At 46.0% G+C, this 260160-nt stretch overlaps 3 protein-coding genes across 15 annotated transcripts; 2 read left to right on the top strand and 1 right to left on the bottom strand.

Annotated features, from left to right (window-relative positions):
- Positions 1-67870: 67870 nt before the first annotated feature.
- USP1 (ubiquitin specific peptidase 1) lies at positions 67871-85506 on the top strand. Its single transcript, XM_066597722.1, has 9 exons — positions 67871-68003; positions 72227-72470; positions 74035-74161; positions 74286-74390; positions 74922-75082; positions 77243-77895; positions 80337-80501; positions 81222-81423; positions 83990-85506. The coding sequence occupies exons 2-9, from the start codon at positions 72298-72300 to the stop codon at positions 84687-84689; spliced, it is 2286 nt and encodes a 761-aa protein (XP_066453819.1). The 5' UTR covers positions 67871-68003; positions 72227-72297; the 3' UTR covers positions 84690-85506.
- Positions 85507-92489: 6983 nt separating this feature from the next.
- DOCK7 (dedicator of cytokinesis 7) lies at positions 92490-255150 on the bottom strand. Of its 13 annotated transcripts, none has more exons than XM_066597707.1 (51): positions 255041-255150; positions 239461-239560; positions 238107-238282; positions 235421-235489; positions 234049-234178; positions 228465-228677; positions 225631-225716; positions 221269-221335; positions 220354-220503; positions 217983-218063; positions 214362-214527; positions 211309-211451; positions 209244-209337; positions 206187-206349; positions 173100-173217; positions 172251-172321; positions 170948-171086; positions 170764-170865; positions 168528-168614; positions 166629-166860; positions 166274-166438; positions 164569-164738; positions 161000-161092; positions 156191-156277; positions 154326-154421; positions 152258-152398; positions 151950-152063; positions 148598-148768; positions 146725-146864; positions 145836-146005; positions 143339-143493; positions 143078-143260; positions 140071-140206; positions 137698-137794; positions 134756-134773; positions 131050-131146; positions 130834-130968; positions 129441-129593; positions 123955-124113; positions 121721-121821; positions 118872-119064; positions 118153-118296; positions 116347-116478; positions 115107-115121; positions 107483-107608; positions 100399-100488; positions 99834-100070; positions 99217-99360; positions 96750-96856; positions 96431-96598; positions 92490-95442 (listed from the first exon to the last, which is right to left on the bottom strand). In XM_066597707.1, the coding sequence occupies exons 1-51, from the start codon at positions 255076-255078 to the stop codon at positions 95400-95402; spliced, it is 6405 nt and encodes a 2134-aa protein (XP_066453804.1). In that variant the 5' UTR covers positions 255079-255150; the 3' UTR covers positions 92490-95399. The 13 variants fall into 13 exon arrangements, with proteins under 13 accessions (XP_066453804.1, XP_066453807.1, XP_066453806.1 ...); XM_066597710.1 differs by having other exon boundaries at positions 140080-140206; XM_066597709.1 differs by lacking the exon at positions 115107-115121 and having other exon boundaries at positions 107483-107617.
- Positions 182537-198325, top strand: ANGPTL3 (angiopoietin like 3). Its single transcript, XM_066597706.1, has 8 exons — positions 182537-182664; positions 185108-185804; positions 188767-188877; positions 189280-189391; positions 190815-190928; positions 191519-191614; positions 195930-196196; positions 197309-198325. The coding sequence occupies exons 2-8, from the start codon at positions 185316-185318 to the stop codon at positions 197494-197496; spliced, it is 1377 nt and encodes a 458-aa protein (XP_066453803.1). The 5' UTR covers positions 182537-182664; positions 185108-185315; the 3' UTR covers positions 197497-198325.
- Positions 255151-260160: the final 5010 nt, after the last annotated feature.

The following is a 260160-nucleotide window of genomic DNA, read 5'->3' as shown; positions in this document are numbered from 1 at the left end:
AAAAAAACATATGTCCATCCAGTTCAGCCTATTACCCCCCAATGTTGATCCAGAAGAAGGCACAAAAATGAGGTAGAAGCCAACTTTCCTCATTTTATGGGGAAAAAAAATCTTTCCTGACTCCAATCTGACAATCACAATAATCCCCGGATCGCCGATCCTTCTAATATAACATTTAATATTGTATTGCTGAAGAAAGACGTCCCAGTCCCCTCTTGTACTCTTTTATCAAGTTTGCCGTCACCACGTCCTCAGGCAGAGAGCTCCATATTTTCACTGCTCTTACAGTAAAGAACCCTTTCTATGTCAGTGTAGAAACCCTCTTTCATCTAGGCTAGAATACAGAAAATGTCTATAGTGGTCTGTGATTGGGCAATGTAGTTTATTTTATGAGCCTTCCAGCAGAATATGGAAATGTTTAAGGTGGTCTATGAAGGATGTAGTTCTATTTGTAGCCTGTCAGTAGAACGCAGAATATGTTTAAGGAACTCTGTAGTCAGACAATCTAATTCTGTTTAGAGCCTGTCAACAGAATACAAAATATGTTTAATGTAATCTGTGGGAGACTAGATATATTTGGAGCCTGTCAGCAGAATGCAGAAGATGCTTAAGGTGGTCTGGGGATCAATGTAATTATTAGAGATGAGCGAGCATACTCGATAAGGCAAACTATTCGAGCGAGTAGTGCCCTTAGCAAGTACCTGCCCACTCGTCTCTAAAGATTCGGGTGCCGGCAGGGGGCAGGGAGCGGCGGGGGAGCGCGGGGAGGAACGGTGGGGAGATCTTTCTCTCCCTCACTCCCCCCGCTCCCCTCTGCTCACCGCCGCAACTCACCTGTCACCCACGCCGGCAGCCGAATCTTTAGAGACGAGCGGGCAGGTACTCGCATAAGGCACTACTCACTCGAGTAGTTTGCCTTATCGAGTATGCTCACTCATCTCTAGTAATTATATTTGGAGGTGGTCAACAGTACACAGAAAACTTTTAAGGTGGTTTGAGGTCAGACAATGTAGTTGTGCTTGGTGCCTGTCGGCAGAATACAGAAGGTGTTTATGATGGTCTGTGGTGGGGAAACATAGTTCTGTTTGGAGGCTGTCAGCACTACATAGAACGCTGTTAAGACGGCTTGAGGTCAAACAATGAAGTTGTGTTTGGTGCCTGTCGGCAGAATACGGAAGCTGTTTAAGATGGTTTTAGGGTGGCAATCTAGTTCTGCTTGAGATGGCCTGTGGTAGGACAATATACTGTAGTTCAGCGTGGAGCCTGACAGCTGAATACAGAAGATATCTCACATGGCCTGTAGTCAGAAAAAGAAGTTCTGTTTGGAACCTATCAGCAGTATACGGAACACATTAAGATGGTATATGGTTAGAGGTTTGGCGCCTGTCAGCAGAAGATGATTGGACAGATTTATGGTGGAACAATGTAGTTCTCTTTGAAAACTGTCAGTAGAATGCAGAAAATCTTTAAGGTGGCCTGTAGTCAAACAATATACTATAGTTCTTTTTGGAGCCTGTCAGCAGAACACACAAGATGTTTAAAGTAGTATGTGGGTGGACAATGTTGTTATTTGGAGCCTATTAGCAGAATACAGGGGATTTTTAAGGTGGTTGATGGTGGGACAATGTACAGTAGTTCTGTGTGAAGTCTAGCAGAAGACTACAGAATGTATTTAAGGTGGTCTGTGATCAGACAATGCAGTTCTATTTGAAGTCTGTCAGCAGAAGATGTTTTAAGGGGTTGGACAATGTAGCTGCTTGTAGCCTGTCAGCAGAATACAGATGTTTAAGGTGGTCTGTTGTTGAACAGTAAAGCTCTGTTGGGAGCCTGCCAGCAGAATAGAAGATATTGATGGAACCCCAGGCTGCGGCATCTTGATAAAGAAAGATGACAATTAGACACTGTACATGGATAAGACGAAGTTCACTGTAGGATAGAGGTTCTAAGGAAAGAAAGACATATGCAATGACCATTATAAGCAGAATGGGCTCAGTAATAGAGCATTATAGCATCAGGCAGGCAGCAGGTTTTCACCATGGCCTAGTACTGCATATCTGCCCATATTTTGCCTATGGTGCGGACATCACACATTATAGTTTACTATTAACTAACTAACAATATTATTAAGGAATTGGATCTCCTTGCTGACAATCCTATAAGGAAGGATTCCAATAACATATATATTGGAGGACTGCTGCATATACAATCCGTAGTATTTGAGCGTACAGTCGCAAACATTTAAAGTGAACCTACTGCTGCAATTCATTTTACTGAGAAACCAGCAGTAAATAACTTAAAGCATTTTGTACATGAACTTGATAAAGGTCCAGTTTTCATCTATAGAACAGAGTTCTAATTCTTTATTCATCTACACCAATTTATTAAATCTTGACTTCCTTTTGCTACCACTAGGAGGTGATGTAAACACAGAGCTGCATACAGATTGCCCTCTACTGGCAGTTGAGATTTTTACAAGTACTTGTGTGTGTAAAAATGACTGTGTTAAATGGGGCTTTAGACTGGCTTCACACGAAAGGGTCGGAATCTGCATGAGGGAAACTGCAGCGGAATCCGACCCTGTGCCCAACCCGGCGTCCACATATACCTGTACTTATCTGTATTGTGGCTCACCGTTGGACATGCGCAGTACAAATTTCAATGAATGGCTGAGCGCTGCCGCTGATTGGTCACAGAGCTCAGCCAATCAGAGGCAGCGCTTTCAGGAGGCGAGGATTTTTCAATCAGAGGCTAGAAGAGATGATGAAGAAGAGTGCCGGGGACCTGCAAGAAGACGCGCCGGAGATGACAGTGCTTCTAAAGTGATGTATTTATTTATTTTTTTCAGCAGCTAGAGATTATTTTCGGGGGAAAAGCTTATATTTCAAGCCCCCCTGAATATTCTTGCCGCGAGGAGTACCCTCATCAATGAACACTGTGACAGTGCTGTCACCGTATTCAGTGATGAGGGGACTCCCGGCAGGGATGAAGGAATCCCCTGCCACTTCTGTCACAGCAGAGGATTGAGATCTTCTTCCATTGATTTCAATGGGAACTGAGCCACCAGTCCCATTGAAATCAATAAGAGGAGATCGTTATCTCCTGCCACGGCTGTGACAGCCAGGGCCGGGGATTCCTTCAGTCCTGCAGGGATGCAAGGCTGTTTCACTGCAAAAACGCCTCCCATCCAGGGCTTTTCAGAAGGATTGCGAGAGCCATATCGGGGCATCAATCACATCCCAATATCACTCCGCCGGTGTGCAGGATGCCTTAGGAAGAACTTCAGGAGAATGACAACCGAGAAATCATTACTCCAGCACTAGAGTTAGGGGGCCTACACAGATGCGATAAAATCGTGCAATTTAACGCGATGCGGCAATGAGTGAAAAGGTAGAATTATGAAATCAATCATTTTCAATGGTTTCATCCTCATTTGCGATGTTTTCACTCATGCGGTGTGGAGTGGGGGAAAAAATTGCGGCATGCCCCATCTTTCTGTGTTTTGCTTTTTTTTTTTAATCTCCCATGTTTCTATTGAACTGTCCCTTTAAATACCTGACAGCAAGGAATGAGCACAGGATATCTGAAATGACTGATTCCAGAGAGAAGCAGCTTGTAGCCCACCGCTCAGTCATGTTTGTCTAGACTAACTCTTCCCCTGATAAATATTCTAGTTAACAGTGTTTTACTATCGGGCGATGGAGGTTTTGGGGTTTAATGGTCCTTTAAGCGATTACAGTGCCGTCTCTGACCTTTGCAGCCGTCTGTACTGTGAGATGCCTCTAACAAGTCTCTTTCCGAGTAGCTGCACTTGATGTAGAAGCTGCTGAAGGGGATGTGAGAGGAACACGTGTGGTCGAGCCGAAGACACATGACCATGGATCATACAGGAGACCGCGGATCAAACAACGAAAGGGGGAAAGGTCCTAAAAATACATCCTGAATCACATCTGTGACTCAGATAGAACTTCTGCATGTAATGTAGCCGAGACATTCACAAGTATGTAAAAGTCTGAAATCCACCCTGCAAACACCTCCTATATGGGTTTACGCTAATCCCCGGTTATCCTGATCTTCCTGGTGCATGGCCAGATTACCAGAACTGAAAACGGATACTTAGGCCTCATTCAGAGTGTAAGCTCTCGCCTATGACCTGAAGGTTGCAAGTTCGATCCCCGCATGATTCAGGTAGCCGGCTCAAGGTTGACTCAGCCTTCCATCCTTCCGAGGTCGATAAAATGAGTACCCAGCTTAGTGGGGGGTAATAATTACCTGAAAGCGCCGCGGAATAAGTTGGCGCTATACAAATACTAAGATTTATTTATTCACAAGGGCAAATGCAATTTCGGTCTGTGAAAAATGCCCCATTTTCACTGCGTGTGTATGTACGTTTTTTTTTGTCTGTGATGCATTTGTATAAGGAATCTTTCACATGAGCGTTTTATCGCGACTATTTTGCCGCGATAAAACGCTGTTCAACAATCACAACCATCTGAAGCATTGGATTCCAATGCATTTACTTAGATGGGCAGTTTTCTGGTGCGTAAAATTGGTCGGCCGGAAAAGATAGCGCACGCAGTGCGCTCCCATGGGAGCCTATGAGAACTCTCAGAAAAGGGAAGGGGGAGGAAGTGTAGCAGCGGCTCGCATTGCTAAAGTCCCTCCCCCTCTCCTTGCTGGCAGCTCCCATAGGATGGAGAGAGAGGGAGTTTAGCGCACTAGTTCTCCTAAGCTCCACCACCTCCCTTTGCTGGCAGCAGGCAAGGGGCGGAGAGGGGGCGCGAAGGGGGAGGGAGTTTAGCAGAGCTGAAATCTTTTCCCCTGGTCGTCTGCATGGGAGATGTAGTCGCGACTATCTCTCATTCGATTTTCAACCGCAATGCAGGCGGCCGAAAATCGCAGCGCCCCTGTGTGAAAGAGGCCTAAGGGCGGCTTCACATGGGCATATGCATTTTGAGCTATGTACAAGGCTTTTTTGCAGGTGTATCGGCGTAGTTTTTTGTGCACGCAGGGCATGTTAATTTGCGCAATGGAGAGGACCACATCCCGATCTAAATGGCTATGTAGCCTAATGAGTTCCAAATGTGTTCTTTTTCCTGTTTGGGCACTGCGTGCATATTTGCGCACCTCCCCCACGCAGACATCTATGGGGACCTTTGGTGAGCAGATACGCAGGAAGATAGAGCGTTTTTTATTTTTTTATGTACACGCAAAATGGGGAAATGTGTACAAACCTAATGGGACTTTGATTGCGCCAAATGTAGGAAAATAGTGCAGGTCCTAATTGCGCTTATGAGTACCAACCTATTGTAATCAATGGGTTCTACTATCTGTGTTTTAGCGCACGCAGATGTTCCATGAGCAAATACCTACACAAACACAGTCATGTGTGGTCTTAATCTTAGGTCTTTTTCAGACCGGTGCATCCGCGGTAGGAAGATCAGAAAGTCTCCCCCATTGCTTTCAATGGGGCCGGTGTTGCTGCTGCCAGCCTTTGAAAAAAATGGGTGCTGCGACGCGAGATCACGTAGCAAGATAGAATATGGTGTGAATTGTTTCTTGCACAGCATCGCAGTGCCATGCAGAAAAGCATACGTATGATCCCATTCAAAAGAATGGGGTTCATATTTGTGTATCTCAAAACGCACAAATCTTGCGCAATTTTCGCATCCGTGTGAAGCAACCTCAAGGTCAGGAGGCTTTAAGGGGAATGTCATCAACTATAAGCACTATAAACTAGTTCTGGTGCATATAGTTTAGGTGATGTGGAGTGAGGGAAGCTGTGTCCCAGCAACCCTTCTGCAGTGCTCACTGCGGGAGTGCCGTGGGACGGACGGCTTCCATTGACTTCAATGGAAGCTGTCTGTGCGAGGCTCGAACTACAATTGAGCATGCTGCGATTTTCCCACATAGAGTGGAAAATCGCAATTGATTTCCACTCGTGATCAGGAAAAAGCAATTTAGCATAGCAAGCTATGGCAGATATCTGTTGCTGAATCTGGGAGCGGATGCCGCTCTGCAAATATGGCTGTGTTCATTGGGCCTAATCGGCTCTCTAATTTGATCCTCACATGCCCTTCTCCAGGACCTCTCTAGAGCAGCACCGGTCCTCTGGATCGCTCTACCTCAGAACATCTGGACAATTTCTGATGCACTGAATGTCAGACGCACCTTAAAAATGCACCTCTTCAGGGAGGCATACCAAAACTTCTGATCCAATCCCCCAGCTCCCACTACTACACATCATACCCCCCTGCCCAGGGGCGTAGCTAAAGGCTCATGGGCCCGGGTGCAAAGGTTTATCTTGAGGCGCCCCCACTTAACTCAGAGGCGTAACTTGAAGCTCCTGGAACCCCAATGCAAAACCTGTAACAGGGCCCCCCAATATAATGCTTTATTCATAGTACTGGGCTTCCTATATAATAATAATCTTTATTTATATAGTACCAACATTCCGCAGTGCTTACAAAAACAGGAGGATACAGAAAGACAAAAATACAAAAACACAATGGATGTCCTGCGTCAAATTGAGGGAATAGTGGTGGGTCCGGAGACAATGATAGCGAGCCTCGACGTTGAAGCCCTGTACAGCTCGATCCCGCATAACATAGGACTAAAAGCCACCTCATATTTCCTAACTCAAAGAGGCCGACATTTACAACAGCATAGTGAGTTCATATTGGAACTATTGAGCTTCATCTTAACACACAACTACTTCCTCTTCAACCGGAAATTTTTCCACCAGCTCAGGGGCACCGCGATGGGGACCTCTTGTGCCCCCACCTACGCAAATTTGCTCCTGGGCTGGTGGGAAGAGAAAATCGTCTTTTCCAGCGACATGCCATGGTCCACACATATCCTCACATGGATTAGATATATTGATGACATCTTAATACTGTGGACCGGCACTAAACGGCTTTTCGAAGAGTTTGTAATGTGGCTCAATGATAACAATCTAAACTTACGATTTACAGCTGCAATAGACGAGAATACGATGACATTTCTGGATATCATTATCAAAATCGAAGCAGATGGCAAACTCACGAGCGATTTATATCGTAAAGAAACCTCTACCAATAGCCTCTTAGCCTGGGACAGTTACCACCCTTTCCCCCTACGACGAGGCATCCCTAAAGGCCAGTTCCTAAGGGCAAGACGCAACTGTTCCAACGACAACTGCTTCAACAAGGAATGTGACAAACTCCACAATAGGTTTCGACAACGTAAATACCCTATTGAAATTCTAAACACAGCTGAACAACATGCCCGCATTTGCAACAGGAGTTCTCTCCTTATCCCAAAACAGCGACCAGATAACAAAAACGTAATTAGAATTATTGGCACCTACAACACTGGACACCAGGAAATCTTCAACATCCTTAAGTCCTATTGGGAAATTCTTCAGAAAGATATCAAACAGCATATCTCCGATCTCCCTAAAATCACCTATAGACGTGGCCGGAATATTCGCGACCACATGGTGAAAAGTCATCTGAAACCAACCACCTCTTGTAAGAACTGGCTCACACGCTCAATCCCAAATGGGACCTTTAAATGTTCCAAATGTCTGGCATGCAAATATATTCTGAAAGGCAACTCCTTTACCGCGAATGCTACAGGCAAACAGTATGAAATACGTGATTTCATCAATTGCCTGTCAACCAATGTAGTATATTTGATCACATGCAGCTGTAAAAAACAGTATATCGGAAAAACGCGTCAACAACTGCGACGAAGAATACTGGGTCATGTTGGCAATATAGGGAGGAAAGAGATCACCTCCGTAGCAACCCATGTGTGGGAACACCATAATGGAAATGCTGAATGCTTGGCTTTCCAAGGGATTGAAGCAATTAGATCGGATGGTAGAGGCGGCAACCCTGACAGCCTGCTACTTCGTAAAGAGGCCAATTGGATTTTCCGGTGCGGAAGCACACAACCAGTTGGCCTAAATGAAATTCTGTCATTTAATTGCTTCATCTAACAGATAACCTTCTAGCACCTTTTCTGTTTTTGGGCCTAAAAACTATAATTCTGAATCAACCTCCATCCATGGTCGTCATGTGACACTATAAATAAGACCACAAGTGATGGTCCATCATTCACCCTTACCAAATCTTACGGTTTTACCATATTATCCGCCGCTATCTTTATGTTTTGGATCAAGATCGTATTATACTTACCTTAAATTTCTGGGTCACAAATATAAAACTAACTAAATGAATCCTGTAATACTTATTACTGTATTATCAAAGAGGACCTATTAAATACAAACCACACCCAACACGGGGTCTTTTCCCATGGAGCATCTGCAATAAAAAGAAAAAACCTTGTTGACAAACATCTTTATTTACACACTTCAAACTCTGGATAATATAGTGAATATTGTGAAGTCCATCACTCGCCCTGAACATACTGATCCTATTATCCCTCACGGACCCATCCGACTATTCTTGGTCTTTTCCGGGTATCCATCACGGATCAGATGCATTCTTTGCATCTCACCGTGAGCGCCCGTAGGTGGCCACACACCCCCCATCGATAACGCTATGACAGCACGCCAATTAGAGTCCTGAGAAACGGCCCCACACTGAGCCGCTTGTCCCGATGATGCGGCACGCGTGGTGACGTCACTACGCGTTACATCGTGACGTCACGTCACCAGGACATGAGGTCTCGCTGCTATGAGACGCAGATGCGTCCCACGAGACGCCGCGCGTCATGACGTCCCCCCACGTCTCTGCAGCGCTGTGCATCGGGGGGCGGTATGTAGGACGCGATCCATGGCCCACCTGAGTGCACGGACCTATACGAGCGCCGCGACTGATAATAACAGACCCAGTCCGGCCCTGTGTCCGTTACACTGCGCAATACACATGCCTGATGTTACGGAGGGAGGTTGGATCCAGCGTCGCTCAGGTTGTCATGGCACCACGACACACGTCACGGGAGTACACACCCCCTGACGTTAAGCCGGACTCGGATTGGCCAGCAAATACCGAGGAGGCGGGGACAAAATAATGAGCCCCCTCTGATCTTTCCTATAGACTACATCAGTAGAGGCATAGCCCGCGCCGATCGTCACACTGGGGGCTCCTTTCCACTGGCGAGATAGTTGTGCGTTTTCAGTGCGATGCGAGAGTGCGGGCTCTCGGGGGAAGGTCCTGCACGTGTGGTTCTGTGACAGCCTTTCCATTGGCAATGCTTGGGGGCAGGCTGCGATGCGAGGATTAAAAATCGCAGCAGGGGGATTGTTTCAGCGTTTTGCGTTTTTCTCTCGCACACACAGCGTAATGGCAGGGCGGATATCGCGTCGCAGCGCAATCGCAAACTTGCGGTTTTGCGGCGATGCGGTGCGATCTTGGCATTGCGATTTTCTCGCAGCGATTATCGCCGTCGCCAGTGGAGAGGAGCCCTGAGGGACGATCGTTTCCACAACATCAGAGGACCCACACTCCAGTAACCATTGAGGACTCCCGATCCAGTGCTGGGTTTACATGGAGTCTAATAATAACAAATGAGCCCTTCCCATCCACATGATGTGTACACAAGGGGGCGTAGTCTATCTTGATAGGTGGACAAATTGATCACACCCTCTTGAAGGAGGGCACTGCACTATATAAGGCAAGCACCTTGCATCCAGAGCTCATTCCCTAGCCTACCATCTGGGCTATGGACACCAACTTTTGTTATTTTTATCTTGTATCCATCCTTTTCTTCTGTCAATTCTGACACTCTGGGAAAAGAAACTCGGGCGGGTTCTGTTAGATAAGCTCCTACACGTAACAGGCTAGTAAATCACTAGTCTGTTTATGTGATAGCTAAAGAAGCAGCAGATTGGTGAACGGGGTGTTCTCTATAGAGAAGCAGGGGGCTAGTGCTTCTCTCCTTTTCCTCACCTGGGGATATGTGTCCTGAATAAGCACAGGCACAAAAACCCTTGCGATACCGGCTTAGCGTCCCAGTATGCATATTGCATAGGACGAACGGGCTATCCAATCTCTGGACAGAGACGGATTGCTCCAATACTACTTTACTCACAGCATAATACTGCATCCCTATGGTATGTTTCTGTGAGTAGTAGCAGCTTGAACATTCCCGTATCAGTCCTGAACATCCCACGCCAGACATTCGCATTCAAGGCTGATTTGGGTCATTAGGATACGCTATCTCTGGCAAATCTCAAATTATTGCTTTTGTCAATAAGAGAAATTTGAGTATCGAACTTTCTACCCAGGCTAGACCCGATCCTTTGAGAAACCTGCTGCATGAACAGGCCCTCCAAAAATTAAGATATTCGTTTCTTTATCAATTGGTCTATTGGTGACCTCATGATATCATCTATACTGTCTCTACTCAATCCCGATTTATAATGCTCCTGATGATCCACGAGAATTGAAGTGGTGAAACGCGTCGAGCAATTAAATACGAGAATCAGCATACTAAAATGGGAAATTCGAATACGCTTGGGTCAAGTATTTACACTACGACCCTTATCTATAGAGGCGAGGCCATCCTATACTAACCGGGAGACTCTCTCTGGAGGTTGGCATCATACATATCTAGCAACCTCGGGAGATGATCCCTACGGCCAAGGCCAATTCCGACTATCCATTTAGGAATTGGTCAGGTACCTCTACCCTCCTTTGAAAAAAAGGGGGGGGGGGCAAAAAAGAATTGTGAAGAAACGAACGTTCAAATCACTAAAAATTGCATCCATCTATGGTGTGTGGGCTTTATAAATAAAAAAGACCAAAACAACTGGGGATAATCTTACAAACCCCAAGTACCAATATACCCCTGCCTCATACATTACCGGCTTTTAAGCAGGACAAAAAAACTTCGTGGTCGCCAGTGACCAGATCACACAAACACCCACACACACAGCACAATTGGATGCCCATCTTTAGTGACGGTGTGGTTGGATGGTATTTACCACGCCCCTTACTTACTTTTTTTGTTTTTGTTGTTTTATGTGTTGTGCCCCTATATGTGCATTTTTAAAAAGTTCAAAATAAAAATTATATTTTTTTATTTATATAGTACCAACATTCCGCAGTGCTTACAAAAACAGGAGGATACAGAAAGACAAAAATACAAAAACCAGTTACATGTAGTAATCAGTTGATGGTGAGGGTCGTGCTCCAACGAGCTTACATTCTACGAATGGTGGGGTGATACAGAAGGTAAAGGGGCCGGAGATGTGCACCGTATGGCGAGGTAGAGAGTGTAGACATAGACAATGGTCAGTCATAAGCTGTATAGCAGCTGAATCGGTATGACTGCAGGAGCGGTTTATGATGGCTAGCAGGGATTGCAGTCAGTAGGTCAGGGAGCATGTTATCAGGCAGAGTACAGAAGGGTTTGGTTTAGGGAATGCGGTATGTTTCCCTGAAGAGGTGCGTTTTTAGAGCACGCCTGAAGTTTTGTGAGTCCTGGATTGCCCGGGTATCCATTGGTAGTGCGTTCCAGAGGACTGGTGCTGCTCTGGAGAAGTCTTGAAGTCGGGAATGATAGCTTCGAATTAAAGGGGCACTTAATCTGATTTCATTATCGGAGCGGAGGGCCCGGGCTGGGTGGTGGATTGAGATGAGGGAGGCAATGTAGGGTGGCGCTGCACTGTGTAGGGCTTTATGGATGAAGGAAGTGAGTTTAAATTGAATTATGTATTTAACAGGCAGCCAGTGCAGTGACCGGCACAGGGCAGAGGCGTCAAATTAGCAGCTATATGGAGAAGAGACGCCTTATGGGCCCCCTAAGGCTCCTGGACCCGGTTGCAACCGAATCCCCTATAGTTACGTCAGTGCCCCTGCCCCTCCCTATAGCTCCCATACCTTCCACTTTGCCTATAGTATACATCTTCTGCCTGGTATCTCCTTATCACTTCCCCCCTACCTGTTCTGTTTCCTAATAATTCAGTACTATAAGCACTGACTTTGCTGGGGGACAGTACAGAAACAGGGCATGTAAACGGCGGCTGAACGCCCAACTATAATTTGTTTTCTTATTGTAAGTCCTTTAGTTTGTGCAGACATAAAGATTAAACGATGATTGGCCTGTGTAAACCGGCCGTCGTTTATGTATGGATGACTACAGGTTTACTGTGAATGGAGGTGGATGGCCAGAAGAGATCTCCGGCCCACTGCGCCTCCATTCACTGAGCGATAATCGCTCTAGTTTGAAGGTACTGGAGCAATGTTGGGGTCTTAAATCATCCTGTGTAAAAGGACCCTAGGTGCCCAACAGTCGTCATGCGTAAAAGGACCCTAGGTGCCCAACAGTCGTCATGTGTAAAAGGACCCTAGGTGCCCAACAGTCGTCATGTGTAAAAGGACCCCTAGGTGCCCAACAGTCGTCATGTGTAAAAGGACCCTAGGTGCCCAACAGTCATCATGTAAAAGGACCCTAGGTGCCCAACAGTCGTCATGTGTAAAAGGACCCCTAGGGCCCCTCTACATGGGCCGATATATCGTTCAGTGGGAATCAGAACGACTATTGTTCAGTGTAAAACCGACTGAACGACGGATGATGAATCTGTTCTTTATTCAGTTTATGCTGTTCAGTTTTTATACATCGAATCGCCTTGATTCATCTGTGAACGACTACCTAACTACTGTGAATGGAGGCATGTGAGCCGGAACGATTCCAACCCGCTCTGTTCTGCCTCCATTCACTAGCGATGATGACTCCTGTGTAAAAGCACCCCTCAAATTACAAAAAATTGAATGATAATTGGCCAGCTTAAACGTGAGCCAATGACTGAAAGACGAATGACAATCGTGTGGTTCTCATTCGTCGTTCAGTTTCAGCTGGCATAAAAATTAGCGCCGGCTCGTTCACTTTTTGGGCAGTTTAAACCCTGATCGTTCAGTGTTTCCAACAGGCTGCCCAAGCGTGAACAAGCTGGTGATTATGTCACCAACTCATTCGCTTCGGCAAACAAGAATCGTGAGATTCTCCTTCTGCTTAAAAGGGCCATTAGTTAATGGTGCTTAGGGCTTAAAGAGACAAAGGTGTTTACGCACATGAAACTCACGCCCACAAAATGTGATAAAGCGAAACCATTGATTTCAATGGGTTCGTTCTCAAGAGCGTGTTTCTCGTGTGCAATGACTGTGTGCAGGAAAAGATTGGACTTGCTCTATCTTACTGCGTGTTATGAAGAAAGCTGCCATAGAAGTCTATGGCTGGTTAAAAAAAGCAAGGAGAAGGATCTGACACTGCGTAAAATGCAGAGAAAAGAAGGCAGCTGGCCCTTAATGGGCTTAAGGCCTCGTTCACACGGGTGGCACAGCATTGCCACGAGAAAATCGCAGCGATATTGCATTGCTGGCCCGTGCAACATCGCTGCGGTTTCTCGCGGTGATACCGCGACTTTGTAGCACCACATGCAAGAATTTTCGAGGGGTGGTTGAAATATAAGCCCTACCTTGAAAATAAGCTGTAGCTGAAGAAAAAAATGTAAAGAACGCATAATCACCTAGAAGCGCTGTCCGGGACTCCGCTGCAGCTTCTCTCTGGGTCCCCGCCACTTCTTCTCTTCTGGGCGGGGATTGAAAAATACCCGCCTCCTGGAAGCGCTGGTTGTGATTGGCTGAGCCAGCCAGCGCTTCCAGGAGGCGGGGATTTTTCAATCACCGTTCAGAAGATGATGAAGAGAAGCAGTGCCGGGACCTGGGGAGAAGAAGTGGACAGGCTGACAACGCTTCTTAGGTGACGTATACTGTTTTTTACATTCTTTCCTACAGCCAGGGCTTAGATTACAGCTTTCATGCGATGCAGCAGAGGATTTTCGAGGGGTGGTTGAAATATAAGCCCTACCTTGAAAATAAGTCGCAGCTGAAGAAAAAAATGTAAAAAACGCATACATCACCTAGAAGCGCTGTCCGGGACTCCGCTGCAGCTTCTCTCTGGGTCCCCGCCACTTCTTCTCTTCTGGGCGGGGATTGAAAAATACCCGCCTCCTGGAAGCGCTGGTTGTGATTGGCTGAGCCAGCCAGCGCTTCCAGGAGGCGGGGATTTTTCAATCACCGTCCAGAAGATGATGAAGAGAAGCAGTGCCTGGACCTGGGGAGAAGACACGGCCGGGCTGACAACGCTTCTTAGGTGACGTATACTGTTTTTTATATTTTTTCCTACAGCCAGGGCTTAGATTACAGCTTTCATGCGATGCAACAGAGAGGAAGGCTCCATAGGGAAACATGGGCTACAAAACCTCGTAAGTCGCATGCGTATCGCAGGACCCGCAGGGTTTGTGTGTCGGGATGTCACATGCTACAAAACATTGCACATGTGTAGTAACCTATAGGAAAGCATGGGCTTCACATACATGCGATTTGTAGCATTATAGCAACGTGACTTTGTCGCCCGTGTCAAGGAGACCTTAAACAGCCATTCTATTCCATAGAAAGGCGGTATCATGTGTATGTGTGATCTGGCATTGCGAACGCAAAATTTACAGTACTATGCACTGACACGCGCGTATTAGTCTGAGTATTGCCATCGCCAAACCTTGTTCATGCACCAATATGCTCTGTGCGGTGAGTGTATTCGCAAATATGTTCGTATGTTGAAGCCCTTATCGTAGGTGATGGAGTCCCCTTAAGCTATACCACCATACAACCACCCCTCTGCAAAGAGGATGATACAGTTACTGGAAAAAGAGGCTCAGCAAGCTCATTTACATAGTAAAGTATGAGCAAACTGAATGTCTTCCAGCTCATTAGAATATCCCATATGGCAGATGAAATCTTTTTGCATTCATATATGAAGCCCAGCACATCAATCTGGAGATCACATATTTGTTGTGGATTTTATTTGTAGCCATCCGTGTCTGTTCAAACTCGAAAAACTGGTGCAACCTGAAGACTCTGCCACGGTGATTTATTATTAGAGATGCCATTCTGTGAGAGTACAAAAATACCCAATGTGGAGTCACAAAGAATAAAAGGGAACGTTTGTAAATAACTGTAACTGGATACAACTAGGAAGAAAACATTAGTGACAATGTAACAAAACCATCAGGAGGCTTCAGGTTCAAATCAGTTGAGCTAGAGGCAGAGGCAGCAGGGAGAGGGTTAATACGAGGTACATTCATCTTGTAGGGTCTCATTTTTTCCCTGGGGACTAGGAGCAGATAGAACATGGGGCACATTTTAGAAGATGCGGGTATTCTTTGGGGATGAGGGAGACGGATGGCAGCATCGTCCGGCGCACGGAAACCACGGCGACATTCACGTTCCAAGAACGGCGTGTAATCATCTGTTTTCTTCACTTACATGGAATGACGCCCATCACCGTTCATCATCAGTTGAGTGAGACGTGTGGTGAAGGTGTCATGGACGTGAAAAATGTGCGTTTGTGGGTGCGACAGTTCAAAGAACCATAGGAGCCGCGGCCACGCACCAGCCGCTCCAACTACATGACTGCGCAAGTGGAGCAAGTGGTTATGGTGGACCGCCGAATGACCGTGGAAGAGATTGCCTGCAACAGCGGCATTTCTGTAGGATCTGCGCTCACCGTCCTGCGTGAAGAGCTGAAGATGTGGAAAGTTTCATCCAGATGGGTTGCGCAAATATTGTTCCAGTGGGCAAAACTGACTCCTAGAGAAGCGTTTGCTGCGGCCATGCAGTCATGCATTGGCATTGTGCAATTTTGCTTCTCGCAACATCGCTTGAGTGAAAACATCGTAAATGTGAAGGAAACCATTGAAAATCATTGGTTTCCTAATTCTGCACTTTTACTCACTCTCGCATCGAGTGAAAATTGTGCAATTTTCTTGCTAGTGTGAAGGCGCCTTGACAGAGGTGCAACCTGCCCAATCTGTACCAGGGACGCCCAAACATCTGATATCCTGTGGCATAAATACCATGAAAGCAGGGCACACAACTGCTATAGGACCCCAGCTGTGTGATACTGAACTAGCTGCTACTTAGCACCACTAGGAGGAGCACGTTGCATACAAATTTACACCACCCCCATTACATTCAGTACTAGCCCTTTAAAAGGGTACTCCCACTTCAGACATTTCTGGTATATTCAAAGAATATGTCAAAAAAGTTTGACAGGTGGGAGTCGCAACTCTGGGACATGCACTAATCTTAATTTAGGACTCCCATCACCCTTGGCCACTCTGGATGGGGTAGTCTGGAGGATGAACATAGCCATGCCCCCTATGTTACATGATGTATCTCCTATTGACTAGACTTGTGAGCTGCAGACAGAGCGTAGCTCACTGTACTACTCTGATTGCATAACTCGCATTAACTTCAGTGAGAGTTACAGAAACATTGTAGCTAAGCTGAGTTTGACTGTTTCTGACAGTCCGGCCACCTCATAATCAGTGGTGTTCCCATCTTGGCCATGTTTGGGCAAGATAGGAACACCCCTTTAAATTCATATGCAGTGAGCTCCCTCTAGTGGTGGCTGTATGAAAATCATCATCAATATGTAAAATCTGAAAAACAGACTTCCCCTATATAGAAATATTAATTTGCACTAAACTTTTAACCACGCCTCCCCAAAAGAAGAAAGGAAATTAGGTCTGGGTTCAAGGATGATTTTTGGTAGTGTTTTAGATACATTTTCAAAGTGGTTTTGAGATCCCAAATATCTTTGCAGGAGTCAGAGATTATCTGCCTATTACTGAGCTCATAATACCCTGTTTAAATGACTATTTGCACTTCCTGCAGCTGCCAACAGGGGGAGCACACACCATCAGCCGCTTCCACCTAATTCAATACTCGCAGATAGCTCCACCTAGTGGAAGCCGAAGGCGAGAAAAATCTCATAAGAAAATTGGAGCTCTGACTTCTGCAAAGATATATGTTACAATTTTGGTGATGCTCTGGTCCCTTGGGCAATGCCTGATCCGTCAGCTCCTTGGTGCACTGATGGTATTTCCTATGCTATGCACACACTTCTATTACAGTCGCCGTCCAAGTAGGATAATAAAACGCCATCCTAGAGGAAGAATCTCTGCGATATCCCCTAGTAACAGAGACGAAAGCAATCTATTGGAGTCAATGTGTCCATGCTTACACAGACAGGTAATGAGAACGTGGCAGACTCAGCTTCCTTCAGCTGCTTGCAATAATCCATATCACTGATTGGGATAAATGATTCTGTCAGTGGCGTCTCCTTTGTGATCCCGCTGCGCTGCGCTCGGAAATGCTGATATGCACATACAGTGATGAACAAACAGAAATGCTCTTTCCATAGGGGAGCGATGCAGGATGTGTGCTCTATGGTCAATCCTGGGCAAAGTGAAGGAGCCGGGGACTACAGTGTATCTGAGCCTCCTATCAGGTACTATGTGGTGTATGATCAAACTGTGTGAGCTGCTAGGTAGATCCACATGGGTTATATATAACCTCAATCACACATAGGGTTAAAGGGGTTGTCCCGCGGCAGCAAGTGGGTCTATACACTTCTGTATGGCCATATTAATGCACTTTGTAATGTACATTGTGCATTAATTATGAGCCATACAGAAGTTATAAAAAGTTTTATACTTACCTGCTCCGTTGCTAGCGTCCTCGTTCCCATGGAGCCGACTAATTTTCGGCCTCCGATGGCCAAATTAGCCGCGCTTGCGCAGTCCGGGTCTTCTGCAGTCTTCTATGGGGCCGCTCGTGTAGAATGCCGGCTCCGTGTAGCTCTGCCCCGTCACGTGCCGATTCCAGCCAATCAGGAGGCTGGAATCGGCAATGGACCGCACAGAAGCCCTGCGGTCCACGGAGACAGAGGATCCCGGCGGCCATCTTCAGCAGGTGAGTATGAAGACGCCGGACCGCCGGGATTCAGGTAAGCGCTGTGCGGGTTGTTTTTTTAACCCCTGCATCGGGGTTGTCTCGCGCCGAACGGGGGGGGGGGGGTTAAAAAAAAACAAAAAACCGTTTCGGCGCGGGACAACCCCTTTAATATGCAGATTTTTAGGTTTTTTTTTTTTTACTGTGGAAAAACTGCAGTGTTCAGAAGTTATGTGTAAGGACTCTTGCTCACTGGCGATAGGTTTTCTATCGATGCGAGAATGACTGAAAACGCATGATGATGAAACCAATGATTTTCAATGGTTTCATTCTCATTTGCAATGTTTTCACTCAAGCCTCGCTGCGATACAAAAAAGTTGCGATATCGCCCATTGTTTTCAATGGAGTCGGGGCCCCATTGAAATCAAAGCGAGAAGATCGCGCAACAGCCTTGGAATCCCCCATAGTGAGGAGCGAGAAGGGGGTGGAGCTACAGGGGATCTCTTACATATCTCCCCATATTTGGAGAGATAGGTAGCGTGGCTAAAGGGCTCTCCCAGGGCTTCCCCGAGCAGGGTGTGAGGGGCTGGGCTAGAGGGATTCTCATAGTGATTAAATCTCTGGTCAAGAGAGGCGGCGGGGTGAGGCTAGCGGGCGAGGGGTGGGGCTAGAGGGATTCAATTCCTGTCCAAGAGAGAGGGCGGGGCTAGCAGGATCTGCCCGCTAGACCTGCCCCATCTCTTTGCTGGGGAAGAATCACTATGAGAATCCCTCTAGCCCCATCTCTCTCTAGCCCCACCCCTTCACCCCCGCTCTTGGGAAACCCTGGGAAAGCCCTTTAGCCACGCCCCCTATCTCTCCAAATATGGAGAGATATGTAAGAGATCCCCTCTAGCTCCCCCCCCCCTTCTCTTTTCCTGCTTTAGGGGATTCTCCAATCTTCTCCCATTGAAAACAATAGGTGATCTTGCAGTTTTTTTTGTATCGCAGTGAAGCTTGAGTGAGCACATCACAAATGAGAATGAAACCATTGAAAATCATTGGTTTCATAATCATGCGTTTTCACTCACTCTTGCATCGCTAGAAAACCTATCGCCAGTGGGTAAGAGCCCTTAGTAAGTAAGAAAACCTCAATTTTTTTTCTCCAAATCCCCTGCACAGACATAGACATTAAATGATATAATTGCGTCTACCTTCAATCACCACTAGGGGGAGCTCAGGAGCTTACTGTATTGTGCATACACTGTTCAATATTAAAGGGGTTGCATAATTACATGTTATTGCTTATCCACATGATGGGAAATAACTTGCTGATAGGTGGGGTCTCACCACTGTTATCCCCGCTAATCTCAAGAACAGGGGTTGCATCTCACCCCACAGTGATATCAGAATGAAGGGAGCACTGGCAAAGTATGCCGACCCATTGGAAGTAAGTTGAGTCAGTGTGTTTACGTGACCAGCGCTCTATTCAGTTTCCCCACTGCGGGGGGTGCAGTAATAATAATCTTTATTTGTATAGCGCCAACATATTCCGCAGCGCTTACAAAGACGGGAAATACAGAAAAACAGAAGTACAAAAACTACAGAACCACGGTTACATAGTAATCAGTTGATGGAAACAGGTGGGGTGCGGGTCCTGCTCCAACGAGCTTACATACTACAAATAATGGGGTGAGACAGAAGGTAAAGGGCTGGAGATGTGCACGGTATGGCGAGGTGGAGAGTGAGGGATGCTATACACATAGACAATGGTCAGACATAAGCCGTGTGATGGCAGAAACAGTATGGCTGCAGGAGCGGTTTATGATGGCTAGCAGGGATTGCAGTCAGTAGGTCAGGGAGCATGTTATCAGGCGGAGTACAGAGGGGTTTGTTTAGGGAATGCGGTATGCCTCCCTGAAGAGGTGCGTTTATAGTCCTGGATTGCCCGGGTAGCCTTTGGTAGTGCGTTCTAGAGGACCGGTTCTGCTCTGAAGAAGTCTTAGAGGCGGGAATGAGAAGGTCGAATTAGAGGGGTGCGCAGTCTAGTTTCATTAGCAGAGTGGAGGGTCTGGGCTGGGTGATGGATTGAGATGAGGGAGGCAATATAGGGGGGCGCTGTGCTGTGGAGGGCTTTGTGGATGAAGGTAGTGAGTTTAAATTGAATTCTGTATTTAACGGGCAGCCAGTGCAGTGACTGGCACAGGGCAGAGGCGTCCGAGTAGCGGCTGGACAGGAAGATGAGCCTGGCTGCCGCATTCAGGATGGATTGGAGAGGGAAGAGTCTGGTGCAGGGGAGGTCGATCAGCAACGAGCTGCAATAATCGAGCCGAGAGTGGATGAGGGCAACAGTAAGCGTTTTTAGCGAGTCCGCGGTGAGAAGAGAGCGGATTCTTGTGATGTTCTTGAGGTGCAGCTGACATGTCTGGGCCAGAGATTGGATGTAGGGGGTGAAGGAGAGATCAGAGTCAAATATAACCCCAAGGCAGCGGGCATGTTGTCTGGGAGTAAGCCTGGCCTGCGGTGAGGAGGATCCCGGACATGGGTCCGCCGTTCTCCAGATCTGTGGGTTCCCCACCAATCAGCAAGTTTTCCCCCTGTGCATAGCGAATAACTTGTAATTCTGGCTGAACTGAGTCTTCATGTGTCTGAGCACTTTTACAGGACCCTGAAGTTTCAACCTTCACCTTTTGGGCTTTTAGAAAGTTTGCTACCTTCCCGAAAGTTTAGGTTTCACACAGTTCCACTTTGGCTGCTTTAAGTTCCATGAGAAATTCTGTAGTGAGTAATGAGCTTGATAAAATATCAAACCGCTTGTGGCTTATTGTGGAAAACTGTAACACATGCCACATATTAGAGAATGAAACCTCTAATTACAGGAGAGCGCAGAACATAATCCAAGGATCCCACTCAGAAATCAGCACATATGGGCTCGTCTAGCCTGTGTATCCCAAAGGGTATAAAACTAAATGTATGTCATATACACAGTGTTCTGTACGGCAGGCTGTGCCTTCCTGTGGAGAGGACAGGAAATAGTTAAACATCAAAACCTAAATTATACTCACCGCTCCCAATCCCCTGCTGGTCCAGGACTGCTGCTCCCGTTCTCATTGCTACTTTTTTTTGTCCTGTCCATATAAACGTGAGCGCCGCAGTCAATTGCTGACCTCAAAGCAGTTTCCAGCCATATACCATTGACGTCAGTCGCAGGCTGCAGTGGTCATGTGTGTACCCAGAACGTCCCCGCTGCAGCCAAGTAAACAAGGACCGGCAATGAGGACGGCAGCAACGGCGTTGGACCGATGAAGCATCAAAGACGTCAGTATAACCTAGGCTGGCTTCCCATGGGGCGGATTTGCCGCAGAATTGCCGTGGAATTTCTGTGCAGGCCTTTCACATGGAAATTCCGCTGCATTTCTAAAGCTGAGCCTAAGCATCAAAGTGGACAAGATTTGCAAAAATTTCTGTCACACACTGCTGACAGTCCGCTGCGGACAAGCCGCGTGGAATTCAAATCTGCGGCATGTCAATTTTGGCTCTGTTTCCACTGCGGGTTCTCTTCTCTCTATGGAGAGAGATCTCCACTGCGGAATAGAGGCTGAAAAGCCATTTTAAAGCCCTCCCCAAATGGCGCGGGTTTTGAAGCAGCCTTTCCACTGCAGACACTCCGCGAGATATCCGTCCGATGGGAACCCTGCCTCAGTTTTTTTTATGTTTAACCATTTCCTGCCTTCTGTCCAATTTTAAATAACTTGATAAACCCATTTAGTAAGACTGGGAATAGAGGTGTAATGTGAAGCTCCTGGCCCCCAATGCACAACCACAGGCTCCTCACTTGCTATGTATAATATATGGTAGAGCGGTCATTGGGCCCACAGTGTACCAGGACCCAGATGCATTTGCAACTTGTGCATCCCCTATAGTTATACCCTGAGACTAAACTCATGGATTCCCATATAGAGGGTTTATGGCCAATTGCACCAATGTTTTGATTTGAGATCAACCAGAGGTGTTCTCCAATCAAGTAGAAAAACATTGCACCAATGCAGTTTAGCTGTTGATTGGGGTTCAGATCTTGGGTCAATTTGATGCCCCGATTTTAAATTCAACTGACAAAATCTAAGATGGCTTTTCCTGGGTGGTGAAGATATACCCACGAGTGCTGCTGGTAGAAGCCATGTTTTTACTATTGCTTTCAATACTGGGAAGGTCACCTGACTACAGTCACCAATCACAGTACGTGATACATTTCTTCTAGGTTGAGTCTTTAATTGCAGATCAAATGACTTTTGTTTCGCCAATCTAAGATGAAAAAACGTTGGCGCAACATTTTTTCCTTAAACCAAGTCAATCATGGATTAATTAAACCAGGATGAACATAATGGCTGGTGCAACCGTCCACTCTGGCGAAAAACACATTTTTCCATCCCTGCCCCCCCCCCCCCCCCTCACCTGATTGCTTGCCACATTCTGACAGTCTCTTGTGTATTGCAGTCACTTCCCTGCCATGCAGCCCCCTGTCTGATGCTTATCACACACCATCTTGAGACTAAGATTTACTACTTTGTTTCAAGTCTATCCCATGATGCATACGCACAGCATTAGCTGAGGTTATGCCATTTCGGCCTTCTGGGGGACAGTTTATCATTACCTTCTATATGAATCTAAATAAGCTACAGCCAATAAGCATATAGGAGGATGAGCTGTGATCTCCTCTATTATAACTGTGTAACAGGAGCCGTGCGATCATGATCAGTAACTGTGATAGCAGTGTCTGTGCCCCCTCTAGGCAGGTGCATGTGACTGCATAACGCAGACTGTGAAACTGACTTAATTTGAGAACACATGACCCCAAGAAGCTCTGAGCTGGTCGGAACTGAGGTCACATGACCATCCGAGGAAAAAGAGGTGGGGAGTTTCAGACAGAAAGAAATAGCTAACCTAGGTAACACTCACTTATATATACTGTAGGGGATAGCTACATAATGAATGAGGGAAAAAAATACCGTAGTGGCCCTTTAATGAAGCTTTATTCTTTATACCCAGTGAGTCAGATGTCTCCATACAATCTGCATAGATGTTTATTCCTGTGCAAATCTTTTGAGGATACATCTCGTGATACAATTTAAAGAATGTGTTCAATCAGTAGCTGTTTTAGGGCGTCCTGATTGTGCCACATCATCCATACGCCCTTCTTGAACTTTTGAATCAGTTTTGCAACAGTCATGCGTAACTTGCATGGGAAGTGTCACATGGAATGTCTGGGTCATGTGACATGTTGACACCGACCAGCCAGCAGTATTGCATCAATCCATTCTTTGTCAGCGGCATCACTTATGTGGACCTGCAAAACACAAAAAACACCTGTATGGAGACTTTTGCCTCGCCCTACAGAACTGCAACCGTGCTGCATACAGAGGATAGATGTCACTGTATTTAGAAGAACGATGTATTGTTTACATGCATTTCATGTTTCGGTCCAGCATTCGGTGATGAATCAAGTGCTACTTACTGCTACAGCGTATAAAGCCGTCAGATATATGCATACTGTATGTGATCGGGCCCATATTACATGTATGACTGCAGTTTCCCTTTAACAACCACACAGAACCGCATTGACTGATTGACGACTCAACTTTTGCCGAATGACTTTAGAGACAATTTCCAAATTGCGTCCTGATGAAATAGACTGAAGAATGTTCCAACTTCTAGCAGTAATGATATACTTCACGGAGCGTATCAGACTGGATGCCTCCACTGTATTTAGCTGGTTCCAGAATGACCTGTGGTTTATAGATGCTCATGACTAAGCAGGGTGTCACTGCTGCCGAGACCACGGTTGTCAGCATTCTAAAGTTCAACCTCAGCTCAATGTATGGTTATAATTAGCAAGTAATTTTTAAAGGGGTTTTCTAGCAATAAAACATTAACAACATAGGTCATCAACAGCTGATCAGCGGGCGTTTGCTGCTCAGGACACCCACTGATCATCTGTTAATCAGGCCACTGTCACAAAGTATGGAGCAGGAAGCAAATACTAGAGCTCTGTACATTGCGCGGTGGCTTGTCATGGTATTGCAGGCAGAGTTCCTATTCACTTAAAGGGGTTTTCCAGTGAAATACTATTGATGACCTATCATCAGGATAAGTAGTTGATCGGCTGGGGTCTGTCGCTCGGGAAATCAATGGGAGCCGTACCTGCAGTTATAAGTGCCGGCCACTACATGGTAGGTTGGCGCAGAGGCTTCTGTTCCAATACATAGAGGTTGGAGCGGAAGCCTCTGGGACAACCTCTTTATAGTTGCCTACGATTGTAACTGCAGACACGGCTCCCATTGAGAGCCATACCTGCAGTTAAAAGCACCGGCCACTACATAGAGGTCGGCGTGGAGGCTTCTGTTCCGATCTTTGTGTATCTACGGCACTGACAGCATGCGCCCGCTCAGCTGATTGGTCGGTATCCCAAGCGACGGACCCCAGCCGATCGACTATTGATGAGCTATCCTGATGATAGGTCATCAATAGTATTTCACTGGAAAACCCCTTTAAATACAAACTGTGCTTGCAGTACTATGCTTGGCAACTGCACAATGGACGGAGCTACTCCATCTGCTTCCTGCTCTGTACATTATGACAGTGGCCTGGTGAAGAGGTGATTGGCAGGGCTCACGAGTGATGGACTCTTGCAGATAAACATTTTGAGCAATAGCGGTAAGGGTCCTGCTCACAAGAGCTGACAATCTATAAGGAAATAGGGGGGCACAAGCTACAAGTGCTCATTCTGTACGATGGTCCGGACATGTTTTATGTAACTGGGTAGTATACATAAAGCTGTATGAGCTGCTCACCATCTGATATCTGTATATTGTGGCAATGTCTGCATGGGGGGGTGAAGTCGGCTACATCACAGCGGCTCACTGAGTCCATGTAAAAGTCCGAATAACTTTATTTTCTGGAATATTTAGCAATAACACGGAAATACAGCGGAAACACAGCAGCCACTGGTGGCACATACACTTCATGCTATAAATATAAGAAACACTTGCCTGTCCAGGCACTAACTAGTTTCCTCACTCCCTACAACACAGTGGCCAATAGGGAAGTATGCCCCCAGACTGACACCCTGTTGGTACGTTAACCCAGCCTGGTCTCTCACAGACGTCAGGCTTTTAATCCTCCTCCTCATGCAAGACATAGCATGATTTTCCAGAATTTTTTAGGATGCAAAATGATTTTTCAGGCTTTTTGAGGATGCTGGAAATATAAGCCCTACTCCAAAATTAAGCCCTGCTAATAGTTAATTAAAAAAGTCAATTTAAATAGTGTCCAAGCAGCTATACATGTAAAAAAGTTAAACCTTTTTGAGCAAAAATTAATATAAGACACTGTCTTATTTTCGTGGAAACACGGTCGTCCTCATCCTCGTCCTCGTCCTCCTCGTCCTCCTCCTCCTCTCCCACAGCAGCTCTGCTCCAGCTGTCAGCAAGGGACTGAATGTGTCTGGAGATTTTAGCTCCTCCTGACACACCCACGCAGCTGTCCCTGCTGATTAGCACATCTTCCACTACCCAGTTTACAGCCCCCTGCAGGCAATTCTGTTTACTGCCTTGCCACAGTATATACAGATATGGGGTGTGGGGGATACACTGGGAGGAAGGGGGTCAGGTTCTGAGGGGGAATGCAGAAGAGGGGTAAAAGAAGAATAGATATATTAGGGAATATGGTCAGCCTCCCTAAAGAAATGTGTTTTTAAGGCAAACTTAAAACTGTGGGTGTTGGGAATTAACCTGATTGTCTGGGGTAGCATTCAAGAGAACTGGTGCAGCTTGAGAAAAGTCTTGGAGATTGAGTGGAAGGTTCAGGTTATAAAGGAAATTAGTTTGAGACATTAGCAAAATGGAGAGCACGGGTAGGGAGGTAGACAAAGATGAGGGAGGATATATAGGGCGGTGCAGCACTGAGGAGAGCTTTATGGATGAGAGTGATGAGTTTATATTTAGAGATGAGCGAACGTACTCGTCCGAGCTTGATGCTCATTCGAGTATTAGGGTGTTCGAGATGCTCGTTACTAGAGACGAGCACCACGCGATGTTCGAGTTACTTTCACTTTCATCTCTGAGACATTAGCGCGCTTTTCTGGCCAATAGAAAGACAGGGAAGGCATTACAACTTCCTCCTGTGATGTTCCAGCCCTATACCACCCCCCTGCAGTGAGTGGCTGGCGAGATCAGGTGTCACCCGAGTATTTAAATCTGCCCCGCCCGCGGCTCGCCACAGATGAATTCTGACATAGATCAGGGACAGTGCTGCTGATGCTGCTGCTGCTATAGGGAGAGCGTTAGGAGTATTTTAGGCTTGAAGAACCTCAACGGTCCTTCTTAGGGCCACATCTAACCGTGTGCAGTACTGTTGAGGCTGCTTTTAGCAGTGTTGCACTTTTTTTTTTTTTTTGTATATCGGGCGTGCAGAGCATTGCGTCCTCAGTCTGCAGTCATTGTACATAGTATAGGGCCAGTACTGGTGAGGCAGGGACAGTGGGAAAGGTGAAAGAGATATACTGTCTATATAGGCAGTGGGCTTTTTCAAACAAATTTGGGAAAAATACTATATTTGGGCTGCCTGTGACAGTCTTCAGTGTACTGCGTGTCTGCTGGGGGTAGTAGTCCTAATTAATACGCACCTAAGTGTTACAGCAGGCTTGCGCAAAATTGTTTCCTGGCTCTGCGTTGCCCGTTACATCACCGCCGTCATCCCGTCCAGAGGGAAACAGTCTGCAGTAATTGTACATAGTATAGGGCCAGTACTGGTGAGGCAGGGACAGTGGGAAAGGTGAAACAGATATACTGTCTATATAGGCAGTGGGCTTTTTCAAACAAATTTGGGAAAAATACTATATTTGGGCTGCCTGTGACCGTCTTCAGTGTACTGTGTGTCTGCTAGGGGTAGTAGTCCTAATTAATACGCACCTAAGTGTTACAGCAGGCTTGCGCTAAATTGTTTCCTGGCTCTGCGTTGCCCGTTACATCACCGCCGTCATCCCATCCAGAGGGAAACAGTATACATATATACGCTGCCTACAGTATCTGTCTGCTGTCTCAGCTCAGCCTTTCAAAAAATAGAAGCAAAATACTTACGGCCTACTAGTGGCGTTTGGACACTTGACTGCTTCTGCGCTGTGAATTCCAATAGCTCAGTCATACGCACCTACGTCTCACTACAGGCTTGCGCAAAATTCTTTCCTGGCTCTGCTGTGCGTTCCGTAAGCGAAGTCAGCCTCCAACCACAGGCCAATAAGCGGCACATTTAATTACAGCGTTCTGTTTCTGCACTACTGGTAATACACCATGCTGAGGGGTAGGGGTAGGCCTAGAGGACGTGGACGCGGGCGAGGACGCGGAGGCCCAAGTCAGGGTGTGGGCACAGGCCGAGCTCCTGATCCAGGTGTATCGCAGCCGACTGCTGCGGGATTAGGAGAGAGGCACGTTTCTGGCGTCCCCAGATTCATCTCACAATTAATGGGTCCACGCGGTAGACCTTTATTAGAAAATGAGCAGTGTGAGCAGGTCCTGTCGTGGATGGCAGAAAGTGCATCCAGCAATCTATCGACCACCCAGAGTTCTACGTCGTCCACTGCTGCAACTCTGAATCCTCTGGCTGCTGCTCCTCCTTCCTCCCAGCCTCCTCACTGCATTACAATGACACATTCTGAGGAGCAGGCAGACTCCCAGGAACTGATCTCAGGCCCCTGCCCAGAATGGGCAGCAATGGTTCCTATCCCACCGGAGGAGTTTGTCGTGACCGATGCCCAACCTTTGGAAAGTTCCCGGGGTCCGGGGGATGAGGCTGGGGACTTCCGGCAACTGTCTCAAGAGCTTTCAGTGGGTGAGGAGGACGACAACGATGAGACACAGTTGTCTATCACTCAGGTAGTAGTAATTGCAGTAAGTCCGAGGGAGGAGTGCACAGAGGATTCGGAGGAAGAGCAGCAGGACGATGAGGTGACTCACCCCACCTGGTTTGCTAAGCCTACTGAGGACAGGTCTTCAGAGGGGGAGGCAAGTGCAGCAGCAGGGCAGGTTGGAAGAGGCAGTGCGGTGGCCAGGGGTAGAGGCAGGGCCAGACCGAATAATCCACCAACTGTTTCCCAAAGCGCCCCCTCGCGCCATGCCACCCTGCAGAGGCCGAGGTGCTCAAAGGTCTGGCAGTTTTTCACTGAGAGTGCAGACGACCGACGAACAGTGGTGTGCAACCTTTGTCGCGCCAAGATCAGCCAGGGAGCCACCACCGCCAGCCTCACCACCACCAGCATGCGCAGACATATGATGGCCAAGCACCCCACAAGGTGGGACGAAGGCCGTTCACCGCCTCCGGTTTGCACCACTGCCTCTCCCCCTATGCCCCAACCTGCCACTGAGATCCAACCCCCCTCTCAGGACACAGGCACGACCGTCTCCCGGCCTGCACCCACACCCTCACCTCCGCTGTCCTCGGCCCCATCCATCAATGTCTCTCAGCGCACCGTCCAGCCGTCGTTAGCGCAAGTGTTTGAGCGCAATCGCAAGTATGCTGCAACGCACCCGCACGCTCAAGCGTTAAACGTGCACATAGCCATATTGATCAGCCTGGAGATGCTGCCGTATTGGCTTGTGGAAACGGAGGCTTTCAAAAACATGATGGCGTCTGCGGCCCCGCGCTATTCGGTTGCCATTCGCCACTACTTTTCCTGATGTGCCGTCCCAGCCCTGCACGACCACGTCTCCCGCAACATTGTACGCGCCCTCACCAACGCGGTTACTGCCAAGGTCCACTTAACAACGGACACGTGGACAAGCACAGGCGGGCAGGGCCACTATATCTCCCTGATGGCACATTGGGTGAATTTAGTGGAGGCTGGGACCGAGTCAGAGCCTGGGAGCGCTCACGTCCTACCCACCCCCAGAATTGCGGGCCCCAGCTCGGTGCTGGTATCTGCGGCGGTGTATGCTTCCTCCACTAAACCAACCACAACGGCCGTAACCTGGTGGTGGCTCTGCAGCTCGGCAGCCTCACGCACGTGCCATGCCTGGCCCACGTCTTTAATTTGGTGGTTCAGCTCTTTCTGAAAAGCTACCCACGCTTGTCAGACCTGCTCGGAAAGGCGGCTCAGCGCACATTTCTGCAAGTCCAAGACGGACGCTGCCACTCTGCTGACCCTGCAACATCGGTTTAATCTGCCAGTGCACCGACTGCTTTGCGACGTGCCCACACGGTGGAACTCTACGCTCCACATGTTGGCCAGGCTCTATGAGCAGCATAGAGCTATAGTGGAATACCAACTCCAACATGGGCGGCGTAGTGGGAGTCAGCCTCCTCAATTCTTTACAGAAGAGTGGGCCTGGATGGCAGACATCTGCCAGGTCCTTGGAAACTTTGAGGAGTCTACCCAGATGGTGAGAGGGGATGCTGCAATCATTAGCATCACCATTCCTCTGCTATGCCTCTTGAGAAGTTCCCTGCAAAGCATAAAGGCAGACGCTTTGCGCTCGGAAACGGAGGCGGGGGAAGACAGTATGGCGCTAGATAGTCAGAGCACCCTCCTGTCTATATCTCAGTGCGTTGAGGAGGAGGAGGGGGAGGAGGGGGAGGAGCATGAGGAGGAGGGGGAAGAGACAGCTTGGCCCACTGCTGAGGGTACCCATGCTGCTTGCCTGTCATCTTTTCAGCGTGTATGGCCTGAGGAGGAGGAGGAGGAGGATCCTGAAAGTGATCTTCCTAGTGAGGACAGCCATGTGTTGCATGTGTAACATGGCTGACTTCATGTTAGGATGCCTTTCTCGTGACCCTCGCGTTACACGCATTCTGGCCACTACGGATTACTGGGTGTACACACTGCTCGACCCATGGTATAAGGAGAACCTTTCCACTCTCATACCCGAAGAGGAAAGGGGTTCGAGAGTGATGCTATACCACAGGACCCTGGCGGACAAACTGATGGTAAAATTCCCATCCGACAGCACTAGTGGCAGAAGGCGCAGTTCCGAGGGCCAGGTAGCAGGGGAGGCGCGGAGATCAGGCAGCATGTACAGCGCAGGCAGGGGAACACTCTCCAAGGCCTTTGACAGCTTTATGGCTCCCCAGCAAGACTGTGTCACTGCTCCCCAGTCAAGGCTGAGTCGGCGGGAGCACTATAAAAGGATGGTGAGGGAGTACATAGCTGATCGCACGACCGTCCTCCGTGACGCCTCTGCCCCCTACAACTACTGGGTGTCGAAGCTGGACACGTGGCTTGAACTTGCGCTGTATGCCCTGGAGGTGCTTGCTTGTCCTGCAGCTAGATTCTTGTCAGAGAGGGTGTTTAGTGCGGCTGGGGGAATCATCACGGATAAGCGTACCCGCCTGTCAACCGACAGTGCCGACAGGCTTACAATCATAAAGATGAACAAAGCCTGGATTTCCCCAGAGTTCTCTTCTCCACCAGCGGACAGCAGCGATACCTAAACAATACGTAGGCTGCACCCGCGGATGGAAGCATCGTTCTCTATAACCATAAAAAACGGGGACCTTTTAGCTTCATCAATCTGTGTATTATATTCATCCTCCTCCTCCTGCTGCTCCTCCTGAAACCTCACGTAATCACGCCGAACGGGCAATTTTTCTTAGGCCCACAAGGCTCAGTCATATAACTTTTGTAAACAATGTTTATACATTTCAATTCTCAATTCAATAAAGCATTGAAACTTGCACCTGAACCAATTTTTATTTTAACTGGGCCGCCTACAGGCCTAGTTACAAATTAAGCCACATTAACCAAAGCGATTAATGGGTTTCACCTGCCCTCTTGGTTGGGCATGGGCAATTTTTCTGAAGTACATTTGTACTGTTGGTACACCAATTTTTTTGGGCCCTCGCCTACATTGTAATCCTAGTAATTTTTAGCCCACCTGCATTAAACCTGACATTACCTCAGCTGTGATGGGCACTGCAATGGGATATATTTATGTACCGCCGGTGGGTTCCAGGGAGCCACCCTTGCTGTCGGTCCACACGGAGTTGTAACTGCATGTGTCCACTTCTAAAGAACCCCAGTCTGACTGGGGCATGCAGTGTGGGCCGAAGCCCACCTGCATTAAACCTGACGTTACCTCAGCTGTGCTGGGCACTGCAATGGGATTTATTTATGTACCGCCGGTGGCTTCCTGGGACCCACCCATGCTGTCGGTCCACACGGAGTTGTAACTGCATGTGTCCACTTCTAAAGAACCCCAGTCTGACTGGGGCATGCACTGTGGGCCAAAGCCCACCTGCATTAAACCTGACGTTACCTCAGCTGTGCTGGGCACTGCAATGGGATATATTTATGTACCGCCGGTGGCTTCCTGGGACCCACCCATGCTGTCGGTCCACACGGAGTTGTAACAGCATGTGTACACTTCTAAAGAACCCCAGTCTGACTGGGGCATGCAGTGTGGGCCGAAGCCCACCAGCATTAAACCTGACATTACCTCAGCTGTGATGGGCACTGCAATGGGATTTATTTATGTACCGCCGGTGGCTTCCTGGGACCCACCCATGCTGTCGGTCCACACGTAGTTGTAACTGCATGTGTCCACTTCTAAAGAACCCCAGTCTGACTGGGGCATGCAGTGTGGGCCGAAGCCCACCTGCATTAAACCTGACGTTACCTCAGCTGTGATGGGCACTGCAATGGGATTTATTTATGTACCGCCGGTGGATTCCAGGGAGCCACCCATGCTGTGGATCCACAGGGACTTCACATTAGGGATTTGTACCTGCCAGTGTCTATGTATTAAAACCCCCGGTCAGACTGGGGCATGCAGTGTGGGCCAAAGACCACCTGCATTAAACCTGACGTTACCTCAGCTGTGATGGGCAATGCAATGAGATATATTTATGTACCGCCGGTGGCTTCCTGGGACCCACCCATGCTGTCGGTCCACACAGAGTTGTAACTGCATGTGTCCACTTCTAAAGAACCCCAGTCTGACTGGGGCATGCAGCGTGGGCCGAAGCCCACCTGCATTAAACCTGACGTTACCTCAGCTGTGCTGGGCACTGCAATGGGATATATTTATGTACCGCCGGTGGCTTCCTGGGACCCACCCATGCTGTCGGTCCACACGGAGTTGTAACTGCATGTGTCCACTTCTAAAGAACCCCAGTCTGACTGGGGCATGCAGTGTGGGCCAAAGCCCACCTGCATTAAACCTGACGTTACCTCAGCTGTGCTGGGCACGGCAATGGGATATATTTATGTACCGCCGGTGGCTTCCTGGGACCCACCCATGCTGTCGGTCCACACGGAGTTGTAACAGCATGTGTACACTTCTAAAGAACCCCAGTCTGACTGGGGCATGCAGTGTGGGCCGAAGCCCACCAGCATTAAACCTGACGTTACCTCAGCTGTGATGGGCACTGCAATGGGATTTATTTATGTACCGCCAGTGGCTTCCTGGGACCCACCCATGCTGTCGGTCCACACGGAGTTGTAACAGCATGTGTACACTTCTAAAGAACCCCAGTCTGACTGGGGCATGCAGTGTGGGCCGAAGCCCACCTGCATTAAACCTGACGTTACCTCAGCTGTGATGGGCACTGCAATGGGATTTATTTATGTACCGCCGGTGGATTCCAGGGAGCCACCCATGCTGTGGATCCACAGGGACTTCACATTAGGGATTTGTACCTGCCAGTGTCTATGTATTAAAAACCCCGGTCAGACTGGGGCATGCAGTGTGGGCCAAAGACCACCTGCATTAAACCTGACGTTACCTCAGCTGTGATGGGCAATGCAATGAGATATATTTATGTACCGCCGGTGGCTTCCTGGGACCCACCCATGCTGTCGGTCCACACAGAGTTGTAACTGCATGTGTCCACTTCTAAAGAACCCCTGTCTGACTGGGGCATGCAGTGTGGGCCGAAGCCCACCTGCATTAAAGCTGACGTTACCTCAGCTGTGATGGGCACTGCAATGGGATACATTTATGTACAGCCGGTGGGTTCCAGGGAGCCACCCATGCTGTGGGTGCACACGGATTTCCCATTGCGGAGTTGTACCTGCCTGTGACTATTTATAAAAAACCCCGGTCTGACTGGGGCATGCAGACACCTTGACAGAATGAATAGTGTGTGGCACATGGGTTCCCCATTGCTATGCCCACGTGTGTAGCTCCTGATGGAGGTGGCACAGGATTGGATTTCTCATTGCTTCTGTACAGCATTATGGGCTATCGCCCCGCCCCTTTTAAAGAGGGTCGCTGCCTGGCCGTGCCAACTCTCTGCAGTGTGTGCCTGCGGTTCCTGCTCATGGCAGATGCACTTATAAATAGACATGAGGGTGGTGTGGCTATGAGGCCAGCGTGTGGCATGACGGCAGCTGAAGGCTTGGCAGGGACACTTTGGTGTGCGCTATGGACACTGGGTCGTGCAGGGGGTTGGGCAGCATGTAACCCAGGAGAAGTAGCAGCGGAGTGTCATGCAGGCAGCGATTGTGCTTTGTTGGAGGTAGTGTGGTGCTTAGCTAAGGTATGCCATGCTAATGAGGGTTTTTCAGAAGTAAAAATTGTTGGGAGGGGGGGGCATTCTTGCCGCTATTGTGGCTTAATAGTGGGACCTGGGAACTTGAGGTGCAGCCCAACATGTAGCCCCTCGCCTGCCCTATCCGTTGCTGTGTTGTTCCCATCACTTTCTTGAATTACCCAGATTTTCACAAATGAAAACCTTAGCGAGCATCGGCGATATACAAAAATGCTCGAGTCGCCCATTGACTTCAATGGGGTTCGTTACTCGAAACGAACCCTCGAGCATCGCGAAAATTTCGTCTCGAGTAACGAGCACCCGAGCATTTTGGTGCTCACTCATCTCTATTTATATTGTATTTTATAGTGAACAGGAAACTAGTGCAGGAACTGACACAGGGTAAATGAACTGGTGCACTGACTGGCACAGGGTGGAGGCATTAGTGCAGTGGCTGACACAGGGTACATGCACTGGTGCACCGACTGGCACAGGGTGAAGACATTAGTGCACTGGCTGACACAGGGTAGATGCACTGATGCACTGACTGGCACAGGGTGGAAGCATTAGTGCAGTGTCTGACACAGGGTAGATGCACTGGTGCACTGACTGGCACAGGATGGAGGCATTAGTGTACTGACTGGCACAGGGTTAAGGCATTAGTGTACTGAGTGGCACAGGGTGGAGGCATTAGTGTAGTGGCTGACATAGGGTAGATGCACTGGTGCACTGAATGTCACAGGGTGGAAGCATTACTGCATTGGCTGACACAGGATGGAGGCATTAGTGTACTGACTGCCACAGGGTGGATGCACTGGTGAACTGACTAGCACAGGATGGAGGCATTAGTGTACTGAGTGGCACAGGGTGGAGGCATTAGTGCAGTGGCTGACACAGGGTAGATGCACTGGTGCACTGACTGGTACAAGATGGAGGCATTAGTGTACTGACTGGCACAGGGTGGAGGCACTGGTAAACTGACTAGCACAGGATGGAGGCATTAGTGTACTGAGTGGAACAGGGTTTAGGCATTAGTGCAGTGGCTGACACAGGGTAGATGCACTGGCGCACTGACTGGCACAGGGTGGAGGCATTAGTGCAGTGGGTAACACAAGGTAGAGGCATTGGTGCAGCTGTGAACAGAAAGATGAGCCTGGCTGCTACATTCAGGAAGGACTGGAGAGAAGAGAATTCAGTGAGTTTAGACTGATCAGCACTGAATTACAGTAGATAAGATTAGAATGGATCAGAGCTAAACAAGAGCAAAAAAACAAAGTGCTGGATCCCAGCATAAGCCGAACACAGAAGGTGCTGAATAGACCCATTGACTATAATGGGGTTTGTTCGGCTTCCAGTATGCGGGAGCAATTTTCCTGCCTGAAACAACTCAGCATGCTACGCTATTTCATCCAGGATTTCATGCTGCATCAGCGCCCTAGTCTCTGAACAGAGCCTCGCAAGGAAAAGCACAGTAATAACACTCCGGGCCAGAGGAAGAGAGTCAGAAACATAAATTGTGTATGTAATAAACACAGCATACTAGATGTCCCACCAGGAGTCTGCATTGAAATACTTTATACTCAGGCTGGAATCATAGCAGGGAAAACTTACATTGTGCATTGCTGATTTTGAAGATGTCAGCTCAGCATCGCCACCTTGTGTCAGCACATTAGATGGGAACGCTTCCCTTTTTAGTGCCCATAAATATTTAGTATGTCTCTATTGAGTCGCTGTGATTTATTCATAAAACAACCAGGGAGCTTGTAAACAAGTTTATATGCATCATGTAACAACCTGACATTGCTGGAGGCGAACAGAAAGAAACGCTGAAAATTATCTACTAGGAAAAGAAACAAAGTAACCAACACATAATCATGAACTGCAATCCCTTCTCATGCAGGGTGAAGAATATTAGTAGAAGCCCAGAGATAGGACAAGACTGATTAGCTGTTTGCATCCTGCTTAAAGGGGTTGTCTACGGAAGGGAAATACCTTGTCCAGCACTGCCAAAACCAGAACAAATTGCTCAGAACCCAAAGGGTTAAATTGTAATAATAAATCCCGAAACCTATGCCAAAGTCTATAATGGGGTCCCCCCAAAATATGACTTTTATTGAAAGCTAATAAAATTTCACACCATCTATATGAGCAATGTAAAGCCCAGAACCCCTCCTGTCCTGTATACAGCACAATAGGGTCAGACAAACAGTGTCCTGTAAGTAAGAATGCGCCCTAGTGTAGGGGAGGCAGCACTCCTTTCCACTACTGCTATACCCTCTGACATAGGGTTAAAGCGTGACCAATCAGATAGGGCAGAAACACAGTATGGGGATCTGATTTAAAAGAAAACACTAAACCCCCTCAACATGTTTGGCCAGAGACATGGCGTCCTCAGGGGACGGCAGCACTGATGTGGTAGGAGGGATTCTCCTTGGTCTCCGCCTCTACTGACGTACGCCCTCTCTGGGCATCTCCACTCAGTTGAACGCTATGACACTGTGAAGATTCTGATTCTGATTGGCTGGATATGCTAAGTCCCGGGGCTTTGCCGATGTCCGATTGGTCAGGGAACCCTGTAGGTTCAGCCTTATATGGTTGCGGTGTGTTGGGCGGCTTGTCTATAGCCCTGTTACCCCTGAGGACGTCATGTTGGGGGCTTATTGTTTTCTTTTAAAACAGATCCTAATACTGTGTTTCTGCCCTATCTGGTTGCAATGCAAGGATCATACCATGTGAGCCAGTGTCGGAACCAGCCCAGAAATAGATGTTCTAAACACTGCTGGACCATGTATTTCCCCAACCTGGACAACCCGCCGAAGGAGTTGTGCAGTTTACAAGTCCCCTATTCACACATCCTATGAGGGAATTCTTTGTTAAGAGAGTTGGTCTTCTGCTCAGGGTCTCTTGGCCAGAACTGAGAGCTGTTACAAAGAGTGTCTTTTGCTGTGGAGGACTTGCAATGTCCTATCCTACATTGTACAGACAACACATTGATGTGAATGGACATGGTGTAATGCTCCATTTCCCCTGTGGTGGTGTTGCAGAGAAATTGAACACTTACTGCCAGGTGTCCCCACAGATTACAGCTGATCGCTGGAGGTCCCAACAGGAGGACACTTTGTAATCCGCTTATTGTTTAGGAACCCAGCTAAAAAGTAGAGATTTCCTAAGAGGATCATCCTTTTTACATGGGTTTTCCAAGACTTTAATATTGATGGCCTGTCCAACTCCCCAAATCTCTGCCCATCAGATGACTGAAGGGGCCATGATGCGCTAGTGAGGGCTGCATCCCCTTTATTGTATATCAAGCACAGTACCGTACATTTGGTTGTGGCTGTGCCTGGTAGTGGAATCCAAAGGGAATTGGATCTGATGTAGATGGCCTACCCTAAGGAAAAGCCATCAATATTATTGTTGGGGGCCAACTCCCAGCCTTCTGTCCATCAGATGAGTGAAGGACTGCGTTCCCTTTATCAAATACCAGTAACTGTGCCATAGATTTGGTTGTAGCTGTGCCTGGTACTGGAACCCTATGGGAATCAGACCTCTATTCATTTAATGTTGATGATCTACCTAAAGGATAGGCCATTAGTATTACTGGTGTGGGGGTCAACCACCGGCACCGCTGCCCATCAGATGACTGCAGGGGTCGTGACGAGGGCTGCATCCACTTCATTCTATACCAAGAACAACTTCATACATTTGGTTGTGGCTTTGTCTTTTACTGGAATCCTACCTCAACTGATCTGATGTTGATGACTTACCCTAAGGATAGGCCGTCAATATTCCCAGAAAACCCCTTTAAAGCGTCACCTTGGCCCAATAGGAATCAATGGGCCATTGGCATCACATGTTGCGCAATAACAATAGGTCCACGTGAGCTCGGTCTAAGAGTGACAGGTCCTCCCCAAAAATCTCCGCATTGCTTGGATTACAAACACACAGCTCAGCACTTGCCTCGGTCTGCGGGTTCTTGACTATTGGATTTCTACAGTAATTTGATTTACATGCTGTACAGATAAGCAGAAATGGTAGAGTGATTGGACTTTTTTTCATCTGCTTCATTAACTATCCATGGACACGGTTAATCTAATTAATCCCAGTTCCAGCGTTTTACGACATAATTCTTCAGTTTTGTGCTGATTTCCATAAATCTCCTATTAACATAGAAGGATGAAGAATGCCGCATTATACTGGGATGTTTGTCAGGATCACAGATGGCCCGCGAACTGCGCACGGCTCCTATAATAGCGCATTGTCAATTATGCTCTACAGCCGCGGTCAGTGATTTTATGCAGATGGCTTCAGCCAAATCCTTCATCAAACTATTGACTAAAACTAAAGATAAACCAGCCTGTAATTTTCGGCTACAGAACTAACTACACAGTCCAGCAGCCGCTTCCCATTGCTGAAACGTCTTGTCCAAAGCCTTTACAAAAGCCGGTCCTGGGAACCTTCATCTGGTCCTTTTGTGCGACCAAAATGCGCAGAAATAATACGCACATTTGAACGAACCCATTGAGATCAATGGGTTCTATTCTCTGAGGATTGCGCAAAAATTTTTTGCAAGTGCAAATACGCCCATGGGAATTTGGCCTGAAAGAGTCCTCTGCCAAGAGCGCAATTCTCTGATCCCAGCAGTTGTGGTAGGAGCGTCGCTGCTGTGTAATACAGTCAATCTCCCATCAGTAATTGCATGGGCACAGTGGCAGTGCCTGCACGATCACCCTGGCATAACAGTACATCAAAGAGCGCTGACTATCTTCATATGCTATTATATTGAGGTTCGGGAAGGGGTTAACCCCTTCCAATATCATCATGATACAAATGTGCATTGTGGGATGTACATGATCATGGTCAGACGGGGCACAAAAGATGTGTCCATGTGGTTACTCCCTGGAGGATGGTTGTGATTGACAGCTGCCCTCCAGCGCTGACTACATGCACTAGGGAAAACTCCAAAGCGGTCGTTAAATTTTCTTTTCCTTCCAATTGTTGGCGCATAAAGTTTTAGGGTATATACATACTTGGGAGAGTTGTTGAAGTTTCTACAACTCTCCAATTCATGGGAATAGGAACTGCACAAATTAGTATGCTTTCTGCCAAAACAACCCTATTTAGAAGAATGGAAAATACACTTTGTCAGACACCAAGCTCCTAGAAGAAGTTGTGGTTTTGCTGCAAAACCCGTCCTGCAGTTCCATCTCAGGCAGATATATAAATGATGAGAGTTGTGGTGATTAGATGGACGGTCTTGTCACCTGAGGCCCTATAAGTGGTTCCTCTCTTGTCCTATAAAAGGCTCTCGGAGGTTCCTTGTGTGTAGGGACCTCTTCTTCCGCTTGTGTAGAGCTTGTTTGCCACTAGAAGCCTCTACGACACAGAGAAGAGATTTCCCCCCGTAACCAAAGTTTAAGAGGGGCGCATTATTGGGATGTGAGAAGCTAGATGGTCGAATCGACGAACTGTCCCCACTGGGCCGTTCTGACCAGACTGTTGGTGGGTGTTGGGACCAGTGGATGGGGGCACACAAGGTAACCAGGCTCATAATGCCCTCTACAGACCACCAGTAGAGAGGAGCGTCTGACCAGACTGTTAGGGGGTATTGGGACCAGTGGATGTGTGAGGGCACACAAGGTGACCGGGCTCAGGACACCCTACAGACCACCAGCAGAGAGGAGTGTCTGACCACACTGTTAGGGGGTGTTGGGACCAGTGGATGGGAGCACACAAGGTGACTGGGCTCAGAACGCTCCCTACAGACCCCCAGCAGAGATGAGCGTCTCACCAGACTGTTAGGTGGTGTTGGGACCAGTGGATGGTGGCACACAAGGTGGCAGGGCACAGAACGCCCCCTACAGACCACCAGTAGAGAGGAGCGTCTGACCAGACTGTTAGGGGGTGTTGGGACCAGTGGATGTGTGAGGGCACACGAGGTGACTGAGCTCAGGACCCCCCTATAGACCACCAGTAGAGAGGAGCATCTGATTGTCCAAAAAGCACCTCCAACTGTTTTGTAGTCCGCTGTGCAGAGGCAGGTGTCACCATCGTGTCTATCAGTGTGATGGTCTGGGGGGCCATCACATACAACAGTCGGTCACCCCTATAGTGGTACGAGGGACAACGACAACTCAGTGATATGTTCAGGACATCCTGCAGCCACATATGTTGTCTCTCATGGCAACCATTCACACACTTACCCCTCACTGTAGGGGCACTTAGATACTAATACCTCACATTTATTTGCAGATGCAATATGACCATTAGATGCTTGGAGATGCTATACGAATCTGTGTGTTTGGCACCCCACACAAGGGTTGTTCATCAGTAATTTGCACCCGTGTAATCTCCACCATATGGCTTTTGCCTTTCTACATGCTGCTGGGAAGTGGTGCTTCGGCGTGCTCTTGGAAAGTTACCATTACAACAAAGATACTAGCGAGGAGTCGTTCAATCTTTGAATCAAGGCATGTTCACCGTACAATGAGATGGGCGGCTGGAAGAGATCTCTTGCGCCCTCCACCTCCATTCACTGAACAACTATCATGAAAATCCAGGAGCAATAGTCGTCAGGAACTGTCAGGCACTTATGTACCCAACCTTTGTCTCTTCCAATGCCAACTTTAAACCCCCTTCACACGAGCATATTCGTATTTGCGTAAGCCTGAGTGCTGTATAATCGCGGAATGAACGATGCTTTTTTGCACACACATCGGCGTATTTTACTGTACTTTTTGAACCCACAAGGCATGTTCATTTGCACATAGCAAAAAAATTAGCACTAATTGAAAAGGCTAATTAGTCTAATGAATTGCAGATGTGTTATTTTTCCTGCGCAATTACTCTTACATTTGGGGATCCCCATTGATGTCTATGGGGACTTTGGGTTTGCAAATGCGCAGGAAAGTAGAGCATGCTGCATTTTTTTTTTTTTTTCGCGACCGAAATGAATATGTGAACAAACCCACTGAAGTCAATGAATTCTATTTCCTGTGTATTGCGTGTGCAAATATGCCCATGTGGAAGGGGTCTGAGGCTGCATTCACACAAGCACGAATCTCAGACGAGTTTTGTGCATTGCGAGACACATAAAACGTGCGCGAATATGAACTCCAGTCTTTTATATGGAGTCATACACATGAGCGATGCTTTCCTTCTTAACAATGCTGCAAGGTAACAAAAATTACTGATTGTCCTTCAGAACACACTGCCCATTGTTTTCAATAGGACAGTCAAACACATTGCATGAAATCAATGGGAAACATTTACTGATCCTCCGACACGCGGGAAACAAGTCTCCATCTCAGGAATCTTTCACACGAGTCTGAAACGCATGCCGACATTAGCCGTGCCAAACAAAAAATGAAATGGCTAATGCAGTGGCCCAGAGTTGGGGGTACCTCTAAGTGGTGTTTGTCTACCTCAGTATTGTGTGTATGGTGGTCTATGTATTGTGTTCATGTTTGTGTCACCATTGTTAATGGTGTTATTGTGTCTGTCTCCCAAAGCTGCTCTGAGTGCTGTGATTGGCCATTAGAGTGGTTGGGGGCGGAGCTAGTAGTGTAGAGTAGAGGGAGAGTAGAGATGTAGTCGGTGGAGGAGGACGTGTGAGCAGGAGGCTCTGCTGCTGCCTGAGCCGAGTCTCGGGCCTTTTCCTAATTGCCATGGGAAGTATCCCCTCTGGGGAATGGAGCTCAGAGACTGTATCCTGTAATAAGGAGTTGACGGATGGTATCACACACTCTCCTGCTTAATTACATTATGCAGAGAAGGAACTGACTCCGTTAGTTCAGTTCGGAGGACGAGTTTCATGTAGGAAACTGCACAGCAAGAGTACAGCTAGAGAAACAAGTTCAGGGACGTAGTGAGTGGTGAATGTCCCCCCCCCCCCCCCCGTGTCCATAGTGTTCTCTCAAGGGTTCTACCATCAGATAAGTGAGACTGATGATGACTGTACTACAATATGCTGTACCTAAGAATGTCTGCCGTATGGTTTCCTCGAGAAATCAGAGTTGGAAACTGTTAGTAAAAGGAAACTGTGGGCCTCTGGTTTAAAACTATATCTTTGACTGTGAACTTATTTATTCGACTCGGGTGATTTAGCTCTGAGAAGAGGCACTGGCATCACATGAAAAGGATAAGTACCAAGAGTTCCATAGCGCGATTGCTAATCTTATTCTCCTGCGTGTAGCAGGGCCGGCCGTGTATTTGGGGGTATCAGGAGGAGACGGTAGTGCCATTGTGACCTCCCACCATCTTTATTTCCCCGCTGATTTCCCCGGCCAAAGGTCTGGCATCGGCCACTGCACTAACTGCGCAGAAATACTGTGACTGGATGATTCTCCATGAGGTTCATTTGCGTAAAATTCGTTCATTCACATGAGGGAATTTGCACGTCCAAAAACGTAGCAGGAAATGAGCGCTGGTGCTCCAAAATGGGGGAAAGAGAGATGGAGGAAAGTTCCAGGGGAACCCCCTTCTCTGTGGGGCTGCCCTTCATCTCAGCTGGGCTGGAGGGATATCCCCGCTGTAGCGATGTTGGGGTCCGTCTGCAGGGGAGAATAAGGAAATCCCCAGCAGCCGGGCATTTCCTTATTCTACCCTGCAGGCAAACCCTGACTCTTTGGGATTCTCCCATAGCAAGGAGATAGCAGGTGCGGGGCTAGAGGGGTTCTCCCAGGGCTTCCCCATTGCAATGAGAGAAGGGGTGGGGCTAAAGGATGGGTCCCTTTACATGCTGCGATTGGACCACATCATCGCACCTTGCGCCAGATGCGGGTGTCCTGCTTTGCCATTGCCTATGATCAGGGGCGTACCTAAGGGCTCAGGGGCCCGGGTGCAAAAGTTCAGCTCGGGGCCCCCCCCCTGGGCCTCCACCCCACGCTCCCCCGTACCCATATCTAGATCATACTGCAAACATGATCTAGCCCCTTAGCGTAATCTTTCCAAACATGACTAATTTGTTTGTAGCCCCGCAGGCCACTCTCACACACACTGCTGTTTACCGCTATTAGCACAGCGCCCCGAGTGCCGTACTAACCACGGTACAACACTCCCATTGATTTTAATGAGCTTACTCAAATCTGCGCTGAAATGCGGTGTCCCTATCGCTGTGATTTTCGAGAGCTGTCTGTTCTATTTTTGCATTTTCGTAGTTTTTAACACACCTCCTCACCCATCACAATGATAGGATGCATTAAAAAGCGCTGTCAAACGCTGTAACCTGTGTTCGAAAACGCTGCTCAAAATTCCGATAAATATGCCATGATTACAAGCTGCGTTTTCTGAACACGTGTGAGAGCGGCCTGAGGGTGGTTCATGTTTTTGTTGTACTTTAGAACCACAATAAAGAAAAACACATTAAAAACCTGCATGCAGTATTTAAAGACCACATAAGTTATTAAGTAGCTGCAGACACCATTAATAACCGCATGTGGTTTAGATGCGTTTTTATTTTTTTATTGTGTGTAAAATGTGAATACAATAAATCCAGGGAGATGTGTAACTTATACTGTGATAGACATGATGATTAGTCAGTGTAAAATGTCTATTGATTTGTATAAACAAAATGTATTATGCTATTGTAATGACTTCAGCCTAATGTGGAATTCTGCTGCATAAGGAAAGAGTTAAATCACAGTGTTATATGTTATTGCTTGTGTTCATCTTGGATGTTTCCCCAGCCCTGCCCGCACACAGAAACTTCTTAAATAACACAGAGACCTCTCAAACAATGACTTGTCACGAACACAGAAATTCCTTCAGCTAGGACAAAGTCCAAGCTACATTGGACTTGAGAGAGGTGTGGGGAGAGGGAGGCGGGGGTTCTATATGATCCGACAAATGAGAATCTTATATGTTACTGATGTAATCTGTTGCACGCCCATTAAAGGGCGGTTATCATGTGTTATAATAAAAGCCTGCGACTCTACACATTTAGGTAGAGACTCTCCCGGTTTAGACCAGCATTTGTGTCTGATCTGGTCAATGATGTGTGCACACTATACAATTTGGAAGCTACAGAAATACCCCGAAGCCTGCTGGAGAAAATATGATCTAGCACAAATTGGCATCTCCTGGGTGAGCCGAGTAGAGATTTTTGATTTCTTTCATTCTGGAAAAATACAAAGATCGGCAGATAGCACGCAGAACTCAGGGGCCCAAAAATCTGCAGAACACGGTAAGATTGCTTTATGTAAATCTACCGATGTGAGCTGATTTCTAACCGCTAATCTGCCTGTTTCTGATCCAGAGTGATAAATCAATGAAAGGCAGGTAATATAGTTCTTTCTACTCGGAAAAGACCACCGTTTTAACCTGCCTAAGGGGTATTCTGTATGCTGGGTATGATATGCCTGAGACGGTTAAAGATTGTGTATACAAGACCAAGAGATAAATTCTGTGAGGGTTAATGTGTCAGAAGGGCGGACTTGGCTGTTTAAGTCTGAGGGAACACGCTAGAGAGAGACACTTACTCCTAGGTAACTAGTGTGAGGTTAGGAAAATTTATGATACGCATATGCACCTGTATGATTGAGCGTGTTATGTTCTCATATGTGGAAAGGTATATACGCGGGAATTATAGCCGTGCTGTGACGGCAGAAGTCTCCGGATATTGTTGAGGTCTTGGTCATTGAAAATAATTGTCAGTCTCTGTGTATAGCTAAATGTCCTGTCCAGATTGTGTGCAGGGAGTGCTGTTGGGGATTACTAGTAGAGGGTGGGTTGTTGCAAAGGTAGGTGAGATATATACCTTGAGCCGTTGTGGGTATTCTCCAGTAATCCTGTCTGTTCGGTAGTATAGAATTAATGTGCAGTGTTTATTATTGGGGGAGGGTTACTGATAAGAGAGTGGACTGAAGTTAAGCCACTGAAAGCATTTCCCAATTAACCCTTCTGTTCCCTTTGTCTTGTGTTTTGTAGTGTTAATGTGCATTGTGATATACGAGGGATATAAGAGGTGGAATTTAGTAAAGGAGTTTTACTGTGTCTAGAAAGTTCAAATAGGATAGAATAAGCAGGCAGAATAGAATGAGGGATCAGTACAGGATGTTTTGGAATATGCAAAACATGTAGAAATGTTTCACAAAGAAAAGGATCAGGAAAAGTTGCAGAAATGAGTATGGTAAGATAGACTGTAGAATGTTTTCAGAAGATGAGCAGGAAGCCCAGCAGAAAGAAAGGTGTTTTAGCTAGTTTTTGCTAGGAGGTGGTATAATGTAGGAAAGAGATTCAAGAGGGGAAAGCGTGTAGTGGGGGATGTGTATTGCTTATGAACAATGTAATGCCTTTGTGTTGACTACAGCCCCTCCCTGTAATGGCGGCCGCACTTGCAATGTTTAAAACCCCACATAGTGTGACTCTGCAGCAAATGTGGTGAGCCCTGCCCCCACCCTGAAGTTACTTCCCCCCATGTGCTCACTTTCAGGGTGTGTGATGTTACTTCCGGCCATTCCAATCCGGGATAGGACTAAGCCCCGCCCCTTCCTCCTCCAGCAGCCATCTTGCCTCACCTGGGAAACTTGTATCCCTGCCCCTTTCTGCTTATGACGGCCATTTTGCTGCACTTGGGAGGCCTACATTCCCTAATGCCACTGTATCCAGTGCTAACCTCATGATTGTCTGAAGTAAGGTTTTGTTTGACCGGACTTTGTTACACTCCAAGATGTGGTCACTTTGGATGTGTGATAAGTTCAGGAAAACAAACCTTTGTGAAGATGCAGCTTGGGACATAGTAGATGACTAAGCTGGTTTATAGTGTATGGAAGATTGGAGTTGATGCATGGGGGACAGAGGCCAGGGATCCATGACAGGGGATGCCTTCTCATGGTGTGTTCCCAGGGGCTCTGTTTTCCACTGCCTGCTTCTCCAATGGATGTTCAGACAGATGATGTTATGGAAGGCTCCTACAGATGGAATAATTTCCCTATAGTCACCCAGCAAACTTTTTCACGCAATTTGATGAAGTAATTTTACTTTTTATGTGAGAAAGAGGGACTGAATTGCCCAGAGTAGGATGTTAATTCATCCGTATTCTTTAGTTTTCCTTAAGTCTTTTGTATATTCTAGTGTCAGTCTACACTGAAGCTATAATTATATTCCGACAGGAGAGTGAAAGTTAAACGCTGGACATTCCCTGAAATACTATTACACTGGGTGACATAAAATTTTACTTGTGTTGCGCCCCCTTGTGTTAAAAAATGCTAACTGCAACCTGAAGAAGAAAAAAAAATCTAAAGGATATTTTCGCTCAGACTTCTCTGCATACAATGTCACCTTGACCTACAAAGTACTTGTTTTTGTGCCTCTTGGTTTCCTTTTTCAACTTGTACTAGTTTGAACGCAATTACTCTTTTTTCCATTGAGTATTCCGGTTCAAAAGGGGGGAGGCATAGGTGATCTGGGTCATAGATGATCTAGGTGTTGTAGATCAGCTATTGGGTTTAAAAAAAAAAAATGAAATAAGATAAAAAGGAAATAAATGATTTTGTGCTACAAGATTCTGAGCCATGTGAAATAGAAGATCAGCATGATTATTTAGTACTAATACAGTAAGAAACTGCAGGTATGCAAACAGTTACCGGAACCTCTGTTGATAATGCATATGTTGAGCTTTTTGCAGATGGTACTAGGGTGAGGATTGATGACTCCACATCGGATATGCAGTGGTCACACAACAAGATGTCCTAGAAGCAGAAGCTCTGCCTCCGCATGTCTCAGCACAAGAAGCGGAATTGAAGGCCCTCACTGAGGCGAGTAGAGTGGCGAGAGGTAAGACGGCAATCCTTTACACTGACTCCTGGTATGCATTTGGCATAGCTCATGATTACGGCCCAATATGGAAGGCCAGACAGTTTTTACCTTAGCAGGACAACCAATTGAGAATGGTGCAGCGGTGCAGAGTCTCATGGAGGCCCTACTTCTACCTGACAAAGCTGAGAGTTCGCACAGATTCCTACACTGGAGAAGCGAGAGACGACACCCTCGCACTTCCTCCTAGGTAACTAGTGTGAGGTTAGGAAAATTTATGATACGCGTATGCACCTGTATGAGTGAGCGTGTTATGTTCTCATATGTGGAAAGCTATATACGCGGGAATTATAGCCGTGCTGTGACGGCAGAAGTCTCCGGATATTGTTGAGGTCTTGGTCATTGAAAATAATCGTTAGTCTCTGTGTATAGCTAAATGTCCTGTCCAGATTGTGTGCAGGGAGTGCTGTTGGGGATTACTAGTAGAGGGTGGGTTGTTGCAAAGGTAGGTGAGATACATAGAAAATATGATCTAGCACAATACCAGAGATAGATAGATAGATATGGGATAAATAGATAGATATGGGATAGATAGATATGAAATAGATGGATGATAGATAGATAGATATGAAATAGATGGATGATAGATAGATAGATATGTGATAGATAGATGATAGATAGATATGAGATAGATATGTGATAGATAGATATGAGATAGATATGTGATAGATAGATAGATAGATAGATAGATATAGATAGATAGATAGATAGATAGATAGATAGATAGATATAGATAGATAGATATGAGATAGATAGATAGATAGATAGAGGAGACAGACAGATACACATGCACATACACATATATACCCTTAACCCGAGCCGGACGACTTCTCCATCTCACAGCAGCAGGAGAGGCACACACTGCAGCTCCACGTTCAGCATGAAGCAGGGGGCAGCACATGATCACTGTGCCGGCCCATGTGATTTCCTCCCTTCTCCTCCTCCCCCTGCTCTGCTGGGCTACACTCAGGCTGGCCATTCTGCATGCAGCCTGATTGGAATCTTGCTGCAGACAGAACGGCCAGCCATTAATGCACTGAATATGCAGATGGGTATGGCGGAGGGCAGCCTCTGGGCTACCTGAGCACAGGGGCCGGGTCGCCATGGGGACCCCAGCAACCCCTGACGCTACGCCTATGCCTATGATTGCTATAACTAGCGATAATGTATTGCAGGACAGAAGTCCTTCAATGCCTTACCATAGCAATCATAGCTATTATGAATCAGGTCCCCTTCAGGAACATAAACAGTGTAAAACAAAAGAAATAGTGTAAAAAAAACATTAAAAAATGAAAAAAACAACCCTTTTTTTTGCTAATTTCCCCCTATTTGTATGAAAAAAATTAAAAAAGCAACACATATGTGGTGTCATCGTGTCCATAACAACCTTTACTATAATTTCAGCGTACTAATTAACCTGCACAGCAAAAACCATTAAAAAATGGAGGCAAAATGCATATTTTATTCATTTTACCTTCAAAAAAGTGCAATAAATGTGATCAAAAAAGTCATATGTATCACAAAATGGTACTAATAAAAACTACGGCTTGTGACACAAAAAACAAGCCCTCACAGAGCTCCGTCCATGGCGAAATAAAAAAGTTATGGAGCCTTGAATGCAATGATGCAAAAATAATAATAATTTTTCAAAAAGGGGTTTATTGTGCTAAAGTGAAAAAACCTAAAAAAATTATGTTTTGGTATCGTTGTAATCGTACCGACCCGCAGAAAAAATGTATTGTGTCATTTATGCTGTTTGAAGCTGTAAAAAAAAAAGTTAACAAACAATGGCAGAATTGATGTGTTTTCTCTCCCTGCTCTCAAAAAAAAGTTTTACAATACATTATATGCACCCAAAAATGGTACCAATAAAAACTACAGTTCGACACACAATAAACAAGCCCTTATACGGCCGCGTCAACACAAAAATAAAAAGGTTATGGCTTTTAAGAAGTGGAAATAAAAATCGCCCCCAAAAAAATCGCTGCGTCTTCAGGCCGAAAATAGGCCGTGTGTTTAAGGGGTTAAGCTAAACAATCGGAATAATTACCTAATAACCCCACCACCACCACCACCACCTTGTTATCCAGGTCCCATAGAAGTCTATGGACACTCCTGCGCAGCGGGCACCAAAGATAGGTCAGGTCCTATCTTTTCACGCAGCTGGGAATTTCCGTTGTGTGATTTCAGTTGCGCAGTGTGATTTTTATTATTTTCTTACAAGCTGAAATTAGGACAGCGCTCCACTATACCAACATAAAACGATTAGTATATGAAAGAAATAGGGACTCATCCGGTACTAGGGGAGCCCCATAAGGATACTCCACTGGTACCTCCACATCCCGGAGTTATTGTAGTAATAGGTTGGGAGCTGCCCAGTGACCGTGTCTTCTTAGCAAAGAGGACCCGAAATACCGACCAACCTAAATGGAAAAAAGACTCCGCGCTCTTAGGGACAGCCTCCAGGAACTCCTCCGTAATCTATAAAATCAATTCTTTTATTCTTATGCAGCGTGTTTCTTCGCTGACAATATGCAACTTTATTAAGCATAAAACTGATTCAATTACATCTATATATATATATGAGATATGAGCGACGAAACGCGCTGCATAAGAATAAAAGAATTGATTTTATAGATTACGGAGGTATTTCTGGAGGCTGTCCCTAAGAGCGCGGAGTCTTTTTTCCATTTATGTTGGTCTTTTTTTCTTACGCACTTAAAATTCTTTCATCTGAACATTTCCATAGGAATCCATTGGTTCTATTAGCCATGATTTTTTTGCTCACTGTCGCCCTCATCCACTCTCGGCTCGATTACTGCAACTCACTGCTGAGCGGCCTCCCCCGCACCAGACTCTACCCTCTCCAATCCATCCTGAATGCGGCAGCCAGGCTCCTCTTCCTGCCCAGCCGCTTCTCGGACGCCTCTGCCCTGTGCCGGTCACTGCACTGGCTGCCCGTTAAATACAGAATTCAATTTAAACTCACTACCTTCATCCACAAAACCCTCCACAGCGCAGCGCCCCCCTATATTGCCTCCCTCATCTCAATCCATCACCTAGTTTGCGCCCTCCGCTCTGCTAACAAAATCAGACTGAGCGCCCCTTTAATTTGAACTTCTCATTCCCGCCTACATGATTTCTCCAGAGCAGCACCAGTCCTCTGGAATGCGCTTCCAAGACTATCCACGCAATCCCTGATTCACAAAACTTCAGTCGTGCTCTAAAAACACACCTCTTCAGGGAGGCATACCGCATCCCTTAAACCAAACTCCTCTGAACTCCGCCTGATAACATGCTCCCTGACCTACTGACTGCAATCCCTGCTAGCCATCATAAACCACCCCCCTGCAGTCACACCAATTTAGCCACCACACGTGCACAATAGGAACAATAGGACTCTATTGCGTATAATACATGGTAAAATAGAGCAAGCTCTTTTTTATTTGCATATTATGCGCAATGAATATATGCAAGTGTGAGCGGAACAGTGGAAATCAATGTATTTGAATTTCTGCAATGTTCCACGTATTAACCCTTTCCAATCCACTGTCTGACGTCTAAAGACATTATGATTTAAGGCTGTACAGCTCCGATGTTGGAAGACGTCCGGCGGGGTTCTCTTACTGTATATTGCCAGCCTCTCTGCTGTCGGAGCCTATCCAACATGTCACCTCATGCAGTACTGGCTTTAGCCAGCATATAGCGCTGTTGTATAATGGTAGAAAAAGAGTAAGCCCCCCTAGGAAAACCAGGATACAAATTGGATTGGAAAGGGTTAAAGGCACGTACATCACGCGCTAAATATGCAATTTATGTGTTCAATAAGTTTTTATTGGAATATGAAAGCATACAATAAATCGTACCGACATTAGGTGTACATCAGACAATGAAACCTTTGTAACATGAGCATATTTAAGTTGCACCCACTGACTGCTCCACTCATATGAATCCGTGGAGACTGCGTCATATCCGCTTTCATTCCAAACAATTTTTAAACTTTTCTTTAACCGACAAAGACTTTCCCCACCTCCAGGTAGGGGTCCAGGAGGCGTGGATAAGAGAGATAGAAAGAGAAAGAAAGGGTGAACGAGAGGTTAACCAATAGAATAGCTCAGACGAGCTGGGGGGGGGTATGGGGGGGAGTGGGGTGGGGGGAGGAGGTGGATACCTCAGGGAGGAGTAATGACCATCCTTTTGTAGGTCCGGTTATTTGTTCAGCGAGCTAAGGCTTGTATCTCGCCAGGGTGGGCGAGCTTAAACACCTGCTGTTCCGCCAACCTCAGCCCCTGCAGAGGACCTGTGTTACCTAGCCTCCATATGCGGCGTTATCGGGTAGCCACGAGGCTGCTTCAAATTTGCCTACCGGGAGATCCAATCCCCCAATCCAGACGACAGTCTGAAGTCCAGCCTAAATATGCAATTTAAATACGCTCGTGTGAGCCTGGCCTTAGAATGGCCTTTTCAGTGATTTTTTTGTATGGATTTGCTCCCTTTTCAGTGAATTGTAAGGCTACATTGACGTGGGCGAGTGTGATGTCGGGCTGACAAACTCGGTTTGATGTTGTGCTTGCCAACGTGCGTTTTACAGTGATGCAATATGTTTTTGATTAAAAGTCAAAAAATCTACTTGCTTCTGTTAAATATCGATCTTCACACGCACGAAAGGATCGCAAGCATTTCCCATAGACTTCAATAGGAAAAAAAAAATAAAAATCGCACTCGCATGCACATCGCATGGCATGCGAGTGCATGTGATTTTTTTTCCAAAGTCCAATAGGAGACAATGCGCGATTCCTCCTGTGGGGAGACAGAAAAATAGAATCGCTCATCTGTATAAAAGAATGTATTTCATATTCGTGCACGTTTTGTGCCAATCTGTGGGGATATGTGATTGGCTATTTGTAGCCCTCCATCTTGTATTCGAACAGCCATGGATGTACAATGTATAAATGATAAGGATTGTATAACTTGGTTTTATAGACTTGCTGGAACCATGTTAATATCTGGACATAGTGTCACCATTGTCTACAGAATTAGTCTTGTGATTCTATTGTCTAATTAGTCATGCAAATCTACCATTGTCAAGACTGCACTGGGGTCTTCTGTATATTTGGAGCTTAGTGTTGACATTGTTGTAAGAATCAGTCTGATCAGGTACCATTTGAGGAATGGTCACTTCAGATTGTGACCCTTTCAGATAAACGACTCTGCAATGCAAATATTCAAGCAATAGATATAAAAGACCGGAGAGGGTTTGGGAGAGTTTGAAACATTTTGGACCTGTGGTGGGGAATGTTGTCTTACAGTGCAGTTCTCGGGACGCTCTCCTGTTCTCTGACTTCTCCGGTTGAGCAGATGAAGGATACGTAAGGCTCTTGGTGATGTAAGTATTGATGCAACCATTGTTTAACCCCTTAATGACACGGCCTATTTTGGGCTTAAGGACGCAACGATTTTTGGCGGATTTTCATCTCCATTTTTTAAAAGTCATAACTTTTTTACTTTTCCTTCGATGCGGTTTTATAAGGGCTTGTTTTTTGCGTGGCGAACAGTAGTTTTTATCGGTGCCACTTTTGGGTACATTGACTATATCGTAAAACTTTTATTATCTTTTTTATGATAACAGGGAGAGAAAACGCATCAATTCTGCCATAGATTTATTCTTTTTTTATACAGCGTTAATCATGCAGCATAAATGATACAATCCATTTTTTCTGTGGGTCAGTACGATTACAGCGATACCAAAATTTTTATATTTTTTTTAGGTTTTTCCACTTTTCTGCAATAAAAACCCTTTTTTGGAAATCTTTTTTTTTTCTCTATAGCTACCTTCAAAGTCCTGTAACTTTTCTATTTTTCTATGTACGGAGCTCTATGAGGGCTTATTTTTTGGGAGACGAGCTGTAGTTTTTATTGATACCATTTTGGGGAATATACGGCTTTTTTGATCACTTTTATTGCATTGTTTGGAAGGCAAAATGCTAAAAATTAGTATTTTGCCTGTTTATTAGGGTTTTTTTAAAAATGCTTTTTGCCGTAAAAAATAAAAAGCATGTCAACTTTTTGTACACGTCGTTACGGACGAGTCAATAGCAAATATATATGGCATTTAATTTTTTTTTTACCTTTTCTTATGCTAATATGGGAAAAAGCAGAAAAAAGGTTTTTTTTTTACATTTTTCTTTTTTTCACATTTTTATTATCCTTTTTTTTACATCATCTACGTCCCTCTGAGAGACTTAAAGCACAGAACTGATGATCGCTGTGATAAGGCATGGCAGGACTTCTGTCCTGCGATGCCTTATCGCTTATACAGCGATCCCAGGCACTGGCAACACAGGACGCCAGTATCTGGCGTCCTTTTGCCATGGCAACAGGCCGGGCTCTCTGCGATTATATTGCGAGAGCCCAGCAACTTCACAGAGGGAGTGTGCTCCCTCTGTGAGCCCCTCCCATGCCGCGATCTATATAGGGGTTAACAGAGGGAGGCGCATCTCTGATGCACCCCCGCTGTTGCAGCAGGAGGCCTGCTATCACTGACAGACGGTTCTCGCTGCGGGATAGCGCAAGATCAGTCTTGATCTCGCGCTATTCCTGTGACGTAAGGGTACGTCATTTTGCGGGAAGTATCCTGCTCCCATGACGTACCCTTATGTCATGTGGAGGGAAGGGGTTAAAGGGTTTCTGTCACTAAAAAAGAAAAATGCTATACTTATCTATTCCTCCCCCATCAGTCTACTTACCAGATCTTCACCTCCCTTATCTTCTCCTGTCTCCTGCAGTTCGGGGGCTCACTTCCCCTCCAGCTGCCTGATTCTGCTCCTTCCTAGGCAGTGAAGCTACAGCACAGGGATGTAACCTTCACTGACCCAGCAGGAAGGAGTTTGTGATAAAGCAGCCTTCATAACAAGCTGGGCCCAGCCTGCAGTGAGCTGACCTGGAGCACTGGAGAAGCTCAACCAGGAGAAGATGTGATAAGGAGACAGACAGGGAAGGAATAGGTAAGTTTAGATAATTTTTTTTTTAATGACAAAACCCCTTTAAGAATCATCACAAAAAGCAGACACAATATCATTTTCTGTAACTATGTTTTATTTTTATCATTTATTCATGTGTATTAATAAATTGTGTCGTATCAACCCACTTGTCCTTCTTTAAAGTCGTATCCGAACTTGTTGCCTTTCAACTTGGCAAAAGGGCATTGCGCTAAACTCACGCGAGTTTCTTATTTGTGTGAATAAGCCCTAATACTGAAGTATTGTAGCGTGTTAAAGAAATTACAGGATTGCATGTTCAAGTCCTTTACTGGGACTGGGCAGGGCGAGTTTTATTTATCTTTTAAAAATGTATTGCATAATAATGAACAAATATTGAGTTTACTAAAAGACGCACTTTTCCCTCGTGAAGTTGTTAAGTTTTGTAAAATATTGTAAAAAAAACCCTATATATAATTAGCATTCCTGCATCCGTACATCCAACACGGAAATTATAGAAAAATAAATAAAATCACATTTTTTTTTCTCATCCCACCCCCCAAAAAATACAATAAAGAAATGATCAAAAAGTCATTCTGCAGAAACAAGTTATCATACAGTTCCAATTAATGGCGCTTTAAAAGAAACAAAATGTGATTGTTCTCAGCAAGAGAAATCAAGTATTCTTGTAGATTGCACCACGTCTAAAGGAGTCTATATATTTGTCCAAAGTGGGTTGTGCCCAGGAGGGGGTGTCCTATCAGACTTCTTGGCCCCTAGTTTCTCCTGTGTTTGGGTGCTTGAAAGTCCTGTCTCCTCTTTGTCATGAAAGAACTCTTTCAGTCTTTGTCTCCTGAAATATTCCTCCCTGTCGCTACAGTACTGTTTTGTCAAGCGTTTTAGTGGGACAGAATGAAAGTCCCCTGGAGAGAACGCTGAGCCCCACATTACTGGGGTGGTGAGATGACAGATTGATAACACAGCTGATTTTACCTTTGTCTGTGGCCTGTTGGGGGTTCTGTCAGACTCGGGGTGTTCCTGATTCGTGTTTGGATACAGGCCTGCTCTGGACTCGTGGTGTTCCTGATTGGTGTTTGGGTACAGGCCTGTTCTGGAATTGGGGTGTTCATGATCAGTGATTGGGTGCAGGCCTGCTCTGGACTCAGGGTGTTCCTGATCAGTGATTGACTCAAAGCAGGCCTGTACCCAAAGTCTTTGGAGTCATTGGCTACAGGCTTGCTTTAGACTTGGGTTGTTCCTGATCAGTATTTGGGTACAGACGTGCTCTGGACTCTGGGTGTTCCAGATAGGTATTTGGGTACAGGCCTGCTCTGGATTCGGGGTGTTCCTGATCGGTATTTGGGTACAGGCCTGCTCTGGATTTGGGGTGTTCATGACCAGTGATTTGGTGGAGATCTGCTCTGGACTCGGGGTGTTCCTGATCAGTGATTGGGTACAGGCCTGATCTGGACTTGGGGTGTTCCTGATTAGTGATTGGGTACAGGCCTGATCTGGACTTGGGGTGTTCCTGATCAGTGTTTGGATACAGGCCTGCTCTGGACTCAGGGTGTTCCTGATCAGTGTTTGGATACAGGCCTGCTCTGGACTCAGGGTGTTCCTGATCAGTGTTTGGATACAGGCCTGCTCTGGACTCAGGGTGTTCCTGATCAGTGTTTGGATACAGGCCTGCTCTGGACTCGGGGTGTTCCTGATCAGTGATTGGGTAGATGCCTGTTTTGAGTCGAAGTCTGGAGTTTATTTTCCTTGTTCTTCATTAGACACAACTGTAGTGTTGTATAATAGCATTGCATTTTCAGTTCCAAGTCCTCTGTGTGTCCGTAAAGTTTGTATCTCCATAAGGGCCTTTTTCTTGGTGCTGTAGAAGATGAGGATAAGGTGGTTCCGCAGTCTCTCAGGAGTCCTGTGGCATAGGCGTTGTGCATAAAGGGTATTATAAGTGTGCAGAATGGGATTTCTCAGGCAAAGTCCTTTGGGAATTAAATATTCCTTCTTGCATCTGGTTATAAAGAGCCTATCATGAACCCAGTTGTGACGAGACATGAAAGATGCTTAGTTAAGGTTCTCCTGTATACTCAGATCTGCTATATATGTATAACCAATTGTAGAGTAGTCAAATTAGTTCATTTACATTGTGGGCATGACATTGATGAAAAATCATCAGTATATCTCAAAGAAAAAAGGATAATAAATATTATTTTAAAATATTTTAAAAGTGAGAACTGTCGGTCCGCTTAAACAGTCTGGCCATACTGTTGAGCATAAACTGATTATATAAGACGCATGCCAGCACTACAAAGCATCGCCACCCTTCCCCTTTCATGATACCTTTTAATGACTAAAAAAAATACATGATGTTATAGCGAGCTTTCAAACTACTCAGGGTTCTTCCTCAGGCATATGGAATAGATCTGAAGAAACATGAATTTATATATACATACATATAACAAGGCACAGACATGGTGTGATTAATTTGCACTTAAAAAAATCACCAGAACAGGATAAGAAGAGGAGTAAATAGTAAATTAGTCCACTGATAAGGATGTGAAAGTTTTATAGTCTCTGAATTAGTGTTGGAGGGGGGGGGGGGGGGTTGCCAGGGTTGGAACATTCTACATACTTCTGAAACTACACAAAGCTGGCAACCCAGGAAGGCCAATTATCTCAGGTGTGGGAACCCTCGCTGAAGGAATCTCAGGATAGGTAGAAGGTGTCCTCAAACCACCGGTGAGAAACACAACTAGCTATCTGCAGGACACCACTGACCTACTGAACAAACTGTCAACCGTAGACCCTTTCCCCGATGGCGCCATCCTGGCCAACATGGATATGGAATCTTTGTATTCCAATATCCCACATGAAAATGGACTGACCGCCTGCCTGGCACACCTTGAGGCCAATTGGGTTGCCTCTGAATCTGTGTTACAACTCACAAGATTCATCCTCACACATAATAACTTCTCCTTTGGCAAAGAGATTTTCCTGCAACTCACCGGAACCGTCATGGGCAGCAAAATGGCACCGCAGAATGCCAAGCTTTTCATGGCAAAACTGGAGAGTGACTTTCTGGCCTCCTGCTCCTGCAAACCACTGTCCTACTTCTGCTACATTGATGACTTCATAATCATCTGGACCAACTCCGAACACGAACTAATAAAATTCCATGAGAGATTCAATGCATTCCACCCCACCATAAACCTGACATTAAGCTACTCATAAACTGAAATCAACTTTTTGGACACCACCATAAAATTTCAAACAACTCAATACAGACATCCCTGTACCGGAAACCGATTGATCGGCCCACATACCTCAGATGGGACAGTTCCCATCCTGAACGTATCAAAACGTCCACCGTCTACAGCCAGGCCATCAGATACAACCGGATCTGCTCCAACCCAACAAACAGAGAGGAACATCTATACCATCTTAAAAGGTCATTTTTAAAATCAGGGCTACATCCCCCCTCAACTGATGACCAAATCACCAGAGCCACCAGGATACCCAGGAATCAACTACTCTAATACAGAGGGAAGGAAGGAAACGGACGTGTACCTCTAGTAGTGATCTACAATCCGCAACTAGATGTACTAAGGAAAACCGCAAAGAAACTCCATCATACCTACACAAGGATGACAGTCTGACCACCATATTCCCGGACCCTCCGCTCCTGTGTTACAGGCAACCTCCAAATTTGAGGAACTTTATAATCAGGAGTGCATTGTTCTCTGACACACAAAAAGGAACTTATCCCAGTAATGTAAGGGGCTGGAAGACCTGCTCACATGTACGGATCGTGGACAGGATACAGATCCCCAACACACAGCAGGACTATAAGATCCTGGGACATTCACATGTTCCACGTCTGATGTTGTGTCCTGTTGGGGGCCTTTATGTTGGAGAAACAGGATAAAAACTGAGAGCCAGGATGAGAGCTCATCGCCGCACAATTAAACAAAGACAGAATTACGTGCGACTGAGCACTTTTCTAGTCACGGACACAACGTAGAACATGTGCAAGTCACCATATTAAAAGGCAATTTCAAATCACAAAGTCAAAGGAGGATTTGGGAGTACACGTTTACCACCTTTGACACTTTCAACCAAGGCCTAAATTTTTCAAGAGGATTCATGCGTGTCTGGGAAGTATGAGAAATCTACAGCAGAGATAACATGCTGGCTTGGTGACCCTCTAACACTAAAGCTCCATTTAGACAGGACAAACGATGCTCAACACTCGTTCGTCCCTGTGTGTCCTGGCTACTGTGCTGTTACACGGGAACTAGTATCGCTGGCTCGCTCACAGAGCAGCCAGCAGGGGGCGGGGAGGCTGCAGGAGATTTCCCTTCTCGCTACTCTTCATTGACTTAACATAGTGGCCGTTCAGTACTGAAGGCTGCTATTTACACTGAGCAATCAGTTCATTGTCCATCCTTTATGCAGCGTGAGCTGATCGCTCAGTGTAAATAGCAACTGTTCAGTACTGAACGGTCGCTATGTGAAGCCAATGGAGAGGGGCGGGGGAGCGAGAGGAGAGAAATCTCCTCCAGCCTCCCCACTGTGAGCCAGCGATACTAGCTCCTGTGCAGCAGCATGGGAGCTACTATGTGCGGGGATGAGTGTCGGGCATTGTTTGCCCGACATTTGTCCCGCCTAAATGGGGCTTTATTCAGGGACCATAAAACTTTCACATCCCTATCAGTGGACTAGTTAAGTGTTCACTTCTCTACTCATCCTGTTCTGGTACATTTTTAACCCTTTGCAATCCAGTTTTGGATTCAGGGTTTCCTAGGGGGGTTTCTCTTTCTGCTATTATACAATGGCGCAATCTGCTGGCTAGAGCCAGTACTGCGGTATGCGACCTGCTGGAGAGGCCCCCGACATCAGAGTGGCCAGTAATCTACAGTAAGAATACCCTGCCGGACATCTTCCAAGATCGGAGCTGTGCAGTCTCCAATCAGAATATCTTTAGACGTCAGACAGTGGATTGGAAAGGGTTAAGTGCAAATTAATAACACCATTAGAGATGAGCGAGCACCAAAATGCTCGGGTGCTCGTTGCTCGAGATGAAATTTTCGCGATGCTCGAGGGTTCGTTTCGAGTAACAAACCCCATTGAAGTCAATGGGCGATTCGAGCATTTTTGTATATCGCCGATGCTCGCTAAGGTTTCCATTTGTGAAAATCTGGGCAATTCAAGAAAGTGATGGGAACGACACAGCAACGGATAGGGCAGGCCAGGGGCTACATGTAGGGCTGCATCTCAAGTTCCCAGGTCCCACTATTAAGCCACAATAGCAGCAAGAGTGCCCCCCCCCCCCCTCCGAACAATATTTACTTCGGAAAAACCCTCATTAGCAAGGCATACCTTAGCTAAGCACCACACTACCTCCAACAAAGCACAATCACTGCCTGCATGACACTTCGCTGCCACTTCTCCTGGGTTACATGCTGCCCAACCCCCCCCCCCCCCCCCCACACGACCCAGTGTCCTCAGCGCACACCAAAGTGTCCCTGCGCAGCCTTCAGCTGCCCTCATGCCACACCACCCTCATGTCTATTTATAAGTGCGTCTGCCATGAGGAGGAACCGCAGGCACACACTGCAGAGGATTGGCACAGCCAGGCAGCGACCCTCTTTAAAAGGGGCGGGGCGATAGCCCACAATGCTGTACAGAAGCAATGAGAAATCCAATCCTGTGCCACCTTTATCAGGAGCTGCACACGTGGGCATAGCAATGGGGAACCCATGTGCCACACACTATTCATTCTGTCAAGGTGTCTGCATGCCCCAGTCAGACCGGGGTTTTTTATAAATAGTCACAGGCAGGTACAACTCCGCAATGGGAATTCCGTGTGCACCCACAGCATGGGTGGCTCCCTGGAACCCACCGGCTGTACATAAATAAATCCCATTGCATTGCCCATCACAGCTGAGGTAACGTCAGGTTTAATGCAGGTGGGCTTCGGCCCACACTGCATGCCCCAGTCAGACTGGGGTTCTTTGGAAGTGGACACATGCAGTTACAACTCCGTGTGGACCGACAGCATGGGTGAGTCCCAGGAAGCCACCGGCGGTACATAAATACATCCCATTGCAGGATGTAATTACTAGGATTACAATGTAGGCGAGGGCCCGAAAAAATTGGTGTACCAACAGTACAAATGTACTTCAGAAAAATTGCCCATGCCCAACCAAGAGGGCAGGTGAAACCCATTAATCGCTTTGGTTAATGTGGCTTAATTTGTAACTAGGCCTGTAGGCGGCCCAGTTAAAATAAAAATTTGTTCAGGTGCAAGTTTCAACGCTTTACTGAATTGAGAATTGAAACGTATAAACATTGTTTACAAAAGTTATATGACTGAGCCTTGTCAGGTTTCAGGAGGAGGAGCAGGAGGAGGAGGAGGAATATTATACACAGATTGATGAAGCTAAAAGGTCCACGGTTTTTATGGTGATAGAGAACGATGCTTCCATCCGCGGGTGCATCCTACGTATTGTTTAGGTATCGCTGCTGTCCGCTGGTGGAGAAGAGAAGTCTGGGGAAATCCAGGCTTTGTTCATCTTTATGATTGTAAGCCTGTCGGCACTGTCAGTTGACAGGCGGGTACGCTTATCCGTGATGATTCCCCCAGCCGCACTAAACACCCTCTCTGACAAGACGCTAGCCGCAGGACAAGCAAGCACCTCCAGGGCATACAGTGCGAGTTCAGGCCACGTGTCCAGCTTCGACACCCAGTAGTTGTAGGGGGCAGAGGCGTCACGGAGGACGGTCGTGCGATCGGCTACGTACTCCCTCACCATCCTTTTACAGTGCTCCCGCCGACTCAGCCTTGACTGGGGAGCGGTGACACAGTCTTGCTGGGGAGCCATAAAGCTGTCAAAGGCCTTGGAGAGTGTTCCCCTGCCTGCGCTGTACATGCTGCCTGATCTCCGCGCCTCCCCTGCTACCTGGCCCTCGGAACTGCGCCTTCTGCCACTAGCGCTGTCGGATGGGAATTTTACCATCAGTTTGTCCGCCAGGGTCCTGTGGTATAGCATCACTCTCGAACCCCTTTCCTCTTCGGGTATGAGAGTGGAAAGGTTCTCCTTATACCGTGGGTCGAGCAGTGTGTACACCCAGTAATCCGTAGTGGCCAGAATGCGTGTAACGCGAGGGTCACGACAAAAGGCATCCTAACATGAAGTCAGCCATGTGTGCCAGGGTACCTGTACGCAACACATGGCTGTCCTCACTAGGAAGATCACTTTCAGGATCCTCCTCCTTCTCAGGCCATACACGCTGAAAGGATGACAGGCAAGCAGCATGGGTACCCTCAGCAGTGGGACAAGCTGTCTCTTCCCCCTCCTCCTCATGCTCCTCCCCCTCCTCCTCAACGCGCTGAGATATAGACAGGAGGGTGCTCTGACTATCCAGCGACATACTGTCTTCCCCCGCCTCCGTTTCCGAGCGCAAAGCGTCTGCCTTTATGCTTTGCAGGGAACTTCTCAAAATGCATAGCAGAGGAATGGTGACGCTAATGATTGCAGCATCGCCGCTCACCATCTGGGTAGACTCCTCAAAGTTTCCAAGGACCTGGCAGATGTCTGCCAATCAGGCCCACTCTTCTGTAAAGAATTGAGGAGGCTGACTCCCACTACGCCGCCCATGTTGGAGTTGGTATTCCACTATAGCTCTACGCTGCTGATAGAGCCTGGCCAACATGTGGAGCGTAGAGTTCCACCATGTGGGCACATCGCACAGCAGTCGGTGCACTGGCAGATTAAACCGATGTTGCAGGGTGGCAGCGTCCGTGTTGGACTTGCGGAAATGTGCGCTGAGTCGGCGCACCTTTCCGAGCAGGTCTGACAAGCGTGGGTAGCTTTTCAGAAAGCGCTGAACCACCAAATTAAAGATGTGGGCCAGGCATGGCACCTGCGTGAGGCTGCCGAGCTGCATAGCCGCCACCAGGTTACGGCCGTTGTCACACACGACCATGTCCGGTTGGAGGCTCAGCGGCGAAAGCCAGCGGTCGGTCTGCTCTGTCAGACCCTGCAGCAGTTCGTGGGCCGTGTGCCTCTTCTCTCCTAAGCTGAGTAGTTTCAGCACGGCCTGCTGACGCTTGCCCACCGCTGTGGTGTCACGCCGCGCGACACCGACTGCTGGCGACGTGCTGCTGCTGACACATCTTGATTGCGAGACATTGGTTGCGTAGGAGTAGGAGGAGGGTGGTTTAGTGGAGGAAGCATACACCGCCGCAGATACCAGCACCGAGCTGGGGCTCGCAATTCTGGGGGTGGGTAGGACGTGAGCGGTCCCAGGCTCTGACTCGGTCCCAGCCTCCACTAAATTCACCCAATGTGCTGTCAGGGAGATATAGTGGCCCTGGCCGCCTGTGCTTGTCCACGTGTCCGTTGTTAAGTGGACCTTGGCAGTAACCGCGTTGGTGAGGGCGCGTACAATGTTGCGGGAGACGTGGTCATGCAGGGCTGGGACGGCACATCGGGAAAAGTAATGGCGACTGGGAACTGAATAGCGCGGGGCCGCCGCCGCCATCATGTTTTTGAAAGCCTCCGTTTCCACAAGCCTATACGGCAGCATCTCCAGGCTGATCAATTTGGCTATGTGCCCGTTTAACGCTTGAGCGTGCGGGTGCGTGGCAGCGTACTTGCGCTTGCGCTCAAACACTTGCGCTAGCGACGGCTGGACGGTGCGCTGAGAGACATTGGTGGATGGGGCCGAGGACAGCGGAGGTGAGGGTGTGGGTGCAGGCCGGGAGATGGTCATGCTGTGTCCTGAGAGGGGGATCTCAGTGGCAGGTTGGGGCACAGGGGGAGAGGCAGTGGTGCAAACCGGAGGCGGTGAATGGCCTTCGTCCCACCATGTGGGGTGCTTGGCCATCAAATGCCTGCACATGCTGGTGGTGGTGAGGCTGGTGGTGGTGGCTCCCCGGCTGATCTTGGCGCGACAAAGGTTGCACACCACTGTTCGTCGGTCGTCTGCACTCTCAGTGAAAAACTGCCAGACCTTTGAGCACCTCGGCCTCTGCAGGGTGGCATGGCGCGAGGGGGCGCTTTGGGAAACAGTTGATGGATTATTCGGTCTGGCCCTGCCTCTACCCCTGGCCACCGCACTGCCTCTTCCAAACTGCCCTGCTGCTGCACTTGCCTCCCCCTCTGAAGACCTGTCCTCAGTAGGCTTAGCAAACCAGGTGGGGTCAGTCACCTCATCGTCCCACTGCTCTTCCTCCGAATCCTCTGTGCGCTCCTCCCTCGGACTTACTGCAATTACTACTACCTGAGTGATAGACAACTGTGTCTCATCGTCGTCGTCCTCCTCACCCACTGAAAGCTCTTGAGACAGTTGCCGGAAGTCCCGAGCCTCATCCCCCAGACCCCGGGAACTTTCCAAAGGTTGGGCATCGGTCACGACAAACTCCTCCGGTGGGATAGGAATCATTGCTGCCCATTCTGGGCAGGGGCCCGAGAACAGTTCCTGGGAGTCTGCCTGCTCCTCAGAATGTGTCATTGTAATGGAGTGAGGAGGCTGGGAGGAAGGAGGAGCAGCAGCCAGAGGATTCAGAGTTGCAGCAGTGGATGGCGCAGAACTCTGAGTGGTCGATAGATTGCTGGATGCACTTTCTGCCATCCACGACAGGACCTGCTCAAACTGCTCATTTTCCAATAAAGGTCTACCGTGTGGACCCATTAATTGTGAGATTAATCTTGGGACGCCAGAAACGTGCCTCTCTCCTAATCCCGCAGCAGTCGGCTGCGATACACCTGGATCAGGAGCTCGGCCTGTGCCCACACCCTGACTTGGGCCTCCGCGTCCTCGCCCGCGTCCACATCCTCTAGGCCTACCCCTACCCCTCAGCATGGTGTATTACCAGTAGTGCAGAAACAGAACGCTGTAATTAAATGTGCCGCTTATTGGCCAGTGGTTGGAGGCTGACTTCGCTTATGGAACGCACAGCAGAGCCAGGAAAGAATTTTGCGCAAGCCTGTAGTGAGACGTAGGTGCGTATGACTGAGCTAGTGGAATTCACAGCGCAGAAGCAGTCAAGTGTCCAAAGGCCACTAGTAGGCCTTAAGTGTTTTGCTTCTATTTTTTTAAAGGCTGAGCTGAGACAGCAGACAGATACTGTAGGCAGCGTATATATGTATACTGTTTCCCTCTGGACGGGATGACGGCGGTGATGTAACGGGCAACGCAGAGCCAGGAAAGAATTTTGCGCAAGCCTGCTGTAACACTTAGCTGCGTATTAATTATGACTACTACTCCCAGCAGAGACGCAGTACACTCAAGACGGTCACAGGCAGCCCAAAGATAGTATTTTTCCCAAATTTGTTTGAAAAAGCCCACTGCCTATATAGACAGTATATCTCTTTCACCTTTCCCACTGTCCCTGCCTCACCAGTACTGCCCCTATACTATGTAAAATTACTGCAGACTGTTTCCCTCTGGACGGGATGACGGCGGTGATGTAACGGGCAACGCAGAGCCAGGAAAGAATTTTGCGCAAGCCCGCTGTAACACTTAGCTGCGTATTAATTAGGACTACTACCCCCAGCAGAGACGCAGTACACTCAAGACGGTCACAGGCAGCCCAAAGATAGTATTTTTCCCAAATTTGTTTGAAAAAGCCCACTGCCTATATAGACAGTATATCTCTTTCACCTTTCCCACTGTCCCTGCCTCACCACTACTGGCCCTGTACTATGTAAAATTACTGCAGACTGAGGACACAATGCTCTGCACGCCCTATATACAAAAAAAAAAAAGTGCAACACTGCTCACAGCAGCCTTAAAGGAGATGTCTCGAGGAAGCAGTGAATTTTTTTTTTTGCCCAGTCCCCCCCATTAAGTATACATTACTAAGCCCCCCTGTAAATGAGATTTCTAGCTGGTTTGTACTTACCGTTCCAGCGTTTCAGCAACTTATAAAAGTTTCCCCAAGATGGCCGCCGGCTCTTTTCCCGTTGCTCGCTGCAGCCCGACGTGCGCGCTCCCGAGACACTGCCAGCTGTTTCTCCATGACAACACGACGCCCCGCAGCTGCCGACCGGACCCACCGCAGCCGACGACCAGTCACCCACCGCCAGGCAGAAGGTAACCGGCGCTAGCCCCCGGCTCCCCAGCGCTACGCTCCCGGCTCCCCAGCGCTACGCTCCCGGCTCCCCAGCGCTAGACCCTCAGCCCAGGTGAAGGCCCCGGAGCCCAGCGCTAGGCCCCGGAGCCCAGCGCTAGGTTCCGGAGCCCAGCGCTAGGTTCCGGAGCCCAGCGCTAGGTTCCGGAGCCCAGGTGAAGGCCCCGGAGCCCAGCGCTAGGCCCCGGAGCCCAGCGCTAGGCTCCGGAGCCCAGCGCTAGGCTCCGGAGCCCAGGTGAAGGCCCGGGAGCCCAGCGCTAGGCCCCGGAGCCCAGCGCTAGGTTCCGGAGACCAGGTGAAGGCCCCGGAGCCCAGCGCTAGGCCCCGGAGCCCAGCGCTAGGCTCCGGAGCCCAGCGCTAGGTTCCGGAGCCCAGGTGAAGGCCCCGGAGCCCAGCGCTAGGCCCCGGAGCCCAGCGCTAGGCTCCGGAGCCCAGGTGAAGGCCCCGGAGCCCAGCGCTAGGTTCCGGAGCCCAGGTGAAGGCCCCGGAGCCCAGCGCTAGGTTCCGGAGCCCAGGTGAAGGCCCCGGAGTCCAGCGCTAGGTTCCGGAGCCCAGGTGAAGGCCCCGGAGCCCAGCGCTAGGTTCCGGAGCCCAGCGCTAGGTTCCGGAGCCCAGGTGAAGGCCCCGGAGCCCAGCGCTGGGCTCCGGGGCCTTCACCTGTCAGTGAACATCACCCCCGACCCATCACTTACCTGGGCGGCTTCTCGGGACAGCTGGACACCTGGGCGGCTTCTCAGGACGGCAGCTCCAGTTTCTGCACCTTCCTCTGTTAGAGGAAGGTACAGAATGGCCGCTCCAGCGCGCTCCCGAGCAGTGACAGCTCGTCTGCGCATGCGCAGAAGAGCTGTAGCGGGGAGCACACTGAAGCGGCTCGTGCTGGAAGGAGAAGACCGGACTGCGCAAGCGCGTCTAAAAAAGCAAGCTGCCAGCGAATTTAGACGGAACCATGGAGACGAGGACGCTAGCAACGGAGCAGGTAAGTGGAATAACTTCTGTATGGCTCATATTTAATGCACGATGTACATTACAAAGTGCATTAATATGGCCATACGGAAGTGTATAACCCCACTTGGTTTCGCGAGACCACCCCTTTAACAGTACTGCACACGGTCAGATGTGGCCCTAAGAAGGACCGTTGGGGTTTTTCAAGCCTGAAATAACTCCTAACGCTCTCCCTATAGCAGCTCTGGCATCAGCAGCACTGTCCCTGATCTCTGTCAGAATGCATCTGTGGCGAGCCGCGGGCGGGGCCGATTTATATACTCGGGTGACACCTGATCTCCCCAGCCACTCACTGCAGGGGGGTGGTATAGGGCTGGAACATCACAGGAGGAAGTTGTAATGCCTTCCCTGTCTTTCTATTGGCCAGAAAAGCGCGCTAACGTCTCAGAGATGAAAGTGAAAGTAACCCGAACATCGCGTGGTGCTCATCTCGAGTAACGAGCATCTCAAACACGCTAATACTCGAACGAGCATCAAGCTCGGACGAGTACGTTCGCTCATCTCTAAACACCATGTCTGTGGCTTGTCATATATATGTATCTATATATAAATACATGTTTTTTCAGATCTATTCCATAAGCCTGAGGAAGTACCCTGAGTAGGTTGGAAAGCTTGCAGTAACATCATGTATTTTTGACCCATCCGCATGCTTTTAATTGGTTTGCGGACGCTATGGGCGACAAATTGGGCCAAGTTTCACAGCCTTTTCAACTGAAGGGGTGAAATGTGCTGCGGATACGGATCATAAACTGTGTCAAAATTTGCACCAATGGCACAAATTTTGATGTGTTTATTGGTGTAGATTATCCGTTGAGGAAAATCTGTATTATTTTCCGCTACGGATGAATGTACCCAAATGTTATATGTCCCGGGTTCACATTTAGCACATCTGTCAGATTTTTCAAGCGCAAGTGCCAAATGTAATTAGGCCTTATTTATCAAAACTCTGTTAAAGGAAAACTGTCTTTGCTGCCCACAGCAGCCAATCAGAGCTCAGCTTTTATTTCTGAAACTACTCTGGAAAAATGAAAGCTGAGCTCCGATTGGTTACTACGGGTGACAATGCTCGCTTTCCATTCAGCCAGTTTTCATAAATAAGGCCCAATGTGGACCAAGACTGAAACGGTTTATTGCAAATTCCTTTTAGTTTTAATTTACTCAGTACTGTAAAAATTCTGTTTCCACCTGTCACAAAACACACGGCCGTCCTAAGAGGCGCACCGGCGCCGCAAGCAGAGAAGGCTAAACATTTCAAGCATTTAGGGCGGTTTCACGTCTGCGCGGGTTCTGTCGAAGATCCGGCACAAAATACTGGAAGAAAAGGCGCAGCGGGTGAACTGAGCAGAACCCATTATAGACACTGCGGCCCGCTCGGCTGCGTCATAAGACAGAGCCATTGGGCCAGGAGATTCCAGAAACCAGAACCCCAGCCGCAGATGTGAAACCACCTGGGGCCTCATTCACACAATAATATGCCGGCCTTATGCAGCATATGCGTCTCATTGCGTATCGCGCGCACATTTGCACAACCCCCTTTTGACTTCTATGGGGACCTTTGGTGTACAATAGAGATGAGTGAGTATACTCGCTAAGGCACATTACTGGAGCGAGTAGTGCCTTAGCCGAGTATCTCCCCGCTCGTCTCTAAAGATTCGGGGGCCGGCGTGGGTGACAGGTGAGTTGCGGTGGGGAGCGCGAGGGAGAGAGGGAGAGAGAGATCTCCCCTCCGTTCCTCCCCCCCCCCCCCCCCCCCCGCCGCTCCCCGAATCTTTAGAGAGGAGCGGGGAGATACTCAGCTAAGGCACTACTCGCTCGAGCAATGTGCCTTAGCGAGTATAGTCGCTCATCTCTAATGTACAAGTGCGCAAGAAAATAGAGCATGCCGCTTTTTTTTTAATTGCGTGACTAAAATACGCACACAAAATACGGAAATGTTAACAAACCCATTAAAATCAATGGGCTCTATCCTCTGCGTATTGCGCACACAAATACGTCCGTGTGAATCCGGCCTTAGATCGCGCTCACATAAGCGTCTGCGAAATCATTGCATTTTCCCCCAAGCGTTTTACTGCATATTTTGGCGCAGTGACAACGCAGGTACGCAAGATGATGATGACACAACTTTTCCCCCCCCTCCTCGTGTATTACACTGTTTTATGCACACTATTACGTATTTGCAGTATTTTTTTTTTAATGCAACCAATTTATTTCAATGGGCGCTTTAGTGCGTGAAATAGGTACTAAAATGACAAAAAAAGGCCATGCTGCGAGTGATTTTGCACGCATACATTAAACGGTGCAAAACCGCTAGTGTTAACAGGCACTTCGAAATAAATGGAGGTTTAGTGCTGTGTATGTCACAGCAAAAAAAACACGCACGTGTGAGAGTTATAAATTAGTCATAAATTGCGATGAAACACAAAAAAAAAAATCCTCAGAAAACCCGGAATGATATTCCTCAGAATTTACCTCAGCGCCCAACCACCTCCCTCTCCCGCCAAAACCCTCCCCAACCGCCACCCCCTTCAAACCGCAGCAACCAATCAAACGACCCCAACACGTCACTCAAACCCTCCCACCGGTAGCAGAAGCGTGCCTGTACCACGTGTCACCATTCCTCCAATCAAACGGCCAGATCTGACTGCCCCTAACGGAAAGCGAAAGCTGTATGCAGAAGTTACTTTACGTAAAGGTTGAATGACGTCATCACGTCAAAAAAGGCGGGCTTCGGCCTTGGGAGCGCTCGGGTCCTGATTTGTGGCGATTTTTCCCGCCAGGCAGAGTACAGATGTGCTGAGGCGGCGGAAACCCCCCCGAGGTCGGCAGGTACTGGCTTCTCCGTTGTATTTCCCGGCCCTTCGGCCGCTGTGTGTATCCGTGTGTTCCCGGCCCACTCATGGCGCGCTTTTGAAGTGCGTGCAACAAACTGAGTAATGGCGGCGCTCGTCGTCCTCCCCGTGCGTCACCTCATACGCCCGTTATCCAGCGAGCTTCTACTTCTCCGACTCCGAAATGCAATGTCGGCGTCATTTAACCCCTATATCATTCATCTGTGGAGCTGGAGAGGCGGTGGGACTACAACTCCCAGCATGCCTTGGCAGTGACTCCTGTCAGATCCTGCTGGGAGTTGTAGTTTCAGCCCAGGTCATAGCCCTCATACAGGTGATGTGACTGATGGAGTGTAGTGCTGGGGCGTCACGGGCGGCTGCCTTGTGTTTTTGGTCGCGCTTGAATGTATTTGCCGCTTTGAAGACAAAAATTGCACATTAACGAAAATGTTATAAAAGCCATGTTAAAGAAAAAGTATACTTTTTGTAACCCTTTTCAGGGCTCCTTTACACGACTGTTGGTGCAGCGTATTCTGGGCTTTGTGCACTGAATACGCTGTAGCCCACTGCCGTAGACGCCCGTGCTGGCGGTCACATGTGCGCAATAGATCGCAGCGTGCTTTGTCTTGGCACGTATTACGCCAGATAGTGTATGGCAGTCGGCGGCCCGCAGCAGGTACATGAGCGGCATGTTGTGAACTACGTGTGCGGGCGTCCTAAGGATGATATCTGTCGGTGCGGGTGTGTAATATAAATAATTTTTTAAACTTTTTTCTTTCGATGTCTGATAATTGCGTTATTTTGATTTGAGGTTTTTGAATACTGCGATACCAATTTATTTATTTATTTTTTTAATTAATGCAGGAAGTTTTAGTTTTTCCCTTTTGGGCCTCTTTCACGCGGCCGACAGGGATATTGCCATCGAGAAACTAGCAAACCATATGGCATTCGTGTCCTCCGTGATGTCGCTGCGTTTTCTCGCAGCGTGACTTTGTGGCGCTCTTGTTCCAGGATTTTCAGGGAGAGATAAATGGGGGGCTTTAAATATAAGCCGTACCCCAAAATAAGCGCTAGCTGCATTAAAAAAAAATAAAAAAATTTACCTGACAGGCGCTGTCCGCTCCGCCGCACTTCTCCTCCGGCAGTTCCGTGGCACATGTTTGTAGTCTTCAGCTGGCGCTTCCTGGTCAGGGGGTTCAAAAATGCCGCCTCAAGGAAGCGCTGGCTCTGATTGGCTGAGCCGTGGCGCTCAAGAACCAATCAGAGCCAGCGCTTTCTAGACTACAAACGTGTCACGGAACTGCCAGAGGAGGAGTGCGGCGGAGCGGACAGCGTCTGTTAGATTATGTATTGTTGTGGGGTTTCGTTTTGTTTTGTTTTTTTTTGTTCTTTATGCGGCTAGGGCTTATTTTAGGGCTTTTACAGTAGGGTTTTCTACTTTAAGAGTTGTTCCATCGCACGAAAACCATGTTCTCGTGCGGTGATGCAATAGAACGGAAGGCTCGATAGAGAAACATGGGCTACAAAACATGGCAAATCGCAGCTGTATAGAGCATGGCGCAAATTTTTTTTCTCTCAATGTAGCAGCCTTCAAAACATCGCTAATGTGAAGGAACCCATTGGAAAGCATGGGCATCACATACATGCCATGTGTAGCGCTGTCACATGGTGAGAAAATCGCACAATTTTGTTGCCCGTGTGAAAGCGGCCTTATTCTGCAGCGCCGTCTCTGATGGGTGGGAGCGGGTTCTTAGCTGCCAGATGACAGCCAGGCACTTGCTCCAACATTGGGGACCAAGGAAACCTTTGATCCTCGCTGTTTAACCCTTTACATGCCATGGTCAGTGCCACAGTGGCAGGTAAAAAGCTAACAGAAAGAAAGAGGCTCCCACTGTCACCCATCAGATTCCCACAATGTGATCACGGGGTCCCGTTGGGTTGCCATGGCACCCGCAGGCTTGAATATAGCCTCTGTATCTGCCAGCTATGGCAGAATAGAAAGCGATTAAAACATCACATGGATAAACCAATGGTACCATTAAAAAGTACAACTTGTTCAGCAAAAAACAAAAGAAAAACCTTTCCCAGCACCACTGACTAAAAAACCTTATGGGGTCTTTGAACAAAAACAAAATATACATCTTTAAGAAAAAAAAGGTGTTCTTTTTTTTTTTTTTCAACTTTTTCACACTTCACGGTGAATGTCGTTAAACGATCTGGAGTTCTGGCGTACTTTTTATTTTTATCTTGCCTCTACAAAAACAAATGGAATAAAAAGCAATCCATGTTATATGTTCCGAAAAATTGGATACATGAAGATCTGAGTTCATCCTGCAAAACACAAACCCTCATAGAGTTCTGCTGATGGAAAAAATAATATCGCTACGGCTCTGGGAGTGCAGAAACACAAAAGCAGATCTTTAAAGGGGGGGGGGGGGGGGGGGGAGCAGTGTTTTTGGGTTTTTTTTTAAACTTGGTGTCCCTGGAATCGTGCTGACCCGGGGAATAATGTTATCACAGGATTTAGTTTACACACTTAGGCCGCCTGCAGACGAGCGGAAATCCCGCGGCAGGATTTCCCGCGGGATTTCCGCCGCTCAAAGCCTGCATAGGATTGCGTTGCAGACGGCCGCGGTTTGGCCGCGCGAAATCTCGCACGGCAAACAAACCGCGGCATGTCCTATTTTTGTGCGGGGCCCGCAGAGCCTCGCACAGAAACGTCACTCACGCAGCCGGCGGCTCCGGTCTGCGCATGCGCCGGCAGCCCGCACATGAAAGAGCCGGGGCCGCCGGGCGAGTACACGCTCATCCCTGCAGGCGCTCAGGTCGGGTCCCGCGGTGAGAATTCTCGCCGCCGGATCCGACCCGCTCGTCTGCAGATCCGCCCGCGGCCGCTAATCGGGATTAGCCAGCCATGTGGATGAGATTTCTCAGAAATCTCGTCCACACGGGACGGCTAATCCGCTGCGGTAAATCCGGTCTCAAAAGATTGAGCATGTCTGTTTACTTTTTTTGTTGTTTATTTACGTCGCAGCCGCGCTCTCCTCTATGGGAGCGCCGGCCGCAACGGAAAAGCATGCGGCCGAGTCGCTTCAAACCCGCCGCGGTTCTCCCGGCGGAAATCTCGCGGTTTTTGCTGCGCCCAAACCGCGATATTTCCGACGGGAATCCGCCCTGTGTGAACCCAGCCTAAATGTTGTAAAAATGAAATCCAAAAGACAAATGGCAGACATTTTTTCCCCCCCATATTCCACAAAAATAAATAAAAAGTTGTACACTACATATGTACCCAAAAATGATGCCATTAGAAAATACAACTTCTCCTGTAAAAAAACAAGCCCTCATACGACTATATTGAATGAAAAATTAAAAAGTTATCGTTCCTGGAATGTGACTATGAAGAAAATGGAAGAATTAGTTGGTCATGAAGGCGCAAACAGTCTTTGTCACTAATCTTTATTTTTCACAATAAGACTACTTTTTTTTTTCTTCTCTCCACTTTGTGTTTTTTTAGTCCTCATAGGGGATTTGAATTTGCAGTCGTTGGATCACTTAAATGTGTGACCTGGGGGTCTGACTGCTGGGAACCTTAGTGATCCTGAGACCCGCACTTCCAAATATCACATGTTAATCGAGCAGTGGTGCGCATGCTTGACCGCTCCTCCATTCACTTTCATGGGTGCTTTATATACATAGATGTTGTGCCCTAATAGCAGGGGGCCAAGGGGACTCTGTAGTAGGTCTCTGTACAGGCTTTGCTATATGTCTGAGTCTTTAGTCTGTAAACCGTGATCAAAACATTACACGTCTGTCTGTTCTTTAGTCAATTAAGGATGCATGAACATGGGCAGCCCTGATTCGACATGCGAAATACTTTTTTTTTTTTGAAACTCCCGCTTTTCCAGATGTAATCCGCAGCCCGTCCGCAATGTCAGTTACGGACAGGCTGTGTGTCGGACAGCTTCCATTGCCTTCAATGGAAGCCGTCCATATGGCTATGTTTCTATGGAATCCGTAGGAAAATGGAGCATGCTGCGATCTTTCATCCGCATACGGAAAAAGGCAATTGATTTCTGCTCGTGTGCAGGAAGAATCACTTTTGCATTGCATGCTACAGGCAGTATTTGTTGCGGAGTCTGGATGCAGTCGCACGCTCCGGATTCCGCAGTTCAAATCCGCCTGTGTGCATTCAACCTAACACTATTCTGTTATTCCTGATAGGAGACCTCTGCCATAGTGCCGCCCCTGGCTCTTCTACAGAAGCTGGATCTGGTGGAGACTGCTACAGGAAAATGCCAGGAGTCACTCAGTGTGAAAGTCAGACATTGCTGGCCAAAGCCAGCCCCACCAAAAGGAACCGCCTGTCCCTGCGCTTCTTCCAGAAAAAGGAGGCAAAAAGAGCTTTGGACTTTGCAGAAACACCGCAGACTGAAGAGCAAAATGTGGAGGAGAAGGAAACTGAAACGTAAGTGCCATAATGGTTCATTCTGTATGGTCTGAATGTTTCCCGTCTATGGGCTCTTTTACACATGATGACCTGTAGGGTGCAGATGCCCAATAGGCCGTCTCAGTGATGATTATTACACAGGAGAACGATCATCGTTCAGTGAATGGAGCAGGAGTGAGATCGTTCCGACAGGCAGGCCAGAACGATCTCGCTCCCCCTCCATACACAGTAAACGGGCATTCCTTTATAGCCAAACGACTGCCTGTTTACACAGGCGGATTATCAAAATGATTATCAGCCCTTGTAAAAGGGGCTCTATCTGGTGGCATGGCTGCTTTAGCTGTCATCACTGCACAGTTTGTTACTTAGATAGACATGCTAACCAGCCAGGAACTGCTGCCTTTATTTGCACAGACTGGATTAAATTTAAAGATTGTCCAGTTGTAAAACTACTGAGGGTCTAGTAAACAGATGGGAACCTCTGTGGGGGATCGGAAGCCCAAGGACCTGATTGTCCCTGTTATAAATGATTCTATACTCACTTATGTCAAGTCCCTGCATATTCAGTACTGCAGCTCTGCTCTGCAGCAATGTTTATAGGCTGCAGTCAGCCTATGTACTAAATGCCACATAAGCCAAAGTAGAAGTATGGGCTCACCTCACCAGCATTATCTTCCAATATAGCAGGGAAATCTGAATTTCAACGGGAGCTCCGTCCTCAACCAGCCGATGGCAGACGGCTAAATTCCATATGAAAAAAATAGAAGTGGAGAGGAGCTGCTAGCGTTAAAAAAAAAAAAAATTACATTCAAAGGCTATTGTAACCAAAACGCGTCAAATTTGGCTCCAAGTTTTTCAGTTTAGGAGCCAATGGCCCCTTGGTTTGTTTTTTTTTGTCTGGAATCCTGAGACCTATGCTTAAGTGGGAGCTGTGCCTACAATTACCAGACCACTGCCGTGGGGACCAAGCTGTCAGTTTCTGATTCCATCCCCACTGACAGCTGGCTCTATCAGCTGATCACTGGGGATCCTGAGCAGAGGATCACCACAAATCAACTTTTGATGCGCTGCAGAATAAGTTGGCACTATGTAAATAAAAATTATTATTTTTATAAGTCATCACTAGTGAAAAGTCCTGGAAACTCCTCTTTAAAGGCTTAATAATCATTGAACCATACTCACACGGGAAAACGCCAATGTGATAATCGCACTGAACGTGTGCGAAAATAAAACACATTGATTTCAATGGTTCAATTCTGCATTTAATTTTACTCAAATGGAGGGGATCAAGAAATTGCAGGAAGAAGGGGAAAAAAAGCATGTCCTGTATATACTGGCCACCTTCTGGTTTACCATGTATGAAAAAGCAAAAACGCATGAAAAGCACACCAAAAAACTGGTCTGGTTTTCACAAATCGCTCTCACATGTGTGAAAAAACCATAGCACTGAAGCAAAAAAATATATAATTCTGTCTAAACCAGAACCAAGGAAAATGTGTCAGTGTGTGTATGTAATATGCAGGTCATGCGTATGGGATATGTCATTTGAATACATTTTTTTAATTAATTTTTTTCTTTGCAGGTGTGATCAGATGGTTTCCACTGCCCAATTATCCCCAACCGTCTGCTGTGTGAAGAAGGAAAGCTTAGTTCCTTTTGTAGGGTTCAACAATCTTGGCAACACCTGCTACCTTAACAGCATACTTCAGGTACCTCCATTACTTTTTTTATTTATTTTTTCCTGTTTTTATAAAACTTTGCCTCTGTTTAGATTTACAAATACTATTATGCAAATTGACAATGATGCGTATCGTTTATGCCCGTACCTAATAGGTTTTATGCTACTGTCCTGGGTTTAAAAGTGGTGTGAAACAACTATGTGATGTTATATCGAAGAAGATGGAGAAAGAAGGCAAAGAACATGCTGCGGAAAATAAAGTAAGTAGTCTTTTGCTTTTCATGTTGGGGCGCAGTTATTTGCATGCATTTTTTTTCTTGTTTCACATTTTGGATTACCACTTAAGAACAAAATGTGACAGATATACAAAATTCTGTCTAATGGTGCGTTCATGTGTAGTGGATTTTATGCAGTGGAAGAAATCTGCACCAAAATCTGTACCATTTGATGTGGACTTTGGTTCGGATCCACAGCAGATTTCACCCCTTTATTTGAATTGGTGGAAATCTGCTACAGATCCGCACCAAAATACGCATCACATAATTTTCTATCACCTGTTAGTTGGCTTAATTTACTACAAAACTGTGTTAAAATTTTATGCAATTTTTTTTTTTTTTTGTGCACGGTCACCTTTAAACCACACCCCTTTTCATGACGCAATGCCCATTTGTCGAATTGTAAAAAGTGTCTTAAAGCGCAAGATGGTTTTCAGGTGCAATCTGTGCTGGAAAACTCACATTTTTCAATAGTAAATATGCACTATTTAAGGTTTTAATGTGGATGTTTTACAGGAGGGTACGAAAGAAGTCTTGCCTGTGAGTTATGAGGTCATCTGCAATTTGAGTTCATTGATTCATTCTACAGAACACCTACAAGTCAGCTATCTTTTAAATCCAGAGAATTATGATACGGAGCTCGCTGCACAACCCAGAAGACTTCTTAACACACTCAGGTATAAGGCTACTGCATGTTTTCTTCAGGGTAGTTTCACACGGGTGATTAGTATATCACCGCAAGAAAATCACAATTTTTTTTCTGTGATTTAATCATTAGCGCTGCTTTTACTCACAAAAACATTGCTCTCTTGCAATCTTTCTTGTGCTTTTTTTTTGCACGATATTGCCACAATTTTTTTTTCAGTGCGAAAGTCAATAGGACTTTCTAAAACTAAAAACGCATCGCACGAAAATCACAATGCAATAAAAAGGAGCTCCATAGGGAAACATGGGAGATTAAAAAAAAAAAAAAAAGAAGTTTCTCTGCGGGTGTCATGGCAGCCGGGGCCGCCTTAGAGGACCCAGGGCTGTCTTGGGATGGCTTGATAGACTGCCTGTCAGATTGCAGTATGATATAATTCTATTGCATTACATCATACTGCAGGTGCAATCAATGCTTCGCTAGTTGTGGTTCCCTAGGGGGACTTTACTTAGTGACCAGCCCATTGCCTTTTTACTTCCTGAACTGCTGGGCTTAATTCCCAGAGGACGTAAAAACATGCTTCCTCTGGGAATGACAGCCCTGCAGGCTCTGGACGTGACAGCTCCATGCTGCTGGTTACCGGAGGTAGCCGACAGCATGGAGCTGTCATCCCAGGCCGCAAGACCCCACTCCCGATCACGCGATCGCCGATTAAAAAAAGTAAAGTTTCAGCTCCCCTTATGGATTCGATGGGGAAGGGAAGCTGAGAATACTCACCCCACCAGCCTCCGCAATGTCCGGCGTCTTCCTCATCCTCCCCATACCTGCCGCCAGCGTCTGCGCGTGTGCGCCAGACACATTACGTCGCGTATCGCAGAGAGCCGGGAGGCCCGGGAAATTTAAAAACTCCCTGCTCCCGGCTAGTATAAGCAGCCAAGAACAGGGAGCTGTCACCGGGAGCCACTATATGCAGTTCCCGGGCACATGATCGCTGCTATCCAATGAATAACAGCGATCATGTAAAAGTTTAAAAAAGTGTAAAAAACAAAAATCCTTGAGGGGGGAGAAAATTAGCTACCTAAGGTCCCCGGATTTATCCGCAGACTTTACCGCAGCTTCTGTGCACACGTCCATCGCCAAAATGGTGGATGCAGGCGCAAAAGCCGCAGATTGCCGGGGTAATTTAAAATCACGCACCTGGCTACTAAATGTAGCCAAGAGCCTGGAGATTTCACGGGGTGCCACGGTACGCAGGTTCCAGTCACGTGATCGGCGTTATCGAATGGATAACGGCGATCACGTAAAAGTAAAAAAAAAAACCTAAAACCAGAGTTTCACCTGCCGTCAGGGATCCGATCCGTGAGGGGAGGTGAAATTGCTTAACCAAGGCCCCCGGCAATGTCCCATGACGAGATCCTTATCTGTGGACCTTTCCCCAACTTTGGTGCATGTGCCCGTCGCCAAAGTGGCGAACGCAAGCGCAGAAGCTGGGGAGGGCAAGAGGAAATTTAAAAATCTCCTGGCTACTAAAGGTAGCCAAGAGCTTGGAGATGTCACGGGGGGCTGCGGTGAGTGTTCCTTGGTCAAAGGTAAAAGACAGTTAAAGTTTGATGCTCCGTTCAGTTTGGGCCCCGTTGTGCATCCAGACAGAAGATTAGGGCCACAGTGGGTATGTTTCTGAACACAGGACAAATGGGGGGGATCCATTTTGGGGTGAAAGTATCTGCTGTACAATAAAAACAATTTTTTTTTAAATGACCGAATTGCTATAAAAAAATAATCGTAATTTTTTACTTCTGCTTTGCTTAGATTCATTCAAAAAGTGTGCGATCAAAATAAAAAGTACACCCCTAGAGGATTCGTTATGAGGTCTAGTTTCCAAAATGAGGGTCTACAAGTGTGCAATGGGGCCTAAAACGCCTTCAAGCAAAAATGTCTGATCTGAAATCCACCGTCTGCTCCTTTCGGTTTGGGTCCCGTTGTGCATACGGACAGAAGATTAGGGCCACAATGGGGGTATCCATTTTTGGGTGCAAATCCTCATTTTTCACGTGCACTATAGAAAAAAATCCTGTGTTTAAAATTACATATTTGCAAAACTATATGAAGGCCCGCATCATTAAGGTGTTAAATATATTCAAATATATAACCAATTCTTATCTCAAATTGATTTTATTTTGAACTTTTTCACCAGAGAACTAAATCCCATGTATGAAGGCTATCTCCAACATGATGCACAAGAAGTGTTGCAATGTATTTTGGGAAACATTCAGGAAGCCTGTCAGGACCTCAAAAAAGAGATGAAAAATTTACATGTGACTGAACCAGCAGCACCACAAGTTGAGAGCAAAGAACCTAATGGTTGTGAGTCTGGATCTGTTGACGGATCTGAGGATGCCTCTTCTAATAATGAAACGGAGGGTTCAAAAAGTGAAAACGGCAAACGAAAGAGCGATAATGAGGTTGGAAATGCAAAGAAGAAAACAAAGCTAACTAAAGAGCCGGCCTCCGATGAGCAGAGAATCACCAGATCAAAAAGGAAATCTGTAGTGGAAAAGCAAGAGGATAAAGCAAATCGCTCTAAAGCTGACAGCGCTGCCACCAATCACACCCAACAGAAAAAATCCAGATTGGGGTTGAACTGGTTAAAATCAAGCAAACAGCCAAGTATTTTATCAAAGTTCAGGAGTTTGAGTAAAACTGAGAGCTCGTCTAAAAGTTCCTCCGCAGAGCTCCAAAACGCCAACATTAAAGCAGAGCTGGACCAATCTAAGAACGAGAAGCCAGTAAAGGAAAATGGCGACTGTAAGCCAAAGGAAGGCAAAGATCCCAAGACATCACAGAATGGTTGGTAATCTATTATCGGCGTTAGCCCATTATATCTACGAGCATCTGTCTGTAAGGACTGCTGGCCAGATTTTTAGATGTTTGCATGTTTTCCCTACAGTTTTTTTTAAAATGGAAATCTTATATACTACTATAACCTATTCAAAATATGCAATTAGATGAGACTTTTGGACTTTGGTAACCTAAAGGAAACCCTTTTCCAGGAAAAATATATATACGTTATTGAGCTGCTTTCACATGACCAGTAAATGCTGCAGAATCACTGCGGAAATTCAACAGCGTTTACAGTGCAAGCCGTGTGGTGGAGATTTCAGAAGTCTCCTTCACATGGGGTGGAAATATTTATTCATGCCGTGGAATAAGTTTGGTGCGGATTTGGCCACTGCAGATTTCCTGCATGATTGTGGCGGGTGTTCCATTGCGGAATGTCGTCTGTGATTCTGTCCTGATATATCTCTATCGATCCTGAGGGGGTGGAGCATGATGCAGGGAATTGGAGCGCCAAAGAAAATCTCATAATAGAAGGGTATAATAAAAGTTCCCTCACTTCTTAGTAATTGGATAGTGTGATATATATATAATTTATTTTCTCAGTAGTGATAGTGGAACTTACTTTGTAGAGGAGTCCTGTGCCAGATAGGAGTCCTCTAAATCAAAGTTGATACTTAATAAACTAGATAAAGTGCCATTAGTCTATGTTTTTGTTCCTATATAGTATCTTGTTACATGCAAATAAAACCTATGATTGAAATCTTCCAGGACATGATTTGGTCTGCTAATGCCTGTTTCACACGTGCGACAAAATCGCGTGATTTTCTCGCGGTGCGACAGTGCTACAAATCACGTGTACGTGAAGCCCATACTTTCCAGTGGGTTTATTCACATTAGAGATGTTTTGTAGTATGCAACATTGCGAGAGAAAAAAAAATTGCGGGTTGCTAAGTATTGCTGCAATTTGGAATGTTTTGCAGACATGTTTCCCTATGGAGCCTTCCGTTCTATTGCATCGCATTGCACGAAAACGGGGCTTTCATGCAGCGCGATGCAACTTTTATAGTAGGAAGTCCTACTATTTGTCCCTAAACTAAGCCCTATCTGCATTAAAAAAAAAAAAACACAATACATCATCTAACAAGCGCTGTCCGCTCCGCCGCACCTCCCACAGGTCCCCCGACACTTATTTGAAGTTTTCTGTCAGTGCTTCCTGGATTGGAGGATCAATCGAGATTGGATCATCGAGCGCTGGCTCTGACTGGCTGAGCCGTGCCACTAAAAAACCAATCAGAACCAGTGCTTCCTGGAGGCGAGGTCTTTAAACCTCCAATCCAGGAAGTGTTGACAGAAGACTTCAAACAAGTGCCAGGGACCTGTGAAGTGCGGTGGAGCAGACAGTGGCTGTTAGGTGACTGTGTTTTCTTTATGCAGCCAGGACTTATTTTCGGGATGAGGCTTATATTTTAAGCCTTCCTGAAAATCCAGGCAAAAGCGCACCACAAAGTCGCTCAACTTTGTAGCACAATGTGCAACTTTTTAGCGAGACAATCCCGATATCGCTGCGATAACGCTGTCTCTCATCTGAAGGAGGTCTAAGGATCAACTTGATTTAGAGGAGTCCTATCTGCCACAAAACTCCTCTTCGGAGTAAGTTCCACTATCACTACTGAGAAAAAAATATATATATTATATTAGATTATAATTCTACTGTCCAATTACTGAGAAGCGTGGCGACTTTTATTATACTCTTCTATGGGGCCTCACTCCAAACGCTCTCCCTATGGATTAGGGATTCGTATAGTGAATAATACCTGAAGGTTTTCCTGGACTGGCGGTGTGGACACCTGTCACCGTATGGGTGTTCCACACCAGATGAGCCCCTTTTTCTGTTGACTGGAGCACGTATCCATTTATTTATATAAAGAGAATTCTATGTCCTGCCCCATCATGATCTGTATTAGACATGCTATTTTACTATCGTCTGGTGTGTTCCTTTGCATCTGTATCTAGACTTTACAATAACTTATTTCTTTATGCATTTGCTATTACATAGGGCTTCTAAAGATGAGAGGAACGCAACTCTGTAGTAACGCCATAACACATTCACTCTAAATCACAAAACGGCCCCTTCCATCCCCACCACAACATGTCTAGGTGGCTGGGAGTGCTGGTGTGTAGGGAGAACATTGGGACGGGGGGCAGCACTAAATCGGTACTACTGCCCCTTTTAGTCTCAGGAGGGTTAGTAAGGAACTCAGTCAGGCATCCTCCAGTCATAAAGTGATGGCATATCCTAGTGATATATCTTCATTTGATAAGAGAACAACCCTTTAATTTCTGTCTATCTCAGCAAACTATAATTGGCATTTTATGTTGCTGTAGATGTTTTGGGTTTTATATATGATTGTTGATTCTTCAGACCTGATGAGATTCATTTATGATTATAGAAACAAGTGAGTTTGAACTGGTGGAGAAATTATTCCAGGGCCAACTCGTATTAAGAACACGATGTCTGGAGTGTGAATGTTTCACTGAGCGGAGGGAAGACTTCCAAGACATCAGCGTTCCCGTACAGGAAAATGATCCCCCAAAACTGGAAGACTCATCTGATGGTAAGCGCTTCTTTCACCTTCGTGGCTGCTTATAAGTATCAGAATTAAAATGTAACGCAGATAAAAACTGAAAATCCTGCAACCAGCACTGATTTGTGTGTTTTTCCAGTTATTTATGATTTAAATGGTGACAGGCAAATGCAGTTGTGAACAGAGGCTAAGATACCCACCATATTTTTTCTCTTCAGGTAGACTGAGCTTGGCTGTCTTCTTACACATTAACTTAAAGGATGCGGATGTAGAGTGAAATGTAGAAGAAAACACAATTCCACATTGTAGGGTTTTTTTTTTTTTCACAGCATACACATTGTCCCACAGAATGTCATTTTTGCCATAATGTGTGGAGCCTTAATGGCTAGCGATCCCACTCCATATAAACCCCGCACACCCAGGACATAACTGTGGCATTAGAGGAGTTTTCCAGGCTGTTTTTAATGATTACTCATTCTCAGGTCATCAGTTGATGAGCTGATCTGGCGCCCTCTGTCACCAGCAAAAAACACAGGATACAGAGTGGAAGCAGATAGCTTCAACCTCCGTGTAGTGGCTGGCTTGTGTATTGCAAGCACAGCTCCCAGCAATATGCATCGTTGGAGGTCCTACTATGGTGCACAGTAAATCCAATACTACTAGCTTTCATATGTTAATGTCTGCCGTTTTTTATACTTTCTCAATATTTCTCCATTATGCAACTTTATTTTATTTTATTTATTTTTACAGTTTCACCAGATCCCAGAATGGAAATTAAAACCTTGAAATGGGCGATCTCCCAATTTGCATCTGTGGAGAGAATAGTTGGAGAAGATAAATACTTCTGTGAGAATTGTCATCATTACACAGAAGCAGAGAGAAGTCTTCTGTTTGATAAGATCCCAGAAATTGTGACCATTCATCTGAAGTGTTTTGCTGCAAATAGCTCAGAGTACGTATTCGTGTTACTAACAGTGAGAGATATATTATAGTGCCAACATCCTTATCTGTTTAAGGCCGAATGCCCACGGATGGATTAGCACTGCGGAATTCGCAGTCAGACACCTGCTGTGAAACTCCGCAGCAATGTCCATCCATAGACATGCTGTGTTAATTGATTCTCCCCTGCTCACGAGCTGAAATCGACTGCGATTTTCAGCTCGCAGGGGAGAATCACAGCATGTTCTATTTTGTGGGGAAAATCGCACAGATGACTTCCATTGCAGTTAATGGAAGCGGTCTGACTCGCAATAGTTCCGCAGTGAACACTGCAGAAGTCACAGCCCAGTGCCAGCGCTTCATGCACTGCACATGCATGCCGGCGAGCCGTTTGCGACTGATGTGGACAGGTGAGTATAGGGTCTCTGGGTCTGATTCCGCTGCGATATTTCACAGTCGGAATCTGACCAAGCCGTGGGCATGAGGCCTTAGGTTGCCTTCACACTGGCGATGAAATCGAACGATTTCCCAGCGCTGCGTGAAATCGTAAAATATGAAGCCAATGGCTCCATTTACACGTGTGATGTTTTAACGCTTACGATGCAGCATGAAAACAAAATCGCAGCATGTCCATTCTTTTTGCGATCTCGCCCATTGTTCCCAATGGGGCTGGCGGCAGTTGAGGTGGCCCCATCGAAATCACAGTGAGATGATCACGATCCTCTGCCACTTTTGTGACAGCAGTGGCAGGGGACTCCCAGGGGCAAGGATTTTTGGAGGGTGGGAGACTGTTTCCCTGCGAAAACGCCTCGCATCCAGGGCTTCAGAAAATTTGTGAGAGCGATGATCGGGCTGTCAATCACATCCCGATATCGCTCTCGCCAGTGTGCAGGAGACCTTAAGCGGAGTTTCCAAGTTATTTTACCTGTTTAAAGAGCAGGCAATGGCCTAAAAAAATAAAGGAAGCCAAATTTACTAACTCTAGACCCCCTGCTGCTCCCATTCTATTTGCTGGGGTCTTTTTATAAGCTACAGTAGTGATGATCTGTATACACAAGATTGCTGCAGCCAATTGCTGTACATGACTGAAGACTGGTTACAAGCTGCAGCGGTGATGTTCCATATACACACAAGTAGTGCCAGTGTGTAAAGTGGGAGCTACAAGGGTATGAAACAGGTGAGTCTGGGTTCATTTATTAATTCAGACCATTGCCTGCTCTTTAAATTTCTCTAGTTTTGTTAAAAAGGGGTTTTCCCAGTAACTTTTTTTTTTTTTTGTATTTGTTAATGAGCAGAGTAAAAAAAAATTCTGTGGTAGGTCTTAATTGTTCAGTTTTGGCAGATTAAGCTTGCGTAAGCCTATTGAATAAATCTACCAGAAAATCCATGTTTTACATGTGCATTTGTCTGGTAGATTTTTCTGTTTACTCAGTGTGTGAAAGTATCCATAGAATATACATAGTATATGAATTTCTCAGTTTCAAGATTTCTTACTCATTGAACGGTAAGCTTTACTGCTTCCAGAGGCTGATCTCCCATGTTATAGTTGGTGCTCTAACTGTATTATCTTGTACACAGCACTTGTATGATCATGACATGGCGCGGACAGATTATCCCCACAGTGTCTTATCGCCCTTTTACACAGGGCGATTATCATTCAGATTTCCAGCCTCCTGCAGTATTCTAAACAATCATCGTCCTGCGTAAATGCATGCAGCGACTAAACGAGAATTGTTCAGTGTAAACAGCAGTCTTTCACTTCTGAACGACTGTCTGCTTACTATGAATGGGGGTGGTTCGGATTTGGCCATTGCAGATTTCCTGCATGATTGTTGCAGGTGTTCCATTGCGGAATGCTATCTGCGATTCTGACCTGTTATATTTGGAATCACTCCTGAGGGGGTGGAGCCTGACGCAGGGAATTGGAGCGCCAAAGAGAATCTCATAATAGAAGGGTATAATAATCCCAACGTTGCTTAGTAATTGGATACTAAGCAGCGCTGTAAACTATTCCAACAATATTAGTTCCTGTGTAAAAGCACAAGAGTGAGCATCAATGGCACGAGCTGTCGGGCATCGTTGACCCCACAGCTCATCCCGTGTAGAAGGACCATAAGAGAATTGAATACCATAAATAAATTTCATGGGAGAGAAGCTTGTATTTTTTCACTGGTTAGGGGCTTTTTCTTTCTGGGGCAGCTGCTTTTTAGAATAAAGTACCCCGGCCATTAACTGACCCCACTCGGGCTTATTGAGGAGGACTTTTTTGATGTCCTTAAAAAGGACAAACTTCTGAAGACTGTAGTTGTCACACTAAGTATTAAGGAGATCTTTGGCTCTAACCAGTAACAGAAGCATGGATATTGATGTGGGTGGAAACTAGAGAACATTGATGAAGCCCACACAAGGAGATGCTGGAAATGCCATGGCTTCTGTAAAACTATTCTATACCACCTACGTAATGGGTCTAACGTGAACGGTTATGTTCTGTCTACAGCACTGTAGAGTAAGTTAGTACATAAAGAGTTGGGGACCTTATTCAACTTTTTATTCTCTCCCCCTTTTTATTTCTTTTTAAGGTTCGATTGCTACGGTGGACTTTCTAAAGTAAACACTCCCTTATTAACTCCATTGCAGCTGTCATTGGAGGAGTGGAGTACTAAGCCATTGAGGGATATTTATGGCCTTTTCGCTGTGGTAATGCACAGTGGAGTTACCATCAGCAGCGGACACTACACAGCATACGTCAAGCTGAGTAACCTCAACCTCCAAGTCAACCAGTTGAAGGCTCCTACTGAGCCTTTGACGGAAGAGGAAGCTCGGACATCTGACGAAAACTATGACGGAGAAGTCACTTTTCGAACTGGTGCAAACTTGCTTACAAATGGCAAAGTAGCCAAAAAGAATACTGACACAGTTGGCCTCCTTGGAGGACAGAAAAGTAAAGTGGACTTTGAGCAGCTGCCTACACCAAAAACTCCAAAAGCTGAGAAGGTCCAGAGCCCCCTCCCTGATGACAAAGGATTAGCAGGTATCGGCCTGAATTGTGATCTCCGTGGGGAAAATGACCAAAAAGCTCAAGCTGCGTCAGAAGGCATCAATAACAAGTCTGCGCTGTATGTACTGCAAAGTCTGAGGGAGTATGAGGGAAAGTGGCTGCTCTTCGATGATTCAGAAGTAAAAGTGACGGAAGAAAGAGACTTTCTGACCACCATTTCTCCGACCACTCAGTCAACGTCCACGCCCTACCTGCTGTTTTACAAGAGGATAGTGGAGTAGAAGTCTTTGTTCCAGTCTGTATCATATGTAAAGTTTTCAGCCTCTGCCAGTGTATGTATATATCTTTTACATGTATATATTCAGATCTGTTTGACAGAAGCCGCCATCATAAACAGATTGTACGTAGAGCCTTCGTATGTATATACTTTATATATAGATTCTTGTGTACAATTCTTTTCCACATAGACACTTATTACTTTTTTAAAATAAAGTTTCCTATTCTATATGCTAAAAAAAAAATCAAGAAAAAACACATTCTATTGGTTGAGTAGGTAGTAAACGCACCACGGCAGCTTTTAAGTTGACCCTCCTGGGACTGGAGAAACAAAGATGGCTGCGCCGCTTCTGTCTCCCTGATGTCCACTGTATATTCGTATGCATCAGTAATCTAAGACCCTACACCTGCTTAGATGGACCAGTCAGAGCAGCATCCAGTGTCAGACCTCCAATGCATACTAATGTACAGCCTGCGTCAGCTAGTCAGAAGAGGTGCAGCCAGCTTTATTTCTCCAGGCATAGAAGGTCGTTTTAAGAGAACCCCCAGGCAATGCAACTTTATGTAAAGTTATTTTGTCAAATCAGCAATAATGTATAGGCTATAAAAACCTATTTATTAACAGAGCGATGAAGCGAACCCTGAGGTACAGACTGAGGCCACCGCTGTTACCGAGTAACACACATTCAGGAAAACGTTTTGCAGAATTTCTAAATGTTTAGTAGAAGTTTTCCTAAGACTTTTTGTATTGAAGTGTTGTCTGATGTTGTGACCATTCTAAGGATTTGTATTTGGATAAAGGTTTTTTAGATTTTTATCTTCTTCCTGCTTCTGTTTTTCTTTGGTGGTTACTTAGGGCTATCCTTCAGACTGAAATCTGTCTGAAAATCAGATGGAATTGCGTGTATGCACATGGGGTAATTTACTCAAACTCATAATCCAAGTGAAATAAATTGCACCTTGTCCTAGTCTTGTCTGATTTTTCAGACAAGAATAGCACACGGCAATATGTGGTATTCAGCACATTGGACAGCACTCGGATGGGGTGTCGGGGGTGCTGGCTGATGGGAGTTGCTTTAAAAACTGTTGCGTACAAGTAGCCTTAGGCCTCATGTTCACGGGCAAAATTGAATTGTGGACAATCTGCAGATCAATATGCCTGTAGACAAATATTAGGCATCCACAGGTAATTAAATACTTGCAGATGTCATTTTTTTCCACACGTGGGGAAAAACATGTAGCATACTCCATTTTCTGCGGATTCCTGCACGGACAGCTTCCATTGAAGTCAATGGAAGCTGTCCGATCCGCGGCACACCTCCAGCTGACGTGCCGCGGATCTGCGGGAAAGCAGGAAATTTAAAATAAAATGCACTCCGCATGCGCACAGCACACCAAGCGCATCTGCAGTGCAAAAGAAAGATCCAGCTGGAACGGAGAAGACCTGCACCCCATCTAGACAGGAGAGTAAAATGTCCATGGCTGCGGGCACGGATGGATTCTTGCACTTAGAATCCGTGCGTGCCCATGAACATGAGGCCTTAGGCTGGTTTCACATTGATGATAAACTCTTGTGAGATTTGTCCGTTGCAAGACCACACATCTCACACATATGGTCATACACGTGTGCAGGCAAAAAAAATCATGTCTTACCTTTGGGTTTCTTGGAACACATCGAACAGCGTCCGATGTGAGGTTTCAAATTGAGAACAATGGGAAACTTGCCGATCCTCCGACGTGGCTAAATGCTGCATCAGAGGATCGCTACTTTACTGAAGTGATGGGAGGCATTTTCCAATGTTTCTGAGCCAGATATCGCGCTCTCCAGTGTTAGTAGCCTTACGCTGGTTTCATGTGTTTTTAAAAAAAAAAAAAAAAACACTGGCCAGATGTTACATTATACTAACTTTTCTGGGCTCTTCTATGGGTATGTAAGGCACCACTGCGGTGAAATTTAAATGTAGCTAGTCCCCCATTGGTTAGTAGTACTTTGGTTATTGCTTTCTCTCTGAAACTACTGGCCTCCATCGCAGGTGGTCATGTGATCTCAGTTCTCACTAGCTCAGAGTTACTCGCTTCATACCCCTAGCACCTGGGATATGAAGTGAAAGCAGGACAACTAAGTTCCAACACGTTTAGCAGCAGCCTGGATTCCTGTACGCTCCACGTGCCTTGTGATTGGCGTCCGTGGTGAGAACCTGCCATTGGAAGATCGTAAAGGAGTCAGAGGGATCTGTGGGGAATCCAGCTACAAACAAAGGGAGCGCTGTTTGCAGGGGTAATTTGGATCTTCCGATTGAGATTCCACAGATTTGTCCCACTTGCAGAGAATGGTCCACTAGAAGGCATAGTGTGAAATTGGCTGAGTGGAATCGCCTCAATGGAGGAGACCATCAGTCGCATCACACTCATACAGTTAAAAATGGTTACGTGAGTCTTGCGTTTGCAGAAAGCAGATATGCTTCTGCAAGCGGAGCAGTTTGGGCATCTGCAGTCCGAATGGAAGCACTGTGACTTGATAGCTATGGGACCAGACTGCAAATTGGAGAAATTGCTGATGCGCTTGACAAATGAGAATTTGAAGTTAGGTATCCTTATGCCAATGGATGGCAGAAACTGCTCTGGTTCCATGGATGCAATGACAGATATCAGCAACTTCATGCAGAAGTGGCAGACCTTCACATACTGATTCAACGTTTTCAGGTCCAGAATGGGTCTGACATTGCCATCCTTCTTGCGTACAATGAATAGCTTGGGCTAGAAACCCATAAAGCGTTAAGGAACCAAAGCAATCACACCATGGGAATATAGCTTGTTTATCGCCCAAACAAGAGCATTGAACTATAAAGGAGACCTGGGAATGCTGGCGCTGAAGTACATAAAACAACCTCACGATCCTAGACGTGATAAGTGGGCAAACCAGGTCTCCCTGAATAGGGAACATCCTAGTCCAATGTTCCCTCCCTTACCCTCCCCCTGTATGATTTGGGTTGGGATCGCCCTTCATGTGGAATAGGGCGCCAATGTGGTCTCTGCTTTAAAGACAACTTTCATTTTTGTTCTTGTGATGCTTTCTTACTACCAGAGCTCCAGGGATTGGTACGGCAAAAGGAACAAAATTGAAGTCTTTCTTCTGTGGCGCTCTTACGTTTAGAACTTTTCCCACCGATGGCATCAGAGATGATCTCATCCAGTTTGGTGCTGAACACAACCAACGAAAGGAAGGCCTAATAAGGACTTTTTAGGGGAGGCATCTGCATCCCATGATTTTAGCCACAGAATCTTGAAAAGACAAAGAGTCCGCCATTGGAAGAGTGGTATGTTTTACCAAACGGACCAACGGTGGATCCACTGCTGAAGATGACCATTTCATCACTAACTATTCTATACAAAGATACATTAGGTCTAGACACTTTGGTTTAGCTAAGTGTCTGTTGGGAATGTTCCATTCCCTAATTAAGACATCCTCATGAGGAGGAAAGGTCTTTGGAGATCGCTTTGGATGTCTAAAGGAAAAAGCCGCCGTAGGAACTGTTTGGTCTTATAGGTTGATCATATTCATTGAGACAATCAAGCTGCCCCTCATCTAGATCAGAATCCAAAAGGACCATCTCAGACAGTTCCCCTTCTGAGCAACTATTGTGCTTGAAGGAAGATTGCGAGCACATCCCCGGAAGTGGTGGGCAGGACAACAATGCAGGAGATCTTGGAAGACTGTAGTCAGCGGGAGAGTCTATTTTTCTTTTGTGGTCTACTACTGGAGGAGTCATCTCTGCCAGATACATTCTGAATAGGTGGAGCAGTAAACACTGTCCAACCTGTAAGGTCTAATAAGGCCTGTGACAGTGAGTGTGCCCATTCCACGGTTTAGGTCGGTGAGGCCTTAGTGGGATGGGTGCAAGTAATAGGTTCTAAAGCCACCTGCCATGATGGAATACAGTTATTTGGTTGCGTTTAAATCAGCCTTATTGCTCAAAATTCATTGAAACTATGGCTTTTGAGCGATAATCGTTGCGAGTAAATCCTACCATCGTTTGCTGGTAGGAGCATGAAACCCATTGTTTGTGATAGTAGGGATGGCAGGGGAGCGCTGATAACATTAAGGTCTATTTACATGGGACGAATTTCGGGCAAACAATTCCCAACACTCGTCCCTGTGTCTCTGTGCTCCTGCATGGGAGGTAGCAGAGCTGTCTCACTCACAGAGCGGCCAGCAGGGGTGCAGGAGACTTCTCTCCTCTCGCTTCCCCGCCCCTCCCTATAGAGATAACACAGCGGCCGTTCACACAACGAGGAGCAATGAGCTTCATTGCTCGTCTTTCAGTTTAAACAGCAGCCGTTCAGTAGTGAACAGTCGCTGTGTTATCTCAATGGAGAGGGGCAGGGAGCGAGAGGAGAGAAATCTCCTGCACTGCCCCACCCCCTGGTGGTCGCTCTATGAGCGAGCTAGCTCCCGTGCAGGAGCGAGGAAACACAGGGACGAGTGTTGGGCATCGTTTGCCTGACATTCGTTCAGTAGATAAGGACCTTTAGTAGTTAATGCAAAATGTTCGCTCAAACTGTCAATCAAACTATCTTTTGAACGAAGCTTGGGCGATCATTCTTGCGCATAAATGGGGCTTCAGGGCAAAACGGCTCAAACTGCTCACATGTAAATTTTGTCCTGCAGCAAGAGCACGCATAGTATATGGCTGACCCCCGTCTAGAGTCGTCCACCCTCGTGTTGAAATTGGTGCAGTTAATTAGTGTAAAAATCTGTCGTACGCTACTACAGCAAATTGAACTGCACGAGGGGTAAAATAGAAGGGGAGCGATCCGGCGGGCAGAGCTCACCTCATCCAGAGTAGGGGAGAATAAAACTTACCTTCTAACTAAATAGAAGGAATACCTACCCACCAATGAGGGAGAGGCACTTCCCCGTTCCAGCAGTGCGCGCCCCCCGACTCGACTGCCTTTAGAGACAAAGGGCGTGCTCTAGTAAAAGAAAAAAAAAAGGTGGGGGGGACACTTACTGCTCTCGTCTAAGGTAGCGCCTGAACCTGCCTCCTTTTCTTTGAGGATAGGGCAAACAGCAGAGCAGTTAAGTCCGTTGTGTTCGCGCTGCTTGGTGGGTTAAGGAGAGCAAATAGCTGTGTCCCCCAATGAGACGGACAAGAAAAAGTTTTTTTTTGCGGGTATGGCCCTTAAAAAAAAACAAAAAAAACTGATTTCACAAAAACTCATGTTAATCCACCTACTGCTCTTCTGCCCAGGGTTGGGGAGCCTTTAATTGGCTGTGGGCTTTATAGCAGTTTCACATCTTAAGAACTGCTGCAGCCACTTCATGGCAGTAAATCTTTATTCTATACACCGATTTCAATCCTGCGGTTACGCTGCCACGGGACTAAACTGCTGCAGCAGCAAAAACTGCACCAAATGGTGCGTTTTGTTATGGATTTTAGTGTGAAACTGCTGTGGCAAATCCACCCCTTGGATAGGAAAGAGTCATGCTGTGGCGCGTCATTCCGTGCAGTTTGTCTTCTGCACCATATGACCTAGAATGAGTCTCGTTGTACTCGATAGCGAGCTGAATTGAGTTGAAGTTTTTAAGGGCATCTCCCTACAATGTGTAAATGCTGTGGATTTTCACTATGGAAAACCTGCAACATATACAGCATCCGTGTTGTGTATGAGGTTTAAGGCCTCATGTCCACGGGGAAAATCAGGCCCGCTATGGATTCTACATGTAGAATCTGCAGCGGGTCCCTCCTGCCCCGCGGACATGAGGGCTGAAAATAAGAATTTAAAAGAATTTACCTATCCGTAGCGGGCGGGGAAGGTCTGCTGTTCCTCACGGCCGGATCTTTTTTTTCGGCCGGCGGATGAATTCGTCACGCCGGCGGCACGTCGCCGGCACGTCATCGACGTGCCACGCGCATGCGCCGGGCACATCCGCCGAGCCGAAGCAAGAAAGATCCGGCCGTGAGGAAGAGAAGACCTTCCTGGCCCGCTCCGGATGGGTAAATACTTTTAAATTCCTATTTTAGGTCTCCCGCGGATCCGGACGGCTTCCATAGGCTTCAATAGAAGCCCGCGGGAGACCCGCACGAAAATGGAGCATGGTCCAGATTTTTTCATGCTCCATTTTTTTTTAAATCCCTTTTATTGACCATCCGCGGGTATTTATCTACCCGCGGGTGGTCAATGCTTCCCTATGGGATGCGGATCCGCATGCGGGAGATCCGCTGCGTATCTTAAATCATATTTTGCCCGTGGACATGAGGCCTAACCCTTTCCAATCCCTTTTAGGATTCAAGGTTTCCTAGGGAACTTGCAATTTCTGCCATTATACAACGGCTCCATCTGCTGGATAAAACTAGTAACTACATGCTGGGATGCCTTGGAAAGCTGCAGGCAGACAGCAGAACACTAAGTATATCCTGTTGGATATCTTCTGACATTGGAACTGTACAAGCTTCAATGGTTATGTTGAAAGACAGCCGACAGTTGACCTGAAAGGGTTAAACAAACCTCGTCTGCGTAGATATCGGCATCACATGATCTGGATACATCATGTACATTGTTGCTGCAGATTTTCCCCACAGATTTCATCCTTTCCTGGGGAAATCCACAACGTTTCTACATCCGCCTCTATAACATTGCGCAGGTTTTAGGCACAAGATCTTAGCCGGAACAAGTTTTGGAATCCCTTTTTATAGCCCTTATGGAGCCTTCACACTGGCGAGAAAATCGTGCAAGATTTGTGTGTTGCGAGATGCACAAATATGAAACCCATTATTTTGAATGGGGTCAATCACACAAGCGACCTTTTCCTGCATGACACTGGGATACGGGAAACACATCGCAACTCGTTCTATCTTTCTGCGAGATCTGGTAGCGCCGTCCCCATTGAAAGCAATGGGAGAACTCCGCAATCCTCTGCCGTGGCTGTGACAGTCGTGGCAGGGGATTCCCTTCATCCTCGCAGTAATGTGAGGCCGTTTTCACATGGTCACGCCTCGCATCCACAGGCTTCACATGGATGGTGAAGGTGATATCGCCCTCACCAGTGTGAAGGAGCCCTTAGGGTGCTTTTACACGTAGCGAGAAATCATTTGCCCAAGCCAACGGGGCCACAGTTTGCTTCTTTGCAGTCAGTTTAAGGGCATAGAGAAAAACAAACAAAAAAAAAGAATAAAGGATTTAACCCGATCATTCAGTGAATGAGAACGAATGAACCATCTGTGCTTAAACCAAACAATTAGCCAACCATTATTTTTATGCCTCCACAGAATGAGCGATAAGCAAACTCAGGATCATTCACATTTTTAAATTTCTTTCCAACTCTAATCGTTCCGTGTAAAAGCGCCCTCAGGCTACATTCACGCGGGCAACTGCGATTTTGGGCTTTGAAAAACTGATCTTTCCTCTGTGCATTCTTTGCAGCTCTACACTTGCGTGTTCTTCCCAGAGTAACCTGCATTAAAAACACATCGCACTTACAAGGAAAACTCCCATAGAAAAGAACAGGCAACTAGAACTATCAGAGAGAAAACTCACTTGTGTGCATTAACCCTTTCAAATGAATGGTTCCTGTTCAAGTTCTGTCCATCTCGGTGTGAATATACCCTTAAAAACCCAACTCTCCACCAAGAATTAGGTAAGGAAGCTTCAGTTCGGTGTATAAATAGCATGCTGTAAGCTCCCCCTAGTGGCGGCTGCAGAGACAGGATATCAGCAGTGTATTTGGTCCATGTGGGGAAGTTGGAGTTCTGTATCGGAAAGAAAATATCCATGAATGGTACAAATGACTCCGATGTCACAAATAAAAGTATTTCATAGTTTAATGAGTCCAAATAATACAAAATATACACTGAATATAATCTGAACACATCGGCTGAAGAGCAATAAATAACCACCATTTATTAACCCGTCAGGAACTGGGAAATGTTTATTGTTACCTTGACAACTGAATACTTTTAATATTCCTAAGTGCGAGTGGCTGGAAAGTAACTTGTGCTGTGTAGAGTATACCTACGAGGGGAGAGAGAACAAGTCCTGAACCTTGAAGTCTACCTAACCCGCTCCATGCTGTGTGGACCCCCGGAAATGTTCTGCACTTTCTCCGTGGTAATGGGTGTAGAGTAGTAGCCTCCAACCGGTGGCAAAACTACAACTCCCAGCATGAGCTAACAGTCTGCAGCGACGTGGACCATGGAGACAAATGGGAATGCTGAAAAAGAAGACTACTTCTGGAGCAGAAAAAAAAATAAAGGAAAGAAACATTTCTTCAAAGGTGCTTCTACTCTAATATCACAAGACGACACTATAAAAGATGTCCAGCGGGAGAACGGCTCAGGACGGGCCGCTCTACTATACCAATTTCCATTACTCCGGGCCTGAAAGTAGCTACATTAGTGACAGTTCATTGTATAGATCGCTGCTCAGCCAATCCTTTGCTTCAGTGGTGCATGCCATTCATGGTAGCAGCACTGCTGAAGCCGGTGATTGGCTGAGCGATCACATGTACAATGAATTGCATGCGACTACTGTAGCTACTTCCAGCGCTGGGACACTTAAGGTGCTTGTCCAGGAATGCCACAACATAGCTGCTGTCTCCATGACCTGTGGAAACCCATCCCAGGGTGAGAGTATGCATCTACAGATAGGATGGGGAGAGCCTAATTGGTACTTTACCACCAAGTGGGCATTCCGCAACAGAGAACCCACATCAGCTACACTGGAAAACCACAGTTGGCAAATCTGCACCTAAAGGGTTTTTGTAGCAAGTCTGCTGTGGGATTTAATTCTTGTACTTAAAGGGTCAAATCTCAGAATAACTGGACATGTGGTTTCATTAAAGGGGTTGTCCCGCACCGAAACGGGTTTTTTTTTTTTTCAACCCCCCCCCCGTTCGGCGCGAGACAACCCCGATGCAGGGAGGTAAAGAAAGCTCACCGGAGCGCTTACCTTAATCCCCGCGCTCCGGTGACTTCTCTACTCACTGCTGAAGATGGCCTCTTCCTCCGTGGACCGCAGCTCTTCTGTGCGGTCCACTGCCGATTCCAGCCTCCTGATTGGCTGGAATCGGCACGTGACGGGGCGGAGCTACACGGAGCTACACGGAGCCCCATAGAAGACTGCAGAAGACCCGGACTGCGCAAGCGCGGCTAATTTGGCCATCGGAGGCCAAAAATTAGTCGGCTCCATGGAGACGAGGACGCTAGCAACGGAGCAGGTAAGTATAAAACTTTTTATAACTTCTGTATGGCTCATAATTAATGCACAATGTACATTACAAAGTGCATTATTATGGCCATACAGAAGTGTATAACCCCACTTGCTGCCTCGGGACATCTCCTTTAACGCTGCAAATTTCTTGAGGAGATTTTAAACATCTCTACCTGCAATGTACTGGAAATGCGGCGGAATTTCTGCAGCAATTCCGCCATGTGTGAAGACAGCCTATCATTGCACTGTTCAGAGGCTCCGCCCTCCTGCTGCACAGACCACGGCTATTTTGCAGCATTCTTAAACAGCCCCTTTAAGAAGATGAACATTTCTTGTTTTCTTTTTTATCCCATTCCCTGCCCATGATAGATAGATACTTATTTTTTCATGTCCGGAATACCCCTTTAAGACTGGGACAGGAGCGGCCATATTGTATCTTAGAGACATTCTTGGTCTTTTCATAAGTGTGAAGGGCAGGCAGATGCGACCTCCCACTGTACCGTCATAAGCAATTTCAATTCTGTCCAATAAATAAAGTAAACCTCCCCCTTCCTCCAATAAGAATTCATCCAGAGTTGAAGGGCCTGAGTGCTTAGTGCGGCTGAAGAGAAATGCCAGTCCAACTGCTGCTGATGCTACCACCCCGGCCACGCAATCCAGAAGTTAGCGGTAGCCAATGAGAGAAATGAAAGAAATAATCGCCATACCAGCAGAAGACTCTCCGGGGGGGTTGGTTATACTTGCCAGCCATATATAGAGAATAAAGAACCCCTTTGAATTTCTTAAGTCTGATTTGACATCTGGGCGGAGCTCAAGCTAAAGATTGTTATACAGGATGCCTAGTGAAACCATGGAAATTAGTGTTAAAAAAAGGACGGGACATTACGGTGGCAACTGAGCGGGAATCGGGAAGCTTAGCACCGGATTCAACGTCTGAGCGGGAATCGGGAAGCTTAGTACCGGACTCAACGTCTGAGCGGGAATCGGAAAGCTTAGTGCCGGACTCAACGTCTGCCTCCCATACCCTACTAAAAAATAATCCACAACATGATGGAGGTGAATCAGTTTCTTACCTAAAAACAGACGGCTGTGCCAAACAAATATTTGGTGATAATGCATGGAGGAGGGGTGGGGGGTGGGGGGGGGGGGGGGGGGGGGGGAGTACCTTTAAACAAAATCATTAAAAATGAAGTGGAATATAAATTAATATAAACTTAATATGCGTTAATGCTGCATAAATAGCGATAAAAAAATTGATTCTTGTACCACAGGAAATAAAGAGAAAAATAATGAAATGATGAATCCAAAGTTGTGCAGAATGTTGCAATTAGTGGACCATCCTGTAACAGTCCGATGTGGTAATCCCCCACACTCTAGTGGTCACTGTGCCACAATGTGCAGGACTTAGTGTCTTCTCTCAGTGGAACCGGCACCTACATCCTGCGCCCCCTGCTTTCCGCCAGTTATCAGTTCCATAATGATGAGCGATCTCCGCTGTCTCCACCTCACAGGTCGATTTTTCTTAGACTCATTCTACTGAAAGAATCCCTACAGAGTACAGAAATGAGTGTTAAACAGTACATATATACATATATTTAGTATACCATGACTACAAGGCTATGGTAACCTTTCTGCATGAAAAATCAATACACTTATCTTACCAAGTCTCTGCATAAAAGTGCTGCACTTTTCTGGATTTTTTACATTGAGTTTTCGTTCTCATGCATTTAAAAAGTCTCATACTTGGTTTGCAGCCTCTCCTACATTCAAGTTTCTGGCTGAAGGGGTGTTCCCAGCATTGATCAGCTGGCCTCTCTCATGAACATGTACAGCTCCCCCCTCACCACTTCTCTTTTAGAGGCTGTGTAGCATAACCACACCTACTCAGTACTACACAGCTATCTCTCATCCTTTGTCCGAGTAGCTGCTGGTCCGTTCCCCTTCACTGCTGATAAGAGCAGGGAATTTACCCAGAGTAAATTACACCGGTGTACATATCCTTTAACAGGTTTCCAGTCTTATATACAGGGGGCGGACAAAAATATGGATACACCATACAAAATTCATGGGATTTTAATCATAAGCTTGCCAAAAAACAAGCCCTCACTTGACCCGATTGACAAAAAAAAAAAAAAAAATTATGGGTCTCAAAATACGGTGATGGAAAGCAGGTTTTGAGAAAAAAAAAATTTTCACTCTTCAAAAGAAAGAAAACAAAAAGAGGGGGAAAAGAAACAATAGAAATTTGACATCGCCGTAATTGTACTGACCAACAGAACAAAGTTCACTTGTTTTTACTGCGCCGTGAATGCCATAAAATTAAATCACCAAAAAATGGTGCAATTGCCATTTGATATGGTACATTAAAAACACAACTTGTCTGGCAAAAAACAAGCCATCAGACAGCTATAATGATAGAAAAACAAAAAGGCTATGGCTCTTTGGCCTTTAAGGGCTTAAAAATTTTACAAACTTCAAATCCTGTTTTGAAGCTCAACCATCCCAGCTCCACCAGACATGAATAAGGCAGACTTACCTGTGACATGTGACTGGAACCACATTCTTGTACAGCTGTGGGATCTTCCTGTTGATGAGCGGCTGCAGCGCCTCCTTCAGGCGGTGGTAGTTACGCTCTAATTCACGCTGATATTCCTTCTGATCTGGACCAATGAGACTCTTATTCTTTCGTAGAGCGTCCTCGCACCTATTACACAAGGCAGAGCTCATGAGATGGCTGCAATATCTCTCCCCATGTCTCCCAAGCACAGGAAGGACCTCCTCCCATCATACATCCACAACCACCACCAGATCCCTATGCACTGAGGTCTCATGATGACATGCGGAGGAGAACATACCTTTTTGTGAAGTCTTTAAAACAGAGTCTAAGTTTGTTATGATGGCGAAATAGTTTTGGATCGTTTGGAATCTCCGACAAAAACACCTGAGCGACCTCCAGTGGACCCTGCAAGAGAAGCGACCATCAGGCCAGTTTCACTGAAGCACATCATGGGTATATTTATACACCAATGAGTGTCTTGGTCCAACTTTAAGTCTGGTCTACAGACTCTTGCTCAGAGCATCAGATTGGGCTGGGACACTCATACTATACTATAAATATCAGGAGGATAGAGCCTTGTGTTAAAGCAATACGTGAGGCTGAAAAATATTTTTAGGAAAAGGACTTACCTGGAGTAGACTGCTAACCGGATTACTGATACAATTACTTGCCCATCAGCCTACTGCCAACCTCCCTGCCCATAGGCGCAGAATGTTGGCGCTGGATGACGTCATCATCCATTATGTTTCACTAAGAATATATTTCTTTAATTAGCCAACTGAAAGCGACATGATCGCCCCCTTATGACATCACCAAACAGTGGTGCTGTTTTTTGCCAACCAGCTGGCCAACTATTTTGCTTTATGAGTGCAGAATGTCGGCACCGAATGAGGTCATTGTCCGTGATGTCTCATCAAAAATGCATTTTGCCAACCAAAGTCTGTACGGTCGCTGCCTTATGAGATCACTGACAGTGATCCTAATGTAGTATGCTTGTTTGTGGACGCCCACCTACTTCATCTACTATCCTGTCGTAACTATGACGACATATCATGCGTGACGCACCGAGGACGCTACATGCGGGATTTCCCACAACGTCCTCTTCATCCTAGAGTCTTCTCCCACATCATTAACTCGCAAGAGGCAAGTTGTAAATCACAGACGACGCATGCAGCGTCTCCACACTTCAAGTGCAAGTATACCAAACTAATATAATGTTTTTCCCCCAACCCCTCAATTAACCCCGCCTATAGCGAATGCTGTGAAACCTAGCTAGGTAAAAATTGGTTGCCCATTTTTAACTCCTCCACCATATTTTGTGTATTGTATTCTCATATATTTTGGAATGATGGTTGTTATAATTATGCTTGATAAAGGTGATTTTCCATCACCGAAACGCGTTGCAACCTACCCTGTGTTTTAAAGGATAAAACCTTCCTGTTACCTAACATTTTATCGTTTGGATCAACTTTGACCTATTCTTTTGAGGGGGGTTCTATGGGCAATAGATCCCCCTCTCCCTAGTAAGTAACTTTTTTGATTACCACATTCTTCTTATAGGCGCAGACGTTTTTCTGAATTGTCTACATACTGTAAATGTGTCCATAACATGCTCATGTGAAACGTCTGAAACATCAACGCATCCTGCCACGTCTGCCACTGTCCGAGTCAAGAAATAACTGCTGCCAATGTGATATAATTGCTGAAAATTGTCCATGTACTTTAAACTCCTCCGACCTCAAAAATGAAATGTGTCCAACCATCATCTGTGTGTGATGTCGTTACCATGTGACTCTTAGGTCTACATATAATAATAAACTTTATTAGTATAGCGCCAACATATTCCGCAGCGCTTACATAGACAGGGGGATCTCTCTTTTACCCCCCTACATCCAATCTCTGGCCCGAACATGTCAACTGCACCTCAAGAACATCGCAAGAATCCGCTCTTTTCTCACTGTGGACACACTAAAAACGCTTACTGTTGCCCTTATCCACTCCCGGCTCGATTATTACAACTCGTTGCTGATCGGCCTCCCCCGCACCAGACTCTACCCTCTCCAATCCATCCTGAATGCGGCAGCCAGGCTCATCTTCCTGTCCAGCCGCTACTCGGACGCCTCTGCCCTGTGCCGGTCACTGCACTGGCTGCCCGTTAAATACAGAATTCAATTTAAACTTACTACCTTCATCCACAAAGCCCTCCACAGCGCAGCGCCCCCCTATATCGCCTCCCTCATCTCAATCCATCACCCAGCCCGGGCTCTCCGCTCTGCTAATGAAACCAGACTGAGTGCCCCTTTAATTCGAACTTCTCATTCCCACCTCCAAGACTTCTCCAGAGCAGCACCGGTCCTCTGGAACGCACTACCAAAGGATACCCGGGCAATCCAGGACTCGCAGAACTTCAGGCGTGCTCTAAAAACGCACCTCTTCAGGGAGGCATACCGCATTCCCTAAACAAACCTCTCTGTACTCCGCCTGATAACATGCTCCCTGACCTACTGACTGCAATCCCTGCTAGCCACCATAAACCGCTCCTGCAGTCACACCGTTTCTGCCGTCACACGGCTAAATGTCTGACCATTGTCTGTATATAGCATCGTTCACTCTCCACCTCGCCATACTGTGCACATCTCCAGCCCCTTTACCTTCTGTATCACCCCACTATTCGTAGTATGTAAGCTCGTTGGAGCAGGACATATGATCATGTGACTCATTGGTCTACATATGATACTCCGCATAAACGAGAAGTCAGAACTGACCTGATTCACTGTTGTCCCCACTGAGCCCTGTAACACCATCTGCAGCATTTTAGGGTCGGCTGGATCCTGGTGGGTGGCAAAGGCCAACTCTTGGGTCTTCTTCTGCATGTCCTCGATGGCAACTTCAATTGGAGTCAGAATGATCTGCAGTAGCAGTACAAGAGCGGTTACTACCAAATTACACAACATTCATTCCAAGATCATTCTGTACACTTCTTCTTACTAGTTACAAAAATGTTTTTGGTACCCGAGAGCCACTATTTGCAACTTTTTAGAGCACAATTATGACATGCAGCCCTCCAAAGTCTATTAGAAAGTTGCAGAAAAAAGAACAGACTCTCCATTTACATTATGCATCCCCTATGGATGCTTCCATTGTGCTGCATGCAGGGGCACCCTCGGAGGGACAGCTGTTGCCAACCAGCTATTTTTTGTTTTTTTTTTACTGGCCATTAATGGAAGGTAAAAATAGATTATGATGGCCGGGCAACAACCCCACTAGCACTTCACTCGGCCAGCCTGTAGCACCAATCCACCCATCTGTGTCCGCTGACCCCTGCCGCCCCCACCCCTTCACCCTCTCCCCCACAGTGTACATCCCACCAGACGGGCCTCACCTCCTCCTTGTGAATGACGTTAATCCGGGTCTTGATGTAAGGGAACGCATGTGAGGTGGTTAGGATAGTCTTCCTCTTGAATTGCTCGTGTAAATCTCCATGTGCCCTACCATCCAGGGTGAAGGGTGTGCAGTACATGAACCGTCGCAGGTTGTAGTTTTTGTCGAAGTAAGTGATCCTGTCCTTCATTTCATAGGTGTCGAAGTACGGCTCCACATAGGTAATCTGGATGAACGCCTGGGGAAGAACGACACTGTGGCGTTAGACAGGAGCAGATGGGCTCTAGGGTTTACAATATAACATCTGCAGTCAGAATGCAGCATACAGGACAGCAGGATGCTGCAACTTAGGCAGATCAGAGGCTGATTTTTTACATATAAAGGGGAAAATTGACCACACAGGGGCTCTAGAACAGAGCTGTCAGCAGCGGCTCTGGTGACCTCACCGTACACGTCACATGTATAGTGTGAAGACTCTACATAGGAGATCTCAGCGCGGAGGACAGAATACTCTCTCAGTAGCCATAGACGAGCCCAAACACAAAACCTGGAATCTTCTCCATTACCTTATTGGAATCCAATTTACACTTGTCGACTGGATTGGAATCCTTGATGACCTCAACGACGTCTTCCCCAAACCTCTCGCCATAAAATCCCTACAGAAAGAAGATTGCAAAGAGATTCACATTTTCTAGGGTAACCAGTCAGTAGATACAAAAATTGTGACATAAAATGCCATAAGCACAGATAGCACTGCCCTACAACGTGGCTACAGATAGCACTGCCCTACAGTGCGGCTACAGATAGCACTGCCCTACAGTGCGGCTACAGATAGCACTGCCCTACAGTGCGGCTACAGATAGCACTGCCCTACAGTGCGGCTACAGATAGCACTGCCCTACAGTGCGGCTACAGATAGCACTGCCCTACAGTGCGGCTACAGATAGCACTGCCCTACAGTGCGGCTACAGATAGCACTGCCCTACAGTGCGGCTACAGATAGCACTGCCCTACAGTGCGGCTACAGATAGCACTGCCCTACAGTACGGCTACAGATAGCACTGCCCTACAGTGCGGCCACAGATAGCACTGCCCTACAGTGCGGCCACAGATAGCACTGCCCTACAGTGCGGCCACAGATAGCACTGCCCTACAGTGCGGCTACAGATAGCACTGCCCTACAGTGCGGCTACAGATAGCACTGCCCTACAGTGCGGCTACAGATAGCACTGCCCTACAGTGCGGCTACAGATAGCACTGCCCTACAGTGCGGCTACAGATAGCACTGCCCTACAGTGCGGCTACAGATAGCACTGCCCTACAGTGCGGCTACAGATAGCACTGCCCTACAGTGCGGCTACAGATAGCACTGCCCTACAGTGCGGCTACAGATAGCACTGCCCTACAGTGCGGCTACAGATAGCACTGCCCTACAGTGCGGCTACAGATAGCACTGCCCTACAGTGCGGCTACAGATAGCACTGCCCTACAGTGCGGCTACAGATAGCACTGCCCTACAGTGCGGCTACAGATAGCACTGCCCTACAGTGCGGCTACAGATAGCACTGCCCTACAGTGCGGCTACAGATAGCACTGCCCTACAGTGCGGCTACAGATAGCACTGCCCTACAGTGCGGCTACAGATAGCACTGCCCTACAGTGCGGCTACAGATAGCACTGCCCTACAGTGCGGCTACAGATAGCACTGCCCTACAGTGCGGCTACAGATAGCACTGCCCTACAGTGCGGCTACAGATAGCACTGCCCTACAGTGCGGCTACAGATAGCACTGCCCTACAGTGCGGCTACAGATAGCACTGCCCTACAGTGCGGCTACAGATAGCACTGCCCTACAGTGCGGCTACAGATAGCACTGCCCTACAGTGCGGCTACAGATAGCACTGCCCTACAGTGCGGCTACAGATAGCACTGCCCTACAGTGTGGCTACAGATAGCACTGCCCTACAGTGTGGCTACAGATAGCACTGCCCTACAGTGTGGCTACAGATAGCACTGCCCTACAGTGTGGCTACAGATAGCACTGCCCTATAGTGTGGCTACAGATAGCACTGCCCTACAGTGTGACTACAGATAGCACTGCCCTACAGTGTGACTACAGATAGCACTGCCCTACAGTGTGACTACAGATAGCACTGCCCTACAGTGTGACTACAGATAGCACTGCCCTACAGTGTGACTACAGATAGCACTGCCCTACAGTGTGACCACACATAGCACTGCCCTACAGTGTGGCTACAGATAGCACTGCCCTACAGTGTGGCTACAGATAGCACTGCCCTACAGTGTGGCTACAGATAGCACTGCCCTACAGTGTGGCTACAGATAGCACTGCCCTACAGTGTGACTACAGATAGCACTGCCCTACAGTGTGGCTACAGATAGCACTGCCCTACAGTGTGGCTACAGATAGCACTGCCCTACAGTGTGGCTACAGATAGCACTGCCTTACAGTGTGGCTACAGATAGCACTGCCTTACAATGTGGCTACAGATAGCACTGCCCTACAATGTGGCTACAGATAGGACTGCCCTACAATGTAGCTACAGATAGCACTGCCCTACAATGTGGCTACAGATAGCACTGCCCTAAAATGTAGCTACAGATAGCACTGCCCTATAATGTAGCTACAGATAGCACTGCCCTATAATGTAGCTACAGATAGCACTGCCCTACAGTGTGGCTACAGATAGCACTGCCCTACAGTGTGGCTACAGATAGCACTGCCCTACAGTGTGGCTACAGATAGCACTGCCCTACAGTGTGGCTACAGATAGCACTGCCCTACAGTGTGGCTACAGATAGCACTGCCTTACAGTGTGGCTACAGATAGCACTGCCTTACAATGTGGCTACAGATAGCACTGCCCTACAATGTGGCTACAGATAGGACTGCCCTACAATGTAGCTACAGATAGCACTGCCCTACAATGTGGCTACAGATAGCACTGCCCTAAAATGTAGCTACAGATAGCACTGCCCTATAATGTAGCTACAGATAGCACTGCCCTATAATGTAGCTACAGATAGCACTGCCCTATAATGTGGCTACAGATAGCACTGCCCTACAATGTGGCTACAGATAGCACTGCCCTACAATGTAGCTACATATACCACTGCCCTACAATGTGGCTACAGATACCACTGCCCTACAATGTGGCTACAGATAGGACTGCCCTACAATGTAGCTACAGATAGGACTGCCCTACAATGTAGCTACAGATAGGACTGCCCTATAATGTAGCTACAGATAGCACTGCCCTATAATGTAGCTAAAGATAGCACTGCCCTACAATGTAGCTACAGATAGTACTGCCCTATAATGTAGCTACAGATAGCACTGCCCTATAATGTAGCTACAGATAGCACTGCCCTATAATGTAGCTACAGATAGCACTGCCCTATAATGTAGCTACAGATAGCACTGCCCTACAATGTGGCTACAGATAGCACTGCCAAATAATGTAGCTACAGATAGTACTGCCAAATAATGTAGCTACAGATAGTACTGCCAAATAATGTAGCTACAGATAGCACTGCCCTATAATGTAGCTACAGATAGCACTGCCCTATAATGCAGCTACAGATAGCACTGCCCTATAATGCAGCTACAGATAGCACTGCCCTATAATGTAGCTACAGATAGCACTGCCCTATAATGTAGCTACAGATAGCACTGCCCTATAATGTAGCTACAGATAGCACTGCCCTATAATGTAGCTACAGATAGCACTGCCCTATAATGTAGCTACAGATCGCACTGCCCTATAATGTAGCTACAGATAGCACTGCCCTATAATGTAGCTACAGATAGCACTGCCAAATAATGTAGCTACAGATAGCACTGCCCTATAATGTAGCTACAGATAGCACTGCCCTATAATGTAGCTACAGATAGCACTGCCAAATAACGTAGCTACAGATAGTACTGCCAAATAATGTAGCTACAGATAGTACTGCCAAATAATGTAGCTACAGATAGCACTGCCAAATAATGTAGCTATAGATAGCACTGCCAAATAATGTAGCTACAGATAGTACTGCCAAATAATGTAGCTACAGATAGTACTACCAAATGACGTAGCTACCAATAGTACTGCCAAATGACGTCGCTACCAATAGTACTGCCCTACAACGTAGCTACAGATAGCACTGCCCTACAATGTAGCTACAGATAGCACTGCCCTATAATGTAGCTACAGATAGTACTGCCAAATAATGTAGCTACAGATAGTACTGCCAAATAATGTAGCTACCAATAGTACTGCGAAATGACGTAGCTACAGATAGTACTGCCCTACAATGTGGCTACAGATAGCACTGCCCTACAGTGCGGCTACAGATAGCACTGCCCTACAGTGTGGCTACAGATAGCACTGCCCTACAGTGTGGCTACAGATAGCACTGCCCTACAGTGTGGCTACAGATAGCACTGCCCTACAGTGTGGCTACAGATAGCACTGCCCTACAGTGTGGCTACAGATAGCACTGCCCTACAGTGTGGCTACAGATAGTACTGCCCTATAATGTAGCTACAGATAGCACTGCCAAATAATGTAGCTACAGATAGTACTGCCCTATAATGTAGCTACAGATAGTACTGCCAAATAATGTAGCTACAGATAGTACTGCCAAATAATGTAGCTACAGATAGTACTGCCAAATGACGTAGCTACCAATAGTACTGCCCTACAACGTAGCTACGGATAGCACTGCCCTACAACGCAGCTACAGATAGCACTGCCCTATAATGTAGCTACAGATAGCACTGCCCTATAATGTAGCTACAGATAGTACTGCCAAATAATGTAGCTACAGATAGTACTGCCAAATAATGTAGCTACCAATAGTACTGCCAAATAATGTAGCTACCAATAGTACTGCCAAATAATGTAGCTACCAATAGTACTGCCAAATAATGTAGCTACCAATAGTACTGCCAAATGACGTAGCTACCAATAGTACTGCCCTACAACGTGGCTACAGATAGCACTGCCCTACAATGTAGCTACAGATAGCACTGCCCTATAATGTAGCTACAGATAGTACTGCCATATAATGTAGCTACAGATAGTACTGCCAAATAATGTAGCTACCAATAGTACTGCGAAATGACGTAGCTACAGATAGTACTGCCCTATAATGTAGCTACAGATAGCACTGCCCTACAATGTAGCTACAGATAGCACTGCCCTACAATGTAGCTACAGATAGCACTGCCCTACAATGTAGCTACAGATAGCACCGCCCTATAATGTAGCTACAGATAGTACTGCCCTATAATGTAGCTACAGATAGCAGTGCCCTATAATGTAGCTACAGATAGCACTGCCCTATAATGTAGCTACAGATAGCACTGCCCTATAATGTAGCTACAGATAGTACTGCCCTATAATGTAGCTACAGATAGTACTGCCATATAATGTAGCTACAGATAGTACTGCCATATAATGTAGCTACAGATAGTACTGCCCTATAATGTAGCTACAGATAGTACTGCCAAATAATGTAGCTACAGATAGTACTGCCAAATAATGTACCTACCAATAGTACTGCCAAATGACGTAGCTACCAATAGTACTGCCGTACAACGTAGCTACAGATAGCACTGCCCTACAACGTAGCTACAGATAGCACTGCCCTACAATGTAGCTACAGATAGCACCGCCCTATAATGTAGCTACAGATAGTACTGCCCTATAATGTAGCTAGATAGTACTGCCCTATAATGTAGCAACAGATAGCAGTGCCCTATAATGTAGCTACAGATAGCACTGCCCTATAATGTAGCTACAGATAGCACTGCCCTATAATGTAGCTACAGATAGTACTGCCCTATAATGTAGCTACAGATAGTACTGCCCTATAATGTAGCTACAGATAGTACTGCCATATAATGTAGCTACAGATAGTACTGCCCTATAATGTAGCTACAGATAGTACTGCCCTATAATGTAGCTACAGATAGTACTGCCCTATAATGTAGCTACAGATAGTACTGCCATATAATGTAGCTACAGATAGTACTGCCATATAATGTAGCTACAGATAGTACTGCCATATAATGTAGCTATAGACAGTGCTGCCTCCTTAACCCTCTCTATGAGCGATGAAGGCACAGATAATACTGCCTTCTTGTCTCTATATAAGTGACGAGGCCACAAATAGTATTACCTCCCGTTTCTCTATATAAATGATGTAATGCAGTTATAGAGACCCTGTCACCATCGTTTTGCATTCCCCACAGAGAGCAGCAGATGATTGGTGCCCGTCACACTAATTACAGCGATAGGTCTGCTGTGTGGATCCCTGCATTTTATCAGTAGCAGGACATGCATAGAGGACTACTTAAAGTAGTCCTGGATATTCAGGAGCTGCAGCCTAGCTACACCCACCTTGCCCTCCAGCCAATGCTGTCTGCTTATTACTATGCATAGAGAGATCTGCCAATCACTGGCTGGAGGGGGTGTGGCAAGCTGGCAGTTCAGGATGAGTTCTGTGTCTGTCTGCTGCTAATTAAATGCAAGTTTCTCCAAAGCTACTGCTCAGATCTACACAGCAGGCATATCAGCGTAATCAGAGTGACGGGCTCTATATTGTGCTGCTCTCACTGATGGCTGCAAAAACATGATGACCGAGTCTCTTTAACTGTTGCCTCCCAGTAGGTCTAGAAAAATAAAGTTAGCACAGATAGTGCCACCTCTCTGCATGATATAAATGATGAAGGCACAGATAGTACAGCCAGTACTCAAGTTTCTTGACGCCACCAGAAGCTAGGGGTTTGACAGGGGGAACGCCCCTCTCGCACCCCCAGCTCCCCATTGGCGGCATTCGTGTAGCAGCTCCGTTAGCCCACAGTAGTAGGTGTCCAGTGGGCACTGTTCTGGGAGTTTTGGCAGTTGCTTTGGGGGACGCAGTTGGGTCCCTGAAGTGCCCTGCCAGGTCTCCTCACGCTGCACGTTACTGTCCCCTGCGGCTGTACGCTCCCTGCTGTCCTGATGCAGTGTGCTGGGGACGCACAGAGTGTATGGCACCGCTGGCCGTGCTGCTGTATGTCCGCACGGCCTGTGTGAGTTACGGGCGGGCCGGCACTGTGTGCTCCCTTGCTGGGTACCGCTGTGTCTCACACATGTGGCGAGGGGCAGTGGAGCGGCTTCTGCACCGCTGGCGGCAAGCAGCCTTCACAGCACTCTGTCTGCAGCGAGTAATGAGCAAGGCGCTCAGCGTAGCTATACAGAGCGGGGTTCCGGCTTCTGCTCCGCCGCCGGGGAATGAGGGTTTCTGCAGGGGAAATCCTGAGCAGCAGCGGTGGCCGTCAACGCACAGAGGTGCAGTCCGCCGTCCTTTACTAAAGCACTTCCAGCTGCAGTATTATTATTGTGGGCTTCCAGGACCTTGAGGAAACAAAGATGCGCAGCCAATCACGTTCAGGGGGGCGTCACCCACCCTGTCAATCTTGACGCCACCAGGACTTCCTGGTGGCGTCAAGATACACTAATACCAGTACAGCCTTTCTGTCTCTCTAGATGAACGGCGTGGACTCATATAGTATGTAGCAATCCATCCACGTTGCTACACGCAGCTCATACTGCAGACATGGGCTCTACAGACACAATACATGAAACACGTTTACCTCCAGCCGGTGAGATATCTCCGCCAGTTTGGTTATTGCCGGTTCTTTGTAAACAAACTCTTGTTCGTCTAGGTCTCCAAATCTGGTTCCGTAAAAACCGACACGAAAATACGTCCCAAACATTCTCTTTCCGTCCTAAGTAGAAGGAGGAGTGGCTAAATTATCACACGGTTAATGACCAGTGGGCGGCATCACATTAAATACCCTGTACATCAATGCAGAACATCAAATTAAGACTTTGCTTCACTCATCTTGCACTGATCTTCAGTTACTTTATTTCTGACACTACGGTTACATCCAGAGCTGAAATCAGAATTCTCCTGGCTGCAAACGTCAATCTATCAGATGCATTGTGACAGCTGTAGTTCTTCTCTACTACAGCCTTCTGATAGGGGACTTCATTACATTTCCCACAATGCAGTACAGCAAGGCATCATCAGTAAAGACAGTGAACCAACAGGATTTTGAATGCAGCTCTGGATGTTGATGGTAATATGAATTAACTGGTGATCAATACAAGGTTAGTGAAGCACAGTATCTGTAAGAGACCACAGCTCGTTATATAGGAACAAACTGAAAGAAAATGGAGATACGATTTAAGTGCACTTAATGATTACACGCGGTGGATGCGGCCTTCATAATCCGCTGAACCAAGACCAATGGCTATTTAATTAGAGGGCGTGTATTCTTTAGCAACAATGCTTTTTTTCCCCTTAATTCACGAGAGAGAAAAAAAAATACACAGTCTGAATTACAAATCTCAAGTCGTTTTGGTATACAGCTCCTACGTCAATCCAAGCGTCTCCATAGTTACAGGTCTATGTGTTACTTCACTCTTTCTGCCTCCTCTTCTTTAGAACCAACAGACAGAACCAAAAGAAAGAGGCAAATGGAAGGGAGTAACACATGACTGCAGGATCAGACTACACTGAGTTAGTTTGTAGTCTGTAACCATGGAGACGCATAGCTCTACATAGACGCTATATACATAAAACAGCAGGAGATTCGTTGATTCACTATTTGCAAAATTGCTTCATTTTGGATGAAATAAGACATTAAACTATTAGTTGCAAAAGTCTACACACCCTTTAATGCATATAAATCACTGATCATCCATAATATACCAGCAGGCTGCATAGTTATCAATATGGGCTGAACTAATGACACCAGCACTCATAATACGAAGTCAGGAATTGGAAGTGATCACAGCGGGCTTCGGGGAAAATTCAACACCTCTAACTACAGTGGTTTCCAACCCGCGACTCACCGAATTTTGCAAAAGTACATCACCTAGTATGCTGTCAGGGCATGCTGGGACGTATAGTTTTGCTACAGCTGGAATGCCACAGGTTGGGGACCACCGCTATAGTCTAAACATGGAATTGCTATGGATATTGAGACCAACTAGAGCTTCTCCAGGGTTGCTAAGAAGCAAATCCCTAGCAACCAGTCTGTGTCAGATCTCAGACTCAGCTGGTGCTTAATGAAAGGGCAAAGACACAGTCAGAAGGGCACTGCGACGCTCAAATCTCCCAATGACTGCAACAAGAAGCAGATTTTTGAAAAAAACAAGTTTAGTTGAAGAATCCCTTTAAAGTGACCCTCTGGTTCCAGAAAAGTATTCCGTCCAGTGACCAGAGGGAGGCGTTGTATTACCTGCTGTTGGTCCTCTGCACTGTTCTCCCTCTAATCCATCAGTTACAGGCCCTACATAAAGTCTTCCAAGATGGCCACCGCAATCCTCTAAGTAATTCACTCTGTGCATTAGGAGTGTGTTAGACTACTAAGGCACTACATCTGCTCTCTGATTGGCAAGAGCTGCTCATATGATCAGCGTTGGCCAATCAAAAAGCAGCATGCACACTGTGCATGATTAGGCCAAAGAACGTCATACTGCTTTTTGATGGTAGTTAGGAGATCGCAGCGGCCAACTTGGAAGATCGAAAATAAGACATTGGACTCACCAGATCTGAGGGACAATGGTGCAAAGAATGGACAGCAGATAATACTACCTCCCCTTCTACTGGAACCGGAGGGGCGCTTTAAGCTAGATTTTGGGCTATGCTTTAAAGCGACTAGAAAGAACATGGAAGCAATATTCCGGAAACTGCAATTTTGCCCTTCAGCTGTATCTGGTATTGTGGCTAAGTGGATAGGAATTGGCTGCAATACCAGAGACAGCCCAAAAACAAGAGTGGCACTGTTTCTAGAGAAAAGAAGCCCCATTAAGGGCGTTTGACTCCCGAAAGAATGAAAACCATGAAACAGGCAGCGTGAAGCCCTCTCTGATGTCAGATGTTACTATATAGACATGAGGATGAAGACTATCCGAAGTGTGAGTGTTGTCAATGTGATGAACACACCGGGACCAGGCGGGGCTTTATACTACAGATGGACGCGCACAGCAGCAGAAAGGATTATAGGAGACTAAAGCGCTGATTAACCTATTATTTTCCAGAGGAAAAAAAAATAATAGGGCAGCTCGAGAGAGGAGATTACACCAAAGAGCCATTAACAGAGCTGAGAGATAGCGCACAGCCACCATATTGTTATTTAACGCACGGTAAACCCCTCTCATCGGTGCTGCGGGGGGTGTGTGGAGGGGGATCATTCACATCGTCAGAAAGGGAGATGCTGCGCCAGCCTGGCCATTCCTTGTTACCACCATAGAAAACTGTAAGTGGGAAAAGTTACAGTTCACTAAAATGGAGCAATTTTTTTTTTTTTTTCAAAAAATTTTGGGTCCAAATCGCAAAAAGTTTCCAGTAATCTGGCGCACTAAGGGTCAATCGTTAATTTTTTTTCCTCTTGGCTGAAGTTAAATCATACAATTGTAATATCCACAAAATGGAACTTACCACAACAGACAAGAGTAAAAAGTGGGGAGAAGGGTCAGGAACCGGGGAGACAGTGGGTGCAGGGGGAAAAAACAGAAATTATTTTAATTCGGGATCATCAAAAAAAAAAAGGATAAAAACTAAATATTCAACTGGAAAACGTACAAATGCAATGACAGGGTTGAGGTGCTGGGAGGCAATGCAGAGGCCAGCGGGATTAGTGGATGGGGTGGAAAGTGTTAAGAAAAGGTGACATGCGTGAAAAGCAAGCGGAAGAGAGAGACAATCAGTGGCTGACCAGATGCTGTGGGGCTACAAGTGCCAGGAGGAACTTGCAGTCCACAGCCGCCAAGCAGCTTAGTTTACCTACAGGTTACAGGGAGGATGGATGTTAGCATGCAGACAGCACAGGACGAACTACAAACTGCAGAACATCAATTTCAGGGGTCGATTTAGCTGAACTGAGATCAGGCCAAAGTAATTTGCCATTAAATAGGGATAATCACCAAAAGCTTAGAAATGGTCATAAAATCTTGGTGGAAATTGTCTTGATAAAAGCTGCGCAAATGTACTATAATTCCTTCTCCGATTGCAATTATGTTATACTGATTCAGAATGATATCCTGTATTATACTCCAGAGCTGCACTCACTATTCTGCTGGTGGAGTCACTGTGTACATACATTACTTATCCTGTACTGATCCTGAGTTACATTCTGTATTATACTCCAGAGCTGCACTCACTATTCTGCTGGTGGTGTCACTGTGTACATACATTACTTATCCTGTACTGATCCTGAGTTACATTCTGTATTATACTCCAGAGCTGCACTCACTATTCTGCTGGTGGAGTCACTGTGTACATACATTACTTATCTTGTACTGATCCTCAGTTACATCCTGTATTATACTCCAGAGCTGCACTCACTATTCTGCTGGTGGAGTCACTGTGTACATACATTACTTATCCTGTACTGACCCTCAGTTACATCCTGTATTATACTCCAGAGCTGCACTCACTATTCTGCTGGTGGAGACACTGTGTGCATACATTACTTATCCTGTACTGACCCAGAGTTACATCCTGTATTATACTCCAGAGCTGCACTCACTATTCTGCTGGTGGAGTCACTGTGTACATACATTACTTATCCTGTACTGATTCTGAGTTACATCCTGTATTATACTCCAGAGCTGTACTCGCTATTCTGCTGGTGCAGTCACTGTGTACATACGTTACCTATCCTATACTGATCCTAAGTTACATCCTGTATTATACTCCAGAGCTGCACTCACTATTCCGCTGGTGGAGTCACTGTGTACATACATTACTTATCCTGTACTGACCCTCAGTTACATCCTGTATTATACTCCAGAGCTGCACTCACTATTCTGCTGGTGGAGACACTGTGTGCATACATTACTTATCCTGTACTGATCCTGAGTTACATCCTGTATTATACTCCAGAGCTGCACTCACTATTCCGCTGGTGGAGTCACTGTGTACATACATTACTTATCCTGTACTGATCCTGAGTTACATCCTGTATTATACTCCAGAGCTGCACTCACTATTCCGCTGGTGGAGTCACTGTGTACATACATTACTTATCCTGTACTGATCCTGAGTTACATCCTGTATTATACTCCAGAGCTGCACTCACACTCTGTTGGTGGAGTCACTGTGTACATACATTACTTATCCTGTACTGATCCTTGTCAGACACATCTCTAGCAGGTAAGCTGGGCATCTAGGAGATAACTGGATCACTTATCAGTCTCTCACTAAAATGACCCTGTTCTAAAACTTTTTCTGGTTTAAACATGAAGGACACATGCAGCAGCAAGAGCGCCACCTTCATGCAGAGGAATTGAGAAAAATAAAGAAAATCAGCTTTCCTATACGGCACATTCAATTCCAAACATTCTGATTATTGCAAAACTGTGAAAAAGGGAAAACAAGTCTACAAACTACTTTTATATGAGTATTTATTCTTGCTATTTGTACTTTGACAGAAATCCTAATGGGGACGTAAAGATTGGACGTCCCTGATTTGATTCAGCAGGTCCCGCTGATGGGCCATCCAACTGTTAAAATTAAGAATTTCAAGGAACCCATTGAAATCAATGAGCCATGTAATGCTCAGGGGGCGCATCCTCTATGTTTTTTAATTTTTTTCTTAAAGGGCTTGTCTAGTTGTAAACTACTGATGGTCTGTCAGCAGGATAAGCCATTCCTGATTGATTGGCGGGGGTTTGCCATCTGGGGCAGCCACCAATAAGCTGTTTGCTGAGTCTATGTCTTCATACAATTAGCTGATTTCTGCAGGAAGCAGACAGCTCCGTTCTCACTATAGTGGCGAGTCATGGTATAGCAGGCCAAGCTTGCATTGATGTGAATTGGAACTTGGCCTGCAATACCAAGTTTGGCCACTGCAGCGGGAACAGAGCTGTCCGCTTCCTACAGAAATCAGCTTATTGTATGAACACACTTTTTTTTCGGTTTTACAATGTTGTAAATATGCAGATCCAACGGGGGACAGAAGAGAGAGTCATATGGTAAATATCTAAATGTTAAACACTTTTTTCCCCCCTACTTCAGGCCCTGATGAAGGGGAATAAATCAGACTCCCTCCGTCTCTGATAGTCTGCACTACAACAACATATCCAGAGAGCATCACTTTTTGCCTCAAGCAGCCAATGGGCTAGAAGCCTCTGCCTCTGAATCTCAGCGTATCTGGAACTGTATGTGCCGTTTCCATACCCGAGGAAGCTATTTTCTCTGACCTCCCACTTCCCAAGCAGAAAAGTAGAATACAAAAATCGCTCTCTTCTCATAGAAAGGATCTTGGCTGCAGCTTTCCGATGCCTGAAGCATCATTTTAGCATTTAATTGTCAATAGTTTTGGTTGCATTTGTCTTTTTTTTCCCCAGAAGAGCATTACCCTTGAAAAAGCAGTAATAAAAGCATAAAAGTAAAGGCTACATCCACCTGCTTAAAGACAGTTTATTGCTCCAATGCATCTGAAATGCAAAAAAATGAAAACACTTTGCAAAAACACTACAAATTTCCTATCTTTGTGCGTCAACAGCACCTATGTGGACCTATGTGTCTCCATGGTTACAGACCACAAACAATACTTGTATTGTCTGACCCGCCCTGAATAACACCGCTTTTCGTCTGTTTCCGACTTTTTTTTTTCTTTCTAAATGTAGGTTTGCAGAATGTAGAGAAAGGGGTTTTCCTCACTGTTTTGTGTATACAGCTCCTATGCAGAGCTGTTTCTCATCACGGTTAGAGCTGAAAACGTTATTTCTGCAAGTTAGAGTAAGGTTACATGGTGCAGACTTCCGCCCGGATTTTGGGGCCCATCCAGTGTCGATTTCACCATTTTCATAGAATAGTGCAGATTTTGATGTAGATTTTCCGCTGAGGAAAATCCACACCGTTACCAGGCCTGCTTTATTTGCCACATTTTTGTACTTTTTAACGCAACTCATTACCGATTACAATGATGGGGTGCGTAAAAAAACGCTGCCGAATGAAGTAACCCACGTTTAAAAACAACTGTAAAATCGCTGCAAAACGCTGCGATCAAAGTAATAGCGTTTTGCCGACGCTGTGTGTGAGTGTGGCCTTAGGGTGGCAGATGTAGCAGCAGGGAATTCTTTTTACTAGCGGGGATGAAGGAAACATCTGCCCCCGCGGGGGTTACAGCAGCGGCGGAGAGGTAAGTGTTTTTTGGTTTTTTTAACACTAAAATTTTTGTTTTTCAGGGAAGGGCTTATATGTAAATCCCTTCCCTGAAAAACAATGCAGGGAGCCGTCAGACCATTGTTTTCAATGGAGCCACCGGCAGCAGCTGCGGCTCCATTGAAAACAATGCACGTACCTGCATTCACACATGTTTTTGCACGTACATGGGTGCGCACTTATGTACGCACAAAAACACGCTCGTGTGAAGCCACCCTTATAGTGGAAGTAGAGGTGTTGGAATACTACATGACTGCAGGATCAGACTACACATAGGGTTGGTTTGTAGTCTGTTACCATGGATACACATGGAACAGCATAGAAACTGTACATAGAAAAAGAGGGCATTTTTAATCAAAACCATTTGCAAAGTTGCTACATTTTTCATTTCAGAGGAGCTAGGGCAATAAAAAAAAAATTGGCTGTGAAGGCAGATACAGCGTTTACATTGTTCAACTTTTATTATTCACTTCAACAGCAGTTTTGGAAACAAGGTAAGGCTGTTTCTGTTACACCCAGCGAGGCGATCTGGAAACAGTTTCACGTTTCTCATCTCAGCCATGAAATGCTAACATGGAACAACCCCTTTAATGTCATGGGACAACCGCTTTAACACCAAATAGAATCTGTACAACTGGATAGATAAGGATGACTCAATAAATGCCGATTTCTGATTTATTGAGTCATGCCATGCGAGTGCAACGTGTTTTAACTATTGGAACTACATGCAATTTTATATAAAATGGCTGAATCGACCCCTTGACTTCGGCGGGGGAGGGGGTGAGGGGGTTGACAGAGGTGTTGATGGAGACAGCACTACATCTGGAGGATGATGAGTGTGTGACATAATAACTTTATTAGTGTAACGGTGTGAACGTCATGCACTAGGTCTAGCTGGACTTTACCATGACCAGAGGGTGGTCCCAATGCAATGTGTCAGGTCACAGCACACAGCCCACCGCTAGCACATGTGGGTCAAGCATTGCAGAAGGTCTCAGACTATTAGTGGTCTTTACTGACTGCACATTACCTACCTCCCAGCCAGTACTCTGTGTAACAAGGAGATAAAAAACAGCGTCAGCTGAACAATGCACATTCACAGGTGGAGGCGACAGACAGAACTACAACTCCCAGCATGTCGTGTCTGTGCCTCTGAAGACCAACTCAGCCTCTGTGGTTACTGTGGAAAAACCTAGACACAGACAAGGCATTCTGGGAGTTTCAGTGCTGCGCCACAAACTGATGAGCGTAGGTCGCCTCCTTTTATCCTACGCCATAAATAAGAAATGACATAACAGTTCAGTAGGACAGGTTTGTAGTGCTTATAGCGCCCACTTAGCTTATTACTCTACTTCTAAGCTTAACTTGTTTCTTTCATTGCAGACAATCTGCCCAAAAGGGACTGTGTACGGTGGACGGAGGGAACATGAGAAAAGGGGGGAATAAAGAGAGAGAAAAGGAGGGAGTAAAGAGAGAGAGTCAGAGAGAAAAAGGCAGCGCGAAAGAGTCGGAGAGAAAGAGAGAGGCAGCGCAAAGGAGAGGCAGCGCGAAAGAGGCAGAGAGGGAGAGAGAAGAGAGAAAGAGACAGAGAAGAAAGAAAGGCAGAGCGAGTCAGTGAGAGAGCCAGAGAGAAATATCTTTCTACCTTTTTCCTCCTTGTGGCTGATCTCTAAGTATTCCGGTGTGTCAGACACTAGATCACACTCCGGTGACGTCCTTATTTATACCTCTATTTATAGGGAAGAACATCCGGATTTCTCTTATAATCTCAGAAAATTCATCTAGCACGGTACAGGAGACACAACTTATGTCACAGAGTGGGGGTTTGATGGGTGACCGACTCTGCTGGGTATATTGTGTCTTCCTCTGGAGAAGGTCACCACTACAGGGGGGTAATAACCATCTTCTGATCTGTAGATTTGGGCATTATACTGTAAATGTCAGCACAGATAAGTGAGGCCGCCATCATTTCTGGCAGATGTGTGTACAGTATTTAAAGAAGAAAACATAGTTCTACAAATGTTACTTGTGAGTTTGAAGTGTCTGCGTCATCCATCATAGAGATGCAATAACCACAGTGGCTACCAGAGGGCGCTGAGCTATGTGATAATTCCTGATATTGTCTAGTGCACATACGTAGTCCCTATTATTCTTCACCACAACAGTTGTTGCACTAGTTTTGAAGTCACCTGACTACAGCGTGACAGCTACACCCAGAAGTCCCTGAATTACAGAACCACCACATAGGAGTGTCTAGAGATGCGTTCTTGTTACCTGATGGACGATCTTGCTGAACGCCTCCTGCAGTTTACCGTGAATTGTACACAGCTTCTTGGCATCTCGGTTGGCTTCATGTATGGGAATGAGAACTTTGTAGACATCGTTCACAGCCTCGTACATACCAGCCTGGAAGATAGCAGTCAGCCAGTAAGAATGAGCGATGGGGATTGAATTTCTAATAACACACTTCTATGCATTAATGCGGAGTATGATGCCACAGCTGCACTCTGTACTCCGTGCCAATCATGTTTCCTCATGCTGCTCCTCCCTCCCTCTCACAGCAGGCAATCTCACAAAGAGAAAATGCAGCTGCAAATCCCCCTCATCCCCTCCTTCCACTCTTCCATTTAGGTCAGGCTCACAGGACTGTATCTTACAGCGTGCAGACTGCGAGATATATGTGTGGCACGCAGCCAGTATGCAATGACATTGCATAGTAGCTGTGTGCCGCTCACAGCCATGTACTATCTGGCATGCATAATATGTAACAAGATAGAACATGCTGCGATTTTTCTTGCGTGCGTATTTCATAGAAGCAGTAACATGGCTGCCTATGGGAGATTGGTGTAGCATGTTCTGCGTGCAAAACGTGTGTGGAATACGCTATACTGGCACACTTGTGTGAACCCAACCTTATTGTTTTACACTAGTAACTCTCCACACTGAAGGTGCATTTAGACTCAAAGATGATCGCTCAAAAGGTGGCTTTTGAGCGATCATCTTGCATAATCTACTAATTGGTACTAATGACTGCTAGTACCAATTAGTAGCTGGTGAGCTGCTGGGAGCTGAATATATTCAGAGGACCACCCGCTGCTCTCTGAATAAATTCTCTTTGTTCTGCTGGCAGGGCTGACAGCTGAGACAATGCAATCAGCTGTTATCAGCTCTAGAATTGTGACTGCTAGAATTTCAGTTTTTTTCCGTTACCCTGGCTCCCAGGACAATTTTAATAAAAAGGGTTAAAAAAGAGTTTTTTGTCCTGCCAAAAAACAAGACCAATCGACAAAAAATAAAGAAAGTTTTAAGGTCTCAGAATATGGCAACAGAATGCAATTTTTGTTTAGGAAAAAAAGGTCCTTCAGTTTTTAATAGCAGTAAGACAAACGATACACTTAGCACTTTCCCGAGAAGAAATGGCATGATTGGTTTTTTTTTTCCATTTCATCTAACTTAAATTTTGTATTTTTTCAGTAAATTATATTGTACATCACATGGTGCTTTGGCAAAAAAAATAACTCCTCCCACAACAAAAAACAAAACAAAACAAGAACACATCAAACTATATCAACTGAAGAAAAGTTACGGCCCTTTGGACCACGGAGACAAAAATAATTTAGGGAAAAAAAAAAAAAGTCAAAAAACCTCTAACCTCGAAAGGATTAAAAAAAAAAAATCTCTAAAAACGATATGAAAACAGCCCATTGTGCCACGCTGAAAAAAATGGAAAAAAAATTATTTTTGTAGCCAACACTGAACAACATCACTAATAAAAGTGACTGGTCAGGACTGAGCTGCTGTGGTCACTGAGGGGTTAAAAAGAACGTGTATAATATAATAAGTTGGGTGATCTCTGAGAACGTCACTTCCTTCCGTGCCGTAAGACTGGAGCTATTTTCCATATTTAGTGTGGATTAACATTAACACTAGACGAGAAGCTTGGGGCAGAGGAGAGATATTAGCTTCCATATAAGATGCAGGGCTTGTATCGTGAAAGGGTTACTTGTGCTGTGGAAGCTGCGTGAAAAACTACAGAGATCGTTGTACATAATTAACGGACAGAGTATTAGACTTTGTTACCATGGAGAATGACGCTGCCGCCTGTTCTAGGAGTCCGACCAGTCCAGCCTCTGTGAAGTATTTCCCTGAGCAGATTCCTTCTTCATCCGGCGACACCACATCGTCCGACACCGCAGACTCTTCCAAAACGTTGGAGGAAATATTCTGCGGAGAAAGTTCCATCTCCGTGACTCACGTGGTCATAATGCAGATAAGACTGGGGTTGTTCTGATTAATCAGCGTATAATGAACCGTTCTGCAGCTTTCTAAACATACTTTGTGTATAAATTCTTCACCATTTCCAATATCTCTGCTTGCTGTCAGTAAACATACACATGTTTATATACAGGAGGACTAAAACCTATCTTGATCTAAGTCTTCTCACAGCTGAGATTTTGCTACAATTGTATCCAGTGTAGACCATGTTCACTGAGCGAAACACATCAGCAGCACAAATCCATATCCTATCTGGTTTGTTACAATGCATCAGGCAAGGATTTGGTGCCCTCATAAATGACCGCCTAGACTTTTCTGACAACTGCAGCAAACCCTCAGCTGTCAGAAAAGCATTAGATATGCACAGGTTTTCAGCCTTAAACAAGATTGTTTTCATTCGCTGACAGGAAGCAGGGAACTTGAAACCGGTGAGAAATTGAAACACAAAAGTAGATTAGAAAGTTGCTGAACTTTTCATTGCACGGGGATTGATTAAGCCTAATTTCCCCAATGTTGGTACTCACCTGGAATGTGACGCAGCCAACAGGCAGATACTTGCGGTCTTCTAGCATGCTGAGATATTCAGCCACCAGCGCAGCGGAGTGCACCAGGCACTGTGCTGATTCGGCATGGTTGCTCCTTTCAGAGTGTTTCCCCGCCATGTTTTGCAGCCATGTTAACCGCAGATCCGGGGAGGTCTGGTAACCTTTGGCAATTCTAAAACAAGACGACAAAAAAATAAAACGAAACATCAAGGCACTGAAAACCAATCCATGTATAGAACTGTGTATAAATGATACATTAAGCACTAACGAAAGTCCAGCAGGAATTAGAGGGGTTGTGCCATGATTGAAGGCTATCCTCTATCCACAGGGTAGGGGATATGTGTCTGATCAGTGGGAATCCAACTGCTGCGACCCCCACAGCAATCCCAAGAAAGAGGTTCTAGTGCATCCTAAAGTGGGGGCAGTGGCGATCCGATCGTACATGCAAACAGCAATTCCATTAATTTTGATAAGACCAGTGGAGAAAGCAAAGTTCAAGTACTCTGCTGGTATGAATGGAGCTCTGGTGCAAACATCACTCCCTCCACTTTAGGACACACTGCTACTGTCGTCAGTTTAGACGATTTCTGCAAAACTGATAAGGCAGAGGCAGGAAAGAGGAGGCTATACGTACCTTTGGACAGGATTTTACATCAGTCAGCTACACCGAGAAAAAGAAGTTTTAATCCCCCGAGTGCGCCATGGGCCCTCTCTCTAAAGTGCTCTAACCACTGAGCTGCCCCACAGTGCTGACTGCCACACTGCGATATCACTGCGGTTTTTTAACGCGGTTGTCAATAGGACTTTCTAATGTTAAAAACGCGTTACACAAAAATTGCAAAGCACAAACTTGCAATGTGTTTTTAACATTAGAAAGTCCCATCGACAATCACGTGAAAAAAACACGAAAGAAAAACGGAAGTGGGTGTTCACCCTTATTCTGAAACACTGCAGTGTTTCAGAATTAACATACTATGAAGTTTGATTTCAAGTGGCGCTCGGAGTCATGTAGGCGGCACTGCGCCACCCTCTTCCCCCCTGTATCATCTAGATCAGGGGTCTCCAACCACCGGGCCGTTAGGTGGTTAGCGCCGGTCCGCGGCACCACCGGAACTTGTCTTCTAAACACAAGGCCCGCGGGCCAAATCCGGCCCGCTGCCTTATGTTATGTGGCCTGCGGCCGACGCCGCTCACCACTGAAGCCATTACCAGCGGGGGCGCCGCAGCACCCCGCTGGTAATCGCGCTCATTCCGGCGCACACTGACATCAGTGTGCAGCCAGGATTCTCCTCCCCGAATGCTATGTGGAGTGAAAAAAAAAGCACAATTCCGCCATCTTTGTGTGAGTCTTGTTTCTATGGAGTACACACTGCAGCAAAATGACACAATAAATTTATTTCATGGGTCAGCACGATTACGGTACCAAATTTATATATATATTTTTTTGCTGCATTACTTTGAAAAAAAAAAAAAAAGACTTTAGTACCTTAATTTGATAGATCGGACTTTTACGGACGCAGCAACACTAAATAGGTTTTTGTTCTTCTAGTTTTATTTTATTATAAATATGGGAACGGGGTGGGGGGGAAACATTTAAATTTCGCAGCGGGATTTTCCGCAGTTTTTTCGCCCATGCCCGCTTGCATAGGATTGCATTAGATAATGCAATCCTATGCACACAGCTGAGATTTGTCCGTGTGAAAACACGTGCGGGAAAACAAATCGCAGCATGTTCTGTTTCTGTGTGGGTCTCGCAGAGGCCTGCACAGAAATGTCACTGGTGACGGACCGGCTCCGCCCTGCAAGCTTGCTGGCTGGGCGGCAGCCGTCACATCACAGAGCAGAGGAGACGCCGGGGGCAGCTGAGCTGCAGGGCTGTGCAGGGGCACGGGTCCGCATCCCGCTGCGAGAATTGTCGCAGCGGGATCTGACCCGGCCGTCTGCAGGCGATCTTATTCTTTTTTAAAAATTGTATTTTTTTAACTAATGTTTAAAATTTTATTAAGTCCCCATAGGGGATTTGAACTTCTGACTGCTTGATTGCTCCTGAAACATAATCTAATTCCATAGTATACCATACCATATTACATTATATCGCAATCTGACAAGCAGTCTATCAAGCAACACCATAGTCATGGCTTCATAGGCAATCTGTCATGGCAGCCCTGGAAGCCTTCAGAAGGACCCGTTCTGCAATGGCAACCAAATAGCACCCAACAATCTCATCGTGGAAAGGGGGGGGGGGGGGAGGCATTCAGGACCCTCAAACTCAAATTTAGGGCATTTAAATGCTGCTGTCATAATTGATGATAGCATTTAAAGGGTTTACAACCACGATCAGTGTGAGCGCTGATCGCACCTGTTGGGCAAGTCCGCTGTCGAAGACAGCCGACACCAGCATTGTATGGAGCAGCATCGCCCCTCCGATCCCACTCCATACAAATCCCGAACCTCCATAACATAACTCTACATCATGGAGCGTTAAGAGGTTTAAAATCTCAATAGAGTTTTCTATATATAGTTTTAAAAAGTCTGTAGTCTGATCCTGCAGTCATGTGTTACTCTTCTACATGTCTCCTTTTCTTCTGTGTTTAGATAGCACAAGTAGGTGACAGAAGGGCAGAGTGACACGACTGTAAGATCAGACTGCACAGAGTTTGCTTGTAGTCTGTAACCACAGCCTACAGGAGCGCAACAGCTGGAGACATAAAACAGGAGGTTTTGAATTGGCAAAGTTACATAATTCTTTTTATTTTATATGCACCGAAGCACTAAAAATAGTTGCAAAAGTGCACATAAACTTTCTGTGGTGGTAAAACCTCCCCCACCTGTACATGAGGTCAATCAGCATCTCGGGGTCTTCCTGGTGTTCCTTCATCTTCACCGTGTCTGAAAGTATCATATGGAGGTTAAATACAAGATCCTGAACCTGAAATACAAAATGGACTTTACATTAATTCCAAAATGTTCCAATTTGAGCAGTAGACCCCAGCTAATTAACTTATGATGACCTTCCTGAGGTTAGGTCACCAATAGTAAAAGTCCCAGAAAACCCCTTTAATAAATCTAAACAGAACCAAGCATTGTACGATCATAACACATCTTTATAGGGGTCAGAGCAATGTTTTCACATTGCAAAAACTCCAAATCCAATGCTTCCTTTCACTCAGCCATAGACTAAAATCACCAATAGGGGGTGCTCACCATAGATGTATGTAGCTCCCATTAAAGGACATCTGTCAGCATCCCTGTAGCTATTAAACCAATAACACTGCAGGGATGCCGACATGTTGGACAGGCTATACAAACCTGCCCGGCCACTCAGCCAGCCTCAGGAGCTTCAAATCAGCTTCCAAAACTGCCCCGTATCATACGCAAATAACATAAGAGTGGTCCGATGGAAGCTCCTTCGCTGCATAGTGGTCCCAGGCTTTTTTGAGTAATGGTTCAAGTATGATGCTAGCAGCTTGTCAAGTGCGAGAGGGGAGGGTGGACTATCCCTTACTGCAGAAAGTCAAGCACTATTATCGGCAGTGAACCGCACACTGGACCACTAACGCACACAGAGGTTTCGGAAGTGGATTTTGGGACTCCTGTAGCAAGCTGAGCAGGAGGGAGGTATGTATAGCCGATCCCCAATGTTTGTGCCACCACTGTGCTACTTATTTAGTAGCTGCAGAAATGCTGACAGATGTCCTTTAAGGCTGGGTTCACACGGGGCGGATTCCCGACGGAAAACCTGCGGTTTAGCCGCAGCGAAAAACCGCGAGATTTCCGCCGGGAGAACCGCTACTTCAAAACCCACGGCGGTTTTGAATCGGCCCGGCCGCTCGCTCTTCCTCTGCGTCCGGCGCTCCCATAGAGGAGAGCGCGGCCGCAGCGGGGGAAAAAAATGAACACACTGCGGTCGGCAAATCAGCGCCGCAGCGGTGGCTTCTGCCGGCTTAGCCGCAGCGGATTTGCCGTCCCGTGTGGACGAGATTTCTGAGAAATCTCGTCCACATGGCTGGCTAATCCCGGGATTAGCGGCCGCATGCATATTTGCCGCGGCGAAATTCCGCGCCAAATTTCCGCTGCAAATCTGCCCCGTGTGAACCCAGCCTAAACATGAGGAAAGTATGCTCATACATAGCGCATTTTGGTGCAGCTTTACACTATAATTCGCACCATTTGATGCGGATTTTGAGGCGTTTTTTGATGCAGATCCACAGCAGATTTCACCCTTTCAATTGAAGGTATGAAGTCTGCTGTGAATCCGCATTAAAATCTGCACCAATGGTGCATTTTTTGACCCAGATTTTCATGCAGATTTTGATGCCGATTTTCCGCTGTGGAAAAACCCACATCAATTGCGCTACAAGAAAAAGTACGCTAAACCTGCCTACATGATACTGCCCCTGGTGGTAGCTACAGGCATTGTTATAATCTATCTCTGTAGCTGTAATAAAGAAGGCTCTGTAACGAGGGAGATCTCAGAATTTCCTGCCTTTGATTTGAGGAAGATATATTATTCAACTGCTATTAAACAAAAAAGTAAATAGCTACAATTTAAATATTGCATAATAATCAGCAACCGACACCTTCAGGCTGGGGTCACACCGGTCATATTCTCGGCGGAAATATTGCGGTTTAGCCACTGCAAAAAACCCTGAGATTTCCACCGTGGAAGCGCAGCTTTAAAACCCACGGCACTCAGCCGCGGGTTTTGGAGGGGCTTCACTGCATGCTTTTCTGTTGCGGCCAGCACTCCCCATAGAGGAGAGCGCGGCCACAGCAGAAAAATAAAAAGAATGGACATGCTGCGTTCCAGGAATCCACGCCGAAGCCAGCTTTGCAGTCCTGTGTAGACGACATTTTTGACAAATCTCGTCCACATGGCTGGCTAATCCCGGGCGCAAAATTCCGCGGCAAATCCACCCTGTGTGAACCCAGGCTCAGGATTGTGGGAAATTGAAAAGCTGCAGAAATAGCCCTACACATTAACCATCTGATGATTGAGGCCATTTGTTGTGGATCACGGGGATGAAAAATTACGCTCCTGCACTGGACACCACATGCTCACCTGATCAGGGAAGGTCGTCTCACGAAGCTCCAGATCTTCCTCTGCATAGGTCAATATGGTCTTCAAGGAGCGCCTTAAAAACTCCTCATTGAAATTCTGAGACGTTCCGACCAGGGAGGACAAGGACATGGTCACCTGCATCTTCACCCGAGCAAAATTCTGCAACGAGGCACAAACTCTGTCAGAACAGCTTGTAGAAAACTAGAACACAATATAGTAATTTCTGGACAAGTTAAAGGCATTGACCGCTCTTATAAGATCTATGCCTTTCTCATGTACGTTTCATTCACGCACCCCTTTCAAGACCTCAGCTTGCTGTGAGTGAATACAAACTTGCTTACATTTGAGACTGAAAGGCCATGCTATCACGGTGTCACTCAACTGAGCAGTTTGTTACAATGTATCAGTCTGGGCAATCAAAACACAGCAACTAGGCTCCAGTTTTAGCTACACTGATACAGCTGTAGTTTGTTACAGTGTATGAGCAGGACTAGATCAAGGTGGGGTTTCAGCCACTTAAAGGGGTTGTCCCGCGCCGAAACGGGTTTTTGTTTTTTTTTAACACCCCCCCCCCCCCCCCCCGTTCGGCGCGAGACAACCCCGATGCAGGGGTTAAGAAAACAACCCGCACAGCGCTTACCTGAATCCCGGCGGTCCGGCGTCTTCATACTCACCTGCTGAAGATGGCCGCCGGGATCCTCTGTCTCCGTGGACCGCAGGGCTTCTGTGCGGTCCATTGCCGATTCCAGCCTCCTGATTGGCTGAAATCGGCACGTGACGGGGCGGAGCTACACTGAGCTACACGGAGCCCCATTGAGAAGATAAGAAGACCCGGACTGCGCAAGCGCGGCTAATTTGGCCATCGGAGGGCGAAAATTAGTCGGCTCCATGGGAACGAGGACGCCAGCAACGGAGCAGGTAAGTATAAAACTTTTTATAACTTCTGTATGGCTCATAATTAATGCACAATGTACATTACAAAGTGCATTATTATGGCCATACAGAAGTGTATAGACCCACTTGCTGCCGCGGGACAACCCCTTTAACATAAACAACAGATCTTGAAAAAGGCGACGAAGTGTGGCTAAAATAATATGTAAAATGTACCAGATTTATAAGATGTGTGTTACATTTGGAACAATTGTTGGTGCACTTGAACGTCAGTCATTATGTTGTAAAGGAATGTGTCTAAGATGCTTAACTTGCAGCACTACGGCCCGTGGCTATAAAAACCATCACTCTCTGGAGGATCCAGCATATCCGGACATTTTATATGTACAGCCCATTGATTTCAGATGGAAATGTGTAATGCCTCATTTACCCTGTAGGGGCACCGCAGGAGAATTTTACACTTGCTGATGGAATTTCCCACAGTTTACAGTTGATTAATTAGAAGACTGTAATAAACTCCTCACACGATGTCCTATCATAAAGAGATAGTTCAAAGTAAACAATTGTTTTTTAAAGAAACTCTCCGCAATTGGTCAGGTGCCAAAGCAAAAATGAAGGTTCACTCCCAATATGCTGACCGATACAAAAAAAAGACTTGAGCATAGACAACTTAAGAGCTAAAGTTGCCCAGTGTAAATCCATAACCCAGAAGAACAGGCACAAAGGTGTCTGTTTAGAAGGAGCAAGGGCCTTCTGCTGGCCGATGCCAATGTTTTCCTTATGAGGGAGCAGGAGCTGACCGTAGTAGAGATGAACCAGTCCTGTCATCTAAAAGGGCAAGATAACAAGCCAACAAACAAGGGTTAAACTAAAGAACTGATGATAAGAGATGACCGCTGTGCAATGTTGCAGCGTTTCAAAGAGAAAAAGCAACTGAGAAAACTAAAGGAGAAAAAGCCAGTAAAGGGGTCTCTAAGGCCTCATGTCCACTCAAAAAATACAATCCGCGCAGAATCCGCGGCGGATTCCACGCGAATTTGCTTTAAATGGCATTTTTATTTGCATGCAGATATCCGCACACATCAATGTGATAGCAATGTTGCTGATCCGCGTGGATTCCGCGGCAAATGGAGCATGCCGCGTTTTTTCTCCCGTGCATGACAAAACGCAATTCTTTTAAAATGCCATCCGCGGGTGCAAAAATCAATTTAATGGACCCGCGGATGGCAAGGATTCCCTATGGGCAAAATCCGCTGCGCAGTCCGCAATTCCATTTACCCAGTGTACATGGGGCCTAAATGTGGAGTCTACAAGCCTAAAACGTCATTTCATCCCATCTTCCCAACTGCTGCAAAACTGACACAAAAGGGCCCTGCACCCACTGTAACAAGAGTTACTAGGTCTACAGCAAAAATGGAGCCTGCTGCTAACAAGACCCGGACTCAAGCAATTCCATGAAATGTGTGAAGTAACAAAGCCCCTGGTGATTGTGAAGTTGCGAAAGGCCGTGGACAGACCGTAGCTATAAAAAAGAAAGATAGCACAAAATGTTTAAAGTTTGGCAGCAGAGGGGCATTTCAAAAGTCCAACATCTTATACACCCAGAAACTCCTAGATATATGAGCTTCAAGGAATTGGGTGAAAAATATAACCTACCTACAACCCATTTTCTTCCATATGCACAAATGAAAAACTTCCTACGGAATAGGCTAACTGACATTTCAAAAGAGGCAATGCTCAACTCTATAGATATCCTAATCCAAAACTGTACCTATAAACAATCAATTTCAGTATTCTATACTAAGTTCAGGGAAGCATGGGTGAAAGAGAATGGCTCGAACTTTTTTAAAAGATGGATAAGTGACCTACAGGATCCAGAAATATCTGAGGGCATAATCAAGAGCTGGAACTCTGTGAGAAGGGCGGTATCAAACGAAAGATGGCGGGAAACATATAAGATAATCCACAGAGCGATTTATGGGTTCAACATACCTCAGAACCCAAATGGTCCAGCAAGACTACAAGCATGCCCAAAATGTGCATTACCCAACACTGCCCTAAAATCAAATCATTTTGGTGGGGACTCAAAAAATAATACAAGACATTGGAGGCCAATTCCTACAGCTATCACCACAGACATTCGTACTCCACCAACTGCCAGAACAGGCTAGAAAAACCACAATGACCCATACCATACTTCTAATTAGTAAAAGGTGCCTTCTAAATAACTGGCTACAAGCCAAACCCCCAGGGATAGAAGAGGTGATACACCAGCTAAAACATCTCTTAAAAATGAAAAAAAGTGAGATAGAACGAAGATTGGAATCCCAAACCTCACAATTCTTCAGAAAATGGAGGGAATTTATAGAAAAATTTCTTAACTCCAGCGAAATCAAAGAATGCATGACGCAATTAGCTAACACAACATGGTACTACAGTCAAAAGGATTTGAACAGTCTGGGATCACTGAAAATATCGTGACTGATCTGAAAGGAACATACTCGCCGGGGTTTAGTCCGCGGATTAGATAGTTGATGGTTAATATTAGCATTGAATTTCAATGTGTGTTTCAATCTGCTAATAACTGTTACCATATTTGGGGGAGAGAGTTTTACCGAAATAAGAACGGATCATACATGGGTTGGAGGCAAAATAATTGGGAAGATTACAGAGAGAAATACGCATATGACAGTACCTAAACAATGTAATATCACTGTAAAAGAAATGTATATCATGCAAAACTCTGTATAGATTTTCTTAAAACATCTGCCATGTATGTACCCAGTGAAAATGCTAACAAAAATAAGTTTATAAAAAAAAAAAAAAGAAAAATAGCAAAGTTTTTGCTAATCCATCTCCGAGAACAACCAGATCAGCCGCACAAGCCATGTCCAAACTCACAAGGGATGTTAGAGCACCAGTGAAAAATACTGCAGCTATCAAACGGCAAAGGAGAACTGTAACGGAGTACGGTCCAGAGATGGGAGTTGGGGTAAAGCATTCGGCTATGAGGGTCAAGCCTGGTGCGACACTAGCAGATTTAAAGGGGTTGTCCCGCGAAAGCAAGTGGGTCTATACACTTCTGTATGGCCATATTAATGCACTTTGTAATGTACATCGTGCATTAATTATGAGCCATACAGAAGTTATCAGAAGTTATTCACTTACCTGCTCCGTTGCTGGCGTCCTCGTCTCCATGGAGCCGTCTAATTTTCAGCGTCTAATCGCCAAATTAGACGCGCTTGCGCAGTCCGGGTCTTCTTCTTTTCTCAATGGGGCTCCATGTAGCTCTGCCCCGTCATGTGCCGATTCCAGCCAATCAGGAGGCTGGAATCGGCAATGGACCGCACAGAAGCCCTGCGGTCCACCGAGGGAGAAGATCCCGGCGGCCATCTTCAGCAGGTAAGTAAGAAGTCACCGGAGCGCCGGGATTCAGGTAAGCGCTGTGCGGTGTTCTTTTTTAACCCCTGCATCGGGGTTGTCTCGACGGGGGGGGGGGGGGGGGGGGTTGAGGAAAAAAAAAGCCCGTTTCGGCGCGGGACAACCCCTTTAATAACATTTTCACCAATGGAGAATTACTACATGTAACCGTGGTTTTTGTATTTTTGTCTTTCTGTATCCCCGTGTTTTTGTAAGCGCGGCGGAATATGTTGGCGCTATACACATGAAGATTATTATTATTATGAGCTCTCTAAAAGCATTAAGGGTATGTTCACATGGGAAGCTACAGCTCCATTGGACCATGCTAACATTTAGGGCATGTTCAAAATGACTGATTCTGCCGTGGGATCCACCTGTCAAGCCAAGGCAGAAATCCATGGCTATTCAGCTGTGTTTTCTGCCAGAGATCCATATGTAGCTAAAGCCTTGTCAATGGGCAAAATCATCGTCTGGCATTACGGACACCTCTCCGTACGGATCTGGGCGAAAAAGCAACATAGAAACCAGCTAGAAAATCTGCATGCAGATTTTGACCAGTGAAAGGGCTGAATACGTGTGCGGATCCGTGGCAGAATAGCCGGTTTTACAGCTGGATTCTGTGTGGAATATTCTGCGGCATGATCCGCCATGTGAACGAGCCCTTAAAGGGGATGTCCCGCGAAACAAAGTTGGGGTATACACTTCTGTATGGCCATATTAATGCAATTTGTAATGTACATTGTGCATTAATTATGAGCCATACAGAAGTTATTCACTTACCTGTTCCGTTGCTAGCGTCCTTGTCGCCATGGTGCCGTCTAATTTTCAGCGTCTAATCGCCCGATTAGACGCGCTTGCGCAGTCCGGTCTTCTCCGTGTTGAATGGGGCTGCTCGTGCTGGAGAGCTGGTCCTCGTAGCTCCGCCCCGTCACGTGTGCCGATTCCAGCCAATCAGGAGGCTGGAATCGGCAATGGACCGCACAGAAGACCTGCGGTCCACCGAGGGTGAAGATCCCGGCGGCCATCTTCGCAAGGTAAGTAAGAAGTCACCGGAGCGCGGGGATTCGAGTAAGTACTATCGGTTTTTTTTTTTCAACACATGCATCGGGTTTGTCTCGTGCCGAACGGGGGGGCTATTGAAAAAAAAAAAAACAGGACTAGATGGAAGAACTTACATTGCCAATTTCAAAGTTCTGCCTCATGAGAAGGTAAAGCGAGGCGCTGGCGTGTGACCGGATGGTACTGATGCTGCTGCTGCAATGTCTGAGCAGCCTGAGGCACAGGTCAGCACACTGCTCCGTCTCCTCTTCAAAGAGCAGCTCCGGGAACTGGAAGAGAAAGGGCAAAAAAGCAGAAATAAGAGAGAATTAGAATGAGAATTCTAAAAACAGTCACTATATAAAGTAGAGCCTCGCCTTACGAGATCAGTATTTGGTTGTAGCTCGAAGGATGACGAGGTCTGTCTGCTGCATGCAAAGCCGGTCACAAATGTAAATTTTTTTTTTTTTTAATATGAATTTAAAACATTTTTACCACTGCAAAAAAATATACATTTTCTCCTATTGAATCAGTCTAGATGAGATTTAGTGAAACATGGCTAATATAGACTACAAATTCTATGGAGCAGATTTACTAACACTGTCTTATACTGCAGTTAGCGTAAACTTAAACGGATCCTGCCATGTGCTTCATGCTGCCCTCGCTAAGGGTAGCATAACGTAGGGACAGATACGGACGTCAGCGCTCTGTGACTTATAGAGTAATATGCAGGGGGTTTAAGAACTTATAGCATGGCTCCTTATGTTTGAGCAGCAACCAGCAAGAGAGGAGTCCAGTTTATTCATGAGGACCTAGTAGCCGGGCCCAGACTCCGTGATTGGCAGTCTTATAGCTATTACAATGCATACTACCTATTCGGGTGGATGGCGGGGCTACTAGGCCCTCGGAAACTAATCTGGAATTCTTTCTTTCTGGGAGCAGAAGAAAGATACAGAAAAAAACAGTAAATTCTTAAAAACCCACTGCAAATTACCCTATAAATGACAGACCGCTGAAATCAGCATGTTTGTCACTAACTTATAGGTCAGCATAAAGGACCATCTAGTAGTTGTTAGTTTCTGCCACATTTAGGCTATGCCCCTTTCCCTAAAGTCAAGCCCCTTTTTTGAACTTGTCAAAAAAGTGTCTAAAACACATTATAAATGTAAATTATAAAAGACGATTTTCTTGTGTAGTGTGAACTAGAAAACTGGTGGATTTTCAATATCAATTCTGGTCCTTTGTTTTCTAAGCAGGGAAGTCCACTTTGACCAGTAATCGAAGTGGGGGGGGGGGGGGGGGGGTGGAAGCGCTGCGGAAACACAGAGAATCCCGCTAACTATACAGATCCCAACTAGAGCTTTGCCATTCATTTGGCAACTATAACGTCTGCCTACTCATTCCACCCCTCGTCCTGTTACTGCTTGGGTCTTATTTATTGCATACTGAACTATATAGGTGTTATCTGCATATACAGCATGCAGGTGGAATGCAGACATCATGAGGGCTATACTATAATTTACACCATACCTTAGAAACCAATGCCCTTTGTGTTGCAAAGCAGTGCTGCAGGTAGAGGGCGCTCTGGTTGCAGGCCATGCTATGTAGGAGGGTCTTCAATACCCCACCCAGGATACTCTCTTTGGACTCTGTTAAAGAAACAGTCTGGAGGAGAAAAACAACAACACATAAGCATTTCCTATATCCAAAACATATGTAAACCGCCCTAAAAACAGGTCATCCCACCTGGACTACAATCTCCAAAGTGTCCAGTATGATCAGATTGGCCTCGGTGGCCAGGTTGCCATCTATGAGGGCTTCATGCTCCAGTTCTGCCCTGGACCTGTTGTGGGAGAGAAGAAATATTCATACAAGCTAAAGACAAAGTAAGAACCCCTGATAACATAAAGCACAAGAGACCGGCAGGACATAGTCATCGGCTCCGTATAGCACGTGTTACGTTGCGCTCTTCAGAGACCCTACAATGTTACCAACACAACATAAAAAGAAGCTACGCATAACATTCACAGACTGACGGGACTATTGGTGGGACACCATGAGATGCTTCTCACAGACTGACGGGACTATTGGTGGGACACCATGAGATGCTTCTCACAGACTGACGGGACTATTGGTGGGACACCATGAGATGCTTCTCACAGACTGACGGGACTATTGGTGGGACACCATGAGATGCTTCTCACAGACTCTAGATTTAATACATACGATGCCTGTAGAAAGCTCAGCCATCATAGACTAAAGTTACATTCCTAGATGAGATCTAATCTATTTTGGTCTATTTTCTAATTCAGTTCTGTATATTCACAACACTTATAGACACACTGATGTGCCAAAAGTCGTGGGATAGCGGTATGTAAGTTGATGATGAAGTGGAGTTACCTTAGTTGACGGCTTGTGTAAAGTTCAATGTCCGCGGGTGGATCGGATTTCGCATGTTGGAGCCTGCAGCAGAATCTGACCATGTCCGGTCCGGGTCTTCTATTTTCTTCACTACATATGTGTAGTGCCGCTGCACATGTGCAGTGGAGGTTTTTTTTAAAAAATAACTGCTTTCCCGCGGGATCCAGCTAGCACTGCTGACAGGCCGCGGATTGGACAGCTTCCACTGACTTCAATGGAAGCCGTCCGTGTGGGTACTGCACTAAATGGAGCATGCTGCGATTTGTTTTCTGGACCAAAAGGTTTGCAAAGCAAATCCACATGCTTTAATTCCAGTGCGGACGCCCATGCTTCCCTATGGGCGGCTTGCATTGTGGATCTTCCGCGTGAGTGCCCCGTGTGGATTCTGCAATTTGCACTCATGGCAAGGCGATGTGAATTATCGAGTTGGAAAGAGGAGTGATAGTGGGTGCCAGACAGATGGGACACTATTTCCGAAGTTGTGTGGGCATTTCAAGGGCCTTTCAGAGGGAACGATTGTCAGGTGCTAAAGTGCCTAACGGTCGTCTCAGGGATGATCACTCCTGTGCTTTCAGACAGGAGCGGTGATTGCTCAGTAAAAGGAGACGGAGAGAGGGGCGGCGACGGCTTCTGGCTTCCATTCATAGTAAATAGTCGTTTGATTTTTATGCCTGCTGAAACTGAACGATGAACGGTAAGCGAACGAATTATCATTCATCTTTCGGTCACTGGCAGCAGATCAATTATAATTCAGATTCCCGCGATCCAACGGGAAGCGAAACAATAATTCTTCCACACATAAGCGCTCTAACCCTCCCTGATCCACAGTGTCATAGAAGGCATCACCGCCCGCAGTGGCCGCACACGTGCTTAATGATCATCACTAGAACTGTTCATGTATGTAAAGAAACAACTTCAACAGAAACTACACCCACATGCGATGCAGGAGACCCCACACGTGTATCCAGGAGGTCAGAGCAGCGCTCTTTAGCTTCCATGAGAGCAAAAGACACCAAAGTGCCTCTGTTAGCCCTTCATGGACTTCATGTATCTCCATACTGATGGGATACTCCAGCAGGATTATAGTGCCATCGGTCCAAGTTGTCCAGAATTGGCCTGAGAAGCATTCTGGAGAGTTCCTATGAATATTCTGGCCTGCACATTTCCCCAATATGAGTCCAGTTTAGCATTTATGAGATGTGAAGAAGAGATCCTGTACCTACAATTACCACGGAGCTGTGGGGGGCTATCCAGACATCTCAACATCCCTGCAGATGTCTTCTGTGGAATCAATGCCACATTGAGTTGCTCCACTTCGCTGAGCTAGAGGGGTCGTCGTACATGATATTAGTTCCTGTCCCATGACTTTTGGCATGTCAGTATATTAAGGAATTGCCTAAAATTGCAATTCCCCAATAGAGTCGATAGTGACAAAAAGGAGAGATCAGATAAGTGACAGTAGGGAAAATGCTTTGTATCCTGATTTTAGGTTTACTACTCCTTGATTGAATCCCACTGTAAATAGTTTATGTAAAACAAGACAAACAACAAGAAGCAAACAGGAAATGTTGTGCTCCATGTAACATCCGGCATGCAAAAGCAGTTAGTATGACAGTCACCGCACATCCGATGCCCAAATGATTCATAATTAAAAAACTAACGCTAAGGACAATGTGAGATTTACAATTACGTTGGTCATAGAGGCAAGAATTGCTACATGGACATTCCCCCAATACACAGTGACTCCACCAGCAGAATAGTGAGTGCAGCTCTGGAGTATAATACAGCATGTAACTCAGGATCAGTAGAGGATAAGTAATGTATGTACACAGTGACTCCACCAGCAGAATAGTGAGTGCAGCTCTGGAGTATAATACAGGATGTAACTCAGGATCAGTACAGGATAAGTAATGTATGTACACAGTGACTCCACCAGCAGAATAGTGAGTGCAGCTCTGGAGTATAATACAGCATGTAACTCAGGATCAGTACAGGATAAGTAATGGATGTACACAGTGACTCCACCAGCAGAATAGTGAGTGCAGCTCTGGGAGTATAATACAGGATGTAACTCAGGATCAGTACAGGATAAGTAATGGATGTACACAGTGACTCCACCAGCAGAATAGTGAGTGCAGCTCTGGAGTATAATACAAGATGTAACTCAGGATCAGTACAGGATAAGTAATGTATGTACACAGTGACTCCACCAGCAGAATAGTGAGTGCAGCTCTGGAGTATAATACAGGATGTAACTCAGGATCAGTACAGGATAAGTAATGTATGTACACAGTGACTCCACCAGCAGAATAGTGAGTGCAGCTCTGGAGTATAATACAAGATGTAACTCAGGATCAGTACAGGATAAGTAATGTATGTACACAGTGACTCCACCAGCAGAATAGTGAGTGCAGCGCTGGAGTATAATACAGGTTTTAACTCAGGAACAGTACAGTATAGGTAATGTATGTACACAGTGATCCCACCAGCAGAATAGTGAGTGCAGCTCTGAAGGATAATACAGGATGTAACTCAGGATCAGTAGAGGATAAGTAATGTATGTATACAGTGACTCCACCAGCGGAATAGTGAGTGCAGCTCTGGAGTATAATATATAATGTAACTCAGGATCAGTACAGGATAAGTAATGTATGTATACAGTGACTCCACCAGCGGAATAGTGAGTGCAGTTCTGCAGTATAATACAGGATGTAACTAAGGAGCAGTAATGTATGTACATAAGTAATGTATGTACACAGTGAATCCATTATTTATGCACTGTAGATCTATACAGAAACTGTAAAAATGTGCTCATCTATAACTAACACGCATTACGGGGAACCTGGAGTTTTATCCATAAAAGACAGACAACATAATTCATCATCATATAGAAAATACAGATCACACATTAAATAAATGATGATTAAACTTATAAACAGCCGACATCAAATCTCAGGCTACATGTTATCACAACACAGGGCAATCCATAAAATGCTTGTTATGGAGACGGGAAACAGTACAAAAACTGTACCTGCAGGGTTTGTGGCTTCTAAATATACAGCGCATGTGGAAAGACAATCAAAAGTAGTCATTAGGATGGGGAAGAGGAGAACGGCAGGTGCAGATCACTTGCTAATGGTGGTAAACCTACATTTTTTAGGAAAGGATCCTATCGTTTAAAAGGAACTTAAAGGGGGCACTAACTTTTCAGACAACTGCCGCTCATCTAATAGCCTGGATGTGTCTCATCAATCTTGTGATATACATTCAATAAAGTTTTTTTATTTTACCACCGTAAATCAAGGCTGAAGTGGCTTCTACTAGAGGTCACTCTTCCAGCTCCTCTGCAATCCACTGCCTATAATTATGTATTGAGCTTCTGTAGTATCTGGAATGCTGGGATGTTTTCTTAGCTGTGGGGACGGGCTATCTTCATAGGCTGACAGACCTGCAGACACTGAGTAAACCAATCTCTACATCCTCTGCTGCTCCTGCTGTCACAGCACGTGTGAACATCACTTTGGGTCTGCTAATCATTTTGGCCAGAATGTCTCTGATTGCCCTACAATTGTCCTGGAACAGCAGAGGGGCAGGTATTCAGATACTGCCTCCCTGCTGATTGGACCAGAGACAGAGCAGTACAGCTGGGAAGTGAGGGAATGGAAGTACAGGACAGTGAACTACTGGCAGAATGGTAGACTTGTGACACACCCCCTGCTTGAACGTGGATTGTAAACAGCAGGGCAGCATGAAAATGGGGGAACCCACCTGAAAATCAAAATATAAAAAACATGAAATGGTGCAAACAGTGGCTAATGAGAGGGTAAGGAGAACCGGTTATAAATTTTGAAAACTTCTTGAAAACTCAGGTACGCTTTAGCTCCCCTACAGTTTAGGATGAGCTCTGTTCATTATACATGAAAAGACCTAACAGTTTTGGCCGAACAGAGCTGGTTCAACTTCAAATGGCTGTAGCTTTTGTTCTATCAGTGGTACTTGGCTTTAATTTGACACCAGATGCTTGTCCCTAGCACCAAAAGAACTGGGAGTTATAGTCGTTTGAAATTACAGCTGTAAATTCAGTATTCCCATCTTCAGTGTGTGTGCAGAGAAGGGAGGGGGTGCGATGTGCTGCAGAGAAAGGGGGCAGCGGACAAGAAAGCAGGCAGCTAGGGACAACTGTGATTTCTCCGGACTTTTCCCCTCGTCCCAAGCGATGGGTAACATGAAAAAAAACACTCCACCCCATTACATATGCTTTAAATATTGAAAAAATAAAAAAAAATAAAAAAAAACTACACAAAATTCCATAACATCCCAGTACTATAATATATTACATTATTTATCCAGCATGGTAAGTTCCGTAAAAAAATAAAGAAAATGTCAAATTCATTTTCTGGTCATCTCTCCCCAAAAACAGGAATAAAAAGTAATCAAAAAGTCATATAAACCTCAAAATAACACCAGTAAAAACAACGAGTCATCCAGCAAAAAACAGCCCCCGTGCAGCTCTGTCAATGGAAAAATAAAACTGCTCTGGTCTTGGAATGTGGTGACACACAAAAAGTTTTTAGAAACATTGTCTCTATTGTACAAAAGCAGTAAAACATGTTAAAAAATCATTTCAATTTGGTGTTGTTATAATTGTAATGAAAATGACAACAACAGAAGCCATTGGAGAGGCAACAGCAACCCCCAAACAGTGACTGGAGACAATCCCTCTCTCCCTCCTGACTGATTCTTCTCTAGTTCTGCGTTTTGCTCCTGTCCTTATCACTACTGGTACATGAGGCGCTATCTGCAGCCCAATCAGGTGTACAGGTAGTCCTGCTCCTCCAGGATGGCACATCCATACATGCCGGAGCAGGAAGGTTGGCTGTGTCACCCACCACAGTATCATGAGGATGGAAGAGATACCAGGACACAGCTGTTAAACAAGGACAGAAAAGCATCATCCCAGCATCAGGGGTCCTACAAAGTGGCCCCAGCAGCTACTGACCAAACTGTCCTACACAGACTCAATGAGGGCCCGGCATCCTGTAATGGGATATGTGCACAAAGCTCAGCGCCGTGCAGCGCAACTGGCAGTCGCCAAAGAACACTTGAATTGGCAGGTCCGCCATTGGTGCTCAGTTCTCTTCCCAGATGAGAGCAGGTTCATACCGAACACATGACTGACACGTGGTGAGCGTTATGCTACCTGCATCATCCAGTATGCCCAATGGGTGATTTAAGTGTTCCGTTAATTTTTTTTTGCGCAGTGTACATTACTTTCCTTAGGGAGTCCTCCGTGATCTTCTCCCCTCGCACCTGTTATCACAGGAGCCAGAAGCTTTATTTACGGTTGATAGCTGTTATGAGGTGAGCAGTGATGTCACCGGCCTTTCCCATATAACTACGCCTTCCCTCTGACATCATCAGCCCACTACAGTAAAACAGAGATGTCACTGATCTCATAGCTACAAGTGATAATGAAGTGACAAATATTTACTGCAGGTTGCAAAACCAGAGGTTGCTGGGATCAGTCTGCAATGTCATCCCTTTGGCCACTAGATGTCAGCACATGTGAACAAGTGTGAAAAGTTTTCTGAGGTTGAGGTTTCCTCCATTAGTGACTTACAAACTTTATTTAAAAGGGAAACTCCTGAAATATTTATCTCTTCCTGGGAAACCCTATGGGGGGGGGGGCTGGAATCATTTCTTATTTAGAGTCCAGTCTGTGGCCTATATGTGTTTAGCGTGTCTGGTTTGGGGGTCTGTATTTTGAATTGTGTCAAAAGGGGTCATATTTACCACCATTTAGAATTCAAATTCTGGAGGATAGTGGGAGTGGCCTCTATATATATGGGTGGGGCATAAGTCGAAATATTTTGTAACTCTTCAAATTTCCCTGATTTTCCTTCTCAAGAAAGTTGGCAAGTAAAAAAGTTAAGACAACATGACAACATGTGACATCAGTGACCAAATTCGTACTTGTCCATCTTGTCTGTGTTTTGCCTCCAGTGAGTCATCTCCTTCCTCCAACGCAGGTTTTCCTGGCTGCCAAAAGCACTTCCAGACGGGCTCCTCTCTGCCAAGAAAAATGGAGCTTGCTCAGCGTTTTCAGGTGGAGAGCGCAACAGGATGTGTAATAAATCTGCAGGGCACGAAAGGCCGTTAATTTACCTCCGTGCTGCGCACTAAATCAGAGCCGCCGAGGAGATAAAAAACTCGCGCAATCTGCTATAAGTTGTTTACAACTCTTAGAAAGTCTTCTAGACCTCCAGCTATTAATACAGCAGCCTTCCTGGAGGCCAACAAGAGCTCAGCAACAACATTAGTTTTTAGAGGGTTGAGAGCGGGCGACACAAGAGGAAGCCCCACCTTTAATGAAATCTACCAATATAGTCAATAAACATAAAATCTAGGGTTGCTGCAAAACTTTTTATGTTTTGTTTGCAGATTTTACCTATTTTTACTTTAATGCTTACTGTGATCAGTGCAGAATTTTTTTTCTGAGTACCTGGATCAACAAGCTGCCGCTGACAGCGCTTACTAAGGCTTTCGCTTTATTCTAATTATCATTGCCTTTATTATCCAAGACAGCTGGGATGATTAACATGGGAACACCTGAATCAGAGTGACAGCCTACTCGCAGCAGGACACTAAAACCTGGTTTAACAATGATTATTGCTCAAAAAAATCTTTTGAGCGACTTTTGAGCGCTACTAGTTGTGTGCCTTTATAAGCTCAAGGTGATCGCTCAAATGTTGAGCGATTACTTTGCGCTCCGAGTGGGGGATGCAGAAGACAAGCGGGACCGCTTGTCTTCTGCATCCAGCTGTTCTCTGCTCGGAGAGCCTGGCTGTTATACAGCTGAGCGCTCCGAGCGGGGTATGAAGAACACAACTGGACAGCTGTGTTCTTCATACCCCACCTGTCTTCAGTGATTGGGATACAGCAGAAACAATAGTATCAGCTGTATGCTGCTGTGAATTCCTGATAAGGTTGATCGTTGCCTATCAGAACGATCAGCGATTCCCTAACGAAAACTGCAGGATGTCAGTGAAGTTAGACACAACGATTATCGCTCAAAAGACGGCTTTGAATGATTTTTGAGCGAAAATCGTTATGTCTAAATCAGCCTTAACAAATGATAAGAACTGTAGATCCGTCAACAGCAGATTTTTGATGCTTTCCATAAGGATTCCTTTTTCCTATACCGCACAGAAGAAAACAGTAAAAATGTGTCAAAAACGGGCAGAATGTGTAACGAAGATATGCAATTACTAAAAACATTCTGATCTAAAATATAACATATATTTGGTCTGCAGTGACCTACACAGGTGAAACACAGACACGTGGTAGACTAGGTGTGTCGGGATAGAAAACGGAAGGGACACAGGAGGACCATATAACACGTCCGTTTATACCCCTTATATGCCCTAATCGGCCACGGGGTATCACCAACACCTCTAGGGTTTTGCTTGTTTGCATCCCATCTGTTTAGATGACTGAGGATCCACTTCTTTCTATATATATTGTTAATAAGGCTTACACTTTAGATCTTCATATTTTCAGTGATATTTTGGCTCTTTACGTGGATCAGGCTGCATCGCCCGATCTCGATTCTATACTCATGGCTGAAATGAGGATGAAGCTGGATTTTCTATGCCTTCCGCTATTTACTTGTAGATGCCGTAACAGAGATGAATGCACTCTTGTAAATGGGCGGTCCTGGCAGATAACTAGGTTGCCTAGAACTACCACTCTGGGTGGCGGAATTTACAAGGACCATAACGGTGACCATTTGTTTTGGTCACAATAGTGGCCATCTTAACCCTTGGAGGACACAGACTGCCATTTTCAGGACATTTAAATGCCGCTGTCAGAATTCATTTCTTAGGAACTGATGATAAAATTGTCACTTCAAGCTGACAAAATGTCAGTTTTTGAGAAGCTAATTCAAAAGTGACAACCAATATGGCTGCACTTCTCGTTGATGCTTATGCAAAAATGGCCGCCACAAAAAAATAAAAAATCTCTGCAAGTTAATGTAACAATGACTAACCTTTGGCAGCCACTCTCACTTCTGTCTTTCTGGTTATATGGACAACTTTAGTTTTTGTTGGAAACCCTGTTCCCCCTAATTACAGACCAACCCTGATAACATCTATACCCAAGGTCTTCTGTATCCCCCAGTGATACGGATGAGAAATTAATATTATAGGGAATGTCTATTTATGCAGCTGTCCCAGTAGATTCTGAGAAGTAGCTGCATGAAGTGTTTTTTCTCCCCAGTGAAAAATCCCATTTTACAGCTTTAACCCCTAAGAAGCTTGGCAGAGTTGGTCTGGACAGACCTACCAAGCTGACCTCGGCTTCTTCTGACCATCTCTTGTCTGGCCCCGATGCTGCCCAGAATGGCCTCCTCCAGTTTGGCTCTCATGTCTTTCGATTTCTTGAATGTTAAGCTGTTCATTCGTTCAAAAGCTTTCTTGCCCTGAAATATAAGAAATAAGAGCTAAGGCTCAAATCCTGCCAACAATTCCTGGAACTCGCATGTCTGTGCATGTGTGGCCCCCACCCTATTGATTCGGGATTACTCTGGAGCAGTTTTCAGGAGCGGTGGGGGTCCCAGCTGTTGGATCAGCAAGTTGGCCTCTATACTGTGGTAATTTTTTTTTGGTAATATCCCTTTAACACCCAGGAGACAGAGCAATTTTTTAACACTTTTTTGTTGACATGGCTATATGAAAGCTTGTTATTTGTGAGTTATAGCTTTCAATGATGCCATTTGATGGACCATATAATGTAAAATCTACGTGAGGTGAAGCAGAAAAACACGACTGCACAATTTTTTGGGGGGGGAGGGGGGGTGGAAATCGGTTGAAGGGTTGTTGTGTTTACAGTGTACACGGTGCAGCAAAAATGACATGGCAGCTATTCTGTACTCAGAATAATCCCTTCGTTCGCAGATTTATAGAATTACTGGCTTGTTACCCGCTACTTTGTCCGCGTGGAATTTGTATATATTTTTTTAAATCTAATTTTTGTCTTCCTGTAAACTGAAACGTAGAAAGTTGACAAAAGTAAAAGAAACTGCAACATGTATATTTTTGGTCTTGTCATCTTTTGCTACTGCTGTCATTGGTTGCTACGGGCAACACAGATTTTCTTTAAAATCTCAATCCATGTTAATGTGTCTTTTGTTCGACACCGAGTAGCTCTGCTAGCTTATTAATGGCATATGTGCGGCAGCGATGTCTCCACGTTTATATAGGCAGCGCTTATGATGTGCACCCCCTTCCCCTCGCCGTACGGCACATCAACAAATAAATCTGTCTTGTCCCGCTCTCTAGAGAACTCGATAAATTTTGGGGATAAAACGTAGCCGATCTCCTTCCTCAAGATGCCAGCCATCTCCCTGCCTCAAAATCGCTTCAGGTAACAAACAAACCGTTACTTTTGCATTTATAATATTAGTATGGATGGATTTTTGTACTACTTTAAAAACAACATTTCTCTCACCATTTCTTATGAAGACCGGAATAAATATTGCTCTATTTTAATAGATCGGACTTTTACAGACATAGTGGTACCAAATATGCTTATTTTCCTCTTTTGATTTTTTTTTACACTGACGATGACAAAAGGGTTTTAAAACTTTTAATATTTTCTATAACAATTAAAAAAAAAACCCTATTTTTTTATTTTCTTTTGGGGGGGGGAAAGCAATATTGCCTTTATTTGGGTTTAGTTTTTAAGGCATTTACCATGTGGTGTAAATAATATGATCACATTACTCTGCAGGCCTGTAGGATTACAGCAGTACCAAATTCATATAGGTTTATGAAGGGCCAGCTTTTGGGATGTGCAACTGCACAGAGCACAACACTCCGCTTAGAAGAAGGGGCCCCTCGCAGCCCCGCTTCTGAAACTCCCACTGGTGGAAGGGGTTAAATTCAGAAAAACACACTCACACTGGCTGCCGTCTAAATCGGTGAGGCTGAGTGTCTATGCAGTCTTCCATAGCACAGATTCTTTACTCCTCCCGTGCCCGGGGGTTCAGTTCTTGGAGTACAGCGAGTATCCGCACCCGGTGGGAGGAGGAATGTGGGGGCACATACAGCTTCACGCATAGCATATCTACTGTAGGCTTTCTGCAGCAGAAAACCCGCAGCAACCAAATCCACACCTGAATGGTGCAGATTCAGCCACTGTTGTTGGTGTTGATCTGCTACAGGTTTAAACTGTTGTATTTTAACACCAAGAGGCGCCATAACAATAGTGCTACACCAGGGGGCGCCAAAACAAATGCAGTACACCAGAGGGGCTGCCATAACATGTGAGCTACACCAAAGGGTGCCATAACAAGCGCGGAACAGCAATATTTACACATAGAAGAATTTCATTTCAAATGGTTCGAACCTAAAGTTTGTGTGATTTATGCAAAAAAAGAAATTAAATGGCCACTCCAGTGATTTTTTTTAAAAATTCATTCATTATGTAGCTATCCCCAAGTATATATAAATGAGCTAGTGTTACCATTGTTATCTCTGTCTATCTGAAACTCCGGGCCTCTTTCTCCTCAGATGGTCACGTGACCTGAGTTCTAACCAGCTCAGATCTGCTTGGGTTTATGCTGTCTGTAACTAGTCATGTTCACAGTCTGAGTGATGCTGTTACATGCACCCATCACAAAAACTACCTAAAGGGGGACAAAGGCACTCCTATCACAGTTACTGATGATGGTCACACAGCTCCTGTCACACAGTTATAATAGAGGAGATAACAGCTCGTCCTCATGACTGTATGCTTCTGGGCTGTAGCTTATTTAGGTGAATATAAAAAGTAAGGATAATTAAACTGTTCCCCAAGCAGACAAAAATGGTATAGCCTCAGGTAATGCTGTGCTGATGCATCATGGGATAGATGTGAAACAAAGTTAAAAAAAAGTGCTGCAAGATGGTGGCTGATAAGCACTGCATGGAAGTGCCTGCAATACACAGAGGAACCTCCAGGGTGTGACAAGCAATCAGGTAAGGAAGGGGGGGCAAGGATGAAAAATATGTTTACATCAGAGTGACCCCTTAATATTTGTTTGTGGGACAAACCCTTTAAAAGTGTAGAAGAGCCACAAAGATACAGGAGCATGGAGGACAAGTGCAGGGAACATTAAAACTTCTAATTTGATAGAACTGAAACGTTCTTCAAAGCCTCCTGGCAACATGATGTGTCAATAGTTCTTGAGCACAGGAGTTGTCAGCAGCCCTGCATCCCCGCCCCCCACCCACTCCGGTCAGCGACCCTCCGATTCAGACCCTACAGTACAAACACAATACACGACTGCAGGGGCCACTTATTGACTCACCTTGTACTCAAAGCAGGAGACGCAGAGATAGAGCAGGTCGAGCAGACGGTTCAGCTGCAGGATGGACAGGTCGGTGAACCATTTCTGCAGCACAATCTCATCCGCATTTTTCAACACCCAAAGGAGGCAAATTAAGAGGCTGCGGCTGGATTCTGCAGAAAATGTTGAATGCTGCCGAGAGGGCTGAAAAGAAGAAGTCAAGAAAATAGTAACAGACCGCAGCTTACAGCCTGTCCTCATCCCAGTATAATACACACTTACCTGTGAGGTCAGTAAAAAGCTGCTGGGTCTTGTCAGCTGCGGTACGGACGTTCCGGCGATTGCCATGGCCACAGTCTGACTGATCATGCTCCCTCCCTCCCCTTCGTGCTCCTCTCCAGCAGCGCAGTTGGGTCGCCCTCGCTGGTTGTGCGATTCTGTCCACGTAAAATGAAAATTCACAATATATTCAAACGAAGTCACATCTGAGAAGCAGTAACACCGGGAAAAGGGGGCGCTGCTATTGTTTGTATCAAAAGGCAATTCTGACACATGCACTGAAGAAAACCTTGGGAGTCGCATATGTAGTACCAAAGCTAGTGTAAGGCCGCATGTGGGAGCCCACAGCACAATCCAGCCGGCATCCTCGCGTACTTGTATTTTCTTTTCTGTACTGCAGATGATCGCCATCGGACATGTGCAGTACCGATTTTTTTTTTTTTAACTCCTGCTTTTCCTACGCAATACGTGGCCCGGCTGCAATATCAATTGCGGATGGGCCACGGTTTGGACGGCTGCCATTGACTTCAATGGAAGGCGTCTGTGTGGAATCCGCAGGAAAATAGAGAATCACTTATGCATTGCATGATATGGGCGGTATTTGCTGCGAAGGGTTTTTCTGGGACGAAATTACTGAGGTACTATCTTCAGGACAGTGATCATTATATCTAATCAGTGGGGCTCCGCTGCTCGAGATCCTCGCCAATAAACTGAAGTGGTCGTGTCGCTCGAGTGAATGCTGCTGTCATTTGGCTGTATAATACCAGGCACAGCGCTGTACGTTTTATAGTGGCTGTGCCTGGTAATAGCAGCTCAGTCTCATTCACTTGAATGGGACTGAGCTACGTTTAAGGCAATGTGATCGATGAACGTGTTATCACAGGCCTGAGAGGAAGTGCAATGACTTCTTCAATCAGCTGATTGCCGGAGGTCTTGAGTGGCAGACACCCACCGATCTAATATTGATGAACTATCCTGAGGATAGGTTATCAAAACCCAAGTCCCATCAAATCCCAGAATGCAGTAAGCTCCCTCTAGTGTTGGCTAGGGGCAGACAGGATTTCATCATTTACCTCTCTGACTACACAGGGCGTTTGGTGCACTGTATCAGGATATATTGGGAAATTAATGTTATCAGAATTTTGACCTCTATAGATTTAAAAACACACACGGAAGCTGAGCCTGATACACAATCGGCGGACATCAGCTGGCATTGACTGCCGACATATTGGCTGCATTGGCTCAGATCAGAGATAAGTCTGATTCAGGCTGGTAACTCTTTTGGTACCATACTGACAGTAGCGATACAACAGGTATATTACAGACAAGCTGCATTTAAAGGGCCTGACAGAGGAAGGGTGGATCCCTCGGTTTCCCCCAATAGCACATCCACAATGAGATTGTGGGGCGTCATTTGAGCGCCACGGCAGCCTGGGACCTTGTAAAGGATCCCATGCCTGCCATGGATATTAAGCCGCAACGGGGAATTTGATTAGCATAAAAAGCAGCTCCCTATTCTCAACCCTTTAAACCTCATAATGTAGTTTATGGGGCTCAAAGTTGCTGAGAGGTTCCTTTAAATAGGATGCATGCAAAAATACAATATGATGTATTACTGAAGTATTGCAGCATATTGTATTAGCGATCAGACAATGGCAAGTTAAAGTCCCCTAAGTTAAAATAAGATAAACGTTTTTTTTAATCTCTAGTACATTTAAAAAAAATATTAAAAGCTTTCTTAATTCATTAAAAATATTCATTAAAACATTACATTATTTTACTGCATACAATGAATGCAACCGGAACGAAAAATATTGTTTTATCCACACTCAATTTCCACAAAAAATGTGAATAATAAGCAACTAAAAGGTTGCCTGTACCCATTTTCAGGTAAGGCAACTTTTTAATAGAAACTAAAGCCCATCCCTCACCAAATTAGACCTCGCACCGGCTAATCGCCAGAAGAAGAAAAAAGTTATGGGGATCATAAGATACCTTTTAAAAGAGAAGGTATTTCATTTTTTTCAAGTGGTACAACATAAAAAAAGACTATAAATTTGGAATTGGCATAATTTTACGGACACACAGAATTAAGATAACCTGTCATTTCTACCGCATTGTGAACAGCATCAAAAACTCTCCGAAAATGGTGAAATTGTACATTTTTGTGTCATCTCACCCCTTAAACGTTTCCCAATACATTACATGTTATATATACATTATACGGTACACCAGCGGGCAGCATTGAAATATACAACTCGTCCAGTAAAAAAGAAACCCCCATGTAGCCATCATGCAGAAAACTAAAATTATGACATTTTTGAAAGTGGGGAGAAGGAATGAAAAAGGAATGCAGTGGGAAGAAGTCACCACAAAGCGGATATTAATAGGAAAGGAAGGAGATGGAATAAGAACCGCGCTGATTATATGTAACGGTAGCATGCAGTGACTTCTGTTTTCGGAGCGGAGGGGATTGTGTGTCAATGACCTGATACGGTACCTGTAAAGTCGTACAGCTGGGGGACAGTCTCCATGACGATACCAATCAGAGGGAGGTAAAGCATGGCCACTCGGGCTTTTACCTCGGGATCAGCATATCGAGGATCAGAGTCGTGAGTAGATAGCAGGTTGTGTACCATATTGATCACCTTCTTATGCAATCCAAATAACCTGAGAGGGGAGTTTTGTAAGCGCAGTTAGTTATAACCCACAGAGCAAATACAACAGCCTACAGGATATTTATGTAACGCCATGTTCTCAGCTAACCTGAAAATGTAAAGGTAAATGTCCGGACCAGCTACTGCTGGATACTCGGAACTTTCTAACCTTATACTGTTTGTACAATGCAAGAACTTGTATTACTATGGGAAGATGGAGGGACATTTATTTCTGGCGGTCCTCATGTACTGCAGACTGCACTATTAGTTCTAGCAAAAATACCAAAAGCCATCATGGGACCCCAAGAGACCCCTCTAATGATTTTTTTTTGGCAGCTACCACTGATGACCTATCCCAAGGACAGGTTATCAGTAGTTAATCCCTGGGGTTCTGCTGCTCAGGATCCCCAAAGATCAGCTGATCGTCCAGTCAAGCCGGTCATCATCAGTGTTGGAGCAGGACATTTGGCTTCGGTCCCATTGAAATCACTGGGAGCGAAGTCGCCAATTACACTTCCCATACTTTTACCCATGCAACTAAAGGCATACTACCGCTATGTGTTTGGCACCCATAAACCCATTCAGAATGCTTCCTGGATCAGAAAATGTCGTCTTCTGTAGAACTGATCAGCAATTTGCTGTTATGGATCTAATTAGTAAAATATATTGACATCCCTTATCTGCTGCAGTGACTGCGCCAAACTCTTGGGTTCCCCCCCACTCGCTGCTCACCCTTCTGCCTCTGGGTCCAAGATGACGGCAAGTTCAGTCAGCACGAGTCCTGCCAAATAATGCTGCTGGCGGAAAGGCACAGACAGTTCAAACATGTTTGCAATCTTTTGGTCCTGGACGTTGGTCGAAAATCCAGAGCTCTAAAAAAGAAGGGCCGATGTTATAAAATCCAATTGGGACCGGATTACACCTATGATAGCGGCTTGCATCATAATCATTGTGTGCAAGCTCAAATAAACCACGTCACGTGGCACGTAGTCAACCTCTGTTATAGTGGTGCACACCTGAAAAAGAACCTCAGGAAATAAAAAGCCTCCTGCTGACTCCAGTCTTAGGCCGCCTGCAGACGGCCGGGTCGGATCCTGCTGCGAGAATTCTCGCAGCGGGACCAGGCCCGAGCCCCTGCAGGGAACAGCGTGGAACTCACCTCTCCCGCAGCTCCAGCTCTTTGATGTGCCGGCTGCCGGCCAGCTGTTGGCCAGGAAGTGACATTTCTGTGCGGGGCTCTGCGAGCCCTGCACAGAAATAGAGAACGCTGCGATTTGTTTTCCGCGCGTGATTTTGCACGGACAAATCGCGTCCGTCTGCATAGGATTGCATTTTCTAATGCAATCCTACGGCAGCGGCCATGGGCGGAAATTCTGCGGGAAATCCCGCCGCGGAACTTCCACCCGTGTGCAGGGGGCCTTACAAGACAAGTCCTCTGTGATGTCTCAAAAGTGTGGATAGTGATCCAATTTTTCATACAAGCTGCAGGGCAAAGGTGGAAACCTGTTAGACGATTTCACCAAAACGATGGCCATCCTGGGTTCCAATGGGGAGGTCGGTCTGATATATCAGACTGGCAGAGGATTTCACCAAAAAACAACGGTGGGTTTCCTTTTACCATAACTTTATTTGTTCTTGTGTTAAAAAAGTGATTTATCTTCATTACAAGCAATGTCAAGGATGGAGCTAGCTCGAGCAGAAAACATTGAGATCCTCCTTATGTCAGATGAGCAAAGCACGTCATCGCCACAGATTTCAATCAGTGCCACCCAACCAGAAGTCCCATTACCCACAGTGCAGGGCACTACCCACAAGTTCCAAGAAACTGGTTCTGGCATCTATAAACCAAAATCTGGATGACCAAAAACATTTACTGATGAAGCACCAGCAACCTCAGTTCTGGCTTCATTCAGCAAGAGCCCACAACGCAGCACTAGTCGTCTGTCTCAAGAATGTGGGGTTAGCCATGTCTCCATACAGTAAATTGCAATTGCACGGTGGGTAATGAAAGGTCTGGTTGATTGATATCTGCTGCGTTGATACTTGTGCTTCATTCACCTGACATAAGGAGGATCGCAACACATTCTGCTTGATATAACGCCATCATTCACATTGCGTGTAATGAAAAAAAATCACTGTGTTAACATGAGAACGAATAAAGTTATGTTATAAAGAAGCACGCCGTTTTTTTGGGGGGGGGGTGAAATTCTCCGCCAGTGTAATATATCACACACCGACCTTCTCCTTGCAAAAATTAGGAGTTGAATCCAAGATGGCAACATTCAAGATGGCCGTCATGTTGGTGACATGGCCTAACAGGTTTCCCCTTTCCCCTGCAGCTTGTATGCAAAATTGCATTACTGTCTGCCAGTATTCATTTTATTGGGGAGTTTCTACACTTTTGAGTCACTTACAGAAATTGTGCAATATCAATAATACAACAGGAATCGTCTTCACCCGTGAAAGCTTGCAAGAATCAAGACATATACAAACCTGAAGGAAGTCCCCACCTTTATACACCAGTTAAACCGTTTATATAAAGAATTCACCTGCATAGCGTTGAGACACTATTCTGCATCATGACTTTAGTGTCAGAATTACCTACCTGGGATGTTGCAGAGGAAACTGATGGAGAAGGCGAGGATGGCGGGGTCAGCAGACTGCAGGGGAGGTTTAAAGTGACGTAATGTTCGTGACTGCAGATAATGCGCAGGAAATCCAGCCTCAGCGATACCAATATGCTCGGGTTAGGTAGGATGTGAAGTTTTGAGGATACCTGGTAATCACAATATAAAGTTACACACAAAACTGTTCCCATACAGTTTTGCAACAGCAATTCACATTCTGAAATGTATGTAGGGGGTATTTACGCTCTACGCCAAGGACAATATCCACAGTAAGAGAGGAAAACATTTATTCTGTCATTGTTACCCTCAGTCTACGAATAACACTGAAGTTACACTTATAAAGACTCTTCTCAGCAAGCTGCAAAGCAAACCAACCAGATGGATCTAGGTCTGTTGCAGTGACACCTAGTGGCCAATATGAATACACGATTTTGTCATTGTTAAAATATATTGACAACCAAGTGCATTATATGCTTAAACGATTGGCGACTATTTAATGATCAAATTGTACCGCAAGAAATCAGAGCTGAAATCTCCACCCTGAGAAGAAAGACCCTGCCATTACCAAGTCCTTGACTCACTGAAGTAATCACATTAATATACTGTAAGCATCACCCTGCTGCAGTATGCTGCTTGCATGATTACTATAACTCATCACAGCCATACAATTCCCAGTAATCTGGCATCATGCCAGATTACAAAGATTCTGGATTATTGAATGGCCACTGATACAAGTAAAGCTCACATGTCTAATATTACTATCACGCTATTCTATAACCCAGTAGCTTTCTGGTCGGTCATCTCCTTCTGTGAGATTCCACTTTATCAAGTAGCTCTATACTAGAAAAATAAGACAGACTATCAAATGTTGTATTGAATACATTTTACTTGAAGATCATGATTTGTCTTAAGAAAAAAAACCACTAATATTCTGCAGTTTTCTTATAATAAGCAGGGACTTCCTGTTCTTTACAATAGGCTGCAGGGGACTCACTGACCTCCATGGGAGAGTGCTGTGAACTGTGAATGGAGGGGAGGAGCTTTGTCCATCACCTATAGAGTGTTGTAGGCATGCTATTTGACATGTGCAGGAAGGGAGAGGAGGTAACCTGTGTCCATCACCAACTGACTTGTGGGCATGTGGGTGTTGTGGACATGCTGTATGACATGTCCAGGCAGTAGAAGGAGGTGAGCTGTGACCATCACCTACTGTGAATGGTAGATTTGGTATTATCTATATATAGATGTCACCTTTCATGGTAATCCTGCCTGTGTGATAATCAGATGACTGCTGAGACAATTTCTCTACAGAATAGGAAGTGTCAGACGATTATTAGGCTTAGAGGTCAGAGTGAAAACTGCAGGATTTTAGGATTTATTATAAATCTACTCTACATAGTGACATAAAACTTTATAAAAGCTAACCAAAAATTAAAACACAAATATCTTTAACATAAAAAACGTGATTTATATCACAGGTCGCTTCCTGATGACACAATCCCATTAACTTACGTTTTTAATTAGTTTTATCCTAGATATTAAGGTCATGTTCACATGGGGCAGATTTGTCATGGATTTTCTGTGCAGACCCTTTACACATAAGATCCACGGAACTTACAGGAGCAGCAAAGCACATGAGATTTTTAAAATCTTACTCATGGGCTGCCGGAGTTGACCTCCGCTGCGGATTTTGGATCTGCAGCATGTCAATTATAGCAGCGGGTTGTCAATGCAGATTTCAGCTCTTCAAATGAAGGGGTGAATTCCACATGAAAAACCTTGTCAAAATCCGGTATTTTAGCTGCAGATCTGCTGCGGACACTCCGCTGCAAAATCTACCCCATGTGATCTTAGCCTAAAGCTAAAGACTGAAAACCATAAAGCCCCCTGTTCACGGGCGTTAAGAAGTCCAGCGGTGAATCTCCGGCGTGGGAGCAGCAGCTGGCAGACGAATCTCCGCGGTCAGCCTATCTGATAGGCTGACCGTGGAGAATAGCGGCAATTCGCAGCATACTGCGAATTGCCGGCCGCGAGTGGAGAATCGCAGTGCATAGCAATGCTATGAAAAGCTTCAGATGGCGTGATTCGACGGCGAAATCATGGCCATGGACAGGGGGCCTAAGGCACTGCCGAGTCATGTAATAGCAACAAATCTTGCATTCGCTTTAAGCTTTTCTGAGGGGTCCAATTTTCTTAAAAGTAGCTCTGTTTATACTTTTCTACAACCATCTGATATTACAGAACATTTAGGCCAGCTGCACACGGCCATGACGGGCTCCGCCGCGGAATACCGCGGCAGAGCCCGTCACAGCGCCCCCCAGAGACCCCATAATTACCTGCGGATCCGGCGTCCTAGGTCACGCATGACGCTTCGGCGTGACGCACCGCAGCGCCATGTGACACGCCGGCTACGTCACATGACGCGGCCGGCTCGTGATTTGACGCAGCGGCGGTAGGCGGAGAGGCGATTTCACGCTATCCTCGGCTGTGCTACAGCGGAAGATAGTGTGACGGGACGGCTTCCATTGACTGCAATGGAAGCCGTCCGCGCGCACACCGGCGGCAAATAGAGCATGCTGCGGGTGAGTCTGGATGATTTTACGGTGCAGAATTCCGCACTGTAAGCATTGAGCTATTAGGAGGCCTAAATAATCTGGCCCACTCAGCTCCCAGTATTGCTGAATCAAAGGGGCTGTCCTGTTGCATAATTCTGATGGCCTAGGATAAGCTATTAATAGTAGATGGATAAAGGTCCACCACTTGGGACCCCACTAATCATACTTTGAAGTGAATGCTGACTTGGCCTGAAATACCAAACTTGGCCACTGCAGTGGGAACAGAGCATTCTACTTCCTGCAGAAATGAGCTCTGTAAAAAGGCCCAGTTATAGCCGATAAGTGGGGGCCCAGGAGGTGAACCCTCAGCAATCTACTATTGATGACCAAAATCAGAAGTTTGCAACTGGACAACTCCTTTAAAAAAAACAAAAAAACTTTACTACAGTTGGAAGTATTAATTGGATGTGCTGAAGGATATGGAGCATCTATACCACTCTAAATCAGAAGATGGACTGTATGTATATACAGTAACATCGTGGTGAAGCTGTTTGTATCTGTGCTTCAGAAGCAGTTATGTTCTGCTGGGTCGATCATATAATGGATCCCAGAGAACCCCCATTGACTTATAATAGGGTGTATCGAGGGGGCTTCCTTCAAGAAAATTGCTGAAAGCTGCGCTATTCTTGCCATTCAAAGTGATGCAACCCTCAATGTTTTTCTTGACTCAAACTTTGCTGTTCAGTTTCACCTTCCCTTTAAACGACAAATTTACCTGCTTGAAATGGGCCTTAACCAGACTGAAGACGAACCCCCGGTCCATGATGGACAGCAGGTCATTCAGGAAGAACCCCAAGCTGACATTAAGTCTTTCCACCATTTCTGTATCCTGAGAACAAGAAGGAAAATTAATCACCCGATCAGTCATTGCACGATATTGACACAAGCTGCGGGGCATGATGGGAGATGTAGTTTTGCAAAGAAATGGGAGACACATAAATTGCTGCTGTAGGACGAATGTCCCCAACTACTGAGATATCAAGCAATGTACTGTATGTATCTCTTGCAGTGCATCAGTCCTACCTTCTGGAAGCGAGTGACGATATCATTAGCCATTGTGCTAACTAGAGCCGAGATGTCATCCATGAAGCGCTCAGGAAATCGGTGCTTCCGTGGAGATTCCAGCTTGTCGGCAAAGTATAGATGGTGCACCATGCTTTTTACCTGTAAGGGAAGCCAAAGACAGAAGCAATCTTACTGACAATGACAGGATATTATACCATGGAGATGTTATAATGATGCTCAAAACGGACACACATAAAAAAGGATAAGTAATGTGTGTACACAGTGACTCCACCAGCAGAATAGTGAGTGCAGCTCTGGAGTATAATACAGGATGTAGCTCAGGAGCAGTACAGGATAAGTAATGTATGTACACAGTGACTCCACCAGCAGAATAGTGAGTGCAGCTCTGGGGTATAATACAGGATGTAGCTCAGGAGCAGTACAGGATAAGTAATGTGTGTACACAGTGACTCCACCAGCAGAATAGTGAGTGCAGCTCTGGGGTATAATACAGGATGTAACTCAGGGTCAGTACAGGATAAGTAACGTATGTACACAGTGACTCCACCAGCAGAATAGTGAGTGCAGCTCTGGAGTATAATACAGGATGTAACTCAGGATCAGTACAGGATAAGTAATGTATGTACACAGTGACTCCACCAGCAGAATAGTGAGTGCAGCTCTGGGGTATAATACAGGATGCAACTCAGGATCAGTACAGGATAAGTAATGTATGTACACAGTGACTCCACAGGCAGAATAGTGAGTGCAGCTCTGGAGTATAATACAGGATGTAACTCAGGATCAGTACAGGATAAGTAATGTATGTACACAGTGACTCCACCAGCAGAATAGTGAGTGCAGCTCTGGGGTATAATACAGGATGCAACTCAGGATCAGTACAGGATAAGTAATGTATGTACACAGTGACTCCCCCAGCAGAATAGTGAGTGCAGCTCTGGAGTATAATACAGGATGTAACTCAGCATCAGTACAGGATAAGTAATGTATGGAGGCAGTGACTCCCCAAGCAGAATAGTGAGTGCAGCTCTGGAGTGTAATACAGGATGTAACTCAGGATCAGTACAGTTTAAGTAATGTATGTACACAGTGACTCCACCAGCTAAATAGTGAGTGCAGCTCTGGAGTATAATACAGGATGTAACTCAGGATCAGTACAGGATAAGTAATGTATGTACACAGCGACTCCGCCAGCAGAATAGTCAGTGCAGCTCTGTAGTATAATACAGGACGCAACTCAGGGTCAGTACAGGATAAGTAACGTATGTACACAGTGACTCCAGCAGCAGAATAGTGAGTGCAGCTCTGGAGTATAATACAGGATGTAACTCAGGATCAGTACAGGATAAGTAATGTATGTACACAGTGACTCCACCAGCAGAATAGTGAGTGCAGCTCTGGGGTATAATACAGGATGCAACTCAGGATCAGTACAGGATAAGTAATGTATGTACACAGTGACTCCACAGGCAGAATAGTGAGTGCAGCTCTGGAGTATAATACAGGATGCAACTCAGGATCAGTACAGGATAAATAATGTATGTACACAGTGACTCCCCCAGCAGAATAGTGAGTGCAGCTCTGGAGTATAATACAGGATGTAACTCAGCATCAGTACAGGATAAGTAATGTATAGAGACAGTGACTCCCCAAGCAGAATAGTGAGTGCAGCTCTGGAGTATAATACAGGATGCAACTCAGGATCAGTACAGGATAAGTAATGTATGTACACAGTGACTCCCCCAGCAGAATAGTGAGTGCAGCTCTGGGGTATAATACAGGATGTAACTCAGGATCAGTACAGGATAAGTAATGTATGTACACAGTGACTCCACCAGCAGAATAGTGAGTGCAGCTCTGGAATATAATACAGGATGTAACTCAGGATCAGTACAGGATAAGTAATGTATGTACACAGTGACTCCACCAGCAGAATAGTGAGTGCAGCTCTGGAGTACAACACAAACTAACTCAGGATCAGTAAGTAATAAAGGTATTTACAAGGTTTCTAGAATTTAGTCACAAATTGTCTTTTGAAGATACTATAAAATATAAATTGACTCACCATTAGCTCAAAGAAGAACCATGCTTGCTGTAAAGTGGCTTCCCGTACGGCTCCGCTGCACACCACCCACTGTAACGCCAGCTCCTCATGGAAAAGCTACTCGCAACAAGAGAGTCAATGTTACAACTGAGTCTGCTATGTAACAGTAATAAGACGAGAAGAGACAATCTAACATAAAACAGAACCCAGAACTGAATGCCGGGTGCATAAACCATCACGGCACAACACAAGACGATGAAAGCTTGATGTCTCACACCATGACAGGCACACAACGCACAAACTAGTGTGGCAACGCATACACCGGCACGTCGGCTGCGGCCGCTATTCTATTATGTTCTGTTTAAGTGTGACTTATGTCTGTCATTACGTATCTATGCAGGTAAAGGAACAGTCCGCCCTTTCCAATAGGTTGCTGCCCTGGCATCTGGCTGATGGGGTGATGTCCCACTTTGATAAGCTGCTATTACTTATTCTTCCTAATTAAGCATCACATGATGGCCACCCATTCTAGTTGGGGTCCCCACCATCTAAAGCTTCCTTATAAGCCAATAGGAAATGTTATTACAAACGCCTGAAACGTCTGCTTTAGCAAATGCTAAATGCTTGTATCCTCCATGAAACAATTTTGGAGCATATTCTCTTAAAACTCTGAAATGTGCTGTTCCTCTGTTACTCCTCCTGCAAATGCATACACTTAACAACTGGGTGGTAAAGGGGTTGTCCGGTTACCGGACAATATATTACCTATCGGGTAATATGGGCCCACTGTGCTAAAATTACAAAAGGAGCAGTACTTACTTGTCCTCTGCCATCGCAATCCAACGCCGCAGCCATGCCATGATCCCAATGTTCATTCTGACAGTTGATGTCACCCAAAGTCACCTGATCCCTGCAGCATTACTGCCTCTTCTCCTTGCATCCGCGCTTACATCCTGGGACAGTGATGATGCAGCGGTCAGGTAACATCTGGCGACATCACCTGCCACAACAAACACTGGGACCACAGCTAGGCTGCAGTGCTGGAGCGGTCGCTACAGGAGAACCGGACAACCTATTTAACTACTCAACTTGTTGTCCAGTTTGACCCGACCAGTACTGACTGTCCAATATCAGACTGTATAGGGACGCACACACTGTTGACAAGTGCAAAGTAACACTTTTTCATCAATTTTATCTCATTCACTTTTAAAGCTGCTCTCAAAACTCACCGACTTTAAGCCATATCAACTCAGTTTATTGGCTGAAAGTAGGTGATCGGCGGAATCCGGGGGTGTAAATGATATACTTACCTTTTCCCCATCGCTCCCCGATATCAGCGCTGGAAGCCGCCGCTGCTGCAGTGCATTGAGCGGCATGTGAAGTAGTCCACCTATTATAATATTACAATGGGCAGATTACTTCGCACGCCGCTCAATGCATTCAGCCGCTGCTCTCAGTACCGACACCGAGGGAATGACGGGGAAGGCAAGTATAAACATCGCACCCCCAGATTAGGGCCCTTTTACACGGGCTGATAAATCGTTCATATCTGCGATCCAGCAGGAATCCGCACGATTATCGTTCAGTGTAAATAAAGAATCCCCGGTTTCTCCACGTCCATTCACTGAGCGATGCTCGTTCCTATGTAAAAGCACAGGAACGATTATGGCTGGACGATCCGTGTAAAAGGGCCCTTAGCTTGTAGGACTATAAGTAGGTGACAGGTTCCCTTTAAGATCAATGACTGCTGCTCCAAACTCTCAGATCCAAGTCATATAAACTCTTCTCATTAATACTGTATAATTAGTCGGGTCTCCACAGACCGGATGACAGAAGTGATTTGGCTTCTCTCCTTGACCCTGAAGAAGATACGCTGATAAATCTACCTTTTTAGTTGGTAACCGTCCAGTTAAAGTTTGTAAGAAACTTGATGTCTCAGTGTGCGAGGACATGCGATTACAGCGGTCCGAGGCCTGGGTGGAGATGAATGAAGGATGAGACTACATTACACTTGGACTCATTAGTCTCTGCTCTGATGGATGTTGTCAGCTTCACACATTAATTCTATTTGCCCAAACAAAAGGCTGAAACCCCCGGAGTGAAGAATTAGACAAAGAGAGGGGTGCGATGATTAATTCTGCACGGTTAGTCCAAGTGAGTCAATCTCAGGGATTTTCAAGCTCATGCAAAGCAGCGTGCAATTACTAGTAAAAGATTTCAATCAATGGAGGGCGCACATAACAGAAAGGGGGCTTCAAGAGGGGCTCAAACAGAGCATCAGCAGGATCAAACTGCCCCCTGGTAACTGCAACCAGGACAGAAAGGTTTGGTGGTCCGACCGCCACAGTTATGTCTTATGTATCAGACTAACTACCCCTTTTATGCGACACGATTATTGCGCGAATCGTTAGTTTGAACAGTTTGCACGCATGCAGTGAAAGAACGATCAGCTATAAATCGCTGATTCGTTATTTCATGCAGACCGCTGCATCGCTCCATGTAAAAAGGCCGTCATCTATGAACTGTGAATGGAGGCCGGCTGGAATGATCTCCGGCTCGTTCTGCCTCCCTCCACAGAGCAATGATCGCTACTATGTAAATGCACGGGAGTGATCATCACTGGGACGGCTGTCAGGAACCGAAGAAGTGCCCGACCGTCGTCTCACGTAATAGAGGCTTAGGCCAAGTTCACACGGGGCGGATTTTCAGCAGAATTCCAACAGTTTGGTAGCACTGAAAAACAGCAGGAATTCTGCTGAAAAAGCACAGCTTCAAAACCCACGGCATTTTGTAGCGGTTTCGGCTGCTGGCATTACGCTGCGGCTTTCTCTCCCCATAGAGAGGAGCGAGACCGCAGCGGGAAAAATAAAATGGACATGCTGCATATTTCAAATACACACCACACCGCCAGATCCACCCGGCTTTTCAGCAACGAATTGGCCGCCCCGTGTAGGAGATTTTTGCAAAATCTCATCCACATGGCTGGCCAATTTCGGGATTAGCAACTGCAGGTGGATTTGCTGCAGCAAAATTCCACAGCAAATCCACCCAGTGTGAACTCAGCCTTAAGGATAAACCATCCATACCTGGAAAATCCTTCTAGAGGGGTACGCCCATCTTATAAACGGATGACACCTTGCTAGTATATGACACCGTCACTTTATGATCGGTAGTGGTGGTGGTGGCGGGGGGAGGGGGGGTCTGACCTCTGTGATCCCCACCAATCCTAGCCTTAAAAATCCTAGGTATTCCCTTTGTCATCTTTCTGCTGTCCACTCGCAACGCAGGGGACTGCAGTGTGGCCATATGGGGCAGACTACAGCTCCCTGCAAGACATGGTGGCCAGGAGCGCCAATGTGCAGCGAAGCTTTAGAAGGGAGAGGACACTCAATCAGCATTACTGTCCTTTATTTTCAGGATTTCTGGGGGTAGGAGAAGTCCTAGTGATAAGCCATTACTTTCTAAGATGGGAAAAGCCCTTTAAAAGGGGGTTCTCCCTCTCCCTCTGGACTGCAGATGAAGTCTTCTACAGGCGTCACCGTCCGCAGCCACTTTATACCCTTCTCAGAGAACCCCTTTAACTTTCCTTCTCTATGTTCTAAAGTTAAAGTGACCCTCCAGTTTCTGGACAAAATTCAGTCCCAGAACTGGGTGGTAGGGGGTGTATTACCTGTAATCATTCTTCTCTGTCCCTCCCCTGATCCACCGCTTCTGGGTCCGGTTTTCAGCCGTCCAAGATGGCCGACACAATCTTCAGACTACCCAATCGCCACAGTGTATTGTTAATGTTAGATTACCAATGCACTATCCTTGCTCTCTGATTGGACAGAGCTGCTCATGTGCTCAATGCTAGCCAATTAAAAAGCAAAGCATAGTGTGCATTAGGTAGTTAGAAAATTGCTGCAGCCATCTTGGAAGGCCGAAACCAGAATATCAGAGGGGTAGCAAAGAAGAAAATTAATATAAACCAACTCCCCCCAGACAGCACTTTACCCCAAAATCAGAGGGTCACTTTAAAACTCTAAGGTCATGTTCAGACATGGAGAATCTGTTGTAGATTTTCAGTGTCGATTCATCATTAAAAAAACTACAACTTCCTCTGGATCAACATTGGGCGTTGAGGGGGGTTATGTGAATATGAAGATGTGTGGCAAATACTCTGCAAAGGGCCAAACATGTGGCAAATCTGCAGTAAAGCAGAGCTGTTACTAGTTTCTCCCCATTAGTCAACTTGCCCTGCTGCCCGCCAACTACAAATATGGATGGCTGTATGTGAATCTAATATGCATGAGGCTGTTTCTAGAAAAAACACCACTCATGTCCATGTGGTCGTGTCTGGTACTGCAGTTCAGTCCAACAACGTGACTCTGAAAATTCTTTTGCTCCCCTCTAGTGGAGTGCCGGGATGCAGTAATCACAATAATCTATTCTACTTGCAAATCGTTTATGTTATTTTTTATTGTGGAAATATGGGCCTCTTAACAAAATTGTTGAATAGAAAATCTGTCTCTGTTGCCCTTAGCAGCCAATCAGAGCTCAGCTTTTATTTCTGAAACTGCTCTGGTAAAAGGAAAGCTGCGCTGTGATTGGTTGGTATGGGCCACAAGGACAGTCTCACTGACAGTTGTGGTAACCTATTAGTAACGGATCCTCCCTGGCAGCCATGACAGCGTGTGAGCACAGAAACAATGGAAGTTGCATGCATGAAAACATTGGATGACGGGACGCAGAGAGGGACAGAAGACGAGAAGCTCCGGAATGATGAACATGCACCGACTCCGCAGGGTGTCCTCACATGGCAGATGTCACCTTCCGGATTCATTTAAAGCAGCAGTGCTTGGGAGAGGAGCAGCACATGATAATGAGTCATTTCCTAAAGGTACCTTTACACGGCAGGATAGTCACCCAAATAATTGATTACGAGCGACTGTCGGCCCGTGTACACACGGCACAAACTCGTCAAGAAGTCGCTCATTAATCACTAGTCGTTCCTTTTCAGCTCATTGGAACGGGACGACTACTGAACGCCTTCTCGCTTAATCCATTTACGTCTGCGAATGGAGGCGGGCGGCTGGCAGAGATCTCCGTCCCGTTCCGCCTCTGTTCTTTGTCAGACTATGGCTTCTGTGTAGAAAGGCAGCAGGCAACAGTCCCTGGGATGGCTGGCGGCCACTTATACGCCCGACGGCCGTACTGTGTGAAGGTACCTGTAGATTAGTGAATCTGGTTTTATTTTGCATTTTAGAGCGTTTAACTTTAAAAGAAGCTATAAAAGGGGTAATCCCATCTCAGCAAGGCTCGCCCTATCCACAGGGGTCCGACTGCTGGGACCCCCACTGACCCAGAGATAACACACATGAAGAATCCGTAATTGTTTTTGGATAGCGGTGGTAGGTGCGCCACTGTTAACGTTAATGGGACCTGCCGGAGATTGCCGAGCACTGAAACTCATCTCCCTCCAGCAAGCCCCATTGTGTTTAATAGGCATGGTGACATGTCTGCACGGCCACCGCTGACAAAGCATTCAGGACGCATCAGGGGTGATATCTCGGATCGGTGGGCGTCCTAGCGTTCAGACCTCCATCAATCAGAAAGTTATCCTCTTTAAAGGGAACCTGTCACCTTCCTAAAACACCACAAAGTAACTTATGTGGCAGTTTGGCGAGGCGACGGGAAGCCTGCTGCCATATATTCTCTACTTACTCGCTTTCTGCTTTTCGCCACTGAAGTCCGCGGACCGGAGGAAAATCTGACTCCTTTCAGAGTCCTGTGCGAGCGCTCTCCATACAAGTCCATAGGAGAGTGCCCGTATAGGATTCGGAAAAGTTAGATTTTTGTCCGACACATGAACTTCAGTGGCGGAAACCGGTAAGCAGGTGAGTAGAAAAAAAATACAAAAGCCGTGCCTCTTTACCACGCCGAGCAGAACCACAGGTTAGTTTATGGTGCTCCAGGCAGGGGTCAGGTTCCTTTTAAGGTGTTGTTTAAGCTCAACAGTCCCTTTCTATATGCAGCACCATATTGGAGCATCTCGACATCATAGAGTGGGGTCTAACGCTTCGGACCACCTGTATGAACCAAAGTGTAGCGCCACTAACAGGTTCTGGTGCGCTGGGTCTGTCCATGCATTACATGGTCATCAATTCATGTGAAGGGCTCTGCATCAATACTACTGGCCAACAGCCTCAAGCGGTATGTCGGGGGCCTCAGGAGCCACAGCAGTAACAATCATATTAAAGTGGGTATCTGTGATGAGATGCCTTTACTAAAAGGCTCTGCAACTTTCCAATTCACTCTTTATCGCAATCCTCCACCACTTGATCTGTGTGCTGTCAGTGAATGAAAGCACTCTCAGAGATTAAATGTGTCCTGATTATGTACAACAGTAAAGTTCAGGACTTCTTATAGGGGATGGGAGTCCCTGTGATCTGACAAGTTGCCAGCCAATGAATGCTTTCATTCACTGACACCAAGCAGAGATCTTTGTGTAAAGCTGTAAAGAGTTGACTGGAAGCAATTCAGAAAAGAAAAAAAGAAGCGCTTTCCAGAATCCTTCCGGATGACGAGACTGCCATTGAGACTTCACTCCTGGTGTCACTAATGAAAGACCCCCCGATTATGAAAGAAAGCAAGAAACCCCCAAATGTAAAGAGGAAACTAAGACTGAAGAAGTAATCATTCCACAGAAACACCACCTGCACCGAGTCAGCACTGGGGCTGGGGTCAGTCCCCCACTGGGCAGCCTTGGGACCCCCTGTGTTGACCCAGGAGTTGGATCGATCCAAGCCCTGATCACATGGCAACAGCGGCAAGCGTGAAAGGAAAGATGGCGTTACCGGTTGCACAGAGGATCACATTAAAGGAACAGACATATCAGCAAGCTCCGTAACTCATTAGTTTGGTTAACAATTAATAAAAATACAGATCATTAAAATTAATAAAGTCATTTACATAATTGAAATGTTGCATAAAAAATGTCGCACAGACACAGCGATCATGTATGAGAATCAGCGTGAAACAAAGTCGAGGCAACCAGGCTCTTGTTATGGGAGACTGGCACCAATTTTTAGGAATAAGCTCACAGAAATGTACAAAACGAGTTGCATAAGATCATTAAAGAAGCACTCCCCTGGATCATTCATTATGTACCCCCCCCCCCCCCCCCCCGTATATATATATAAATAGTAGTTAACCCTTTCTAACTGAAAGCTTACCTTCCTTTGGGTCATGTGATCTCATGGTGACCCCCTGGGAATTTCTATGCTTAATGTTCTCTGCAGGGGGTCACTACCAGAGCTTCCTGTGGATGGCCTGTACCACACAAGCTGTTCTCAGGGGGGCAGTGACACCTATAATTTAACTGCTAATGACATAGTTAGAATGAAGTTGATGATAGTTCATCCTCCTGACTGTATATACTTATGACCCGTAGCTTATTTAGGTGAATGCAGAGGTTAATGACATTTACATTGTCCACCCATTCAGCAATCGTTTCAGAACAGCATTAGCTAATAGCTGTGCCTTATGGGATTCTTTGAAAGTAAAACTAACATCAAGATGGTGCCGGATAAGCATCAAACAGGAAGCTGTGCTGCAGGGAAGACAGTACAATATACAGAGGAGACCTCCAGCGTATGACAGGCAATTAGCTGAGGGGAGGAGAAAAATGTGTTTTCAGGGAAGTGCTTCTTTAAAGAATACATGACAACGTTTATAGATAATTGGGGCAAGTTTACTAATCCTCTCCGTACAAACTTGGACTACGCAGTGCTAAAATGCGCCAGATTTATCAGTGGTTCATGCTGAATGATAACTCTTGCACATCTTCAGACTGTCGAGTCTAACTTTGCACCATCTATTTAGTTGGTTTTTGTCATTTTTGCACAAATTCTGAGCAATTTTGGCACCCAATCTCACATTTAGGCCACACCCCTTTTCATTAGGCCAATCGTCCTTTTCATGAAATACCCCCTTTTTCTGATGCAGTGAAAAGTGTTTGAAATAGTCTTAAATACGCATGTACGGCTTTTATTACACGCCTATAGAGAACAATAGGGCTCTACAGCGTGTAATACTCGGTAAAATAGAACATGCAGCGTTCTTTCTAACGGTGTATTATATGCAATAGGGAAAACAGCTAGTGTGACTGGGTCACTGAGAATCAATGTACTTTCACTGACTCCATCCACCGCGTATTCTGCGCGCGTAACACACGATGAAATTACGCTGGTGTGAGCCGGCCCTTACATCGACAAATCACTTCTGGATTTCTTTAGGGTTTTCTGGTATTTATTAAAGGGGTTTTTCCTCTAATGACATCTATCCTCTATCTGCAGGATCAGTAGGGTCCAGCCAATGGGATCCACCTGGTGAACATTAAATATGCACACCCCAAGTTCCCCATGTGACCACCACTCCTTGGAGTGAGCAGGAGTCAGGATCACCGGAGGTCTTCAGCGGTCAGTTACTCCCTATACAGTGAATAAGAGATGAAGGTCATTAGAGGAAAAATACCTCTAATAATTAGCTCTTCAAAATTGCCAAAAAAAAAATTATTGGCCAATTTTATTATTTTTTCTTTGTTATTAAAAACCTTTACTTTTCTATTGTATCCTATGAAATGAGAGGGGAAGGGAAAAAATGATCCCAGAGAAATCCAGCTTATACTGCAATACCCTGGCTAAATTTCATCCATGGCTTGAACCCTCCAGCGAGGTCAAGGGTGTATGAACGCGTGAGGTTGTGAAACCTGCACGTTGGTACAGACTCTTCAACTCTCGCTTATATGTGAAATACAGGTCAGCGTTACATAAAGAGCTCAAGTCTTCCCACAATCCCACTCGGCTGTTTCCATAACTCTCATAGAAATAAATGGAGACAGTAGAGGACGAGGGGTCTTCTCATGGTCACATAATTATGACATATCCTGTGGAAGTCACATGAATGTCTAGGGTGGGAACAAGCCTTTAGGCCGTGGCCACAAGACTGTATGGGAATGGAGTATTACGCTGGCTCTATAAGCTCGTGTGATACGCTGTAGCTCACAGCCAATCAATTACATTGCCTTACACAGTTCCGCTCACATTAGCGTGTCCGAATTGCGTAATCCGCGAGCATAAAACGGAATGCAGCATGTTCTGTTTTACCACGTATATACACGAAATAGAGCCCATTGTTCTCTATTGTCGCGCATATACACACAGCACATATGCAATTACATTGCGTATGGGTTGCGGGTATACACATCATCGCTAAGCGACGACACGGGAAATATAAACAAACCACCCCCCAAAAAAAAACAGGTCTACTGCGCATGATTGCCTGCATGAGTACGTGGTCATGCGCAGTACAATTTTACCGCCATATGTGGCCGTATGCAGGGCCGTGTACACAGCTGTAAAACGCCACGCGTGAGCCCGGACTTAAAAGGAACATACTAACAGCTTCACGCTGCCTGAACCACAGACATCATCAACCCAGGGACAGGTATGCACATTGCGCCCGTGTATGTTTTATTTTTTTGTGTACAGCAGTGTTCCCCAACTCCAGTCCTCAGGGACCGCCAACAGGTCGTTTTCAGTATTTCCTCAGTATTGTACAGGTGATGTAATTATTGTCGGTGCCTCACACATTGCCACAGGTGTGCTTACCATAGGATATCCTGAAAACATGACCTGTTGGGGTACTTTGAGGACTGGAGTTGTGCACCCATGGTGCATAGGGAGAAAGCTGCCAGTCTGCATAATGCGGGCGGGGAAAGGACAACGCGGCCCTCCTCTGTGACTCGGAGCTCAATTCAGAGTCAAACTTCAGACACTGCAGCGTTTCAGAATAAAGCATACACAGGCACAATGTGCATAGCTGTCCCGGGTTCATGCTGTCCGGTATACACAGGCACAATGTGCATAGCTGTCCCGGGTTCATGCTGTCCGTGTTTCAGGCAACATCAATGTGGTGACAGGTTCTCTTTAAAAAGCGAGCGTCCACTATTGAATACTATTTCATTTTACGTAAAATAGGCCCAGAATTCTGCACTGATCAATTTCTTTATGTTTGTGCAAACCCCCTGCACAGAACTAAAAACACATGATAAATGTCTGACAACCTGTGGCCACCAGCAGGGGGAGCTTATTGTATACTGACTATACATAGAACTCAATCACACAGTATACAGTGAGCTTCCCCAAACTGTCATTTACTCATTTTAGGTCCTTACGTCACCCCTGATCTACTATAAAGACACCTGCCTGTAGACTTATCCTACCTTGCCACCAATGATGGATCTGACTTCATCATCTGGAGATGTGGGAGTTCCGGAGATATCAGGATTGCTGTTGCTAAGGCTTCTGGAGCGGTTCAAGTTAAGGCTTGCTGGTCTGTTTGCTGTCCTGGCCATCGTGGCGTAGTGCATTGATCCTCCCAGGCCTCCAGGCCCTGAAGAAAAAAATTATAATAAAACAATAATCAATCGCCGCGTTACTTTCTTCTGCTATTAGAATCAGTTGCATTAGGTGCAACACTGTTACTGCTGAGAACAGTTCAGAATACTTTTCGGCACATTTTTTTGCCTTTTTCCTCTAATATCTGTTAGATAATGTTTGGCTAAATGTTGGTCAAAGTGTGTTAAAATTTTAACCCATTAAAGAGGTTTTTTGACCTTTAAAAAAAGAATTTAAAAAATTAGTCCAAAGTAAGGAATGGCATAAAAAAAACCAAAACAATTACCATTATTCTTCCTCTCACGCTGCCTTTGGTCCAATGACACTGACCCAGTCCCATCTAGGACTGCTAGTGAATCAGTCATGGCAGTCCTGGTGGCCTTCAGACAGCTGCAGGCTGTCATGGCAAGCGAACAGCACCTCGCAGTCTCATCACAAGGGGGGCCATTTGGGACCCCCAATCACTGATCGGGACATTTAAATGCCGCTGTCAGTTCTGACAGTGACGTTTACAGAGTTGGCAGCCGCAATCCACAAGAACACAGGTGATTGTCAGCTGTCAAAGATCCCGCTCCAGACAAACCCCGCATGCCAAGGACATAACTGTACGCCCTTGAGCGGGAAGGTGTTAATGGAAATTGCTTATTACTGAAATAGAAAAGAAATTAAAGAATATGGAGACTTTTGCAACTATTTTTGTTCCTCTAATGCAGTGGCTCACCAATAAGTGACTTACGAGCCTTTGCAGTGTGGCTCGCCGAGGGAGTCCACAGGCAATTGCCATTATTACAGATTTAGCCTACCCACCAAACAGTGCCAATGTGGATGGCATAATTCTAGTGTCAGATTTCACAAGCACAGATGTTTAATCAAATGTTTGCAGTTTCTTCAGTTTCACAATTTCTTGTTTCTCCACGTCGACTAGGTCTAAATGGCGACTCTGAATGCAACCAAAGATCACAGTACGGGCCTGCTATATCACATCCTAATGTACAGTAGGTGAATGTGGTCGCACTGTAACTCGCAAGCTGCAGGGCCTGGCAAGTGCAAGACAAAAAAAATCCAATCAAAACTTTGGATTTCTTGTAAATGCCAGGTCACGCAATGTGACCACATTCACCTAAATTTTGGGTGATGCGTGTTGTGCCTAAAGTCACCGTGTAACCCTAGCCTAAAAAATTGTCTCTCCCAATTTTGTACACAATATGGCTCCTGACCATCACTCAAAGTTGAACGTGGCTTAGAAAATACAAAGGTTTTGGACCTCTTCTAAAAGATATAAATATTAAAACCATTTTGCAAACACTTATAAACAGCTTTTTTGCAGCCCTATACATCTCCATGGCAACAGACTACAAACAAACCCCTGTGTAGTCTGATCCGGCAGTCACATATAACTTTGCTCAATCTTCCTCCTATCTAACTTACAAAAAGAATTTTGCTGTCAGTTACTATGGAACCACACAAGTCTGCATGGGAGCTGTATACATGAAAAGGTAAAAAAAATGATCATTTCTACCATTAGATTACCTGGAGATGGTGAATTGGGATCGGTGTTTGGAAGCCTGAACACGTAGTAGATGTAAGACGCCAGGAGATTGTTCCTTCCATGTTGGTCCTGATTTCCTTCCAGGTTTTTATGGAGCCTATTCGTGATGGAAGCCATCGCCTCAAATGATGCTTGACCTAAGTTAACTAACAAGAACAGTTTTTTTACGGCTCCTGAGAGGAGAGAACTTGTCATGAGAAGGACTCTGTCCATTAAACGCGTAAAGTCTTAATCCCTCCACACACACTTACGCAATCTCGTAAAATGTTATGGACGCAATGTACAGGCTCGGCCATTAATCTTTATCTAGCCACAACCACAAGAGTTTTCACTTACCGATCTGACCGGCAATGACCGGCGGCCTTACGACGAGAAGAATCAATTTGTCTAGCAGGAGGTGAAGGAAGTGCAGCACTGGTTCTAGCTGAGCCGAATTTAAGGCCAGGATGCTGCTCTTCAGCTCACTTTCCAGGTTATTTTCCATGATCCTCATATCTCCTATACGGACAGGAAACATATGCTCATCCAGAGCGTGAACAAGGGCGAAAAACTTGTCAAGGTATGAATCCTAAGAAAAAAGAAAGACATATACATTATGCAACCAATTACACATTGTCGGAGATTCACTATACAAACTGCCGGCACCAGATTTCTGCATGTTACACTTTTATTACACGGACCAAGACAGATTTGAAAAGCGTCTAAAAAAGTGGTGCCATAAATCTGCCACATTTATGCTATTATTCTAGGGCAAAATACTGGTGTGAACTAAGCCAGCCAAGACGTGGTGTGAAGAAAAGTATGACTTTTAGCAAGAAGCACCAAATTTATCACACAACATGCACCATGGTGATAGATTTGGCGCAGTTTTTCACCTAGTTTTATGGTCAGTAATCAAATCTCCTCCATTATTGCATCTACTATAGTAAATTAGATGTTGTGAATTGTGGGATGATCAAAGAAAATGCTATGAAATGTACTTCGAAATGTGCAGATACTTATAGGGGTTGTACCGAGATATAAAGTTATCCTATGAAATTAGAGATTTTTTAAAATTAAGACTATTTGCAACACCGCCTCGTTTTAATTTTAGATGCTTTAGAACAATAAGAAAAAAAATTGGCTGCGAAGGCGTACACAGGCTTCATCACAAAATATACCACAAATGCTTGTCAGTATCTTCCAGTTACAACGTTACAGCCAACTGTATTAACAACTGAAATGGGAAGTCTCTTGTTGAGCTTGGGGGGAAAAAGACTAAACGCCTTATATGTGATCTTATTAAAGGGGTTGCAGCACATTAGAAATACATGTCCGCTTTCTTACAAGAACAGCTCCACTTCTGTCCATGCATCAAGTATTGCAGCTCAGCCCCATTCAAATGAAGCTGCTTATGCTTGTCGACTGATCAGATGCTCCTCTCTACTGGTAGTCTGTAGGGGGCGTCCTGAGCCCGGTCGCCTTGTGTCATCACACATCTGCTGGTCCCAACAACTAACTGTCTGGTCAGAATGACCCAAGTGGAGGGCAATTCGTTGATATGACCATTCAGTTTCTCGCATTCCGATAATGCGCCCTTCCCAGACTCTGGTAACGGGAGGGGGGGGGGGGGGAATCTCCTAGATTATATTGTAGAGGCGTCTAGTGGTCAACAAGCTCTACACAAGCGGAAGAAGAGGTCACTGCACACAAGGAGCCTCCGAGAGCCTCTTATAGGCCGGGGGGAAACCACTTCTAGGGTCTCCGGTGACAAGACTGTTCATCTAATCACCACAACTCTCATCATTTACAGATCTGTCTGAGATGGAACTGCAAGTAGAGTTTTGCAGCAAAATGACAATGTCTTTATTTTTGCCACAGCTTTGTGGTCCAGGATTCAAAAGTCTGACTATTCTTATTGTAAAGAACACTTTCCTGGTGTGATTGTTCTCAGTGAGAGAAACCAAGTAATCTTGTAGATATGATACATTTTAATGGCCAACAAAAATACATAATGTCACAGCAAGCTTTCAAACATTCTTATCTTTTGCTCCGAAAGTGTAATCACTTACTTATATCAACGTTACAATCCAACAGAGAGAAGGAGTGTAGATTATTTATAATGAAGAAGGGAGGGGACTGGTGGAAATTATCTGACTGACCTGTATAATTCTGCAATTATTTTATCCAAATCTAACACAATTATGAGATTGAAGGAAATTTACTGTCCAAAGACGGATTCCTTCTTCAACTCACCTGTGTGTGAACTGTAGATACGGAGACGACCTCCACATTGAATACTCCTTTATGATTGTCCACCCATTTCATCCCAGGCAGAGGGACCTAAGAAACCGGGAAAGCATTGAAATAATTGATCATGCTCCACTTACTTCATTAAAAGGAGATGCCCAAGATAATATTTTGTTTAACCAGGTCTTCAATGGCAAAAAATAAGCTGGCTCTTACCTCTCCCCCTCTCTCAAGTCATCCGATGGCAGCTCCGAGTCTCCTCTTTGATGTATTGCTTACAGGCTGCTACAGCCAATCAGAGCCCAGTGCTTGATGACAGAGCTCTGTGATTGGCTGCAGCAGCCTGTGATGCCCCATACACAGGCTGCAGCAGCCTACAAACAAAGTGTCACATGGGAGACCAAGAACTGCTGACAGATGACTTACAGCAAGCAGGGAGAGGCATGAGCTGGCTTTTTATTTTTTGCCATGGGGAACCTAGTTTAATAAATGAAATATTTATGACAAGCCCTTTACAGCAAAAAATCCCCAGCACACACAGGGTTAAATGTTAACTTCTGGTCACCACTGGGGGAGCTTGGCATTTACTGCATACTACTACAAAATTTTGCAGATAAACATCCATTTTACCTGCAAAACCGTGCGGTCATTAAGAGCTAATTTTAATAACCATGTGGTTTTGAAGGTGAAACTGTTTTTACTCTGCAAAAATGTACAACAATTTAACAATTGATAAAAATGGCCACATACTGCCGTGGTTAACGACTGTATCACGGCCACTATAATTCCTCCCTGTTGTCCGTGCCATCGCTGGCTTGCTGCTGCCACAATTGAAGACTAGCAGGAGACTGGGCATTGGCGGAATGAGCAAGGGAGGAGAGTATGGCTTCCTTTGTTTGTTTGTTTTTATAGTATTGTGAGCAGTTTTTAAAAAACTTTTTGGCCCCTGGATACCTTCTCTAAGACCCAAACAAACCTGGTAGTTAAGGAGTTAAAAGGGAGCGACCCCTCTCGTCATAGATCATAACTAACTAGTAGAGAATGTTAGGGAACTCCTCCTCTATCGGCTTATGTCCTAACACAGCGAAATGGGTTACAAAGCCTCTCTAGAGGGGTGTTCCCATCTCAACACCACTGATTAGGAGGTGGCCAAGTGAGCTGGAATAGGGTTTTCTCCAGCAGGCTTCAGGGTATTATGTAGCTTCCTAATTGTGTAGAAGCAGTATGCGCACACTGACCAAGTCAAACACGAGGTATCAATCTCATGCTCAAAATGGCTCTTCTGGGAGAAACATCCAGACAGGCCCTTTTATTGAAAAGCATAACACCTGCCCTTTATGGGCGTTTAACAGATTACATCAGTAACATATATATATTCTTATTCGCTGGGTTATATAGAATTCCCCACCTCCCCCTCTCCCCACCTCTCTCAAGTAGGAGCCTTTGTCTCAATAACATGTGGCCAAATCTGAAACTGAAAGTAGATATCTCTTTGTTGAAGAAAATTCTGTGTGGGGGATGGGGAGGGACTGGGAAAAAACACTCAATATTGAATACAGGTATATATATATATATATATATATATATATATATATATATATATATATATATAACACTATGACCTTTAACTCTTAGAGGCTGCTTGTGCAACTTCTATATACTCAGCTAACATTATACCACATATCTTTCACCATGTCATTGTCCGGCAAATACCATGATGAGATTGTGTGGCCATCAACCCCCCACAGAGCTAAAAGTCATTACAATAGCATAATACATTTGGTTTATACAAATCAATAGACATTTTATACTAACTAATTATCATGTCTACTACACAAGATGATGGACACGGCCGAGTTCCGCTGAGCTACACGGTTTTTCTAACTCCCATACAAGTTCTTCAAATAACGTAGCAAACTCTGTAGTTCCCTGCTGTTTGCCAAACTCCCACAGACTTATATGGGTGCAATGAAAACCATGTAGGGGGCAGGACACTTGGCTGCTTCTGCCCTCCCGACTACCCCAGACAACTGCATTAAGGGTGGCCACGGGCCAAAACTCAAGATAAGTGTGGGTTCTAGATGTAGGATCTGCACCGATCAGACTTTTATGGCCCATCCCCTGAATATGTTGTGAAAGTTTGAGATGAGAATCCCCCTTTAACAAAGCTGATACTTCTTATCAAACACAATATAAAGCCATACAGAACATGGGGGTCTACCAGAATATTTTAAGGACTGACCTCAGGGGAAAGCACCGAATAAGCTTGTGGAGGTTTCTCTAAGGATACAGGAAGACAGAACTGTCCAGTTTTCAAGCGGCCGTTCTGTAGCATTGGTATCCACTGTAGAAATAGAAAACATTGAATGTTACAATGTATCTACATGACAACACTTCGTGATATAATGTAATTTCATGCTCCATACTGTGTAGCCGACTGGGGTCTCCAGTGGAGTGTTCTGCTTCTGCTGACAGCTGACATGGTAGAACGTAAATAACAAGTGGTGATGATCTGTTAATGTGGCCGGCAACCTGATCTTGATTTCTTCGTGGAAGTCTGGAGACCTGAACGGATGTAATTGAGAAAAATGTTATGTACATTATTATCTAATCAGAGATAGCCAAGTAACTCGGGTCAGAAACCAAAAAACTAGGATCCTCACTGTAGTGGTGTACTTCATTTTGCAATATGGACTGCCTGTGCTGCACATAAACTGCAGAGGTGCAGACAAAGCGTGCATTAGGTCTCCTACGCCTTCATATTTAGTACCGCAACCTCTGGTGCAATTCTCCTATTAGAATAGTCAATGAATGCAAAAATCATGTAGACCGCACAAACTCCATTAGAATTTCTGTAGCACAGGCAAGTCCAAGTCACCTTAGTCTTATCACGTGTGGTACTCCAGTAGATTACCATAGCAAAATAAAAAGCTATGCAAAAAACGTGTATAGCATTGAATTCCTTTAGGTTCTAAAAGTCTGGAAGTTCCACCCTTATAAGAGGTTGTTGACCCTAAAAGGGTTGGAGGAGATTAGACAAAAGAGTCTGCTTTATATTTTCCATCCTCAGTGAAGTAGCATCACTCTTGTCTAAGTGTCTGGTATACAGTATACACGGACAGGGCAGAGCTGCAATACCAGATATAGCCATCAGTTTAAAGGGCCCCTCCAGTGATTTTATTTATTTATTTATTTTTTAATTCATTATGTAGGTATCATCAAGTGTATACAAGTTGGTTAGTTGTTTCTTTCTAATTGAAACTCCGGGGCTCTTTTCCCTCAGATGGTCATGTGATCTTAATTCAGACCAGCTCAGATTTATTTGAGGTTAATATGGCTGCAACTAGTCAATTTTTGGGTCTGCGTGATGCTGTTACATGATCTCTACCAGAGAAACTGCCTAGAGGGGGACGCGGACACTCCTATCACAGTCTTTGATGATGGTCGAACGGCTCCTGTCACACAGTTATAATAGAGGAGATCACAGATCATCCTTCTAACTGTACACTTATGGTCTGTAGCTACATGGCAGGGAGTTGGCTGCAATATACATAGGAAACCTCCAGAGTGTGACAGGCAATCAGGTGAGGGGACATGGTTGGAAAAATGAGTTTTTGATGGAGTGGCTCTTTAAAAGTGGTGCTGTCTGAGGAACAAAAATTGAGGATCAGACCTTTTTTCCAGTCTTCAAAGACCACAGCACATATGCTCAGGCCATTAAGAACTCACCTGTTGTGGTAGACAACTGCTGTGTAGGCTTCTTTTGAAAACTCTGGACAACTTGATTTTCCAAAGATAACCTAAAAGTTCAAAAGGAGATTTTCAATAAGTGATTTAAAAAAGAAGAAACCATTCAGACATTTAAAAGTGAAGCACCCAAGTGTTGCAGGCCCTATTCCCAGTTATCCCCAGCAAAAAGCTGAAGCGAGCCATGGCTAGCTAGCAGGGCCCGTTTTAACACCCTAGTGGTCCCAGGGAAAGGGTATTATAACAAACCACCATCACTACGCTCGCTCTGTGTTGTCGCCCTGCCCCCTCTGTGGCCAAGTAATAAAAAAAATCTAATCTTGCACTCTCCTGTCCCGATTCTCCGCAGACTGCAGTCACTTCCAGGTCCAGTGGTCACTTGTCCATCTAAGCACATGATTACTGCGGCCAATCACTGGTCCCAAGGCTGCAGAGATGGTGGCTACATCAGTCATGCGCTTGGAAAGACATGTGACCACTAGATCCAGAAGTGAGTAGAGACCGCGGGTCCACAGTGCCCATGTACTCAAGAAGTATTTGTGGTTTTATTATTTTTGAGCCCCACAATATTTTTCTATTGTATCTGTGCCCCGAGGACGCGGATACAGTTGAAAGTGAAGAAGATGTACTGCCAGGAGGCCCGATGAAAATGCAGTTTTCCCTATGGATGAAGCAGCCCTGCCAACCAAACATGTTAAGTGGGGGACGGCCCACTGACGTCTAGTAGAGCATATGGACAGGAGCTCTCCTCATGAGATAACGTCTTGTTAAAAATTTGTATAGACTGTGCATCTTCCATGATGCGGCCCCATGTGCAAAACGGTTACTTACTGGCATGGCATTACTAGGGTCTTCTCCGCTCATAAACTGCACTTTCACTGTAATGTTCCTTGCTGATCCTTGCCGATTTGCAAAATTAAGGCTTTGCGGATACACATACAGAATATTCCTATGGAATAAAAAGAAATGTATTACATACATTTACACATTGCCAATATGGTCACATGACTAATCTACGTAACAGACGCAGCAACCTTCATATGAAGAATGTTTTTGTACACCGACACAATGTTAAGTGGACCTCCAATCTGTGGTTCTCCAGCTTCTGTAACACTACAACTCTCAGCATGCTCTGACAGCTGTATGTTGAAAGATGCTGGAGAGCCAAAAGCCACCACTGCATATTTTAAGCAACCGGTTACAAAACAATCCAATAATAATCAAAAAGACAGAGTGATGTGATGTTAATATGATTTTCCATATTATTATAAAATTAAGGGGGCAGAAAATGGTTAAAAAAAAACACTAACCCATAATTATTGCTCCGCTCCCCTGCTGGTCCATCACTGCTGCTCCCGCCCTCCCCAGCCGTTGTGTTGACATTGGCTGCAGCGATGACCTTCCATAAATACACATGACTGCTGCAAGCCAATCATTGACCTCAGCAGCCTGAGACCAAGGATGGCAGTCAGTGATTGGCTGCAGCAGTTATGTATGTATACGGAATGTCTCCACTGTAGCCGAGTAAGCAAAGACCAGCGGTGACATTCTTCATTTTGCAAATCTTTGCTACAAAGCTTTTCAGACTTGAATGGGTTGTCTAGTTTATAAAGCTCATTGTATAATAAGGGGTCGAATATTCAGGGATTCGATCAGCTAGACAAAAGCTGTGAGTGGCTACAAAGAGTGTCCCACACTCTGGAGGACCTGGCATGCCCTGCATTATAAAGACAACCCATTGATTTCAATGAGAGCTATGTAATACCTCACTTGCCCTTGTGGTAGTGCTGCAGGGAAACATAACACTTGCAGGTTATTCTCACAGATTGTAACCGATCCCTGAAGATTACAGAGGCAGGACTCCCTGCGATTAACTTGTCGCCTACAGTTTGAGGGCAGCTGTCCGCGGACTGCAAGGGAAAACCAGGATTTGTGGGAGATCAGATTTACTAATACTGTCTAAAAGTTAGACACTGCAAACTAAGAGTCTTGACCCATGTTGGATGATAAATCTGTCAAATTTTAAGACTGTGTAGCATGTAAGGGCTCCCTCACACTGGCAATCGCAAAATCGTCGCGAGAAAAATCGCAGCAATATCGCAAATTTTGCTCAGGAGACGTCTAAGCATCGGCAATGCTTTTTCTTCCAAAAACTTCGCTGCCGCTTGCGATTTCCTTGCGATATACAATAGGAGTTTCTAATCTTAATATCGCCTCACGCGAAAATCGCAAGTTCGTGCATTGCGATAAAATAAAATGAAGTCTCCATAGGGAAGCATGAGCGCTAACAAAAAAAAATGCAGAAAGATAGGAGATGCTGCAATTTACAAATCTCGCAACATCACATGAGTGAAAACATTGCAGATGTGAAGGAAACCACTGAAAAGCATGGGTTTCATAATTCTGCGTTTTCACTCACTCTCGCATCGCTCAAAAAACAAACTATTTTCTCGCAAGTATGTAGGCACCCTTAGGCCTCATGTCCACGGGGAAAAGAAGATTTAAAATCCGCAGCGGATCACCCGCACGCGGATCCGCACCCCATAGGGATGCATTGACCACCCGCGGGTAGATAAATACCCGCGGATGGTCAATCAAAGGGAATTTTAAAAATCCTGGAGCATGAAAAAAAATGGACATGCTCCATTTTCGTGCGGGTCTCCCGCTGGGACGGCTCCCGCAGGCTTCTATTGAAACCTATGGAAGCCGTCCGGATCCGCAGAAGACCCGCGCCTAAATTAAACTCACCTGCTCCGGGCGATGCAGATCTTCCTTCCTTCGCGGACGGATCTTCTTTCTTCGGCCCGGCGGAGGTGCTCGGCGCATGCGCGCGACACTCAGATGGCGTGCCGAGCACATCCGCCGGCCGAAAAAAGAAGATCCGGCCGCGAAGAAGAGAAGACACGCATGGTCCGCTGCGGGTACGTTTATTCTTATTTTCAGCCCTCATGTACGCGGGAATGGAGGGACCCGCTGCGGATTCTCCATGTAGAATCTGTAGCGGGCCTGATTTTCCCCGTGGACATGAAGCCTTAGACAGATGTGCAATTTGTGCCAGAAAACTGTTATATTTGAAAGGGGTTTTCCCGATTTATTTTCTTTATATAGTTTTGAGCCCCATGTGCGCAGAACTATGTAAAATCAATGTACACACTATGGCACCGGACCTCTGCTGGCATGCCATGCCATGGCATAAACCAAAGACTCAGTGATGTCCCGTAAGACTTCTATAGAAGCACCGAGCGGGTTTATAGAAAGTCACGGATGACGGCCCTGTGGGGCCTTCTATTGGCTGCAGCTGTCACATGGGTAAACAACCACATGACCACTGTAGCCTGAAGTAAACAGAAGACCGACGCTGCAGCGGAGAGGACTGTTTTTTCCCCATTTACACTATGGTATGCGTCACCCCCACCCACACCAACTAATGTTATCATTATTCTGGAAACCCCTTTAAATAGTGAACATGCCCCAGAGTGTTTAGTGGGCAGTGATGCCATTTCATTTAAACTATATCCATATGGGATGGATTTGCCATGTAAACTGACCTGCAGAATGGATTTTGAATCCGCAACATGCCAACTATAGCACCAGAATTCAGTGCGGATCCACCTCTCTAAATAAGGAGTATAAATTCCGCACCAAAATTTGCGTTAAAATCTACATTATTATCAGTACCAAATGGTGCGTTTTTTAAATGTGGATTTTATACTGCAGTCATTCTGCAGCAAATCCGTCCCCTGTGGGCATCGCTTTAGGGTTTGCCGCAGATTTTCTGTGCGGACCCTCTGCACAGACAATCCGTGGCATTTACAGTAAACTGCAAAGTGAATGAGATTTTCAAAATCTTGTCCAAACGCTGCAAAAAAAAAAAAAATCAGGACAAAACCCTTGTGGAAACTGGTGTGCGGTGCAGAATTTAACCCTTTCCAATCCACTGTCTGACCTCTAAAGAAATTATGATTTAAGGCTGTACAGCTCCGATGTTGGAAGACGTCTGTCTGTTCTCTTACTGTATATTGCCAGCCTCTCTGCTGTCGGAGCCTATCCAACGTGTCACCTCATGCAGTACTGGCTTTAGCCAGCAGATAGCGCCGTTGTATAACGGCAGAAAAAGAGTAAGCCTCCTAGGAAAACCAGGATACAAATTGGATTGGAAAGGGTTAAATCCCCGACAAGACAATCATAGCACCAGATACACCATGGATTTGGACCCTTAGAGTTCAATGGAGAGGCTGAAATCCGCACTATATCTGCAACAGGAGTCGGGGATTCAGTGCCGTTGTGCCGCAGCAGATTATCTGCACAGAAAATAAACTGATAATCCACTGCTAAATCTGCACAAAATCCGCACCGTGTGAACACAGCCTTACACTCGGTACTTCATAATGCTTCATCTACTGTATGTGCGGGGGGCTATTGCTCTGTTTAGCTCGCAGAAACATTCACAGGACATAAGAAAAAGATTTTAAAAAACAGTAGCTGCCATGACTGTGTAATCCAGCCGCACAAACACGTCACGTCACGCAAGTAACATGTTCTGACAAACCAAAAGATCAACAAAACAACACGTGAGACACAGATCAGACGTTTCCTATCAGTTCTTGGAACTCGCAGAAGAGGGCGATTTTGCAGTTATATGAAGCATCATAGTAAGAAAACCAAGGCGGCCCGCCGGACGCGACACACAAGCGTAACCTATCACATTATCACCAATACTCACCAGCAGATTGCAGGTGAATCATATTCAAAAATAGGTAGGAAACCAGAACATCACTGGCGGATCATACAAGTAAAAAGATTTCTTTCCCAAACCCTAGCACCACTCTCATCTATAGAATGTATCTGGTATTGCAACTCAGCCCCATTCAAGCCCAGAGAGTGGCGCTGTCTAGTCCCGAAAACCCCTGGAAAGCTGCAGCTCCTGATCAACAAGAGATGTAAATAAGGTTTAATCATCGTCTATTGAAAGGTTCAGCCGTTTTGTCATATACTATGAACTGTATGCGCTCAAGACTTCGTCCATTCCAAATAATATTTGGAAATCGTATCCACGCTCAGGGTATGTTCACACGGTGGAATTCGCCATAGAATTTTCCCCAACGAATTCCCCCTCTCTAAAAACAGTGACAATCCGGGGCTTTTTGCCTCGGATTTTGGTGCTAATTCGCATGTGAATTTAGCCCCGTTAATGGGCAAAATCCGCATGTGGAATTCCGACATGGAAACATAGTTTTCTGACATATCGCCTCCTGATGTGGAAACTCACTGGAATTGTGCATGCGTATTTTGCCCATTGGCAGGACTAAATCCTCATGCGAATCCTTGCTACAAACTGTGGCAGACAGACGCAGATTTTGATCCAGCTTTTAGAGGTGGGTTTGTTGTGAAAAATTCCACTTTGAATTCTGCGGTGTGAACATATCCTCAGCGGCTGAATACTCTTCGTGACATGAAACAATTTACCTGTATTGAGACAATATAGCAAACTATGTTAAGAACCTTGCTATTAGAAGTGGAAAGAAAGAACAAAAAGAAAAAATTCAGAAGGCAAGTAGAGGAGCAAGAGACACCGATCACAAACTAAAAGGTTTCTACACAAATGCACAGAGCATGGGAAACAAACAAGGGGAGTTGGAGCTCCTAACACAGGAACAGAGATATGATGTCATAGGCATCAGGGAAACTTGGTGGGATGATACACATGATTGGAAGAGAAGGCTTGAAGGATACAACTTATTTATAAGAAACAGACCAAAAAAAAGGGGAGGAGGTGTTGTATTGTATGTTAAGAAAACATTCATCTCCACAGAGATTCAAGCTTCAGAGCTGGGAGTTCTGTAGAAAGTGTTTGGGTAAGAATACAAGGCGAGAACAACAGAAAGGACACCATTGTAGGCATTTAGTATAGGCCCCCTGGACAAGCAGAAGATATTGATGGTCGTTTTCTACATCAGATCACCAAGCGCTCAAAGAAGCACGACAGAGTGATCATGGGAGATTGTAACTATCCAGATACTTGTTGGCAATCTCTCAGGTAAAAGTAATGGATCCAACAAATTCTTATCCATTCTTGCTGACAACTTTCTCACCCAAAATGCCGAAGAGAAAACAAGGGGATCTGCTATCTTGGACCTAATTCTTACCAACAGGGAGGAAATGGTTGAGGAATGAACTCAGAAAGAGGGTAGGAAGAATCCAATGGCTGGATGTTCTTAAGGACAGAAATGTCCAAGAGGGTTGGGAAATATTGTGAAATGAGATTCTCAAAGCACAATCGTTAATCCCTAAAAGAAGGAAGAATGGGAAGCATTTAAAGAGACCAGGATGGATGAATGCAGAACTAGCACACATATATATAATCAATCATTTATTTTTTTAATACCAAATGGAAAGAGGAGGAAATATCTGAAGAAGAATATAATGCGGTCTGCAGAAACTGTAGGGCAAGTGTCAGAAAAGCTAATAATGAATTGAGGCTTGCAACAGAGACCAAAAGCAATAAATAAGAATTTCGGTGTTATGTCAAAAGCAAAAGAAAAGTCAAAGATGCTATTAGATGCTTACAAGATGAAAATGGTGAATTGGTTAGGAATGATGTTGAAAAGGCCGAACTTTTAAATTCCTATTTTGTATCTGTTTTCTCGCAGAAAGTAGATGGAACATCAACTGATCTTCCCTGTGCTATTAGGGGAATAAAAGAATGCAGACTATCTATAAGCACAGAGATGGTGAGGGAACACATAGATAACTGAAATAAATTCAAGTCTCAAGGTCCAGATGAATTACATCCTAGGATACTAAAGGAAGCAGCGGAGGTAATTGCTGAACCACTCGCCATAATCTTTGCAAATTTCTGGAGAACAGGAGAAATCCCAGAAGATTGGAAAAGGGCAAATGTCCCTATCTTCAAAAAAATTGTCCAATTTCAAAATGCAAAAATGCCCTCAGCACTCGTTAAGAAAAAAGGGGGTTCCTGGATCCTCTCAATAGTAAATGGTTAAACTTTAATGCAACACTTTTCGTTGCAATCCGTGACTTTATCAGGCATAGTACATAAAAACATTGATACATTTATATCCACTTACATCTATGTATAATACTCAATACTACACAGCTATCTCTGCATGCTGGAGTGAATGACAGCCCTCTATAATAGCAGTTTTCTCTCCTCTTCTCTCCTACACCATCTCCCTGGCACTATGACACAGTCCTCTGTAATAGCTCAGTGGAAGGGGATGCAGTAACAAACAAGCAATGTGGCCTTTCTTGTCTGTTTGCATGACAATTCTAGTTAGACACTGCTGGTAACGATCATTAAACACTCGTGGGTGACCATTGCACTGTCCACTGTGGGTGGTAATGCCTTCTATGAGGTTTTCATGGGACACACGTGACTGAGGAATGTTAGATGCTCGCAAAACTTCAGAAATGAATAGTCCCATCTGTCTGACACCCACAATCAAACCTGTTTCCAACTCCATAATTCACATCGCCAAGCCATGAACACTCTGGCCAGTGTCCGACCTCACTCACAAGATAACACCTCACAACTTATACAGGTGTGGGTGCTCCCAAGTATCACCAGAGGTAATGCCACTTCATCATCAATTTACATGTGACTTTTGTCACGGTTTTAGGGAACTGCTTTAAAAGCAACTGCCCCACCTATTGACATGTAGTCACCGCCCTCTGTTGACGTTGACTCGAGTTGACCCGTAGTTGAGGATACGAAGGACATATTTAGCTTTTCCCCTTATTTTAAAGCGCCCTGCTGCACGTGCTGAAATCCCAAAAATAGTGTTGTTTTGCAGAGGGGTCCGGGAGACCTGACGTTATCACATTGTACTTTGAATTGTACTTTTTGATAATGTGGACTAGGATTAAAAAAAAAAGTATCTGGGTTATAAATGGAGCAGTGTGAGGATGGCAGAAACAGGTCAAAGTGGAAGCAGTCAGCCTTTGTGCTGAACCAGACAGGCACAGCTGGACAGCGATATACCATTCTATCCTCCGCCTCCATTGATAGCCAATAATATGACTTAGAAGAGTTTATGGAGGTCAGTTAGACTATGTCTCCCCCTTATGTTCATGTGCTGAAGCTGTAATCCAAAGTCAAGGCCCCATCAGTCGCCATGACTATACATGGACTAGCCTCCCATTGCTAGATAAGATGTAGCTGGCAGAACCTCAGGGTGGATTTTGTTTATCTCCACCAGCCTCATGTATCTTAGTTCATATTCCAAAGGGGCAGCAGAGAATTGTGAGGTCCAACAGCCATAAGAGATAAACAAGGCAAACCGGCAGAACTTTGAACGTAGTTCTGGATGTGATGAAACTTAAGGTAAGAACAATATAAGTAGGGGAAAGTATCTGTAAAGTTATTAAAGTGGATAAGTGGATCTGTAACGTATTTATTGGAAGGCAGAGTTGGATACAGGAGGAGACAGAGATTGAAGATGTATAGAAGATTTCTATGATTTGGTATTTTCACATTAAAAGTTGATAAAGAAAGCTTATGAGTCCCACTAACTCCGCCCATTCAGAGAAAGGTCACCAGTCATACTTCGGCTGCACACCCCAAGTGATTGATAACTCTCCCTGTACACAAGTACGGTACTGTTGTATTATGTCTCCATAGGTGGAGACATGGGTTGAGCGGCACATGAAAGCAGAGACATGGAGATAGCTGGGCAGAGGGGTCAGTCAATCACAAGCTGGGGGCATCACCTGCAGGTCAACCCAGCTCAATTATGTCTCCACCCCTAGCTTCCGGTGGAGACATAATACAACAGTACCTACAAGTACATACCAGAAATACTGTCACTCAGTGGGTTAAGGAAAGCCGGATTCAGAAAGTCTCTCAGTAAGGGTGCATTCATATGGGTAAGAAAATCGCACGTTGCGAGACGCACAAAAATATAGCCCATTATTTGTAATGGGTGTATTTACATGGGAGATTTTGCTCAATTTTTTTTGAGTCTCGCATGTGAATAGAACATGTCTATGTGCGGTCTCCCACACATTGAACAACACAAGGTCGCATTGTCTGCACGCCGTGCAATGAGAGTCAGGCCCGACTCGCTCAAATTAATGCACTCTAAGTGGGAAGGGTAAGCAGGACTCACAGAGTGTGAGTGGGCAAGGTAAGCAGAGCTCACAGGATCTGTGAGTGGGTAGACTAAGCCAGACTCACAAGCTCTCTGAGTTGGTAGGATTTACTCGCTCTCTTGGGTGGGAGTGGTAAGCAGGATTTGCGCGCTCCGAAGGGGAGTGGTAAGCATGATTTACTTGCACTGCGTGGGCAGGATAGACAGGATTTACTTTCTCTAAGTGGGGGGGGGGGGGTAAGCAGGATTCAAAGGAGCTCTATGTGAGTGGGTGGGCTAAGCCAGACTCACAAACTCTCTGAGTTGGCAGGATTACTGGCTCTCTCGGGTGGGCAAGGAAAGCAGAATTCACTTGCTCTCTCTAAGTGGGAGAGGTAAGCAGGATTCACTTACTCTCTCCAAGTTGGCAGAGTAGGCAAGACTCTAAGATGTCAAAGAAAACCCGAATCACCTTTTTATATCAAAATACTGTATTAAAATAATAGAAAACTATATATCCAGGAACTCAGCATCTCCTACTTTATAAACATAGATCTCATAAAAAGACCTTAACAGATACTCTTCAAGAAAATTCTAAGTGGGTTATATCTATATATAAACTGTGAACCTATGCCCGAATTTTTTAAATTAGCAACTGTATGTGTGTTTTTGCAACAGATCAAGATAACAGATCAAAATAATAATAAAGGCTACTCGGGTTCATTGGAGACACAAAAATGTATAGCCAAGTCTTGTGAAAGGGGTATTTGTACCAGGAATAGTGGAGTTCTGACTTCCCCTGCTCCTGTGATTGGAGGCCCGTTAGTATGTCATAGTGCTGGGCCGGGAGTGTTAGAAATTAGGTGAAAAGTCAACGACGGCATAGAAAAAAAAAACTGCATCCAGTCTATAATGGAGACCAGATGTTACGAATATCTCACGGTTCAGTGGAGAAGAAGTGAAACCGCCAAGTGGTGAACACACTTACATTGCATCATGAAGCCAGATTACAAGGAATATAGATTCCAAAAAAGTGTGAATATTCTTAATTTTTTATTTTGCTGATGTTTTATAAAGACATTTTCTGTAAGAACTAAGGTAACCCAATGGATATGGCTCAAAAAAGAACAACTGTATAAAAGTTCCCCTTCTGTGGGATTTTTACATTGTGCAACCCCCACAACTGAGTCATTGTGGAGTATGACTGTAAGGGTTACGGGGGTTACCACACAGATCCGTGCAGACACAGAAAATAAGAGACAAGGACAGAAGAGTCAGACGGGGAAGACGTGAGCACAACCAAGAGAGTAAGTAACAAGATCCTAATCCCGCATCTGGATGTTTTACTGAAATTACTGTCCCTTTCATCCGAAATCCATGCGGTTCCGGCTGAAACAAATCCTATTCTGATAACCGGAACGTATTTTCGGTCGCAGAAATTTCTGCGATAAGTCTGCTTCATCTGAAAATCACCTTAAAGGACTTATTAACATCCACGTTTTTTGTCCACGTGAAGTCAACGGGCTGCACACGGACAGCACACGGACAGCACATACACCCATAGACTTCCTTCAATGGGACTTTTCAGACATGCGATTTTTTGTCCGTATCACAGTAGAACATGCAATGTCCACCGTCCCCGCTGCTCAGACAGCAGGCGGAAATGTGTCCATGTGCTGTCCGATGCAAGTTGTGCCTGAGAATCTCTGGAGCAACTCGCATACGGAAGTGTGAATTTGACCTACAGAGGTTGGGCCACAATGAACAATTATCAACTATCCACAGCACAGGTTATACATGTTTCATCATTGGTTTTGCCTTCCTCAGGATCAACATTGGGGGAGTGTTAAATGGGCTGAACTGGATGGACGTATATATATATTTTTTCGGCCTTACATACTATGTTACTATGACATTCCCACCAATCATTAGAATGGGTGTCCCGAACCACCTCCACCTCACTAGACAACAGTGGAAAGGCTGAATAGAGTGCCCATTGAGTGAAGAGGTACGTGGGGTTGGGGGGGGGGGGGGTGTCACGGGACTCAGGAAGCCCGTTCTAATGAAGGGTGCGGTACCCAATGATCAAACATTTATCATCCATCCTGTGGATAGGGGATCAATATCCCCCTAAACCTGGTTCACACAGTTTTTAGGGTACGATTAAAAGGACAGGGATTCCATTTTTCAGCATTGAGAGTTGAATGGAAGATTACAGCATGGCGGTGAAATCTGTGCCACGGAGAGAAAAAAAAAGTTGAAAAAAAAAAAATCAATTCTTGATGCGAAATCCACACAAGCGGTAGCCCCATTTAATGGTGCGACTCCAAGGCATCTTCAAATATGAATTCATGGCAGTGACCTTGGCCATGTGAATGGGGCCTACAGGATAGGATGGAACATGTAGAGCGGGGAAGTAGTGTTGGACTATTTCTTTAACAGGAGATATAGTAACATCTCGTGTATTATAATAAGTCAACGATTTGTAAAGAAGACACAAACTTCACAGCGTGGACTTCCTGCAGGATATCCCATCCCGTACATGATGTACAGCGACCGCGTGTGCTGCAGACCCAGACGTATAAATAATGCTATAATCTATATTACAGTATATATACACTGATTGGACACTTTATTAGCCCCTCATCCAGTGGTGCTTTGGACTTCCATTGGCCTTCAGAACCGCAGCAATTCATCATTGTGTAGATTCCACTAGGTGTTAATTGTTCTGCAGGAATATCGGCCCCTGCGGACAGGAAGTGTCTTGTAGTTGCCCAGATTAGACGGAGGTGCTGACATGTTCTGACCAGCTGACGGAAAAAAAACTCATTAATTCATGCTGCTTGCGCCAAATTCTAACTCAATCGGTGTGGTCCAACAGAAATTCGGATTCATCTGACCAGGCAATGCTTTTCTACTACTCAGTAGTACAATTTTTCCGCTCTTTTGCCCACCAGAGTCTTGCCTTTCTGTTCATCTTAGAAAAATGGCGCAGGAACTGGTGATCTGCTGTTATAGCCCATCCGTGCTAAGGAACGGCGAGTTGTACATTTGAATACACTAGCTGCAGCACCAGTGTTTACTTCACTGCAGTTTGACTTTGTACTACCTGTAGATTCTTGACATCCTCCGTTAACCCCTTACGGTGACTAATTGTTTCCGTCCACAGATTCCCCTTTCGCTGAATCTTTCTCCTCGATCATATCATTCTCGGTATACTCTATATCCCGAAAACCTCACAACGTTGGCAACGAAATCCTGGCCCCAGCTAATCCAGCGCCGATGACCAGACTTTGCTTCTAGTCGCTCAGATCGCTGGATTTCCCCCGTATAATGTGGATCCACCGAAACTTGCCACGGTATTTTAAGCCACACTGCTCGGTCATGTGTCCACTATCCATACAGGCAAGCTCCCATTGTGAAAGGTCCGGGGGCTGTAATAATGTGTCCATTCAGCCATACATACACACTGAATCCTGGATGTCAACTTTGTGTACTCAAGAAGCATAAATTGCATGGCTACCCAATACTGTACATGATGCAATAATCCCAAGAAAACAGCAAATTCCTAAGTAGTGTCCTTGGAAGAGAGGAGGTGGTTCGCACATTCTTAAACAGCAGCTTGTTTTCCAGGCAGGGAGTTTACGCTGTATAAAGGTCGGGCCGTCCCAGAAGGCACCATAAGGATGATGATGATTGTTTATGCCTTCGGGTTATGATATGAATGTAAATAATATTTTTTTTCTCCAGGCTATTGTGTCAGCTCCACATTGCGGAAACCTCCGAAAAAAAAAAAAAGGTGGGCAGAGGTTACATTAGTTCAAGCGTCGTGTTTAATTATCAACTAGTGCAGTGTCTGTGCTTAATCTGTGCGGCGATATATATAGCTTAATAGTAAGGCAGGACGGACACACTCAGCAGCAGCAGCACGCCAGGATCAGGACCTCGCAGCAGCACAATGAAAGCCCTCGTTCTCCTCCTGCCTCTCGTCTTCTCCGCATCCATTGACAAACATGAGGATGTCCAGTTTGAGACTTTCCCCGCAGAATCCAAATCTCGATTCGCCATGCTGGACGACGTGAGGATCTTGGCCAACGGCCTCCTACAACTGGGCCATGGCTTGAAGGATTTTGTCCACAAGACGAAAGGGCAGATCAACGAGATTTTTCAGAAGCTCAACCTTTTCGACAAGTCCTTCTACGACCTCTCGGAACAGACCAACGAGATCCGGGAGAAGGAAGAGGAGCTGAAGGAGAAAACCTCCAAGCTGCAAGAGAACAACGATGAGCTGAAGAACCTGTCGAGTAAAATCTACTCCGAGATCGAGCATCTCCTGCAGGACAAGGTCCAACTCCAGGCCAAGATCGTCCGGCTGGAGGAGAAGCTCAACCAGATCACCGAGGGGCACCAAGAGCAACAGGACCACAAAGAAATAGTCACACTGAAGGTAAGGGTCCTGCTCATGAGCAGTAGAGCTGCTTATATTGGGGTGTATTCATACGGGTGAATGAGATTTTGGTCAGCGAAAAACTGAATTTTAAGTGCGATTTTCATTCATTTTTACAATTTTAGATCCATTTTCCCATATTTTTAACTGCTCTGTACTTCCTGTGTGTTTTTTTAATATGGTCTCTATAGCCATATGGTCTCTATCCATCTCAGAATCAGACAGAAATCACTTTGGAAAATTTCCCTTGTGTATACACCCTTAAGAAATTGCTTAAATGGCAATTCCTCGAGAGTGTTACTGTAACTGCTTATATTAGCTGCGGGATCAAAGTGGCCATGCTGGGAGTTGTAGTTTCACAAGAGCTGTAGGAGGTAGAAATAGTTTGTTGTCAAAGTTCAAGGGAAATTCCAAGAGGCAGCAGAGATCTTGAATCCACTGTGACACACTGATAGCATTATCTAGGGAATTGCCCTTCAAGCAACTTCCTACTAGATTTTTAAGTGTAGAACTGGGAATGGGATGGGTACAACCAGGAAAACCACCATTACAGCTTCCTCGGAGGTTGTCACCCAGCTTTTCCAGCCTCCTGAATGCCAACTCAACCTAGTTAAAAGGGTTTCCTGGTACTCAAAAAAAAATTACTAGTTTTAAATGGTGTAAACTAAGGAAAAAAAATGGATGCTCATCTTGTCCAGCATCTCCCATCCAGATCTGGAGCCCCGCTACCCAGAAGCCAGAAGAAGCTGGCGGGCGGTCACGTGCAGTTTACCGTGCCTATGACCGCTTACTAATGGCTTCAGCCATGATCCTTCCATGACCACTGAAGTGTGCGTCTGGCCGAGTGGCTACGTGGACAATGATCGGCACGTGACTGCCTGCCCCTCCTTGCAGGTTCCAAGCGGTGGGTACCAGGGCTCCAGCGCTGGACGCGATGTAGGCGAGGATCCATTTTTTTATTTATTTAACATCATCTCAATCCTATAATTGTTTTAAATTAAAGTTTCAGGAAACCCCTTCAAGCGGTAGATTTGGCATACAGGTAAAGTTGGATGATGACTTCCGGGGGAGTTGCGTGTGTGGGGGTTTACTGGTTTCACCCGTCTTTCCGATATACAGATAAAACTAAGGTCTGGATGGACTTTATAGCAACTTGACACAAGAGGACGTCTCAAGGATTTACTGGACAATACCTATAAGCAGTGCTGCATATAATTATAACACCTCCCCAGATGTCTTATTAGGGCACATGGTCTTTATACGGAGGGGTTTGGGACCCCCTTCTAGGAGTTGGAGCAGAGAGCAGCTTCATTTGCTAGTGTCTAGTTCAGCCACAAGCGTAGCAATCTAACTGGCACACATCCGGGTAGCATCATGCCCAGGCTTGCAGACTAGACTGATGTTGCCAAGGCAGTGTGCCCGGATGATCATTACATGCAGCTGATAAGGGTACAACAACATGATACAGCTTTGCACCCTGCCGCAGGCTATAAGGAAAGGTATGTTCAGGCAGATTGTGGAACCCAAAGCTCAGGTAGTGCTCTCTGTTATCAACCATATTAGCCCACACAAGCCCATTAGAGTATTAGTGTATCTCATATGACATGTGGGTTAAGGTACCTTTATAAGAAGCAACTATTGTTCAGAGAGTCGCTCGGTAAAGTTATTGAAGTGAATGAAGGGCAGTCATTCGTTTGCTTATTAGTTGCCTGCTGAAATATCGGTCATTGAGGAGAGGAGATCTCTGTGCAAATTTGTTCTCAAGTTTCTCAAATACGAGTGAATGGGACTTTAGAGCGGACGGGTTTTGATCAACCAGCGACTAGTTTTTGAAAAGCAGCGCAAAACTCTCAAAGGGCGGCTCCACGTGAGCGTAATTCGCTGTGTCCCACCCACATGAGACGGCTGCACAGCAAGTACGCAATGACTTGCTGCTTGCCAGCGATCGCCATGCAATATCTTAGTGTGTATGTGCACATAATACACGCCAAGATAGAACACTCCGCAATCTTTCTTGCGTGTTTACTTTGCGCAATATTTGCGATTGGCAACAAGGGACCTAAGGCTCATTGGTACAGCGTATGCCGACCGGAATACCTTGTCACCACACATTCATTATTCTGATACATTGTTACAAACTATCAGTGCAGGTACAATGTATCCATCTGGAGTCCAATGTATCCACAGAGAAACGTGTAGACTGGCTACATGTATAACAAATGTTCAGCTACAAGATGTACGGCGTCTGTAGGATGCTTCCACTCACTGACTGCAAGCAGAAATCATGACCATGGTGAAGACCTGAAACCCCTATGAAAGCAATATGTGCCAAATTTGTTAAAAAGTGTAGGCGACTTAATACATTTGGCGCGCATTTGGCTATCCATGTCCCAAAAATTGAAGTCTAGACCTGTGAACAGGCATAGATCTGCACTGTAATTTATGCCAGATTGCAGTAAATCTGTTAGCCCGCATGAGACCCCTCCTGCCAAGCTCAACCCGCTGACAGAAGTTGCAAGAGAGGTATAAAAAAGTTGCAATTTACTGTGCAAACGTGGCGCAGACCATAATTGGTGACTTTTTATGCCAGGAAACAGTCATAAAACCTTTAATAAATCTTGCAAGTTTCAGAACTTCTCCTTCTACAATGAAGCCCGGGCTCAGCCTCGTTTTGCCACCTGACACGTAAAGTTCTGTTAGTTGCTCCCCCATAGAACTCAACAGCCTCCCATGTGTCAGGAACTGCAACCGCTTCAATTGTCACATAGATCACTTGCTCCTTAGCAACAGACTAGAAACTGACACACGGTCCGGAATCACATCAGTGAGGCGCTGAGGAGCAACTGACAACCAATAGATGGATGAGAGAATTTGCCTCCAGCTCTGCATTTACTCTACAATGAATAAAAATACCTATAAAGCAGTATTTTAATTAACAAAATCAAAAAATGTTGCTTTTCAGCAATACGTGGAGCAGCAAGACATGAAAATACGCCGTCTGCTGAAGGTGGTCGCAGACCAGAATGTGCAACTTGATTACCAGAACAGCCAACTAAAGGATCTGGAAGAAAAGGTAACCATCAGAAAGGCAATATTAACGTATTTTCGTGTCTCCATCCCTTACCCATGCCAATAATCGCGGCTGCCATGTTGCATTCTGGTCTGTAAACTGAGAATGTAAAAGGAGTTAAGGAAACAACGCCACACCTGTCTACAGGTGGTGCATGGTACTGCAGATCAGCCCTTTCCACTCCAATGGTGTGGAGCTGCAATACCAGATGCAACCTATGGACAGGTGTGGCGCTGTTTCTGGAAAAAAGCAGCCATGTTTTTGTTAGTTCTGTAGAAGCCCCCATGAAAGGGACGGCGTCATACTTTTCAATTCTCAAACCGGACGCAGTACGTATAAGAAGTTGCCCAGTGGTCCATAGCGAGCGATATCAGTGGATCTTCACTCTGAACCCTTCCCTTCCAGATGGGCAATGCCAGTGTCAGCAGCAGTAAGAAGAGTTCAGCTGGAAGCTCTAAGCTCGAGGACCAGCCGATCAGTTCAAGCAACTCAACTAACCCGATGCAGGATCCCAACGGTAAAGCTTTTCCATATCTTGGTGGGTTATAAATAATCTAGGACCCCATACAGGTTCTTTATATAACACCAGGAGTTTCCCACCTTCATACTAGAAATTGTTGTGCAGTCCCAGGCAGAGAGGAGCGCCCTCTACAGGTTAGGGGCAACTTTGTAGTCAAATGATAAGCAGGGTAGATAATTTGTCCTGGGATTGGCTAAAGAGTATCACATGACCAGTAAAGGTGCTCCTGTAAGCAGAAGTTGTATTGGTGGCAGGAAGGATTTGGGGGCTCTGATTACCCTTAAATGGGGTATTCCCACCTCAGCTCTTCATTGCCGAAACTGGAAGCTCTGTTCTGGCCGCAGAGTTGTTTCTGTAGCTCTTATTGAAGTGACTGGGACATACAGAAAGCGCGCAGAACGGCCCACTGCGCTGTTTTCGTAACCCCCCAAGTTACGGAAACTGTAGCATGCTGCGCTATACAGATTCTGTAGCTTCCATTCACTTTAATGGGAGTTACAGACACAACGCTGCTGTAAGCGCTCTGCTCTTCCCATAAGCTCCAGCTGGGTGGCAGGTAGCGATGGCCGCCGTTTTCTATCTTGGCTATGAAAAGTTGGATGTCCTACCGAAAGGTAGCCTGCAGTGCATATATACAGGGATATGTAGAAGGTGCAAGAGACAAACTGCGCAAAATTTTTCATAAAGCTCTATTGCAAAAATAGTCAGCCCAAAATACAAGCATTTAAATGAAAAAAATAATGCTCTCCAAAAGGTGTCCATAACCTTTGAAGAGCAATGCACAGACATAAGAGAGGCCATCCTGGTATACGAGAGCAGCTGCAATCTATTCGTTGGGCGGTCTTGCAGCTTGTTGTGGTCCGGCTGTCTACCGCTTGGTCTCCTTCGCTTGATTGACGTCTACAAGGGAATGGGGTAAGGAGGGCCGAGGATCAGACAGCTGGACCAGAACAAGCTGCAACTCTGCCCATCGGACAAGTTGCAACCGATTTGCATACAGTGTGGAAAACCTATAAAATCTCATAACTCCCGGGCAGCGAAAAGAGGCGGCACGATACCGCTTATGACCGGAGCGCCAACGCCACAGTTGGGAGCAGTTCAGCAGCGATTTTCCGGTGGGAGACTTCTTTCAAAAACACATCAATACATAATATGGTGTATCTGTATAATATCACATGGAGCACTGGGTATCTTATGTAACCATGTACATAGTGAATCAAAACCTCCATACTTTACACTGCAGGCTGCAGCTGGAAGATATTGTAACACAGAAACAAGGTTTATGTTACAAAGTTGCTTCTTTTTCCATTTCGCAACTTCTTGACTTATTCTGAGCTGATTTGATAATTAGTTACCTTTTCCCAATTCTTAACGAATATAATAATCCAAGTCTAAGCAATGTCCCTGTTCCGCGTTTCAGATCATCCGCGAGACTGCAGTGACGTTTACAACCAAGGCGAGCGGCTGAGCGGCATCTACAGCATCAACCCTAACAACAGAACCGAGTTCAGCGTCTACTGTGAATTTACAGCAGGTAACACTGAGCGAGAAGGACCACATTACAGATACAAGGAGCGGCGGTCCCAGGAAGAGAAACTGCAGCAGGTCCAATTTCTGTGGGATTCAGCTTTAAGAACTGCCCGCTTCATTCCATCACATGACATTATTTGCATGAGATTCAATGCCTTTTTCACGCATGTAAAAATAGCATGTAAAGAAGTCATATCTTCACTGACCTACATCACACTTGTGAATATACCCCTAGGCCGGGCACACACGAGCCTCTCAGGTGCAAGTCACATCAGATACCACACAGAGAACTGTCCGCATGGTGTCCGATATATGGACAGCCGGCACATTCACACGCATTCTCATCCATGATACAATTCTCATCAGACAAGAACAGGTCCTTCAATGAGTTTTCCCATGGGCGATCAGTCCCATAGTGTATAGTTGGTCCATGTGCTATCCCTGCCAGTGTGCATGGAGGCCTGAGGGTAAACATTACACAAGCCGTGCCAGCAGGGTGACCCAAGTGGTGCAGATTAGACACAAGTGGGATATCTGCCCCTGGTAGGAGCTCCGCTGCCAACATTAGTCATGAATCCTCCTATCTCTTCACAGACGTGGCATGGACGGTGATCCAGAGGAGGACAGATGGATCTATGGACTTTAACCAGACGTGGGAAGATTACACCCAAGGCTTCGGCGACCTCAGCGGTGAGTTCATCTTGTAAAGTCAGATCCTATAAAGTCGTCTTGAAGATAATTCCATGACACAGGAGTCGTCCGCTCACAAGTTGGTTAAGCTTTATATCCGGGCCCTTCTTCATCACATTAGTTTATGGGGAAAGCTGGCCGACAACCATTAAAGCTCCGAAAAGGGTGATCACTATAGATGAGCGAGTATACTCATTAAGGCGATTTACTCGAGAAAGCATTGCCTTTTTCGAGTACCTGCTGGCTCGTCCCTGAATATTCGGGGGGGGCTGCAGGGGGCGGCGGAGGGGAGCAGGGTGGAAAGTGAGAGAGATCTCTCTCTCTCCCCCTCCCGATCCCCTCCGCAACCCCCTGCGGACCCCCTGAATCTTCAGGGACGAGCCAGCAGGTACTCGAAAAAGGCGATGCTCTCTCGAGTAAATCGCCTTAATGAGTATACTCGCATATCTCTAGTGATCACCAAACTGTTCCAGGCACGGTACTTAAAGGGTTTTTCCAGGCAAATACTATTGATGACCTACCTACCCTCAGGATAGGTCATTAATAGTTGATCAGCTGATCGGGAACTCGCTGCCAGCAACACATCACAAACGGAGTGGAAGCAGTTGGTTCCGACCCGTGTAGTGGTCGGCCCTCATCATTGCAGGTGCAGCTCTCATTCATTTTAACGGGGAGCTGCACCTGCAATTACCAGCGCCGGCCCCTACATTGGTCGGGGCCAACTGTTTTCACTCCGTACCCATTTGTCATGTTGCGCTGACAATGGGCGCCCAATCAGTTAATTGGCCGGAGTTCTGATCAGTGGACCACAGGCGATCAACTATTGATGACTTTATCCTGGAGATAAATCCCTATAAATTGATTGCTTGCCCTTAAAGGTGTTTTGTCACTACAGCAAGAAAATGTTCCAACAGTCGGGCCGGTCCTAAAATAAAACAAATAAATAGACTATACTCCCCTTTCCTCAGCCCCCCAAAGGCACAGCCTAGCGGGCTCCCATGGCTGGTCCTTGGTGTGTACATCTGCCAAAAGTCAGGTGACCGCTGCGGCCAATTAGAGGCCGTAGTATCACCATCCAAATTTCTGGCATCAATACTTACATCCTGGGCGTCTTGATGCCAAGAGTTTGGGATGGTGACACTGTGGCTTCTAATTGGCCGCAATGGTCACCTGACTTCCACCAGACATACACACCAAAAGCTGGGCCAAGGGAGCTGTGCCCCAGAAGGCTGAAAAGAGTCGAGTGTGGTCTATTTTTTTATTTTACGCCAGGCCCAGCTGTTGGAATTTGTTTTGTTGTAGTGATAAAACCCCTTTAAGAGAGACCATCAATATCAGATCAGTGAGGGGCCGACTCCTGGCATCCTGCTGGTTAGCTGATTGAAGGGGCCTGCTGTGCTACGGTGACCCTTGTGTCCCCTTCATCATTACCAGACATAGCGCTGTACATTGAGCAGTGGCAGTGCCTGGTACTGCAGGTTAAGGCAGCAGTAAAGTTGACCACATTGCTCTCACCCAGCTTTCCCGGGAACAGATAACTAAGGAAAAGAGAATATAAAATGCCCTTTCACAGGAAAATATGGCAACGCAAGTACAGACTTAGGGCACCATGAATCTACATCCTTGGCACAAACCCACTAAATGGCAATCGCCAGGCTCACCCCATGGTCAGCACACAACAATCTGACCTTCCTAATACTGTATTACACACCAATGACCCGACCAGCTGGGCTTATTGCTTCACGAGGTCAGAGCAGACACTCCATCGGAAGAGGCAAAAATCATATACTTATCTAATGAGGCAAACAAACTCACAAACCCATCGACCGACCCCAGAGGGCCAATCAGTGGGGGCCGCAGCGGGTCAAACTGAAACGCCTATGTTTACACTGGTTAATAAATCACCGCTCCCAGACCCAAAACTAACTTATGAAACTGAAGTGTAGTCACAGCACAACATGCCAAGGGCCGCAGCGGGTCACAACACACATGAAGGGGCAACTATCACCGCAGCTAGAAATACAGGTCAAAGACTAAAAGAAGACCCTTGTACTGTGGACTTGGACTACTTTGGAAGTTAGTTGAAGTGACCTTCCTGCTTCGGGACTAAATTCCATCCCGGGACGAGAGGGGGCGAAGATCTAGTACCTTTCGTTCTGCTCTGCCATTCCTCTGTCGCCTGTTCCAAGTCCCGTTTTGGGCTGTCCAAGACGGATGATGCAATTTTCAGACTACCTAATCCGCAGTGCGTTAGTAATGTCAGGGCCCGTTTACACGGATGATTATCATTCAGATTCTCGCTTGATCGTGGAAATTTGCACGATAATCATTTGCGCGACAACTGCCCATTTACACGCGCCGATCGTCGGCTGATCTTTACGCCTGCTGAAACTGAACAACGACCCATAAGTGAATGATTATCGCCTTTCAGTTTCAGCAGGCATAAAGATCAAACAACGATCGGCCCGTGTAAACAGGCAGTCTTTCACTTATGAACTGCCTGTTCAATGTGAATGGAGTGGACAGCCGGTGGGATCTCCCGCCCGCTCCGCCTCCTCTTGTGTGAAAGCACCGTGTTAGAGGACCCTAGACTGCTAATGCACTAGACCTCCTGTCTGATTTGCCAGAGATGCTCATGTGATCAGAGCTGGCCAATCAGAGAGCAGTGCACAGTGTGCACTAGGTACTAACAAAATTGTTGTGGCCATCCTGGACAGCCTAAAACGAGACCCGAAGCTGATGGACAAGAGGGGCGGCAGAGAACAACTGCAGGTAATCTACCCCCCTCTCGTCCAAGGACAGAATTGTGTTCTGAAACTGGAGTCATTTTACGTAGGATGGGGAAGCTTCAGTTCTGTTCATCCTGAGCTTGCTGATTCAGGAATACAATGCAAGAATTATAGGTAAAGACCGACACAGAACCATGAAAGTGGGAAAAGTTGAAGAGGAAGAAGTAAGAGTTATTGGCACTTGGAAAGCTTTATGGCTGCTCTAAGCGGATGTCACCTGGCATCGCCTTTACAGCAGACTGCTCGTATTCCTTTCTTGTTCCAATCTAGTTTTTCTAGAATTGAAGCCCAATGCGAAACCAAATTAAAAACGTATCCTAGTTTCACCAAATATGGCTTATTCTGTATATAATAAAATGCTGAAATTTGTTTCAAATACACTTTCATAGCTTTCAAGATCTCTGCTTACTGTCATGTAGTAGGAGATTTCACTTTTTACCTACAGAGGATAATGCGCGCTCGGGTCAGGGGACGGACCCACAGGCGCGCTCGGGTCGGGGGACGGACCCACAGGCGCGCTCGGGTCGGGGGACGGACCCACAGGCGCGCTCGGGTCGGGGGACGGACCCACAGGCGCGCTCGGGTCGGGGGACGGACCCACAGGCGCGCTCGGGTCGGGGGACGGGCCCACAGGCGCGCTCGGGTCGGGGGACGGGCCCACAGGCGCGCTCGGGTCGGGGGACGGGCCCACAGGCGCGCTCGGGTCGGGGGACGGGCCCACAGGCGCGCTCGGGTCGGGGGACGGGCCCACAGGCGCGCTCGGGTCGGGGGACGGGCCCACAGGCGCGCTCGGGTCGGGGGACGGGCCCACAGGCGCGCTCGGGTCGGGGGACGGGCCCACAGGCGCGCTCGGGTCGGGGGACGGGCCCACAGGCGCGCTCGGGTCGGGGGACGGGCCCACAGGCGCGCTCGGGTCGGGGGACGGACACACAGGCGCGCTCGGGTCGGGGGACGGACACACAGGCGCGCTCGGGTCGGGGGACGGACACACAGGCGCGCTCGGGTCGGGGGACGGGCCCACAGGCGCGCTCGGGTCGGGGGACGGGCCCACAGGCGCGCTCGGGTCGGGGGACGGACACACAGGCGCGCTCGGGTCGGGGGACGGACACACATGCGCGCTCGGGTCGGGGGACGGACACACAGGCGCGCTCGGGTCATGTGATCGGTCAAATAGGCGCGCTCCGGTCATGTGATCGGTCAAATAGGCGTGCTCCGGTCATGTGATCGGTCAAATTAGCGTGCTCCGGTCATGTGATCGGTCAAATAGGCGTGCTCCGGTCATGTGATCGGTCAAATAGGCGTGCTCCGGTCATGTGATCGGTCAAATGTTTTTATTGAGTGACAGCAAGCAGAGATATTGAAACCCACAAGGAATTAATACAGAAAGTATATTGAAACGCGTAACTTTTCATTCTACAAAATAACTTTTTCTGTGCCAGAAAGCCCCCTTAAGATTCAGCAGGGGGTCTGCGATCGTTTCCTCTTTTCCTTTCTTTGAGGATTTATAGTTTCCTGTGGTTTTCTAGGTGAGTTCTGGCTGGGCCTTCAGAAGATCTTCTCTCTCTCCCAGCAAGCGGATTACATCCTTCACATCGAGCTGCAGGACTGGAAGAACAACCAGCGCTTTGTGGAATATCTCTTCACTCTCGGCGGTGAAGATACGAGCTTCAGACTGCAAGTGTCTGAAGTCCTGGGGAACATCCCGAGCGCTCTACCAGAACACACCCCGCTGGCCTTCTCTACCAGCGACCACCACGCCCAACATCTCAACTGCCCCGCAGAGACCTCATCAGGTAATGTACCAAGTCTAATAGCAGACCAGAATACTGAAATGGCCTCGGTAATACTCCACAAAGCCCTTCTGTCCCTGTACAATGCATGGCGGTGGTTGTCTGATGTGACAGCTGGTGTGCCAACTGGGAAAAGATGCCATAGCAGACAGGAAGATGGGGGCAAACTCTACAGTTCCATCATATCTGCATTCAAAAAGGTTGTCCAATTGTAATGTACTGATGGCCCATCCTCTGGAATAGGTCATCGATTGTAGATCAGCAGGGGTCCATCTCCTGTGCTCCCACAAATCAGCTATTAGCCAGGCAAGTGCACTGAACTGATTTCTGCAGGAAGCAAACAGCTCAGTTCTCACTGCACTGGCCAGGCTCGGTATTGCAGGCCAAGTTCCCATTGAAATGAATGGCCTGTAATACCAAACCTGGCTATGTCTGCTTATTACAGAAATAAGCTCAGAGCACGAGCACACCAACCTGGCTAAGACCTGATTGTCAGGGGCCTTGGAGACGAACTCCTGTGACTCTAGCATCGATGACCAATCCAGAGGAGAAGCCATCAATAGTTTAAAACCAGACGATCCCGTTAAAGTACTGTCAAATCTATTGCAATTTCGATAACTACATGGATAATGCATCTCTAGTAAGTCCTAATCTATCTTAACATCCTTGTACTTCATCATTCAATTTCCTTCTATACTTTCAAGAATACTTGTCTTTTCCTAGTATGTGCAGAAAAAGATTTTTTTTTAAAAAAAGCTTAACTTTAGTCATAAGGTTTGGATTGATCGGATCAGAGATGCACTTGGAAGTTTATTTTTTCTTTGGTGTTTATGGCATTCTCAAGAGCCTTCACCAACTCCAAAAGTTCAAAAAGTTGTCAAAAGATGTCCTCCATGAAAAAAAAAAAATACATAAAACATGCCAGAAGACTATCCTGATCCTCATCTTTCTAAACAGATTAGATATCACTATTGGTGGAGAAAAATGCTAAATTACATGTGAAAGCTGAAGGTTAGCATTAACTCATTGAACATGGCCTGGTGGAAGAGTCTTGGTCTATGAGCTGAAGGTTTTACGTACGGAAAAAGCTAATAATAATGTTGTTTTTATTGCAGGGGGATGGTGGAAATCATCCTGCGGAGGAACCAATCTGAACGGAAAATACAGTAAACCCAGGTCGAGGGCAAGAGGAGAGAGACGACGAGGACAGGGCTTGTCCTGGAAACCGGAGAAGGGCAGAATGTACTCTCTCAGGTCTACCAAGATAATGCTCTACCGCACAGAGCTGGAGAATTTTGAGTAGCGCGAATGGTTGCTTCTTGAAGGACACCTTGCAACATGGTGCAACTGAGAAGGAAACCATAAAGACACATCAGAAAGGACTTTTCGAAGCCAAGTGACAGTCAACCCTCACGAACTGTTGAGGTCATTTGATTCCAAGTGGTTCTAACCCATACCAACATCCAACGGGACTGATCCATGAAGATGTAGACCCAGCAGTATGAGACAGCTGGTGGACCGAAGGGTTCATAATAACCAAGAATATATCATTAGGACCCAGAGTACAACGTTGATAATAATGACTATAGTAGGGAAAAAAGTGCTCAACATTTATATGGTCCTTCAAGATTAACCTATCATCTTCTTACCACATTGATCTAGTGAAAGTAGAAAACCAAAACCACTTCTGAGAGGATCAAATCTTACAAAAGCGAGTATATTGTATATCGCATAAACAGACGCACAATGCAAATAACTAAATGTTAGAATGAACTAACCATAGTAGTAGCTATAGGAAATAAATTCATGTATTTATATGAAAATGTAGCAAAAGTTAAAAAAAAGCGATACAATGTTTATTTTAAGCAGGGCGAGTCATAAGTCAGGAATCGGACCCCCTTTCAATCTGAAGGCCATATTCAAAGATGGCAGTAAGAGAGCAAAAGTAATAGGTTGACTCACTAGTCTAATACATACTGGTAATGATGTGGCCAACACATTTGGTTGCTTCCAGATTTCTGGCTCGCTAGTGATGGGGTAGTAGATTGCATTTTGGATATTATTTTGCAAAATCAACACTTAAAAACAACGTGTAAATGTATAATGTGAATGCGGTTTAGGTCATATTAGGGGAGGGCGGGCGGTTTAGGTCATATTAGGGGAGGGCGGGCGGTTTAGGTCATGTTAGGGGAGGGCAGGCGGTTTAGGTCATATTAGGGGAGGGCGGGCGGTTTAGGTCATATTAGGGGAGGGCGGGCGGTTTAGGTCATATTAGGGGAGGGCGGGCGGTTTAGGTCATATTAGGGGAGGGCGGGCGGTTTAGGTCATATTAGGGGAGGGCGGGCGGTTTAGGTCATATTAGGGGAGGGCGGGCGGCTTACGTTTAGTGTTTCTACATATTTAAAGACTGTGAAAGAGCCCTATATTTCTATTGTATTTATCTCTCTTTTGCGTCGGTAGTCGGACTGCATCTTCAAGCAGTTGTGGGCTGAAATATCCCTAAGTCATATTGACTTCTGTACTGTAAGCTTGTTGTAATAATAGCCGCTTCTGTAGTTGTAGACACTGGATAGACGCCTCTTCGTTTGGCTTCTTCATAGGTTTTTTATGGTATGTAATTGTAACATTATTATTGGACGGACATTTATAGACGTGGAAGTACACTGCTTGGATTTTTTTAATATGTTTTGTGATAATAAAGATAAAGGCAATAAAAGGTTCCCATTGTCTGAACTTCCTCCCAGTGACTTGTGTATATCCGTACCAAGAAGATGTGATGTAATAATGCTGCTACCGGGGGATTTTTTTTTTTAGATGGAATTTTCCAGCCTTAAACACGTATTCTATCCATGAGTGAAGCTGTAAATGTTGGGTTAGTGGGACTCCGACCACTGGGTCCCGCGCACCGCCCGCTCCTAAGCAGCAGGTAAGGGTCCTTTTAGACGGAACGATTATCGTTCACACGAGTGAAAGTAAATGATGATCGTTCGGTGTAAACGTGAGCCAACGACTGAACTACAAACCACAATTATTTGGTTTTCATTTGTCGTTCATTTTATGCAGGCATAAAAACAATTGTTGCCTCATTCGCTTACGATTCGATTCAAACAGCGCTTGTTCAGTTCCTCTAATTCGCTTATACAGGGACTGAGTGATTCTCAATTGAACAAGCCAGTGATGTATCTGCTTGTCTAAACAGGCTGCATGAGAGCGAAGGAGTCAGCGGTGACGTCACTCTTCGAGAATCGGCTCGTCTAAAAGCCAAGAAGTAGCTAGAATGGAGTAGTGGTCCAGCATGTGCGCCAACACCTCCTTAAAGGGGTTGTCCCGCGCCGAAACGGTTTTGTTTTTTTTATTCAATAGGCCCCCCGTTTGGCGCGAGACAAACCCAAGGGATGGGTTAAAAAAAAGGTTTAGTACTTACCCGAATCCCCGCGCTGCGGCGACTTCTTACTTACCTTACCAAGATGGCCACCGGGATCTTCACCCACAATGCACCGCGGGTCTTCTCCCATGGTGCACCGTGGGCTCTGTGCGGTCCATTGCCGATTCCAGCCTCCTGATTGGCTGGAATCGGCACACGTGACGGGGCGGAGCTACGAGGACCAGCTCTCCGGCACGAGCGGCCCCATTCACCAGGGAGAAAACCGGACTGCGCAAGCGCGTCTAATCGGGCGATTAGACGCTGAAATTAGACGGCACCATGGAGACGAGGACGCTAGCAACGGAGCAGGTAAGTGAATAACCTCTGTATGGCTCATAATTAATGCACGATGTATATTACAAAGTGCATTAATATGGCCATACAGAAGTGCTGAACCCCACTTTCTTTCGCGGGACAACCCCTTTAAGCATCTAGTAGACTGAAGGAAATAACGGATTACAAATATTTTAGGCTGGGATACACCTCCAGTAACCACCCACCCTGTTGTAGTCTCCCTTCACCCCAAATCTCTCAGCCTTGCGCTCCCCTTTCCACTCTCCTTCCACTACATCACTCTCTCTAATAGATCTCTTCACTTCCACTGCTTAGCTACATATGTCATTCACATCACTTATTCTCTTAAGCATGTTCTCACAGAGGACTTTTGCAGCAGAATTTGATGTGGCAGGTTTTGCATTAAATTCGAATTCCTCAACTTTTAAATGGAATCTTTTCTGTAATTAATTATATATATATATATATATATATATATATATATCAAAATCCACATCTGGATTTCTGCACGCAGATTTACCAAAATGAGAAGGGCTAAATCCACAGCCAAATACGGGATGTCTTAAAAGTGTGGAAACAACTATGTAGAATTAAAACGGTTTGGCAGACCGTAACGAAATTTTGAAAAGGGGAAAGCCTACTAGGCCATGTCACCAACATGACGGCCATTTTGAATGCAGCCATTGTGGATTCAACTCTAATTTTTGCAATGAGAAGGTCGGTGTGTGATATATCAAACTTGCAGAGAATTTCACCAGAAAAACAGCGGTGTGTGTCATTTTAACATATTTGTTCTCATGTTAACTCTTCATTACAGGCGATGTGAAGGATGATGCTACCTCAAGCAAAACGCGTTGAGATCATCATTATGTCAGGTGAGCGAAGCACAAGTGTCATTGCCACAGATTTCGATCCACATCACCCAACCTGACCTCCCATTACCCACAGGGCCAATTGTCTTTCCAAACTCCGAGAAACAGGTTCTGTCACCGATAAACCAAAATCTGGAAGACTAAAAATCACTACTGATGAATGAGGCCAGAAGAGCGGTTGTTGAGGCTTCATCAGTTACGGTTTTTGGTTGTCCAGATTTTGGTTGATCAGCGACAGAATTTTTTCTCAGAAGTCTGACCTACTGTGGATATTGGGAGGTCTGGTTGGGAGGCGTTGATTTAAATCTGCTGTGATGACACGTGTGCTTCGTTCACCGTAAGGAGGATCTCATTGCTTTCTGCCAACATTCACATTGCCTGTAATGAAGAAAAAATAAAGTTCTGGTAAAACAGAGCACACAGTTTTTGGTGAAATTCTGATATATCACACACCGACCTTCCCATTGGAAAAGTTAGAGTTGCCAAGCAAACAGTTTTCATTCTTTATTCGCATTTCCACACTTTTGAGACCCCCTACATAACCCCAGTACAGACAAGCAGCTCAGCTGTAGATTTTAGAGGCGTAGTCCACATGGAGAAATCTGCATTGGAATCTGCCATCTGAATATACCCTAAAGATCTCTCTTTAATAGCGCACATCTATCCCTCTCACACCTATTATTCTACATCACCAACGTCTACCTCACTAGTATTTTCTTCTAAGGGGCTGTCCACATTTGCATATGTCCATCCATGAAACGTAATGACTCACGGATTCATAGGCCATAATGGGTGAAACGTAGTCAAACTGCATACAATTGACTACATTCAGCCTAGCATACGTTTCCGTGCGGTTATTTTTTTAAAATGTTTGCGGGATTGAAAAATTTATCCTACCAAGGTTTTCTGTCCCACAAACAAACATAAATCCCTATACTTACTTTATTTTTAAACAGTCTAGTCAATGAAAAGCATATAGAAACGTATTGGCTGCACATTTCCATGTTTTTTGTGATAATGGGGGGGAAAAAAAGTGTTGAACTATAAATCTTGAGTAGAAAAAAAGCTTATAGTGAAAAATGTATGTTTTTCTTGTAAAAGAAAAAAAAGGGATCTAAATGGATGTAAGCCTATACCACGCTTACGATTTTTAAAAACGTACATCTATGCTTGAAAGGCATGCATTTTTAGACTTTTTTTCCCCATGTACGTTTCTCACGTATGTGAAAAGTACATAAAAGTGCCAGTGCGTGCCGGCCCTTATATCCATCTCATATCCCTCTCCAGTTCTCAGATCTGTCTGAATCCAGATGGATACTTGATACAATGAATGAATGAACGCACCTCTGCTCTGACCTTGCAACACTACATGGGCTATGAAGGTTGTTTTTTTATGATGGATCGCAGGAACACGAGAAGCCGGACTCCATCACGTTACCCATTGACAACTTTGTGTTAAGCCAAAGCCAACCGCTTTGTTCCAGCTCCGGTACGCAGCGACCATCGGAGGGGCAGGTGAGGACTGCTTACTGTTAATACATTAAGGAATCTTTTCTAGGTGAAAGGTAAAGAGGAGTGGGTTGTTGGGTGCGTCATCTAACCTTGTAAGACGATCACCGTGAGCGCGGCTGAGAGAAGAAAACAAACACGTTCCGAAGAGACTAAAAATAAAGAGGAGCAAAAAGGACAGGAAATGTTCTGCAACTAAACCCAATACAAGTGCGGACTGAACGCATACACAAATATGTAAGGGGAAAAGTATCATTTTCTGTCTTTATTGACTTCTAAGAGGAACACGCGGGACCCCTGGAACCAACGACAGAACACGGGGGGTTAACATTCCCAGCTACAGAATGAATTATGGACATGAAATACCCGAGGCCCGTAATGACCATACAGGAGTAATACCGAATAACAACAAGTCTTGTAACTTTCTGTATCTGTTGAGTTCCTCATCTTTTACAAGATCTCTGCTTGCTGTCCTACAGAGTACAGATTGATACAATTTCTTAACGGAGATACATTGTAACAGACGCTTAGGACAGCAGAGAGATGTGCTGTAGATGTCTTGGGGCACTTTTACACAAGCCGACAATTGCCGAGTGACCACTCAAAAGAGCGATTCTGGGTGACTGTCGCCCTGTGTGAACACGCGGTCCGAAAGGGCAAGTGAGTGAGAATCGCTCACATGTCAGAGTTGCTCAGTTTTTTTTAGCACACCAAGCGGCGAGGCCAGTTAAAACAGGCAGTCCATCTATGAACGTCTGCCTGTTTACTCTGAATGGAGCTGGGTGGAAGGAAGAGATCTCTGGTCCGCTCCACCTCCAATCAGTGATCGATCATCGCTTTTGTGTGAAAGCACAGAAGCAATAATAACTGGGATGGCTGTGAGACACTTAAGCGCCAAGCAGTCATCCCATGAAAAAGTACCCTTAAAGCGACCCTACAGGCCTGGAGAAACAAAGATGGCCACACAAGCTTCTCTGACCGCCTGATGCATACTGTGCATTAGTCTAAGACGCTACACCTGCTTTGATCAACCAGTGCTGCCCCCATGAGCAGAGCTGGTTAGTCAGAGCAGCATATAGTGTCTTAGACTATCAATGCATGCTATATACAGTGTGCATGAAGTAGCTAGAGCGGCTGGTGTGGCCATATTTGTTTCTCCAAGCCAGAGAGTCACTTTAAAGGGGTTTTAACATGACAGACTTATCACCTCTCTGTAGGATAGGTCATAAAAGTCTGATCTGTGGAGATCTCACCATCAAGACCCATGATCTCAAGAACAAGGTCATGTGCCCCACTCTTATCATTGCGCCCACCCATAAAGACATTAGACTGAATGGAATGATTGCCAAACATGTGCAGAACGGCACCATTCATTTCATAGAAATAGAGTACAAGTGCTCAGCTGTCTCCAGCAGTCCCATTGAGGATAAATGGAGCAGCATTGTGCATGCATGACCGCTGAATCTTCTCCTCAATGCAGATGGGGACACAAGACCCTATTCTTGGGATCAGTGGGGGTCTCAGCAGTAAGAACCCACCAATCAGATGTTCATCACCTAACTTATACAAAGGTGATAAAAGTGTATTGTGGTACTTTTACAAGGATAAACTATTTTTCAGGTAGTTGCTCAGTAAAGTTGCTGGAGTGTAGGAACGGCAGCTGCTCCTTTGCTTTTACACTGAGCATTTTGTTCATCTGTTTGCAAAGATATGATTTATAGGGCGATCTCCATGCAAATGCGTTCGCAAGTCGTTCAAATACGAAATACTGCGACTGCCTGTTTATACGGACTGATCATTATTCAGTCTTTATGCCTGCATAAACTGAACGATGAGTGAATGAATTATCGTTCGTCATTCAGTCGCTGCATGCATTTACACTGAACAGTAATCTGCCTATGTAAAAGAGCCCTTAAGCAAATAGGCACAAGAATGGGTGTTCCTGGGCGAACTGCATGGGGATGACAATGTTCTATGAACCGGGCTGCAAATGTTAGGAGGCAGAACAATTATTGAAGTGATATTCTGGGGGTTTTAGTGTTGATGACCTATCCCAAGTTGATCTGCGGAGGTCCACTGCTCCGGCTTTGAGCATAATGAGTAGCCGGAAGTGTTAGAGGAGACATCGCTGCCATTGACTTCAATGGGAGTGAAGCCGTCTATGACACTTCCAGCCCTAACACCGATAATGATGCCCTGTCCACTGCAATGACAGTGGGCTGAATGATCAGCGGGGATCCAGAGTGGCGGACCCTGGCCAATCACCTACTGATTACCTATCCTGATGACAGGTTATCAATGCCAAAAGTTCTGGATTATCCTTTTAAGATTTAGTTGCATAAATAAGGAAAACCCCTTTAAGGCAGCAGCAAGAGACTGGAGGAATTTCTTTGGCTAAAAATCCCAAAATCCACATGGGACGAATCCTTTGAAACTTCACATTTCCATTCTTCATTCGGTTATGGAAAGAAGTACAAAAATAAAAATGGTGGCCGAATCTGGCGAATGATGGAACCTGGCGGCACCTGACAGAACACAGTCACTCTTGCATCATGGAACCCATAGACAGAACAGTCTGGTGGAAATCTGAACAGAGATTAACCTGGCACTGCCCCTGGCAGCGGGCAACTATGCCCACATCTACCTCTTTCCACCACTTATGAAGCATTTGCTTTAGTTAAGAATATCTAGCAACTGTTTTTGCAGTTTTATTGAAAGTAAGCCGGTGATCTTTGCTTAGCGTTCGCTCAGGATAATAAGCTTGTTACTTATAATGAAAAGAAACTCCTTTAAAAGTCTTTGTTACCAGAAGGAATTGCAGCCTGTGAGCACATAATGGAACGAGTAAATATGTTTCCCCCCATAATTCACGTCTCCCAGTGATCATCAGCCAGGTTGGCGCCCCCCAGGGACAACTCCATTAGAGGCGACAGTAATTATCTTGTCATATTGATTACACTCTCCTATTTCTTTTAACCTTCAAAGAAAATGTCAACTCGTCTCATGGGCCGACTGCATGTGTCTACGGCGGCCCCCGAAATTAGAGGTTGTTCACAGCAGACCTGACTGCAGCGATGACTGCAACAGCAGGGGAGGCACAGCGGATGTTAGGAGAGCGATATAGTCACTGATGAAATCATAAAAATCTGCTGATTGTTATACATGGACAAATATGAGAGCGCGCTTATCATTAAAGGGGAATCTGTGGAGCCGTTCCTTGCATATTATGACCAAGGAGGATTATAGACTTTGCGTAAAAAGAATTATAACTGCAAAGTTGGTCTTTTAGTGCAAGAATAATTATAACTGCAAAGTTGGTCTTTATGTGGATTTTTAGATTTAAACTAATCACTTGATATCAGGGATTTAACTTTTTGTTTTGTTTGTTCCTCTTTGAGCATTAGTTTAATATAGAACTACCGTAATCAGCATACTGCGTACATACATTACTTATCCTGTACTGATCCTGAGTTACATCCTGTATTATACTGCAGAGCTGCACTCACTATTCTGCTGGTGGAGTCACTGTGTACATACATGACTTATCCTAAGCTGCTCCTGAGTTACATCCTGTATTATACTCCAGAGCTGCACTCACTATTCTGCTGGTGGAGTCACTGTGTACATACATTACTTATCCTGTACTGATCCTGAGTTACATCCTGTATTATACTCCAGAGCTGCACTCACTATTCTGCTGGGTATTATTGGATACAGTGGACAAACACTTCACATATCAGCTTATCTGTGTTTCTATATTCCAGGTGTGAAGTTTGTTGTTACTTTATCAGATTACTATTATTGTTTTTCAGTTTGTTTTCCTGTTCTAAATCGTTGAAGGTTCATTTTCTACAGATTTCCTCGTCAGAAGGTGTATAATATGGGACACATTACCTGTACGTCGTGTTCGGGACATAGACATCTCTTGCTGGGAATTCCAGGATATCCCTGGTCGGCCGCACTCTGCTGTCTGGATAAGGCTTCACTTGTAACAGTTCTGGAGTCAGACAATAGTTGGGGTTTTCTGGGGCCGGTGAAATGTCAATCTTCAGCTGAGCTATAAAATAAGGAGTCGATGTCATCATACGAGTGGCAGATAACATCCACACCAACTAATCCTGTACCTGCTGACAACTCCTAGATTCTAATGCCAGCAGATATTCCATTTGTCTTGTCATATGGCAAGAGTAACGTACTCTAACGGATCTCTGCTTCCTTTTTTATCAACACTTTTGAAGAACTATAACTTTTTTATGTTTCTGCCAACATGGTCGTATGAGGGTCGTTGTTTTGAGAGATGAGGTGGCCAAAAAAAAAAAAACCGCAATTCTTGCATCATGTTTTTTTTTTTTAAATTCACCATGTAGAATATATTTTAATAGCCTGGACTTTTACGGATGCAGAAATAGCAGTTATATTGTATTTACTTTTTGCAAAAAACTTTATTTCACGTTGTTTTACTTTTTTTTCATCCCCCTTAGAGGACCTGACCACGATAGTTCAATTACCTCTACAATATACTGCAATGCTTTTGTAATACAGTATATTGTATTTTTAACGATATAGTCTATTAACCCCTTAGTGACGGAGCTTTTTTGCTTTTTTCCATTTTTGTTTTTTCCTACTCCCTTTTAAAAAATCGTAGCTCCTTTATTTATCCATCGACGTCGCTGTATGAGGGCTTGTTTTTTGCGGGACGAGTTGTATTTTTCAATGGCACTATTTATTGTATGATATAATTTACTGAAAAACGTTTTAAAAATTCTTAGCGGAGAGAAATGGAAAAAAAAACGACATTCCACCATCTTTCGGTGCGTCCTGTTTCTACGGCGCACAAACTGCAACAAAAACGACCTGATATTTTTATTCTATGGGTCAGTACGATTACTACCATACTAAACTTATATAGCTTTTTATTTTTTTTGCTGTAGTACTTGTATTTTTTTTTTAAGATATTTAATTTTTTTCAATTATTTTCTGCGGTCATTTTGTGCGCGCGATAACTTTTTTTTTTTTCTGTCGACGTAGTTGTGCAAGGGCTCATTTTTTGCGGGATGTCCAGTAGTTTTCGATAGTATCAATTTGGAATACATACGACTTTTTGATCGTTTTTTATTGCATTTTTTCTGGAAGATAGGGTAACTAAAAAAGTGTATTTCTGGCGTTCTTTATTTTTTTTTTTCGGGCGACGTTCACCGTGCAGGAAAAATAATGCGCTACTTTGATAGATCGGACTTTTACGGACGCGGCGATACCAAATACATATTTTTATTTTATGATTTAGATTTTTTAATAATTGATATGGCAAAAGGGGGTGATTTAAACTTTTATAACTTTTTTTTTTTTACAATTTAAAAAACTTTATTGATCTTTTTTCTTACTTTACTTTGAAGTCCCCCTGGGGGACTTTAACATGCGATGCTTTGATCGCTCCTGCAGTATGACGTAATGCTATAGCACTACGTCATACTGCTTTTTTACAGGCAGTCTATCAAGCCACGCTGTGTGGATGGGTTGATAGGCAGTCTGCTAAGGCAGCCCTGGGGCCATTCATTAGGCCCCCGGCTGCCATGACACCTGCACGGCTCCCCCGATCTCACAGCGTTCGGGGGGATTTAAATCCCGCTGTCAGAATTGACAGCGGCATTTAAAGGGTTAATAGCGCGGCTATTGCCCGCGGGTGTCAGCTGTAATAAACAGCTGACGCCCGCGCTGTATGGAGGGAGATAGCGGCGCTACCTCCATACACGTCCTGCAACAGCAGGACGTAGTTTTACGATAGCGTCATCACTAAGGGGTTAAACCCAAGCAGAGATTAACAGACTGCAATCTATGGAAGCCCTGGGAGCCTTCACTGAGCTGCGGGCTGCCCTGTGAACCCATCAGCACCCTGCAAATGTGTTGGGGAAGAGGTGGGGTCAATGGGGTGCTGGAGAGTTCCTCCCTTCCAGCTGGCTGCTTAGATCGCTACTAACTTTAACAGCGGTATCTGAACAATTAACAGCCATGATCAGAGCTAACTGTGATCCTTGCCATTGCAGGCAGGTGTCAGCTGTCAAACAGCCAGCATCCACAGGGTTGTGAGCGGGCTTGGCCCGTGAGCCTCCTCTATACACCAACCACCATATTTCTACGGTGAGTGGTTGTTATGAGGTTAATACAGGAACCAAGAATCCTTTTTATTTAATCTGGTCGCATTTAATTTTTTTTGGTGGAGTCATGGCTGTCAGGATATTTCATAAGTCCTACAAACGACCTTTACAGAATGCAAGTACTCTGACCCCACCTTAAACAAAAGCGAATCCTTTCTCAAATGCAGCTATATAGGGTGCTTCTGTGTAAGAAGCTGTGCTTGTGTTCCTCTTGGAGATGACCGAGATGGATATTATATAATTACCAGGTGATATACCCGTGAGCTGCATGGGTTATTGAAGATTGGCCTTTCAAATTTGTGAGCCATGCGGAGATTGAACTTGCAACCTTCAGGTCGTGAGCGAGAGCTTAGCACTGCATTTCTGCTGCCTTAACACGCTGCGCCACACGAGGCTCTAATATAAGATTACAGAGTTGCAGAACAATATGGAACAATTAAACTTTATTTCTATAAAACTGAACATTTCCCCTTTAAGGAGGCAGCCATACAGTGAGTGACCGATGTGACGTAACTCCCACTGCAGCTATCAGCAGCACAAAGAACAAAACCAGATAGGAGTGCGCTGTCCACGTGCCGTAGTACACGACATACAAGGTGAATGCGAGCTGAACGTCTGGTGCCAGTCCTACTCTCTGATATAATCACAGTTCACGTGAACGGCTGCACGGAGCTCGGCCGCTCTTTGTCCCTGACTGATCACGCAGGAAGCCAGTGACCAAGGAGCACATTACTGCAGGATCCCAGATCATCACCGTCTCACATGTGAATAAAGGCGTAAGGAATTCCAGAGTCCTTACCGGTAATAGGGCGAAGTCTTCTTAAAACAGAAGATGGTCTCCTCATGTCCGCCAGGAACTTATACAGATCTTCATCACTTAACCGATCGCCTTCCTAGGGAACCGAGAATATTACAGATGAAACATGAAATCCTTCTAACTTACTGTATGTAAAGAGAAGTTAAAATAAATATGCCAAACTGTAGAACAATAAGACCAGAAATCCACATATTATACCCTGAATGGACACTTTATTAGATTCCCTTCTAGTAGCACACTGGACTCCTTTGGTCTTCGGAATTGCGAAAACTCGTTGTGGACTGGGTGACTAACTCAATCTGCAGAAATATCGGCCCCTGCGGACAGGAAGCTTCATGTAGTTGCTGCAGGTTAGATGGAGGTGCTGACATGTTCTAACCAGCTGACAGGAAGGGGTCATAGGTTCATGCTGCTTGCGCCAAATTCTGACTTCCCATCAGCACAGTGCAACAGAAATCTGGATCCATCTGCCCAGGCGATGTTTATCCACTACTTCGGCATACAATTTTTGCGCTCTTTTACCTCTATAGTCTGGCCTTTCTGTTTCTCTTCGCACTGGAACTGGTTTGTCTGCTATTATATCCCATATGTACTAAGGAACGGCGACTTATGCATTCAGACACGTTAAATGGAGCCCCAGCATTAAACTCAGCTGAAATTTACTTGACTGCACAGCGCCTTTCATCAGAACGATTCCTGGTGATGAGCTGTTTCCACCCACAGGACCCCCTTTAATGTTGTTCCTCACTCACTCTATTCTCAGTATACTCTCCACACCTCCCTAAAAGGTTGGCAGTGAAATCTAGGTCCCGGCTGGTCTAGCACCGATGACCTTGTTGGAAGCTGGATGTTCCCATCTAATATGGATTCACTCAAACTGATCCACGGAAAACTTGTCACGTGATTGTATGCTGCACTCCGGGGTCCCCGGTCTAATTTGCATAAGATAAGTGCCAATCGTGAAAGGGCTGGAGTCTCTAATAAAGTGGTCATTTAATCAAAATTGTGTAAGTCCACGTACGACTTTACAGCGGTCTCTTTTTAGCAGACAACATAACAACTGTCGCCAATGCAACATCACACCTATAGGGGGAGTGATTCAGCAGCCCAGCAGCACCCCCCTTGCTGTCAGATTAGGCTCCCTTGGCTCTGGACCGCACAACCCCACACAACAAATGCCGCCATGTACCACTGCACCATGTGAACAGATCAAAAAAACTCACCTTTCCATGTGGTCTCACACAGCAGACTGAGTAGGTAACCATTGGTAATAAGGAGGAAGCAGCATCATGGAAATTACCTACTTTTTCTCAGTCTGCTGTCATGGACCACAGTGAGCCTTTGTGATCTGTTCACATGGTCCAGTGCTGCATTGCGGCTCTTGGGGCCTATGGACATCATATTCACCTGTATAGTAATACAGCTACATACATCAGTTTTACATTCAAATAAGGGAAATGGAATAAATCCTCCACAGTGCCACCTATTGAAAGGCATTCCATCTCCCTTATTTGCATATTACCCAGAGGAGTGTGCGTGGCCATTTGAGTCTCCTCACTTCGTTTATAGTATAGTTGCTCTCCCTAAGGAGAAAAGATATCGTTTCTGACCCCTGTCCCAGGCCTCTCACTAGCAAAGCCAGACTCCTACTGTACACTGATGAAGGGCAAAAACCCTGAAACAGCTGTCTGTACATGGAGTCTGGCTTTGCTTTTAATTCCCAGTTATTATAACGAGGCTTGTATAAAAAGTCTGACTTTGGCTTGAAGGAATGCTGCCTTTCAATAGGTAGCACTGTGGAGGATTTATTCCATCTCCCTTATTTGCATATTACCCAGAGGAGCGTGCATGGCTATTTGAGTCTCTTCACTCAGTTTATAGTATAGTTGCTCTCCCTAAGGAGAAAATATAGCGTTTCTCACCCCAGTTTTACATTCAGCACATAAAATGAGAGATTTTCCAGGCGTAAGCGCCAAAAGTAGAAACGCAATGTGAACAGAATTTGGTATGTTCTTCTGCAACAGTAGAAAAACCGCAGCTTTCTTACCTGCTTAAAGAAGTTGGTGACCGTAAGTGTGGCCGGTCGGAAGCTGGTCAGGTTGCACGACTCGTCTCCACTGGTGGTACGCTCCAAGGACCTCCTGCCAACAATGCTGGAATTGCGACGCTCTGACCATGAGCCTTTACGTTCTGGAGAGAGCAGAAGTAGATTAGGCTTATAATATCTGCTGATAATCCTGGACATACAGGAAGCCTCAGGATTTAGGTGAAACTGTATTACATCATCAATGACCAGTGAATCCAAGTAGTTTTATGTGAGTGTTAAAGGACATGAGCGCCTGGTCATAGGAGGAAGAGGTGTATATGGAGAGGTTGAAAACGTGCACCAGTTTGTTGGCCGATTTGCATAATACCCGTTTTATTTCCAAGACCATCCTTTTGCAGCACACCTAATTATAGAGCTGCAGGTTCAGAGCTCAGTGGGCATTACTTCCTTCCATATAGTGCAGAATCCGTGCTCATGCATTGCTGGACTGTATGTAGGGCCGCAGATTCAGAGCTCAGTAGGCGTTACTTCCCTGTATGAAGAGCTGCAGGTCTAAAGCTCCTTACATGTCGAGCCGCAGGTCTAAAGCTCAGTGGATGTTACCTCCTTACATGTCAAGCTGCAGGCTTAGAGCTCAGTGGAGGTTACCTCCTTACAGGTCTAGATGCAGGCTAAGAGCTCAGTGGAGGTTACCTCCTTACAGGTCTAGATGCAGGCTTAGGGCTTAGGGGACGTTACCTCCTTACAGGTCAAGCTGCAGGTTCACAGCTCAGTGGAGGTTACCTCCTTACAGGTCTAGATGCAGGCTAAGAGCTCAGTGGAGGTTACCTCCTTACAGGTCTAGATGCAGGCTAAGAGCTCAGTGGAGGTTACCTCCTTACATGTCGAGCTGCAGGCTAAGAGCTCAGTGGAGGTTACCTCCTTACATGTCAAGCTGCAGGCTTAGAGTTTAGTGGACGTTCCCTCCTTACATGTCTAGATGCAGGTTCAGACCTCAGTGGACGTTCCCTCCTTACATGTCGAGCTGCAGGCTTAGAGCTTAGTGGACGTTACCTCCTTACATGTCAAGCTGCAGGTTCACAGCTCAGTGGACGTTACCTCCTTACATGTCTAGCTGCAGGTTCACAGCTCAGTGGACGTTACCTCCTTACATGTCTAGATGCAAGCTAAGAGCTCAGTGGACGTTACCTCCTTACATGTCTAGATGCAAGCTAAGAGCTCAGTGGACGTTACCTCCTTACATGTCTAGATGCAAGCTAAGAGCTCAGTGGACGTTACCTCCTTAAATGTCTAGATGCAAGCTAAGAGCTCAGTGGACGTTACCTCCTTACATGTCAAGCTGCAGGTTCACAGCTCAGTGGACGCTAGCTCCTTACATGTCTAGATGCAGGTTTAGACCTCAGTGGAGGTTACCTCCTTACATGTCGGGCTGCAGGCTTAGAACTCATTGAGTATTAAGTCCATGCATGTAGAGCTGCAGGTTCACAACTCTGTTGGCGTTTACCTCTCTGATTGTAGAACTGCAGGTACAAAGTTCAGAGAGCTTTAAATCATTCTCTTCATATACAGCTGCAGATTCAGGGCTCAGTGGGCATTACCTTCCAATATGTAGAACTGCATGTTCAGAGCTTAGTTGGTGTTACCTCCCTGCATGTACAACTGCAGGTTCAGAGCTCAGTGGGAACTACCTATAAGTCTGCTCCTCTCTACCCCCCCCCCCCTTTCCAATTGTACCCTTAATGTCTGTGTATTACCCCCATTCTCTCTCACACCAGCAGAGATAATATCTAGGAGACATTGTAGCTCTGATGTCTCCTCAGGAATATATGACCTGCTGTGTAATGCACCAATCTGCTCAGATCACAGATGTCTGTACAATACACTGAAGAAAGTTAGCAAGAGTAATACAGATCTGTAGGATCAGGTACAACATAGGGTTTGTTTGTAGGTTTGTACCACTAAAAGATATTGTTTGGCATACGAGCTGTATATAGAATCATAGAATAGTAGAGTTGGAAGGGACCTCCAGGGTCATCGGGTCCAACCCCCTGCTCAGTGCAGGATTCACTAAATCATCCCAGACAGATGTCTGTCCAATCTTTGTTTGAACACTTCCATTGAAGGAGAACTCACCACCTCCCGTGGTAACCTGTTCCCTCATTGTTAGAAAGCTTTTTCTAATATCTAATTTGTGTTTTCTCCCTTTCAGTTTCATCCCATTGCTTCTAGTCTTTCCTTGTGCAAATGAGAATAGGGCTGATCCCTCTGCAGTGTGACAGCCCTTCAGATATTTGTAGACAGCTATTAAGTCAAGTTAGCTATGTGTTCCCTTACTATCTCTCAGGTTATAGATAGCCTGCATTCTTTTATTCCCCCAATAGCACAGGGAAGATCAGCTGGTGTTCCATCTACTTTCTGAGAGAAAACAGATAAAAAATAGGAATTTAAAAGTTCAGCCTTCTCAACATCATTCTTAACCAATTCACCATTTCCATCCTGAAAACATCCAATAGCATCTTTGATTTTTCTTTTGCTTTTGACATACCCCCAAAATCCTTTTTTTATTGCTTTTGGCCTCTGTTGCAAGCCTCAATTCATTATTAGCTTTAGCTAATAAACTTGCCCTACAGTTTCTGCAGACCGCATTATATTCTTCTTAAGAAATTTCCAAAAAGACAAGAGCGTATGGTTTTTACTAAATGCCAAAGGAAATGTCCCTATAAGATTTTTGTGCAGGTGTCACTATAATTCCTCTGAACTCCTTTCATAATGGCCATAAACACACATACTCCACCTACTATATGAGGTCTATGGCCAGCTATAGGTTTACTACAGCCCACTTGAGATCAGTTTGGAAACTTCAGTTGAATTAAGAATCTGTGGTTGGAAATAAAATAAGCATGCCGGGCCTGGTGGGCAGGATTAAAATCCCAGCGATAAAGCACTTAAAGTTCAGTAAAACGTCATGGTGTTCTTAATAATAGATGGTCTTTACACAATTCCCACCTCCGACAACCTTTCCACAGACAAGTATAAAAATGCCAGTGTAATACCTCCAGGTCCTATTTCTAACTCTGTGGAATCTCGCTCCAGGCTCCCGGCGCTGCTCACGATGTTCATTAGATGAATTGCTGTCCATGCAAAGGGCATGCGATACCTCCCCAGTCTCTGGCAGAAGAGCTCGCCCTGACTCCGCAGCTTCTCCAGCTTCTCTTTATTCTGTAATGTCACATACAAGAAGGAATCAGTTGGTACAGGACAAGCTTACGGGGCTTGTGCCTCCTTCAAATAAATTACACATTTCTTATTCATCTTATCTACAATCTGCAGCAGTTCCTCCATCTTTGCATACAACTGGCTCAGGAAGAAGATGGGGGTCTTGTTACATGGGATGACCTGTCGGGTGCAGATGCCTGGCAGCTGATCCAGCAATGATCGTTCCTGTGGTTTTACATAGGAACGATCTTCGCTCAGTGAAAGGAAACAAAGCGGGACGGAGATTGTCCGGACCGTCCGCCTCCATTCACAGTGAACAGACATAGATGAACGACTGCCTGTTCATACGGGCTGATTCATTGTTCAGTTTTTAGGCAGGCATAAACTGAACAATGAAAAAATTATCATTCTGCATCCAGTCGGTATATTCTGCTACACTGAACGACGATTGTTCAGACTCTCGCTGATCGCGGGAATTTGAACAATTTTTCGGTTCATGTAAAAGGGCCGGTACACTTGAGGGGCTACTCACATACAACTATAAGGGGTGTACAGAAAACAAGATTTTTGTACTTCGCATCTGAATGACGACGTCTGGGAGAGGTGTATTCTCAAGGCTCAAAACCAAATTCAACTTGTGGAGAGCGCATGCCCTCAGATTAGCCGAGGGTCAGAATGAAGGTAAGACATGGTCTTCATTAATGTGGAAGGCCGACACCACCTTTGGGAGAAAGGATGGAAGACGACGCAAGACCGCCTTATCCTGATGGAAGAATGAAGACTGGCAAGGCCGCAAGCTCAGAAACTCGTAGGATGAACGTGATCACCACCAAAAAGGCCACTTTCCAGGATAAATTGAATGTTGCGTAATACCTCAAAGGGATGAGACTGCATCAAATCCAGTACCAAATTGAGGTCCAAAGAAGGGACAGGAGAACGGAATGGAGAAGCGATATGGGCAACCCCTTGTAGACAGATACGAGCTGCAAACTTAGAAGCCAGGGGCCGTTGAAACGGAATGGACAGTGCCGACATGTGACTCTTCAGGGAACTGAGGCCCAATCCCCGAACAACTCATAGGATGGAAGTTGTGCTGTTCACACCAGAGAAAAAAGATTAGCCAGACACGTTTGTAAAGCCTGGAAGAGGAGGGCTATCTGGCCATCATAGTCTGAATCACAGGTTCCACAAAACCGTGACTTCAACCGCCACACCGTTAAACGAAGCATGGATAAACTGGGATGGAAGAGGGGTCCCTCTAAAAGAAAATCCTCTTGAGGGGAAAGGCGACATGGAGTGTTAACGAGATCAGTGTACCATGTGGGATGTGGCCAGTCTGGGGCGATGAGAATCACCTGAAGGCCTTCCAACTTGATCATCTTGAGAAGTCGTAGAATGAGTGAAAACAGAGGGAATAGATGCTGGAGCTTGGGGATCCTGAGAGCTGGACACAAAGTTCGGGAGACTGCAGTCAATTCCGGACATCATCAAACCAATGTCCAGGTGATCCTATTTTTGGCAAAGTGTTTGAAACTTGGGGATGTAACTCCCATTTCCCTAGGTCAACTGTTTCCCTGCTAAAAAAAAAAATCAGCTGTCTAATTATCCATGCCTGGCATGTGGACTGCCAACAGCACTGGAAGGTGATCTTCAGTCCATGTCAGGATTTTCATGGCCACTGCCATGACCACCAAGATCGCGAGTCCCACCATGGGATTTTATGTAGGGGGGGGGGGTCGTGGCCAACCAGAATGGAAATGGCAGGGTTTTCTGACTGGATGGCAATACAAAGGAATCGTTGATGTGCTGGACAGATGAGAATATGAAGATGCGCATCCTTGATGTCGATGGAGGACAGAAACTACCCCAGTTCCATGGACGCAATGATGGATGTCAAGGACTCCATGTGGAAGTGTCAAACCTTGATGTATTGATTTAACCTCTTCAACTAGAATGGGTTGGACTGTGCCATGCTTTTTGGGGATCACAAAGAGATTGGAATAGAAGCCCTTGTACTGTTTTAAGTTAAGAACAGGGACTATTACACCCCAAGAGGAAAGAGTGTGTGTATATAGCATGAGCCAAAGCGCCAGGTCTCCCTGAATAGGAACAATTGTCTCCCCACCTCTGGACAGCTTGGGTGGGGGCCACCCTTCATGCAGAAGATTTTGTAGAGGTAAATTTTGAGGATTGTGGTAGGAAATGCCAGGAAGGACGTGGTTTGTAAGAGGGTCTTTAGTTTTGGTCCTGCAAGGGTTTTTTGATATCTGGGGTTCAGGAGCCACAGAGTTTGGCGAGTGGAAACCAAAATGGCTGATGCACGAGCCAATAGTCTGGCTGTATCTAAGGAGGCTTTACAGAGAAATTTTCCCACCTCGCTTATATGCTGCAATGTCTGCTAATTCTTCTGGGAAAAGTCAGAAAGAATGCCGTGACGTAGTTGCAGACTAGAAGACTACCTTGAGGGAGGATCTCTAGCCTGTTTCCAGGGTTTACCACAAGACAGGTCATCTGTGGCAATTTCATCATTGTCAGACACGCTTTGTGGTGGTTGATAAATAGAGCGGTCCAGCCTGTCTATTATGGCGGTGGACGCTTTAGTAAGGTCCAATACCGCACCCATTCCGGTTCGGCAGTCGACAAGGGCTGAGCAGGCAAAGTGTGCTTGGGTGCTGCAAGTACACGGTCCTACGGTGCTGGTAGAATTGAGCTCGCAAATAGCCAGTACCTTCATCCCCAGTCAGCAGTGCCGTCAACAGTGGGAGGAGGACCCAGGAGAAGGAAACCCCAATGGCCACAAGGAATAGGACCGCATGAGAAACGGTCACCATCCCTTTACTCCTAAGCGGAAACGCCATAATAGTCCTCCTAGGTGCAAGGAGGAGAAAATGGAACTGTCTCCCAAAAGGGTAGTCCCCCTGCTACCCAGAGGTATCGCAGCGATGAACCCACGACGGGGAAATGGGGACATGTACGGTGGAGGAAGAGGGTTGTAATATTGGTGGTGGTGGGAATAAAAAGAAAAGGAGGGGAGGGGGAATGATACTTACCCCGATGGAATGCTCACCTATCCGATGCAGACCATAGGGCTTGAGGACTCCAGCATTGTGCACCTCAATGCTCGCCTGCCTTAAGGTAGAAAAGCAGTGCTCCAATAGGGAGGCCACTATAGCTGGCAGGTCAGGGTCATGCCTCCTTGCCTTCTGATGGTCAGGACGGCAATAAATTGGTAACACCAGTATGTTTGCCCTCCTCGGTGGGGTAACAGGGAGAATCTAGTGTCAGCCAAATTTTTTGCTTAGTGTCCACAGCAGCTGCGTTTAAGAATATTAAAAGCAAGCACGCAACTAAGTGGCCAATGACCTTGTACATGATAACCGGACACCTCGTGGCTTGTAATATTCTTATAATTAACAGTAGGAAGGATATAATCCCATATACCGTATAAGGTCACTCACCTTTGTTGTATCCGCTTCCTTATAGATCATATAGGGTTCGGCACACTCCCCTATGTCGCCCTGCTGTAGCACCTTTTCCAGCTGAAAACAAAGACATTGTGTGAATTAACATCGCCCAACTCCAAACACAATAAATCATCACAAGGACGTCAAAGAGACAAAGAATTCGGCTGATTCGACAGATGACGCTCATAGCTGTGCGCTGCATCTTTTTCGGTCTGAAGGTCACATTGTCTAATTGTATCCTCTATTACAGGACTATTAATGTGAGAGGATCTCAAAGATCAAATCATAGTGAAGGGCATTCAAGGTTAAAATGGTATTCTGCTGACATTTACCTTCAGTACGAGCAGAGTTTTTCAGCACAAAAAAATGTGCTGAAAAAGCCCTCCCCCCTCGGCTTTTACTCGAGTGAGGTAAAAAAAAAAAAACAAAAAAAAAAAACCTTCAATACTCACCTCTCAGCCGATGTCTGTGTACCTGGCGCGATGCTCTCCCCAGCGGTGCGGCAAGCTGCCTCAGTCTTCTCCCTGCCGTCAGTGCTCTGTGAGGAAGCGCTATGATTGGCCGGCGCTCGATAAACCAATCGCCGCCATGCAGAATGACATCACTGTGATTGGCCGGCACTCGATCCAATCACAACGCTTCCTCGCAAAGCACTGAAGGCAGGGATTTCAAAACCATGACAGCGGGGAGAAGACTGAAGCAGCTTGCCACAAACGCTGAGAGGTGAGTATTGTTCGTTTTTTTCCTTTACCTGGTATATCTAGCTATCTATTATACCTCGGTTTATACTCAAGTCAATAAGTTTTACCAATTTTTTGTGGTAAAACTTATTGACTCGGCTTATACTCGGGTTGGCTAATACTTGAGTATATATGGTAGTTAATCCCTATCTGCAGGATAGAGGATATCTAGCTGACCAGTAGGGGGTCCGACTGCTTGGACCAACACCAATCGTCAGGACAGGGGTCCTGTTTTCCCCCGAAACACTGGCAGAATAAATGGAGCAGCATGTTCGGTTACCGCTTCTGTCATTTCAATGAGAGTGTTGAATACAGCCGAGTTGAAGCGCTTGGCAATGTACAGCAATCTCACTGAAATGAGGAAAGCAGTGGCCAAGCATCCGCACTGCCACTCCATTTATTTTGCCTGTATCTCAGGGGACATGGAACCCCATCTTGCAGATAAGGAATAACTATCCAATAATTTTACTGGAATACCCCTTTAAAAAGCTCTGAAACTTTCTGATCTCTACTTTCCTCACCATTTTCAAGATCTCTGATTGTTGTCAGTGACTGGAAACATTGTTTAAAGAAGCAGGTACAAACCTAGTATTTCTCATAGTTGGCAATTTGTTACAATTTCTTCCATTCTTAGGAATCCTTAGAGTAAGGCGAGGCGGAATATGGATAGCGATATTCTGCCGCTGGGGAGCAGGGGAGAGAACTGACAGTTTTCTGCTGTGATCCTATCTGACAGATAGGCTCACCACAGAGAATCGCGGCAAATCGCAGCATGCCGCAATTTGAGTCCCGTGAACAGAGAATCGCTATGATTCTCCGCTCGTGGACAGGGGACAGCAATTTCCATAGCAACGTTATGGAAAGCGTGCACTGCGTTACTCGCGGACGGATTATCGCAGCGTCCCATGGACAGGAGCCCTTGGAAGCAAGAGCAGAACAAATCTCTCTCCTGTCTGTTACAATGTATCTGCACGTATTTAGCACTGTGTATTGTCTAGACTACATACAACTGCAGCAGACACTGAGCTGTGAGACGTATTAGGTCTGTGCAGGGCTTTTAGCCTAAGGCCTCATGTCCATGGACACACGGTTTCCCAGTGCAGAATTCGGCAGCAGATTCCAGCCGTGCCCAAAACCATGAGACAAAACATGACATTTTACTCACCTGTCCGGAAGCTGCATGTGTCTCCTCCGTCGCGGGCGGATCTTCCTTCATCTGCGGATGCGCCACGCTTTTTTTTTTTTAAATGTCCTGCTTTACTGCGGATCTGCATGGACGCAGTGTCAGCTGCATCTGTGCCGCGGATTGGACTGCTTCCATTGACTTCAATGGAAGTCGCCCGTGCGGGAAAAAAACGCAGAAAATGGAGCATGCTGTGGGTGTTTCCCCGCGCGTGCGATCTACACACCTGGGAAAAATTACATACGCAGGTATTTAATTACGTGCATATTGAAATGCGGATCATGCGTGCGGACTCCACAATTCAATTTTGCCCGAGGACATGAGGACTTAGGCTGTAAGCAATAGGGCTTTCATTTACTGGCAGAGATCTTGAAAATGGTGTGGAATAGAAACCCACTGAAAACAACCCATTACAGTGATAAGTGATCTAAATACTACTCACTTTAATAACCAGAAAGACATCTTGGGACGGGTAGGTGATGGAAAAAATGGCGGATCTAGCCAACGTACTGATGGCTGCCGGGGTGACGTAAGGACGCAGCATTCCTTTTATTTGCTCTGAATTAAGATCAAAGTAGAAGTTTTCGGAAATCTAGAAAAAGCAATGAAAAAAATGAAGTACTCAATATTAAACCCAAGGATACGAATATTAGAGGGGGGTGTCTGCTTTCCAGCTGTTTAGCCCCCCCTGACTATAAGATTATGTTGGGAGAAGGATGTGCATAGAAGAGACGGAGCCCCAAACCATAACCGATAACCGTTACCAATCTGTCTATAGGGAAAACCGCTTTAAAGGGATATCCTAGATTCATCCATAGAATGAATCCATTTTGGAAGGGATTCAATTTTCTTACTTCTCTGATGAAACCGGAAAAAGGAATCCATAGCACCGAAGTAAATGAGCCCTCAGGGCTTTTGTACACGGGCAGATAAATCGTGCAGATTCCCGCAATCCAGTGAGAATGAGAACGACTCGTTCAGTGCAAATGCCCCGACTGTACGCCTAAAAACTGAACAATGATCGGCCTGTTTAAACAAGCTGCCTTCATCTATGAACGACAGTCTGTTTACTGTGAATGGATGCAGGCGGGACAGAATTATCCCCGGTCCCACTCTGCCTTCATTACCTCAGTGATAGTCATTTCTGTGTAAAAGCACTAGAATGATCATTACTACGACCGCCTGTCAGGTATCCATGCTTGACAGGTTGTCCCGTGTAAAAGAGCCTTTAGGTGTCGTATAAGTGTCTGCTGCCCCTTCTGGAACCCTCCTACAATGCAAACAACATTATGGAGCTGCTATTTAAGTAATTTTCTAATATTGGTTGTACAGAACCCGCAGGTCCGCCTTCACCCACCTTCTTCTTTTCCTTTGCGTCGTACAAAGCCAAACTTGCAAAGATCGGCTCGATTTCTATTTCAAATCTAAGAAAAGGAAGAAAAGAGGGAAAATAAGAACAGCACCAATAAATATCCACATTATGTGTCCCCCTCATGCAGTGTATACCCATCTATATACCCCTGTACACTGTGTGAATGAGGCGGTGTACATGAAGGGCTCATGGTAAGATCAAAGTCCACTCTAACTGAAAATTAGTCATTTTAATGTGAAAATGTTACAACTCCTCCTCAAGCCTAAAAGAATACAATGAAACAGAATTTTGAGCACTGCAAGGGCCCTGTCACACGAGCGTTTTTACAGCGTATTACACTTACGGGTTTTGTGCGGGTAGTACTCAGTAATAAACTTTACTCTACTTTCAGCTGTGCTTCTCACAAACAGCGCACGAAATGCGCGCACAAGAAAAGAACGTGACACGCTTCATCTTGGCACATATTACGCGCACATACACTCCAGAGCAGGCACTGTTTAGGCCGGCTGCACATGACTGGATTGGTGTCCGCCTCAGAGTTCTGCAGCAAATACTTTTTTTTTCACAAGAGCGGAAAATAATTGTGATTTTCCACTTGCAGAGGAAAAATTGCGGCATGCTCTATTTTTGAGCGGATTCCACGCGGACGGCTTCCATTGAAGTGAATGAAAGCCGTCCAACCCGCAGCCCTTATGCAATTGACATTGCGGTAAGGTTGCAGAGTCTGTGTCATCGCTAGCCAATAGCGTGAGAAAAGCAGGAGTTTAAAAAAAAAATAAAATCTGTACTGCACATGTCTGAGGGCGAGCCGTCCAGACTATATGCAGAAAGAAAATGACAGGTACGCGGTGTCACCAGCCGGGCACAGGGGCGGATTCCAGTGCAGGATCCAGAATCCAACCCGTTTGTGTGCGGCCAGCCTTAGGGGGCACGGGGGTGTCAAAATTATGCGTTTTCTGGAGATTTACAGGAATTTATGAATAAATTGCATTAGGCTGGATAAAATTTGGCATCTCCCCGAAGTCTCTCCCAATAGTAAGGACCGGAGGTTTTCACTCTTCAATAAGAAAGATTTTTTGCTTTTAAAATACTGTCATAAATTCAGATAACATCCCAGCTCCCCCTTGTGGCCAACTAGATGTACTGCAATACTGGAAGCTGAATGCATCATTGCCGTCTGTTTCTTAGGTTTGCAGCAGCGATTCTGTCAGCAACACATGAGGGTCGAGGCCCATAATATAATAGTAACTTATAAACTGTAGATTCTCTTTAAACCATTAAAGTTAATTGTTTTTGCTATTAGATTGTAGATAGGACTCGTCCTGGACCCTTCACATTATCCATTATAGAACCCCCTAAAACATCTGCATTTCCTGCTTTATGAGCAATTGTCTGCGCTGAGAGCCCTGCTCATAAAGGGGTAGGTCCTTTTGTCTAAGTCTGGTTGGCAAATGATATAAAACTAATAACATACAAAGCACAAAATATATGCGCAAGAGCACTAAAAGGAGTCGGTCCTCCGCAGCTGTGCATCGCCTCCTGTATATGTAATCTGGCCGCTCACATAAAGCAGACTATCAGAGCAGCGCCCCCCGGGGCATCTGATGCAGATTATGACTAATAAAAGACATTATTATTGATGAGGGATGGAAATCATCTCCTCAGGCCAGAACGCCGCCGAGACTGAAGCTTCATGTGACGTCCCCGGAGCCTCGTATAGCGAGTAAGACGAGACACGGGACAGGCACAGATAACATTGGGTGCATCAGAAGAGAAACAGGACTGAAAGATGGGAGTAGTTCCAATTATTTCTCCCCTTTACTACTGAATGACAACAAATATTCAAGAGATCCAGCAAATCAGATCTTAGAAGTATTCCTCCAACCTAGTTATATCCTCTGTTCCATTTACGGACCCTTAAAGGGGTTATCTCAAAATCCAAAGTCATTTCATATTCACAGGACAGGGGATAAAAGTCCCATCGGTGGGGGTCTCAACATGGAGAGCCCTAGCGATCCTGAGAATGGGAATCCCCTCTTCTCGTCCCTGCAGGGTTACATCTCCCACTTGCAGAGATGTCAGACTGCAGCGCCGGTCGTGCACACGCTGCCGCAGCTACATTCATTACAATGGGGCTGATGGAAATAGCCAAGCGCTTGTACTCAGGCATCTACAACAGTCCCACTGAAAGTGAATGCAGCGGCACCGACCCATTCAATCTCATCCTCACTGCAGGGTGTGCAGAAAGCCTACATTAAGGAGGAAAATTTGACACTGCTGAGATACCCCCCAATCATGACATTGCCCCCTATCCTGTGGATAGGGGATACCATTAGTCTTTGGGATAACACCTTTAAATACTTTTTTGCATTGCTCCAATTCATCCAAACTAAAAAACAAATCCGCCCAGCTTAAAGTCTTGATTATAAATCTCTTGCCGTTCTATGTATACAGCTCTTTTGCAGACCATGTGTCTCCATGGTAACAAACAACAAAAACACCCTTAAGGTACCTTTTTGCGGGCCGATAACTGCCTGAATAATCAATTTGGGGTGACCATTAGCCCATGGACACGTGGCCCCAACAGGGCACTCAGCGAGAAGTCACTGAGTTGTCATCAATCGTTCAGTTTCAACTCACTGAAAAGGAAAGAGCAGTTTTCCTCACTCGGTGTAAACAGAAGTCGTTCAATCTATGAATGACTCCCTATATACTGTGAATGGAGGCGGGTGGCCGGAACGATCTCTGGCCCGCTCTGCCTCCATTCACCTGAACGACTATAATTCCTGTGTAAAGTAAAAGAGCGTCATGCCAAATAAAGATACCTTTAGGAAGTAGGGGTCAGTTGATTGAATAATCAGAGAACATGTTAGCATGGGGACACGTAGGTGTGCAAGGGGGCTATGCACACAAAATGGGAGATCTTTAAACAAGACTATTTGTAAGATACTTCATTTAGCTACGAGGCAATAATAAAAAAAATGTGCTCACATCCTTTAAAGACTAGTAATAAAAATCACAACCATTATACGAATTGCAGATTAACAAGTGTAATAAAATGTATGTGACGTTACCACTAAAGCTAGGTGCACACAGCCGTAACTGCGAGATGCCCCCCATGTGCTGTCCAATACACACGGACACAGCACATCCTGGGGCATTGTCATGTCCTTTTTCTTATCCGTGAAACAGATAGGAATAGGACATGCCATGAGTTTTTTCTCATAGGTCCATGTTAAGAAACGGCCATGTATATAGTGCTATGTACCACAAGGCCCAATGTTGTTCAACATTTTATAAATGCTCTGGAGGAGGGAATTGATGGGAAACTGATCACATTTGCCGACGACACAAAGCTAGGAGGGATAGCTAACAGTAGGGAAGAGAGAGAGAGTATTCAAAAAGATCTAGAAAAGCTTGAACAGCGGGTAGCTACTAACAAAATGGTATTTAACAAGGAGAAATGCAAAGACCTACATCTGGGCAAGAAAAATGAAGAAAGCACATACAGAATGGGAGGAATTGGGCTAAGCAGCAGCACATGTGAAAAAGACTTGGGTATACTAATAGGTCATAGACTGAACATGAGTCAACAATGTGATGCAGCAGACAAAAAGGCAAACACAATTCTGGGATGCATTAAGAGATGCATAGAGAGTCTAGATCACGTGAGGTAATTATCCCCCTCTACTCTTCCTTATCAGACCTCCTCTGAAATACTTTGTCCAGTTCTGGGCACCCCACTTTAAGAAAGAGATAGACAAACTGGAGCAAGTCCAGAGAGAAGAGCTACCAGGATGGTGAGCGGTCTGCAAATCATGTCCTATGAGGAACGGTTAAAGGATCTGGGAATGTTTAACTTGCAAAAAAGAAGGCTGAGAGGAGACTTAATAGCGGTCTACAAATATCTGAAGGGCTGTCACAGTGCGGAGGGATCAGCCCTAATTCTCATCTGTACAAGGAAAGACTAGAAGCAATGGGATGAAACTGACACAGATTAGATATTAGACAGTGAGAAAGAACAATGAGTGGAACAGGTTACCACAGGAGGTGGGGAGTTCTCCTTCAATGGAAGTGTTCAAAGGCTGGACAAATATCTGTCTGGGATGATTTAGTGAATCCTGCACTGAGCAGGGGGTCGGACCCGATGAACCTGGAGGTCCCTTCCAACTCTACCATTCTATGTGCTGTCCATGTAATTACATAGACAGTACATGCACTAAAAATATGGCAATGTGCCCCATGCCTAATGGTGATGATTATGATACAGCATGCTCTCCGCTCACTTGTATTCAATCAAATGTAAAGTGCATTCCATGCGATGTGTATGCAAGATGCTGGACTTACTTGAGGGACAAGCATTTCACTAACAACCGCTGCCCAAAATGTTCTTTTGGTACTTCCGGTACACTGAGACGCTCAATGGGCTCATCCTGCAGACACAACATTTAGATTAGATTTTATGAACACAAATATGGGTAGAGAGCAGTCATCTCAGAGGTTCCAGCTATAGGCACTCCATGTGCCACCGGATTTTTCCTAGAAGCAATGATTCCAGGAGAGATAATGTCTATCACGTATGAAATCAGAGGTCTGAAAGGGAGTCAGTAAGCAGTTCTGCCGATGCAAAAATGTTGACAGACCTAGGTGTGGGCAGGGAAACGTGGTGAAATCCTACCATAACCAAAAGTGCCACAATGGCAGGCCTTCTCTGAAGCGCCCTCCACTTTGTTCATTCAGCTGCTCTACAACTATGACTGACTACCGTAGCATCCAATCAGAAGACCATTATAGCCATCAGTCAAAGCAACTTAAAGGGGTTGTCCCGCGCCGAAACGGGTTTTTTTTTTTTCAACAGCCCCCCCGTTCGGCGCGAGACAACCCCGATGCAGGGGTTAAACAAGAACACCGGACAGCGCTTACCTGAATCCCCGCGCTCCGGTGACTTCTTACTTACCTGCTGAAGATGGCCGCCGGGATCTTCTCTCTCGGTGGACCGCAGGGCTTCTGTGCGGTCCATTGCCGATTCCAGCCTCCTGATTGGCTGGAATCGGCACGTGACGGGGCGGAGCTACACGGAGTCGCTCTCCGGCACGAGCGGCCCCATTGAGAAAAGAAGAAGACCCGGACTGCGCAAGCGCGTCTAATCTGGCGATTAGACGCTGAAAATTAGACGGCTCCATGGAAACGAGGACGCCAGCAACGGAACAGGTAAGTGAAAAATTTCTTATAACTTCTGTATGGCTCATAATTAATGCACAATGTACATTACAAAGTGCATTAATATGGCCATACAGAAGTGTATAGACCCACTTGCTTTCGCGGGACAACCCCTTTAATGGAGAGCAAAGGGCACTGCAGGAAGAAGGCCTGCCATCATGTCACTTGCAGCGGTGGTGCCCCAGCAATTAAAACTTTATTTACTCATAGTCACCGGTAGGTTTATACCCTGCTCCAATGCTCCCGTCTAATGCTATCAGTATTGCTTCAGCAAAACAGATGACAGACCCCCTTTAAATGATCGCTGTCTTCTGACAGCAGGCAGTGCAGTTCCCGAGTCTGCAGCGATGTACCATGTTTATGCCATGATTAGAGCTGGTCGGGATTACTGAAACAGCCAAGCAAGAGTGTTCTACACTGCTTTTTTCAAAGGGGTTTTCCAGGGAAATACTGTTGATGACCTATCATCAGGATAGGTCATCAATACTAATCACTGAGACAGTGGGTTTCCGACCCAATCTAACCAATCACTGTAGGAAACCTATAAGATTTGTACTGATTATGTAGCTTAAAATGTAGCTTTTATTTTTCACAATGATAAAATAAGATGCTTTTATGCACACTCACAAAACATAAACTCAACATACATAACAGACATCTTTTTTACCACTATGTCTTAACTGGTAGGTTGAAGTTTTCAATATTGTATATACACCCGTAGATCCACATAAGATCCACATAAAAAACTAAGAATAGATTTTGATCTATATTTGACCTAAAACTATATCACTTACGGTCTACAACTTAGGACCCTAGTACCACTCTGGGCCCTATACAAGACGTAACGGGTAGGTATATATTCTAGCTTGACCCCCCCATACTGTGGAGTCATCCTTAACCACCGACTGACTTTTTTCTAAGTGTCCACCTATATAAGGACCAATACACTGAGATTGAGAGGTCCAGTCCGAAAACTATTTACCCTATGCCTTACTGTGGAAGGACCCATAATAGAAACACAGTGTAATCACAAACTAGTGGTACACATATCTGCCCATGAGGTCAGAAAAGTGAAGAGAGAAGAATTATCAGTAGTCTAAGCACTGCCACTCTGGGGCTGAGTAACCAAGTATTAACCCCCCCAAGAGAACCCGCACACAATTGACCAATCGTGTATAAATGTACCTCTGATAAATCCATAAAGGGGCTCATCCACACCATTGCGGGTGTATACACAATATTGAAAACTTCAACCTCCCAGTTAAGACATAGTGGTAAAAAAGATAGCTGTTATGTATGTTGAGTTTATGTTTTGTGAGTGTGCATAAAAGCATCTTATTTTATTATTGTGGATAGGTCATCAATAGTTGATTGGCTGGCGTCTGCCGCTCAAGACCCTATGGGATCAGCTGATTACGCGTCAGCTGTCAGTGCCACAACACACAGGCGTACGGAGCAGAGGCTGCTGCTCCGACCCCTATGAAGTGGCCAGTGTTTGTCAGTGCAGGCACAGCTCTCATTGACTGTAATGACAGCAGCACCTGCAATTACAAACGCCGGCCACTACACAGGGATCGGAGCAGCAGCTTCTGCTCCATACTCCAACATGTAGCAGCAATGACAGGAGATGCCCGAGCAGCTGATCGGCCTGAGTCTCTAGCGACGGACCCCAGACGATCAACTATTGATGACCTATCCTGATGATAGGTCATCAATAGTATTTCTCTGGAAAATCCCTTTAACTGCTATAGAAGTGAATGAAAAGGCAGCATGTAACATGTTCCTGTGTACAGCAGACTTTTCCCATCTAAGCTTAACGGGGGGAAATGCTCTTATGTTTAGATCACAGACGTCTCATAACACTTTCTCTTATTAAGATATTAAATATAAATTTAATCTACTAGGACTGATGTACACGGCGGAGCCCACAGCTATGCCACGCTGTCAGATGCTTCATGTACCTCGTCCTGAGCTGGGTGTAGTGCAAAGATTTCTTTATGTCTATTTGACTTCCTTTGGTGTTCATTTTGGTGATCGATCTCCTCATTTGGGGTACGGTCCAGGAGGTTTGAAAGCAAGGCGTCAGGTAGGGAGTTCTTGAGGTCAAAAATGCTGCAAGCCCAACTTCCCCGGGGTGTGTCGTCGATGGACATAGATCTTCTCTTCAGATCATCCTGTAAGGAGGAAAAACAACAACATGTTCATTCTTTTCACATCTCTCCAGCCTGATATCCTGTCTATTCATTACCAGCGGGACGCTCCACTAATTACCTCCCCGGAGAACACACAAATATTCATAGAAGCATATTCACAACATATTTTCTGTATAGAAGCAGGATCTTCTCCCCAGAATAAACACGTTAATGAGACTCCGGGACAGAATTATTTACACTTAAAGGGGTTGTCCCGCGCCGAAACGGTTTTTTGTTTTTTTTTAACCCTCCCCCCCGTTCGGCGCGAGACAACCCCGATGCAGGGGTTAAAAAAACAAACCGGAGAGTGCTTACCTGAATCCCGGCGGTCCGGCGTCTTCATACTCACCTGCCGAAGATGGCCGCCGGGGTCTGCTCCCTCCGTGGACCGCAGCTCTTCTGTGCGGTCCATTGCCGATTCCAGCCTCCTGATTGGCTGGAATCGGCACGTGACGGGGCGGAGCTACACGGAGCCGGCATTCTGCACGAGCGGCTCCATTGAATACAGCAGAAGACCCGGACTGCGCAAGCGCAGCTAATTTGGCCATCGGAGGCCGAAAATTAGTCGGCACCATGGAGACGAGGACGCCAGCAACGGAGCAGGTAAGTATAAAACTTTTGATAACTTCTGTATGGCTCATAATTAATGCACAATGTACATTACAAAGTGCATTAATATGGCCATACAGAAGTGTATAGACCCACTTGCTGCCGCGGGACAACCCCTTTAATGAAGTTAACATTAATTGAAATGCTCTCAACTTTTTAAACTTGATCCGCAAAAGAACAATGGCAGATAAGACAGCCACTCGGGATCCCTGCTAATCAGCTGGTATTGGAGTCACTGTCATTAGAGACCGTGTCCACAGCAGATAGCGCTGTCAACATTGCAGTGGCCTGGTTTGGTATTGCAGGCACAGCTCCCGTTGAACTCAATGCATTACCAACCTTGACCGCTTCAGTCAAGGCAGCGCTGACTGCTTTTGGTTCTTTCCACAATGACAGCTGGCCTGATATGAGATGATTGGCAGTGGTTCCGAGTAGCGGACCCCCACTGACCAACTACCGATGACCTATCCTGAGGATACGTCATTAATAGTAAAGTCCCGGACAATCCATATAATGCTGAAGCCCCTTTCATCCATTGTGTAGTATTCAGAACTGCACCATTTACACCCCCCCCCCCAAATCTCAGCAAAATGTGTTGATGTATGATGTGTTCCTTGCTGCGATTGTCAGAATGAATCTTTTCTAGAGATGAGCGAGCATACTCGTCCGAGCTCGTTCGAGTATTAGGGTGCTAGAGATGCTCGTTACTCGAGACGAGCACCACGCGGTACTCGTCTCGATTAAACGAGCACTGACCATTGAATTCAATGGAGCCGGCAATACAGCCGGCTCCATTGAAAGCAATGGGCTGCCGGCGAGCGCGGGATGAATTGTCGGGAAGGGCTTAAATATATAAGCCCTTCCCTGCAATTCATCCAGAAATGTGTAAAAATAAAAAAGAAAATATATACTCACCTAGTCCCGGCAGACAGAGTTAAGCGCGGCCAGCGGCAGTCCTCCTGAACTGCTCTGAACAGCTGTGAGGAGTATTCAGCAGCCGGGGATTTAAAATCCCCGCCTGCTGAATGAGCTGCCTCTAATTGGTCACAGCCTGACCAATCAGAGGCAGATCTCACTCACACACCCATTCATGAATTCATGAATGGGTGAGTGACTGCTGCCTCTCATCTAATTGGTCCCGCTGAGCCAATTTTAAATCCCCGGCTGCTGAATACTACTCACAGCTGTTCAGAGCAGTTCAGGGGGACTGCCGCTGGCCGCGCTGAACTCCGTCTGCCGGGACTAGGCGAGTATATATATATTTTTTTTTTTACACATTTCTGGATGAATTGCAGGGAAGGGCTTATATATTTAACCCCTTCCCGACAATTCATCCCGCGATTGCGGGCAGCCCATTGCTTTCAATGGAGCCGGCTGTATTGCCGGCTCCATTGAATTCAATGGGCTAACATCGTTCTGCCGGGACAAGGTGAGTATATATTTTTTTTATTTTTACACTTTTCTGGATGAATTGCAGGGAAGGGCTTATATATTTAACCCCTTCCCGACAATTCATCCCGCGATTGCGGGCAGCCCATTGCTTTCAATGGAGCCGGCTGTATTGCCGGCTCCATTGAATTCAATGGGCTAACATCGTTCTGCCGGGACAAGGTGAGTATATATTTTTTTTATTTTTACACTTTTCTGGATGAATTGCAGGGAAGGGCTTATATATTTAAGCCCTTCCCGACAATTCATCCCGCGATCGCCGGCAGCCCATTGCTTTCAATGGAGCCAGCTGTATTGCCGGCTCCATTGAATTCAATGGGCTAACATCGTTAACATCGTTCTCTGCCACAGCTGTTACAGCTGTGGCAGAGGAGAACGATCTTTATGCTGACAGTGCGGGGGGGTCTCACTCTTGCCACTATTGTGGCTTAATAGTGGGACCTGGGAACTTGAGATGCAGCCCAACACGTAGCCCCTCGCCTGCCCTATCCGTTGCTGTGTCGTTCCCATCACTTTCTTGAATTTCCCAGGTTTTCACAAATGAAAACCTTAGCGAGCATCGGCAATATACAAAAATGCTCGAGTCGCCCATTGACTTCAATGGGGTTCGTTACTCGAAACGAACTCATGAGCATCACTGAAAGTTCGACTCGAGTAACGAGCACCCGAGCATTTTGGTGCTCGCTCATCTCTAATCTTTTCAGATAAGACATTTTCTACCAAATGTTCTATAGAATCAGTTCAAGGAACATCTGCACATCTGAGCGCTGTATGTTTTTGCCCCTCCAAAAGCACAATATATGCCATGTGTTTCCAGTCTTTCATGGGGTGTCCCATGTGAATAACCGCGTCTCAAAATGAGGATTCACTGGTGTGCAGTCATGGGTCAGGCAGTTATCGCTGGAGGGAGTTGCAGCCTCTACAGGACACACGTGGTATTACATAGGCACCCTTTCAAATCAACATGTGACTTTAATAACAAGGTCGCCCTGAATCACCCAGAGCATACACTGCTCTTAACAATGGCTCTCCACATTGACTAATAGGGGAAGGTTGCAGGCGAGTCCCCTCTATGACATTCATATGCGCCCATAGGGGTGGTCCAGTTGGCACAGCTATGTGAGACTCTATTGTTGGCTAGATTTGCCATAATGTGGACAAGAAGCATTTGGTAACAAATTAATTGCAGAATTCTACACTATTGTATTGTCAGATATTTTTGGTCCCGTCAGATGAGGCGACGACGACACATGAGTTTGGCCGACTGCTTATCTCTTTGCTTCCTGTTGATTTCAATGGGCTTTTCTGAGCTTTAGTTGGGCCCAGTTTGTTTCTGTTCCATCTGATTTCTTTTTTTTTAAATCATAAACATTAAAGACCGCGGCACTTTTTTTGCACTAGAAAAACGGAAAGCAAAAAGGACCCTTCGGCCTCTTTTATTTATTTATTTTTTTAATTATAGTCAATGGGCGATGGAACTGAGTGGCAAAAGTTTCTGTTTGGTTCTGTTTTTGTTGTACGTTTAACGGATTTGATTTTAAATGTGCGTGCGCAAAATGGAAGAAAGACGAAAATTATTTTCTTGCCACATACATTTAAAAGTGTGTAAGGATGGCTTAATGAATCAAATTACTAGCGACCACCTGTCCGTCTGTGATTGAGTTGCATGCTCCACCCCTGATCACATGACGGTAACGTCACCACAGGTCCATCATCCCTGTGCGGATTACAGGTGGACTACATTCGCTACAAACCCCCGCGGCCTCCGCTGCTATAGAATAGTAACGACCACCTATCTGTAAGTCAGTGACTGCGTGAGTTACATGTGAAGATGCCACGATCACTCACCTGGGCCCTGAGCTCCGCCCCTGATCACATGATGGTGACATCATCACAGGTCCTTCACTTTATGAAAAACCTGCAGAGCCGGACAGCAGCCCTGTGCTTACAGCACCTTTGATGAGGTCACCTTCATGTAATCAGTCACCTGTGTGGGAGGAGTCTGGAGTCACATGACCAGGGGGTGATCAGTGTGTGTAGGTCTCAGCTGTGCTGGTGGTAATCCCCTATTTATGGGATGAAAAAATCTATGCAGCAGAGCTGTGCGCTGTGCATGCAGCAGAGCAGAAACACTGGTGCTATAATTTCCTAACCATTACTAGTATAATGCTAATAACAAAACGGCACTTTAAACAACGCACCTGCGCTCGCTCCTGGAGGAAAACTATAGTTAGCATTGACGTTGTGAAAACAAAATTATCGTGGATCACGGTCAATGAGAAGCTGGCAGCTATATCCTTATGGATCGTGAAGTGTTGTATGAACAAACCTGGTCGTCCTGGTATCACTATTTGCAGACCATGCATCTATGGAACCCAACAACCAGAGCTTTGACTCTTCCAGGGTAATCGAGTTTACCATCAAGCATTTCATCTACTCCTCCAATAGATTTATGAGGTACATAATTTCTGACCAGGTTAATAAAACTAGTTCATTTTAACTTCCCATCTCAGGTTTACCCACATAATAAACCACATTACAGCCTTCTCCCTTTCATCCCTCATGATTTTTCCTTATGTGATCTAACCTTTGTCTTCCATTACTTGTTACTTTTGTTTATGGTCCTCTAATGTTCATACCGATTTACTTTATTAGGAGTTGCAGTTAATGAAGAAGTGGACCTTATTATGTTTTCTAGAAATCACATTAGACAATTTAACTCCCGATTAAGGGCTAATGCCCACGGACAGATTATCGCTGCAGAAATCGCAGCGGTTGTCTAAAATTCCGCAGCAATAACCCTCCATAGACATGCCATGTAAAGCGATTCTCACATGCCCATGAGTGGAAATCAGCTGAGGTTTTTCGTTCGTAAGGGAGAATCGCACTTTGTTTTTATTTGTGCAGAAAAATGCATGGGCGGCTTCCATTGTAGTCAATGGAAGCTGTCCGTCCAGCGATACTTCCGCTGTGAGCACAGCCGAACTATAGCGGGAAATCGCGTCACTGCCCATCGCCGGCATGTCACGCACTGCACTGAGTATGAGCGCCGGCTCACCGGCAGAGACTCTTGCCGCGGATCCAAAGAGGTGAGTATAGAGTCTCTTGGGGGCGCTAGGTCTGATTCCGCTGCAATATTCCACAGTCGGAATCCGACCCGTCCGTGGGCATTAGGCCTTACTTGCTCAATCTTGTTGCTGATTGACCATACGCATGCATGTAATGTTGTAATCCTGGATTGCTATGTGTTGAACATAACAAAATCAATAAACATTTTGTTAAGCAAACAACGCACCTGCTCGTCCTGATAACTGCTGCTCTCCGGGGCTTCATCAGACTCAAACACCTGCTTAGGAAGACCTTTTTGCCTCTCCTTCTGCTTGTCTAAGGTATTGGGGTTGAAGCCTGTGCCCAACTTGTGGTATCTGTCACAAATATAGCACTGATTAGAAAGATGTCTCATCAAAGGCTCAGCTTCCTGCCACATCATTCCCCCTATGCTTTATACTGCAGCTCTGCTTCATCTGATTAACTGTTATCTGTCTATAAGAATACACTCAGCATGAAGTGCTGGATTTCAGTACAGCAAGGGTCAAATTATAATAAAGTACAAGCAAATAAGCTTACTATTGCGCACAGAATGAGGCAGAAAAACCTGACTACTTCAAGGGGATTTGCCGACAATCTAATGTCTATAGGCAATTCCGTCCTCTAAATCACGAGTCTAACTGGTTGGATTGTAACTAGAGATGAGCGAGCACGTTCGGATAAGGCAGTTACTCGAGCGAGCATCGCTCTTTTTGAGTAACTGCATTCTCGTCTGAGCAGGCTCGGGGGGGGGCGGCGTGGGGAGTGAGAGATCTCTCTCCCCCCCCTGCTCGGACGAGAACGCAGTTACTCAAAAAGAGCGATGCTCACTCGAGTAACTGCCTTATCCGAACGTGCTTACTCATCTCTAATTGTAACCTATTAAATCACTAATTTTTCAAGGAGATAAGCAGTAACAGAAGTGATTGGCAGCTTTCCTATCTCTGTTCAAATTACAAACACTTATTGACCGTTTAGTTATCTGTTGGAAATTAGCAAACAATGTGTTTTTGTATCATTGCAAGATAAACACCCAACATTATTGTACGTAAACCTGCCAGCAAAGGAGATACAAGCACGTAACCTGTTACATGTAAAGTTAAGCGAATAAACATATTTTGAAACAAATTACAAACACTTGATCCCATATTAAATGGGTTTTCCAGGACGACACTACAGATGACCTATCGTCAGAGCGGGTCATCAATAGTTTATCGGAGGGTGTCCACCATTCAGGATCCTTGCCGATCAGCTAATTGAAGTGAATGTGGTGTTCGGGTGAGCAATGCTGTCACTTAAGTCCATACCAGGCACAGCACCATGCATTGTATAGTGGCTGTGCCTGGTATTGCAGCTCAGTCCTTTCTAAGAAGAGGCTGCGGAGTTGACATGAACGCCACAGACTCTTCAATCAGCTGATCGTCGGGGATTCCAAACTGTGAGCCCCCACAATAACTACTGATCACCTATCCTAAGCACAGATCATCAATAGTTAAGTCCCGGAGAACCCCTGTAAGGTTTTATACGTATAAGGATGAATGAAATGATGCTACAGATAGGTTTTGTATGCAGTTACTTACTTCCGATTGACGATGGCCCAGTCCTCAGTGTAACTCCGCACACAATCCTTGACATGCGGCTCCATTTCACTATAGGAGAAACAATAAAATCTGTGAGAATTATAAAGAAAACAAAAAAAGATCCGTTAAACACTGAAAAAAAATTAACAACATGTTGCAAACTATTCAGAGTCACATGTGACATAGACTGGATTCACAAGAGCGATTTTCATGTGCGAGTTCTGTCCGATAGCGATATGGACAGAATCGAGGGTTAAAATTCCAAACTGATTTCAATGTATTTATTCACGAGTGATATGTCTCTCGTGAGATACAAAAGTCACTATTTTTGGGTGATTCCTTGTAAGGAACCACCCATAATTTCCTATGGGATCTTTAAAAAAAATAAATAAAAAAAAATAAATAAAAAAAATTCACATTGCGCTTGCATCCCATGCTCTCTGCCTGCGAGTGCATTGCGGTTTTTTACGCACATAATAATCACAAATACATAGATGCAACGCGATGCGTTTTTAAGGAAACCTGCATTGCGCTCACATCCAAAATCCCAGGTTTAAGAGTGCGATATCGGTCCGAGTTTCTTAGACTGATATCGCCATCATCCGCGTGAATCCAGCCTTACACTGAAATCCACATTGGAGAATTTGCTTGTAGTTTGTAACCAAACATTCAGCAGGTTTAGTGGTTTCAAAGTCGTGTCACAATGATAGCATGTTGCATGTAGTGAACTAACCGCATTCACAACAGTGATGTTGGTGTAGCCCCAAGCCTCAAGGTGCTTTTAGATGGAACGATTACACAGGTCAACCTGGATTTTCCTTTTCTGTTTTTGACTCTTGTTTTATATGTAATTTATTCTCCTGAAGAAAGTGCCCTTATGTCCCATTACATCCCAATTTTTAATCCTTTCAGTAACTATGATTGACAAGATATTAAAAAATAAACAATATCTCCAATGAAATAGGAAGACAAATATGTATTTGCAAGTAAACATTCTCTCTAATTTAGTTCATTATCAGTCGGCAGCACGATCCACTATTGTAATGGCGGACATTGGGTAGAAGCTACATCAACCAGTGCTAAAGCAAGATAGGGTAATGCATGTCTAGAAGAGATGAGCGAACGCTCTCAGTTCGGGTGTTTTTGCACTTGAGCACCGCTTTTTCCGAGTAACTGACTACTAGGACGAAAAGATTTGGGGGGCGCCGGGGGTGAGCGGGGGGTTGCAGAGGGGAGTGGGGGAAGGGGGGGGGGGGGGAGAGAGAGCTCCCCCCTGTTCCCCACCACTCCACCACGCCACCCCCAGAATCTTTTCCCCCGAGTAGTCAGTTACTCGGAAAAAGCGGTGCTCGAGTGCAAAAACACCCGAACCGAGTACGCTCACTCATCTCTTATGTCTAGAATAGAGGGTTTCAGTGGATTATTTAATCCGTTTTAGTATATTTGTTGTGCTATAATTATGCAAACAAGGAAGTGTTTGAATGATCCAAATATATTTTGTTACATTCGTGGACGTTTTATGATCACAATGCAGAGACAGAGCAGAACTTCATGTGTTAAAAGTATGTATTTCGCTTATTTTGGAATGAAGCTGGGGGATCAAGATAAACCGTGGGCCCCCCATAAAGTGTGCCGTGCTTGTGCTGCAGAGCTGAGAAACTGGTCAAAGGGAAAGATAAAGCCATGTAGTCTTGGGGTTCTAATGGTATGGCGTGAGCCAGTCGAGTCATCTGAAGATTCTGATTGGCCAGACACTGAAGTCACACTCCAACCTTTAACACAAGATGAACTTACTGATTTGGTCAGAGATTCAGATCTCCCACAGGACGCTTCAGAACTTCTAGCTTTTCATGTTGTAAAGATTTCTTTCATGCGTAATTTTTAAAAAACTTGATGTAATACAGGAGAATGGAAGTCATTTCTGTAATCCATCCCCTCTGAATATACAAAATCAGTTATTGGATCTAAAAAAAAATTTTGTTTGTAGACCTGTGTTATAGTTCAAAAGTGTTCAAACAAACGGAAGTGAACAATAATCGTTCGATCCAACCGTGAGCCGATAACCGAAAGACGAACAATAATCGTTCGCTTTTCATTCATTTTCTGCAGGAATAAAAACCATCGTTGGCTCGTTCGCTTATCATTCGGTTTAACCAGCGCTCCTTCAGCTCCTCTCAGTCACTTATACAGCAAATGTGAAAGACTGAACGATTCTCATAGGACGAGCCAACTATGTATCTGTCTAAACAGACTGCACAAGAGTGAACGAGCTAGCGGGGACATCACTGGCTTGTTCAAACAATCATCTGCTCATCTTAACCCTTTCCAATCCACTGTCTGACCTCTGAAGACATTATGCTTTAAGGCTGTACAGCTCCGATGTTGGACGACGTCCGTCAGGGTTCTCTTACTGTATATTGCCAGCCTCTCTGCTGTCGGAGCCTATCCAACGTGTCGCCTCATGCAGTACTGGCTTTAGCCAGCATATAGCGCCGTTGTATAACAGCAATAAAAGAGTAAGCCCCCTAGGAAAACCAGGATACAAATTGGATTGGAAAGGGTTAAAGAACCCTTATGTCTAATGGGTGCTGGAAACCCTAAATTGCACTGTAAAATAAGCGCAAAACTGCAAATAAATTGCCCAAAATTTTTGCCGCCATGCAGCCCTAGCCTTACTCAGAATTACCTCTCTTCCGGCACAGACGAGACCACCGTCCGGCATTCTCTTGGAGTGTAGACCACCTCCACATCGTCAGCGGGAAATTCATACAGATCTCTTATAGGGCCAGAGTCATTAACTATAGGATGACTGGTGAGATACTCTTCAAAATCCACAGGGTCGACCACTTCAGTAAGAGGGACCTAACATACAAGTAGAAGCACAAGATACAGAAAAAGTTTGGCCTCCCTCACACAAGTGGGGTTTTTTTCAGCGTTTAACATTGCTTTTTCAGTGCTGCGCTAAACGCTGTACAACGCTGCCATTTGGGGCTTCTCAGACAAGCGTTACAATGCAGTGATTTCAATGCTGCGATTTTAAAGCGATGTCGGTTATATTTTTGGGTTGAAAATGCTGTGCACTGCCCACTGAAATGAATGGGCAGCGTTTTCAGCGCTGATGAAAACATGGCACAACCTGGCACCGCGTTTTTACCACCGTTAACCACACCCTGGTTCTCAGGGGAATGGTGGCCCTTGAAATTTAAGCCTTACCCGAAAATCAGCCGTAACTACATTAGATGGAGAAAAAGCGCAATACCCACCTAGCAGGCGCTGTCTAGGTCCCTTCCACTGTTCTCCAGCGCTCCTGCAGGCTTCCCATTCAGTTGTTAGCGCCGACAGAGCATCTATTGCTGGTAACAGGGATTGATTACCCCTCCTCCAGAAATAAAAATCGCTCTGATTGGCTGAGCCGCGGCGCTCGACAACCAATGAGAACCGGCGCTCGAGAACCAACCAGAGCAATCTCTTGCTGAAAGGCGGAGTACTCAATCCCTGTTACCAGCAAGAGATTGCTCGGACTGGTTGTCAAGTGCCGTGGCTCAGCCAATCAGAACCGGCGCTCGAGAACCAACCAGAGCAATCTCTTGCCGAAAGGTGGGGTACTCAATCCCCGTTACCAGCAAGAGATTGCTCTGATTGATTGGCTGAGCCATGGCACTCAACAACCAGAGCAATCTCTTGCTGGAGGCGGGGTACTCAATCTCTGTTACCAGCAAGAGATGCTTTGTTGGTGTTGACAAATGCAAGAAAGCCTGCCCGGAACTCCGGAGAGAGGCAGGAGGGACCCGGGCGGCACCTGCTGGGGGGAGTATTGCTTTTTTTCCAGCTTCCATGGCTGCTTTTTCATCTGTGCTGAAACCGCAGCTAAAACGCATGCCAGCGCTGCTGAAAACGCAGTAAACGCAGGGTTGAAAAACACTGCGTTTCTGCAAAGGCCTGTATGAGGGGGGCCTAACAGCGACCTCAGCTGGGACGAACGCTGCAATACTGACATGCAGCTCAACCAATGACAACAGAGAGCAAGTGCTGACACTTACCGAGGCGTGATGCGACCCACCACCAACGCTCAGGTTTTTATGAAGCTGCGGAGACCCATATTGCCCTGAGATTTGTTTGCGTACCTCTGCGGCCACAGTCCTAAAAAGGAGACATTAAATTCATTAAATGCAACGAAAGGGCTTATTCACACAAGTGATTTGCAGGTCCATGCTAAAATGGACTACAGACAGAAAGTACACGGACTAATTACAGTAATGGCGCTATGTAAACCTGCTTTTTTTTTTTATACCAAAAAATAAATAAAAAATAAAAGAAATAAATAAAAATCACAGCATGTCCTATTCTGCTTCAATTTTTATTTCAGGACTTTAAAGAACTAAAACATATATGTTAGACAGATGGAAGCGTACGGCCTGAGGCCGGAATCACATGGCCATAGGGATATAATGCTGTGCCAGTCACGTAGGGTTTTACCGCTGTGGAGCTGGCCTATGGCAGTAATATTGTACTGCGTATAACCGCGTATCTCACACACGCTGTCATGCGCAGTCTTGATTTCATTGGGACCTTTACTGCCGCACATGCCGTATGATGCGAGGCTTGCCATTGAAATCAATTGGTAAAACTACCAATCCTCTATCGCGCGAGAGGATCGGAACTTCGCTGATGCAACTCGGTTTTGCCTGAAAACGCCTCCCATCCGTGGTAACTCGCACGTTCACGAGCGTGACATCAGACCGAGCTTCATGGCCCGATATTGCGCTCGCCCGCGTGTAAGGAAGCCTAACTGGTTTTGGTGTGAATCGTGGAAAATCTGCAGCAAATTCGCCAGCAAACTGTTAGCAGGCGAACTGCGCCAGATTCAGGCAGAAATGGTCTCAAATCCTCAACATTTCAGCCAAATCTAATCATTCTGACTTTGTTAATTTATACAATTTGTACAATCGGTGCCAATTTTGTTGTCTTGTGTCAAATTTCCCACGATGCATTGCGGTGCCAGTTGCAAACTGCAGCAGAAAACAGTCTTATGCCCGTTTTACACTTAACGATTAGCGTTCAGATTCTCGCTGGATCGCGCACATCTAAACTATAATCGTTTAGTGCAAAACTACCAGCGCCAATTCCTTCGCTTACCATTTGTCATTATTTAGACGATCGCCCGTGTGAACAGGCAGCCATTCATCTATGAGCGACTGCCCGTTTACGACGAATAAAGGCAGGCGGCTGGAAGTAATCTCCGGCGAGCTCCGTCTCCATTCACTGAGCGATCATCACTAGGGTAACCGTTGGCCACATTGTCCCATCTAAAGGGACGCTTTACAATACATTTACGGGGTCTTTTATACACTTTTTTGGAGTGTCTTGGCTTCACAGAAAGAGAATTTGGCTAAAACGAGAAATCAAGCACAACAATTGCGCCAAAACTTGCGTAAACTAAGCCATCGACTAGGTCTCTTTCACGCAGGCGGTTTTTTACAGCGTTAAGCGGTCGCTAAAAATGCTGCACTAAGCCTCCATTCATTTCAATGTGGCTTCTCAGACGACGTTTTAGCGCAACGTTTATAACTCGCTGTATGTTCTATTTTCGGACGCTCGGCTCGTTTTCGACACCCTGCATCGCCCACTAAAACGAATGGGGTGTGTTTAAAACGCAGTAAAACACGGACTCCAGCCTTTTTAAACACTGCTCACTATGCCACCGGGATGGGAAAAACGGAGACGCCATCCGCGTTTTCTCCCTGCCTTGTTAATGCACAAAATATGCAGTAAAAACGCTCATGAAAACGCTGTAAAACGCAGAGTTTGTACCAACGCCTGTGTGAGGGCGCTTTAAGGGTGCCTTTCCACTAGCATTTTTTTAACGCGATTGTTAATGGGACTTTCTAATGTTAAAAACGCATCGCACGAAAATTCCAAACCACAAACTTGCAATTTTTGTGCAATGCGTTTTTAACATTAGAAAGTCCCATTGACAATCGCGTTAAAAAAATGCTAGTGGAAAGGCACCCTTAGGCCGCCTGCAGACGGACGGGTCGGTTCCGGCGGCGAGAATTCTCGCCGCGGGACCCGACCCCAGCACCTGCAGGGAGCAGCGCGTACTCACCCGCGCCCGGCGGCCCTGGATCTTTCATGTGCCGGCTGTCGGCGCATGCGCAGACCCGGCGGCCGGGTGAGTGACGTTTCTGTGCGAGCCCCGCACAGAAATAGAACACGCCGCGGTTTGTTTGCCGCGCGGCCAAACCGCGGCCGTCTGCATAGGAGTGCATATTGTAATGCACTCCTATGCAGGCTTTCAGTGGCGGAAATCCCGCGGGAAATCGCCCGTGTGCAGGCGGCCTTAGACAGAAGTATCTAAAGATGCGCCATACTTATACACTAGCAGAGTCATTTCCGGGAATTGCGTATTTATGTGCGCGAGTCTGTGCTCTACTGTATTTTTTGCACCCATAAATCGCGTGCATTAGCACATGCAAAAAAAAAAACAAAAAAACATGCAACTACGCTCCCATCCATTGGAATTGTCAAATAGCACATATTCAACTAATTAACTTATTTTTGTGCGTAAATGCCTAAGATAATACAGTATGATGCATATTTATTTTTAAAAACAAAAGGCGTGCGCAAAATATACGCCTGTGACGTACGTATTGGCGCACAAAAAATTTGCCTGTGTAATACACAGGGAATAGAACCCATTGATATCTGCAGCATAATCCGCGGATGTGAGCGAACCCGTGGAAGTCAATGGGTTCTATTCTCTGCATATTGCAAGCACAAATTTTTTGTGCGCATTTTTTCCGCAGCACATTGTATTTTTTACGCACAAAAATAGCACATATTGAACTAATTAAGTTAATTGCCCGTTTCAATGAATAGGAGCGCGGTTGTGTGCTTTTTTTTTGCGTGTGCAAATACGCTCAATTTATGGGCGCAAAAAGATCAGCAGAACACACGCTTGTGAGCGCAAATACGCAATGATCATTCCACAAAAAACGTGGCACAAATACGCATACGCCCGTGTGAATCAGCCTTGAGAATAGAAATCCCAATGCCAGCGTGAAGCGGGCCGTGTTCGTATCTGGGAGCTCCCGACGTCGGGCGCAGCGGCCCTTTAAGTGGCTCTACTCTTACAAGGAGCAATTTCCTCCTACCCAGATCTCCGTGTCTGATATTTATGCATTAAACAGATTAATATTAATAGTGACATTCTGAAATTCATAAAAGGCGTAGGCGGGAGAACTGTGAGCGGCAGAACATGCCCACCGGCCATCCGGGCCGCATGTGGAAATAGCAAGGAAAATGCAGCCGCAGCAAAGAAGTCAATAGATCTTTGTGCGATTGTGACTGATGGGATTCGTCTGCCGGCTCCGATGACGAACGGCCGAGTATCGCATATTTACAGAAGCCGTTAAAGTATAATAGAACGAAAACCGCATCTAATAAAATACAAGGTGATCTCACAAAACCATGGAGGGATATGAAGCTAAAGATCATCAGCTTAAAGGGGCAACGCACTAAGTAAGGGGGTCCCACGTAGATACGCCTCATTCAGGGACAGCCATATAACCATAGAGAGAGAAGAGCGAGCCGCTCTGTTCCTGTGCTATCGTAGTATGAAATGCCCCTGCATAGGACTAGTAACCCACAGGAGATCTAATCAGATGGGCTGATGATCGACATAAGAGTCTGATCCCACATAGGTGATCCAAGGACGGAGCGAAGCGCCTGATCCCACAAAGAAGCAGTCATCACCACACCGATGTGGAATCAGGTACCTAGAAGCAATCATCAGGGACCAATGCGATCTGAGGATTGCTTCTAGGTCCCTGACCCCCGCATAGGTGGTCCGATCACGGCCTCCGGGTCCCTGACCCCCGCATAGGTGGTCCGATCACGGCCTCCGGGTCCCTGACCCCCGCATAGGTGGTCCGATCACGGCCTCCGGGTCCCTGACCCCCGCATAGGTGGTCCGATCACGGCCTCCGGGTCCCTGACCCCCGCATAGGTGGTCCGATCACGGCCTCCGGGTCCCTGACCCCCGCATAGGTGGTCCGATCACGGCCTCCGGGTCCCTGACCCCCGCATAGGTGGTCCGATCACGGCCTCCGGGTCCCTGACCCCCGCATAGGTGGTCCGATCACGGCCTCCGGGTCCCTGACCCCCGCATAGGTGGTCCGATCACGGCCTCCGGGTCCCTGACCCCCGCATAGGTGGTCCGATCACGGCCTCCGGGTCCCTGACCCCCGCATAGGTGGTCCGATCACGGCCTCCGGGTCCCTGACCCCCGCATAGGTGGTCCGATCACGGCCTCCGGGTCCCTGACCCCCGCATAGGTGGTCCGATCACGGCCTCCGGGTCCCTGACCCCCGCATAGGTGGTCCGATCACGGCCTCCGGGTCCCTGACCCCCGCATAGGTGGTCCGATCACGGCCTCCGGGTCCCTGACCCCCGCATAGGTGGTCCGATCACGGCCTCCGGGTCCCTGACCCCCGCATAGGTGGTCCGATCACGGCCTCCGGGTCCCTGACCCCCGCATAGGTGGTCCGATCACGGCCTCCGGGTCCCTGACCCCCGCATAGGTGGTCCGATCACGGCCTCCGGGTCCCTGACCCCCGCATAGGTGGTCCGATCACGGCCTCCGGGTCCCTGACCCCCGCATAGGTGGTCCGATCACGGCCTCCGGGTCCCTGACCCCCGCATAGGTGGTCCGATCACGGCCTCCGGGTCCCTGACCCCCGCATAGGTGGTCCGATCACGGCCTCCGGGTCCCTGACCCCCGCATAGGTGGTCCGATCACGGCCTCCGGGTCCCTGACCCCCGCATAGGTGGTCCGATCACGGCCTCCGGGTCCCTGACCCCCGCATAGGTGGTCCGATCACGGCCTCCGGGTCCCTGACCCCCGCATAGGTGGTCCGATCACGGCCTCCGGGTCCCTGACCCCCGCATAGGTGGTCCGATCACGGCCTCCGGGTCCCTGACCCCCGCATAGGTGGTCCGATCACGGCCTCCGGGTCCCTGACCCCCGCATAGGTGGTCCGATCACGGCCTCCGGGTCCCTGACCCCCGCATAGGTGGTCCGATCACGGCCTCCGGGTCCCTGACCCCCGCATAGGTGGTCCGATCACGGCCTCCGGGTCCCTGACCCCCGCATAGGTGGTCCGATCACGGCCTCCGGGTCCCTGACCCCCGCATAGGTGGTCCGATCACGGCCTCCGGGTCCCTGACCCCCGCATAGGTGGTCCGATCACGGCCTCCGGGTCCCTGACCCCCGCATAGGTGGTCCGATCACGGCCTCCGGGTCCCTGACCCCCGCATAGGTGGTCCGATCACGGCCTCCGGGTCCCTGACCCCCGCATAGGTGGTCCGATCACGGCCTCCGGGTCCCTGACCCCCGCATAGGTGGTCCGATCACGGCCTCCGGGTCCCTGACCCCCGCATAGGTGGTCCGATCACGGCCTCCGGGTCCCTGACCCCCGCATAGGTGGTCCGATCACGGCCTCCGGGTCCCTGACCCCCGCATAGGTGGTCCGATCACGGCCTCCGGGTCCCTGACCCCCGCATAGGTGGTCCGATCACGGCCTCCGGGTCCCTGACCCCCGCATAGGTGGTCCGATCACGGCCTCCGGGTCCCTGACCCCCGCATAGGTGGTCCGATCACGGCCTCCGGGTCCCTGACCCCCGCATAGGTGGTCCGATCACGGCCTCCGGGTCCCTGACCCCCGCATAGGTGGTCCGATCACGGCCTCCGGGTCCCTGACCCCCGCATAGGTGGTCCGATCACGGCCTCCGGGTCCCTGACCCCCGCATAGGTGGTCCGATCACGGCCTCCGGGTCCCTGACCCCCGCATAGGTGGTCCGATCACGGCCTCCGGGTCCCTGACCCCCGCATAGGTGGTCCGATCACGGCCTCCGGGTCCCTGACCCCCGCATAGGTGGTCCGATCACGGCCTCCGGGTCCCTGACCCCCGCATAGGTGGTCCGATCACGGCCTCCGGGTCCCTGACCCCCGCATAGGTGGTCCGATCACGGCCTCCGGGTCCCTGACCCCCGCATAGGTGGTCCGATCACGGCCTCCGGGTCCCTGACCCCCGCATAGGTGGTCCGATCCCGGCCTCCGGGTCCCTGACCACCGCATAGGTGGTCCGATCCCGGCCTCCGGGTCCCTGACCCCGCATAGGTGGTCCGATCCCGGCCTCCGGGTCCCTGACCCCGCATAGGTGGTCCGATCCCGGCCTCCGGGTCCCTGACCCCGCATAGGTGGTCCGATCCCGGCCTCCGGGTCCCTGACCCCGCATAGGTGGTCCGATCCCGGCCTCCGGGTCCCTGACCCCGCATAGGTGGTCCGATCCCGGCCTCCGGGTCCCTGACCCCGCATAGGTGGTCCGATCCCGGCCTCCGGGTCCCTGACCCCGCATAGGTGGTCCGATCCCGGCCTCCGGGTCCCTGACCCCGCATAGGTGGTCCGATCCCGGCCTCCGGGTCCCTGACCCCGCATAGGTGGTCCGATCACTGCCTCCACGTCCCTGACCCCGCATAGGTGGTCCGATCACTGCCTCCACGTCCCTGATCCCGCATAGGTGGTCCGATCACTGCCTCCACGTCCCTGACCCCGCATAGGTGGTCCGATCACTGCCTCCACGTCCCTGACCCCGCATAGGTGGTCCGATCCCTGCCTCCACGTCCCTGACCCCGCATAGGTGGTCCGATCACTGCCTCCACGTCCCTGACCCCGCATAGGTGGTCCGATCCCTGCCTCCACGTCCCTGACCCCGCATAGGTGGTCCGATCACTGCCTCCACGTCCCTGATCCCGCATAGGTGGTCTGATCACTGCTTCCATGTCCCTGATCCCACATAGGTGGTCCGATCACTGCCTCCACGTCCCTGACCCCGCATAGGTGGTCCGATCACTGCCTCCACATCCCTGATCCCACATAGGTGGTCCGATCACTGCCTCCACATCCCTGATCCCACATAGGTGGTCCGATCCCTGCCTCCAGAAGCCTCTTCTAACAAAGACAAACATCCAATCCCGGCTATGTTTTATCAAAACCTCAATCAAGTCTGCCAGAAGTCTGTGGAGAACGTATTATGTCTGATGAGACCAAGGGGGAACTTTTTGGCCTTAATTCCAAAAGTTATGTTTAGTGCAAAGCCAACACTGCCATAACCAGAGACCCCCAGACCTGGAGTGAAGATGGTGGGGGCGGCATTATGTGGGGGGCTGTTTTTCTGCTGTTGCAACTGGGGCTTTAGGCCCGCGGGGAATACGGTGCACACATTCCATAGTGTTGCTATGGAAAGCGTAGTCGCCCTGTCTACGAGCGGAGAATCATAGCAATTATCTGCTCGCGGGATTCAAATCGCAGCATGCTGCGATTTGCCGCAATTCTCCGCGGTGAGCCAATCAGTCAGATAGGCTCAGTGCAAAGAGCTCTCAGCTCTCCCCTGCGGCGACTCCCGTGGCAGAGATCTGCCGTGGCATATCGTTACACCCGTAGACAGGAGGCCTTAGTCAACGGAGGGGGTATTATGAACTATTCCAAATATCAGTCCATTTTGGCACAAAACCCTCATGCTGCGAGTAAGACCTGCCCGGCTGAGACGCGGCAGCGGTTGCCAGCAGACGTTTGTATATTTTTAGGATTATCCCACGATAAAGTATTAAAGGGGTTGTCCCGCGCCGAAACGGGTTTTTTTTTTTTCAACCCCCCCCCCGTTCGGCGCGAGACAACCCCGATGCAGGGGTTAAAAAAGAACACCGGAGAGTGCTTACCTGAATCCCCGCGCTCCGGTGACTTCTTACTTACCTGCTGAAGATGGCCGCCGGGATCTTCACCCTCGGTGGACCGCAGGGCTTCTGTGCGGTCCATTGCTGATTCCAGCCTCCTGATTGGCTGGAATCGGCACGTGACAGGGCGGAGCTACAAGGAGCTGGCATCCAGCACGAGCGGCTTCATTGAGGAAAGAAAAAGACCCGGACTGCGCAAGTGCGGCTAATTTGGCCATTAGACGGCGAAAATTAGTCGGCTCCATGGAAATGAGGACGCCAGCAACGGAGCAGGTAAGTGAAAAACTTTTTATAACTTCTGTATGGCTCATAATTAATGCACAATGTACATTACAAAGTGCATTAATATGGCCATACAGAAGTGTATAGACCCACTTGCTGCCGCGGGACAACCCCTTTAAGGATTTTATATCATCACTGGATTGTTTTGCCCTGGGATTTCTTCCTTCATTTCTCCCTATTTCAGTAGATTCCGGCCGCAGCACCAAGAACTGTCCGTGCGCCTTTCTGTGACCCACGGGTGAGCAGCACATTTTTCTTTTTCGTTTTTCCAAAACCTTTAGGCCTCGGCTAAAAAGCTGAAGATGAATATTACCTTTCAGGACGACAACAACCCAAAGCAGAAGAAGATCAAAGATTTGGAACAACCCAACCAAAGTCCAGATCTGAATCCCATTGAAGATCTGTGGTTGACCTGAAGAGGGCGCTAAACACGAGATGACCCCGCAATCTGACAGATTTGGAACGCTTTTGCAAGGAAGAGTGGGCAAAGATTGCCAAGTGAAGATGTGCCCCGCTGATAGACACCGGCCCAAGAAGAATTGTACAGATCACGGGTCACATTGAAGGTGGAAATAATTCTGAAATGTTTCATCTTCGTTGGATTCTTTCAACATGACAAAGCCTGGCATTCTAGCAGGGCGGTGGAGACTTGTTCTATCCACTGAAGGCAACTGTCTCTAGATTCCACATAGGCGATCCGATGAGGACGGTAAGTACCTGACAGTGCCAGGAGCCCGACCCTCCTGCTGTAGACTCCGTGGGTGATATACGGTTGCCCCGGAAGCTATACTGCGCCATTCCATGGCCGATATGAGAATGGGCAGGAGTAAGGAATTGCTTGGCAACTTTCAGATACTGTAGTAAGTTTCCATCCGGTCCTATGGGGCTCCGTAGACAACACTAGTAACACAACCCACACATCTGGAAGCCTAAATCATGGATTTAGAATAGAATAAAGCGTTTGGCCTCCGTCTGGGGAAACAGGATATATATTTTTATGCGATGAGTCAGTAAAGGATTTTTTTTTTTTTAATTATTTCCAAAAGAGAAAGAAGAACTGATGAGAACGAGGAGACGGATACAAAGGGCGGAGGGGAACCACTAGGCCAGCGCTCCGAAATAAAGGGAAATGAGACTAGTGACCTCCACTTGTCATTATGAGGATGGACGCAAGCGGGCGCAATCCAGCCTTCACATACAAACCTTACCCGTATGCCACAGGCTGCCATGCTGAGACTTGTAGTTCTAAACTGCTGGAGAGACACACAGCCAACTACTACTTTATACAAAAAGAGTTGGGATGTTAAAGGAAAATGCCGGGTAAAGCCGACACAGTGTTATACCTGGTGCAGGGCCAGAAGGGGGCGCAGGAGGACACGGGGATTCTCTCTTTGGTGTCCCCTCAGGAACTGGACTGGTCATTATAGGGGCATTAACTCTACAGACATCTTCTGCTCCTCCACTGGCTTGTGCTAATCGCATCATTTCTGTAATATACTTGCACTGTAAATCATGTTTAAAAGTGGCTGCCACTAGGGGGCTCCCTTCTGGCTTCTTTGCAGACCACTCTCTGTTAGACACAGAAAAAGCATGTCCTGGAAAAGCAGAGGGGTGGGCATTCAGATACCGGCTCCCTGCTGATTGGATGAGAGTTAGTGCAATGCAGCGTGGGAAGTAACAGCAAGGAAGTCAGGACAGTGAACTACTGGCAGAATGCTAAACTTGCTACAAGTCCCCAGCCTGAAGGTGGGTTGCAAACAATAAAGCAAGACAAATATGAGGAAGACCTCCTGAAAGTCTGAACTTACAGATATGAAACAGGGCGCAAACAGCAGGAAAGTGAAAATAAGAAGAACCTGATGGATTTTAGAAAACTTGTTAAAATCTCAAGAACACTTCAAGGGACCGTTCACATGCAGCAAAATTGGGGTGGGGAGGGGGATTTTCCACAGCGAAAAATATGCACCATAATCACCAAACATTACATCAAAGTCTGCACCATTGCTGCAGATTTTGACGCAGATCCGCAGCACACCTCATCCCTTCAACTGAAAGGGTTAAATCAGCTGTGGATTCGTCAAAATTGGCACCAAATGGTGCCGATTTTGGCGCCGATCTTGTTGAAAAAAAGCAGTACAGTCCTTCTTCTGGTGTTCGTTGGTTGTCAGAATGTTCATGCAGATAAACCGCAGCATTCACAGCCGACTCAGAGACAATTGGTCCCGCTATTCGTGTTCCTGACGTGCGCATTAAAGGCCAATTTTCCGGTCGTACAGTTGTGTTTGGTGAATCAGGTGGAGATTTGCAATAATCCAGTTCCCCGTATTCTGTGAATTCATGTGACCTGATAAATGAAACCACAGGCCATCCGTCATCAAATGCGGCGATGGGTTCAAAAGTCCCGTAGCAATCATAGTTAGAGACCACGTAGATTAATTTACGTGTTTAGCTTTGTCGCGCTCTTTCAGTTCCTGCACACGTTATTCTGTATGGTTTCAGGTTCAGAGGTTTCTGTATTCGCCAACATGTCGTTCGCCGTACATCATCTTACTCAGGCCGTCTCCAAGTTGATTTTTGAGGGTTATTTGCAATCCGCTGCGGTGTATTACGGATGACTTTGAACGTCCGGAGTGACAGAGGCCTCGGTTTCTTCATGTTTGCGACAGACCCGCTTAGGAGCCATTTCTGAAACAGGCTTTGAATACAACACTTAGTAGGTAGTTTGGTACCTGGGTGCCCCTAGCAACCAATCACAGTACAGCTTTCATTTCTTATACTGCTGAGGGGAAATGAAAGCTGCGCTGTGATTGGTTGATATGGGAAACAGATTTTAGTGCTGTACGCATGTAATACATGACAGAATAGAACATTCTGCGCTTTTTTGGGTTTTTTTTACTACACACATAACATACACAAGTGTGAATAGAACAATGAAAATCAACATCCTTTCATTGAAGCCATTCACCGTACATTGTGTGCGTATACGTTCGTGTGGGACCGGCCGAGGGGATGGGAGGCGGACAGGTTTCCATGGTCCATCCTGTCCAATCTGCGTAAAAAGTAACTTTGTAACTTGTGTTTAATACACTGTAATAACCTGCCGCTGGCAGACGCTACACTGCAATCTATATGGAAACTCTCTGAATGACGATAAATACAGTGACAGCAACCAGAGGTCCTGAAAGAGAAGCAAAATTTGAGATCCCCCGTGACACTGAGAAAAACAGATCTAGGACACAACGGCAGACGTCATGCCTGACTGACTGATCGTTTCCGCCCCATCAACACTTACAAACAAATTACTGCAAGAACAATGACGAGGGGAGCGATACGAGGTTCACTGCTCTCCCCCACATCGCTCGATTTAGGGACTCCATTGCTGTAGAGATTTGGGTCCCAACATCTGCCCAGATTCCTCTCCAATGCCAACACGGACCCCATAAAGCCAGTAGTACAGGATCCGACCGGACCATCGAGCAATCAGTGGGCACAACACCAACCAATGGGGGGCGCATGCAACACAGTCTGTGAGGTGCTGACAGAGCAAAGCATATATACACAGAATACTTATCCTGTACTGATCCTGAGTCACATCCTATATTATACTCCAGAGCTGTATTCACTATTCTGCTGGTGGAGTCACTGTGTATATACATTACTTATCCTGTACTGATCCTGAGTTACATCCTGTATTATACTCCAGAGCTGCACTCACTATTCTGCTGGTGGAGTCACTGTGTACATACATTACTTATCCTGCACTGATCCTGAGTTACATCCTGTATTATACTCCAGAGCTGCACTCACTATTCTGCTGGTGGAGTCACTGTGTACATCCATTACTTATCCTGTACTGATCCTGAGTTGCATGCTATATTATACTCCAGAGCTGCCCTCACTATTCTGCTGGTGGAGTCACTGTGTACATACATTACTTATCCTGTACTGATCCTGAGTTACATCCTGCATTATACTCCAGAGCTGCACTCACTATTCCGCTGGTGGAGTCACTGTGTACATACATTACTTATCCTGTACTGATCCTGAGTTGCATGCTATATTATACTCCAGAGCTGCACTCACTATTCTGCTGGTGCAGTCACTGTATACATACATTACATATCCTATACTGATCCTGAGTTACGCAGTGACTCCACCAGCAGAATAGTGAGTGCAGCTCTGGAGTATAATACAGGATTGAACTCAGGATCAGTATAGGGTAAGTAATGTATGTACACAGTGACTACCAGCGGAATAGTGAGTGCAGCTCTGGAGTATAATACAGGATGTAACTCCGAATAAGTGCAGGATAAGTAATTTATGTACACAGTGACTCCACCAGCAGAATAGTGAGTACAGCTCTGGAGTATAATACAGGATGTAACTCAGGACCAGTACATGATAAGTAATGTATGTACACAGTGACTCCACCAGCAGAATACAGAGTGCAGCTCTGGAGTATAATGCATGATGTAACTCAGGAGCAGTACAGGATAAGTAATGTATGTACACAGTGACTCCACCAGCAGAAAAGTAAGTGCAGCTCTGGAGTATAATACAGGATGTAACTCAGGATCAGTAATGTATGTACACAGTGACTCCACCAGCAGAATAGAGAGTGCAGCTCTGGAGTATAATGCAGGATATAACTCAGGATCAGTACAGGATAAGTAATGTATGTACACAGTGACTCCACCAGCAGAAAAGTAAGTGCAGCTCTGGAGTATAATACAGGATGTAACTCAGGATCAGTAATGTATGTACACAGTGACTCCACCAGCAGAATAGAGAGTGCAGCTCTGGAGTATAATGCAGGATATAACTCAGGATCAGTGCAGGATAAGTAATGTATGTACACAGTGACTCCACCAGCAGAATAGTGAGTGCAGCTCTGGAGTATAATACAGGATGTAACTCAGGATCAGTACAGGATAAGTAATGTATGTACACAGTGACTCCACCAGCAGAATAGTGAGTGCAGCTCTGGAGTATAATACAGGATGTAACTCAGGATCAGTACAGGATAAGTAATGTATGTACACAGTGACTCCACCAGCAGAATAGTGAGTGCAGCTCTGGAGTATAATACAGGATATAACTCAGGATCAGTACAGGATAAGTAATGTATGTACACAGTGACTCCACCAGCAGAATAGCGAGTGCAGCTCTGGAGTATAATACAGGATGTAACTCAGGATCAGTACAGGATAAGTAATGTATGTACACAGTGACTCCACCAGCAGAATAGTGAGTGCAGCTCTGGAGTATAATACAGGATGTAACTCAGGATCAGTACAGGATAAGTAATGTATGTACACAGTGACTCCACCAGCAGAATAGTGAGTGCAGCTCTGGGGTATAATGCAGGATAAGTAATGTATTTATCATTCTTGCACTGCTGATGACTATTATGTCTGTAGAGGTATATAGTTACAGTACAGTGGTGTTCTATCAGTCCCACATACAGTATCCAGAAGGTCTCAGCGCTGGAGATATGTGGTATATAGTAATATTTACGCAGGTGGAGGCTACACAGATTTCATTCTACTCTCCTTGGTAACAGTTACCGACACACGGATGTATTTTCCTAATTTTCCTTCTCCACAAGCACCCATTCATTTTTTTTTTTACTTGGTAAAAACAATTATCAAAAACCGCAGCATATTTTTGGTTGACAATAACGCGCCAATGTTGTTCAGCACATGGACAGCGCATGGATGGGATGTCCAAGTGCTGTTCAGTGCAAATTGCGCCTGAAATTCTAAGGCGCAGCTTTTTTTCTCGCCCCCATGTGCCTGCACCCCAAGGCCGAGTTCACATGGGGCGAGGTTGCCACGGAATTTGCGCGCTGACTTTCCGCCGGCAATCTTGAACCCAAGCAGCAGAGTGGATGAGATTTGCAAAAATCTCGCCCACGCGCTGTGGCCAAGCCGCGCTGAAACTGACATGCCACGCCTCAAAGCCCGGCCTTACGGGTCCCCACCAACCTGTGGGGGGGCAAGCATGTCGGGAGTTGTAGTTTTGCACCCGCCGGGGCTCAGGGACACTGAGGGACCAATAAGACCGCCAGCGGCCATGACAGTAAGACCCTTGATAGCCGCACACACCGCAGTGGTGATGGGAGCTCGGCGCTCTCGTTCTCCTCCTCGGATTTGATGACAAGTTATATATGAGCCCCAACATGTCAGCAGAACCTTCCCAGACATGGAGAGAACAAAGGAGCCGCGGCCCCTCCTTATTGTGGGCGGACAACGTCTCATACACCCCAATAATAAACAGCAGTAATAATGATGGTGACAACCGCAAGGCTCCAGCGACAGGAGGAGCAGTAGAGCCCCAGCAGATCATTAGGGAGCATTATACAGGCAGGGTGTCCTATTATGGACTGGGGAGGCGGAGCTATCCGGGGTTATTACCGGGTCTGATGAGATCTGGGGGTTTTAGAGATATTATTGGGGTGCACTTTGTTTTTATTACAGGGGGGTAATGATAGTGGGGTGCAGCTGTCTGGGGTTATTACTCAAAAGCAATATTACTATCTCAGGTTATTACACAAGAATAATATTATGGGGGTATGGAGGGGACATTATTGGGGTGCGGGCATCAGAGTGGGGTGTATATAATTGGGGCGCAGATATTTGGTGTTATTTCAGGGGTGTGATTGTTAGGGAACAGATCTCTGGGGTTCTTACAATGGTGATATTATTGGGGTGCACAACAATGGCATAACTGGGGTGTAGATCGTAACTGCGGTTATTACTATTATTGCAGCCGTGATATTATTGGGGTGCGATAGGTATTATACTGATGATATTATTGGGGTGCAGATACTACTTAGGGTTATTACAGAGTTGATGCTATTGGGGTACAAGCATTACAGCGGTATGACGTTATCGGGGAGAGGGCACCACAGTGGAGATCTTATCGTGCTGGCATCATAGGAGTAATATTGGGGCACAGGTATCAAAGTGGGTACATCACTGGGGTGTTGGTAGTACGGTGGGGATATTATCAAGGAGGGGGGGGGGGGGGGAGTGGAGTGTTGGGAGCACGGGGTGAGATTATTGGGGGGCGGCAGCAGAGAGCACGGTGGGAATATTATTAGGGGGGGGTATTATCATGGGGAGGGTAACACGATGGGTATATTATCAGGGGCAGGGAGCACTGGGGGTATATAATCGGGGGGAGGGTGGATATTAATCGGGGGCGGCCAGCACAGGAGGAATACCAGGGGGAGAGTATCATGGTGGGGATATTATTGGGGGCGGGGAGCACAGGGGGGATATTATCGGGGGGCTACCAGGTTCTGGGGTCGCCATTGTCCTCGTCCCCCCTAGGATAACACAGTAGAGCCTCGGTGCTTTCCTCCCCCTCTCCCCGCACACAATGCCCGGCGCCCGGCCTGACAGCAGCACAGAGGAGGGGTCGGTCGGGCCTGTCAGCAGGGGCGGCCTGCGCCGGGAACTGGCTGGGATTCCCCGCGGCCCAGCCCATCCCCGGGGCCTCCTGTCAGACCGGTGCGGTGATGGCGGCGACCCCCGGTACCTGCTGATCTTCTGAGCGAAGGCTCTGCGCTCAGCCATAGCGGCAACGGAGCGGCTCCCGGCGGAGGGAGGATAGGAGCACTGGGGAGCCGAGTGCGCGCTGCTACGGAAGAATACGGCAGCGGCCGGCTACCGTAATGTCTGTAAGAGACGCGCACAAGAGAGCGCAAGATTGTCCTAAGCACAAGTACTACCCCATCATCCTCAGCATCCTCCCATCATCATCAGTGTCTGCTTTATAATACCCCACATCACCATACTGTATAATACACACTGATGACGTCATCAGTATACGAGATAGTATAATATATATAATCACACAGTGTAATAATAGAGGCGGTATACCGTATCACCAGTTATTATACGTGCTGTACATTATAATATAGGATACTATGAGGCTCAGTTATCATGTTATTACGCCAGTTTCTTGCATAAAAAGGCCGCAGTTTTTTACAGTAACTTGCGCCTCTTCGTGTATTCAGCGCTCCGTGCGCCTGGCGATATTGTACTAATCCCGTTGCAGGAAACGCCGGGCGGAGGCTTCATTCACACGGCGAACGTAATATCGCAAAAAAAACTCCGGCCGACATCGCGCTTGTCAACGTGTGATTTTCACGTACACAAAAATTCCATGAGTTTCCCATCCACTTCAATGCGAAACACTGCAAGACATCGCGCGCCATACAAGGTCCCAGTAAAAAAAAACGGCGCCGCGCTCCGAGGGAACGCCCAAGGATGCGACGCGCTGCGATTTATTTCTCACTCGGCGATGCAACGCTGGAAAAATTCAAAAGAACGGGGTTCATATTTGTGTGAGAACTGTGCGCCTCGCAAAACACACAAATATCTCGCGATTTTCACGGCCGTGTGAAAGCGGCCTAAGGGCTTATTCACACGAACGCTATTCTCGATACGCACAAAACGCGCGCGAATATGATATTCATCCTTTCAAATGGATTGATTCACACAAGCGATTCTGCGAGGGAAAAACATTGCGGCACGTTCTATCTTGTGCGCTCCCTCGGATCGCCTCGCCCGTTGTTTACAATGGGGCCTTGAAAGACGTCGCACGGCGCCCGCATACCACTAATGTGCATGCCAGTGCGGTGCAGCGTTCCCCACTGAAGTCAACAATTAACACTCGCGGCTCTTACACACGCGCGAGGAACGCAATTTCACAGAAGCGATTTTCAATAAAAAATACTGTCGTAAAAATCGCATGTTGACAAGCGCGATATCGGGATGATTTTATCGGCACGCGCCTGTGTGGATGTAGTTTTAGATCGGCTTCACACGGGCGATAAAATCTCACGAAATGTGTGCGTTGCGAGACGCATAAATCTCGCACAAATATGAATCCCGTTCTTCTGAAGGGGGTCATACACAGGAGCCATGTTTTCCCGTATTGCTCCGCAATGTGATGTGGGAAACAAACTGCAGCCCATCCTATCTTTGGGCGTGTCCTCGCATCGCATCAGCGCACGCAGTGCGATGCCAGGTCCACCATTGAAAACAATGGAAGAAGCTCCACGACCGTCTCCGAACGGATGCTAGGCGGAGAGAAAATTGCCTCGCATCCGCAGGGAAAATGCATGTTGGCATATGCAAAATCATCCCGTGACTGCCGGATATCGCGCTCGCTTGCGTGAATGTAGCCTTAGGGTGGTTTCACAAGAAGCGATAAAATGGCACAATTTTCATGCGATGCGAGGAGTCAGTAAAAACGCAGAATTTTGAAACAAATGATTTTCAATGGTTTCCCTCACATTTGCGGTGTTTTCACTCCTGCGATGTTGTGAGAGAAAAGAAATCGCAGCACGCCCGATCTCTCTGCGTTTTCCGTTTTTTTTTATCTTCCATGTTTCCCTGTAGAGCCTGCTTTTTACGGCATCGCAGCGCACAAAATTGCAATTTTAGTGCGTTGCGTTTTTAACATTAAAATGTCCTATTGACTTTTGTGCTAAAAAAAAAAAAAATCACAGCAAAATGGCGTATAGGAAGCGAAGGAATCGCAAGAAAAAAGTCACAACTGTCCAGCCATTTTCTTGCGGTGATATCGCGATCGCCCGTGTGAAACATTAGCCTCATCACTCACATGTATCCCGCTGCCAGAAAAATCAGCTCATCAGTCAGACGTACCAGCCCCATAGATGACACACCTGCCCGGGGGAGCCATATGCTGTATCTACAGGAAGCGCTATGGAAAATTAGGCCGGCGCCGCACTCTTCTAAAAGCCGTCTAAAAGAAAATCTGTCTTTGTTGCCCGTAGCAACCAATCACAGCGCAGCTTTTATTTCTTATACTGCTGAGGTAAAGTGAAAGCTGCGCTGTGATTGGTTGCTATGGGCAACAAAGCCAGATTCAGTTTTAGACAGCCTTCATAAGAGTGTGGCGCTGGCCTACGTGGCCACCCTGTATTTTTGACATTCGTTAAATGAACCTTTTCTTGTACTTTTTGCTCTTGTATCAGTGTCCCAGGTACAATAAACTACAGTTTATGACAAACACTTTGTGGAAAATGTAATAACTGGCATTATTGTCCACTACTGTATTTCACTGCATCTTCCTCAGGAGGTATATTATACCGGTTCTTCATCCTGCACACAGTATACACATTATATATATATATATATATACTGTATATATATATATACACATACATACACATACATACATGCATACAGTATATATCATTTCTCTTTAGGCCCTGTGCATAGATACATTACATGCTGTTTTGGATCTGTCCTTCCGCCGGACGCCATTGTTTTTACGTCGAGCGTATCATTGTGTGCTGCGACATTCCAGTCAGCAACTCTGATAAAATTATAATAAATGGAAATTGCGATGCCAGTCCGGATATGTCGCATGAGAGACACCAATGGTGGCCAGCAGACCCCATTCATCTATCACAGGGGTCCCTCAGGTACAGATGAGGCATCCATCATTTTCACCATCCAAAACTACAGAGGTCTAAGGCCACTCTCATACAAGCACTTTTTACCGCGATTACCACAGCGTTTTGAACGCCGCAGTAATCGCGGTAGAACGTTCACATTGATTTTAATGGGGCCACGCAGACCTGCGCTCAAACACAGTGCTTTCTAACTCCGCTATTTTGATGCGCTTTTGCGCTTTTAAACGCACCTCATCACCCATCACAATGATGGGGTGCTTTAAAAACCGCCGTTGGACACAAGTTACTGCCGACGCTCTGCGTAGGCGCGGTCTAAGTCTACGTTTACACTTAACAAAAATACTGCTGAATTTCCACAGCATATTACGCAGCATTTCCGCATCCAAAACAGAGTCAAAATCAGCGCTTTGCGGCCTGTAGTGAGCGCAGCGCTACCGGTCAGGTGATACAAGTTTCCCATCACCTGACCAGCAACACTGCGCTCACTACAGGCCGCCATGTACCAGGTAGCGGGAAGTGCTGACAGCGCAAAAACTCCTGCTGATGATATCAGGTCACCGTCCGCACCGAAGCTTTGGATGCGGAAATGCTGCGAATTTTCAGTGGAATTTTTTCATTTCCACTTTGTGCAAACGTACCGTAAAGCCAGATATGCATATGTGTATTTATGCGCGCACTTGAGCAGCATTTTTGCGGAATGAGCGTTAGGTGTTTGAGCGTTTTTTTACTGTACTGTTTACCCGCGCAAATTGTGTGTTTGCACGTAAAAAAAAAACACGCAAAGATGCTCTCAGCCATTGAAATGGCCGATTACTTAATGAGTTCAATATGTTGTCCTTCCGTGCGCAAATGCCCAGAAAAAAAAAGCACGCTGCGCAATATTTTTCGCCATCAAAATGCACACGCCGAATACGCACATGAAATCAATGGGTTCTATTCTCTGCATATTGCACAGGCAGAAAGGTGCGCAAACATGGTCGTGTGAATGTCGCCTAACAAACCCTCTGCTGCAAATGTGATCACAGTTGGTGCTGCAACTATCGCGTCCAAACACACAACTCGCTATTTCTTATCACGGACGGCCACTAAGGCCTCATGTCCACGGGGAAAATCAGGCCCGCCGCGGATTCTCCATGCAGAATCCCGCAGCGGGTCCCTCCTTTCCCGCGGACATGAGGCTAAAAATAAGAATAAACTCACCTGTCCTGACACGGCGGATCTTCCCTCCGTCGCGGCCGGATCTTCTTTCTTCGGTCCGAGGATCCGCAGCGTCTGGACAGGTAAGTTTTAATTCTTGTATGGGTGTTCCGCGAATCCGGACGGCTTCCATAGGCTTCAATAGAAGCCTGCGGGAGACCCACAATAAAATGGAGCATGCCGCGTTTTTTCCCGCACACGCAATCCGCGCCTCAAGGGACAAATGACATCTGCAGGTATTTAACTATCTGCGGGTGTCCAATGCATCCCTATGGGGCGCAGATCCGCGTGCGGGAAAAACGCTGCGGATTTTAAATCATCTTTTCCCCCGTCGACATGAGGCCTAACAGCAGACAACCAGTTCCAGCTCCATTGCTGTCTAAGGGTGGCTTCACACTGGCGAGGGAATCGCACGATTTCCCAGCGCTGCGAGAAATTGCAAAATTATGAAGCCAATGGCTTCCACTGGCTCCATGCACATTTGTGATGCTTTAACGCTTGCGATGCAGCGTTAAAACAAACTCGCGGCATGTCCATTCTTTTTGCGATCTCGCCCATTGTTTCGAATAGGGCTGGCAGCAGCAGTGCCAGCCCCATTGAAATCAATGGGTGAGGATCGCGATCCTCTGCCACTGCTGTGGCAGCAGTGGCAAGGGATTCTCAACGACAAGGATTGAATGACAGCTGAGTGCTGCCTCTGATTGGTCACAGTGCTCAGCCAATCAGAGGCAGCGCATTCAGGAGGCGGGGATTTTTCAATTCCCGGCCAAAAGAGAAGCAGAAGAAGAGTGCCGGGACCTGCAAGAAGACGCGCCAGAGATGACAGCACTACTAAGGTGATGTATTCTTCTTTTTTATTTATTTTTTTACAGTTATTGATTATTTTCGGGGGCCTTATATTTCAAGCCCCCAACCCCCCCAAAATTCTTGTTGCAGAGAGTCCCCTGCCACTGCTGTCACTTCACTGTTGCCGCCGGCCCCATTGAAAGCAATGGGAGAAGAACAGTAT

This window comes from Eleutherodactylus coqui, chromosome 3, assembly GCF_035609145.1.
Source record: "Eleutherodactylus coqui strain aEleCoq1 chromosome 3, aEleCoq1.hap1, whole genome shotgun sequence".
Lineage (NCBI taxonomy): Eukaryota > Metazoa > Chordata > Amphibia > Anura > Eleutherodactylidae > Eleutherodactylus > Eleutherodactylus coqui.
This window is presented reverse-complemented; position numbering and strand designations above follow the sequence as displayed.

Bases quoted from the DNA above. Each gene is read 5' to 3' on its own strand.
- DOCK7 (XM_066597707.1), bottom strand. From the start codon at position 255,078: ATGGCTGAGCGCAGAGCCTTCGCTCAGAAGATCAGCAG. The intron at 206,350-209,243 runs GTAAGGACTCTG...CTTATTTTATAG, and splicing joins AAGACTTCGCCCTATTACCG to CTCAGCTGAAGATTGACATT. The intron at 143,261-143,338 runs GTAAGTGTGTAT...TCTTCTTTTCAG, and splicing joins GCTTTTTACTGACCTCACAG to CCCTCTCGGCAGCATTCAAC.
- USP1 (XM_066597722.1), top strand. From the start codon at position 72,298: ATGCCAGGAGTCACTCAGTGTGAAAGTCAGACATTGCTGGCCAAAGCC. The intron at 74,391-74,921 runs GTAAGTAGTCTT...GATGTTTTACAG, and splicing joins AACATGCTGCGGAAAATAAA to GAGGGTACGAAAGAAGTCTT. The intron at 80,502-81,221 runs GTAAGCGCTTCT...TTATTTTTACAG, and splicing joins ACTGGAAGACTCATCTGATG to TTTCACCAGATCCCAGAATG.
- ANGPTL3 (XM_066597706.1), top strand. From the start codon at position 185,316: ATGAAAGCCCTCGTTCTCCTCCTGCCTCTCGTCTTCTCCGCATCCATT. The intron at 188,878-189,279 runs GTAACCATCAGA...CTTCCCTTCCAG, and splicing joins TAAAGGATCTGGAAGAAAAG to ATGGGCAATGCCAGTGTCAG. The intron at 196,197-197,308 runs GTAATGTACCAA...TTTTTATTGCAG, and splicing joins CCCCGCAGAGACCTCATCAG to GGGGATGGTGGAAATCATCC.